At 40.5% G+C, this 242,875-nt stretch overlaps 8 protein-coding genes, 3 long non-coding RNA genes and 3 other non-coding genes across 18 annotated transcripts; 8 read left to right on the forward strand and 6 right to left on the reverse strand.

The window, feature by feature from the left end:
• The first annotated feature begins 9,598 nt into the window (after positions 1-9,598).
• On the forward strand, positions 9,599-26,250 carry wu:fc21g02. 2 transcript variants are annotated; one of them, XM_035183714.2, is made up of 14 exons: positions 9,599-9,782; positions 14,172-14,217; positions 15,680-15,824; positions 15,935-15,992; positions 16,153-16,234; positions 18,335-18,450; positions 18,866-19,034; positions 20,432-20,562; positions 21,371-21,451; positions 22,044-22,073; positions 22,228-22,296; positions 22,418-22,549; positions 24,239-24,367; positions 25,611-26,250. In XM_035183714.2, exons 2-14 carry the CDS (start codon positions 14,172-14,174, stop codon positions 25,725-25,727), a joined length of 1,305 nt encoding a protein of 434 aa, XP_035039605.1. In that variant the 5' UTR covers positions 9,599-9,782; the 3' UTR covers positions 25,728-26,250. The 2 variants fall into 2 exon arrangements, with proteins under 2 accessions (XP_035039605.1, XP_035039613.1); XM_035183722.2 differs by lacking the exon at positions 9,599-9,782 and adding an exon at positions 12,367-12,576.
• Positions 26,251-28,965: 2,715 nt separating this feature from the next.
• Positions 28,966-35,081, reverse strand: tmem109 (transmembrane protein 109). Its single transcript, XM_035176763.2, has 3 exons — positions 34,734-35,081; positions 32,540-32,642; positions 28,966-30,853 (listed from the first exon to the last, which is right to left on the reverse strand). The coding sequence occupies exons 1-3, from the start codon at positions 34,941-34,943 to the stop codon at positions 30,483-30,485; spliced, it is 684 nt and encodes a 227-aa protein (XP_035032654.1). The 5' UTR covers positions 34,944-35,081; the 3' UTR covers positions 28,966-30,482.
• A 474-nt stretch (positions 35,082-35,555) lies between these two features.
• tmem176 (transmembrane protein 176) lies at positions 35,556-47,107 on the reverse strand. Its single transcript, XM_035177835.2, has 7 exons — positions 46,956-47,107; positions 44,661-44,789; positions 42,534-42,644; positions 42,383-42,439; positions 39,338-39,484; positions 37,862-37,978; positions 35,556-36,697 (listed from the first exon to the last, which is right to left on the reverse strand). Exons 1-7 carry the CDS (start codon positions 47,088-47,090, stop codon positions 36,638-36,640), a joined length of 756 nt encoding a protein of 251 aa, XP_035033726.2. The 5' UTR covers positions 47,091-47,107; the 3' UTR covers positions 35,556-36,637.
• A 10,062-nt stretch (positions 47,108-57,169) lies between these two features.
• vps37c (VPS37C subunit of ESCRT-I) lies at positions 57,170-73,494 on the forward strand. Its single transcript, XM_035177822.2, has 5 exons — positions 57,170-58,182; positions 58,574-58,683; positions 62,560-62,731; positions 65,981-66,063; positions 66,692-73,494. The coding sequence occupies exons 2-5, from the start codon at positions 58,591-58,593 to the stop codon at positions 67,406-67,408; spliced, it is 1,065 nt and encodes a 354-aa protein (XP_035033713.1). The 5' UTR covers positions 57,170-58,182; positions 58,574-58,590; the 3' UTR covers positions 67,409-73,494.
• A 5,943-nt stretch (positions 73,495-79,437) lies between these two features.
• Positions 79,438-109,748, forward strand: LOC118124229. Of its 2 annotated transcripts, XR_007034973.1 has the most exons (7): positions 79,438-79,602; positions 84,601-84,969; positions 85,740-85,880; positions 86,624-86,674; positions 87,162-87,221; positions 87,408-87,565; positions 109,682-109,748. XR_007034973.1 is itself a non-coding variant. In XM_035181922.2 (6 exons), exons 1-6 carry the CDS (start codon positions 79,551-79,553, stop codon positions 87,476-87,478), a joined length of 744 nt encoding a protein of 247 aa, XP_035037813.1. In that variant the 5' UTR covers positions 79,438-79,550; the 3' UTR covers positions 87,479-88,051. The 2 variants fall into 2 exon arrangements, 1 of the variants encoding a protein (XP_035037813.1); XM_035181922.2 differs by lacking the exon at positions 109,682-109,748 and having other exon boundaries at positions 87,408-88,051.
• Positions 97,661-99,160, reverse strand: LOC124855052. The gene is made up of 3 exons (XR_007034974.1): positions 99,026-99,160; positions 98,825-98,847; positions 97,661-97,808 (listed from the first exon to the last, which is right to left on the reverse strand). It is a non-coding gene; the product is annotated as an uncharacterized LOC124855052 (long non-coding RNA).
• tmem132a (transmembrane protein 132A) lies at positions 100,939-113,223 on the forward strand. Its single transcript, XM_047344365.1, has 14 exons — positions 100,939-101,125; positions 102,332-102,423; positions 103,313-103,539; positions 103,650-103,862; positions 103,963-104,138; positions 105,368-105,508; positions 105,599-105,865; positions 106,511-106,663; positions 107,000-107,195; positions 107,340-107,483; positions 107,982-108,184; positions 109,418-109,637; positions 109,799-109,990; positions 110,727-113,223. The coding sequence occupies exons 2-14, from the start codon at positions 102,342-102,344 to the stop codon at positions 111,696-111,698; spliced, it is 3,186 nt and encodes a 1,061-aa protein (XP_047200321.1). The 5' UTR covers positions 100,939-101,125; positions 102,332-102,341; the 3' UTR covers positions 111,699-113,223.
• A 1,088-nt stretch (positions 113,224-114,311) lies between these two features.
• trnam-cau lies at positions 114,312-114,383 on the forward strand. The gene has a single exon. It is a non-coding gene; the product is annotated as a tRNA-Met (tRNA).
• Positions 114,384-115,386: 1,003 nt separating this feature from the next.
• On the reverse strand, positions 115,387-148,328 carry LOC118119652 (E3 ubiquitin-protein ligase DTX1). 2 transcript variants are annotated; one of them, XM_035173780.2, is made up of 12 exons: positions 147,844-148,328; positions 146,540-146,766; positions 131,365-131,579; positions 130,332-131,218; positions 121,141-121,202; positions 120,855-121,016; positions 120,573-120,634; positions 120,307-120,473; positions 120,062-120,215; positions 119,870-119,959; positions 119,652-119,750; positions 115,387-119,152 (listed from the first exon to the last, which is right to left on the reverse strand). In XM_035173780.2, exons 2-12 carry the CDS (start codon positions 146,748-146,750, stop codon positions 119,021-119,023), a joined length of 2,241 nt encoding a protein of 746 aa, XP_035029671.1. In that variant the 5' UTR covers positions 146,751-146,766; positions 147,844-148,328; the 3' UTR covers positions 115,387-119,020. The 2 variants fall into 2 exon arrangements, with proteins under 2 accessions (XP_035029671.1, XP_035029661.1); XM_035173770.2 differs by lacking the exon at positions 147,844-148,328 and adding an exon at positions 147,061-147,528.
• trnay-gua lies at positions 122,007-122,093 on the reverse strand. The gene is given in 2 exon segments: positions 122,007-122,042; positions 122,057-122,093. It is a non-coding gene; the product is annotated as a tRNA-Tyr (tRNA).
• Positions 148,329-148,369: 41 nt separating the features above from the next.
• Positions 148,370-150,815, reverse strand: LOC118119662. The gene is made up of 3 exons (XR_004698116.1): positions 150,491-150,815; positions 149,609-149,827; positions 148,370-148,489 (listed from the first exon to the last, which is right to left on the reverse strand). It is a non-coding gene; the product is annotated as an uncharacterized LOC118119662 (long non-coding RNA).
• On the forward strand, positions 148,681-148,753 carry trnat-ugu. The gene has a single exon. It is a non-coding gene; the product is annotated as a tRNA-Thr (tRNA).
• Positions 150,816-151,133: 318 nt separating the features above from the next.
• Positions 151,134-162,687, forward strand: LOC118121192 (ribosomal protein S6 kinase beta-2). Of its 2 annotated transcripts, none has more exons than XM_047343543.1 (16): positions 151,134-151,234; positions 152,225-152,279; positions 152,496-152,533; positions 153,574-153,688; positions 154,042-154,110; positions 154,322-154,469; positions 154,720-154,777; positions 154,929-155,029; positions 155,818-155,908; positions 156,229-156,319; positions 156,516-156,623; positions 157,382-157,444; positions 158,022-158,099; positions 158,364-158,471; positions 158,677-158,789; positions 159,596-162,687. In XM_047343543.1, the coding sequence occupies exons 1-16, from the start codon at positions 151,149-151,151 to the stop codon at positions 159,771-159,773; spliced, it is 1,500 nt and encodes a 499-aa protein (XP_047199499.1). In that variant the 5' UTR covers positions 151,134-151,148; the 3' UTR covers positions 159,774-162,687. The 2 variants fall into 2 exon arrangements, with proteins under 2 accessions (XP_047199499.1, XP_047199500.1); XM_047343544.1 differs by having other exon boundaries at positions 151,169-151,388.
• An 18,051-nt stretch (positions 162,688-180,738) lies between these two features.
• On the forward strand, positions 180,739-183,561 carry LOC118100117. Its single transcript, XR_004694402.2, has 2 exons — positions 180,739-181,005; positions 181,773-183,561. It is a non-coding gene; the product is annotated as an uncharacterized LOC118100117 (long non-coding RNA).
• The last annotated feature ends 59,314 nt before the right edge of the window (positions 183,562-242,875 follow it).

Genomic DNA, 242,875 nt, shown 5'->3' on the forward strand with positions numbered 1-242,875 from the left:
TTGTATTGTGCTTTTCTATTCTTGATGACCACTCAAAGTGCTTTAAAGTACAGGTTTATTGGATTTTTGCCATTGACCCATTCGCACAATTATTCATACAGTGCATCTATGGGCAGCACTTTTTCTATGAGAATGGCACTGCTGTCAGTGACAATTTGGGCTTCAGTATTTGGCCCAAGGATACCATGAGGAATGGGAAAGACTGGGATCGAACCGACTATCTGGATTAGAGGACGACCTGCTCTACCCCGAGTATCAGAGTCACACAGGGGTGTAAATAGTAAATAATCTGTAATCATATATCGCTTTTCTTGTCTTGATGAGCACTCAAAATGCTTTACAGTACAGTTTTTACTATTCACACACACATTAATACAATGCATCTATGTGCAGAATTTTCTCTATCACACATCACTCACACATGTCGGCACAGCCGTCAGGGCCAATCTGGGGTCCAGTATCAGGACAGTTCTGCATGCAGAGTGGGGGAGACTGGGGTCAAAACACAAAAATGTTCTGGTTAGAGGACAACAACCTCTATATATATAAATAAATATAGCATAATATAAATATAACTGAATCCATTTACTTAAATAAATAAATTAATACAATTAATTATTTCAAAATGATGTTCTTCAAAATACGACATTTATTTATTTCATGGCACTTTTATTTCATAATGCCACATTTATTTCATGGGACTATTTATTTCAATTCTCACATGCAAATGCAGGGGGCGTGCGCACACACACAGGCCCTGGGGCCCTGCCCCAGCCCCACTCACTCACTCGCTCTGAGAGAAACCCTGAACCTTTCGGGAAGTAAGTAAGTAAGTAAGTAAGTAAGTAAGCAAGTAAATATAACCATTAGTCACTTACTTTTTCTTTTAATTAATAGTTTAGCAGTTTTAGTAAAACCAAAGTGGGTGTGACTTACCTGAATAGTTGTGTTTACTCGCCACGTGCCAAGTAACATCTACTATGTCTTAGTTCACAACTTCACTTATGTCTACAACATTGAATGTACTGGGAGGCTCCAATCATCTCCCTCCAACACACTACCAGCGTTGGATGGTTCCTGTACTGCACATGTGTACCATGGAGCTCTCATTTACTCCAGGAACTGGAGTCTAACTAACTCAACTGAACACACTTATATATGTCTTTTAGGCAGAACAAGTTCTTACGGCCCTGGCCGCATTGTTCTTGATGAGTGTTTAGTGTTTTTTTTTCATGATCTGTGTGTCTGTGTTTTTTCTTGTGAGTGTGAACTCTGTTCGAGAGAGAAGCTATGTAGTTCTCCTGATTGGCTGGTTGGGCTGGTTCGTCCTGGGAGCTGTCTGAAGCCGGTTGGTTCCTCCGCAACATACTGCAGTTTAAATTGCCCTGGGTTTCCAGCCATCCGATAACAGCAACTTGACAGCAGTGCCTCAGTTCTGTCCTCAGCTTCCAAACCTTTGCTATATCGATTTACCTTTGTGTGGTTGCTTTGTGAGTGTTAGTTACGTATGTCCCGTACTCTAAGTTTATTTAGTAAGTATTTGTGTATATTGTGTAACTAGTTCAATTCACTGTCCGGTGAGCTGCCTTTGTTCCTTTGTGATTTTTCTCCTGTTTTGCTGTCTTTTAGGTTTAGTAAATGTCTTGTGGTTTATTTGTTTATCTCAGTAGGTTTAACCAGCACTTTTCTTTGAGGAGAAAGATTCTTTGGTTTGTTGTTTTGACCTGGTTCAACCTGAATAACAATCGCTTCAGTTTACTGTCACCTTTCACTGCTTTGAGTGAGTAGTAAATTACCTCCCGTTGCTGAATATCAGTGTTCTGACTCTGGTTTGGGGACCGGGGAGGGAACGGGTTTTGTCCTTTTATGCAGCGCTCCTTCAACCCTAGACGGGAGTGTAAAACAAGTGCATTGCTCACAAAGAATGAGTTCAATGAATAGTGAGAAATATGTAAAGAATACAAATGTAATATATATATATATATACTGCATGTATACGTATATAAATTTGAATATACACCATACAAAGTCTATTATTGCTCAATCTCTGCTGTGTATGAAGTGAATTTAAAATCCTTCTCCCTGTGCAGATTTCTCGCTTCCATACACCACCGTGATTTGAAGGAGCTGGAGGACTGAAACTCCACTTCACCACTTTGTATGATTTGTCGAGGCTCCAGGCATTTCCTCTCTGCGTCTATGAAGCATGTGGTTGTGCCGCTAGAAATTTTGGGCCCTATGAAAAAACAAAAAACTGGACCCCCCCCCCCTCTTTAATCAATCAATCAATCAATCAAATTGTATTTGTATAGCCCATATTCACAAATCACAATTTGTCTCATAGGGCTTTAACAGGGTGTGACATCCTCTGCCCTTAACCCTCAACAAGAGTAAGGAAAAACTACTAAAAACCTTTTAACAGGGTAAAAGAACGTAGAAACCTCAGAGAGAGCCACATGTGAGGGATCCCTCTCCCAGGACGGACAGAAGTGCAATAGATGTCAAGTGTAAAGGAGAACATCAAGATAAAGGTTTTAGCAGCATTGATAATGGTTAAACATTTTGAAGCATAACTGAAGGTCAGTGAATTGGTGGATTAATGTCATTAATGGTCAAGTGTCTGAGGAGAAATATTATATATTGAGCAGTCCTGCTGCAATCATAGTCTATGGTCGAGCAGCCACCACGATCATGATCCACCATCAAGATCGGATGCCACTATAGTCCACAGTCATTGTCCACTGCCCCATTAGGATCCACCATCAGCTGCCACCTCGGTCGTGGTCCACCACCAGTATCTGATGCCAACACGATAAAGGATCCGCCTTTATTATCACGATCAGCCAGCACGATACAGAATCCGTCATACAGGATCCACCATTACGATCTCTGATACGCGATCCACAGATCTTAATCCATGATGTGGCCACAGCTGCGGCCCTGGATCTGCGGACGATAAGGCAAAGGGACTCCGGGGAAGAAGTCAAGTCAGTAACATGTATTGATGAGATATTAATTTCTTTGATGTGATAAGGATTGAGAAGAGGAAGGAGAAGCTGGAAAGAGAAGCTCCGTGTTTCATGTGTCCCCTGACCTTCTAGAGTCTAGAATCTAGACCTATAGCAGCATAACTAAGAGCAGGTCTAAGACAAACCTGGACCGGCTCTAATTATAAGCTTTATCGTAAAGGAAGGTTTTAAGCCTTCTCTTAAACGTACAGATGGTGTCTGCCTCCCGAACTGAAAGTGGGAGATGATTCCACAGGAGAGGAGCTTGATAGCTGAAAGCTCTGGCTCCTACTCTACTTTTAGAGACTTTAGGGACGACAAGTAAGCCTGAATTCTGGGAGCTCTGTGCTCTGGTGGGTTGATAAGGTACTAACAGCTCCTTAAGGTATAATGGTGCCATATTATTAAGGGCCTTGAAGGTGAGGAGGAGAATTTTAAATTCTATTCTAGATTTAACCGGAGGTCAGTGTAGCGAAGCTAATACAGGAGAAATGTGGTCTCTTTTCTTGGTTCTTGTCAGGACACGTGCTGCAGCATTTTGGACAAGCTGCAGAGTCTTTAACGACTTACTGCTGGAGCCTGATAATAAGGAATTACAATAATCCAGTCTGGATGTAACAAAGGCGTGGACTAGTTTTTCTGCATCTTTTTGAGAAAGGACATGTCTGATTTTCCACGCAAGTGGAAAAAGGCGGTCCTAGAAATTTGTTTTAAGTGTGAATTAAAGGACAAATCAGGATCGAAGATCACTCCCAAGTTCCTGACTGTTTCATTGGAAGCAAGGGCAATGTCGTCTAGCGCAGCTATATCATTAGATAATGTATCTCTAAGGTGTTTAGGGCCAAGTATTAGAAACTCTGTTTTATCTGAGTTTAATAAGAGAAAATTGCGGGTCATCCAGGTTTTTATGTCCTTGAGACATGCTTGGAGTTTAGTTAATTGATTACATTGTTCAGGTTTTATTGACAAGTATAACTGGGTGTCATCCGCATAGCAGTGGAAATTTACCGAGTGTGTCCTGATAATGTTTCCTAGTGGAAGCATATATAATGAGAATAAAATTGGGCTGAGCACAGAGCCCTGTGGAACACCATGGTTAACTTTGGTGCGCGCAGATGACTCATCATTAATTTGCACGAATTGGAAGCGATCAGAAAAATAAGATTTAAACCAGTTTAGGGCGGTTCCTTTAATGCTAATTAACTGTTCTAGTCTCTGTCATAAAATTTGATGGTCAATTGTGTCGAATGCTGTACTAAGATCTAACAGAACGAGGACAGACACAAACCCCTGATCTGAAGCTATTAGAAGGTCATTACTGACTTTTGCCAAGGCTGTCTCCATGCTGTGATTGGCTCTAAACCCCGACTGAAAGTCTTCATATATATTATTTTCCTGGAGAAACTCACACAGCTGATTGGCTACAACTTTTTCTAGGATTTTACACATGAAGGGGAGGTTGGATATTGGTCTGTAGTTGGCTAAAACCTCTGGGTCTAGGGTGGTTTTTTTGAGAAGGGGTTTGATTACCCCTATTTTAAAGGACCGTGGTACATATCCTGATGATAATGACAGATTGATTGTGTTCAGTAACGAACTATCAATTAGGGGCAGAATTTCTTTAAGTAATTTTGTAGGAATGGGATCTAAGATACAAGTTATTGGTTTAGAACATGAGATTAGTTTGGTCAGCTGATCAAGGCTGATCAGAGAGAAGCTGTCTAAACAATTGTTAAGATTCTCAGCCGTTTCTGAGATTTCTGTTCTTGGTAGGGTATTAGTGCCAATTGAGGGCAGGAGATGGTTGATTTGATTTCTAATAGTTAGAATGTTATCATTAAAAAAGGTCATAAAGATATTGCTATTCAGGGATCGAGGAATACTGGGTTCGGTGGAGGTGTGACTCTCTGTCAGCCTGGCTACAGTGCTGAAGAGAAACCTGGGGTTGTTTTTATTCTCTTCTATTAGTTTTGAGTAGTAGGCGGCTCTTGCTTTGTGGAGGGCCTTCTTATATGCTTTAACACTACTCTTCCAGTCTAGGAGATATTCAACACGGTTGCTGGAGCGCCACTTCCTTTCTAGTTTTCTTGATACTTGTTTTAATTCACGTGTGTTGGAATTATACCACGGAGCTAATTTACTATGTTTTACATGTTTCTTTTTTAGAGGCGCTATTGAGTCTAATATTAATCGTAATGAGTCTACAGAGCTATCGTTGAGATGGTCAATCTCAGTGGAGCTAGGGTTTTTAATGAATTTGTTGTTTATATCGACGGATAATACTGGTTTAAATGTAATCGGAATTATTTCCTTAAATTTAGCTACAGCACTATCAGGTAAACATCTAGAAAATGAGTTTTTTATTAGTGGCATATATTCTGATAATGAAAAATTGAAGGTTATTAAATTATGGTCTGATTTAACACTCTTCAACAGCCCCAAATGAGATAGATAACCACTCCACAAATAAATATACATTTTCAAAGTGACTTATGGACTTTGTTGTGCAAAAGAGATGGACAATATACTGTATATAAAAACGTTTTTTTAAACACAATAGTGAATTTTACATCAACAAAGCAGTCATAACATGCTGCCTGGAGATCGATGCATAACAACTAGCAAAGGGTAGTTAGTTTAACGTGCTAGTAAAGGTATTCAAATTTCGATGGGGTGTTATTTTATTATCATTATCCTTTAAAGATTGCTTAAGTTACATTGTTTACATTTTTGGCTTCTTAACTTTTTTCTCCCAGCTGTTGTGCCGATGACTTGAATTTCAAAAGCCAAACATAAATGTTTGCAACACTTCCTGTACCCGTTTCAAAATAATGGCTTTCCAACGTTTCTGTTGACTGAATCCATTCATTTGTTTTTAAAAAGCTTTTATTCTGAAATATTTGCAGGAGATGCATGGCTTCATACTGTGTAGTATTGGTATTTATTTGAATATTTAGGACTATTTTTAGACAAAGACATACATTAGTCACACCAGAACACAGTGTGGATGAGACGGCACCTGCACGGAGAACAGCGCTGGAGGGATAAGACTAGGAAAATAACGAATATTGCTTTAAAATGGCTGCACTTAATGGCTGCAAATATTGGACCATTTGAGGAAAAGACAGAACAATGGACTTCATACACTGAGAGGTTTGAGTATTTTGTACTCACTAACAAGATTAAAGGAGATGTCATAGTGCCAACATTCTTAAGTGTTATCGGAGGAAAAACATTCAACCTATTACGCAATCGTGTGCAACCTGACAAGCCAGGGGTCTTATGATGAAATAGTGACAATATTAGAAAAATCACTACTCCCCTAAGCCACTGATTATTGCTGAGAGGTTCAGATTCCATAAAAGGAACCAGGAAGAGGGTGAATCTGTTTCACAGTTCGTAGCTGCACTGAAACAGTTATCTGATGACACCATACGTGACAGATTGGTGTGTGGTCTACGCAGTGAGGCTATTTAGAAACGCTTACTTTCTGAAGCTAGCCTGAAACTGGAAAAGGCCATAGAGGTTAGTATGTCAGTGGAGATGGCTGCCCCAGAAGCACAGCAGCTAAGTGCATCAACCCAAGTCCATAAGTTGTCCTTTGAGTCCAAGAGTAAGGCAGCAGCGATCTACCGTTGCGGGAAAATGGGGCACCAGGAATCCGAGTGTTGGTGTAAGGACTGTAAACTGTGAAAAGAAAGGCCATATTGAATGTGCCTGTAAAAATAAAAAGACTCAGACATACAAATAGCAAACTGAAATGAAGAAAAGTGGTTCCTACAGAAACAAGAAAAAACATGTGACTAAGATGGAGCACGAACAAGGAGTCTGATGATGAAGATACAGTGCATGTTTTATCTGTTATGGACAGTGATGATGAATACTGGGTTACCCCACTGCTTGAGAACAATACAGTGTGGATGCAGGTGGACACCGGTACTCGTGTATCCATTATATCAAAAGCTGTTTACAAGGAGAAGCTGTGGCACCTTACTCTTCGAGTGACTAAGAACCTACACTGGTAAGCCTGTTCCAGTGTTAGGAGTCGTGGATGTGACAGTTGAACACAACAATCCGAAAAAGTCTCTTCCGCTGTAAATCATTCCGGCTGGAGGACAGAAGTTTAGTAAGATAGATTTATGTCAGGCATATCTCCAGATGCATTTTGATCCAGAGTCACAGGAACCGTTGACCATAGTGACACACAAAGGTCTGTACAGGTACCAGAGACTCCCTTTTATTACAGGACCAGATGAGCAGTCACACTTAAAGAACCTGGATGCGACGCTACAAAGACTGGAGGTGTATGGTCTGAGAGTCCTGAAAGACAAATGTGAGTTTTTCCAGCCTCCTGTCGAGTACCTGGGGCACGTAATCGACAGCACGGGACTCCACAAGGCACTGTCAAAAGTGAGGGCTATTGTGGAGGCTCCATCCCCAAAGAATGTGAGTCAGTTGAGATCATTCCTTGGCTTGCTGACATACTATGCAAAGTTCGTGCCAAACGTGGCAAATAAGCTGAAACCACTGCATGAGCTTCTAAATAAAAACCAAGACATGGAAGTGGACGGACAAATGTGAGACAGCTTTCAAAAAAGTGAAGACAGCCCTTTTTCAATCTGAGGCCCTCACCCACTTTGACCCCACATTACCACTTCAGTTGGCATGTGACGCTTCACCGTATGGTATGGGTGCAGTAGTTTCACACATTATGCCATCAGGGGAAGAGAGACCAATTGCCTTTGCATCGAGGACATTGATCAAAGCAGAAGGCAATTACGAGTATAGGAAGTCAGACCAGCATTGGAATGCAGGTCTAAGACAAGCCTGGACCGGCTCTAACTATAAGCTTTATCATAAAGGAAGGTTTTAAGCCTAGTCTTAAACGTACAGATGGTGTCTGCCTCCCGAACTGAAAGTGGGAGATGATTCCACAGGAGAGGAGCTTGATAATTTGATTTGTTTATTTATTTTGAATTGAATATATATATGTAGAAAAAAACAAAGAAAGAACAAAACAACAATAAATAATAAACAGGCTTTCAATGAGAAACATAAATTAACAAATGATGTCCGAAAAGGAGTAGAGAGAAGCAACGATGCTGTCCAGCCCTACCCCTAAGTTACATCAATAATTCAATTCATCACATAAATCCACCCTCCTCCCCAGTCATCCTCCCCCCAATTACACCATTGTGCTTTATGTACCAACTACATTGTCCCCTATAGTGTGAATAATAAGAAACCAATAACAGTATCGTGCTTAACGTGCTTTATATTCCCCTTTCTCATTACTGTACCTCGCAAAAAATATATATATACTTTTACATCATTTTAAAGTGTGTGATATTTTTACTATGTTGTGTATTCCACAAATTCAGCCCACACATTGATGTGCACATGCTTTTAAGAGTGGTGCCAAAACAGTGTTGTTTAAAGTTTAATTTCCCTCTTAAGTTATGACCCCCCTCTCAGTCCATACACAGGATTTGTATGTTGCCAGGAAGTAAATTATTTCCTGCTTTGTACATGACTTGTGAGGTTTTGAATTCCACCAGATCCCTGAATTTCAACGCATGTGACTGTAAAAATAGGTTGTTAGTGTGTTCCTGATTTCCAACATTGTGTACAATCCTCATGACTCTTTTTTCCTGTATGAATAATTGTTGCAGGGCGCTTTTGTAGGTGTTTCCCCATACCTCTACACAATAATTCAAATATGGTAATACCAGTGAACAGTACAGAGTATACAATGTTTTGTGGTCCAGTATGTCTGGCTTTGCTCATTTATATGTGATATGTAGTTTACAGCAGACTTTGTTGTCAATTATCACACCCAGAAATGTATTTTTAGTCACCCTTTCAATGATGACATTACATTACATTACATTACATTTCATCTAGCTGACGCTTTTATCCAAAGCGACTTACAATAAGTGCATTCAACCATGAGGGTACAAACCCAGAACAACAAGAATCAAGAAAGTACAATTATCTTCAAGAAAGCCAAACTACAAAGTGCTAGAGTTTTTCTAAATTTTTTATTCAAGGTATAGTCGGAAGAGATGTGTTTTTAATTTGTGGCGGAAGATATGTAGACTTTCTGCTGTCCTGATGTCCTTGGGGAGCTCGCTCCACCATTCAGGAGCCAGGACAGCAAACAGTCGTGATTTTGTTGAGTGTTTAGCTCGCAGTGAGGGAGCAACAAGCTGATTGGCAGATGCAGAGCGGAGTGATCATTATAACTGACATCAGCTATAATGATTTGAACTTGTTGAATTGTTGTACGATTTCCAAACATCATAAGTTTGGTTTTGTTCTAATTTAATGATAATTTGTTTGAACCACTTCTTTAGTTTACCCATTTCTGATATGACCACCTCCAAAAGGTGCTGCACATTTTCTCCAGAGCAGAACATATATGTATCGTCTGCAAATAAAACAAACATCAATATTGTTGATTCTTTGCACATGTCGTTAATATATAATACACACAATTTTGGCCCTAGTACTGACCCCTGTGGGCCTCCACAAGTAATGTCCAACCAACCGACCAAGTTCCAATGTGGGGTCTGTGATTTTTCCGACAGTTCCGTGAAGGCAGCACTCCACCCTCTCGTCACTACGGTCTGTGAGGATTGTGAGGACGCTGCCGTGTCTTCACTTCACTGACACACTAACCTGCATCACTGCTACACAACCCAGACACACGAACCTGCATCACTGCTACACAACCCACACTCACCCAGCACAGACGGACGGACTACAGAGGAGGTAAGAGGCTGAAGGCTTTCCCGGGGTGTGTGTGTGTGTTTGTGTGTTTGTGTGTGTGTGTGTGTTGGTTTCGTTGAATGTTTTCTTTACAAAACGCGACTTCAACGGAGACATGTTTTGTTCCGAAACGTCCACGGTATCAAACCGGTTGGACTCGTTTCCACGCAGAGTGGGTGTCTGCTGCGGGGACATTTCACTCATCCACCGGTTCACAAACAATCCGCCGCGGACCGATGAGCCTGATGGACCGAGCGGAGACGCCCTTAGACGCCGCCGCCGTAACCCCGGGTCCCGCCGCCAGTGAGGGCTCGGCCCGGCCTGTCCTCCACCAACCTGCGCGCTCCCGCTAGGTTCTAATTATAGAGGAATGTTATTTTTTTTTTTGACGCGTTATTGTCCGTGCACGCGGCCACACCTCTCCGGTTTGTCTCACAGCAGCAGCGCGCGCCCGTGGAACCATGTCCACACATCATCACGACACGAGACAAAGGTGCAGCGGACCAGAGGCTCCAGCGGGTCCTCCGGGTCCTCATACCTCCATTCCCTGTCTTTCTCTATCAAACCAGAGGGTCGGAGTACTGAGCGGTCCCCTCTCTAAGCGGGGCGGCTTTCAGGTACTGTCCGAAATATCAGCAGTAGTGGGAGCGTCTCCACATAATATCCTGCGTAGTGTAAGACCCAGTTCATCATATTATCATCTGTGTCCAGTGATTTAAAGGCTCAGCGTGTACCCGTCAGCCCACCCTCCCTTACCAAGCAGGAAGGAGAACCTGTGGCAGCCTTTGATTATCATTAAAAACTGAAAAGGTGTTGAGTGTGTCTAGTTTGGACTACTGTCCGGCGGCCTTCATAGAGAGGAACTGCTCCCAATGTAAATATAAAGGGCTCATTTTAGGCTAATCAGAACAACAATTCATACATTTGGATGTAGATACATGCTGGACAACATCAGGAGAAGACGTCCTCTTCTCACACAGGTTCTGGTCCAGGGTCTGGTCATCTCACGCCTAGACTACTGCAACTCCTTCCTGGCTGGTCTACCTGCTTGTGCTGTACGACCTCTGCAGCTCATCCAGAATGCAGCAGCTCACTCACTACTCTGCTCCTCCACTCCCTTCACTGGTTACCAGTGGCTGCCCACATCCGTTTCAAAACACTAATACTTGCGTACTGTGCTGCGAATGTATCGGGTCCAGTCTACATCCAGGACATGGTCAAAGCATACACCACAGCCCGTCCACTCCGCTCTGCATCTGCCAATCGGCTTGTTGCTCCCTCACTGCGAGCTAAACACTCAACAAATCACGATTATTTGCTGTCCTGGCTCCTAAATGGTGGAATGAGCTCCCCAATGACATCAGGACAGCAGAAAGTCTATACATCATCCGCCGCAAACTAAAAACACATCTCTTCCAACTATACCTTGAAAAAATTAAAGTAGCGCTTTAGTAGCACTTATATGGCACTCTGTAGTTTGGCTTTCTTGAAGAAGATTGTACTTTCTTGATTCTTGTTGTTCTGGGTTTGTACCCTCATGGTTGAATGCACTTATTGTAAGTCGCTTTGGATAAAAGCGTCAGCTAAATGAAATGTAATGTAATGTAATGATTATAAACGAATAAAAACATCATTAGTAATATTTTATATTCCATTGCTGCTAATAGATCCCTTTCGCCTAAATCTTACAAACTGGACCTTTAATCACAACATAGACTTTAAATAAAGATGGACGACGCATCTCCACCATCATCCAGAAATGAAGCCAAAATGTCCCGATGCCATCTAGTGCATTTTTGAGTAAGAGTGCCCAGTAATGGAGCTGCAGTATCGAGGTCCCACAGATATACATGCTCTACCAATCAAACCAGCATTTATTTAACATGTAGTTTGATTGTTTTTAGTTTGGTCGGCTAACATGAGTTGCTTTCAAACATGCACTGAGCTACGGAAATCCTCTGGAGTAGGGCAGTATGTTAGAACGCAAATGTTGTAGTTAGAGAACGTCCAGTGGGCGTGTTTATGATGCTGATGATGATAAAAATTGGATGATTGACAGTTGAGACTGACTCATGATTGGTTGAGCGTGTGTACTGGTGGGACCTTGATACATGCATCATCCCCTGATAGCTTCTGTGCAGACTGGTTCAAGATGCGGAAGATGGCAGCGTTATTGTGTGTGATTTCTCATTCACGACCTTTTATATGGTTTGCTGCTCTTCATAGTGTCAAATGTAATGCTTCATTTAGAGGTGGAGAATATACAAAATCGGACCGATGTGTACGGTGTTAAACATACAACACACGTTGATCTGTGAAGGTCAGAAAATAATGTGCAGAGCCAGTTTAATTTTCCCACAGACTTAGGTGATATCTTAAAATAGTGTTTTGGCAGAACAATCACACGACCCAAAGATACTCTCTGTATGATAATCTCCTTTCTATATGAGAAAGGAGATTATCAAATCCTCATTTTGAGAGGCTGAAACTGTAAATTGTTTAAGTTTTAGATGAATAAATAGTTAAAATGACTATTCAATTATCAAAATAGCTGCCATTAAATTTGTCACCTGATCAATTGATGAATTGTCTAATTATTGCAAAGCTCTATACAGAGGCAGCATAGCTTGAGAAATGTCATTGGTGCAGTTCTGCTAAATTAAGATGCAGCAAACCCTCAGAATAGAAACGGAGCAGCTGAAACGTTGACAGGTGCAGACTGAGAGCACACAGACCAGACTGATGGAAACCTCTTCAAAAAGTCAGATCGTTCTTTGGTTCAGGAACTTATTGAGAAGTGAGTAGTTGGTGGTTAGGGCTCAGGTTAGTTAGCAGGGACTTTTCTTTGGTTCTGAATTCAGCTCACCTCAACACTTTGTGTATAATGAAGACCATGTCTCTCCTGTCTTCATCATCAAACCAACTCAACACTTATGGTACCAAATTGTGTCTGTGGCACTGAGTGTCAAATACTGTCAATACCATAACCTGCCATGAAACATGTTGTCGGCCTTTTGTTGCTTTACTCCCTCATTTAAATCCTAATTAGAATTTGAAGACTGTGTTGTGATAAGAAACAAGTGAACTACATGGATTCCTTTTTAAGTTGAACAAGGCCAGGTAATATTGTGACATTAAAAACATCAGTGGTGTGTTGTGAAGGAAAATAACTTTTTATGACACTCACAAGGAAATGGTGTTGTATATATTAGGGTCGATTTTGGAGCCTACACTGGGTTGGTGTGTCCTCATGCACTCATTTAAATATTGGTACTAAAAGTCAAAGATCCCATTAGCAGTGGTGTCCAAAAAACCTCTGTCAGTTATCAGTGACTGACTGCATAGGAGCGCGGTCTATGTCTTTGACCTTCTGCACTGGATGAATGAAACCGAACCTTTACAGGTTGACAGGTCCAGCTGTTAAGATTAAACAGCAGACAGTGTAGTGAAGCCTCCCACAGATGTGATCGCTTATCACTTCTGTGAGTGTCGCGTGTCAATGTTTGAACAGAGCAGTTTATCAGTCGCCCCTTTACTATGGAGGTCCATGTCAGAGTAGATTGTGAGTAAGTAAACAGATTACTAACACTGTGTCCAAATGACACTGCCTCCTCCTGACTCCACTCTCTCCCTCTCACACGGACACACAGACACATGCACACACACCATACACACACACCAGCAGGGCCTGAGTAGATAGTTGACAACCTTCATTTTAAATGATCAACAGTCAGGTTAAATGGGGCAAAGATTCTAAAGCAGTTAAATGTCTCTCCTGAAGAAAAACACATGAACGCAAGAAACTTGCTAAATGGATTTGGTATACAGTGCTGAAGAATTTGCCAAAAGCTGTTAAGTCGCTCTTTTAGCTAATAAAACACTAAATTTCAAAGAAAAGAAGACACCAGTGGATCCTTGAGGCATTTTCATTTTAATCAGTGGTATCTTGAAGTCAAATAATATTTCCTTCTTCAACATATATAAAGTGTATCAACACAACCCATTTCAGAACAATGTATCTAGATTCAGTGAAATCGAAGACAATAACCAATAGTTACTATCGATCGCGCCCATGTTATAGCCATTTTCAGTTTACAACCAAGGTAGGTGATTAATAAGTTGTGGCTAAAGAATATTTGTAGCTTAAAGCCCTGATAAGTAGTTTTTTTAGCCATGTTAGCAGTGGGATGTCAGGGACAGAAAGTGTGCTCCAAATGACTGGTCATCCTCTGACATTTCATCTAGTGCCACTATGAGGATAACATTTCTGGTTTTATTGAAATGTCTCAATAAATGTTAAGGACATATCTGTAAAAGAAATCATCTGTCTGTCTGTCTACACTGATAGCATTATAGATTGAATCTCATGAACTCTTGTGTGTGTGCCTGCAGATGATGTGGACTGTTGTGATGCTGCTGGCGGCTGCCCTCAGTGTGGGTGAGTACTGTCTCATCATTCCTCTACTTACAAGACCAAAGTCAGCTACTGAGCAGTCCTCATTGCATTGCATGCAAAGACTTCTAAATTAACACAGACAGTGAGGGTAGGGATGCAGGTATATGAATTTGTGACATAGTTCTGCCCATTTACACCTTCGGCTAGCTGCTAGATTGTTGGGGCTGCAAAATTTCAAAATACAAATAAAGCCAAAAGATACATTTGCTGTTTACTACATTCTCTCTTTATCTATCCATCCTTGCATTACCCTTTCTCAAAGAAAATTTCATTTACTTCATGCTCCTATTGTCTCTTGTGTCAGATGGAACATGAAGCATTTTGATTACTCTTTGATTTATAATCTTAACAAAACCAATAACAAACACAAAGGAACATCATGCAAGAGTCTGTGATGAAAGTAGAAATGTGAGAAGCATTTAAACCTGCACATACCAAGTGCTAAATTGATTAACAAAGTCTTAAGACATGTTATCTCTGGTTCTGTATATGCTGATTCACATGTTTAATACTAAAGTCTTCTGCAATGGTTTATTTGTCATCCAGTAACTGAGATGAAGACGTTAGGTGTGTCTGTACACTATGACACCACTGGTCGGTTTGGTTACAAGTCCAACATTAGTGTTTAATTAAATGCAATAGTGATCTTTCCCTAATAACTTAACCATGCCCATACCTGAAAGCACATATAACCAATATATATAAACTAACAGTGCATCAAATGACAATGCAAAGCAAATAAGGTCGCAGCGCTGGTTGGTGTTGCTGTTGTTACACAGTGTTCAGTCACTTTCCAGTTACATAACTCAGTGGTCCGTTGTCTGTTTCATTGTTGTATAGATATATACCCCATTTGGTTAATTTATGTGCATAGTGGTAGCACACTGTGTAAAACAATATCATCAATACTAAATCTGATTAAAACTCACTAAACATCTTTTCTTGTAAAATGTCCTGTGTAATCGGTTACACTTTCAATGAGTCTGTCTCTAAGTCTTTCTTATAAAAGGCTAAAACTCGCCTCCATGTTACGTGGAACATGACTGTTGAGGCACTTTTTTCTTGAAAACTTCTCCTGATCTACTGTGGCTTGGATATTACATTGGAAAAAAAAATTCTATCAAATAAATAAATGGAAATGTTTAGATGTTGTCTAGTGATAGGGTTTGATATTATAATTACTATTAAGGCTGAAATGGTGCCATCAGTATTGTTATGAATTGTACCTGTGGTTCTCTAAAAATGACAAAAGATGCACTTTATGGATTTCTTTTTTAATAGGTGTTATTGCACTGCATGTTGCAATTTTGTGTCACACATGTGAATTACAAAGCTGGAGGACACAAGTTCACCACTACAAAGGACTTAACCCCACATTTCTAAAAATCATGTTAGCACTCAGAAATTGTGCCTCATTGTCTCTCTCCTCTTGCTTTTGATTTAGAGTCCTATGGTGTCCATGACCATGAGAGTTTAGCCCACGGTCGCCAGCTGAAGATCTACCTGTCAAAGAGTTGTGAGAAGCTGGAGTTCACCCCAGCAGATGGTCCCAGCAGGACTTTGGTCTACTGGGAGAAAAGCAGATCCAGGTCAGAGCCAGTCAGGGACACCTGATACTTATGGACAGAATGGAGTGACGCTGAGTCATTTCCATTGTTGTAACTTATGTATTTACATGTGGCTGTTGATGTCCTCACAGGACGACCAAAGGCAAGGTGTCTGGCACAGGGACTGATCGACGCTGGTACCTTGACAAGGTAACAGAAGATCATTTGTTTTATTTCTCTGGGAATACAACTGATTCTTAAATCAGGCAGAGTTATTTTTTCACAAGTTGTCAAAAACAAGACACTTAGAGTGTAGCCTGAGATGTTTGATGCTCACAATGTATTTACATGGTCTGTATGGTTTTATCAGGTGACTTATGACGACCAGGGGACATTCGTCCAGAGAGATTTTTGGCATAAAGAGATCTCCATTTTCAGAGTGGCCGTCACAAGTAAGTTACCCAAGCATTATATTATCCATGAATGCTAATAACCATTTGTTCTTTAAGAACTTTAAAGTATTTAAAGCCAGTGTAAAAGTTTTACTGGACACCAGCTAAAAGTCACAGTGGTAGATGTAGAAAAACAGTAGCACAAGAGGAGTCAGCCACCATGAGCTACTGGTCATTTCAGACATTTAATAATAACTAGTACAGTGTCTGTACTAAACCTGCTTGTTTGAAATGGGCTGGTTCTGCTGCTTTCTTTCTGAAACTGTAAAAGTGACCTGCAGTAATTGAGCCGTGACATAAAAACCTGCTGCTGGACCACCTACACCACCAACAACGGTGTGTCTGTGGTAAAATAATGACTGTCTTATTTGAGTGAAGTGACTCTTTATTCCATCCAGGATATAATTTGTGTTAACCAGACTCCTCCATGCCTCCTTAAATGTCTGTCTGATGTCAAACATGATCTCAGGTGGTTGTGGCTCAGGGGGTAGAGCTAGTTGTTCACTTTTCTGATCGAGTTCAATCCCCAGCTCCTCCACTCCAAGACACTGAACCCTAAATTGCCCCTTATTGCCCACTGTATGAATGTGTGTGTGAATGGGTGAATGATACTTGTAGTGTAATTTGCTTTGAGTGGTTGTTAAGGGGAGAAAAGTGTACAAATCCATTTATCATTTTCATCCCTTATTCCAAATTGATATTCACTCACTCATTGTCCGCTAATATCAGACTACAGTTTGTTATACTTCAGCCTTATGCTTAAACTTTTTAATTGTTTTCCTCATCAATCTACACTCAATACCCCATAATGATAAAGCAAAAACGGAATTAGATATTTTTTAATTTGTATTCAACAGAAAAACTGTCACTTTGACAGTATTATTCTGGTTCTTTTCTCAGTTTTTTTGTTGTAGCACCTCTGGGTATATTTACAGCCTTCGTGGATATAAAAAAAGCTTTAGACACCTGGATTTCTGCCATTCTCCTCTCAAGCTCAGCTCTGTCAGGTGTGAAGGGGACTGTTGGTGGGCAGCTGTTTTCAGGTCTCCCCAGAGATGTTCAGTTTGGTTCAAGCTGGGGCTGTTGCTGGGCCATGCAAGTACATTCACAGAGTTTTGCCTAAGCCACTCTTGTATCATCTTGGCTGTTTGTAGGGTCATTGTCAGTCAGAAGGTGAATCTCCGATTAAGAAGAGTGCCTCAGTGATGATGGTTCTTCTGGAAGTTTCTTCCCTCTCCACACACAATCTCTGGAGCTCAGCCACTGGACTGACAGTGACTACAGGCTTCTTGGTCTCCTTCGTTACTAAGGCCCTTCTCCTCATAGTGCGCAGTTTGACAGTCAGCTCTAAGAAGAGTCCTGGGCCCTTACTTATCCAACAGTACATATTCATACCAAAAGTGAAAATGCAAACAATAGCCAAAAATGACATACGCCAAAAGATAATCATATTTATATAGCTGTGTTCATGCAATGTTCCCTTTATAAATCAGTCCACCTGGAAACGTGCGTACAAGGATCTGCCTCATGTCCCGCCCTCTACATGCCCACATTCAAGCCCATCATGAATGTCAAATGATCCTGCTGATCAATGGTTTCTTATGAATCATGTGATCAAGCGAGAAGAAGCGCAACTGTTCTTTCTCCGACATTGAGGAGCTTTACTCTAAGTTTTATATCTTTGATCATTGAACGTTCTTATGGAACAGTTATACTGCGGAAGTACAAATAACACTGCTGGTTTTAATGTTCATTATAAAGTGAATCAATCAACTGGCTTCAATTCACCACCTCACATCTGCATTGCCACTCTCCCTTCTCCAAAATGTTCGTACACATGGGTCAGAGTTAAACTACAAGCGTGAACATTCTTCTATAAGTGTTTGTTTTTATAGCGCTCAGCTTTTGCGTGTGAAGTGGCGTTAGTATCTTTCAGATCTCATTTTGTCTGTGTGCAACAGTTATAAATGAGTCCCAGTTTCGAAATTCTACATTTTCTTTAAATTTGTCTCAGGCTAAAAGCAGAATTACAAATTACACAAAAAGAATCTTCCCTTTACTTTCCTCTCTGTCACTTTATTCTTCTCCTCTCTATTCTAGAAAGACAAAACTATTTGAAGTGTGTAGCGGGAGAGAGTCTCTACATCTCACTGGAGGGCATCGACTTGGCCGATGCTGATCTCGCCTTCTCTGGAGAGGATGCTAACATTACACTGGTAAGATGGATGGATGAGCAGAGGGATGGGATGTGGGGATGGGTTTTTAAAGGTGAAGAAATAGGGGGTTGCACTTGTCTCTATATTCCATATGTACTGGAAATATTCATATTTAGGTATTTGCACAGAGCTGAAGTGTTGAATGGGATAGTCCTGCAGACTCTTTTGCAGGAAGTGGATTGTATTTCTTCACTAAAGTAATTTAGAGCCAAACTCAAATGAAAAATGGAATAAATGAAGATGATGAGTCATCCATTGTGAGGTTTGTTAACTGACCCCAAGGAACAATATTAATAATACATACAGGAGTGGAGGTAGCACTTTTGGATTATATTTATGTTTGTGTCATTTTGTTAGTGCAAAACTGGAGCTGGTGATCTTGAGTGATGCTCCGACTGATGTTTGTCTCCCTCAGGTGCGTGATGGTGCTCCGGTGTCCCGTGACCTTCCAGATTACTGGGACCGGGTTCAGACCCACTCCATGAACATCGAGATCAAACATGTGAACTACAGTGATCAGGGACATTACTCTCTGAGAGACCGCAAAAGCCGACTGGTGTCTGTTACCAGGATGGACTTGACAGGTGGGCCCCCTCACTGGTCTGCAGTCAGTGAATTTGACCATGAGCGGGAAGAAAATTATAAGCACACAGAATACGACCAACCAGGCTTTAAGAACTGCCTTCCAATGTATTTTTAAAAACGGCTCTTTTTCATCCATAATTCTTATTGCAGCAGCTCAGACCTGCCGCTATAGGAAAGTAACGGGCATCAGATCAAACTATTCATTATTTATTAACATTGTTTAAAAAAATTCAGTCACAGACAGTTGAATTAGTTGCATCGGGTTCCTTGATAGTTTGTCAATGTGTCATTTTCCGCTGTTCATATTCACTGAACATCTGTTCCTGGGATTATTAGACTGACATTTCAGATAATGATGCAAAAAAGGAACACTGCATTAAAAACACAACAAGCCAACAGTCCTGGATCAATATCTGCAGCCACATCAAATTTCATGTTTCAGCATAAAGATACACATGTTGATATGTCAGTGCTGTCTCCATAGACATAATGTAGGAGTGAGTACAATCTGTGGCTGTGGCTAAGGAGGACTACTATCGCTGTCCAGATCAGTGGGTCAGACAGAGGTATTTTGTGCAGTCAGCTCGAGGCTACCTGTGACTTTAACTTGAGTCAAAACCTGGAAGTAGATCTGAGTTGAGTTTAGTCGTTTTGCAAGATAAGAGCAGCACTGCTATTTTGCTAAAGGTTAAGGTCTAAAATGGCAGGGTGGTAAAGTGAATGAGTTGGATGGAAGGTGAGGTCACAATGCTGTTGATGCAGTAGAAAAGGGGGGTGGCTAGAGAGAGAAGGAAGAGAGTCAGTAATGATGTTATAATGATGTTATACATTCATTGACAACTGTGTGAGATGGTGCAGAAAAATTGCATGAAGACCATAACTGCTTGGGCCTGGGAGGACAGAGTTTTTACTGATTCTCTCCTGGGGAGGGGAGGGGGAGTCAATGATGAGGCAGTTGTAAGTTTTAGTTAGGGTGAGTGGTAGCAGATATTGGAAGTTTATTTATATAACAATAACAAAATGCCATTGAAACCCCCAATAATGGCAATGTAAGCTGGACACTGGTGTTTGGGGATGCTTCTGGTAGAAACAGAAACAGGGGGAGCTTGCTAAAATGAGTGGATACAACTAGAACCTGTTGTCAATATTGAAAACAGCAGCATGTTATCAAAATGCAATGAGAATAGTGGTGCGACAAGCAAACCAGTTTCTGATGAGTGAACTGAAACATAGAAAGTCCCCTATGCTGCTTTTCACTGTGATGATGCCACATAATCACACGTGACAGAAGCTTTATTACCTCCACCAAGGAGGTGATGCTTTTAATTTGCTCCTCACTTCCTTCACAGCATCATTAAAGATATGAGACAAACAACCTGCTCCTTTTCCACTGCAGACCGCCATGAGCACACAGAAGGAAACCCCCTTATGGCTCTGCTGTTACTGCTCGGTATCCCGGCTGGGATTTGCTGCTGCTGTCGTAAGAAGATTTTCAAGAAGAAAGGCTCGAATGCTGGGACTCTTCAGGTACTAACAGTCGACTCAGACAAGTAGGTCTCTGTCTGGAGTAACAGCGTTTTGCAGGTTTTATGCACTTTCAGTCAATGTATAAAGTCAATCCCTGGGGCAATTTAAATGTGACAGAACAGGATTTTGTAGGGATAATAGTTTGACCTGAAATTAGAATGCTCATTTAGCATTTCATAAGCTGCCATCTGCCTGAATTTACCATCAATCATTTTATTATCATGACTTTCTGCTGTGTTGCCTTGTGGGGATTGACGAGGTCAGAGATAAAAAAAACAACAGACATTAAAGCTGAATTCTCAGCAAAGTGAAATTTCAGTCCGTATAAATATCTTCTCTGGTTTGGTCAGTGTCTGTGAGTTAAACTATTGATTTTTTCCCCCCAAAAAAATATTGGTATTAACTATCAAATAGTAATCAAATCAAACAAAGCACAAAATCAAAGTAAAATTATGTGTCAGTCGTGTCATTGTATTTCACTGTGAAAGTCAGGATGTAAAGAGCTGTAAACATTTAGACTTTAGATTTATATATATATATGCAATATATATATTTGTAATTTATTTAAGATGTATGAGACTGTGCGCAATAATATTAAACACCTCCACTACTTCATATGTGAGGATTTGCTGTGTCAACCAAATATATTTGGGTTTTCTACTCTTGGTTGAAGGCTTTTTTACACTTTAAAGACAAGAGAGTAATTTGATTGGATAATCGAAAGACAATCAATTATTATTTATTGTAATTATTAGTCTTAGTCCTGACACAATCAGTTGCGTCATTGTCCGTGTCTCCTTTTTTCCAGATGACCCCAGATACATTCCATCCTCCTCCTGGTCCTGTTGGACCTTCTCCTCCGTACAGTGCTCCTGGACAACCAGGGCCGGTGAGATGATTCAAATCACTTTTATGTGGTCATGGATGTTGTTACAGCACAAACATGTCTTTATGTACATGTTGCAGTGTGTCATAATGTAGCCTGTCATCAGACGAGCAGTTCATATTTGGGGGTGGGTCTGTATCCTATCAGTTCATTGTTGATTTCCAAGGGGGCGGTATTAACAGTGGCAGAACAGAGCTACAACCCATCTGAGGAGCTGAATGTGTGATGTAGTGCAGAGCGACCAATGCAAACTGATCACAGCGTGCAGTTTGTTTAATACTGTCTGGATTACAGACCTCTGCACATTAGCGTCAGCCATGTCATTAGTTAATGAAATTCTTTAGCAGTGCTGCTATTGGCTACTCCACCATCAGTCATTGTATCAAACCCGTCCCATTTTAGCAAAATGGTCGTGATTGGCCCAACCAGGCTCAGGACAGGTGGAAATGGGTCTGAATGGGAGGGGGGAGAGTGAAGAAGAACGAGCTCTGTGATTGGTCAAGTGTCCAGGCTTGTGCCCAGTGTTAATAACAATAAAGTCGTAAGTTGTTGGTGCTTTGTTACTAAATTAACAAGTGTTCTTCTGTGTTTGCAGGCGTACTACCATGGCCCTAACCCCAGCATGGTAAATAACACGCATTTATTACATCACTGTAGTGATAAATAACTTCATGGTCAACAAGCCTCAGTATGACCTGGAAAATTACTGGTGAACTGACTGTGTAATGCATCTGTTCTTGTGTACACGTCTGTGTGTGTGGTTGTGTGCTCCTGAATAGGGTCCTACAGTCTATCCTCCGCCTCCAGTTGCTGGCCCAGGACAGTGGAACGGCCCCCCACCCTCACCTGTTAGTATCATGCTCCAAGCGTTCTTTCTTAAACATCGGTAGACTCGATGGGCCCAGCCTGGCCAGGCTCGTGCTCTGTGTTCCTCTGGACTCCTTATTTCCTGTGTGTCTCCCTCTACAGGGTTTTAACCCAGCTTACCCACCCCAGAACCCTGGCTATCCTGCTGGTCCAGTTATGGGCGTCCCTGCCCAGCCTCCATATTGGAATGGTCCACCACCAGGCCAGTATCCCCCCGGACCTGGAGCTCCAATGGTACAATCTTTAACTTTGTGGAATGTCACAGAGGATGTCATGTTACTTGACATTTGACCTTTTGGCTGCATTACATCACCTATGCTGACCGTAAACTGCAGGAGTTTACAAAGATCTGTGTGTTTTTGTAGAACCACACAAATGGTTTCAAATTATGTGTGAGTCAGTATAAGTGTTGAGAATAATAAGCAGAGATGTCCCAAAGCTGTTTTTTGATCCTTTATAATAGATATCTGCCAAGTCTGATCTGATATTATTGATCATATTTACATTCCCTGCTCAATAAGGAAGTATACAAATGATTTGAATTGCTGATATAACATAGAATTTGTAAAGCTAAGAACCATTTATTACTTTCCACGTTTTTTAATAATTTTGGAGCTCAGGTGTTTATACACAGACAACAAACACACCAACATTCCTCTCCAAAGCCCCATAGCATTTTCTCTCTATGACCACTGTGGGTCTCCATCCATCTTTTTACTGAAAAACAAACAAACTGAAGAAACAATATTTGTAGCAAAATGAAATGAGTGAATCCAACCCCTGCATAAACAGACATTAACTTCTTTAAATCTTAATGCACTGCTACGTTTGACATGCAATAAACCAACCAGAGTGCCATCTCCCATTCCCTTTAAAGGTCAGGTGAGCTTTTACCTTGGTGGACTGATATTATAACCTGAACCTTTTTGACCCATGCGCCTGGCACAATGACCTTTTTAAACTATCAGAAGTGGATTTGGACATATCCTAAATAACTTGAGCCGTAGCATTCAACACATTGCCCCAGTACCCATTAATTTGCATTATAATAAATGGAGCTATAATGCTAGTACGAGCAGGTATATTAACTACTATTTCCTCTGCCTCATATGTTGTCATCTTTCATCATTTGTTTGTGAGCAAAATTACACAAAAACAACTGAATGAATTTCCCCAAAACTTGGTGGAAGGATGAGACATGGCCAAGGAAAAACTCATTAATTGCAATTCCAGATCAGAGGGCAGGTCCAGAATTATTTTCTTTCCAATTTCTTTTAGGTTGTGAGATAGAACGTTTTTCTGCATTTGTCTTGATACCTCAGAGAATAATTCATGGATCTTGATGACAAAAGTCAGATCCCCTGTTTAGGGGACTGATATTTATTTAGTGTTTGCACTCTGCATTTGGTGCAGATTCAACAAAAAATCTGGATCTAGTGAATTTGAATGTGGTTTCATGAGGGGACTGTTTGACCTTGGCGGTGGTATGAACTCCACTGTGTGACTTTCTAGATTCCATCTGAATCTGTATCAATACTCAGGTTTTAGAAGCTAATTATGAGTTTTTGGGGATAAATGCTGTTTTTAGTCAATTATTACTACATCCAGCCATCAAGTGGTTGCACACCGCTGTGTTTCAGAATGAGAATGAATTTAACAATTATTGTGATGCAGTTTTCAGTCTTCACTCTTAGGTCAGGACAGAGAGGTGTGAAAACAACCTTCAGCTTATCTGTGACCTGTAAACCTGCAAACATCACTTGTGTACAATCAGATTTAAGAATATGTCCATCAGTGAATGCAGCTCAGTGTGGAAATGACCCAGCAGCTCACCCTGCTACTGCTGCGTGATTCCCTGAATATGATAACAGTGTGTGTGTGTGTGTGTGTGTGCGTGTGTGTGTGTTTGCGGTGTGTATGTAGGGCTATGCTCCAGCTCCAGTCATGTATAGCGCTGCTCCACCAGCATCAGCCAGTGAACCTTTTAAAGAAGAGGTCAAGATGGAGAATATGGCTTCCTCACCTGCGGAACCGCTGCTGACTTTACCACCGGTAGGGTAGACACAGACACACACACAGACCTGATATTAACGTCCATCCTGAGTGATCTGATCACAAGTGGACAGCTCTAAGTGAGAACACACCTAAGACACATTGAGGACACATTTGAGGTCCGATCACTCAGACCACATTAGGAGGTGGCCACATTCTTTTATCAGTGGCATGAATGTGTCCCGGGCCACATCACATTGAGGGACCACCTTCTCTGCTTCAGTTTCATAATGAACCAGAAGCATTTTTTACAATTCTCAGTGTTTCACATACAGTGAATTATTTGTTGCCATAACCACAATATTAACAATCTGTCAGACATTGACTTTCTACTTTACATTCTGTTGTCCTGCTTTTCTGTGTTCTGTGTACAACTGCGCATGTATAAAAAAAAGCCACCATCTCCACTAATGATTGAACTCATTGATATTGGGGGACACTGTTAACATATTTTATTATAGTCCTTTTATCACTTTTTCTTCTCAAACTTGTTCAATGTGTCAGTCAGTCACAGACCCCCCAAAAAACTTTAACCAACTCTGTTCAGAATGTCCCGAGAACTAAGAGATACTGAGGATGACACAGCTCTGCCTGTGTTAAAAAGAAATAAAGCATCAATTTTAATGATAAATTCCTTCCAATATAACAACACTGTCAAACTGATCAGATACTAGTCACTCACAGACAGTATATTTATTTCGTTGTCAGACGATAGCTGATCATAAATCTGTACTGTCTACGTGAAAGAACTTAACCATGTATGTCATGTCTGTGTATTTCTCCGCACTGACTCAATTCGTCACACGAGTGTATAGTGTGTCTGGGGAGAGCTTTCAGTGATCTGGAGGTAGGGCAGGAAAGTTAGTTTAGTCTTCAATCAAAGAGCAAACACGTGGTGGGCTGGTGCATTTGTTGACAAATGAAAGGCCAGGACCCCCTGATGGGTTGTAAGACACCAAGAGGGGTCCTGAAATATATGTAGTATTAAGTATAAAAAAGATTAGAACAAGCATATTTAGACACATTTGTTATAAAAAAAATAAAAAACAGCAGTTAAATTTTAAATAAATTCATGAAAATTGACATACTTCATCAGCCTTCTGATTTTCTTTGTTCCCACATGACTGCTAAGGTGGTTATGACAGGTTAGCGACAGCATCAGTTGCAAAATGTCAGTTAACAGCACCAATTTGAAATGTCCGATATGATTGTGGAAACGTGTATTTTTTTTTCCACCCCCCAGGCTGAAGCATCCTGTCCTGTGGCTCCTGTGCACCCCTCCTCCACCAACACCCTCAGCTCCTCCGATGCCCAGAAGTTCCAGATCAGTGGAACCGATAGCTCCACCAACTTCCTGTAGGAAAGCTGAATCCTGAAGCAGCTTCCTTCCTTTGATGTTACAGTGCCCCCTCACCATTTTGCATCCCTCTGTCAAAGCATTCAAATCAGGGATGCAAAATGGTGCCGCTGGAAACAAAAGGAAAGCATCGATTCTGTTCTTTGCCTCCTTGCCTTGATCAGAATGAATTCCCCCAACTGAGTGAAAATGAAGAGTTATTAGGCTGCAGTATTAAATCTGCTGCAAGAGTCTCAGCCAGCAGTGTTACAGCTTTTAACATGTAGGAGTTAGTTATTCGGAGATCAGAGTTCCAGACAGAAAGTGTTTTCCTGAAGTGTTAGCATGTGTAATAACCTGGTTGTTCACTTCACCAAAAGTTTAAGAGATGTCACTAACATTACTAACATGTTTTCTATCTACATTTTCAAGATTCAAGATTCAAGATTCAAGAGTTTATTGTCATATGCACAATGATAATATTAAGCAGTTGCTTGCAATGAAATGCTTGGGTCACATGCTCTCTTATAACAATGCTCAATCAAAATTTAAAATTTAAAATAAAATATACATATCTAAAATATATATATACACCTAAAGAAAAACAAGGAGGAAGAAGAGCCGCTGTCTGGCCGTCTTCCTGATGGAGTCTGTGTGATGGGTCCAGGTCAGGTCATCACTGATGTGGACCCCGAGGAACCTGAAGCTGCTGACTCGCTCCACCGTAGTCCCGTTGATGGAGAGGGGGGGCGTGTTCTACTCCTTGTCTCTTCCTGTAGTCCACGATCAGCTCCTTTGTTTTGCTGACGTTGAGATGGAGGTTGTTGTCCTGGCACCAAGATGTCAGGGCTCTGACCTCCTCTCTGTAGGCCTTCTCATCGTCGCCGGTGATCGGCCTATGACGGTCGTGTCATCAGCAAACTTAACGATGGTGTTGGTGTCATGCGTGAACAGGGAGTACTGAGTTTGGTCATGTAGATATCTTCCTTTTTTTTGTATATCTGATTAGCGAGAGTTGACTTTTGATTTAACTTGTTAGGAAACCAGAAAACACAATTGAGATTTACTCAAAAGTCAGAGGCTAGGAATAGCAAAAGGAAACCAGGACCCTGTGTCAAAAAAGACTGAAAGGCTGAAAATCACTCTGCAGTAGCAGCTAACACATCTTAGATGAGAGGTTTCACTGACTGAGAGATATGGACCCTGAGGTGTGTTCACACTTAACACTGAGGAAGTGTTTGTATGAGCCACAAACAGCCCAGTGGATCTGACCAGAAGCTAGCAACAGGCTAGCTGGGTTGTGTGTATCCCAGAGTCACACAAAGTCTGTCTGTTGTTCCATCTGCTCTGTGTGGTGTCGCTCCACATTCAGTCTGAACACACATCCATGACCTGGTCATTGAAGGACCAGACGTACAACACAAAGAATGTGTTGTAACACAATGGGAGCAGTACAATTGCTCCCCTCTCTCCAGGGTCTGTTATGTTGCAGGATGTCAGTTTTTCTTTTTCTTTTTCTAATGCAGTTTACTTGTGCATTGAATGACTGGTCAGCTAACATTGGCTGACCGTCAGTGATTTTTGTTGTTGGTAAAATATAAACCAGGTCCGGGACAGATCAGTGTGTGAACAGGACCAGCGGCCCCGCAGGTGCACTGTACCTGGTGTCAGGTTTTCTGTTTTCGTGAAACTGACGGATTGAATTAGTAAAACTTTTCCTACACGACTCTATAAGCACAGACCCTAGCTACCACATGACTAGATGTTCAAGGTGATGTTGTGGTCCATATTCTGAACTGGCAAATCACAATCCAACTGGTAAATAGTGAACCAGGAGGTTTTGGGGCCGACTTTAAATCAAGCCTGGGCCCTCAGCAGCACCCCTTAGGTCCAGCTTGTTCTGGCCTTACAGGTACATACTTATATTATGACAGGGAATTGCTAAAACAATAGCTACCTCATTTTTGGATTCTATGCCTATTAGGTCAGCTCATTCAGGATATGCTAATAGTTTGTATTAGTCAGTGCTTTGGATTTGTACAGTATGTCACAGTCAAATAATAAGTCAACACGAGTCAATACAAAGCCCCAAATCCTCTGATAGTAACACTGTGATTCCAATGAACTGGTTTTGCTGCCAAGTGTGGCTGTTGTAAACAATAACAGCTTAATCACAAGAATGCAACCAGACAAACCACTTCGACTGCCTTCAGTGTGACCTCATGCCTTCTTACTATTACAGCAACACATATTACTCATCATCCATATACAGCTTTTGATACTTGTGTCCCAGACAAATCACACTCAAGACAATGTAGCTTTTTGATTAAGAACATCTAAGGACAATGATTTTCAGTGGTGCTGCTTTTAGCATGAAGGTGACCGTGGCCTCTTTTCTCCTCCATCTATAACTTTGGTTGGACTTTTTCTTGGACAGCAAAACAAACTCTGGTTTTTAGCTTTCTGTCCTAGATCTGATGTTCCTAACACGTAGCAACAGGAAGACGTACTGTGTTTTCATTAAATGAAAATCTTGTGATGTGAGGACCACTTTAACTATTGGACCATACATATGGGGTGTTTTTGACCAGTCCTTATGTTCTGACATGCCTTTTAAGATATACATATATTTGTGTGTGTGTAAAATGTAACAAATGTTAGTCACTAAGTGTAGTTGTAGTTGATAGTTGTGGGTGTTAATAGAGTTGGAGGCCCACATCCACTTTTGGACTTTCTGCCAGTGAACTCTGACATTGTCCTCCTACCTCTCATTTTGTATCTCTTCATGCTTTACATTTATGTGCAACTTAACATCTGAATAAAGTGGCATTCTGGAGTTCCTCTCAAATGAATTTATGATACTGTTCCGATTCTGTACTTAGACATCAGCATCCTTCAACTGAAGTGCTTGTGTAAAACTGAGTAGAAACTCTAGTAAAAACATTTGCTGTCATTATTTGTATTTCAGAGTAGCTTATTTAGTGTATGGATTATGACATGTACCAGATCAAATTGTCTCTGTATACCTCCCAGCAGCCAGTTCCTCACCACTGCTTGATGGGAAGACATGCACAGCTGGCCTACTTTGACCAATGCACTTCACTGATCTAGACAGAGTAGAGGGCAAAACAACATATTGTACTGCACCAAGTACACGGAGGCAGAGGGACAGTTTCATTTGCTATAGCGGCACAAGAAAAATATGATAATGGGATGTCTTGATAGGAAGGGGAATGAAAAAAAAATAGCTGTATACAGTTAGTTTTCTTGATTAGAATATATTTAGAGTATATTTATTCTGCCCAGAGAGCAAACACCACCGATTCCAGTGAGTAACAAACAGTTCAACATATATGAGATATAGAGAAAATGATCAGAGAAGAGTAGCATCTCCAACAGTAAAAAAGAATCTATGTCTGTGTATCTAATAAGCAGACAACAAAATCCCCAGCATTAAGTGTTTTGTAGCAGCCAAGTCAAGACAAGAAAATGGTACGATTAAAATGAATAGGCCGTGTGGTAACGTGTTAAGCCTTGGAGGCAACTGACACAGCACAGTCAGTTGAAGTCGTGCTGCCGGATTGGCCGTCTCAGGGTAGAGCATCTCACTCTCACACGCACACACACTCAGTTCCAGGCCTGAAAGGTTTGGGCAGAGACCATTCACATGCTTCAACACATTGTTCTGATGTACGATTTGTTGTTAATGATTGGGAAGGCCAATAAGGTTGCTGTATCCTGGGGCCAGTAAACATGTAGCAACACAAACATCTGATATTATGGACCATAATAGATCTGTGAACCTGCATGTGATACATGGATACAAACAATGTTTCCGTCGATTACTATCATGAGTTGACAGCATAAAGCCTCGTGAACTGCAGCATAACAGCGACAGTGGAATAAACCTGAGCTCACTGAGTGTTCTGGTTTTTAGGCTCCATCTTTTTCTCTCTCACAAACACACTGGACATACCTGGACCACTGGGGGCATTTAAAGAAACGCCGTAACGTCAGTGGCCGGGTAGACCAGCAAAAATCCATTAAGTTTTTACTGGTCCTGCCTGACTCTTTACCAGCCCTCTATTTGAGCCTGTCATTCTGGGTGTACATGAGAGCGTATTGCTGTCTGCCATAAAATGGACTGTGCTCAAGGACCGATCACAACACATCCAGCCTGTTATTAGTATTATGTTATTTGGTATGATCATGGAATGGGGAGGGGGCATTGTTACATCTTTATGTCAGTAGTGGAGTCAGCCACAGACCCAGTCCATGTCCATGTATAAGACAGAGCCAGATTGGCGGGATGTGACAACAACACTACAGTTAGTGTGTTTGTGGGGTGGGAGAGTGTAAAAGCAGTATGGTAGATTCTCTGTATAAAAGGATTGAAATACTTAAATGGGAGTAGGCACCGCATTGAATCAGAGCAGCCCTCTATAACCTCTGTGTGTAAAACTGAGACTACAACATTTCTCATCATGATAAAACATCTGACTGGATGTATTATTACTGTTCTCAAGAGTTGAGGTACCATTTTTTTAATAATTCCCAAAGATATGCTCATTTTCTTTCCTTCTGAGAGTGAAATAAGAAGAGTGACATCAGGTTCTTGGTAAGCATTTTACAGTAATCTGCTGCCTGGAATGATTGAGTAGGTATATTGTGTCAGTAACAACTCATGAGAAATGCATTTCTTTTTTTAACACAAAGAAAACATGTAAAGTGTAAAAAGGTTTGTCTCTTGAAGTTCCACAGTGCTTCATCATGTGCAGCTCAGTCCAACTTTGTCCACTTCTCCATCTCTCGCAGTCGCGTCTCCAGGATCTTCACCTGCTCCTCCAGGTGAACAGTTTTATCAGACGCATCAGGGCCCTTCGAGGTCCCGACGCCCAATAGGACGCAGACGCACACAAGGACAGCCAATCGGATGGCCATGGTTTCTGTGCCCACGCTGTGGTCTCTCAGGATGAGTCCAAAACAGGCCAAGGCCACACCCAGTTTCAGTAGCCAAAGGGCCCGCCTCAGAGTGGAGGCAACTAAATTGAGAGCAAGGGAGACCAGCCAGTAGCTAATGAGAGCCACGAGAAGCCACTGAGCAAAAAAGATCAGCCCCTCTGGAGTCACTTTGTTGACAGGGAAGACGACTGTGGAGAAGAGGAATACGATGACAACACTTCAGTTAAACTGCAATAATATCTGAGTTTAATTCACTGTCTCTGGCTGTGTGTTCATTGAAGATGATAAAGTAATTTAACTTATTCAAAACGAGAGGATTCACATTAGGTCAAACTGTTAGCTAGTGTTAAACTAAACCAATATTCATATTAAAAACTAAAAACAAAAAGAATCTCGGAGTAGTAACATTTTCCTATTTAACATCTGAATGAGTGTTGAGGACAAACCTGTCCTGACATGTCCTACATTTTAAGGATTAACTTTAATCTATGCATCTTGGCTTGATTATCAGACACTGCATTTATCCCGGTTTAGTAGGCTAGTCAGTTAAATATCTTTATTTGGACGCAGTTGTGTCCTGTTTGTTCCTTTTATACTAAAGATCAGAGATCAGTTGAATGTTTCTGTCACTGCTTGTTGATGCAATGTATCAAATGTCTCCTCTTAGAAGCTGGGGTCCTCTAAATGAGTGTAAATCTGAATAAAAACAAAACATTTTAATCAGTCTATAAAGATATACTAACTGGTAGCTAACAGACTAGTTAGTGATAATGAACAAACACCTGTAATAATATACAGTATATCTTCATAGATAACAAATACTGATTATTAATAATAATCACTTAAACTACATCATAGACTGACGCAGCATTTATGACATGATTAAATAATACTGAGCGAAGCTGAATTCAGGATTTACAGTGTTACACTTTAAACATTATCTCAGACGGCATAGAGGTTTTAGTCAGCATTGACTGGAAACACCTTTGATATGACAACTGGAGACCAGATGTCTTTTGTCATGGTTTGTCTCAACATGCTCATAAGGTCTTTTTTGGCAATGATAATAAAACAAAACAAGCTACAACTAACAATAATTTTTATTACTGATCAATCAGCTGATTATTTTTAAGATTGACTGTTTAGTTTATGAAAAATAGCCATGACAAGCACAAGTCCATGTGATATTACAACACATCACTTAGTTTGTTTCCTGCTGCATGTTTACTTGTCCTGGTTTTGTTCATGATCCTGCAGCTGTTTGCTGGGCGTGGCTGCTGGATTCTTGTTCTCCCGACAATCCATCAACAGCCCTGAGCTTCATCACCTGATCATCTCCACGGCCTACTGCAGCATATAAATACCAGCTCTTCCACTGAGACTCTGTCAAATCGCTGTTCAATGTTTGTGGTAGAGACTCTTCTGTTCACCTCTCTGCCTTTGTTGTGTTCTGAAGATTTGTTACCGTGTCGGAATATTAACCTCTGTTTTAACCTCTGGATCGACGAACTGCTTTGTCATACCTGCTGCGCTCAAATGTTTGGACACCTGCCTGTCTCTTTGTCTGCATATTATCTAAACTGGACTGGTTGGAAAATAGATTATTCAACACATGCAGGGACACATACACACACTGTAGGTTATTTTACTGCTGAGTGTTATTTATTGTAAAGGGTGATAACTCTTACATTCATGAGACATTCAGAGGAGGGTGTCCCCGCTCAGCCTGCCGGCTGAAACCTCCCCAGAGAAATGTAAGGAATTTCAGCAATTTTGCCAAACAATGTTTTTGCTTGTTCATAATGTGCCCATTGGTGCGTGGCATTGTAATAAAAAAAATACCCTGTGAATGTGATGTTGTCAAGGATGCTTACCTTGAATTCCAGATGCCTGCAGGAAATGTGAGACATACTGTAGGAGCACGTTAAGACCACTGGCCAAACTCCCTGCAACAACACTCAGAACCTGAGAGAAAGCCTGGAGAAGGGGAGAGGAGGGGAGAGGGGGGTTAAGATTAATGACTGTACATAAAGATGATCAATGATTGTCGATAAAGATGGAAGACTTCCACTTCCTCACTGTGTAAAAATGAAGCCAATATATCTTGGATACGGGCGCTGACATCTCGCACTGGTGATGTCATTTGGTGATCATGTAATGAAGCCACGGTAACGAGGCACCACCCATTAAATCACCTGACCAATCAGAAGTCAATCTACAGCTGTCAATCATGATGTCCCAGCCCCTTTAATGGCATCAAATAACAAATTAAAGGGATAGTTCGCCAAAAAATTAAACTTGAGTAATTATCTACCCCCCACTATGCCGATGGAGCGGTGGGTGAAGTCTTTGAGTCCACAAAACACTTTTGGAGTCTCAGGGATAAACAGTGTTGCAGCCAAATACAATACAATTGAAGTAACTGGTGATCAAGCGTAATAAAACAGAAAAAAACATAACATGCCTCCATACTGCTCATGTGGTGTCATCCAAGTGTCCGCAAGCCCCGACATTCATAGTCAACTCAAAACCGCATCAATTACACCGTCTCTAGCCTAAATGTCCTCTGATATCCTCCTTGGAGCTGCGTTCGCGCGCACACAACGGAAATGCACACACACTGCACACAAGCTCTCGCCCAAGGGCACACGAAGGGTGAAAGTTAGCATCGCTACATCCACGAGCTTAGCCACTTCCGGTTGCTGACTTTTAGGCTTAAAACTTGGTGTAAATGACGCCGTTTCGAGTCCAATATGAATGTTGGGGCTTCCGGACACTTGGATGACACCACACAAGCAGTATAGAGGCATGTTATGTATTTTTTCTTGTTGTTTTATTACATTTGAAAAATGTATTACCAGTACTTCAGTTGTATTGGATTTAGCTGCAACACTGTTTACCCCTGAAACTCCTAGGGTGTTTTGTGGACTCAAACACTTCACTCACCCCGCCATCGGCATAGTGGTGAATAGATAATAAGGGCAGTTTCATTTAAAACCGAACTCGTGAGCAATGCATAGTTGAACATGCCTCAATGTGATAAATCAAACCATCTTTGTGAAAATATTATTAGACGTGTACTTTGAGTTTTTAGTTTGGGCCATGTCCCATCTACTAACATGAAGGAGGTTGGTTAATGACCTATAGGGGGTGTTTTGGCTTCACTTTAGGGGAGCTGTCATGTCTTCCATCTTTATTTACAGTTATTGGTGAAGACAGTTGGCTGAAGTTGCTTTACCTCTATTAACATCAATATGTTCTGCTCCACTGAAAACAAGAGGCTTTATAAATTGTAAACACATCTCATACTAATGCTTCATAGCTCAACAACAGCATCTGGGTTGCCAGGTTGGGGCCAATCCTCCATGAAGAATACTCAGGGTTTCACACTTAGGTAGATCACTGTATGACTTATAGCTATTCATATCAAAGTAACTGAAGAACTGATGACTATAACACTGGAAACCAGATGCTGGAGCAGTACGACAAGATGGAGGATGGCAGCACCAAAATGAAGCCCTTGATGGGGGTGATCTATGTGCCTTTAACAGACAAAGACAAGCAGTGGTCCAGGGATGAGCTTTGAAGAGGAAGACCGTCCGTTTTCCACCTTTTAAGTTTGAACCTGGAGAAGACTTGGATGGGGTCGAACCGCCCTCGTCATGTTGCAAGCATAACAGTGTAGTCACATTCAATTACAAGCATGAATAAATCACTACTACAGTGTTCTGCATTAATCCACATGTTGATATAAGGTGTGTTTTGATGCATGAATTAACTTCTGTATTAATAAAGCTGAGAAGACTCGAAACAGGAAATAAAGTTTTTGTTGCTCACTTTGCTTTTTCCAGACAACACACTGATGACACGAATACATGATACATATAGAAACCTATGAAAAGTGGTCGCTGACAAGTGATTTTACATTCATGAACGTTAAAAGGTGTTGCAATAAGAAAGCTGGTACTTCTATCATGACCCTTGTGTTGTTCTTGTAAGCAGCAGCCCTCACACACACTGTTGCACTCAGCTATACTGACGTTAAACAACATGGTTTCCATCTCTGACCTTCTGTACCGACAGCACCGTCTGCTCCCCGGCCAGTCTGCCGAGGTAGGTCCTTCCCTCGCCGGCCAGGTCAGCCAGGGCTGCCCGGAGCTCCTGGATCATCCCGGAGCGACTCTCCAAAACTTTCTCCCCTGAAACGGCCACGGACAGGACGGCGAGCACACACACACACAGCCCGCTGAAACATGTCGGGTTTGACTGAGAGGACATGACGACAACACACACTCCTCAGTGGAACACGTCTGTGAACAATGAACAGCACAAGTTACTTTATGTATCAGTAAACAGCCGCCGAGTAACGACTAACTTTTTCCAACAGGATGTGGAAAAACGTCGTGGTCAATGAAAAGAAACGTCTGCCACCTGCTGGGCTGAGTGTGCAACACGTTTCCGTGACAATCTTAATTCACAACCTTAAAGGGATAGTTCACCGAAAAATGAAAATTCACTCACCACTATGAAGATGGAGGGGTGGGTGAAGTGTTTGAGTCCACAAAATGGACCCTAACCCGAACCCTAGTCCGCTCGTGTCGACATCAGAATTTTCTTTTCTTTTTCTGGTGAACTATCCCTTTAAACATTAGCAATCCATGCATCACCCTAACCTTAACCAGGACCTTTAGGAGCAAGCTTTGGTCCCATGAGGTGTACTGGTCCTGACAAGGTCAGTGTTTATGCTGGAAAGGGTCCAGAGGTAACAAAAGTGAGCACACACACACACACACACACACACACACACACACACACACACACACACACACACACACACACACACACACATTTACTGTAGTTGTATAGAACAAAATGAATCTCCGAGGACCATGGGTTTAATCCATATGTATATATGATTTTATTTTATATAAAATAATGCAAACTTTATCAGAGTTAGAACACAATTAATAAACATATTTCAACATTGTGTTAACGAAGAATACAGAAAAAAACAAACACGATACTGTATACTTTGTGCCATTCACACATCTATTTCAGATGTGAGGAACATTGTTTATCTCAAAGTAATTGTGAAACTGACCGACAAAAAACAGGTCTGAATTCAGTGGTGGAGTATTTTACTGTTATTTTAAAGCTTTTCATAAAGTCAGTATTCACCTGCTTGTTACACACACAGATGATCTACTCTTATACAAAGTGGAAGTGTTTCCTCTGCAGAGAAGAGCTCTCTTACTACCATTATAATATCAATCCGCCAATACAGTATCAATACATTTCTGCTAAAAGCTCTTTAATTGGAGTGGTTTTATTGAAGAGTGTCCATCCTGTATCATGTGTTTCTTGGGGGAAGGCTCGGTTTGGTTCAATGTAGGGTACACACGGCCCCTTTTGCCAGGAACTGCCATAGTCCCCTGTAATGCTCTGTACACATGGCTGCCCTTTGCTTCCTGTTCCACTCACACAGTTTGCTTCACTTCACAGGATAAATGTTCACATTTCATGGCCACAAAAGATTTACAACACAAGAGCAAAGTCTCTTGATCAGACTACGTGTTTTCTGCCTTTCCTCTGTTCCCTTCCATTCATTTGATAAAGGCTCATATTTGAAACATTCTGCCAATGTTTATAGGTTTTATTATTCATAATTTCTTATTTTCATAATGCAGCTCTGTTGTTGATTGAAGTTTGGAATCATTTGGCTTAAGAGTACAAAAAATCTAATATTCAGATACTAACATACCTTGACAATAATAAAAACAAGAGACATTTGAAAAGAGAAGCTCCTGAGCTCCACAACATTTCAGGTAGCAGAGTGGATAAGTCACAGGCAGACAAGTAGACAAACACAATGTGAACAAGAGGTAATCCATCACCCCTGGTTCAATCAACATCCCAACATGATGAAAGCTGATCAGTCGCCCTGATGAGACGTCATCCCTCACCTCTACTGATCAGTGCAGGTTTGGGGGTATGAGTGATTCGGGGGTGGATGGAGCAGCGTGAGAGAGAGACTATGGAAGACAAAGAGAGAGAAAGAGAGTCAGCCCCTTGGTGGGCTTACATTTCCTCACATATCATAAAGTTAAGTTTCCTAAAATGCATTCAGGGACAGTGACAATGAGGACTTGGGAGAAGAGAGGGGTTTTCTGAACAGTGACACATCTCCAGTGGCTGACCGATTAGTATTAAAAGTCAAGGCTAATACTGCTGCACACTGGCAGGTTTCCCTAGGCTGCAATTGTCTAATAATTTTCTACAAGAGCATTGTTAGTTCAAACTTATTATAAGAAATATGTTCTATCAAAATAAATATTCGCTCATCATTCATATATTATGGAAATTTATACTTCATATATGTTAAATAGTGTGCTGCATTTGCATGTTTCACTGACCCACTAGCTGTAGTTGATTGAGATTAATTGGATGTTGACCAATTAAATAGTCTCTTCACCCTGTCTAGGTTACAGGTCAAGGTTGTAACCTAGGTTACAGGTTAAGCTTGTGTAACCTTGTGCTGCTATGTCAGTGTCAGCGACTGTAAAAAAAAGTTGGATGACAAGTCTGCAGGGGTCTTGCCGCTCTAATGCTAGCTGATAAAATCTAAAAGAAATGAATGAAGTAAACACATCATGTCGACAAACAACAGCTGTAATTTCAGCAGACACAGATTGACTGACTGATTTTGCATTTTGACCAGTGAGAGACAACAGACAGAGACAAATGGGTTTTGTTTTTGAGTTTGCTTTTTGTTGCTCACACTGAATCCCACAGAGAACTGATTGTCCTTTTCCTTTGAATTGAGTAGGAGGCTCAGCTGTTTGTATTCAGTGAAGCAGATGTTTCATATGAGCTCTATAAAAGCTCTATGTGGTGTAGTTTGTTAGGGCTTTCACTATTTGGAAGTTCACACAGCAACTAATTCAGGGTAATACAAAAATATATAAAAGTATATGTCATGTCATGCTGCCATGTAAAAATATGATTAAAACAACGTGAACCTGTTGAATACAGCAAGAACCCTCTGTCACATCAGAAGTGGAAATACAAGTGGAAGTAATAACAGCCATGTCAGCAGGGCAAACAGCACAGTGAGGTTGTGTCATTCTGTGATAGGAATTCGTGTAGAGTAGATTAGTCAGGTCTTTGCTAATAAAGAAGAAGTCTTTGAATCTTACAGTGTACTGTCCAAAGCTGCGCCTCTGTCTGAAGAGAAGGAAGCTGAGAACCGCAGAGATGGCTGTTTGTGCCAGAGTGAAGAGAAGAAGGGATGACTTCAGTCCTCTGCTCAGCCTCTGTGGTAAAGGACACACAGCAATCACATTCACTTCTGTAATTGCAACACACACACACACACACACACTCAAGCCTTTTTTCAGATATGACCTCCTGAGGATGTGCAGGTAATTGAGTCGGGACTTTCTCCAGAGTTTGCCTTTCACAAATGCACAACGCAGCAGGAGATTCTCCACTCAGACACGTTCACAACAACATAGACATTTCCGGAGAGTTCAGGTGAGGTGCAGCAGGCGGAGACAGGATGAAATGTATAAATTCCGCTGTAGAGCTCACGTGTTTTTGTTTACATCACATCAACATTGGCGTCTGCCCGTATCACCACAAACTCTCTTAAAATCTTCGTCATTCGGAGATAGTTGTTTTCTTTTAGTTATTTCCATTTGTGCGTCTGTCGCCTGTTAGATCCTCATCAACACGCCCACTCGCTCACTGTGAATCCTGCGGAGGATCTCCTGCTGTGCACTCATATCTGCTACGTCGGACTTTATACAAGGGGACTGACTGGAGAAAGTCTGGAGGCCCTCACTCTGACATTTTCGTTCACACATACACCCACTGCTGGGAAGCAGCTATACACACACGCATACATGCATACATGTGCTCTGTAGTGTCATGAGCCTCATTGATACAAAGAGGCTCCCTCGGTTAGAACACAAACAATACCAACACTGCTATTAAATAAGGCTGTGATGTGTGGATTTGTCACACACTGTTTATTAAAGGTCCAGTGTGTGATATTTAGGTGAAAGGGATCTATTGGCAGAAATTGAATATAAAATAATCCTAGTGATGTTTTCACTAGTGTGTGATCACCTAAATTGGACGAATTGTGGTTTTCTTTACCCTAGAATGGGCCCTTTAAACTTTATATTTACATCAGGAGCAGGTCCTCTCTACGCAGGCCGCCATGTTTACAGTAGCCCAAACTGGACAAACAAAACACCTTTTGAGTTTTATGACAACTGAAGGCTACACCAGCTTCTCCTTCATGTTTGAAATGGGAGGGTGAGGTGAGGGGTATTCAGCTGCAACATGCAACTTCACCACTAGATGTCACTGAATTCTACACACTGTACCTTTAAGTTCTTTTACATGTGTCCAGTTAGTTATTTACGTGTATTTTTCATTTGTACATCATTGTTTTGAGTCTAAATTCTCCCAATAAATTGTGTCCGTGACCTACTTTTACTAATCTACAGGTTTTTTCATAGGCCACAGAGGAGCCCAGTATTAGTTCAAACTTTCCACCAGACCAACTCTCATCCTCACACACACTTCTAAGCTTTCAGTTGTTGTTGTTGTGTTGTGTTGTTTTGGGTGAAGGCATGATGACATGAAATGAAGCTGACACCAACCAGGGCGAAGTCTTTCTCAGTGCAGTTTTCTTTTGCCACCTTGACGCAGGTCACCACAGGGCTCTTGTCGATGTCCACAGAGTAGATGATCACAGCCGCCACTGACAGCACAGTGGACACCACACTCACCATCAAACACAAATGCAGCTGAAACACAAAACATTAGAAGTGGCAGAAAAGTAGCAGTACTAAGCTGAGCAGCAGCTGCAGTAGGACTAGGGCAGGGGTCGGCAACCTTTACCATCAAAAGAGCCATTTCGCCCCCTCTTCCACCAAATACAATTTGTCTAGAGCCGCAAAACATATTTGATAACACATCTTATAAAGTTTTATATATAGTTATACTCAGTGTTGTGCAAGTTCACACTTAAAATGAACTAGTTCAGAGTTAAGTTCATGCAGATTAAAATGAAGTAGTTCACGTTCATAGTTACATTTTTCAAATTTTGAACTAACTTCACAGTTCCTAAAATGAACTAGTTCACGTTCATTTGTTCCATTTTTTATTGGGATGATTTAGGTGACAAACGTCCGGTCATATGTTTGGTTATGAATCGATGGTGTCGGATCATGTCTGCGTGTCGCTCCGTTCATTATAACAGTGAGTCCTGACTGTGAGCGTCACTACTCGTGTTGTACTGAGCACAAAATGTCATTGTCATTTTTCCCGATGTTTAAATGCAGTCTCATAAACTCTAGAGCGAATCAAACAAACACTAAGTTACTTCATGTACTGATCAGGTCCTGATAACTAGTGATGAGTGTTTATTAGTTATAGTGAGAGCAGGTCAGAGTGGATGAGGACACAGAGACTCCAGCTCGGTACAAACCAACTGCAGCTTCTGCTCTGATCACTGAGCAGCTGTGACCAGAGAAACTCTGTGTTTTCACTGTTTCCACTGTTCTTCAACAAGGTCACTTACCGGATGCTTCACATCAACGAGCTCTGATCTCACTGCTTGTGGCTCTGAGCGAGTGAGTGGGGGCGGAGCCCCCGGGGCCTCTCTCTCTGTGTGTGTGTGTGTGTGTGTGTGTGTGTGTGTGTGTGTGTGTGTGTGTGTGTGTGTGTGTGTGTGTCTCTCGCTCCTGGTGTTTCACATGATGTCCTGATTCACGATGATTTAAAAAATGAACGTGAGTGACGTTCACTCTTGTTGGAGTGAACGTCACTCATGTTCATCATATGAAAACTGATTTGTTCAGTTCATTGTTGGCGAAAAATATAATTCATGCACAACACTTTACAGTGAGCCACTGCAGAGGGGCTGAAGAGCCGCATGCGGCTCCAGAGCCGTGGGTTGCCGACCCCTGCATTAGGGGTAAACACTTCCAGGAAGCAGGTTTGTTCATCAGTTTGTTCATCCTGTTAATCCTGAGTTGAGGGGAAACTCTTGATTTGCAGTTTCAGAAACAGAGATGACATAGTTACTTAGTTACTGTGGTAACTAACTCTGTTAAGTTCACCCATCAACTGGCAACTTTTCTCTTCTTTTCAACAAGCCGCTCTCAGTTTCTGTCACAACTCTTCATTTGCTCAGTCATTAAGTCCATATCAGATCACATATAGGACTGTGTTCATTTGGATCAGCAAAGGAAGGTCAAAATCCTGTTTGGATATAAGTTCTTGCTTATATGACAGATAGTTGTCAGTTTAAGAACAGACACAACAATGTACCTTTTTCTGTAGCCAAGTGCTTGCTCATGGTGGGAATGCTGGGTCTCTTAATGAATAAACTTGACCTGACCTGTCAATCAGTTATCTGCACTGAAACATCTATCTTACATCAATCACATACATTCAAAATAAACAATGTAAAGCTTCAGACAAATGAGACACTGATCAGCTAATAATTATTTCCCATGTATCCAATCACAGGTATTATGTCAGAGGAGAGTGTGTGAATCTCTCCATGAACTTATCATAACCCTTGTATGTTGGCTGCTGCCTATTTCATGTATTTACCCAGCTGCTGTGGCCCACGACATCACTAGTAGTTGTAGCTGATTAAAATATGTGTCCCGTTTCTGTTTCGTGACAAAGTTAAGTTACTTGATTGTGTCATGGAAAATGTTACCATTATACCATGCTTGTATTATCTCTGCTTATGCATACCATTTCTCCGTGTGAAACTATTAGGATGCCACATATCTGCAGAATGCTTGTCTCCCCCACCAAGACCTCGAGGAGACACACACACACACACACACACACAGTTCAACTCTTCACACACACACATTTCTTCATTGTATCTGCATAAAAAGCATATGCCTGCAACTGTTTCTTTGTCATTCCCTCTGCAGAATGCTCATCGCACACTGTATGACTGTCTGACCTTCCTTGCAAGGAATAAAATCCTCTTAAAAGACTATTATTCTTGAATCTCTTTATTTCAGAAGTCTCACCAGGTCAAATTTCCATCACAAACGTGAATCTTTTTTTCGGTGTTTATTATCCAGATGTATGTTGTTCCTGGACCCCTTGGATATGGGCTAAAACCTAAGTGTTTACAGACTCAGGACGCATCATTGATATTGGAAGGAGGTGACTTCGAGACTGTGGCTACATCCACAATAATATGATTCCACCATGAACACTGTTTGAAAACAAAAATCATCTCTGTCCAGACAAGTGTTTTAACTCTGCATCAGAAATAATCTTCATCCATACCAACACATAACACGTGACCATTTAGTCACTATTAACAGGAAACACATTGTATGCTTTGCAGTTTGTTGCTTAGTTGCATAAAATACGACTAACAGGGATGGTGTAAAGAAAGAGCAGGGATGTCTTTTCTTGGACCGACGACGAGGTGGAACTGAGAGTAAGTGTTTGCAACACTTTGTATTCACCGTTGATAGTCGAGTCTTGAACAGTCAGAACCAATCAGGATTTGAATGTGGGCGTCTGTTTTTGTTTCCAACAGTTTTAGAGATATAAACGTAGCAAAAGTGATGCGTTTTAAAACAAAAGTATTAATGTGGGTGTAGGCTGTGTTTGTGTACAGGCATGCATGTGTGTGTATGTTTCGTCAATGGACTCACAGTCTTCATGGTGCAGTGTTTGTCCAAGTAGATTGCAACAACTCCTGCTGTGATGAACTGGCAGCACACACCCCAAAAAGAAATAAAAAGGTTACAATGAAATCAGAATTATTATATTATTATTATTGTTGACACACACACACAAACTTACCATTAGGCCGCTCCACCAGGGAACTCCCAGGGTGACAACCTCAGTGAATTCAGTGACGTGCAGAGGAATGGAGTAGGACATGACCATCAGCCCCAGCATAACCTGACTCACCTAGAACAAACACGCACGCACGCACGCACGCAAACACACACACACACACACACACACACACACACACACACACACACACACACACACACACACACACACACACACACACACACACAGCTGTGTTTCAACGGATTTACATTCATTTCCTGGAGATTTGTAGTATTTATAATCCCCTAACTCAATATGTGATAGATTTACTGTACTATATCAAAGAATGACAACGAGTTTAAGGAAATATGCTAATTTTAAATACAGACTTCTGTAACAGCTGGGGTAGGGTCATTGGGGGTTGATTACATACTCACACTGCTGCATACTAATGCTAGTTACCTAACATAAAAGATAAAAGGCCAGTGAGGAAAGTCCCGGAAGACCCACTTTTATGTAATTACACAGAAACACTGTGTGTGCACAGTATTAAGCATTGCATTGTTTATCTCTTATTACAGGTTCAGTCACTACGACCCTGCTCAGTCCTTATAGCTCATGCTCCAAACATTTCCCAGCTCTATATTAAGTGAATGCATACCTCGAAACACCAAACACATTCACCATAGTGACATAATTCTACAAACTTTTTGTAGGACAAATTTGCATATATATTATTACCAACGTGTAAAAAGTTGTGAACACCAGAGAGTGAACATAATGGGTCAAATCTTTTTCAGCAGTAATTTGCTTTATCCACCAAAATGGCACCATATACCCAGTGAAAAACACAGCTACTGTCACATACTGACACAACTTGAGCAACAAATCATTACGAAGAGATAGATTACATGCTTGGAAGTACATGCTCTAAACTTTTAATCAGATTTCATCTCATACATGGCCTCACTGGTATTTAACTGCCATAGTGATGGGGGACCTGAACACATGGATATCATTTTCTACCCAACCTAAAAAGCATTCTTATGAAAGCTGGGTAAAACATGGATAAATATTAGAGATGCATTTGAAAGCTAGCAACAGCAGAGAGCACAGAAGAATTATAAGATGGATGTTGACTAGTTTTCTCCTGAATAATTATGCTTTAAGCTTCAGCTAATAGATCATGGCTTTTGGAAGGGCATTCTACTCATTCGGCATTTGAGTACTCCTATCCATACTATCCTATTTTTCATTCAATTATATTTTTAATTTCTTGTTTTACCTGTACTTATTCTGTACTTATAACTCATGACTGAAGAAGGAACATCAGGCAAGCGCTATTGTTTTCCACTGCCTCAAGATATCAAGATATCAATGTGCTAACAATGCACCTGACCAACCAACCCTCATTTTAACACTAACACGACCACGTGTGCTCACATGGCAGCAAATGAAAATAAGTGCATCGGCCTGAAAATAGCAAAGACACTTGTGTTGTGCTGGGTACTACTGTCTGAGTTGTGCTGATCATTTTTGTGTGAGAACTATAAAGCCTGTTAGTCCTAACCCCTTGCAGGAAAATCAACATTAAATCATAATAATTGCCTGAACATGAACACTTTAGAGGAATGTTGAAGACAATTAGCCACAGGCCATGAAACATCAGGTCAGTTTTTTTTATATTGATTCTAATCGAGTTTGAGAAGCATTTTATATTTTACACCTGAATCCCTTTTATTCTTGACAAAAAAGTAAACTTGCTAATAATTTCTGTCGCTTTCATTTGCATATAAATCGTCTTCCTGTGTCTTTCCTTCTTCTGTGTTTTCTTTGCATGGAACTGTTTTTGTTTAAATGTGACATCTAAAGATCACCTTTAGGGAATTTTTTCCACTTTGGTTCAGTGATTGGATTTCAGAGGTCAAAGGTTAAAGTCATGGTGACCTTATATGCATCTGGAAAAAAGGTTGTATAGAAAGTTATTCACTGATCATGGTTTATACATTTTGCAGAACAATCAACAATTGTGAGAAGAGAAAAATTCAGACCCCTACTCTGCCCAATTATCATATTATGTGAGGCTTCCACACCCCAACCCCCCACCCCCCCACCTACGCACACACACACACACAGTTTTAGACTCACCCCCAGACATTTGGGCTCTCCTCTCTGGACGGCAGCGCGCAGGACTTGCTGTCTGTCAGTGAGCTTGACAGCATTCGCATCCTCAAGCACCTGCACCGTCAGATCCCTAGAGACTGCCACTGCCATCACCTGGAGATGACAGCAGAGTTCACTGCAGGGTCATCACAAAGCTTTATGTTGCAGCTGTTGAGATCTGCAAAAGCTGCCGACCTTTCTCCATCACATACAGAAAAAGCACGGGTGTGGCCAACAACATTAAAGTGTTCATATTGTGCTTTTTTAACCCTCAACTTCAGGTGAAGACGTCAGCCACCGTGAGCATTTTTTAATAGCAGAACCTTGTAAACTATGCTAATCGCACACAGTTGAGTAATTTATAAAATAGTATAATATGGTAACATTTGTCCCATAGTGTTAATTTTTAAATGCTTTTAAAAATGCTTACTTGTATTTGAATTACAGATGAAAATTTCAAGTAACTTTATTACATAAGTTCAATGTTAAGAGTTAGATTTAATGAAGAGTTTTTCTATCATGTTACATTAGTTATAAATCAAATAACTTGACATTTTTACATAAATTATTTTGAGACTACACTGTCTGTTGCAAATCTGAAAGTTTCAAGTCAAAAGTCTGTGGTTCAGCATTGATGCAAAATCTACATCAGAAATAATGTGACAATGTGCAAATACTATTGGCCTATTTTGGGGTGAACTCAATATATAAGACTAGTCTTACATGTCACTGTTATTAACACACTAGGGTTGTCCTTTGCTGGATGGGTTTCTTTAAAATAATCTGTGGCATAAATTAAGAGTAGCATATACCCACTTCTCCAGGCACCACTACCCCACTGAGTGTGTTATGTAGGTTTTTGCGTGTGTAAAAGATCTGAAAAGTAAAAGCCCAAAGTTGGGAGTAAAGGCAGCGCCTCTTCTCCCACAGTGATCCCAAAGTTCCTGCAACACATTGTCAACAATTCAATTCTATTCAATTGTATTTGTGGAGGCCATCCGTCTTGAGCCATTGGTGTGGGTGAACAGAATAAGACAAACAAGATAACATTTGTGGTGTATTTGGTTTACTCCACCTGCTGGTATCCTGATTATAACGTTCATGTAAAAGAAGCCTCTGATGTTCATATTACATTATCTCCAGATAATTTGTGAAACCCCAACCTTAAAGTTCAAACTGTGCCAGTATATAGGGACAACGCTAAAACTATTGAGGAGTCAAGTGTCATATCAGATAACATACTGGCAATTACCAGTGACATGAAATCTGCATTGTTCACCAGATTGGCTGATATATTGATACTGATATAGCTCCACACAGAGAGAACCCAGCTGAACTGCTATTCAACTTGGAAACCACTGTGTAAAAAGGAATAGTATTAAAATGAATAGATTACGTATTAATGATTCTGATGGAAGTAAGCAGAATGCTTAACATGGCTTCCTTAGTCCTGATTGTGATTGATAATATGTGTGAGGCATTTCATTTCATATGTGAAATGAATTAAGTTGAACTCTTGTGATATCAAATAAAGAGCCTAGTACAACTGCTATAAATCCTCCTCTTATAATGTTCGATTCTGTCAGGACTGTGGCTGATTCTATCATGTAGTACATTCTCAAATATAGTTTATAATGTGGGACAGCATGCTTTGGGTAATCTGGGACAGTCATTTGAGTTCTCTAAATGGGGAAAATATGCATTTAGGGACCTCCTGAAGTTTGATTGTCAAATTCAGGCAGAATTTTATTTTTTGGCACAAGGAACACTAAAAGCTTTGTCATGTGTCCTCGGAGTATGATATCTCATTTATTTCTTCTGGTGTGGTTCGAAAACATCCTAAGGATTACAGAAAGGTATAATATGCTGATCTAATGTGTCCAGCAGAAATCTAAAATGCAAAGAAATGTCCCGGATTACCCGAAGTGACCCTCCAGTGTGTTCAGCAGCTGTTGTTGCAGAGTTGGAGGCAACAGTCCACTGCTTCATAAAGAAGTCACAACTGGAGCAGATGAGTGTTGATGTTTTATCGGTGGTCCACCGGAGCCGCCTGGTCAGCCCACACTCAACCGGAAATTCCATCTCTACCCGTTACGCACAGATTGACAGTGTTGCGTAAATTTGCAGCTCATCTGTTTTGGATTGTTGAAAAATAACGCAGCTCTGTGCGCCCCTGCTCTGTGTGTGTGTGTGTGGGTGAACCAGCCCCTCTTCCACCAGTATCAGGACATCCATGTAACAGACTTTATCATTAGAAAACACACAATGTCTCAGTCCTACCTTTTTTCTTCTCTGCAGAAATGTACGCAAAGTTGTCCTCGTCCGTAGGATCCTGTCGACCACTCGTTGTTTTTTAATGCACCTCCCTACGAGAGAGAGAGAGAGAGAGAGAGAGAGAGAGAGAGGGGGGGACATTGTCCGTACGTGGATGAGATCCAGCTGAGCTCCTCCTTCTCTTCCTCTGCTGGTTTACAGCAAACGTTTTGTTGTCGGGAATTTTTCACCGTGAAAAGTTCATCTTCAGGACATAGAATCCAGACGGTTTTTCTGCTCGATGTGATGCTCGCACCCTCCTGCTGCCATCCACACATCACAGTATATCCCTGAGAAGCTGCAGTCGAGGTAAGTGGCAGCTTCACATGACACTGTTATGATGAGTTCACAGTTGAAGGCCTACAGAAAGTACAACAGTGGCACATTTACTATTGTTGTGATATTGCTGCTGACAGATTAAAGTGGTAAAACGTATCCTCACTGGTGATGCCTGTTGTCTAGGCTCAACGTTTTGAGCGGATGAAGTGATGTTAATACATACTTCTCTATTTGTGAATCTTAAAAATAAACAAATGTGTGTTAATGATTTGTATTCTTATAGAATATAGAAAGTGTGTGTAGAAATGATTTGCATTTGATGAAGCATGTGCACATGTAGAAATAAAATTACAAAAAAGATACTGTGTGAATAAAATCTCAGAATAATAGAAATGAGTGGTGAGGTCACACAGAGAAACTGTGGAAAAAGAGGTGCTCTTGTCAACATCTACAATCACAGACAAACCCTGTGTAAAACTCAGCAGTGAAAGTTCCCTGTGTAAGGCTCAAGTTACAAGTACTAATGTTAACAATGTGTTTACCCCCAAATCTGATTGGACAATGACAATCCAGTCGTAAAGCACTATCCAATGAGAGGACATTACATTCAGATCACTTATTGTCAATCATATTTGTAACTTGAGCTTCACAATGAACCTTTCATGCAGTTTTTCTGCTTTATGTATCTGATCACACATTTTTCACTGTCTTTGTATAGCATCACCAATATTGTCACAGATTTTATTCATGCGATCTCTATTTTTACAAATACAAATCTTTGCTCTACATTGACAACCTTGAAATTGTCATGCTGAATCATTTTGTAGATTTATAAATGGTTGATTTTTAACTATAAAATATATAGACAGGTCTGTCAGGTCATGAAATCTTTACAAGCTCTCATTACGTGTACCTGTGTGCATTCAGCTGTCAGTATCTGTGTATACCTTGTGCCTGTATGTACCCCATACTTACATACCCCCTTTCTGTACCTGTATATACCTTGTACCTATATACCCTCTCTCTGTACCTGTATTGACCCTGTACCTCTCTGCCTGTACCTTTATGTACCCTGTACTTATTTACCCTGTACTGTATGTACCCTGTCTTTTACATTGGCTCTGAGGTCAAAACACAACCTTTGACAAAACACGTACATCTCAGAAAATTCAACTTAATTTTATAAAAAACACAATAGTGTAGAAATCACAACATTTATACACAGATTCTATAAAACACGACCACATTTCAGAAAACACATTTGTGTTTTGTTGGGTTTTGCTAAATGTTGCTGTGCGACCTATGTGCTTGCAGAGATTAATTTTAGAGGAGGATAGTGTCATCTAGGTTATTGTTTGTAGCTACAATTAACAGATGTTTATCTACAGATCTACCAATGATATAGATGGTATAGACACTACAATTTAGTGTAATTGGTTTCTGACAACTTTTGAATACCTAAGAAACAAGATACAAACTGTTCGACCAAAAATATTTCTGTCATTATTTGATTCATGTCCCCAAACTGGCGCAACTAGCAACAATTAATATCTTATTAACATGAACGAGCCAGTGCAATATAAGACTACAATGCAAAATATTGTCCACTTATATACAAAACTGAATATTCAAATATCATCTCTTGTCATTATTGCACAAGACTAATGTGTGACACAAAAGTTTGCCTTGTGTTTATACTCATATGGAACATATTGTTACTTCTGATATAGTCATTTTAGTTAAACGTATAGTGCTCCACATGAAAACCAGAAGTAAAACCCAAAATGCTCTTATTAAACAACCTGTTTCTTCTGAAATGGGAAGTAAAAAGTGTGTGCATAAGCTGAAGGAAGTGACTTTGTTCTTCTACTAATACAAACGAAACCGTTCCTGACACTTTTACTGGGCCTTGTCAGTTGTTTATTTCATCATCAACCTGCACCCCCCACTCTCCTCGACTCTTTCTTTTCTCTCCTCCTCCTCCTCCTCCTCCTCCTCCTCCTCCTCCTCCTCCTCTCCACATCTGCTTCTCATCCTGCAGCATTCCTGTCTTTCCTAAGAGGGTTGAGACATGTGGATTTGATGAACCCTCTCTCCCTTTCCCTCTCTCTCTTCCTTTTTTCTCTCTTTCACTACCTCATTTTATTCACTATTTCTCAATCCACTTGCGCAAACACCACACACATGCCACTTAGTTTTACTGGCTTCCCACTGTCTTCTGCCCTCTCCAGCGGTGCTGTGTCTCATGATCATGTGGTCTGTCTCTGTTGTTCTTCACATCTACTCATGTCTTTTCCCCCTCTTTCTCGCTCATTATCGTTTATGTTACCAGTTTTAAGGCATTATTCTCAAATAATGAGCATTTACCTTCATGCACTCATTTAACTCATTGAAATGAACCTTTCCGTAGTTATCTATCCATCATATTGCATACTGCAATTAGTCGCGTGTACCACATGGTGGTGTTGAAGAAAACCATTTCACAGCAATTAGTAGCTCCACATCATTACATCACACATGTCCCCTCTATTATTTCATTAAAACACCATATTTTATTCAGACAGGATGTTTTCGGATGTTGGGAAGATGACTGACAGTAACAGTCAGTGTAGTCATTCATCAATCACTTTGCGGTTGTCACGATAAACTAAATAACTAGATTTAGATTTTAGAAGAAGACATCATGACTACACTCACGTGTCAACCCCCCTCTCTCACTGCAACATAAATCTCAGGCACCATTTTAACCACCGTGTTATATTTAAGCTGTCAGTGCTGTGCTCACTATCTGCTGCTGTCACACTGCTCACACCTGATTATATATATATATATATTTGCATATTTCTATGTTTGTATAGAATTCTTGTTATTTATATTTCCTAATATTTCATATCATTTTCTAAATCTAAGGCTGTGCCCTCACAATGTCATTGTATATTCTAATATAGAATCTTGAATCTTTTTTTGTTTGTTTTTTACTGGAGACTCTTTGAAAGGAACCAATATATATTGAATGTGTACATTTATGGTACATTTTTCCTTTGGCTTCAGCTGTAAACTAAGCTGCTTTGTCGTAGTTTACACATAACCTGATTACCGATTAAGTTTTCCTCCTTTCCGCTATATGTGCACTGTCATCCTCTCTGTGACTCGGCCCCTCTATGCTCTGCTGCCATCTTGCTAGAGAACTACATGGGGTTTGCACACACAGTTTCATTCTGCTCATGATGGGATCAAGTGAGGTTTGTAGTCACATGTTTGAGGGAGTCTTGAAAAGTCAGAGTTCACTTGTCTGTTTTGTGGAAAACAACTCTTCACCAAGATCTACTGTTGTATCTGACTTAAGTTTCTTGTTTTGCAGTAAAATGTCTTCAGAGGGAGTAGTGCCAACAGTTGGAGCCACGTTACATCGCCTCTCCACCTGGTTTGACCCTGAAACTGCCGGGGTAAGATCAGGACACTACTCTGACTGGATGGAGTTAACATCATTTGAATTTAAGTCATATTTACCATAAATTATTATTCAGTATGGGTGTAATGCCAGATATATCTGTGTCTGTAGGTGGTGACCATCCTCTTGGGGCTCTTCCAGGTTGTGCTGTCAGTCCCACTCGCGTATGCTGATCATGTTCTGCCAAAACTCTTCATACTGCCGGTTGTCTTAGGACTTCTCGTACGTAACACATGATGATTATTATAATCTGACTGCTGGTATAGTTAGCCTGAAGAATCAAAGTCTATATAAATAATTCCCATCTTCCTTAAAGAACAAAATCTATCCATGCTTGGAGGAGGGTTATTTTTGTGTAAAAATGTATTCTACCAAGATAAAGTGTTTGTGTGTGTGTGTGTGTGTGTGTGCATGCGCTGCAGATTGTGACAGGAGGATCATTCACAGTGGCCAATGTGAAGAACCCCAGCAGACAAATGGTAAGTTCTCATAGCAAGCTGATCTAAAGGGTTCGTGGGAGATTTTGATCTCACGTCTCAGTTATCACTACCTTCTGTATATCCAGTCTAAAAACAGGTTCCTGGAGGTGAGGGAACATTTTCCTCTCAAACCTGTTGTTTTGTCTTTTGTTGTCTGGGCCGATCAATTTGGTCTTTCTTTGTTTATTTAGTTATTTTTCAACTTAAACTGTATAAAAAGTTTAAATGTGCAATGGTGTAAGAAGTAAATAAGTGTACAGACAAATGAAAGACGATAATAGAAAGAACTGTATTGAACCATAAAATCTCACATAAGCCCAAGTGTCAAAGGATATCATTAAATAATACAAAATTATGATATTACAACCAAATCATAACTTAAAGGGATAGTTCACCCAATAATGAAAATTCACTTATTGTCTACTAACCACTGAGCAGATGGAGGGGTGGGTGAAGTGTTTGAGTCCACAAAACACTGCTGGAGTTTCAGGTAAACCGCATTGCAGCCAAATCCAAAACAACTTGGATGACACCACAGCAGCAGTACGGAGGCATTTTCTGTTTTTTTTTCTGTTGTTTTTATACGTTTGAAGAATTGGTCACCATTTACTTCACTTGGATTTGGCTGAAAAAAATAAAATAATAATTTACTTTGTATTTCTGTAATTTCACACTGTCAAGCTTGTATTGGCTCCAGCTCTTCCTGTTATCAACCAAAGTGAAGTGGTAGAAAATGGATGGATGAAGAACATTAGTGTCAGTATGTGTAGTCAGTGTACAGTATGACTGAAAAGCTCACAGTGATGGATCTTCCACAGCTTCAAGGTTGTGCCTACAGTAATGTGGTCGGCCTGCTGGGGACCCTGCTTGCCTTCTGCCTGTACTGTTACAGCCTCAGCCTTGAGAAAAACGAAGATGTGTGTGTGATCGATTCCTCATACCATTACTACGGACTAGAATATTATCGATGTCCTGGGGAACTCCTGTCGGTGAGTCTTCTTTTTTCTTCTTGTAAATAAAAGGAGAGGGAAAGGAAAGATCATAAGCAGATAATAGGACAGACAGATAAGCTGACCAGTAAACTAAACTTAAACTAGATGAAGAGATCGGTGTGGTGATGATGACAAGGAGAAATAAACTGATGCATGGTAAAACAGTAAAATCATCCTGGTCATACTTATGATTTGAAAGAAAAGGAGCTTCTCGGTTCATATTTGTCCCAATACATATAGATATGAAATGAATAAACTAGTCATACTGTACTGTGGATCATGTCACTTAAGTCACATCACAGTGCTTAAATGTTTGATGTATTTCTTGTCTCCTACAGGCTTTCTGCTGGAGTTTGATTTTTCTCTTGTTACTCTATGACATAGTGGCAGTGGTCCTGCACTGCCTTCTGTCTGTTTCTGCCCTCAAAGCGCTAAAAAAAGACTAACACACACACACAGAGTGTAACAGCAGCAGCAGGTAGAGAATAACGTCTTGTTAGCACTGTCAGCATAAAAGACAATAAATCTCAAATTCTATTTGACACAGCACATCACATTCTCTCACAGAGAATGACGGACCTTATTAAGCCCTATGAGAGAAAGGTTAGGTCATCAGTTTAACCACCAACAATAACTCTCATGTTGTGGCCTTATTTGCCGAGTTAGTGACCAATGAGGTATAACACCCACACACTAGGTGAAAATAAGATTATTTTCATAGCATCTTTATATTGACAAGTATCTACTTATTGCACATATATTAGTATTGATGTATATGCTGGTTTATACATAATAGAACAAAACAGAAATACCAACTAGGGCTGGGATCATTTAGAAACAGCCTCCATCACAGAATTCCTCCACTGGATAGCACTGCTGAGTTGATTCTCGCGCTGTGTAAAATGGCCCAAGTATGTCTCTAGTTCATTATTAACAAACAAATGTCAAATCTAGGGAGTCTTTACCAAAATCATATGATGGTGATGGTTTTATATTTTGGTTTTTAGGTTTTACTGTATATTTGAGAAGCAAATATTTTGAAATGCGGATAATAGCATCAGCCGTCAAAATCAAGTATCCGTTGGGTTATTTCAATTATGTCACTTAAATTGTTTGTCTGCTGTCGGTCTCTGACTTTACCTAATGATCAAGAGAAACCTGTAACAGCATTTTTACCAGAAGTCACACACTATTTAAAAGGAATTGTTTGACACCGTGGAACATAGCCTAACACTTACTTGCTTTCTTGCTGAGACGAGGAGACAACTCTCATGTTTCTACCTGTTAATGTGCATGGAGCAGAGGTTAGAAAGTTAGTTTAGCATGAAGACTGGAACCAGGAGGAAACAGCTAGCCTGTTTCTGTCCAGACAAAAAACACCAACTCCAAGTAGGGTGTCTGCCACTTGGGTTCAGAATATACATATAAGAAAAGCAACATGATCATTTATGTTTAAATCTAAACCCAATGCCCCCTATCTTTGAGCTCTGTTTTTGGTCTCTATCAACTTCCTGCCTATTAAGCTGCTTAATCCTCCACTGTGATCACAGAGGTGCCTTTGAAATATGGTACTGCACAGGTTGTATACAATTGCTTTATGGATTCAACAACAAGCGTACAGTAGGCAGAGGGTTTACTAGATGACATCCATGATGGGCAGGATTAGCTAGTAGCCCCACACAGATGCATTTTCTTGCAGATTTTTCATGCAAACTGAGTCTTCCAAAAATATTAGGCCAATGAACAGGAAAAGACAGGGACAAAAAAATGTTTATCCAGATTCTTTATGTTAAGATAAAGAACAGGATAAGAACTTGGAAAATGTATTTTTATTTCAACTGTGTCTCTGAATTTCCAATCTGCTTATCTGAAACTGAAATGCTTATACTAAATTCTGAGACGTAATAGCTTATTGTGTGGTACCTGTACTTGCATGTAAAGCACCTCTCTCAAAGTTAACCTTTTCATGGGGGGAAATATGAATGTGTGTCAAAAAAGATAAAGTTGAACACTGTAAATCAGTAAACTTACCCTGAATCTGTGCATGTTTTTCACACATAGCAGATACTTTTATTGGCTTTTGATAACTGTGATTACCCATACTCTACAATTCCCTTTTCGTTTGTTGTTTTGTAATTTTGTATACGTTTTTCATGATTTTATAACAAATCAAATATCATTGAGAAAAGATAGATCATCTGTGCACCTCTGTATTTTTCAACTTAATTATCATGTGGTCTTCGTGTTTTTAACCTCGGTATGTAAGTCGGGGGAGGACAATTTGGCAAACCCACTAAACATTACATGTATTTCCTGCATGTCTGAAGGCTGCAATAGATTACATGTATAGTGAACTATATACTGGTTTTGCTCTAAATTTGTCCTCACTGTATATCCAAAATAAATTTCTGAATCCACTAGTGTTTGATGTTTATAAGAAATAAACCGTCTCGAAGACTGATGGTGATTTTCCATCCTGTGACTTGTGCTTATTTAAAACAGGACATAATTGTTACTAGTGTTTCTATGGCAGGGCCTGGGCAGCCAATCACTGAGCAGCCTCTACTCTGCTTCCTCCTCTTTATCTACAGAACTTTTCACTTGATAGTTACCATTGATCCTTAATGTACATTTTACATTAGTCCCTCAGATGCATCATTGGCAACTTTCTGCAAATATTGTGATCAAAGCTTCAAACATTGAACCTTTTAATGATCTCAGGGTCCCTTTCTATTATCATCAAATTTTTCACTCAACTGTCACAATAAAAATGAAGCTTTCACATTGTCATCAATAAACTACGCTTTGAATCAAATACTGTCAGCAGTGTTCTCACAGGACACCTGAATGCTGCTCCTGCCACTGAGGCTGAATCTCTCAGTGTTATATGACTTTTTCTTACCTAGAATTGTAATCATTTGGCTCTTTATGAGGCCTGGGTCTAAATCTTCCACTTTAATTCAAAATGGTAAAAGTCTTTATATTTGGCTCAATCTGCTGCTGTTATCTTTTAAAATTATGATATTTTATATCGATTGTGACATTGTAGAATTTATTTTGTCAAAAAAACAACTAAAAACTAAACTATAACAATGAAAGACAACAATGGGAAGTACGGACATATGCAGTTTTACACAACAACCTGTGTGTGTCTATGGAAACAAACACTGTAGCTCAAGTTTAGAAAGGAAAAATATCTCTGGTTCAGAAAAATATTTGTCTCTATGACTAAATGAAAACTGGGTGCTAATATTAACACTGCATTATAGTTTATATATTGTAAACTATTTGTTCATTGACAGGTGTGTTCATGTGACTTTTGTATTCAATACCTGGCAGCAAACCAGATTTCTTCCAGTATCATATTCTATTCCAGTTTGTGAGACCAAAGGCGAAAACCAATATGAATCTGTTTTAATCAGTAGCTTTGAATGAATTTGTGTTTTTATGTTATTCTACCAAAATTTTAAATGTTGGGTTATAAAGCTTTAAAAACACAAACGTTTTAAGAAAGGATTTAAAAGGAACTAGAGGTTTAGTTTATTTTGAATGGGCAGAGAGTTCCAATGTGTGGAGGCTCTTAAGCCTTGTCACCCTCAGTTTCAAGCTGTGACCTGGGAACCAGCAGGGCTCTGTCTGTGGATCTCAGTGGTCGAGAGGGTCCCTAAAAATCAATAAATGTGAGAGATATTTTTAAGGCCATGAGGGGAAACAATAACATTTTCAAATCAATTCAAAATCTAACAGCGATCCAGTGTAGGGAAGCAAGACTAGGGGTGATGTGGTCATGCATTTTTTTTACTTGTGATTAGCTGCACAGAAGCTAGAGATGGTGGAGGGAGCCCTGGCAGATCCCAGAGTAAAGTGCTTTACAGTTATCAAGGTGAGAAGAAATAAAAGTATGTACAACTTTTTGTTAATCAGCAGTTGTTCATAAATAAATTAAAGATAATCTTGATGTGACAGAAACAAACTAAGCATTCTAGACTTGTTAGTCAGAATCCAATATCACCCCTAGATTTTTAGCAGCCTACTTCATATTATTCAACAGATCAGAAAGATTGTCACCAGGGCACAAACAGAGCTGGTGGAATTAAGTGGACCAAACAATGACCTCAAACTTATCATCACTTAATTTAAGGAAAGTGTGGGACATCCAGGATTTAATATTAGCAGATATACACTGGGTGAATTTTTGGGAATGTGCTGGCTGTCCAGTTAAAATCATTTCAGCTTCCTGTATAAAAGCCTAAACTAACAGATAAAGCAGACTGCAAGGACAAAGCTGTAACAAGGCTCTAGTTATATCGATTTGTTATAACGGCCATGTTTACCATTAACAAGTTTATTAATGGTTCAAACATCTGTCATCACTGATCTTTTAGAGCAGTGGTTCTCAAAATGGGGGTCTGTGGCACACTGAACATCTGAACATCTGAACATTCCTCTCCCTAACACAAGGAGCAGTGCGAAGATATAATAAATGAATAAACGTATCGAAAGCAAGGCTTCCCCTCAGCATTCCGCCATCAGTCCTTGGTTTAGGAAGTCCCTTCCAGAATATTGGCTAAACTGGGTCCCACAAGATCCAGGTATGGAACCCATATGATAAAACACACAAATTTTAGTTCTAAATCAATATCTCAAGTAAGAGGTTGGATATGACCCTACACCATTCTGAGACTGTTGGTGGTTTATTTATTTAATTTTAGCAGAATTTAATACATGTCTTAAATCTTTTTAAGATATTTCTCATGTGTTGTTCTTTCACGTGAGTAAGTAGAAGTGTAAAAACATATAGGCTATGTCAAGGGACACATTAGGGGGTCCACGGGATATTTTCCATCTTGTAAGGGGGCCTTGGCTGTAGAAGAAATTGAGAACCTCTGCTCTGCAGCAAACTCCATCTATAAAACGGATTATTTGCATTTACACCTGCTTAAAACGAATGTGTTGGTAATAAGATGTCTGTGAGTTTCTATTCATTGAGTTACAAATGTAGGTAAAAACCAATGAAAAACACGAAGGGATTCATACTTTATAACAAGTTGTCAGGTCTGCAGATATAGGTATTACATAGTAAAATCATTTATCCTCGTTAAAGCGTCATCATTACAGTGTTCTACATCAATCTACCAGGTCTGCAGTAGTAACTGATCATTGCTAAATAAAGTATTAACTATTCATAGAGTGATTGATGACAGTTTATTGAGCCTTTATACCTGGAGCCTTGGCTGGTGACAGATGTTCTACCACTAACACTGAGCAGCAGCTGGAACGTTACCGTCACATACTGTAGGGGTTTCCCTTATATCAGCTGAACACAGGACGGCACCATCGCCCTGTTGTGTGGGGGCACACGCTGACACAAAACCTCCACAGATCAAATAAGTACTCGTAAATGTGCCAACAAACAGGAAGTATTTAAAATGTATAAATCAGCAGATGATTTGAGTTAACTTGTGCTGTTTTGTATTTTTTTTGTTTTGATCGAACACCCCCACAAACCAGGGAGCGTGGATGGTTCCTAAAATGGCGGCGGTTTCTGTCAGTGTGGAGTGAAACTTTCTTATTTTTAGCGAATATTAGGCGCTTTTCAGGCTCCCTTTGTCGACTGGGCTCGTGTGTTCAGTGATATAACATTTACCAGGACCCAGGGGCGTGTGGCTGAGGTCGTTCGGGCCGACTGGTGTCACCCTGGGCTCCGTGTTTGATCGTCAAACCGCCGGGCTTCCCTCGAAGTTGACGGCGGCTGAGTGCCTGGCTGACATTGCGATCATTCCGACTGTTGTTGTCATCGGATCGCTCAACGCGGAACCGTCGGCGAACACGAGACGTCTCCGTGTAGCTAGCTAGCCTATCGGGCCGGCGGAGTGGGTGAGGGCAGGTCTAAGATCCTGAGGCCGTGTCACGTCAGCTGTCAGTGGACACCGAGGCGCTGTTGGATGTCACGACGGTGCAGTGTCAGGCGGGATTTGGTTTGCTAGCATCGTGTAAGTGTCAGCTAATTTACAGCCTTTTCTCTTCCCGTCGAACATCTTGTTCTGCTCCGTGGCCTGCTGTCACTCACCCCCACTGTTTCTCCACAGGATTGTTTGAACATGCTAGCTAGCCATTAGCCAACTGTATACACGTCGTACTGCTACTTGTTTATGTATAAAATGCTCACAATCGTCGGAGAGCAGCAGCACAGTGGGAACTTTGTGAAGGAGCTGTGTTTTGAAGATTGTCATGAATGGCCTGATAAGTCAATGATTAATAATTAATAATCATCTACTTAAGGTTAGGGACAGTAACATTCTGTAGTTAGGCCTCTGACTGTTCACTTTCTGTTTCCAAACATTGTTTTTAACTTTTATTTCCTGGTTCCTCTGTGACGGACAGCCACTCTGGCAAATCAAATGGAGAAGCTCCAGGACCTGAGCCAATCAGAGCTACAGGAGCTCCTGGACAACCCGGAGAGGGTGGAGTCTATGGCGCTGGAGTCCGACGAGGTAAAAATGATGCTTCACTTTCCACTTGACTCCCATTTTCCAGTCTGGCCTTCAGATGGGCTGAGCTCTCACATGAAAGCTCTCATTGATAAGTCAGCTATGTGTTTTACAGTGCTGAAGCCCTGCAGGGCATTTAGTTGGCTGAGCCTCTCAAATCACATGACTAGCACACCCAATTTCTCATACTAATAGATCTAAATCCCAAACTGACCATTTGTTTGTATCACAACAAATATTATAATATATACCGAGCTCACAGTAAGAAAACTAACAGTACAACACCCAGCCACATACTCATGGACATTACTTAACAAATGGAGTCGTGAAATGTGAGGAGCAATTTCAGTCCATAAGTCCCATTGATTTTCCCCACAGACAATGTTAAGTGATTCACATTTGGAGCTCTTCGTACAGCTTGGATCAATGGGCAAGTCTCCTGGATGCTGTCGAGAAAATGGGAAGTCAGCAGCTTATATCATATCACTTTTAAATTCTGGGTCAGTTTTGATAGAATTTGGCAACCAAGGCGACATCTTTTGTTTTCATTCGCTAATTGTTTTGTGTACACCAGAATCCACATTTGCACCTCTTACATCTGCTTCTCCATAGCAAAAAACAGCCAAGGTTTATATTGACAAAACATGATTACTCAGAGAGGAAATTGAAGTTGTTAATCCTGACTTGACTGCTGTGATGTAAACCTATATTGGTTTTATACCATATCCAGCAAAGTGTTCTGTTTCTATCTCCACCAACATTGAAGGGAATACATTTAAATGGGAACTCTTTCAAATACAAAACCCTTTATTTGTCCCCAGAGGGCAATTCTAAGGCACAAAGAGCATGTCAAAATAACGATGACATCAGTGCAATGTCCACAGACAGTTACAAATAAGTGCAGTATACTTAAATTATAAAGTAAGAGAAGTGTATATGAATGTAAAAGGACGGTGAACAGGATAACAGCTGTGAAAACGTAGATAAATACTAAATGATTAAAGTGATCGGAGTGCATTTAGGTAAGTAATACAGACATTGATTATGTACACTTAAAGTTAGAATGTATGGCACAAGTATTTAATAGTATTTATGTATATTGAATACAAGCTCAGAAAAAAATTGTCAATGGAATCACAATCGCAGAGTATGAAAAGGTAAAACAAAATTTCCTTTAAAATCTCATCCCAGCAAATACTGTTTAGTGATAATTAAAAACTAGATACACTATTTATTACATACTACTAATTCATACATTGCTCAATATACTAAGATTGCAGTGGTGGTTTAACTATATACCACAGTATCAAAATGAATGGTTATCATACTATGTATCTGCTTATTACTGGTGTTGGAACCAAACTACTCATGTGAAATACTGAAGTCAATACAAAGTCATCACATTTTTCAATGAGTCATCATGGTGTCATTAGATAAACGCAGTCCCTTTGTTTATAATTTGATAAGTAATTAGATGGTAGGTGTTAAAGTGCAATATGTTTGAGGTTGTAACTTGTCTGATTGAAATGCCTGGTGTGGAATTATGGACAATGAGCTGTTTGGATGTGGCAGGCCGGTGGGGCATTCACAAGAGTAAAGCTCATGTTGCATGCACATCATTTTGACTGTTGAGTCGAGGTATAATTACAGTTAGTAAGTTTCATTATTTGAACTTAGCTTTGTATTCTTCCACACAGTAGAAGGCAACACAAACAAACATTGAAGAGAGCAAACATGACACAGGAATAAGGACTCTAATCATGCAAGACAATAAAAAGGAGCCCCCATTGTAACATAGATGTGGTTTCAGTATGAAAAGTCAAAAAACGGTACAAATTATCCTTCAGACTGGTGTGAGACAGTACAGAGAGAGTCTATGGGTGAGAGCCACAAGAGAACAGTCGAGTGCTCAAAACAAAGCTCAGACGCAGACTGAAAGAGGCTTTTAGCTGTGACACAACACATTAGAAGAATCATGAAGATGGAAGGAGACAACAGCTGTTGTTACAACTCCAAAGACATCGACACATTTCACAATATGGAGAAAATATATGAGTAATGATATGTATCATTATGTATATGAAATTATCTCTGTTGTGATGCGAGATGTTGGTCATTTCACAGTCACACAGGCAATTTGGGGTTCAGTATCTTGTCCAAGAATTAAGATCGAACCACAGAGGCTGATCCACTGGAAGTTTGGGGTACAGTTATAGTTATATAATTTTACATTTTTGGTTTACATTGTGTAGGGTTGCAAACATGGTTTCACAATGCCCAAGTGTTTATGGGAGTCCTTTGTGTGGTGTGACTGATTTATCTCGAGCCTTTCAGTTGAAATTTAAATATAAAGAGTGTCATTAGTATGATGTTATAAGGGTCACTGAGTTATTTTGATTAATAATATAATAATGTGTAATAACAAAGGCTTGAAAGTTGATCAATGTTCTGTTTAAAATGGATGTGTCTGTGACACTTTAAACATATTAACATTTTATAACAAAATGTAATAATATAACAGGGGTTAAAAGTTGTGTAAACAGCAGCATAACAATAGAATATATATGGATTCACGCAGTATCACACAAACCAGAATATAACAGACCAACAGGCCTAAACAGTGTCTCTCATTATTACCTCAACTGGCATTCACCATAGTCTAATTTGTCCCACCAGTCTTATATGATACACGTCAAATAGTAACATAAAAGACCTGTAACTTAGTCTTTTACACCATTCCTTAATTCTCTCTCTCTCTCTCTCTCTCTCTCTCTCTCTCTCTCTCTCTCTGTCTCGTCTCTCTCTCTCTCTCTCTCTCTCTCTCTCTCTCTCTCTCTCTCTCTCTCTAAGCTAATTTGTGGTTGATGAGAGTTTGTATTTCTTGTGCATTAGGCGTTAGCTCAGTGCTCTTAAAAATGTTATGTTTTATGCATCATTTAGTTGGCTGTATCCAAAATAGGTCTCCCTATATGTAGCTGGATACTCAACAGTTGTTTGTCTTAATGCTTAACTCCGAGGCACCATCCTAAAATCATCATCACATTATGATATATACATTTCTCTCTTTTGGCCTGATTTACAGAGCACTTGTGTTGTGTTTCCCGTAGCATACAATAAACATGACAGTTACATTTATTTTGGCTTTAAAGTTCATCATGGCTGCAGCCTCTCCTGCTCCTCCTTCATATGATTCCTTCACAACTGAGTGCTGCTGTGACACTCCCTCTGAACACCAGGTGTCACATGTCACAGAGCCTTTGGACTCCTAGAACATCTGTCAATAACTGAAGTCAGCAGTGTTATGTAACCTATGCCTAAAAGCTCCCTAGACATGTGTACCCCTGCAACCCTGCTAATAGTGTAAGATGAGACCCAAAGCAGAGAGTACCATAAATTAGGATTACAGTTTTTTTAAATTGTATTTCTCATGAGAAATCACCACCCTCAAATCCTTAAGGGCCTCACTTTGTTCTCTACCCACCAGGACTGGGATTGGTCAAGATTTGTTGATACTAGCATTCATGGGACACTAAAAATATACTTTTGATAGAACTGTACTCATTATGACACATAATATACTCTAACTATTTATTTTTCAAAGCATCCCTCTTGTATTGAATAAAAAAGCCAGCTCTTGAATATCTAATATCTCCTGGAAATGTATTTGTCCAAAACTTGAAATATGCAGATTTAAATCAGAAACTGTCCAATCAAATAAGTAAGCAAGATGTTTCATCTGACCAGTGATACTGAGAGAAGTATTGAGGTTTGATACCCAGCATCACCCCACAGAACAATATTTGTACTGTATAAAATGAAATGATAATCCCTCTACACAAACTGCTTCAAATGTTAACTTTTTATCTCTCTCCACTTTAGATCCAGAACATTCAGCTGGAGCGAGAAATGGCGCTGGCATCAAATCGCAGCCTTGCTGAGCAAAACCTAGACATGAGGCCTCGTCTGGAGTCACAGAAGGAGGGGCTGGTGGAGAGATACTCTCAATTAGAGGCCGTCAGAGACACCTACAGACAGCACTGCTCCCTGAGAGGTGGGACATGTTACAACAATTTGTTTACCAGAGACTTCATGTAAAACATGAATGCTGCATGTGGCTCTAAAGAAAGAAGCACACAGACATTGTACCTGATCTGAAAGGAACATACACTAATTTTCACGCTAATTTGTCTCTGGGCGGATTTCACATCTAGGTGTCAAAGGGTCCGCAACGCCGATGGAGGGGTGGGAGAAAACACCTTTGGAGTTTCAGGGGTAAACAGCGTTGCAGCCAAATCCAATACAATTGAAGTAAATGGTGACCACTTCTTTAAACGAATAGAAAAACTGCGTCCATACTGCTCCTGTGGTGTCACCCAAGTATCCGTAAGCCCCAACATTCAAATTTGACTCGAAACTGCATAATTTACACCATGTTTTGAGCATAAATGTCCACTGTTATACTCCTCCTAGTAACTGCTGTAGTAACTGCAGCTATTGCGAGTTCTCGCAATGCTCGCGAGTTCAAGGTCAGCAAGATCAGCAGTAAGTAGGAGGAGGATAACAGCAGACATATAGGCTAAAAAACTAAAAGACTGCTTGAACTGCGATAAATTCTGTTCCATTTGCAATGCATTCAAGCTCTGCATGTCAATATATTTGGCCAATCAGAGGGAGCCCTGCTGCCCTAGATAATAAATTGAAGATATTCAGATCATTGACAGGTTTTTTCCTTCATTGAATCATTGTCGGAAGAAGAGAATGGAGAGAAAAGGAGAATTGTGAGGTGGCTCCGTCAAATCTCGCTCCGCCTCCTCCTGACCAAATTCTACTGTGGAAACTTCTAGTGATCACGTTTGTCCCAGGTCAAATTCATCACTATGAGCGGTTGATTATCTAAAATAATTGTGTAGCTTATTTATGATAGTCCCAGAACCTGAGGGAAAACTAACAGTGCACACACCCACTGATTGCTCTCTCTCTCCGCTGACGTCTCTGATTCGCTACAATTTAAATGTTGATTTGTTTGAAATGACACCACAATATCAACACCGATCATCACATAATGATCGCTACTTTTTCAAATTTATTGTAAAACATTTCATCAGCCGTCCCGCTCGCTCTTTTCCTCTCTCTCCCACTCACTCACTCACTCACACTCACTCCCACTCCCCCACACACACACACACACACACACACACACACACACACACACACACACACACACACACACACACACACACACACACACACACACACACACACACACACACACACACACACACACACACACACAGTTTAAGTTTGGAATACTTTACCGAAGCCAAGCTGAAATTAGATGGTCTGGTCTACGGAGGATTTCATAATTGCATCACTAGCTTGTACCAATCTTACCATTGCATCATCAGCTACTTTGAGCGGTTGCCCTTACTGCATCTCACCCATCGTTTCGCGTTAGACATGTCATCAGCCCGGCCTCTCGCTTCGGAATTTCTCCAGAGTTTTTACACGGGGCCTGGACGGAGAAACTGCAGAGAAAGTCCAGAGCCTCCTACTTGACAGTTGTGTTCTCACGTAAAGCCCCTCCTGAGAATGTCAGGAGATTCGCCAGGGTTCAGTGCATGTCTGAAAGCAGCTTTATAAACTTATCTAATGTCTGAGACAAACCAGACCCCCTCCCTCTCTGCCAGTGGCAACAGCAGACAGTGAAGCAGCAGCAGAGAGAAGAGAAGACAGATACTAAATCATGTTGCATGTAGATCCTCTCGAAACAGTCTTTAGTTGTCATGTTAGACTCTCCCAATCAAGTAAATATGATGTAACTGAGCTTCTCCCAGTAACATATCCTCCATATCCTTGTGAAATGCCCCTTTGTGTTCCATTAATAAACTAAGCAAATCAAAAGCAGTACACTAGAAAGCAAAGCCATGTTAATCAGATATCACAGACATGTGAACAGAAACCCATTCTGTCTTGCTGTTCTTATAGATGTAGTGATTATGATTTTTTTCTAATAGTAATTTCTAGCACTATGTTGGATTCATTTTACTGTGGATGTCATCAAGGTTTGGCTGATGAATTTTTTTTGGCCCTGGTCTGAATTTTTCTTTAACTCAGGGTTAGGTGATATTGAATATAATCATATCACAGATCATTTTAATTTTCTCTCTTATCTCACTCCCGACGTACTGATGTTCACGGCTGCTGTAGCCCAAACATTAGCACGTGTGCTGCTGCCGGCTGCTACTCCTACGCTCTGCCCTGTATGTGTCAACCTAACCTGACGTGGCTGTAACTCTATTCCAGCCAATGATTGGTTCGGTGCGGCGCTATTCTCAATATCATTGGCTGTTCGTGTTGTCTGTCAAAACTTTTATGGAATAAGTTCATCAAACTAATTACCATATCTATATTTAACAAAGGTGTGCTATTCTTTGCTGGTAATTATTCTATCATTTTACTCTAGCCTCATGTGATGCAGCTCATTTGATTTTCCTTCTTTCGATAGTTAGGCTGTATTTCATACACTACCCTTTTACACTATAGTATCTGGTCGGGTTTAGTCCATAGGAGTTTGTTGTAAAATAACTAAGGCTTGAGAGGAGGTTGCATTATCCATCATTCAGACTTATATTTTTTTGTTAAGTGTATATGTATATTATATTTCTCATTTGCTGATTTCTATATCCAGCTACCTATAATATGTATCTAGGTCCATGAGGGTAAAACTCAGGAACAATAAGCATCAATATAGTATATACATATATATTTGAAATTATTTGCATTGAGGAGGATTAGAGAAGATTTTTAAAGACCAGAGGTATATAAATCAAAAACAGCAAACAAGAAATATGGAGTTAGATTTCTTTTTATTTGTTGACAGCTTTCTCAAGTCTTCATTTCTCAAAGAAACATAAATTAATAAACATGGTCTCTCTCTAACAGTGTGCCTCTGACAAATAGAACATGTATGACTTTTCCTTCATAGCTGAACCTATCACCCTGTATGTTTTCCTGAAACTCTGATTTTACTGAGCTGTGAAAAGACTTGAGTTGGGGCGATGTTCTTCTTTTTTACTCCACTCCTGTAGCTGCCAAGTACAACTTGAACGCACCTATTGTTTTGCAAACTGTTGATGCCAATGACACTGGCTCATGATTCTAATTGTCTGTATTTAGTAAACCTGTACCCGGACCCGGGTGAATAGAACCAGTTTTTCCGGTATCCTGATGGGATGTATTTTTGTCTTGCTCTCTCGCTCTTTCGCTCCTCCTTACTTTTGCTTGTGTCCTCCCCCTTCAGATGGTATAGTGGGTCAGGTGTCTCCAGAGGCGTTGTTCTCCAGACTACAGACAGAGGGCGGCAAAACAGAGGAAGAGTCAGAGGTGAGTGCATAACTGTCAACAACTGTACACGCACAATTGTTATGCATAGACATTAGGAGTGAGACCAAAAAATCAATTCATCTAAGTATTGCAATTATTTTTAATGTCATTGTTTTTATGATTTTAAAATGACTTTGAATTGAGTCCTGATTTGTTCTGTTTTTGCTTATTTGTCACATCTAAATATTTTAGGTAAATTATTGAATAGTAGAAGGGCACCCAGTGGAGTGCATACCTCTTCCAAGGCACAACAGTTCCCTTATGAAACCACATTTAAATGCACTAGATCCAGATTTTATTTGGTTTTGCACCAAATTGCACACACTCATAAATAATAGTCCATTGTTGCTTCATTCTGAAATTAGTCTGATCTGAAACAAATATACAAAACTAAAAGGAATCAGAAAGGGAGCAAATTGTTTTTTACAGCACTGTAATTCATTTATTATTATTATTTATATATGAGCTGCACTGGGCTGCAATACCAGGACCTATTCACAATGAAGAGCTGCCTATTAGACCATTGTACAGTCAGAGGTTGATCTGAGCAGTTTGTGGTTAGGGGAGTTACTTTAAGATGCTGGTTTAGTAACCATCACTGTTACTTGGTAAATGTGTCTCTCTGCAGGCTCTAGCTGATGAGTTTCTGGAGGGCTCTCTTCCGCTGGACTCCTTCTTTGACCGTTTCCTCTCCCTGCGCTCCCTCGCTCACAAAAGACGAGTACGGATAGAGAAACTGCAGGAGATCCTGCGGCAGAGGAGCGAGGGCAATCCCACAACCATGACATCATCAGCAGGCATCAGCCAGGATCCTGCTGCCACGCCCTCACCGTGGAATCAACAGACGACAACTACAACAACAACAAATCAGCAGCAGCCGAACTCCAGTTACCAAAACGCATCTCAGCCGGCCTCCTCATCTGCAGGGTGCTGCCCCGGCCTACCCTACAGTCCATATCCTGTCTCCCCACCCAATGCCCCCCCTGCAGCAGCGGCAGCAGCCTCTGGCCCAGCCAATCCACCATCACAATTCTCTCCTTACCCAGGTTCCGGCTCACCTTTCGGCCCCCCAGGTAGCTTCTCTGGCCCCAGGCCCACTTTTGGGCCTCCGGCATCAGCCACCTGCCCTTACCCTACTCAGCCCTCCTTCCCTGCACCACACCCAGGCTCAGCATTTGGCCAGTACACCCCAAGCCACCCCCAGAGTGGCCCTGCCCCCTACCCGGCCTCCTACAGCTATGGTGGCTACAGCTACCCTGCAGGGGCCCCCTATTCCAGTTCTCAGTCACCAACGGGGCGACCCATCTACAGACCAGGATATGGAGTTCCACAGCCATACTCCTGAAAGCACTACTGCTCCTGTGTCTAAATTTTTCTTCTCAATTCTTCCCTTCTTTACTGTCTCCCCCTTATTTTCTTCCCTCCCTCCCTGAGCTCTCTCTCCCCTTACCCAAAGTCCTTGTCCCCTTCTTGTCTTTTTACCTTTTCTACCCCCCCCTTCCTGTCTCCCATGCTCCCAGATTCAAGAAGTGTCGCTTTACTTATCTTTGTTGCACTATTTCTCTCTTTCTCTGAATATCAGTCTGTTGATCTCTGTCTTTCTCTCTTTCCTCTTCCCTTTCTCTGTCACCTTACTTCCCCCCCACTCCCCCACACTAGTCTCAGGTTGTTACGTTGTCTTCAAATGTTAAAACACTTGTATCTGTCCCTTCATACACTCCCTCTCTCCACCCACCCCCTCATCCTCCTCTTCCATGTCAAGTGTGTGTGTTGCTATCGGGCAATCAGAAAGACCTTATAAACACACAAGTGCACTCCCCCTTGAGACAAATGCATGACAGAAATCGGTCTTTGTAACAAGACATCAGTGTCCAGTAACCGTCTGCTTCACGCAGAGTCTGCACTGAGAAGCAGCTCACAATGGGAAGCTCGCGTCCCAGTTTCACCTCCATAGGGCTCATACAAAGCAGTTAAAATGGGAAAGTGAATGGCTGGCACACAGTATGGCTCATATAGGTTAATTTAAGGACAGGGTTTCGAGGGAATCATTTTCTCAGCTTTTGCTGCCTCATTTATCAGCTCTTCCACACACTTACCTACTCCAAACATAAATGTGGGAGGTGAATTTCATTATTCACACTGACACAAGAATCATCAGTAACCCTTTATTTTCTTTAACCAAAGACGACGACTTTGCTTTGTTTTGTCTCTTTGATTTTTTTGTTGACAGAGGCTGTTTAAAGCAGCAAACTCAAACATCACTGTGAAGGCCCAGAGAGACTGTGTGGAGATATAGTGACTGCTCACAGGGGATAGAACAGCAGAACCACTGGAGAGAACAACAGTTGTGTACCAAGGTTCTTTTTCTTCCATCATCATCTCACAAAAGAGAGAAAAAAACCTCTCAGATGTAAAGGGACCTATCAGATCGTAGCGGGGAAAAGATTTATTTGTACCATAGACTGATGTGTCCTGACCGTGTGTGTACCATGTCTCTGTGTAGAGAAGTTTATGCTCTGACAGAGGACCTTGAATTAAACTCAGTTTAATCAGAGCTAAACTCTGTCCAGACAGGATGCTGTTGGTCAGTGGTGCAAATGTGTGTTTCCCAGTTGAACTGTGAGCCTTGATACTGCTGTTCCTACAGCTCAGACTGGCAATAACATAGTGCTGTGGCTCCAGTGTCGGCAGCTCGCTGAGTGTCAGCTCAGCTTGTTTTCATGTTGTGCAGGAGAGATGCTAACAGTTACTATAAATGTCTCACACTAGAGCTACTGAGCAGCCTCAGCAGCAGGTTTGGAAATGACCCCAAGTCTATTTTAAACCACACATTCTAAGCCTCCATGTGCTTTCCATAGGGCATGCTAGTCCTACATTCAAGTGTGCAGTGTTCCCCCTCTTGTAGGTCTTTGTTTGAGCTCTACTGGCCTCTGAGAAAAACCATGATCACACAGTGCTATCTATGTGACTTGTGCTGGTGAGCAGGCAGTGGATAGATGCTTTATCAGACCCTTTTCTCTCAATGCTGCTGCTGCTGCTGCTCAAAACAAGGTTGATGAGTTTGGTTGGAAAGACTAAAGACTAAACACATTATGCTAAAAGAGGTTTTTGAAAGACTTAGCTGTGTTGAGTAATAAGCAGAGTAATAATGCTAATTCACTGTCAGTGTTGAAAAAATAACTGTTGCCGTTTAAGGTAAGGGAAGGTTTGTTCAAAACCTAAATACAGCGTTTTTAAACAAACCTTTCCTTCCTGTCGGCAGCGAGTTAAACATTTGGAGCCTTCTCTACAGTGTGTCTCCTTTCCTTTACCCAGATAAAGATGGCAACTGGACATGAAGGGAGCTTTTCATTTTCAGTCCTCAGCTGTCTATGGTGCCATATCTTCTATATATTTAGCTAATTCCATAAAAATAACAAGGCACAGAGGGAGCTCTGACACATGTTTGTACCATTTACAGAATGTGATACTGTGGAAGACAGATGTTTGCTACATGTTAGGTTGTCCACCTTTCCAATATACAGTACTGTTTATTGGACAGGTGAATTAGTGTAATCCCCACTGATACAGTGTGTCATTTAATGCTAAGAGCCAGAAAAATGAAAAAGTATTCTGTGTATTTGAGGTGTTATTAGTGAAATATAGATTGTGTGATTGATATGTAGGGGGAGTCACAGAGTACCTGAGACAATGATACCTGCTGCTGCCCCCCCACCCTCAGCCTCACCACCTCATCTGTCCTCGTCTCCTCTCCATCACTCTCCTCCTCTCCATCAGTCTCCTCCTCTCCATCAGTCTCCTCCTCTCCATCACTCTCCCCCTCTCCATCAGTCTCCTCCTCTCCATCAGTCTCCTCCTCTCCATCACTCTCCCCCTCCCCACACCTGCTTGTTGAACATGAACTGATGCTTGACAATGATTATCAGAAGAAAAATGTGTTATTTCTACAAATTCAAACAAAACATGTGTTTTGTATAGTTTAATGGAGAGAAAATGTAAAGGTTGGCGTTCAGTTCTGTGTCAATTGAATCAACTCAAATAATATCCCCTGGAACTGCAATCTAGGTAACGGATGAGTGATCATTGAATGACATTTTAGAAGAAGATACCACCTGTCTAAAGTCTATTACACTTCTGAATGACCATCAAACTAATCATGTTTGATATGTTTTACATCTCGTCTCAGCTGTATTATCCCATACACACTGGTTGCTGCAACAGTTTCTGAATATAACACTTTCCTTCTGTTTGAATAAGACAAGTTTTATGTTGAAGTGATTGAATTGAATCTAAATTTGCCCCAGCCTCTAAAATACTGTACTGCTATTAACACTTCTATTAACACTAGTGCTTTTATGTCTACAAAAGCAGAAGAAGGGAATCATTGAAGGGAGCTGGAACTGAGTGCTAAAATGAGCTGGTAAAGAGAATTGAACGGCAGTATTGCCACAATAGTTATTGGCTTATTGGCAACACATCGTCTATCAGCAAGTACATTTTTCCATCAGGACAATGTAGGTCAGAGATTGTTTACCAGAGAATTTAGATTCTTTTGTCAGAAACAACTTTAAACTGCTGGAGTACTTAAGATGTCCCAGCTGCAGTATCACCAGTGGTGGAACAGTGAGACGCTCATGAAAGTGTCTTTTCTGTGACTAAAGTTAATAAGAGTCTGCTTGTGTTCCAGTTTATTGACCATATCCACAGATCAGTTTATAATAATTGATACAAAACCTCAGTGTGCTCATAGATATTTCTTTTAATGTCCCAGTGAAACAGATGTCAGAGCTGTGTAAGTCCCCATATTTATGTCTGATAAAAACATGACGCATGGCTCCACTTTATGTCTCTTCATATTCAGAGCTTCACTTGAGTGTTTGCTGTGAAAAATGAAAGCTTTAGTTTGAAGAGGACAGTGGACGTTTCCTACAGATCACTAAACAAGATGGTACTATAAAAGCCTTCATGTGGCAGATGTTTAGATTTCCTTGTGGATCACTGATAAACTAGCTGCACTCACACAGTGTTGTAGCAGAAAGGCTGTGACACAAGGGTGGATGTTTGGGCCAATCCGCCACCTGCTGATCAACGCATGTTGTGTTCACACCAAACGCGATGCTATGCTTTCACAAAATGAGATTACATGACAAGACCCAAATAGATGACAATTTCAAATCACTTGGGACGGGCAACACAAAGAGGCAAAATTCATGCGATTCTCTTCAAGGCCTGGGCACGCGTACACAAATGTTCAATTCCAATCAGCGAATTAAACATAAAACATTTGTTTCCTGTGGCAAGGCAAATTGCAGTTTGGGTTCACAGGGGCTTATACTTTGTTATATGTGACCGTGCCCTGGAGATAAAATACTTAAATTTGAACAAAAATTTGTGTGACGCGGTGTTGCAAATGCCAATCGGCATTGAGAATGAAAGCTCAACAGGTCATCAAAATGGCCACTGGTCAGCCTCAGGGTAGCGCTGGAAACAGCAGTCATCCAGACATCTACTGGTGGAGATAGTTGCCGATCTGTGTGCGCCTCCTGGTGGTCGTGTGGTTCCACACATGATGGTGCTGGCTTCTCCAGTCGTTCTCGTCTCCTTTTTCTCCCAGAACAGGAGAATGTTCAAGGGTTGTGTTTACCTGCATTGCTCGAGTGAGTAGTGCTTGTAAACACAGGTGATGCTGCAGCCAAACTTGCGCCAGTAATACAAGGTGAAAAATTGCCTGGCGTTTTGTGAGAACACAGCATAAGGTGAAGGAGTCTTATTGCCTCCGAATAATTGTAGTTTATTCACAAACCAGTCTTTATAACAGATTAATGAGCTGTAACTAAAGCACTATTTATGGTTAATAATAATACTAATGCTTCATAAATGACTTTGTTATGAAACCTTATAAGTTAGAGGTTATAAAATAAAAACAACAAAAATCTCTGCTGACAGTTTCAGCTCTTCATGAAGCCATCACTCAGTTATATGTGAAGGTCTGCAGACTCCTTTCAGACTTGACATTTATTAAATCAGGTTGCACCATTAAAACTTACGGAGTCATTGTCTTAACAAGGAGAAACTTTAGCCATGTGTGCAAAGAGCACTGTCCAATCAAGAGCGGTAATTTGTGTAAACAGGAAGTCACTGAAGCATTGAGCGCTATGTCCTGGATCCAAACATTAAAATTCAACTTGAACTGTCTTTGTTGTATTCCTGTCTGCACACATGGTGACAACTGAGTGTTTCAGAGTTCCCAGTGATAATGCAGATTAGAAAGATCTATTTAACATAGTATAATATAATATTTAGTAAATTGACGTATATTACAGTACATTGTATTAGTAAAATGTGATTTCAAATCTTCTCAGATCATATCAGAATTGAATTGTCTGGTCAAACTGGTGAAACTGCCCATATTTTGGCCGATAACATTTAATTCTGGGCTCCATTAGAATAGATTTACATGTTGTAATGTACAAAATACACATTCATTGTCTCATACTGTCAACTACTGCAGCAACTGTCCAAAATGTCTGTTTTAATTATTGGTCCTCCTCCCAAAAAGCCCAGTCTTCTGTGGTTGGTCTGTTGGCCCACTGTTGATTGGTCAGTTGCTTAGAACACGTTGGAAATTGAACAGCCCCTATGCTCTTACTCAGAGGCTTGCTGATCAGCTCTATCTAACCCCAAATAATTGGTAAATGATTGGTTAACCATTAATAAGCCATTAGATACCAGGTATAAACAGCCTTACTAGACTTTGTTCACCAACAATACACAAACAAACATGAGATCTATCAGCAGGTCCGACAGATAATCTGGCAGCATAGTGCATGTGAATGTGCATGCACCACCTGAAGCCCCCACCTCCCCACAGTGAAGACACTTGTGTGTTTATCTGCTCACAGGAAACTATGTGCATGAAGAATATAAGACCTGTTGATGTCCTGTTACTGGACCACTACTCACATCATTTTCTTTACTTCTGCTTCCTCGGTTTTATTCCAGTCTTACCGTGTACTCACCACACAGACACACACACATAACAGCACTGTCCCAGCTGGCTACATTGGGCTTTGCATCTGCACAACAAGACGACTCCGCTCCATATGAAGATACTGAAATACTCTGAGCATGACGAGCTCTTCATGTCCGTCTTTAAGAGCTGAATGATGTAGTGGGTTTGTACTGTGTGTCCCACAGAGACGCTGACAGTCATAATAGTATTACAGTGTTTTAGAAGAAGCACAAGGGAGATGTTCTATTATAGCCTAGTATTAATATTATCCAGAGGGAAATAACATTGAGATGGGTGTATCTGTTCCGATACTGAGGAATTATATGATGATTATGATGACTGTAGATTGTTAAAGAGCCTTTTTGTTTTTTGTTCTCATTTTTTGGGGGTTGTGAATAATTAAACTGAAATTGATCTAAGTTAAAACGCTTTGAGTCTTCATTTCTACGTACTGGAGGATTTTATTCAGCAAAGACCACAAACGGCACATTTAGAAGTAAAGGCAATAACTGTCCACCAGTTCGAACATGACTACAGATCTATATTATGCAAACTATAAGCATATACAAATTAAGGTAATATAAGAAAATTACAAAGACACATTACAAGGATGCTATTTTATTTATTTTGATTTCATTTGTGAAATTACTTATGTTAATATTCACCAAATTATATCTGTTTTTAATCAAATTAATGTTACACAGAAAATAAATTCAATCATTAATTAATGGTTTGATTGTGAGCTCGACTTCTCAAAATGCAGGGATCAGACCGACACAACACGGGCTGCAGTGACACGTCAGCCATGCTCAGGGAAAGAGAAAGTCAAGTACAGCATTTCTGCTCCATGATGAGAACCTACGGTCAAAACCAGAGTCAGCCGAGCCAGTCTTTCTGGACTTAACTAAGGGCCAGAGGTCACATTAGGAGACTGAGTCAAGTAAAGTCTGATTTTATTTACAAAGCCCTAAATTCAGTAGAGTACAAACCTCCACCGAAGCCTAACACGACTTTAATTTAACTCAATAAGCACCAAATTACACACACTCATAGATATCAGTTCCCAAAATGTGCCGTATTTTTCACATCTAGATCCATGAACTTCTCAGAGGAAATGTGAGAATGTTGAAAAATACCCCATCTCACAATGTTAACGAATGTGAAAAAAAAATCCTGGATCCACCATCTAGATTCACACTAAATTGTTTTGAGTGTGTCCCTGACACATACGGCACACTCAAAACAATTATTATTGACTTTATGTATTAATGTTTATTAAACATTATTTGATTAAATCCTTCTCAAGTTATTTGATTTAGTCACACTAACTCATCATGATATAACACTTACCTTTTACATTAAATTTATGTCAGAAAGCTACATGGACATTTTATATGTAATTATAATATATAGATACTTTGGTCCATAGAATCTAAATGAAAAAAAATGTGCCTCACAATGTCTTTAATTTCAAAGTCACATCTTGAAATTGTCCAAAACCCAGAGAATCCGTTTAGAAGAGTAAAGACCAACAGTGAATAATCAACATGCAGATGCTGGAACCACTTTTGGCATCTGAAATTACAACTAATAAATCAAAGTTGTTACTGTATCTATGATTATTTTTCTTTAATATTATTATTTGTATTTTTGCACCTAGCTACATACAGAATACTATATGTATCATTTTATGAGCTATGAACAGTTAGAAGAAATAAGATAAGTAGTACTGCAGGAGGAGCTTTCTGTTGGATGGGTGAAGAATTCTACTTGACATGTTTTAAGATAAGATTTCAAACAAGGGACAGACAGTAGACCCTATTTTAAATACAACACTATTTACTGAAAATACTACATCATCTATACGCCCTGCTGAGGCCGGAACATTTTACCAGAGACTCATGAAGACATATCGTTCCCCATCATGACACATGCAAGACTGAGCTGTAACAACTTTAATCAAAGAATCAGAGAGAAGTTTGCCTTTGATTTGTTTGTTTTTTCAGGTCTGCAGTTGTACAACTAGAAGTAGGTTTTTTCTTGCTACTTCACACGCTCAAAAAAATGTTTTATCTCAGAAAACGCAAACCTTGAAACCAATAGGCTCCAAACCTATGTCTCAAGTTTAGGCTTCAAATTCATCTAACTTAAAATCTGGATTTCTGTTAACTCATTCCAAATTAGGGAAACATTATTTTATGTTATTATCACAGAATGTTTACTTCTGTAAAATTACTCTCACAATACAAGAAAAGTTTACTGGCTATAACTTATGAGATTTTACAAAGTACAAAATAAAACAAACCACTCTGTGTACCAGCTAAATAACACTACACACATTTCTCTCTTTGTAATGAATCACAGATTCTGAGTTATCAGGACTCACTTCTTAAAGTAAGAGATGAACTGGATTTATTCATATAGTTCAATATTTAATTTAGATGCTAATAATTAAAGTTTCCAAGGTGTGTTTTTACCGTACAGAGATATAGAGTCATATATGCACTGCTCTTAAAGCTTGCAAAGTTTAGTCTCCATGTTATAAACGTCCTAGTTCCTGCATGTGCTGATTTTGGTGATTATGAACATCTTTCCAACTGTTTGACACAGAAAACATTTCAAAGTGCTGTCTGTGTGGAGTAATATTAACGTTTAATTATTGTAGACATATGAGCAGACTGTTACCGTGTGAAGTGAAGGTCATCCCTGTCGAGGGAAATTCAAACTCCAATTCACTACCGTCATTTTCTCAAGTTGTGTCAATTCAAATGCATCTGACTCCCGAGAAGAGCTGGATGACATGTGTCAGCGCTGATGACACATGACACAGAGCAGAAAGGAGCAGGAAGAGGAGGAGGTGAAAATTTGTGGGGCTTTTGTCGTTTATACGGCCCCGTGAACCACGGGCGGAGGATGAGAGAAAACGAGAGTGACGGCGGTGATGGAGCAGAGTGCTGTGTGAAGTCAGAGCTGAGATGAGTCAGGAAGAGAATATTTCACCTGTGACTAAAGGAGGAGATGATGTATAACTCAACCTACATCAACAAGGTTCCACACAACACGTCTGTGGCTGTGAGAAAGAAACACTTCTCACACAAAGAACCTTTCCCATGTGCAATAATTATGGTAAAAGTCCAGAAATGCAAAATAACACACATCGTGACACAGAACAGAGTCAGTCAAAGATTTTCATTCACATATAGTGAAATGTGACTCTGTAGGTCATCATTAAAGAGAGGAGCTTTATAGAATCATTATCCCTATCAAGTTTTCTGTTTTTTGTAATTCACGGCATTAAAAATAGTCACAAATACACAAAGATCAAACATACAAACATATAAAAATTTAAATGATTCAGTGTGTGTGTGTGTATATGTTGGGACCTGGTATTTGTGAACTACAGTTTGGCCTACATGTGTAGTCAAATCCTGACCACATGTTTCTTTGTTCTGGAGACAAAGCAGAGCCTCCAGAACTCAGTCTCCCAGGGGCTTCAACATCACACAGAGGTGTGAAAACTGACCCTCGACACACGTTTCAACCACTATTGGTCACTCTGGGCCCCATGACCCATGAGGTCACCAGGTCAATATAAGCCCAGTCCCCCCTCTCTTCTTTTTTTTTCAACTCATCTCTTCCACTCAACTCTCCAAGAGGAGAAGTGTAGCTACCAGCTCACCTCTCTTTCTGCTCAACTTCCATGGAGGACAGGTGCAGCTTTCCACTCACCCAGCAAGGGAAACATCTTCCCTGCCCAAGCTCGACCAACCTTCAAGCAGGCCTGCCTGGAGCAGACTGCTAAAACCTTCCAAAGGCAGCGACGCGAGAGCCTGCCTAAGACCTTCAGCACAAGAGGTGCATCGCACAGCAGAACCACAAAAACAGGAGCCACAAACCAGCAAGACGACTTCACTGGACTTCAAACAGCACATCAACCTTTTTTCCCTTTTCATGGATCGGCATTTGATTTGTGTTGCTGTGATATTTTGGTTACAAGTTATTTGTAACCATCTCTAACCTGGCACCAACACACACACACACACACACACACACACACACACACACACACACACACACACACACACACACACACACACACACACACACACACACACACACATGCCATACTCACATACACATATTTTTATAGTAAGTACACCTTTAGTAATTTGTGTTTTTATACTTTATTATCTTCATAATAAATGTTTTTCTTTCACAAATGTTGTTTTCATTAATGTTGCATAAGTGTAAATTTTGCCAACCTCTACACTGTCAAGAACTCCATATCCTTCAACTTTGCTAACTATCTATATGGTAATTTTGGTTATAGTTATTCATTTAATTGTTAATCAGAGTTCCAAATGTGTAGTTAGTACTTTCATGAGACTTAATCAATAAATTGGATATCTTTTCCCTTCCTTTGAAGGGTGGTGCCCCGAGGTAACTTTAATCAATTAAAGTTATTATTTAATATTAATATTTTTAATATTAATATTCAATATTTGTTTTGATAACCAAATTTATTGAATGCCGAAAGACACCCCATTTAATGGTGTCACGTTTAATGTATCAATTGCACAACAGTATATACATATATATATATATATATATATATAAAGTAAAGATTTCAAAGGCTATTTGAGTTCAGATGCAGATACATATCAATTGTTATGTATCTTACACAAATTGAATTGATTTCAAGCTAGTAGCAATAGCAGAAAAGTCTAATTTTCCAACATAATAATCACCAAACCTCTGATTTGTAGCCCTCACAAGAAAGAACTCTCATTGAGGCCCACGTAGGTCATCACCATCTACCTCCATATCTGTTTCATCCAAATGTGACATAAAGTATACACAGAATCTGGCTCTAAAGGGCAGTAGTAAACATTAGCGTTGTGGGTGATGTGGATTTATCTATGTGCTCTAGACTTCAGACCTTGAAACCATAACAGACAAAACTAAAATATGGACAATCAGAAAATTGTAGTTTAGGAATCCCTAATTGCTATTCATAAGAAAAAGATAGAAAGAAAAACTCCCTTTAAACAGGAAGAAACCTCGAGCTGAACCCTGGCTTATGGGGGCTGTGGTGGGGAGGAGAGCGATTCAAAGGCAGGCAGATTAGTTCATACACGGATCAGGATCAAGAATTTATCCATAACAGTCTGACGAGGGTGTATGCAGGTAGATCAGCTGGAAAACAACAACAGCATCCTGTAGATGAGATGGAGGGAGGAGGTGAGGAAAAGAGGCGATTTGAGTGGACAGAGCTATGTTGTTAAATGAGCATATACAGTATATAGTTGTAGGTGGTGAGGAACAGTGTTTTCACAGGAATCAGCTATAAGGCAGAGAACAGAGACAGGTTTGTACATAGTATTATACACACACAGAGAACAGGTGATATGGCCCTGTCAGCAGTATCCATTCATTAGCATAATATGATACAAAGACAGAAAGAGAGGTCGCTCTGTGGTGATGTTGTACTACACATGCACTGGTAACAGATACGTAACAGTGCAAGTACTGCATATAATACTATAAAAAAGATATGGTGTATGAAATCATGAGAGAACTCAGACTCCTCTAAAAGATTGCATGGCCTCCTCAACATCTTCCTCATAGTCCACAGGAATCAGTGCAGTGCATTGTGGGATAGAAGAAGTGTTGATATCAGTCATTTTACAAACTACTTTAAGATATTATAATTAATAATGTAATTTTGTAACAATAAAATAAAAATAAAAATGTTGTACAAAGCTATTTATACTGATTAGTGGTACAAACACAATCTATATAATTGTCAACATCTTGTTCAACACCACTGTTATGAACCAGCTCAAATTCAAGACAAAATAAGGAAGACCAGGGCCATAATCAGGGGTTACAGTAAATTACATTTATTGAACTAATAGTAAGCTTTACCTTAACTACTGTAGGAAATGGAAGTCAGTGCTTGAATGTGTGAAAGGTATGCAAAGTGAAAAAAAAAGAAAAAAAAAGAGATGTATCTTAACATGTAATCAGTAAGTAAAGGGAAATTTTCCGAGCCATTTTAATAATGTTGCATTTCCCGCCTCAACCTTCCCTGTCAAAGCACTCATGTACAGTATTCTACTATAGAGCAGAGGTTCATGACTCACAAACATGTTGAAAAAGTCAAATTAGGCTAGAGTCACATCACTCTGCCCTTTACCTCTTCCTCCCTTCTCATCATCGCTTCTTGCTTCCCCCTCCTCGCTCTGCCGCTTGCTTTGAAGGGAGGAAATCTGCACTTTTGCACAAGCAGCAGCAGCAGAAGGTGGATGAAGTGATTCACTGAATGGAGAGAGAGAGAAGAGGGGGGGGGGGAGTTGCACCTCTGTTCTGTTTCCTCTCTAATCACTTTTTCTGTTGTTAGTGTCTGATCTGACTTGTGTCGCCTCTCGTCGTGTTGTCTGTCTTCTTCCACTTGTTGTTTGTTGGCACTGTTATGGATTTCAAGACTGTTGTGACCATCTCGGCTCTTTTACTCATTACTGCTGGTAAGTGGACGTCATCTTTGGCACAAACTGAATATTGAAGAAGAACCAGGCAGCTGGTTTGGAACAGTGTTAACCTTAACCCACTGAGATACTGGGACATTCCAAGGCCTGAACTGAACTGAAAGAAGCTAAGACAAAAAACTCAACAAAATATGTTATACACAGAAATGTATCTTGATGCATTTGATACACAACAGATATATAAACCAGGGTGAGAAAATCATTTTTACAGCAACAACTTTCTGTTTCGAACTCCTGATGTTGTCTCTCTGTGGTGTTTGACGTATGTTTGCCTCAGACAGGGTCTGCACTCAAGTCTTCATGCTAGCAGAACTAACAGCAGACTTATTTTACACTCGTTCCGAGTGAGGAGCGACTCAGGAAGGTTGTTCAGATCATAAATATATAATTCCTCAATAAATCTGACATCAGGATCAAAGCAGATTATGGTAAAGTGACTGGCAGATACTACAATACTGAATCAGTTGTTAATAAGTTTAACAACTTTCCTTATGAGGTTTTGTTGTTGACTCTGAAACAGCAGCTAAGCAACACAGAGCAGTAACTACTCACTGAAATTGTAAAATAATAATAATCAGTACACTCCCTCATTTCTTTATTACTACGTCACTGAGTTCCCTCACAACAAATCAGAGACGGTTGGTTTCCAAACAAGAATAATAAAATTTAGCTCATATACGCTAATGGGCCCCTCCACATTATTTTGATGCATTAGTGATGCAAATGACATGAAAACAAATGTAATAAACATATTTTTATTATAACTCAAATTTAATGATAACTCTGTGTGTAAAGGAGAGTTTACTGTCAAGTTACTGTAATGTGGCAAAAACAGCTTGGAGTCATCCAGGAACAAAACAGATGAACCACTGAAGAGTGAGCGGAACATAGCGGCCCAAAACTTAAAAATAATAAAACAAACATTATTATTACTTTTATCAATATTATTAATATTATATTTGATCCACTACTCATACATTTTTCTTGTATTAAAAATACGTATTGTTATTTAGTTATTTCCAAATTATACTGCTGTTATCAAGTGGTAACCTGTGCTACGTACTATTTGATATTATCAACATAATATAATATTATTATTATATCCTAGTAACATAATATCATATTTTTCTAATACTACTCTAAATCTTGTTGTATTTACTGGTTAAGAATAATAATAATAATATAATAAGTAATACTTACTTCTATTACATCTGACTTTTTACTGTATTGCTCTTATAGTCCATACTATTTCTATAGCATGCAATATAATTAGAAGTATGGAAAGTAATATATTTATTTTTATATAATAAAATACATATCATGGAAATATATTCTACCACTGCTGTTAACAACTGAATTTCCCCTCTGCAAATCATTGAAGCTCTTTCTTTTTTAATAATCATTTGTATCTGTAATTGTCTTGTTGTAGGCCACATCTGTTTTCTTTCACAACAATGAAATACATAAGGCAAGGCATAACAAGGCAAATGTATTAAGCTAAGTATCATACAGAGGCCATGCAATGTGCTTTACTGAAAACAGAGCCACTAGTTTTTACATTTCTTTATGACATAATACACACTCCTCACTCCCCCTGCAGTTATCATATCCTAACTAATGCAATTTGTTTGTTTTTGTATATATTTAATAACTCACTGAAAACATTATAACTTTATAAACAGCTCCCCTGTTTTCTTGTATTTGTTTACGGGCCAGTCTGGTCTAATATGGCAGTAACATAGAGGTACGGTCCAGCCGCCAATGGCGTCTCTGCGTATATAACTTATGTTTATGGTCTATTCTAGAGGAGATGAGATAGGAATCATTAAAGCTCCTTTCCTCAACATTTCAAGAATTCGAGCAGCTCCTGTCATGGCTGCCACCGAAAGCTCCAGGTCATTTCACTCAGTCAGGAACATTTCTAAGCAAAAACAGACTCTTCAACCACAACCAAAGACTTTAATACACGGGGCAGGTAAGAGAAATAGGTAACAGGTGAAACCAACCTGTGCAGGACAGGAAAACACAAAGATGTAAAGTCAAATCACACCTAACACTCAAAGAAATTAATTTCAAAATAAAACGAGAGCTCACAATCAGTCCAGGGGCTGCTGGACTGATTGGGGCTGTGGCTGCCGGATGTCTACACCAGTAAGATCACATCCGCAGCTCTGCCATTAAAAAGCTGCATTACCTCCATTCTGCACAGGTCTGAGTTGTATTGTTAGACACAGTGAGGTGTGCAATGACAAATCCAATTCATTCTAGAACACCCTTCGGTTTGATGACTTTGTAACACACTGTCAAGTTTCCACAGATCGACAATCCTCTGTCACAGCATCTGTAAATCTCTGTGCAGTGGGTTTGAGTCTGGATGTGTTATTAGAGTCAAACCCACCTCCTATGTCAGATTCCTCATTTTGTGTTCCGGGAAACAAAGCTCCCACTAATGCAGTGTTAATAATATGAGCTGGGATGAGAGAAGTGATTCATTATATTACAGTATAAAGGTATTTCAATCTTTGTTTCAGGCAACAGACCTTTTTCACCTTAAATGGCTAATGAGACAGTGAGAGATTAAATCCAGGCCAGTGAATGTTTGAAGCGGCTGATGGAAATCAAACTCTACAGCAGTGGACAGGGAGTTTTTTTTATTTTATTAGAAAACAATGTTATATCTTTGATACGTCTGAGATCAAGTATCGTCAGTGCTTGGCCTGATGATGTTTTTTTGTGTATGAGCCACAATTGCAAATAGACTGGCAAGAGGTGATATGTCTGATATTTTGTAATCGTTCCAGTATAATTTCTGCAGCTGTGTGAGGAACGTGACAGGGGTTTAATCAACTACACGAAAACGTTCTGACTTTCCACAAATTGCCGTGGGCGCCTCACTCATCGCGTAGAACAGCGATGTTGAGTTTCTGCAGAGCTCCGGGTCACAGGGTTACACTGCAAAGGATCCCACTGTTGGCAGTGTTTCAGAAAGAAAATATTTGATTGAGGGGTAAATATTTAAGTTATTGAGGTTGGAACAGGTTTTAATATATCAGCATGAACAGAGGCTCGGCTGCGCTCGTCCCACATCGACACCAAACTAAAATCATTGTCTGGAGCCAGGAAATTCAAACAGGCGCAAACACAAACAAATTTGGATAATTGCATAAAAACTGTATTTGCCCTATTGTGCCTGCAGGAAAATAAAGTCTGGTGTCTTCATATTTATATACTATTATATTGTCCAAACAATACAAACCAATATTACTTTATACAGTGTTATAGGGCCCATTGTGCTGCCTGATTTTATTCTTCTTAGTTTTGGTGTATCTTACTGATAATGCTGATGAACATTTACACTTTTGCTGAACGGATGTAAAGTATCTTGGTGCTTCTCCACTCGCTGGGAGCACCTTTCCTGCTTTGAACAGTACAATTATATTAAAGATATTTACAACTGAAGTCTCTTCAACTCAAAACTGAACTTTTATTGCTTATGTCAAGTTTAACAAAATCATTTTTACTGGTTTGAAGAACAGATAGAGATCGACAGAATAGTCTTGACATATTAAAAGAGTCATTACCTGTAGGCTAAGGTCACACTAGGTTACAGAAAACAGGTCTGGTTTGTATATGCGTATAGTTTATATTTTAACCTCTCTTTAACTGCTGCAACACATTCAGTGCATTGAGATATAAATCAAGCATGTGAGCAGAGTAATTATGTCAAACAGACAGACAATGAAAACACAACCTCATTGGAGGCAGTAAAAGCAAACGATCTGTTTTTAATAGACTTTTTAACAGAACTTATAAAACCTTGCTTCGCCCCAAATAACAAAAAAATAATTTACATATTTGCCCACAGTTGTATCTGGCCGTGCAGATAGTTTCACTTCTGTATGCATAGACTTTGAAATCAATGTTGCTGAAACTTGTTCCGCCAACCCAACACAGCGGCGCTGAATAGAAAGCGGTTTGTGGTGTGAAGAGCATCAGAACGTGTAATTTGAAAAAGGTGACAGAGGTCTGACTCTTCTTGCTGAGATCTGCTTCATAAACATGAGCGAGAAATTATCATGAACACATGTGAGAACATTTACAGTGTTCCAGCTGAATAAAGAGTGATTGGATCAGAAAATTAGATAATGTAAGTTGAACTATGAATTAATATATAAAACAGATGAATACTTCACTGGTTTTCAATAGAAAGACCTGGATTGTAATGTAACATTATGGGTTGGTTCAGTACAAGCATACTGGATGTGTTTTTCTCTTCTTATCTTATACAGCAGAAGGAACAAAATACGTATTGATATTTACTTATTTGACATTAGAGCAGTGGGTTGGTACTGACATGATTCTCGTTCTACCTGTCAAAGGTATTTAATCTGTCACACTGTGCAGCTAAGACTTCCCCTTTTTGAGTTCTGTATTATGTATGATTATTTGATCATTTTTATGTAATTGTCAAGAGCTCCGTTATTTATGATTTTTATGCCTCACACAATTAAAATACAATTAAACTTAGAATAAAGAGAATAAACTGTAAGTAAAACCAATAAAACCAACACACATCATGAATATTAATAAGGGATTTTGCTTTAAAAACTGTCCTGTTGTCATAATAATAATAATAATAAATAATAACAATAATAATAATAAACCCCCTTAGGAGAAATTAAATTAAATTAAATTAAATTAAATTAAATTAAATTAAATTAAATTAAATTAAATTAAACTAAATTAAATTAAATTAAATTAAATTAAATTAAATTAAATTAAATTAAATTAAAGGAGGGACTGAACAGCTGCAGTCAAGTCTGCAGAACTCTGAGCGGGAGGCTGCTCCAGAGACAAGGGCCGAAACTGAAAATGCCGGATGTTTTACATCAATGTGTCCCAGAACGTTACTGCTCTCTGACTTGTTTTGAACCAGTGTGTTTGTGTCTGTCTCCTTCAAACTAACTGTACAAACAGTACAAACAGCCCTCCCCACAGGGAACTTCAGTAACGAAGTCAACCTATCCAGTGCTGCTCCAGCGACCGATGCTGCCCCCACCTCCGACCCCAGCATCTCTTCACCTGTCCGCAGCTTCCTCACTGTCAAGTGGACAGGTAACTGTGAGGGACAACTAATCCTCCACCATAACTCCACTCCTTCACATGTCTGTCATGACAGTAATAAAACCATCCAGAGTCTTTTGACAAACGTGTGTGAGAACAAGAAAGGTTGTAAAGACCCACTGGACTGGAAGAAAGGCAAAGACATGCCGAGTGGTTATCACATCATAGAGGATAGAGCAGAGCAGAGGATCAGCTGTGTGGCACTGAAGGTCAAATGCAAAGGTAAGTCTACTGTGTGTGTTTGTGTGTGTGGGTGGGTGTGTGTATTTGTGTTTCTGTGTGCAAGTGTGTGTTTTCTCCTCTGTAAAAAAAAAGCTAAATTCTGATTTAAATCAGTTACAAGACTAAGGCTCCTATTGCACACAAAGTGCTATCACCGTGAATAAGAAAACTGTAATAGTACAGATAAGGCAAAAATGGACTTCTTACTGAAGCACATGAGTGGCAGCGTGGTTGTCTGTTGTTATAAATGTTCACACACACACACACAAACTTCTAACACACACAAACGCACACACACACAGGTCCCATCATATCCACTGTCAGTTCACCTCCTGTTTCTACAGCACAACACAACACATAGCAGCACTATGAATGATCACATACAGCTCACTTGTATGTGCCCCCCGCTTAACTGAGCCAAGTACTACTGCAGCCTACAGCTACACTGATATAAGATACAAATTACAAACAATCTTAACACACATGCACGTCTCACAGCCTCTCATTTGCCATTGTTTCTGATTTTTGAACTGTATATTGTCAAATTGAACATTTAACATTTAAAAAAATCCTTGGATTGTTTCATCATGTTTTCATGGCTTCCATCCTCCTCTCAAAGCAGCCCTAAAACCAACTGATGACAGACAACACAGTTAAACAACAAAGCCTGTGCATGACCTGTTTAGTTACACTGCTGTGTGTGTGTGTGTGTGTGTGTGTGTGTGTGTGTGTGTGTGTGTGTGTGTGTGTGTGTGTGTGTGTGTGTCCAGCTGAGCCAGTTGAGGTCAAACCAGATGTTCAGGAGCAGCTGCACGTCTACAAAACGGTGACGGCTTTGCTCGGCTGTGTGCTGGTGGTCCTTTTTCTGATCCGCTTCTGCAGACCCACCGTCAAAGCCCTGCAGAAGAGACGTGAGTACACAAACACACACGCACACACACACGCACGCACGCACGCGCGCACACACACACGCGCACACACACACACACACACACACACACACACACACACACACAGTGCCTATATGTGCATCTGCACACATGTTTGTACACAATCTGTACTTATTGAGCTGAGAACTCATATTTTTAGATTAGAGAAGACTTGTCAGATTAAAGATTATGCCCAAGAAAGACTGAAAATCAAAGGATTCCACCAAACAGGCAAAGTAGAATAGAATAGAATAGAATAATTCATTCATGGTGAACATGTTCCTTATGACTGTTGCACATTATCACGGAGTGACTCCAGGGTGAGGTGACTCTGTGTGATTGCTATTAATTACAAAGCAGTGAAAGCATTTGAGCTGTGTTTTCACCATCCAGCACTCACGGTATACATGTCTGTAAACAGAAACATACCTTCCTGTAATTGACATGTGTTACTATAGTGACTGTTTGCTGGTCTCAGATTGATGGTAAGATTCAGGTGACCTACAAGTGAATACTGCTGCTGCTTTGCCTTCGGTGTAGACACCATGTTAGTGTTGTTGTCATTCATATTTACAAATCACTAAGGTGCAAAATGTATGCCTCACCATGTTTCACCAAAACAGAGCCCCCTAGAGTCCACTACTACTGTCTGCAACTGTCAGGTGCAAAGTATAACCACTGTATTTACTTGCATGTTCACTGGCCACTGTGTTGTTGGTTTTCAGTGTCCGACAGGTCGCAGACTCGCTGGGTCGGACCTACACAGAGTCACAGTGGTGAGTCTCTCACACACACACACACACACACACACACGTGGTGATTTCCACTCTTTTATTCTAAGATGTATCTTGGGTGAATCATCCATCCATCCATAATCTGTAATGCTACACTTTCAGGGTCATGGGGGGGGGTACACACATGCCAAACTGGGATTCAAACTGGGAACCTTCTTGCTGTGAGGTGACAGTGCTAACCACTGCAACACCGTACCACTATTTGAATCAAAGTCTGATGAATGAAGTTATACAACCAAAGGTAACATGTTGTAGCCTGCTGTAGTTTGGTTAAACTCACTGGTGAATGGTGATGGTCAGTCAGTTAAATAAATCAGTCAATCAATTAGACCAAATTCTCCATTATTTAATAGAAAATAGTCAGACAGTATTGAGATATGGACTGATACACTGTTGGTTTTGTTCTGAGACAGAAAAACAGCAGATGTATCATTTGAATTTTAACGTTTGTTGTATGTCTCTGTCTCAGTGTCTCACCATCGAGGGAACACTTGTAACAATGACGGAGAGAAGAGACTGTCCTACCCTGGTAACACACACACACAGACACACACACACACACACACACACACACACACACACACACACACACACACACACACACACACACACACACACACACACACACACACACACACACACACACACACACACACACACAAACACAGAGTCATATAACAAATCTGGCTTCTCTTTCTGTGTGATGTCAAATCAGCACTGGAGCGACTGACAGTCAGCGACAGCAGAGAACCTTCATCCAACAGGAGCAGCGGCTACAACTTCTGATCTGCATATTCCTCAATCATCATCATCATCATCATCATCATCATCATCATCATCATCATCATCATCATCATCATCATCATCATCATCAGTATTTATCTCTGTGCAGAAACATCAGCTCTGTTTGTTGAGGAGTTAGTTGCCAAGACATTTTCTAAGATTGTGTAAAATTTATCATTCATACATGAATTCTATTATAAGCCTCTCTTATTGTACCACCATAGATGTACAGTATGTAAACTCAAGTAGGCAGTGTTCTTCTACCTGTGTGTGTGAGAAACGACACCAGATCAAGGTTTTTCATGTTGACTGATGTTAGATATTTTAATAGAACCTTACAATATTTTGGGAAACAGTTATTTGCCATCACTATACACTGTGCTCATACACTATTGTAGTGGAAAATTCCACTGACCAGTGTCTAAGGTAATGGAAAGTCCCACTGACCAGTGTCTCACTGCTGTGATACCTGACAGGGTGGAACCCTTATTTGGCGGTGTCTCACTGCTATGACCTTGATAAACAGGGTGTATGCCCTTATTTGGTGATGTTTTCTTCCAACTGCTACAGCGGACGGACACAGCAGATAGACACAGATGATGATCTTATGTCTTTCATGTCTTTTTTTCATATTATGTTTTATGAAACGCCTCTTTGTATAAGTTCTGGCTTTTGTGAACTTGCGGCCAGTTCCATTTTGAGCACCTGTGCTTGTTGGGTAACCTCTGCAGAGCTTACTATTAAAAAGACTCAAAGGCAACTCCAGTCTGAGAATTTCATTATTTCAAATCTCAAGATGAATTTCCATCACACTATGGTTTTAGCAGCAGTTGAGATTAGAGCTTTGTGTTATTACAGCCGCTGTACACAGTGAGTGCACACAGCTACTCAGGTGAGCTGTAACTAAGAACTTTTTTTGAGTTGGATGTATTTTTCTCGAGCAGTTTCCCCCTGCATCCAGTCTTTGTGCTGAGCTAGACACTGCATTGGAAAAACTGTGATAGCAGTGACAACAATGCAAGATTAAATGTTCCTTTATTCAGAAAAACATTCATAAAAAAGGCTAAAAGGATACAAACTCAGATACTGAATCATCAACACCTATTCGACTGATGTAACATAATGGAATCAGTGTTATTGTTTCTTTTGTTGTCTGTGATTTGAAATAAATACTGTAAACTTTTTTATTTTTAGTAAAATAATATAAGATGTGTTTGACCCTATTTCTTGTGTTTGAAGTAGGTGAATGGAACATTTAGGAGAAGGCAGACAGACAGAGAGGAGGAGGAGGAGGAAGAAAGAGACGAAGGTGGTTTCTTAGTGCAGAGATGTGGTTTCCTCTGCCGTTGACACAAACTTCCTGTTTGTGTTATTTCTGTCGTAACCTGAATATCTTTCCCCCTCTCTCCTATTCTCCTCTTTCACTTACTTGCCGTCCTCTCATGTTTTTCAAACCCTCGTTCTTTTTATTTGTTTCTCATCCTCTCTTTTGTCTGCCTCTGTTCTTTTCTTCCTCACACTTTTTCTTCTCTTCTCCTGCGTGGTGAAGTCAGGACTGAGGTTAATTTGTTCTGTTAATCATCATCTCAACTTTCACTGACTGGGTTTAAAGAGAAAACTGCGTCAGTAACTCTGTAAAAGTGGAAGTGAGACTCACACTACACACTACTAACACACACGACACAGTGAACAGTCTTGTTTGTTTGGCCACATGTCTGTCAGTGCTGGTGGCCAGATTTAAACTAACACTCTAATGTACTGGCTGTTTATTATTTGACTCAACTTAAATAAGGATGACTGTGGATTTGTCATTTGTGGCATCAACATCAGCTGATGAACACACACAGATTCATGGCTTCACTCTGCACCGTGTCTCCCCACAGGAACAAAGCACATTGTTTTGGTTTTGCACACAATAACGTTAAAGATTAGGTTCACACTCTTTTTTTTTTATGGGCATCCTCTCCAGTCACAGGCAGCTGCGTATTTAAGTGCTTGAAAATTGAATCATAACTTAAGCCTTTATCACGCAAGAAAGGCAGTACAAACAAATGGAATGCTCATAGTTATCCTACGGATATTTAAGGTGTATTGAGTAATTCACAAAAGACGCAAGAAAACATTCCACCTTAAGAGCTGTAGTGGATAATGATCGTGGAACTATATTTCGGAGATACTGTCACTGTTGAATTCCAGACAGTAGTCACACTACAGTGAGATTCCCTACCTGTAAAGATAACAGGAGGTGTAGCTGGAAGTAGAGTTGAAGGTAATCACAGGGTTTCTCAGGGTTATGTGCTCAGCCCAATTTCATTGACCTTATATTTACTCTATTACCACATTATCCAGATATAATTATCTATGAAACAAACAAAAAACTCATCAGCTAATTTAACTCCAAGCATGTTTTAAGGATGTAAAAACCTGGATGACCTACAATTTTATTCAAATCCTAATGCCTCAAAAAGCAGCGGTGATCCATATTGTGATGCTGCCTGTATTTTTTAGGTCATTGTGTTCTGAGTGACAGAGAGAGAGAGAGATGTGCTGTAGGCTACAAGCAGGTACAGAGAGGACACATGTTGTTTGTGTTCTGGGACCAGAACTGTGAAACACAAACACACACACATGTTTGCTGTATCTGTATTTCATCCTGTTCTCTTGTCCTCTCTGTACCTGCTTGTAGCCTACAGCACATCTCTCTCTCTGTTTCTCTCTCCGTGAGTGAGCGAGTGAGGAAGTGAGTGAGGGAGTGTCCATCTGTGTATGAGTGGGTGTATTTTGTCTCATCCTGCCTGGTCAGGTCATGGTATGAGATGATAATCTGGCCTCATTGCAAATGTCCCATGAAGAGAAACAATGACAGATGACAGATTACAGCTACAGATTATCCAGAAGGGGATTGGCACAGGGGGACAGAAATAAAGGGAGAAGAGGACAAGAAAGAGAGAAATATGGAAGAGCATGTGACATGTACAGGGAGATGAAGACATGACAAAAAGCGGGCAGTTTGGGCAGCAGGTAGATCCATTGGATTTCCTTATATTCTTATCATTTCCACACTTTGTCACTGCCTAAACCTCACAGGGGTTCAACAGAGCTCCAAAAGAATCCTAAAACGTAGTGAATGTAATGAATATGTTCACATCAATTTCATATCCTGATACATCCAAACGCTGACAGTGCTGGTCAAGGTGTGATTGACAGGAGATCTCCAGACAGCGCCGTGCGAAAGACAACAACAAATATAATCAAAAATTAGATTGATGATTAGCTGTGAGTGTCTGGCTCAGTGGGACAGAAATCACCAGTATTGCTGTCTGCTCTGCTGACCCAGCTGCTAGTTTCTTGGGGATTACCAGTTGAACAGTGTTTTATGCAGCAGATGGACACTAAGCAAATGAAATTATAACCTAAATTGGGCCTGCACAGGAACATTAAGCCCAAAGCAACAAAGTCAGAAGATGCCACAGGTTACACTGTGGTGCAGCTGGATACAGGTTGTATCCAAAAGTAGAGTGAAGTGCATGGTCCAACTAATTCCACAAACGACTGAACTGTTCATCTAATCAGCTCCCCTCTTGGCATGGGTATTGTATATTGCCAGAGGAAGTGCAGTGCTGACTTTACTGCGATTTTGAGTCACAATATGTTCAATATTAATAAAAAATGAATGAACAGGCGGCCAGTGCTCTGTGGCCGTGCTCACAGTCAGTCTGTGGACTGTCTTGAACATGTCTTCCTCTATGTCCTCTAATAAACCACAGCAGTGGTCAGTAACTGGGTCAAACCATTATCAAAATCACCGCCAGATCATTTTGATAATTTCGGTGTCAGACTGACACAGACATTCATGGTTTCTGATCTGATCTCCGTCATTGGCAGTAACATTCACAGAATCACTTTCTGTTTGCAATTTGGCCTAAAAGTAAAAGCACAATGTTTGTTTTGTTGCTGCTTTGCTTTATAATGAGCAGAATTACAGAGCTTTTACTTTGAAAAGTTGTGGTCTGAAGTTTGTGTTGGTTGCTTAACAGACTGAAAACCTTGAAATAGTCGACATGTAATGTATGAAAGAAAACTGTACGTATAAGCCATAGAAACAGTATGAAAGCAAATCCAGTACCATTCAACTTTAAAATCAAAACATGCAGGTAAGATGAACACAAACTTCACTCTGCATAGACTGTAAGCTCTGTACACAACGTCCAGCACACAAACAATAGAAGTGACTTTATATTGTAGAACTGTTTGAGGAGAACTCACTAATGACATGGAATAATTCTGAAGTAGCTCTGGAGTATTAACACAGGCCAAGAGAACAGAAGATTCCAGGCAGATTTACAACAGACACTGAGCTAGTAAGAGGTAAAGTTGGAGAGGAGCTGAGGAGTGGCCACATTAAAAACAGGTTTATTGTTGTATTTCCCAGCAAGACAAAAAGATAGGTAGCTAATGCTTTTGAAAATGTTATCCAATGGTATCCAAGTGTCATAAATCCCTATCCCATTCCCATTAAAATACCTACACTCTTATAAAAACTGAGAAATCTTGTACTAAAATGTTGATACAACGTTATAACACCAATGTTTCTTGATGCAATCTGCTTCTGCATATCTGTGAATGTAAATGTATAAATGTAATGCAAAGACGGAAGTCTGCTAAGTGAATGAGAACTGAGTGCAGTGGATCTAGATTGAGGTCTATGTGGGGAAATGTAGAGGCTGTTTTCATTTTTTCTCTCTCTGGTCTGTTAATCTCCTCTCAGTGTCAGATCCATTGTCCTTTAAGCCCCTTCTGCTATATTACCAGTCTCACCCACACACACACACACACACACACACACACACACACACACACACACACACACACACACACACACACTACTACGACCATGAAATACTACTATGCAGATGAGCCCCAGCTGTACTTGTATATGAAAAAAGAACAAAGTATACCACCATTACTGACAACACCTCAATCATTACAACTGCCATTACTGCTCCCTCCATCTCTGTTGGACATTTGCTTCAAACACATGCTTCAATCATTGACACACCTCTTTGTTAACGTTAGACGCTGCCTTTTGTCATCAGTGTTATAAATACTGTTATTGTGTTGATGCGTTCAGTTACACGCGGCATCTATTGTACTCTGTCCCAGGAGAGGGATCCCTCACATGTGACTCTCTCTGAGGTTTCTACATTTTGTATCCATTGTCAATAGTTTTTTGGGGGTATTTTTTTCCTTACTCTTGCTAATATTAAGGACAAAGGATATCACACCTTGTTAAGCCTAAAAAGATAAACTATGATTTATGCCTATGGGCTATACAAATATGATTGTATAGATCGCTTGATTGATTAATTAATAAATATCTATCAAGCCTTAGCTCAAATTTCTGGTCACTTTCTTTCAGAGAATAAAACTTGCTAATGCAGATGTGATAGTGGAAGATGGTCAAAAAAAGCAACATGTTTACTATTACTACAGTTTGATTGGAATCATTCATTCACACAATTTTTTTACATAAAACATTAAGAAATAATATTGAACAAGGGCTACGTTGTAGCACTAACGGCCCGAGCACACACATTTTGAAGCCTGTTGCAGTTAGTGGAGAGAGCGATCAATGACCAAGCGCACGTCTCTGTGTTGCATGTGTTTTGCGCACTGCGGCAAGGACAAACACTTCACTTCCTGCGTCCGTCACGCGATGTCGATCCTTGCCTGCTAATTGCTCATTACGGTCCACACTATCAATTGCACATCACACTGTGAAAATTTTATGTAAATTGAAGGATAGTTGTAAAACAAAGCTTATTTCCTGTTGCCAGTAGGTGGCGCCATCAGTATTATTACATACAGACTAATATATCTGTTCAAGTAGGGGCTCTGATGTAGCGTGAGCAATTTTGTGTCAATTGGACCATGTTACAACAACTTCATTTTCACACTGATCAGTAGGTGGCGCTATGACCCTGCACTAATATTAATATATGGAGCTGTTCAGGTCAGGATTGTGATCATAGGTCAGTAGTTCGGGGCCGGTTGGATAATGCAGAGTGGATTTACAAAGTACTTCCTGTTTCATGGCGAATCAGTAGGTGGCGCTATGACCCTGAGGAAATATTGACACATAGAGATGTTCAGGCTTGGACTCTGATCATGAGACAGAAGTTAGGTTGTAATAGGACAATGCACACTGGAGTTATGACAACATCGTGTCCTTTGGCGAAGGATGATCCTTCGCCGCACCTCAATGTTTACAAGGTTTGAGGAAATGTCACAATTCTGACCATGCTCCTATAACTTGTCTCAGCTCATTTGAGCTGCATATTGTAAAGCAGCCAGGAGCAGTTCATCAAAGTATAAAACATGTCACTTCCTGTCACCAGCAGGAGGGGCTTTGACAACAAGTTAATATTGACACATGGATCTGATCAGGGCGGAACTGTGAATGTGTGACTGAGGTTTGAGGCTGATGGAACAATGCACAGAGGAGTTATAATAAATCCCTCTTTCTTGGCGAATCATCAAGATTCTACGCCACGCCACGGTCACACCGTGTGACGAAAAAGCGAAATTCGAGGTAGTTTATATCTCCATCTTGTTTAGATGACACTCACCTCAATATGAAGTTGATCTGATGAAAGCCCTACGACAAGTTCGTCAAAGTAAAAAAGTGGAAAATGGCCAAAATGGACACTAAAGTCAAAATGGCGGGCGCTAGTCAGTTATTTTGCCACGCCCATTCCTTAAAACCATATAAATATCTTCATGGGGGGGCTATTGTTACACAAATGTATTTTGAGGGAGACTGAAGCATAAACACTGAAGTACACGGCATTCACTGACTTTTTTTTGTCTGGTCATGATACACCTGGGCTACGATTTTTGTGAAGATCGGTGAAAGCTAACTGAGGGGCTTTTCCTTAGATGTTGAGCCATTTTGCCACGCCCATTTCTAATTACTCCAGAATACAATTACTTTTTGGGGTTTTGAATTTCCTGCAAACTTTGGTATGAATTTGAGCATGGCTAGGCCCTGAAAAAGCCCAAAAGGGAAATACAAATCCTTCGAAATACAATAGGGCCTCCCACCGGAGGTGCTCGGGCTCTAATTAAATAGTCATTAGTGCCACAGTGACAATGGAGAAATTCACTTTCACTTTTGATTCTCCACAAACTCAAATACTCAAATGGTTGATAAACGGTAGAAACATATGTTGTCACAGTATAAACACATTGAACGTGTTTTCTCACCTGGATATCTGCGGCATGTCTCTGAAATAAAAGTCGGAGACGTGGCAATGTTTACTGTCGATGACCATGGTGGTGGTGGTGGACGACCCCGCGCTGAGGAGGGAAGCATGAGAGACCGTGATCAGATACAGATATCATCTTGATTGCCCCCTGGTGGCTGGTTGCAGTATAGGCCATACACTCTGCCTCCTCCATGTCGGTGGATGGGACATGGACCAAAAAGAAAAGGTACGCATTGAATAAACTTTCTCAAATGTGGTTTCTGTCATTTTCGGTCGTTCGTATCACACTGATGTTTGTTCAAGTGCAATTAATGACTAAAATGTTGGGGGTATGCTTCAAGTTCAAATTTGTGCCGATGTCATGGCGCTAAAAAAACTTTGCAGAGAAGGAGATAGTAACTCAATGCTCCTTTAGAAGTGGATAAGAGCCCTCGAGCCCGTAGAGTTTTAGATGAAGACGTGTTCTGTGAGGTATCGTCCTCCGTCATGAGTCCCATGTGTTCCTCTATAGGTCTGATTGAATTTGGCATTTTTTTATCTTTACCTCCACCGAAGAAGTTTTGTTTTCAGGGCACATCTTTCTTCACTTGAATGGATTTAGCACGACTTCAGTCCTGCCGGGTTCTGTGGTCAGAAACCTTCTGGTGTTGGCGCTGCTGCTTCTCTTCACGGTGCAGAGAGTCTGCCGGAGATGCGCTGGACCTTAAAGTCAAATTTGTAAAGTCGCATCAACAAAACTGAAACAGACGAAACAGAAAAGTTTCACGAGACCTTTATTGATTCATTTTCAAGTGGAAAACAACGTTTACAGAGACAAGCGGCAAAAACATGACGATTATAAATGTGATCTTAATATTTCAAGCAGCATAAAGCAGCAACAATCAGTATTTTTTTAAAAAGTGAGTCTTCATTGGAAACCTCATCGGATCGGAGCACGTGTGATTCTAGTCGACACAACTTTGAACATGACAGAAAACCTATTTCTCAAAAGCATAAGTTACTGCTGACACCAATTTACTCTTTAATCCGCATGAAACAATTTGCTTTTTCAAGTCCATCTTAAAATCGGCGTTAAAACTATAAAACCATTATAACTATAAGACCATTATAACTTGAGATAACTTTTACATTGATTTAGATATAGTGAGTTAGTTTCCTTCTCCCTCGCTCATTGTCTGTCGCCTTGATTTGAAGCTCATATTGTTTTAAGACAATAGTTTCAACCTTTTCAAGCTGCTCACTTTTCAATTTGCAATAACTTTCCCCTGTGCATGATACAGATGAGGGCCACTTCAGGCATTAATGCGGCTCTTCTGGACAAAACTGATGTGAGCCTGACGTTTCCCACTTTTGGTTGACATGTGGTATTGCTAAGTCGTCCTTGTGGCCCAGATCTGGCAAACTGGAGTTGTCTTCATTCCACTTCAATGCATTTTCTTCATTTTTCTCTCCTGAATGAAAAACTACGTCATAACATTTCTCCTGACAATCTTCAGCCCCGGAACCTTCACAATTACACATACATGACACTTTAGATTTCTCACTTTAGGAATAATTAATTGTGATAATGAGATTCAAAGAGATTTTAGATTCCTTATTTTGATTTTGTGTTGTCATGCGTGTTCACTGTTTGTTTAGTATCACTAACACAGAACACAGGGAACGCCGGGGGTTGGAGACTTGGAAATGTTTTCTGTCGATGACCATGGTGGTGGTGGTGGATGACCCCGCGCTGAGGAGGGAAGCATGAGAGACCATGGTCAGATACAGATATCATCTTGATCGCCCCCTGGTGGCTGGTTGCAGTATAGGCCATACACTCTGCCTCCTCCATGTCGGTGGATGGGACATGGACCAAAAAGAAAAAGTACGCATTGAATAAACTTTCTCAAATGTGGTTTCTGTCATTTTCAGTCTTTCGTATCACACTGATGTTTGTTCAAGTGCAATTATTTTTTCCAGATATTTCAGTTTTAAATATTGGATGCTATTAAAATATGGAGAAACATCATGATTGACAGCTGAGACTGACTCTGAGCGGAGACGCGTCCTCCATCTTTATTCAAAGTCTATGAGTCGTACACAGATGCCAGTTTATTAGGTTCATCTAATATCAGATCAATAGTATTAGTATTAATACTGGAGGTGGGAATAGAGCAGATATACTGAGATTATTTCGATGATGTCATGACTTTGGCCAGAAATGAACAAGTGGACTTGTTAAACTGAAGAAAACAACCGTCTCCCTCCCTTTGAGTTTGCAAAGAAATCTGAAGTCACACTTACCCCTGCTGGTGGACAAGGAGTTCTACAATAAAGAAAACGAGAGAAAAACATGAGTGATGATAATCAAACGGCATCGTGATCTTTAAACAGTAACAGTAATATGTCGGTAAATCCAGTCGTCACCTGGGGAAATCCAAGAAACTTCTGGATCTCAAACCGCGCGATATCGTTGCAGTCAGACTTCAGCAGTTTCTGCTCATAGAACAGACAGTTCACTTTGAGGTGGACGTGCGGGTCGTCCGTCAGCCTCCTGCTGTCGGGTACTACTTGGTTAAGCTCAAAGGTGTGATACATCACCACCAGGATCGTCGGCTTATTTTCTGTAAGAACAGAGAAAAACACGACAAGCAACTGAGTCGGACACAAGTGGAAAGTAACGAGATCCGTTTGGTTTCTGTGGCTCTTTTTATTCACCTTTTCCTGTATTTTCAATCCAAGCTATAACTACTTCTTTAAGTTGATATGGCAACGATCACACACATCTAGCAGATGGACCAACATTAGCATCGTTTCTGGCCTCCTAATGAACCTCAGTGTTGTATTTACTCTCCTGTTTGCTCTGTTTTGGTCTCCACCCACTCATTTCTCACCAGGAATGTGTCTGAGGGACAAACCCATTGCCAGTTCATTTGAAGTGATGGGACAGAAGAGCAGACAGTAGTCACATTCTTCAGGAGCGGTGACCTCAGTGTGTCCGTTGTTTTTAATCATGTTTACAAAGTCTCCATGAGTGTCGTTCGTTTTTCCAGTCAGGACCAGAAAGAACTTACTCCAGGACTCTGAAGGCAAAACAGAGGAGAAGAACATGATCATTAATCTGCATCAGGATTTTGTGCAACAACACATCCTGAGCGATGTCACGTGTGTGTTCTTACACTGAACCGCATCAAAATTCATTAAATTAGCAACTGACTCAATTTAAAATCTACTAAAAAAGAGGTGTGTCCTGTTAATCAAGAGTAACAACAAATATTCGGCATTGGTTTGAAATCAGTGGGTCACATGACATGAAAGTTACTTAACGTTTTTGTAATTATTACATTATATTATGATTATATCAAATTATACTCATATAAAATAGAGGACATGTTAAAATCTGAAAAAAGAGGAGTGGCCTGTTTGTGATGGCAGCAATAATATCTGACTTGATTTAGAGTCGGTTTCCCATATGACACTTTTATTATTATTTATTCTATTTTAAATATGTATTTCTCGTTTAATATATCAGAAACACTGAAATCTAGTCAAATGAGCTGTCATGTTGTGGAGTCAGAGGGTGAAAGGACAGAAAACAGTGAAGTTATCTTATCTCAGACCACTTCCCTCATTAGTTAGATCAGGGGTGCCCACACTTTATAGGCTTGTGAGCTACTCTTGAAATGACCAGCTCAACAAGATCTACCGACCAAATAATGTTGGTATCCACCGCCGCCACGCATCCTGTGTGAACCCGGCGTGAGAGAGCCGGAGCGTCCACGTGACTGCCTCATGTCCAATCGTGCATGCGTGAGGCGATCGACCCACACTACCTTATACGGTCGACGTATTGGGCACCCCTGAGTTAGATACTTTATATTCCAACAATAAGAACTAGACATTGAAATGAAGGATTATTCAGAGACATTCTAGTTTCTAGCAAAGAATAAGATCAAATTAAATAGTCATTAGTGCCACAGTGACAATGGAGAAATTCACTTTCACTTTTGATTCTCCACAAACTCAAATACTCAAATGGTTGATAAACGGTAGAAACATATGTTGTCACAGTATAAACACATTGAACGTGTTTTCTCACCTGGATATATCTGCGGCATGTCTCTGAAATAAAAACACAGACAGAGAAACTTTCAGTCGACACAACTTAACAAAGCTGCATAAAGGTCAAATAAAAACATCATCAGCTCGAGCTTTCCTCCGGGACACAGAGTGGTAAATACCTGACGGGTTGATAAACAGCCTCTTATTTCAACCACCTTAATGTAAGAAGCCTACTTACGAAATGGACTGATAGTCTCTGGATGTGGACGCGTCTGACATGTCGGCCCCACAATCTGCTGCAGAATCAAGAAAACTCCCTCCAGTCGCTGAAAACGCCCTGATGCACTTTCACTTTCACTGTCTACCACAGAGCACAGTGAGGGGGGACGACCGCGCTGAGGAGGGAAGCATGAGAGACTGTGATCAGATACAGATATCATCTTGATCGCCCCCTGGTGGCTGGTTGCAGTATAGGCCATACACTCTGCCTCCTCCATGTCGGTGGATGGGACATGGACCAAAAAGAAAAGGTACGCATTGAATAAACTTTCTCAAATGTGGTTTCTGTCATTTTCAGTTGTTCGTATCACACTGATGTTTGTTCAAGTGCAATTAATGACTAAAATGTTGGGGGTATGCTTCAAGTTCAAATTTGTGCCGATGTCATGGCGCTAAAAAAACTTTGCAGAGAAGGAGATAGTAACTCAATGCTCCTTTAGAAGTGGATAAGAGCCCTCGAGCCCGTAGAGTTTTAGATGAAGACGTGTTCTGTGAGGTATCGTCCTCCGTCATGAGTCCCATGTGTTCCTCTATAGGTCTGATTGAATTTGGCATTTTTTTATCTTTAAATCTAGTCAAATGAGCTGTCATGTTGTGGAGTCAGAGGGTGAAAGGACAGAAAACAGTGAAGTTATCTTATCTCAGACCACTTCCCTCATTAGTTAGATACTTTATATTCCAACAATAAGAACTAGACATTGAAATGAAGGATTATTCAGAGACATGTTTATTGTAAATTGGTCAGGCGATGGCGCCCGTACACAGTGTGACAGGTCCGCCCGTGCTCCTTTTAAAATAGCGTAGTAATTTCCCCCTTTTTCCTAAACAAGGCGAATTGTTACAGTCTCTTCTCTCTCTTACTGTTTGTTAACACTGAAATCAGCAGAGCCCACTGTGACCATACAGTACAGTGCACATCAGGGCCTGTAAACTAATGGGTGTTTAAAACAGACGCTCTGGGCCAAAAAACAAACCATAAAAATACAACATTGGTTGTAAATGGAAAATGGAGAGCTGTGTCCAGCGTCAGAGTCACACTCTTTATTTCTTGACATCTTCATCGATAAAAGTGTCAGTATATTTCTTGCTCCTGACAGAAAACATTCCATAATTCATAACTATATAAAATATAAAAAGGTCATATCAACTTTTGAAGATGTTTATTCATTATTATAAATCATGTTTGACCATTCTTGACGCCACATTCTCGTTAATTTTTGCTCAGATAATTCTGGGGACTATTATATCTCCATTTACGAACAAAGAAAATGGGGTAATTGCCATGTCAATGCTGACATCACAATTATGCATGTGACATGTGACATACCACAGCATGAATGTGGAGCTGTCATGCTCGTGGAGTCCAGCTCTCAGTGGGATTTACATCCCACAGCATGTACATTACTTTGACAAGCACTCAGCTTTAACTGCTGAGCCTAATATTACACATTATCATCCTCATGCACAGCCTCCATAGAATGTCTGAGGCTTACTTAGACTGTTGATTTTACTGCCACTGCACTCCACACACGCTCCTACACACACGCTCCTACACACACACACACACACACACACACACACACACACACACACACACACACACACACACACACACACACACACACACACACACACACACACACACACTAAAATGTGTGAACTATTCTTTAGTAAAAATAACTTTAAAGAGTAGACGAAAGAGAAGGGTGGGTAAAAGAAGAAACCAAGAAGGGAGGGGTGAGGAAAGGGGGAAGAAAAAGAGGCAAAAAGGAAAAAATGAGATTGTAAAGAAGGGAAGAGAGACGGGATGTGGGGGAGGGAGGGGGATTATTTACCGATTTAAACACATAAATCTGTATTGTGTGACTCTGGCTCAGAGAGGGAGAGGTTTACAGCTGCAGCAGAGCAACAAAGAAGAGTGAGAGTAAAGAGCACATTACTGTTTACTTTGATTTTAATTTTTAAAATAAATTTTTCTAGCTTCCTGGCGGGAGCTGTGATGTGGATCAGCCTGCTTAAAAATGCCTTGAGGAAAAGATGGAATCTGGAGGTGAAATAGGTAGGTAAAAGAACAGGTGTGTGTGTGGGAGGGGAGTGCACTATGTATACTGTTATCTCATGTGTTACCATGTGAGAACATGTAATAACACACACATCTGATATATTTACTAAATCAACTGATTTAACTTGTTCTGCTGCAGAACACGGTGTCTGAATTTAATCCCATTTCTACCAGCTGACGTTTGTGTGTGTGTGTGTGTGTGTGTGTGTGTGTGTGTGTGTTCACAGGACTAATACTGCTCATGTTTATCTGTCTATGATAAGTTTGCCTTGCGGAGGTTCTGGTTGGTGTGAAATTCTGTGCTCCTGCAGGTGCTGTATACCAGTTGTGAGCACAACCTATAAAACCTCTGTGTTTTTAACATTGACACACAAATCACAACATGGAGCTGCTCTTTGTAGAACCCACCAATACACCAGAGCTCTTGTTTTTGTTTTAAAGTGTTTTTCCGTTTACCAGTGAAAATGACTGTCAGGAAGAAAAGACACTGCTTCACATATGTGTGTCCTCTGCATCCAGGACACCTGACTATAGTAACTGTTAGCTATCTAACTCTATGTAGTCATCATCCATCCCTTTACTGTTAAACATCTGACTCTGACATAACTAACTTATCTCCAAATTAGCATGACTAATTAAAAGCTGATCACACTCTTTCTGTTTCCAGCTAATTGCTGGAGTGTGCAGTGAGACTTGAGCCTGACAGTTTACCCTCCACCTTCAAACACTGGTTTTCAAAACAATCTCCAGTCAAGCACCATTTACCTGCATGTTTTAGAGCTTTTGACAGTATCGAATGGTTTTCCTCAACAGCTGATTTGCTCATTTTCAACAGTAGGTGTTCAAACCATTATCCTGAGCATTTTCAGGGCTTCTTGTTCATGTTGTCTTAAGAGCTGAACTCTACAGATTGTGAAAAACGTAATCTGCCGATGAAGACTGGGACCTGCTCAGAAGTTGCAGAGGAAGCAAATAAAGAAGATGAGACTGCTTTTGTTTACATGCAGGGACGGGACATTCCTTCATTATTACAACAGCATTAGTGTGGTTTAGAAATATAAGAAATACGAAAAGCACCTGACTGAGGTTGGGGGAAATATGGTTGAATAATTAAAGTGTCAATCATTGCATAAGATCTATCAAATGCAGAATAGTTTCATAATGATTAAATGCAGCAGATCACATAATACTGTGTTGCACCAGGTCACAGGTGATGGCATGTGTCAGCGGGTCTGGTGTGTGGTGGGACAGAAGAGGAGGTAGCATGCTGCTGTTCTTTTGGATTTTCACAGCAGGTGAGTCTTTACTATGTGGATTAGTTTTCTGTCTGTAGGGTCTAACTGAGTTTGACTTCATGTATACGTGTCATACTGCCTGCATATCTGCTTGTGGAACTTTCTGGTTTATTCCTGCTTCATTCTTGTTCGGTTCTTTTCAACCATGTTCTCTCACATAGTTTTCTTATTTTTACATTGTTCCCATCAAATATATCCCATCCAGACATTTACCAATACTTTCCTTTCAACAATACAGTTCATCTCAAACGTTTCACTACTGGGCACAGTGTGTCATCCTCACTGAAAAGACCATTCTTCAAGTTGTATAGTCCCTCGAAGGTTCTACTGGTGTTAAAGGTGGAGTTTTTATTATGAGCTCAGAGGAACGTTCCACCTTCGACAAGAAACGATAAGTCACTCAGTAGAGCTCATACGTCTGCCAAGGTCCAACAGTCCCCTTATGGAACCACATTTTAATTTAGGCTACTAGATCTGAATGTTAATTTGGATCTGCACAAGATTACACACACATAAATATCAGTCCCCTTAACATTTTTTTCATCAACTATTCTCTAAGAAATCATCATTTTTGTATCACTTCCTGTGTGTTGTGTTGCTTTAGCCTCTATCATATATAGACCACACCATGACTATTCCATGTAAACAAATGAGTATTGACAAATTAGGTTTACTTCCTGTTGTCTTCCTGTTGTTGTAGTAAAAGAAACAGTCATAAAAAAAATATGATGTGATTTTTTTTTTTAAGAAGAAGAGGAAAAGAAAGAAGACTCTGGCCCTTTAATGTCAAAGAGTGGGATTATATTCCTCATTGTGGACTTTCTTTCATGCCTCATTCTCACATTTTGCTTCACAACTTTACCTTCTTTTTTCTTGTTTATTCCCTCAGTCCGTCCATCCCTCCTCCAGCCTCCTTTCCCTCTCTCCCTGCCAGTCCACATGTCAGTCATCCCTCCTCCTTGGCAGTTCCTCCCTCTGTCCCAGGCAGAGCTTGGCCCTCTTTTCTCCAACTCCAGCCCCTTCTCTTTCTCAAAGAGCCTCTTCATGGTGCCCCCACCCAGCTGGGGCCCCAGACCGGGCCTCCAGGCTTCATTTGGCCCTTACTCAGTTACACAGGTAAGACGAAAAGGACAGCTGAGATCTGTTGGTGGGTTAACTGTCGATGGTAATGCATGCTAGTTCTGTTCCAACCTCAGGAAGCTAACTACCTCTGTGTCTTTCCACAGCTCATATCAGAGGCTGTCCTCCCTCTCTCCCCCCCTTTGTCTGCCTCCCTCCTCTCAGAGCATGTCGAGAGAGGGAGGGATGAGGAAGGGCAGGAAAGGTTCAGGGTGAGGACACTGTTCCACAAGTGGGGTGACACGAGCACCCGAAGGACCTGTATTACCCTGCATGCCTTCAAGGATACAGAGGAGCACAAGGCCTCCTGTATAACACAGGTGAAAACTGCAGTCCTTTCTCTCCGTCTTTCTCAGTCATTCATTGCACCTTCTCCCTCAACTTGTTTTGATCTGTCCATCAATCTGTCCTGTCTCCCAGCCTCCTCTAGGGCTATGTGTAGCTACTCTCACGCTGCCCAGTGACTGGTTCGAGGATCAAAACACAAATCGATCACATCCGGATTTGCACAAGTGGCAAAGTCGCATCCACCCTCATATTCGCATCCACAAGCGGGAACGGCAGCGGAGTGGACATCATCACAGCAACTCACTGAGGTGAGGTGCCAAAGTTTGTTATTTCTTCTTAAATAAGTTCTCATATTTATTTTGGGAAGCCAAAATCACACTACACACTATTCTCCTCCGCTCCCTTCACTGGTTACCAGTGGCTGCCCGTATCCGCTTCAAGACACTAGTACTTACGTACCGTGCTGTGAACGAATCGGGTCCAGCCTTCATCCAGGACTTGGTCAAACTTTACACCCAAGCCCGTCCACTCCGTTCTGCATTTGCATCCAATCGGCTTGTTGCTCCCTCACTAGTCGCTCAACAAAATCATGACCGTTTGCTGTCCTGGCTCCTAAATGGTGGAACGAGCTCCCCATTGACATGAGGACAGCAGAAAGTCTACACATCTTCCGCCGGAAAACTAAAAACACATCTCTTCTGACTACACCTTGGTGAAGAAGATGATGTCTAATAAACTACTGTCAATTCATTTTTGTTAAAAGATATCAGTTTAGTTGCTGCTACATATAGCACTTTGTAGTTTGGCTTTTTGAAGCAAATTGTACTTAATTGATTCTTGCTGTTCTGGGGTTTTACCCTCATGGTTGAATGCACTTATTGTGAGTCACTTTGGATAAAAGCGCCAGCTAAATGAAAAGTAATGTAGTATAAAGCCACTTCATGGTGAATATATCATTATGTTAACAATAACATTAACACTCAAATTGGTATTGCCAGATGTTAACAGTAAAAGACTAAAAATGGGACCAAAAAGCTGGACTGGGACATGACTCACAATAAATAATATAATAGTGATCCTCTACATTATAGCAGAGATACTGGAACTGTAGTGCCTGTGTGTGTGTGGCAGGGATTGCACAGCTGCTGACGGTCATGATGCTGGATTCAACATTGTGATGATTGTTGGTATCATCCAGTGGCCAAACTCTATTCTCTACAACACCACAGTGTGAACCAGGGCTGGAGAACTGTTTGCAGTGTGAAATTATTTGTATTCTTTGTGTTCATCAGTAACAATCAATTAAGCCAATGAACAAACATCACAAACAAGCGAGAGAGTTTAGTAAATGTAACTTGGAACATAGGAAAAAGTGAGACTTTGAAACAGGATCATGAACATGTGGACATTCAAGCTTCAAGATTCAATCACAGGTGTGTTTAAAGCCATGAATCCTAGTTGTCCTCTGTGAGCTGAAGATGATGATGATCCTTAGCAGTTACACACGTGTGATACATGAATTTATGTCTTGGTTCAGGTACCATCCAGGTGTTGATGGGGACACCCACGCAGATGTTCCACAGGCCCTCAGATACCCAAGGGGCCCTACGAGAAACCAAATACAGCTCTACTACTCCACTTTTGACACGGTGGCCAACCTGAAGCTGACACCACCAGGGTATGTTGCAGTGAGTGTGATTCTCTCTCTGACTCTCTTCTCTCAACAATGTTTGTCTGATCTACTTGTACCCACTGAACGTCCATCCAGATGTGTGGAGGACCGAGGGGCTCAGTCCCAGAGGCAGCTCTTCCATATCAAAGCAGTGGCACTGAGGGAGGAGGAGAGGGAGAAGCATACAGGGCAGAGAAGGACCAAAGAAGAAGAAGCCTGCTTGAACAAGCAGGAAGGGGAGGAGCTTAGTTTGGACTCCCATGTCGTGATTCGCTACCACAGGGGACCAGTCCTGATAGGACAGCCAATCAGGATGTCTGTGAATCTAAGATCCAACTTCAGCGCCGAGTTTGTTGTCATAAGGTGAGCACTAAATTATATCAGTTTTTCTCAATTCTCAATTCAATTAGTATTAACGCCAAATCACAACATTATCTCGAGGCACTTTACATAGAAGGTCCAGACCTGACAGTATAATAGAGAAGCCCAGCAGTTCCCACAACAAGCAGCACTGATGACTCTGGAGAGAAATAACTCAATTTTAACTGGAGGAAATTTCTAGAACCAGACTCAATGTGGGCGGCCATCTGCCTTCTTCTAGGGCTAAGTGATCTATTGGGATAATACAGCACTATGAGCTCTTTAATATATGATGGGACTTTGTATGTGAAGAGCATGATCTTGAATTCTATTCTACTTTTACAGAGAGCAAATGCAGAGACATGAGTAATAGGATGTCTTCTTCCAAAATGCTTCAGCACTTGTGCTGAAGCATTTTGGACCAGCTGGAGGATTTTCACAGATGTACTGGGACATCCTGATGTTAATGAATATTTTCACAATATTGAGCGGGTAGAAGAAGGCTGTCCTAGAGAATTGTTTTATGTGCTAGTCAAATGATGCGTCCTGGTATATGTTAGCATTTTTTAAATACTGCCAACAACCTCTTGCAGTTTTACGTTGTAAATCTGTATGTGTGTTTGTGTGTGTGTTTGTGTGTGTCTTCAGGCTGAAGGTGAAGAAGGGCTTGGTGTCGATGGTGGCACAGAGAACCCTGACCTCTGACCTGTGGGCAGTGACCTTGGAGAAAAGTCAAGGATCCAAACATGATGTGTTGTCCATCCTCTGCCACAAACACAGTACACTCAAGTACTCGCACAAGTAGGCAGAGTTTAATTGCACCTCAATTTAGTGTGTCAGTGAAACACGGAGTGAGGTTCTGTATAAATGAGAACACAGTGACAGCTAAGAGATGGAAATTCCACCTCTTGTGACCAAATTTAAGTTTGGCATCTTTGAAATTTAGCATGTAATGCTGATCACAGTATTTGGGACCAGCCTCAAGGCCTCAGTAAGCTTTCATTAAAGGACTATTTCAATGGTCTAAGAGCAAGTCCCCTGTGTAATGAAGGTGGGATCTTCCCTCTGCAGTAACTGTGTTTCATTAGACGTACTGTGCTGACATACTGACAGCTCAGTCTCTGTGTCGTCCTGCAGTTCCACCCTTCTTCTGCAGGTAGTATGTCTGTCAGTAGACGGTTTGAGGCGAAGCTTCGGTGTTGCCATGACAGTGTCAGCTAACTGGTGGGTGGAGTACTCTGGGCGCAGTAACCCGCCATCGCCACGAGCGGGGACCGTTAGCACCTTCTCATTCACTGACAGACACATTGTTGGGATTGCTCCCATCACAGAGGTACTTTTTATATATTACTTTATATGTATTTATGCTTTCATATTTAATGTATTTATTCATTCCCAAATCTTTCAAATCTTCTTAAGGCCCCTCTAATATGATATGTTTGAAGATAATTTCGATTATCTGATCGTCTGTCCTCAGAGTAACAAGATCATCAACACCGCCATACTGACCAACCAGCCAGTATCACTTCCTGTCATTGTGCTGGCCGTAAGCCATGATGGGAAGCTGTCAGATGTCACCGCTGCAGTCACATGTCACTCTACCAACGAGAACACTCTCAAGGTGCAACACACATCATGAACATCAGCCTGGCGCACTGCTTAATTACTCTATGTTCCTACATGTTAGACAAAAAGCAATCTTATCACACTGTCCCATACTGTGTTCGATTTTCAGCAGCAGGTAACAATTAGCTATTTTACCTGGAGAACTACATAAAACCTGTGATAGTTTTAATCAGCAGTTTGGTTTATAGGAATGTCAATGGTTCTGTGGGGTCAAGACACTTAACAAAGTAAGACCTTACAATATAATAGAGAATCCCAGCAGTTGCCACAACGAGCAGCACTGACGATTGTGGAGAGTCATGATTTTCCTGGTATATAATAGGTTTTAGCCTTTGTTATTATAAATATACTGATGAATGCACCATTAATTTAATGCCATATTTACTCATGGTTTTGTAACCCATCTCCTCTACTGACTTACTCTATGTCCTTTACTGTATGCTTCCTGGTGTTTCTTACACTTGTCCTCTCTCCCACTCCATCCTAACTACAGGTGTCTAGTGATTGCTCCACCCTCTTTGTGGATGGCAGCGAATCAGGGTTGGGCAACACGTGTGCAGTGGTGGAGTTTCTACTGGGCGCGCTCAGCGGCTCTGTGTGTCTGGAGGTCTGGGCTCCGTCTGTGCCCCTGCGAGTTTCCTTGTCAGACCCCATTCTCAACGCCATCAGTGGCTGGAACCACTTCACAGAGAATGGGTACAAGACAGCCTGAATGTGTCCTCACCTTGCGGTCATGGTTTCCATATAATTCATGTATAGGCTGTGTTTGTGTGTTTCTCTACAAAAAGATGATCAAAATATGAACTGAGACACATTTTGAAATGGCCTGTATTTATATAGCACTTTTCCAGTCTTGATGACCACTCAAAGCACTTCACAGTACAGGTTTTGCCATTCACCCATTCACCCATTCACACCCATTCATACAGTGCATCTATGTGCAGCACTTTCTCTATGAGAAGGGGAGGTTTGGCTCATTCAACTAAATGTGAAGCAGCGCAGCGCTGACTTAATGGAATGCATGCTGGTTGGAATTCTTTGCCATCAAATGATATTAAAACCTCTCATCAGGCGCTGCAGTTGTTCTCCTCCAGCTGCACCTTTGGGACCACATCTGACAGATCCATTCAGTTCTGTGCTTATTTCTTCCTCAGGGGACGCAGTTTATTTGATCTCCTCAGCTCAACATTTTGAGAACCTCAAACTTTAAATTACTCTCAAACTCTTATCCTTTAAATGTTTTTTTCTTTTCACCCTCTTGGAAATACACTGGCCTTTGTTATTTTGATAGTACCCTTGATTCTCTGGTTTTCAATCAGCACATAGTGGGACTTGTCCCTGCAACACCTTTAACCCATCATCCTAGATGTTTCATACAACATGAATTACATTTAATTTCATTTGTGTCGAAAGTCTGAAGTAAATCTGAAAATATTTTAGAATGGTATATCTTTGGGAGCTTTTGAAAAACAGTCTGACTTATTGAGGGTAAAAAAAAAACAGACCAGCTGTGCAAAATCTCTTTGTGTGATGAGTGTTCAGAAATAATCCTCCTGTCACCACAGCTGTGATTTCTCATTTCTTAGTGACCAAAGAGTGAAAACATAATAATATAATCTACACTCACTGATGTGCAGACACACTCTACTGGACTGAGGTTAAGACAGTTTAGTGCTGAGTGTGAAAATGTGAAAGGCTCTTAGGGTCTGCTGAGCACGAACCCTTATCTGCAGTCTGAGGTCACACATGTAACTTCTGTAGGGGTGACACAGGCACGATCACATGCGTCCCTCTCCCACACACACACACACACACACACACACACACACACACACACACACACACACACACACACACACACACACACACACACACACACACACACACACACACACACTTTAGTTCCTCACATGTCCCATGTCTCCTCAGGTGTGTGCCGGTGTATCAGCGCTCCACGGTTCAGGTTCTGGCTCAGTTCACAGCTCAGGACTCCCGCAGCAGAACGGTACACCTCTTAAACTCGTCTGATTGGTTCGTGGATGTGACAGAGCTGGTCCGTGAGTGGCTGAGAGTGGAGGACCCTGCAGTGGCTTCCCTCGGCACCCAGAACAACCTGATTGGTTTACGGCCAGGAAAGACTTCACTCTATGTAGGTGATAGTTGTGTATCATGTCAGTTGGATCTCTCTCCTCTATCATCATCATCATCATCATCATCATCATCATCATCATCATCATCATCATCATCATCATCATCATCATCATCATCATCATCATCATCGTCATCATCATCTCTCTCTATCTCTCTCAGGTTGTCTCGGAGCAGTGGGATGGCGTGCTGGGCAGATGTGACATCACTGTGACCTCCGATCCTGTTACCCCTGCAGACCTGTCAGTACAAGTGGTCAATGGCCTCGGCATGTCAGTCATGGGCAGCCCCACACACCCCTCCATTATCACAACAACAGTGACGGCCTACAATATCCTGTACAACCGCCACCAGGTAAGAGAGCAGCCATTTTTGATGTGTGTGTGGGATTTACACTCCTCATCTGCATAAGGCCCCCTCCCTCTAAAGCAATCCAACCTTGGATTTTCTGTAAATGCTCTGTATTTATATGGCACAGCCAACAGGGGCAAGTTGGGGTTCAGTGTTCATAGGCAACTAGACATGCTTGTGTTTCTTGAAGATGATTCACCTCTCATCCAAATGGGTTGGCCTGCATGTTTAATATAACCACTCTCAGCATAGGTTAAAGTCCCTCTTGTCAGTTAGAGCTAAATCGCTTTGAGTGGTCATCAACACAAAAGCGTTATATAAATACAGACCATTTACCACTTAAAAAACCCTGAAGAGGTCTAAACCTCTTCAAGAAATATAAGCAAGTCCAGATGCCAATCTACACTATACTGTATAAGTCCTGAACATATAAGGGGAGAATCTTCAGAGATATATCATATTAGTACTCTGCTCTGTGATTGTTCTTTAAAATAAGCTGACAAAAAGTGTCCCTCTGAATGAGGGCTCAGCTTCCTGTGTGCCTGTGTTACATTGGCTGTGGTCTTGTCTGTTGGGTTTCCAGCTGTAATGAAGCTGAGGTTGGCTCTTTTTCAGCACTGTGATGCCACTATCTGGCTGATACTTGACAATAGTTAACTGTTGAAGACATGTGAGACAGTTAAGAGGACAATGACTTGTGAGGTCTAATGATAATTCCATGCATGTCATTTCTCTACAGGAGGCGTCCATCAGCGTTTGGCTTCAGTTTAGCGATGACGCCGCCTCCCTCCTCTCCTCCTTCAGTGACCTTCCCTATTTCCTGGGTCTCTCCTCATTGGCTGAGACTGTGGTTGTGGTGACACCGGGCCCCAACCAACGCATCTTTGCCCAGGGCGATGGAGGTGGGCCTTTACTGCGAGCAGAACTTCTGGTTTCAACCTGCACTGACCAGCCAGTCACCTCCAACTTGATAAGTGAAGGCAACACGGATTGGACAGACACAGGGGGAGGAGGCAGGATGAGGAGGCTAGCAAGGGGATCTGGTTGGATAAGAGTTAACCTAGACCTGGGCTTCCTGCAGCCAGCAGGGGACAAGGGGGAGGAGGGGGAGGAGTTTGAGTTTGATATATCAGACATGCTGGTTGAGTCAGACAGCAATGTTTACACATCAAACTTTGATGAAGACAACAGTGGGAATGTGAGCAACGACTACTATGACAAGATAAGCAGGGGAGTGACTAATAGAAATTGGAACAAGGTGGGGAACAGAGGGATGGTCAGTCGCAACAATCTGGAAAGAGCTGTTCTGATGCCAAGCCAGGAGGAGGGCTCTGTGTACTTCTCTCCAAGCCATGAGAGAGAGGGAGAGAGGGGGGAGGAGGGTGGGCAAGGAACTCGAGAGCTGGAGGTTGGTGTTGGTGCCGTCCTCTCTCTGCTCTGTCTCTCTGCCGTCCTCTTCTTGGCAAACTGTCTGCCCTGTGCCCTGCGGGACAGGAGGAGGGCAACGGCTGAGGAGAGGATGGAAGGGGAACTAGAGGGTGGCACAAAGGAAAAAGAGGAGGAGGAGAGGATGAAGGAAGAGGCAGAGGACATTGACGCAGGGAAGAGGAAGAAGACAGAGGGTGAAGACGAGATAAAGCAGAAGCAGCAGCAGGAAGAGGAGGACCAGAACAATAGAGAGGACATTAAAGAAGTGGAGATCATTTGCTGACACATTCACAGGCTGAGCTTCAAATCAAATCTGTCCTCATTCTAACACAAAAGCAACAACGAACATGACGCTGCATTTAAAACCTCTTGGAGGTCTAACTGCTCCAAATGTCAAGCTAGGGACAGAAATACATCCACACTTTGTTCACTGCTGAGGGTCAGGACTGAAATTCACTGAAACTCTGGGGCGCTATTCAGAGTTTAAACTTTTGCTTTAAACTCTGCAGTGGCTCTAGCACCAGAGCGTGTGTGATGAATATAAGAGGGTCATCCCTGTCTCCCCTTAACGCTAACCCTAACCCCCTGAAGATTCATGATAGTGAAAGTACCAGTAACCATGTGATATGGGATATAATGCCACAGCATTACTCCAATACACCATTTACAGTTTGTGGTCGCTCATACCCCCAGTGCAACTGTGACATCACTTTGTTTTCGGGGTGTTTTGTAGCGTCACTTGTGACACAATGTGATGTTGCACTCTAATGTGTAAATTTAATTTCACAGCTAAGGTTGTTGGTTTGGATTCTTGAATCCATCTCACACTTGTTTTTCACTATTTCACTCAGATTCAGCTTTATTTGTCTAACTGTGCATAACTGTCATCCTTTGTCATTGGTTTATGTGACTTTAAGTTTTGAGTATGGATGTTTGTTTGATTTGTTCGATTTGTTATATTTTTCCTGATGCACCAGGGCAAACAACCATTTCACCTTGCAAACCTTTGGACAAATTGAGAAGGGGACAGCATCACCATCAGGTAGCTTCTAACTGGCTGATTTAGGAAAACCTACTTAGAACAAGGTCTTCCCAGTCCTTATTTAGAGACCTCAAATTTTAACAGTATTTTACAGCATGACAGCTGAAACTGAGCCATGCTTCTGAAAGAATCTCATAGCCTAAACAGTTTGGTGAATCAGGGTTGGCTTTAGCCGTCGCCGCACTTTCAATGAGGTTTAAAAATGTGGTCAAGGGTACATTTACATGTGCACGGCAATAGCGCGACTGTAAATACTACTACTGCATCTATTGAGCACAAGTGCTCCATGTAATAATCCTGCTGATGCTACAGAATTTATAGTTGTAGTTGCAGTTGTCTATCAGTGGACCCAGGCTTTATTCAGTCCATTGGATCTTTACTCAGTCAATCAGATATTTATTAAATCAATCAGGTCTTCACTCAGTCTAACCATGGTGCAGTTGTTGATGTGTGGTTATACACATCAGTGGACTTGAAAGCAGGTTGACAGAACATGATTTGCTCTTATTAAATTAAATAAAACTTCCGAAGCAGATGAGATTTCCAGACAAATTGTACCTCAGTGAATTGAGAGCTTTGTATGTCTTTATTCCATCCAGTGTATATACTATGTATTTACAGCACATTGAATAATGACTTTGTATTTTGAAACTACTTATTTAAATCCAAACCTGAATCTTCTTTTTTCTTAATGTGTCATCTTGTCTGTTGTCTTTATCTGGTCTAAAATCTGTGTGTTTAAATGAAATAAACGTTTTGAAGGACAGCTGCTCCCCCTGACTTGTAATGACAGAAGTTTGATGAAGCGGAGCTGTTAAACAGTATTCAATAAAACATGAATTAGACCCCAGACAATGTCTAACTGTCAAAAAAATCTAACAAAATATTCCATTACCAGAAACCCATGTTTGATACCAGCTTGATATCCTTTTTTTTTTTAAAAGCATGTTATTATTTTTAGCAAAATGTCCTCATAAAGTAAAAGCACTCTTGTGGAATAGCTATTTTCATCCTGTGTCAAAGTCATCACCTCTCGTATTGTAAAATGAATGTTAAGTTGATAAGATTACAGTTAAATATTAATAACCAGCAATTGATATTCTTGAATCCACAATGACAAAGAGATTCAGACATTAGTATTTATATGCTTCGCTGTGTAGAAGCTTTGTGTTATTTTTGACCAAAACATGTGAACTGTGGCTCAGTTGGTAGAGCGGGTGGTCCACTAACCTGAAGGTCAACCCTTTGATTCCTGCAGTGGCTGATGTATATCACAGAGGCACATAAATTCTATGAATGTGTGTGAGAATGGATGAATGTACGGTAAAGTTTGGCTGGTTGTCAAGACTAGAAAAACCTTACAATCCACACAACATTCGAAAAACAATTGTGATTGAACGTAGAAAATTATTCTTTTGTTGATTAGAATTCAAATTAGGATGGATCATTCACATCACTAGGGTAGTGTGTGTGTGTGTGTGTGTGTGTGTGTGTGTGTGTGTGTGTGTGTGTTAGTAACAGTAACTGTATAAAAGAGACAAGCTCTTCTGTGGGTAAACAATCATAAAACCTTCACCAAACATCCAGTGAAAGTTGTTTTGCAACAGGCCTCTGAAGAACATTTGTTTTTTACCGACAGCACTGAAAGACATCAGATTGCAGCGTCCTCTGGCGGCATAATAGTGAAATGTAATATGGAGAATTGGAGATCCGGACAAACACCGAGTGTGAAGGTTGGAAAAAACACACATTAGCGTCCAGCGTCACACTCATACTCGGTAAATAAGAAACTATGAACCCTGAAATACGCTAGTATCATATAAGTAGGAAATGTGCCAAAGTTGAGATCCGATCAGCAGAGTGGCGCAGCGGAAGCGTGCTGGGCCCATAACCCAGAGGTCGATGGATCGAAACCATCCTCTGCTAGTGACATTTTTTTTCCATCTTACTTTACAGAAGCAGATTTTTAGACGACGCGTCTTCACGTTATGCACATTTACCACTTACAAGTACTTTATAGTTTTACTTTTACATCGGCTTGTTGTGGTCACGGTAGTGTAACACGGCGGAACTACATGTAAACACAAGGCAGATTCGGAGCTGACGAGCACTTTCCATTAAAAGCATGGAAAGCTAACGTAGCTTTGAACAGCTGGGGTCGCTTTTGTCAGGTCGATGCGAAATAAGTTCCGGAGCTGAAAAGAAAACTGCATACGTCTGATGAGGGGCTCGAACGTACGACCGTGAATTACGAGTCTTCTCCCGACGCTAAAACGGAGGGAAAGCACTTTGCAGAGCAGGAGGTTGAAGACGGAGAGAAAACGTTGAGAAACTGAGTGAAACCGAAGTAAATTGATCATAAATATTGGTGCAGCTGCCTGTCACAGGATGCAGCTCTGACTGTGTTAGGTGGAGGATCATAACACCTCTCTAGAATCATGGCTCCACAGGTGGAACCCTGACTGGAACATGTCTCTTCTCCAGTATTATGCATCTCTCAAATATCTCCCCAGTGTTTGACACCAATAGGACAGCGGCTTATTGACAACGCCATACTGCCAAATAGTACAACTTACACCTTTTAATGCTGGCTTAGAAATTTGATTTTTAATTGTGATTGTATTAATAAACTTTATTTATATAGCAATGTAAGAAATATTTGTAACTATCAATATGTACACCTACACACAACTGTTACGTTTATTTGAATAAAATTATTGATATCATTTATAGCGATATGAAAATGGCAGGGCAGTGTTGGGGGACAAAGGCTAATTAGTAGATAGAAGATTAGTAAATATAGATACAAACAAGCAAATGAAATGTCTGTACATGGTGGGAAATGCTGTTAAAATTGAACAGTTGAATTTTTCCAATAGTTTTATGCAGCCTTGTATATGAATACTAAAAATGAGAACAATACAACAGATTTGTTTCATTCGTTCTTTTATTTCTTTTCTTGTATTAATCATTCGTACTCCAGCATTTATTTTTGCAATATTTACACTTTGTTTTTCTAATCACAGGTTTGGATGCTCTCTCTCCCGTGCAGCACCTATGATCCCCTCCTCCCCCCACAGATGAGAAGACGACGTCACAGCAGGCCCTTATCTGCAGACGTTTGGAGGAGACGCTGCCTTTAGTGACGATGGGATGGAACGATGGGAAAGAAACCAACAACCGAAGGGAGAAAAACTGAAATGGTGAGTTACGCTGGTCATAGCTGTTTGCTACATTGCTGCCATGGCTGCAGACACTGCACCCCACGGATCAGAGCCTTTACCCAACATTCATTCTCCTCCAAAATCATTTGTAGTTCATGGTCGTAATTCATGCACCAGGATGAAGGTCTGCTAAAGAGGGACTACATCTCCCTTTAACTCCACAATAACAAAATCATGATGTTATCAGATTCAGTTCATCTGATTCAGTAAATCGAATGAAATGTAATAAATATAGCAATGTAATTGAATTCAATTCATTGTACACTTCATTGAAACCAAACCCTTTATTTCTATAACACAAAGTCACATTGAAATCAATGCAAGTGACTATGTGATTATACAAAGTCAGTGTTTGAGCCAACAGAGAGAGTAAACTGCCACAAAACAAGAGGGCATTCATTTAGAGATCTTAAAATAATCATTTCCATCATGTGACCTGCACTTGAATCACTGCTGATAAAAGAGAGGACATGAGAGCAGGGTCACTGTTGTTGGGAGTTGCAGTAAGAGAGACGCTCAGTGCAGACCAGGAGCCGGACACATGATGTGTAGAGTAACAGAAGTATTCTCTACCTCACAGACGACATGATATCATTATATTTCACACTCAGATAAAAGTCTACCATCAAATTCCTTTTCCAAAGAAAAGAAGAGTTCAGCTTAAAACCTGCTTAACTTCTGTACACAATTCAAATCAAGAACAATAGTGTCTTTGTAAACCAATTGTAACAAATGAAAGAGCATTATTATTACTATAACATAAATGTAGGAAATGAATAAAAGGCAACATAATCTATAATAGTGTAAATAAAATGCTAAACATGTAACTATATTTAATATTAAAAATCAATAAAGAAGTTACAGTACAGGGAAAAGCATCATAAATCATCAAAACAGTTTAAGGAGGATGTGATTCCCACGTACCCAAATAATACTCTAACCTGGGAGCATGTTGGTAGTATACACAGTACACAAATCCTCCTCCACACACACACACACCACACACACACATACAGACTGGGCAGCATGGAGATGAGAGGAGAGTTATCGTTGCTGCTGAGATAAGAAAAGTCGCTCACCTTTCTGATTAATCACAAATTAAAGGCCCCACATTTAAAATCTTTTCTCAGCCTCAAGATAAGGCTTTTCATCCTGTTTTGTCCTGAAAACCACTGGCCACCAGAGTAATAACCTAACAGAAATCAAACCTTCTACAGGCTCACAACACTGAACCCTTATTGGCTGACATCAGCAACTCATCGCAGTCAAATTAGGTCTGACGCTGCACACGGGCCTGATTTGGATTGCCAGTAGCAGCTCACCTGACTGAAATAGAACTTCGGGGATTAGATCTCGTACCTTGTTGTTATGTAAACAAGCTTGTACCTTTTGACTTTTAATAAAGTACCAGATATTTTCTAACATAGATCTTAATCTCTCATACTGATGATTAAACCAGGAGAACGCTGTGCCCATCCGAGTCCTAGAGGAGTGAGTCATGTAACTTTGTCAATGGGAAAAATCAGAGACTCAGGAACCAGGAGCAGCTGAAACAAACTCCTCCCACTTCACAACTCTGAACGTTTTGTTAACTCAAGATGTCTCCACTTAAGTCTCCACTAAATATCTTAGATTAATTATAAAGAGAGGATTGAAAAGCATGTAAATATGGGACCTTTAAAAGTGACATCATTTGACAGGAGCCAAGGTCCTGGTCCACCAGTGGGTCTCCAGTTTCATGGGTGATAATTTGATGGTGGATGGTGATTTCTTGCTAGTCAGCGTAAACCACAGATGTCCTGGGATTTCTGTGTATATGCTTGTAATTTGTTGATTTGTCTATCACCCAGGACCAAGATACATTCATCTGAAATGTTCTTCTCCTGATCAGCACCGTGTTTCATCACAAGACCTTTGCTTCAGCTCCTCCTCTCTCGATCTCTCCACCCTCTCCAGCCGCCAACTCTCACTCACTCTGAGGGACTTCCTGGCTGTAAGACCAGCATCAGGCTCTTAGTTTATTTGTAAGACAGTGAAGATCATTAAACAAGAACTAAACACTGAGGCTTTGAAGCAAATCTTCAGTGCTTAATTCTGGGCAAAACCCCCAACCCCTCTTCATCACATCCTCACTTTTTCCTCACTGGCTTCCCACTGTTGATAAGACACAGCACCATCTACATCCAGTGAAACCACAGGAAGCATCAAAAGGGACAAAAATAAAATAAAGATATACATGTAAATACTGGTACCTGTGTATTTAGGGTTAACTTGTACCACAGTGGCTCGATAGTAAGACTCCAAATATGCCCAAATGACGAGGCCTTGGTTTGGTCTTGTGTTTTTCAACATAGACGTACATCAACTCAGCTTACGTCATATAAACCCAACTCATAAGTAAGAGGTAATGCATGGAATGATGTTACATGAGGATTATAGCAATGATAAAAAATAAAAAGTATTGTTTTGATTCGTTACAGTAGCTTGCAGGCGGAGGTGTAGTTCACAAGGATCGCCGCCAGAGGGAGCACCAGCTCTATACTTCAGCCACAAGCAGGCAGGTGGTTTGAACAAAGCACAGATTTATCTGACCTTCTTCCATCGCTCTTGGTTTCCATGCGTTTTTATTAAAAGCTCGAGTACCTGAACAGTACCACACAAGTTATTTTGCTCTACTCCTATCCAATGCCACATTCATACACCATCTTGTCTCTTTCTGCTACATTACTCCTGTTCTCTTCACTTCAGTTACCTCCCCCACTGCTCCAACGTCTCCCTCCCTTTGTCCTTTCCCTCCCAGTTTTCACTGAACTGCTCTAACTTCCCACCATCTTTTTATGTTACTCTTTTTCTCAGTAAAGTCAACTTGTTTTTGTCCTAAATATTAGTTCTGGTTCATTCTTACTTTCTCACATTAGTACCTCACTGTCGCGTAGCTGAAACCATGAGAGCCCTTGTTTCTCGGCGTTATTTCTAATCCTGCTGTGCCTCTGCATTGCTTTTCTTTCTGTGGTGCTGCTCCCACAAACTCCGACTTGTGTTGATGTGCCTGCTCGAGAGCTGTGAAGTCTGAACTGACTCACACTGACAAACGAATCCAACAGTGACTCCATCAACATCTAGATAAGTGGTTACCTCTGCAAAACAAACCCAATGTCTTCCATAACCCGAAACGTCCCCCTGCACCCGTTTAAGAGCTGGCAGAGTCTCAGTCCAGATCCTCCTCTTATTTCCTCCAGTTATTTTCACGGTGAGGCCCACTGCTCTCCCCATTCACCCGTTAACCCTTCACTGCTCTCTCACTGATGTCTCCTCCTTCTCTGCTGCTCGTTTGTCCGTTCACTTTTCCATCAGTGCGTCGTCCTCTGTGATGCCCTGAGCCCGGAGCTCTTCCAGGACGTTGTCGAGGTGTCCAGGGTCAGGGAAGCCGTGGCCGGTCAGATTGGAGCCAAACTCTGTCTTATGGTGGACCTTGAAGACAACGACAGAGTTGTATTCAGCTTCAGTGATAATAAATCTGTTCACAAACCACAGTCACTCTGAGTTACAGACGTAATTTATTACCACCACTAAGGAGGTTATGCTTGCAACCCTGTCTGTTTGTTTGTTAGGGTTAGTTAGTTGGTTTAATGATTGCTTTGTCAGCCGGATAACTCAAAAAACTACTGAAAGGATTTCAGTGAAACTCTAGGCACAGATCGAATCGAGGTTGTTTTTTCACTTTCTCTAATATTGTGAAGGTGTTATTTTTTTACATTTTGGATCGTGATAAAAAAATGTTTTGGCATATTTTGGGGACTGATAACTATGAGTGTTTTTAAGTTGGTGCGGATACAAATAAAAAGATTAGATTTAAATTTGATTTCAGGGGCAGATCCAGGAATTTCTCGTCACTTGGTTTAACATTGCGAGATAGGGCCCTTGGTGGAGATATGCACTCTGCTGGGTGACATTCTAGTTGAACATGTACCTCATTCCAGATGACGGTGTCAGACTCTCCTGTAGTGCTTGAAGTACCAACTGAGAAGATCAACCTGCGGTCCCACGCTACCAGGAGCAGTCTCAGTACCTGACGAACAGATTTAGGTTCAGGATGAAAGGTTCATTTGAGAAACACGTATAAAAATGTATCTCTGTTAACAACAGTTGCACATAAGTGTCTGTAACAGGACAGTGGGTTGGGTTTACCTTGCGTCCTTTTTCGCTGTCTGGGAGGTAGCAGTGTCGGGGAAAGCCTCTGGCAGTGAAGGGCTTCCCTGGGTTGGGATGTTCTGGTCCCTGAAAGGAGAGTGGACCCTCGTGCTGATCAGACTGACTCTGACAATGTAATACATCTGATAATAAAACAAACACCCCTGTCAGTCCAGTTCTTTGCAGTACCTGAATTCCTGGCGGTATGTTGTAGATGATGCGTATGGATTTGCAGTCAGGGTGTCCTGGTAGAGAGTGAGGGATGACGTGGTACTCCATCTTGCCTGCCGGTTGGTTGCCTGTCTTTACGCCGTAGATGGTTTTACATGTGGGACACTGAAGACTGAAAGAAAAGGTGGAGATGGATTGAATATTGGGATGATTTCATTAAATCCTCTGAGGGAATGAAGATGAGTGTTGAGTCTCCGGCCTACCTGCCGTCCTTGTTCCCGTTGTTATACATGGCCACTAGACACTGGAAATGGTACTGATGTCCACACTGTGCCAGACGCCCAACTGACTCTGCCTTGGAAACGGGCCCCACCCCTGGACCTTTGTACCCAGATGGACCCCCCAAAGGCTCCATACAAATGGTACAGTCCTGGGGGAGATGAGAAAAGTGAAAGACACTCATTATAAAAACATTATCATAAGTTACAGTAGCATTATGAAACACACAGACACAAAACACAGGTCATACCTCCTCTGGTGGACTTTTTACTTTCTGCAGGTACTTCTTTACCACCTCCTCTGGGGTTTTACCTGCAGACGAAGAGGAGAGGGAACAGAGGGGAGTGATGAGTGGATGACAGACTAGAAAAACAGTCCAGGCTGTAAACCTGTGTGGCAGCTGATGGACACACATGACAGAAAGGCTGATGATAAACACAAAGACCGAAATTCTTTCTCTCTTATCAGGCTGATGATTTGCTGATTTAAAAAATAATAGCATTTCCAGCACTTAGACTGTTTTCACTCTTACCCTTGCGAGCTTGTTTCTTGGTGGTCTTCCTGCAGCAGTGGCCAAAGCTTGGCACTGGTTTGATGTCGCTCTTGCTGACAGGTGGAGGATGCAGCACGAGTTTAGGAGGCCTAGTCAGACACACAGGCAGAGCGGCAGCACTCATCAAGATTCCTGTGATCCCTGAAATACCCAAGAAAAAAATAAGATTAAAAAAAATTTTGTAAGAAGAGTGAAATTTTTATTTCCCGAATTAGAGACTTTTCCTCTCAGTGACAGCACTTGGTAAGTCAGAGCGTGTTTTTACCGGCAAGGGCAGGGTGAACAGGACTGGATCCGTTGAGGTTCTTCACTGGGACGGTGGGCACACTGCAATACAAGACACAAACTCTTTAGTGAAGTGGATTTTCAAATTTCCTACAATGGCTTCCGGATCAGACGTTACAGGTTGGGAAAACTCGACCAAACTGATAACTCACTTTGAAAAACTGATGACAGTCATTCTTACAGTCAGAGGTCACAGTCAAGAAGACTAAAACTTCACGCAAAGATGAAAAAAGATAACGGGCAAATTATGTCAGCTGAATAAATTAGTGCCCTGTCCAACTTCCAAAAAACCTTGTGACAAAAAAATGTGTTACAAAGAAATGTTTTTGTTTTCTTGTCCCTTTGTATCTTCTTTCTCACAGCGTTACTACACTGTTTGCTGGCTGGAGAGCATATGAATGAGTACGCCGGGCTGGCGGTGTGTGTTTACGAGAGCTAATCCACGGAGTTTCCATCTGCTCACTGAGCTCAAAGAGACGGACGTCATACAGCTGCTCGCTGGGGATTACCTGCTGCATCACAAAGCCCATCCTCATCATCATCATCATCATCTGACTGACAAACACACGTCTCCCACATACAGACTCAGACCATCAGTTTTCGTCGAGTTGGACAGGATTTTACAGAGTCCAGTGTATTTGATGGTAATAATCTGTGTATCTGTTTAGAAATATGAGCTTTAATCTTAGAAAGGAGTAAATTGTGTAAAGGGTATGATGTAATGACATGACTATACATAATTGTGTTCAAATGTGTTGAAGCACCAACAGTCCAATCGAAGATGTGGTAACTAACAGCTGCCAATGCGTGAGTGGGATTATGAGGGGGTCTAAACAAAAGACAACCTCCTTCGAGCCGGATTTGAACCAGCGACCTAAGGATACCAGCACTGACCACTACAGTCCTCCGCTCTACCAACTGAGCTATCGAAGGGGATGCGACAAGCCTGTTCACAACCCTGTCTGGACAGTGGGAGAGTCCTGACAGAAGGCCAGTGATCATGTGCTGTTTCCTGTTGAAGGTTTAGCTTTAACAGGCTCTCTGTTAGTGCACTAAGCTGCTTTCACTTAACCCCACTCAGTGACACATGACAACGCGCTAGTGAATGATTCACTGGTGTGTGTGTGTTTGTGCGTGTAGGCATGTGTGTAAGTCTGCGCTGGGAAAGAGTACGAGGAAATGATTGTGTGTGTGAAATGAGGTGTTACTTCAGAGAGTAAAAGCAGAGTGCGAGTAGAAGAACAGTAAACATACAGAGTGAGGGGTAAACAACAGAAAGCAGTCACGATAGGAATGAGCAGATGACACTGATCCACTCTGAGTTTCCACAAAGTCAAGACAACACAAAAATGATGCAATAACACTGGTGGTTTTCCCTTTGTGTCTAAATCTATCATATAGTAACGGAGTAGAGCACAGAGGGTCAGAGGAGTAAAGAGGTGGTGGGACTAGTTGCATCATACACAATTCTTCAAGACACATAAAAAACCAGCCACCTCAACATGCTGTAAACACATTACAGGTCTCTGCTGTAAACACTGAGTTGCAGGGCAAAAACTCATCCCAACATCTTGTCTTTATTTGTGTACATGATCTTTTTTGTGATATAAAAACATTCTGTTTAGCAATTACAATGCAATATTGTTCAACTTCCATCCAGCCCCATGATTTCTGTGACCAACATCAGCTGGGGTTCAAGAACAAGCCAATAGGTAGAGCAATGAAGCTACTGAAATAAAACCCAGAAAGACTGACTGATATGCAATGGATACTCTTTTTTGAAGTAAATACATCTAAATGAATACATGTATTGAGATCAGGTACATATCTGATACACACAGAAAGGTTTTGCAAACTGTTTACATTACACGCAGGACAACTATCCATTCTCTGACACAGTTGAAAGGATTTTTTGTATAGTACCTCTTATATAGCCCCTGTGACAACCCCACTTTTCCTGAATCTGGATCTGTGCGAAAAACTCTCTACTTATGCCTGATTTTTTTTACCAAAAGATCTTTCATTATTTTTTCAGAAATTCCCAAAAATGTGGAAAACGTTCTATCTTGCCCTGAATCAACAAATCTGCTCCAAATGTTAAAGGGTTCTTTCTTGGCCCATACCCAACCTTCCACCAAGTTTCAATACAACTAATAAGAAATACAAGTATCATGACAGCATCGAATCGGGCAATAGTAAATTGCCGTACTAAATTGGGTTCCATGTGTCATATGCACAGACCCTCATGAAAAAAGGTATGTCATGCTGACACTATGCTTTGTTCTATCCAGCTTGTCTCTAATGTCATCACATCCTGCAACACGACAAACGTTTTATCAAAAATAACAAATGATTTATTTTCTTGTTTAATCAGTGAGAGCACATGGCTGCATGTGGCTACTATCACGTATTAATCACAATATATTTCCATCTCGTTGATCCGATTAGTCCGAGCGTCGCTCTGTAAGACGAGTGTTGTGCTGTCGTATGCAGTTGAAGTAGTTTAAGTTCTTACGCTTGTCATGAAGATGTATTTATGACAGTCTCCTTTCAGTAGGCTAATGATGGATGGGAAACACATCTATTAGATAAGCACAGGATCAAGTCAGTGAGTGACAATGACAGTGATCTCAAACATGCACTACTCACTTGTTGTCAATCACTATAGATCTATATATAGCATGAATAACGGGCTGCTGCGTTAGCAAAGAAGTATTTAGGGAGTGAGGTAAGGAGGAGAGCCAAGTCTGATCATAGATAAGCTTCACACGGGTCATTTACAAACTGATGTGCTGATCACACACACACACACACACACACACACACACACACACACACACACACACACACACACACACACACACACACACACACACACACACACACACACACACACACACACACACACACACACACACACACACACACACACACACACACACACACACGTCAACACAGCTGAGCCACTAAGCATTTTAGTTGCCACATTGGTGACGTTTGATGTGTGTTTATACATGGTACACATATGATGTAGTTCCTGTAGTATAGTTGACACCAAGCTGTGAGAGGCCAAGATCCCTGACCTCAGAAAAAGTCAGGCCTTTTATTTAGGCTAAATGGTCCATATTTATATAGACCACTGATTGTATTTAAAATATGCTTTACCACTGTCTCAACTGTAACTAGCATATCATTCCAACACACAAATAAAGGCATGTGGCCTTTTTTATTTGTATAAAGAAGATTATATTGTTTATCGTAGACAACAATAACAAAAAAAGTGACATTGTTAAGTGTTGTCCACTGAAGATTCATGCAAGTTTTAATAAGTAGTACTGTAATGTGTGCTAACAAAAGCAGTCAGTCAGGTTCCTTCTGTACATATACTGTACAGAAGGTTTATATTATAATATGATTTATTTTCATTAATTGGTTTCATCTAACTGATTTATTCCAATTAAGTCTTAACATTCATGCAACAACATACACAATCAAAAGTTACCTTCTACAAATAACAAATAACCCTGTACCACAGCCCTGCAATTAATCCTATTTATTATGTCCACTATTGTCTGTGCCAGAAAGGTGATGATTGGTGGTTTTCATTATTTGCGTTCATGGGAACGGGAGTATTGTAGGACAGATGGTCGGACAACCCCAAAAGTAATGCCTGCAGCCACAGCTGTTGCAGCGTGGAGGCATAGAAATAAATATCCAAATCCCAAAATTAAAAAACATCACCTGCCCAATGAACAAATATCCAGTAGCCAGCTCAAATAAACATGTATATTTGTAGATGTCACTATTCATCCTCCATAAAACCACCGAAACAAAGAAAGGAAGTATTAGTGGGGAAACAGGAAACCAGGAAGCTCTAAGGGAAAGTGAGACCAGTGAAGAAAAAAACCTCGGGAACTTTAAAAGAGGACGATCCCGTCGCTGCCTGGGGGGAAGGGCCTGAATGAGACTCCACTCTCTTGACCCCCAGTGACCTCAAATCCACCCTCCTACCCACTGCTCGCTTCCCACCAGATCATAAACTCCCACAGCTTTGTCTTACACACTCCCTCCAGCCCTCACCCCTCTGCTCCGCCTATTCCCCCGGGCCCAGATGGACATCGGCTGGACTGATTTAGACACCAGACAATAACACACTGACACACATTCTCACACACATATTGCCACATGCAAATAAAGCTGCATCCACAGCCTCACACACAACCATATGACCATATGGACACGGACACAAACACACACACACGGACGGACGGACGCACGCACGCAACTTTTTCCACCCTATATTTTGTCTTATTGGTTTTATATTGTTTGAAATTTTAAAAGTATGAAAATCAACATGATATAACTATAACCCAGCTACGGCCTTCACGTTAAAATTTTCAATTCAATTCAATTCTATATTTATTGTATAGTGTCAAATACCAACATACATTATCTTACACTTTGCATATTAAGGTGGAGACCTTAAATATTATACAAAAACACAACAGTTCCCACAATGAGCAGCACTTTGGTGACTGTGGAAAGAAAAAACTCTTCATGTGTCTCCAATGACCACTTGTGATCAGATCTCACTTCCCTGCTCTCTACGTGTACAGCGTGTGTGTATATGAGAGAGAGTCACTGTGCTGCATAAAAAATAAAGCTAATATGTGGGTCACAAACAATACATGGTATGGTAAGTGTAAAAGTATTTTCAGTTCATTGTGAAACTGAAACAGGTCAGGGGACACCAGCCGAGTACGCAGTGCTTCAGTGTGACCCAGAATGTGTCAACATGCATCCCAGACCACCTCTGAATGTGTGTCCACACCTGAACTTAGGGCTGTACATTTGGGTTCAGATCACCTGAGACAGATGTTAATTCAAGGTCTGAGCAAGGCCCTGGACAAAGGTATATGATAATTTTCATGTTGACTGTCTTGGCAACAAAGAACTTTTCATTCTTTTATATTATAACTTATAATGAAGTTTTTTTGTATTTTAAATACATTGAATACATTTAAATTATTTTATACACAAATAATGAATTCATAGTATACAACAAATACTTTAATAAGCCAGAGCCACAGCATAGAATCATACAGATTGTACACACAGATTCAGTGATCCTACTTGATTCTATTATTTGAAGGATAAAATAGCACAGGGGTCCTGGGTGTTACTGAACATATAAATGTCTCCAGGAACTGTGCATCTCTTTCCTCCGTCATTTAGTGCCTACTGTTCAATCAAAATATTAAATGTCTAAAACATACTGAAAAACAGGTGAAATGTTCAAATACCAAAGATCACACAGACACCACAAAAATCTAAATGTATCAGCCACCAGCAAAACAAACACAGCTGTCGAGACAGTTACCCTGGGAACTATCTGTTAAAGGCCATTATGATTGTTGAGGTATGTCACAACGGATATTGTGTATTTTATTCACCAGACCAGTCGCATTCTTCTCAAACATTCAAGGTTATCAGTTTTGTCCAAGGTTTCATTCTGCATGTTTTCTCTCAACGTGTAAAAAAGCAGTAGATAAGCTTGAGTCCCACAGCTCCGCTCTGTGCAGGACGAGATAAGAATGAAGCTGCAGCCTGTTGGTGAACCCAACAGGTGCCAACACATTCTCACTGCACATTTCTGCCTCTCTGTTCTCATCTGTTCTGCCCAAACAAAGTCAGACTGTGCAACCACAGTGTGCGCCAGCCTCTCCTCAACATAACAGTTTCTCCACCACTCATTCATTTTCCTTTGTCTTGTTCCTATAATCCTCAACTGCAGAGAGAGCGCACATTCTTCACGGCAGCTCCAATCAGAATCGTCAATATTTACCTTTTCTGTGTGGGAGAGGAGGACACTGTGTGGTTGTGTGTGTGTGTGCGTGTTTGCGTGTGGGTGAATCCCTTCACAGCCGGGCATCACTTTGTGAGTGTGCATTTGTCACATCCTCCTCTCACTGTGGTGTTGTCCTGATTTCTTGCACCACTGTGTGATCAATCTTTGACAGTTTGCTGACTCGTTTCTTTGTCTTGTACCCCCCCACCCCCTTCCCATCAGTCCCATGTCTCAGGCCCCTGTCTGAGTCTGAGACTTTACACACACACACACACACACACACACACACACACACACACACACACACACACACACACACACACACACACACACACACACACACACACACACACACACACACACACACGGGTGCTTGTGTTTGTCTGGGGGTAGCAACAATGCTGACTGGACCAGCAACATTGTCTGTCTCTTCCCCACCCAAAAAATATTCATATTATGAATATGCTGGATCAGTAAAGCCATCTAAATGAGGGGTCTTGATTCAATGCTTCACCTACCCAAAGCAGTCCAAACACCCCAATAAATACTATCAGGGTAAGCTTGAAAGAAAAACATCTATATTAACTGGGATAGTTATGTTTTAAACAGCCCGAAACTCAGAAACCCTAAATACTAAAAGAAATGAGCACAGCAAGAACTCATCAGAATCAAGAAAGTTGTAGAAATACAGAGGAGAAAAGGAACGAAAGAGCAGGCAGAGAATATGAAAAGGCCAGAGCAGAGAGAGAGAGGGGGAAGGAGAGGAGAGCAGAAAGAAGAGAGAAGTGGAGGCTTGACATTGTGCTGCTAATGCAGCCCAGACTTGGGTAATCCAACAAAGGTTACTGTGGAGACCAACAATGAGGCTCTGAGGGGCCCAGACTGCTGAGACGCAACGGGAGAGGCAAGAGGAGAGGAGCCAGGGAAGAGGAGGAGGAGGAGGGGGTAGGGGAATGAGTGACAGGGCCAGGGGAGGGACTACAACTCGAAACTATCTGACCTTGATTTCAGTTCGAGGTGAAATAAAACTCACCATTATTTAAACTAGTAAAATGCATCACTTTTTCACAAAAGATGTGAAACAAACACCTGCTGTTTTGCATGGGAGTCCTTTTAATGAGATGCCTCTATTCATTGTTGTATGACATCATGACTGAAAGTTGGAAATATCTCAGTGAAATCTAGTAAAATCAATTTAATAGTGGACAATAAGGAAAGGAGTTTGTAGGATTTATAAAGTAATACAAAAACCATGCTATACATCCAACAATTGTTGAGATATTTCTGTCAGGACCAAAGTGGTCGAAGCAACTGATAGAGCAACAGACACATTGTCATCTACAGATAGTGTTCCTCATTAAATAACTATAGACTCTGGCAGCCCACCACAGTCTGATTAGTCCTGTGACAGTTTCATAATGAAACAAAACAATTTTTATACCACACTCATAATAACATACAAGATAACGTGATGTTAATTTGATAATTTGCTTTATTGTAGCGCTGTGTGCCTGACATTGATTTGTGACACTTTTTCAACGACCTCCACAGATAGAATCCACTGCATAGAGAAACATGTTCATTTTCTAAATAATAAAAATAATAACTTCAGCAGCATGGAAATCAAGTTGACCCAGACCCACTGACATGAGAACCAACAAGAATGAAAGTGAAGGATGTCTACAACATGGATCTGCAAGGCAGCAGGTAGAGGTATAAAATACACAAGTATCAGGACAGGAGTTTTGAACAGGTTTTGTTGGAAAGTTATCATTCAGAAGAAGGTCAGAGAAACGAATACATGATCAAAGAGAAATGACAGGAAAGGAGAAGAGGAGGTTAGGGTCTTAAGAGTGAATAAAAAGGAGCAGGTGTTCAAGGACAGTGTTCAGGCTGAGTGGAGAGAGGTGGTGGGGGAGAAGAGCAGCTAAGTCTTGCAGTTCACTTGTGTCAAATCCATTGCCTTAGCACCCCAGCTGGCTGACAGTGTCAGCTGACTCATTGTGTTCTTTACCATAAGTGTTTCCACACTATTACCGACCATCAAACAAAAGTAAATCAGGTTACACTGACTACATGAACCCACAGACCTGAATTCAATCGACAGACTGAAAATGCATAAAACTGGACTGTGGTTCCAGTGTTACTACGGGAAGATGGACAGAGGTGTGAGAGAAAAGAAGATTTAAAAGATTTGTCTTTAAAGTGGAGTGTTGGTGTCTCACTATGATCCTTCAACTCAATTGAGTGCACAGTATATTTAATAGGGTCATTGTGTGATCAGAGGTTAGTGGTTGAGACCTGAGACAGAGCTGCTTGCTGCTCTTTGAACTTTGCATACCATATGTATTCAATAGTTTTCGAGACAAATGGCCACACACAGGAATCCAACTAAGGCCAATCTAACATTTTATGAAGAATTTGTATTCTCATTAATCTACACTGACTCTTACTTTACTTGGATTTAAAAATGTGTTTCACATTTCAAAATCCCCACAATTCACTGGCTTCTGGTTCTGTTGACACAAGATAGATGAAAGGAGGGTGGGTGCTGCTGAATCTCATTAATCTCCAATGCCTTCTGTCTGTTCATCTTTAACCTTCATGAGGAATTATTTCAAAACATCACTTTCCCCTGTGTTAATAACATCTGCCTCAACAAACCCTGTCTTTGATTAAAGAAAAAAGATTTTTCGCATCAAACAGGTCAAATACCCAAAATACACTTGGACAACAACACAAAGAAAACATAACATTTTCAAGAGGAATGAATGTGAATCTGAAGAATCACACCTGATATCACACCACTCATAGTCAGTGCAGAGCAACACCACTCATTACAACACTCACACATATGACACCCATCAGTGGGCGTGACAAGGGTTGTTTGAGTAAATGTTGGTGTGAATGTGAATATTTAGTGCTGCATGCCCAGGCCTGCTGGTTATTTGCATGTTTCAACATGCACATGGGCATGTGTCCCTGCAGGGGATAGTATTCAGACCGAATACAACAGGATTGCATGATATGTAAAAATGTCCAATATGAGATACACTGCAACGATTAAATGAGATGAAAATAAATAGTTCCACTGCCTCAGACTTTACTTTCTGTGGGTATAATTCATGAAAATTGCTGAAAGTGACAAAAATGCTTTTAATCAAGCTCCTGGTTGTGTGTGTGTGTGTGTGTGTGTGTGTGTGTGTGTGTGTGTGTGTGTGTGTGTGTGTGTGTGTGTGTGTGTGTGTGTGTGTGTGTGTGTGTGTGTGTGTGTGTGTGTGTGTGTGTGTGTGTGTGTGTGTGTGTGTGTTTCATTCACTCACCCTGATGCTATGAGCGCTCTGGACTGGGCCATTGCAATCCTCTGTAACGCTGGTCTGCTCAGCCCGGCTAAGCTTGACCTCTGTGGCAACGGGGCATGGCACACTGTTGATGCGGACGATGGTGTACGCTGCGGATTCAATACCAATGGCGACGGAGATGGCACCGGAGAAGGAGGTGTGGTCACCTTGCAGGCAGGGGTTATTAATGTGGCAGTTGGCACTGAATCATTGGCAGAGGATGAGGAGTGCTTGGCTGGAATGGACGGAGGGTTCATGCTGGGGTTGGATGATGGAGGCTGAGGAGGCGGGAGGGATGGCGGAGGAGGCCTGTTGGAAGACGAGGAGACACCCAGAGAGGACGTGCCAGCAGTAAGGGCGGCCAGCGACTGAGCGAAGAGCTGGGCGTTCCTTCTTGGCGAGGCTATGTTTCTAGAGATAGCGAGGCCGTGCGGAAGTGTCAGGTAGTAGTTGGAGTTCTGCTGCTGGCCTCGTCCCAGAGTGACTGATTTAGATGGACTCAGAGGTCTGGAGGCGATGGGTGCTAAGTTCTTCGGCCGCTGCATGGTTAGTGAGCGTCTGCCAAGAGTCTGTATCCCTGCTGTCCCCCCTCCTGCTCCTACTGTGTTGGTCTTCACACTAAGGACCAATAAGCACTGCTGACAGGAACAGGGGCCCAGTCCAGGAGCTGACAAGCCTCCATTAGGGTAGACGGAGCTTCCAATCCCCATGCTAACCCCTGACACTCCCACGCCCAGCAAGGCTCCTGTTAGCCCTCCACCTACTCCAACACCTCCGCCTTTGGGTATAGGGAGAGGACCGGACACTAAAGGGTAGGCCATATCAGCACGTCTCTGGATCCTCCGACACCTCTGGCTTTGTCTGTTCACCTGTAGCACAGGAAAAACATGTTTACAATGTTTTAACGTTCCAGCTTGAAAGCTACGTATCATCTATTTGGTAAAAGAACTTCAGATATGGAGGAAGTGTCAAGTTGATTATGTCATTGATGTTGATGTAAAGAATTAAAACAAACCTGTGTCATGTTTTGAAAATCAATGAGGTAGCAGAAACCGAGTGGTGTCAGGTCGAGGCAAGGCTGCTGGCGGTTGTGGGCACTCTCAATGGCAATGGCCACCTCTATGTCATAGGGCGTCCATGAACCTGCATCGTTTTCCCACTCCCACTGCCAGCCCTGACCCGGGGCCGAAGCGGGGTCATAAAAACTCCTTCGTACCGGACGGATGGTTCCTGAGAAGCAAAAAAGAGGAAAAATTGACTATTAAAGCAAGAACTGATTCGGAAATTCTGAGCTGATACAGAAGATACAAGAAATAATTTGGCTGATAACAATGTCTTTTTTTTGCTGTTAATTCTTCCCCTTTTCTACCAAGGTAACAAAGAAATTGTTGGTTGTTTTAAAAGCCTTTAGCTCTTCATCACACCCGCACCCTATCTTACAGTTTATTGTGTGTTATGCACCAAATACACCCATGATTAATTTAGAGACAAACTAAACAAAAACTAATTTGAACCACGTGTCTGCCTGAGCGACCTTTTGATCCACCATTAAACTATCAAAAGTACCCAATCTGAAACATTTGCTCCACGTGCTTTAGACCACAAGCTTACATTGTGAAAATAGAGCCCCTTATCTTTGAATGAGCACAAATTCAATAAAACATGTGATGATACAACCTTTTACATAACCAGATTTAGCCTGACAACGAGGAGGCTGGCTTGTGGCAAACTACAAAACGTAGATGGGAAATGTCGCACTTTTAAGATAAATGCACCAACAAGCAAAAATATTTTCATGGCAGTAAAAGACGATTCAGTGCGTCTTGTTTGAAGGGACGTGGTCAACGTAATTAAAATGGTCAATCAAGAGTTGGGTTCACAACAAGCAGCTTCCATTAGACCACAATCTGACAGAGACAAAGTCTCTGATAGGTTAAGTGGTGAGTGAGCTGATAGGTAAGAAGCTGAAACCTCACTCAGAATATTTGTGCTTGTAGGCGGTCCTTCAATGTGGCCAGGACCACATTCGCGTTCACACTCCTCAAAGATTGTGGCCACATGTGACCAAGACCACCGCCAAATGTGGCCTGACGTGATCATATCACTATCCGATCTGAGTGCGTTCACACCTGTACTTAGAGCTGTCCACTTGTGATCGGATCACAAAAAACACATGTGAATACCAGGTCTTCACGAGGTCCGAGCGCATTCCTACTCTGCATCAAAACAATCCTGCTATGACTGAATATTGTGGAAAGTTTGCAAAACCCCTTCAGGCAGTTGGTGAGAGGTTTCGGTAAAAGAGAAGTACACAAAAGAAGAGAACACATTTGTTAAGACTTAAAGTCTGGGACCAGCTGATGAAATCATTGAGCTGAACAACAATGCATAGCTCAAAGCTGCAGTAACAACCTCCCTCTGCTCCACTTCGATAACATATTCGTACATCAGGAGGCTCACAATACCAGGTCCACAAAGAAATCCCATTTCCATGCATTTCAATGTGATGAAAATTAAGTAAAAAACTTCATGTATGAAAAAGCACTTGAAGATACGTAAGCCATGATGCAGCCTTTCTAAATGGATGCAGGATTTTAATTGAACTATTTAACTACTTGGGTGAGTGGGTGAACACATCCACCACGATAGTGTCAACAGTGGGGGTTGCCAGCCTTGTGGTCCTAAGTGGTGAGTTAAATAGTTCACAACACTTCATCAACTTTGCTCTTTATTTCACATTCACAAATTCACATACTTGTGTTTTAACTTCCAGTCCAACCTATTATTGACAAAGGCACAAACAAGGCTAAACAAAATAAACACAGCTGAATGAATAATTAAAAACACAAATATACTGTATATCCAGAACACAACAATGTCTCTCTGTCTCCCTGTGGGACAGAGGGATGGGAGGAGGGTCCCTCGACCAACCAACCACAAACCACCTCTTTCTCCAGGGGTAATGGGCTATTCAGTCAATGCCAGGACAAGGAGAGGAAGGTGTGTGTGTGTGTGTGTGTGTGTGTGTGTGTGTGTGTGTGTGTGTGTGTGTGTGTGTGTGTGTGTGTGTGTGTGTGTGTGTGTGTGTGTGTGTGTGTGTGTGTGTTTGTGTGTGAGAGAGAGCGAGAGAGAAAAAGTAGAGAGACGAGTACAAAGCTCTGATATTGGCAGAGGGGCATGGGCACACAGACATCAAGAGGAGTGGTTCAATAGATGTGGGCTGCATTTGTTTCGTGGATAGAGACAGTGAGAGGGTGAATAATTAAAACTGAATTATCACTCACTGAATTGTTTATTGTGTTGTACAGTCTGGTGGTGCAATATAACAATATACTGTATATTGTGTAATGACACAAAAAGCATTTTCGCATTATTTATATCGCCTATTTCTTTTTGCCACATATCGCCCTCCTTGTCCTCATTTGAACAGTGCTTTATGTTCTGCAGCATGGTACAGATGCAGCCAGGAAATTAGCTTGAAGCCAAAACAAACAAACAAACATGGGAGTTTGGACATGACATTTTTTTACTTTTCTACTTTATGAGTTTTTCCCTATTGTATTCAAGAGCATGGTCTTTCAGTTTGAGAGCATGACTTATTGATTTCACGCGCAGATTTTGGAATGCTCTCACACTCAAATATTTCCTGTGCTCCGGCCTCTCCTCGTGCTGTTTCTGTGTGCATGTGAAACGTCTACTCTCAGATTTCACCTCTGCTCTTAGTTTTTATTTTTTCTGCACTTTGAATTTTTTGGTGCAACAAGTCAAACTTCCCGGCCAATAGAATGCCACGTGTAGTGTTGACGAGTGAAATTGTGTGTGTGTCAGCTTTATGTCTTAGAGAGTCCTGTATGGGCGGCTATTTAAACCAGTTTCAACACTTCCGCCCTCCACTGATTACATCATCATCTATACTCGACCCATTGATTACTACAGTGAGTGAGTCCGTTCTGAGACCGAAGACTGAGGCAGCTCCAGACTATAAAATAATGTTATTCCTCAAAGGTTTGTTTACTCCACAATAACTCCAGCACTGTATGCCAAATGTGTCACATCTTTTAGCACTAAACATAAATAATCATCAGAATGACGACATTACAGGATTATAGGGACACAACCACGGTGTGTGTGAGGGCTGCACCTGTGAGGGTCAATATGATGAAGTAGAGAGAATAATTGTTTCGAGAAAGTTTTATGCTTATTATATGAAAGGAGCTTATTAATATGCATTTACAGAAAGTGATTTTATAATGACGTGTATCTTATTTCCAATGTGTTATTTATATTGTTAGTTTTTTTATGTGCTTTGTTTTTGTAATACTGTAAAGTGTCTCTGAGCATTGTTAAAAGAGCTATACAACTAAGATGTATTATTATTATTAATATTGTTCGATCCCGGTCTTCCCTACCTGCATGCCGGAGTGTCCATGGGCAAGAAGCTGAACCCCTCATATTAAAAACTGCTGACCATAGATGCCCTGTATGAATGTGTGTGTGTGAATGGGTGAATGGCAATAAACTGTACTGCAAAGCGCTTTGAGTGGTCATCAAGACTAGAAAATAATACAGACCATTTACCATTGAAGAAAAGATACCATTTTGGAGCTTGTTATTATTAATGAAAAGCTGCCATGATGTGCAGATTTAGATGTCGCATATTCCTTTTAGTTTCACTCTGATTCCCGTCCTCAGAGAACGACTTTACCTCAGGGACTTGTTGTGGAGACAAACAGCTGAAAACCACCATCTATTAGAGGTTTCCAGTCCAGGAGGACTGGGTGCTCTTTTATAACCCTCTCCATTATACTAATAATAAAAGGAATAATGCTCCTCTTTATTGATCACAGAAGGGATATTCTCTTCATACGTACATGAATAAAGAAAGAGCCATAATGGGAAAAGGGAGATGTGCTTCTCAAAATGACTGTCAAATAGCATACGTGGATTTTGTGTGCATGAAGCTTTAGCTTTGTGTTCTGTACAGGACAATCAGGCCAAGGTCTTATCACAAAGAGGACAAGCTGCTTTTGTCTCTTATCATGGCATCAACCCTTGACTTCAGGATGCTTTGTATGTATGTGTGTGCATGTAAGTGTGTGTATTATCAAGGCTTGACATTGAATCTACAGAGTATGGCTATAATAACTTGGGTTGTGAACACTGAGGCTGAGTTAGTCACTACTGACTTAGCACATTAATGGGATTATTTTTCCATTAGTGTATTCTCACTATTATTCGCAGTTGTGCTATTGAATTATTACAACATTTATTTACACATCTGTATCCCTGCACGGCAGTGACACTTTGATACAGAAATATGTTCAAGTCTGTGTGCTTAGTTTGTGGGGAAGCACTCGTAGTGATGAAAACGTCATTACAGCTGGAGTCATACTAAACTAAATATGTTGGGATAAAGTTCAGGTCCCTCTGCGGAGTTGAGTGCAAGGCAGCATCCTGACAAACGCTTGTATTAGCAGCCATGCTTCTTGTCCTTTTGTCACTATGAAAGCTAAAACTAGCTGGCATGCAATGCCTGCAGGAGGTAAAGGCAGAGTGCCACACACACACACACACACACACACACACACACACACACACACACACACACACACACACACACACACACACACACACACACACACACACACACACACACACACACACACACACACACACACACACACACACACACACACCTCAGGAAATAGAATACTGTCATTTAAAGTACTGATAATAGTAAACTGGGTAAAATCAGGTCATGTACCATTTTATTGGCTTAGTGTGTTTTAGAATTATGTTTCACATCAGGCACATTCAAGTCATGGTGCTCCGCCAACTCAGTTTTTGGTGCCACAGCAATCCCTCTCCTCATGTTAACATAAATGAAAAAGAACCCAGTGACAACCTGAAAAAACAGATCTGTGGCATTGGATGGTGATCAATATCAGATACCAAAATAGCATGAACTGGGATATAAGAATTGGTATTTGAAGATCAGAAGTTGAATGGGTGCATCCTTACAGTCCATATAGTGTAGTGCAGTAGATTAATTGATCTGTGGGCAGCAACTTTATAACCTTAACACTCTTCTCGCGAATCATTCTCAACTGTTATCCCATTCAGTTAGCAAGCAAAGAGAATCTGTTTGTGTGTGAGCGAGTGAATGTGTTTCAACAATCAGGACAAAATTTTGTCAGAAAAGATGGTAAAAATGGATGCATTTCTAAACCCAGGTTAAAATGAATAAATCTAACATTCACCTTAAAAAGTCAACAATCCAATTTTGGTTAGAAAAACCGACAAATTGGTCAGAGTGTGGGGACTCTTCAGTATATTGCTCTTTAAGAAATATTTCCAGACTTTGGACCAATCCCTCAAATGAAATCTTGAATTTCTGTAATGGTGTGTTTATATAAACTAGTGCACTGACAGCACTAATTGTGCCACTGCAAATAAAGACCACAAAACCCTGAAGCTGCACCACAGCTGGTCATCTGCTTATTCAAATTCTATTCATATCAACCAGATACATACAGATCACATGTCCAAATCACACCTAATTAGACACTGTGCTTCCTTGGGCCCTTAGCAATACACACGGCAAGTGTGAAGCCGATAAGATGCACAGTTCTCATGATACACAAGCCACATACACACATACATACACACATACACACATACACACATACACACATACACAGAAACAGACGGATTGAAAGAGATTTCTGGAATTATTAGATAGATTAGTTAGATGTAGTTATGCTAGCCTGTGCCCCTTTTCTACAAACCAACACTTATTTGATAAAAAGAGGTGTTAGTGGCTCTGAGAATTACAGCTGTAGGGTTGAGTGCTTTTGGTATTGAAAGAGAAGAAGTTGAATAGGTGCATCCATTCCATACAGTACATATAGTGCAGTAGATGAATTGTCGCAAAGTGACAACCAGTGCAGCATGTATCTGTGTGTGTTGTACACAGCAAACAGAAATATGTCAAAGGCCTTAATCGTGCTTTGTTCTCACAGTACCACACCCGTTCTATGTTAACTCTGTCACAACATGCTGCTGTTGCTTTCACATGGTATCAGTCGGAATCAAATGCATGTGTCTAGGTGTGGTTCTGTGCATTGGTCAAACACAATATTCGTATGTGCATGCAGAGGTTTTAAACTGAAACCATATTGTATCATTCATCCACCTATAGAAAATAGTTGTAAGCTCTGTATTGTAACCAAGAAAATACACACTTGAGCTAAAGGAATTGTGGAATATCTGAAAGATGAAACAATTGTCACCACGTTTGGAAAAGATCTAAAGGCAAAGGGAAACATGGGAAATACAGGGAGCAGTCGGGGAAATTAAAGTGTGTGAAGTGTATGAGAGAGGACAAAGAGGCCTGGGGCAGGTGGAGAGAGAGACAGGCCATCTGGTCTTTATTGTTCTCTCTGCCACTGACCCCTCCCCGCACACAGAAACACACACATACCCACACATGGCTGCGGACTGACCAGCCGGCGAGCACATTTAAGGTTCGGCTGCTGTTTCATGCATGGCAGGATGGCCTTTATGCTACTCTCCTAAAATCAAGATCAAGATCAATGACTCTGGGAAATTCAGCTTTTGAGACAAGTGTGCACTTCCTCTACGTTCTGCCAATTCTGGACACTCTCTCCGCAGTGTATTAAATTTCCATGTTACTTTCTCCATGTCAGCATGTGGTTAGAAAGAATGAACCTGGCTTCGCCTCCTGTAGATCTATGCACTCTTCACGTGTTGTAAGTCCACATACTTCACTTCTTCCACCAGCAAACTTTCCAGACCTCAACCAAATTAATTCTCAGACTCACTCTGAGATAAAAATCAATAGATACTAACAGGCTATTTCCTCACTGAGTTTTAACTAGCTGTTGTAGTGTGTAAATTTCCCAAAGGGTTCGTTGTTACTGCAGTGCCACATTTAAATATGTAAATACAATTTATGTTAAAATAGCAGTAAACTGAAACAGCCTCCACTGAAGCAGTTTCATGCCCAGTTAGAGGAGTTCATTCAATGTTTCAAATATTGATTTTCTTTTTGTTACATAATATCTGTTGTCATTTAAGATAACTAGTTTTTGTTGTTTCATATGTAAAACCATTTAAAATATTTTTAGCAATTTGGTTTTGTTTTATGATTACAATGATTCTTTGATTGATTTGTTGTTGTCTTTGTGTGGACCCCTTGAAGATTTGCCATTTAATGTTAGTCACAATAAAGACACAAAGCGACAACCAGTGCGGTATTTAGTCGAGCTGTTATAACATTGCACTTTTTTCCCTTAACGAAGACAAGTCCCCAGTGCGTTAACAAATATAGGTCCCCTATCTAAAAGTTATGAGTAATGGAACACACATAAACATGTATTATGACCTCAATCCTTTGTGACTTTGTTTCCACCATCAGAAAAATAACAAGATTATCCTCACTTTCTGCCCATTTCTTTTCCAGCCTAAAACTTGACGTGATACAGTTTCTGTCCTAACCTGAACCCAGCCTGGGGCAGATGAGCTGAAATTGCTGTTATTCTCCTAACATTAAGTTAGAGCCCCCACAATAGTATCCCTTGACCTCTAACTCCCTTCTCCACTCAGTGCTCTCAGATACAGAGAAGATGGAGTGAGGAGAGAGAGCCGAGAGATGAGGTAAAAGCATGAGCTAAAAGAGTAGATAAAGGAGACTCATAATTTAAAGGGTCAAGCTGACCCTAAGTGACAAAGGCTAAACTTCTTTCCATCTTGCTTGGTTCATCTTTCTATCTCGCCCTCCTGTTGTCTGATGCTGTCACTCTCTCTTTTCTTTCATTTTGTCTGTTACTAACACCACATCAGTATGTTTATATAGAAAAGATGTGAAATGGATGCATTTCTAAACCCAGGTTAAAATGAATAAATCTAACATTGACCTTAAAATTAAAAAAGGCTCCAATCCAATTTTTATTAGAAACGCTGACAAATTGATCAGAGTGTGGGGACTCTTCAGTAAATTGCTGTTTAAGGAATATTTCCAGACTTTGAACCAATTCCTCAAATTCAATATTGAATTTCTGATTAAAAGTTATAGCCCCGATGGGTACATCATTTTCTTACATCGCTAGCTACCTAGACACATACTTTGTAAATGAAAATAAAAACAGCAATAAGAAGAATACAATGAGATAGATGTGGCTGTAAGTCACATCAGACACTTTGAAAAACAATCTAATGGTCAGAATTACAAACATCACTTAAAAGCCCACAAGCCCATTAAAAACTTCTTTCATACACCACAGTCTAGTTTGCAACACATGCTGGCAATTTTCTGAATTCACGAGCCATCTGGGTTATTTTACTTTACTTTAAAAAGCTGCCTCCACAGCCACAGAAGACTGTTTTACAATAGTTTTCATGGGGCTGTACTCCTCATGACAAGTAAACTGAACAACATGAAATTTAGTGAGTACAATCAGAAAACGAATCACTGCTCCAGGCATTTGCTGATGTTACTTCAGTATTTACTGAATATGATTTACAGGTCAGATTAGATCGATCAACCAATCTGTCTGTATGTCTACCCATCTATGAAACACACATTCAAATTTTAGATCTGCTAGTCTGTGAGACCCTCTAAACCATATCACATGAAAGTCATCAGTCACAGGCAATCCTGTGTGTGTGCGTGTGTTAGGGATGGGTCATGATTGGATGGAATAGGAATGCATCGAGATTTTAAGACTTTTATTTAGTTCAAATTGAATTCAATTATAAAAATGATAACATAACAAAATGTACTTTCCCTTCTTTTTACTGGCGCCTGGGACTAAAATGCTCCTATTTTACAACAAAAGAAGAGCGTGTTATTACAAGGCTTTGTTAAAACGTGTGTAGCACTGTAGCATTAGATGCTATACAAAGATGCAAAGCCATGATCTTTGAATTTGCATGTGCTACTAAACATTATGTGTGCAAACACTGCCAGGTAAAGCTAACATATCATAGAATGGGTTGGTCTCTCTCTCTCTATCGTTTACCTCCATAACACCAAAGCAGCTTTGGTTCTTGAACTGGTTCCGCTGTTGAGCAGAATATTTGTAATTAAGGACCCATCACTAACTAGGGAGCTGCACATTGAAAGTAAACAGTAGTCTCATATTCTTTGTTGCCTTCCTCATCTTCTCGTTCCAACTTCTGGAATATGACACAGCCACAGTTGTAATCATGGTTTGCTTTGGAAATCCTGATATTTTGGGGTCGAAAAGCTTCAAAGAATTAGATAATTGTGTGTAATGAATTTGTGGACCTGGGTAAAGTGTAAAGTTACAGCTAATGCTCAGGCAATAGATATAGGTGGTTGACTTTGGGCTTGATGTGTTTCAAGTGAAGAATGCCAAGCTAAGATACTTTGAGGGAATCTTTGTTCATACAGTGTGATGCTTTCATGTGCTGTAGGTCTGCTGCTAGCGTATGTGTCGCTGTGTGTGTTAGTGTGTTGTGGAGCAGGCAGTAAGTGATGTCCCCCCAGAGGCCTCACAGTAACAGTAACTCGACACGCAGAGTTTCACAACAACTCAGAGAGAAAAGGCTGTATGACCTCTTCCTCTCTTTCATCTTCCTTCCTCTGAATTTCCTTCCCACTGTTTCCTGGTGATTTATGATGTGTCCACATACAAAACAGGACCCAGTCAGCTAACTTAAAGCTAGGTTAGTTCTACTCAGTCAAGGAACGGTGTGATTTCAGTGTATTTGTTGAATAAATGTTGATCAGATAATGAGAGTAATTCATATTATATGTATGACAACTTCTCATGCATCTGCCTCCCACCTCACTGTATAACTTTCTGTGGCCCTCTCCACACTGTCTTTGCCCCGTCACCTCCGACTCTGTCATGCTGCCTACTTGTTTCAGCTCTCTCTCCCCCTTCGTCTCTACTCTGTCTCACCCTGAAAGAGTCCAGTCCCCTGAGTTTTGGGTTCAGGGTCAATTTTCAGCTTCAGAGTGTGACAGAGAGAAAGGCAAAGAAACAGAGAAAGAGATAGAGGGGGACAGATCAGATGGACCAGAGGAAGTAAAACCAAAAAACAAGGCTTTAGGACAAACGGATAAAGGGACCGACCTACGAGTTCCACAAGGTAAACTGGAAAAGAAAATAGCTAAATACCAGTCAAATCCACGTACAATGTTATCTTTTTTTAAATGCTTTCCTTTTAGATATAGTAACACCTCTCTAAAAAAACTATTTATTTAATTAACAAAATGTCAAAGTTCTTCAATGTTAAATATTTATATAAACACAAAGAGCCACACATATGTATTAGGCTAAAACAAAATCAATACTTTATACTTTATTCCTAGTGGGTCAAATGTGTAGTGTAAAAGAGGTCACACTTAGTGATAAAGACAAAATCAGCCAACTCTGTAGTTATTTCCCTAAGGGTTAATGAAGAACTGACCAGAGCTCCAGAGAGTGAATACTGCACTTCAGCTGCTTTAAGCTACACACTGAACTCCAGAGAATACCGTGACATCCTCTGAAGGGGCTGTATGTGCTGTACTGTAAACAAAAAACGTGATCTCCACACCCTATTAAGGGGGTGGGGGGTGGGGGGGGACGTAGAAACCTCAGAGAGAGCCACATGTGAAGGATCCCTCTCCCAGGATGGAGAGAAGTAGAATAGATGCCGCATATGGCTGAGCTCATCAACAGAATTACAATATTTACAACACTGATTACAATAAACTGTTTTTAACATAATGGAAAGGTCAAAAGTCAATGTTTGAAGTATGTAAACATAAGAAATGTCTGATAGAAATAAGGGAGCAGCAATGATGCTATGATGGCTATGGCTATAAAAACATGGAACGGTGGTATATCAGACATATTTCCAGCTGTTCTGCTGCCCCTAAACAGTGCACAAGATCACTTTATACAAATAATTTAAACTTAGAATCAGGAACCATACAACCAAAGAATAAATAATGAAACTGATCAAAAATGTATCCCTAGCTTTTGGTCTTTGATACACTCTATTTTCAGTCAGTATAAAAACATATAGAGGGCACCTGGCACCAGCATTACAGCAGTTCAACAGTGTTTCCCCTACAACTGCCTTGTAGGACCCTTGGAAGTTGGACTGTCTTTACCCCTCCTCACACACAACAATCAGAGACAGTAGATTACTTGTCATCTCAAACCAAAGAGGCACAGATGTTGACACCAAACATCTTAAGGTCATACCAAATCACCCCAGTTTTCTTAAAGGACAGTCTGGCGACAGTGGTAAAGCTGCTAGCAGCTCCTCTGCTGATGACAGAGAAGCTAGTCCTGAGCAGAGCACTGGCTGCTCCCCTGCTGTTACATCAACATGCACAGGAGGACAGGCTTTGACCCATCTTGGTTGTGAGTGAGGAAGCACTCCTTCTGGATCGCCAGGACTGACACTAAACTTGTTCTGTGATTTAAAGTCATAACCTGGTTTGTCCCTGTAACCTGGTTTCATTGAGAATGTAAACACAGTCAGGGCTAATGTTTGGCTCCAGAGCCTCCCCCTCTCTAGCACAATCCACCTCCTCCCCTTCGTCTCTAGGGAGTCCCCAAATCCAAACCCTACCCCCCTATATGATGACCCTGATGCCCCAGGGCATTGTGGGGGTCTGGGAATGTGTCTCCTTCAGCAGGACCAGCTGGAATGAGTGGAGGAACATGCTGTAGAGCAGGAAAAAGAGATGCCTTCAGACTTTGGACAATGCCCTTCAAAGAAAGCGATGACAAGTCGGTTTCATTTCAAGTTTTAACTGTTTTAATATGTTTCTCCAAATTTGTACTAAAATGTCCAAAAAATCCTTTTTGTAAGCTTGTTTCATTTAAAATATCAAGACCTTCTGTTTGGAAGTTACAGTCCAAGGCTGTCTTCAAACATGGTGTCTTTTATCTAGAAGTTTCCTTTCACATATGAACAATGCAGCGGGAGGTTCTCCGGTCAGACGCATTTACAAAAGCAACAAATACTCCCCATGATTCAGGTCAGGGGTGGTGCAGAAGGCAGAAGCTATGATGTATTGATTCTGTTGCGGAGATCATGTGTTTTTGTTTACAGCATGTCAAACACTTTTGACTCCTTTGTCTGCGTTTTCGGCCCTGCTTTCTCATCCTGAGATATTAGTTTTTTTCCATTTTTGCATCTGTCATTCGTTCGAAGTGTCATCAAATGGGCTGGATTTAGTCGGTTCGAAGAGGGTTAGAGATTTGCCAACCGTATGGAACTAATTTCTAAGTCCAGTCCATTAATGTGATCTTTAGGATCATACATCGTCAACAACTCAGGTTTAATCGTATCTTCACCCAGTTACTGTTTTATAAGAACAGGAGTTTATGTGACTTCAGTCAGTTAATTAAACATCAATAAGGGAGGAGACCATCTTTTCCTCGATATTACATTTTTGTTTCAAATTTAGATATATATTTGGACAAATTATTTCTGTACAAAGGAATTGAAAATGAAAAGAACCTCAAGTGTGACTGAAGTTCTAGAGCAATAAGGAACAGAAAATTAATCTACTGTTGTAGTTTCCCTGTTCATCTGTTGCCGGGGTGAGAAACCTTTTGCCTGTAGGGCAATTTCAATTTTGATAACATCCTTAGTGGGCCATATTGAATTATTGAAAATGTTTTATGTTATGTTATTTTTTGCATGTGTCTCTGTCCCCATATGTTTATTGTTGAAAATGTACCTATTGCTTATGATTCAAGCCTTTCCTTTTTTTGTGTGTCTTTGACTTATTTAGGCATAATCTGTGTTATGTGAGGTGTGTGATGTCAGACGGTAGGGTTAGGGTTATGATGATGACACAGCTTGATTTCAGCCAAAACAACTTGCTCAAACCAATCTTCGCCTTTGGTAGTGTCATGCATGGCTTTCTCCCTCGAATCAAACTCAGCAGTGATCACATACATGTTAAGTGGTATTTGTTATGCATGTTGTTTTATCTGTGCTGGATTATAAATGAGAACCCTGCTATGTTCAAATTCAAAGACGCTAGTAAAATAGAAAATAGAAATAGAAGAATAGGATAGAAAAATTGAAGAAAAAGACACTTGCGCATCAGGCCATGGCATATGCAGGTACTTTGACAACCTAAAACTGGACCCCAAGTGGAAATAGCCACCAGTTTACAACTCTATCTGTGACTGCTCTCTTTTTCATTCTTTGTATTTCCTTCTTCCCTTCATCTTCCACTGACGTGAACTTGACAAAACCACGGACCCCAAACCTAAACCCCCCCTCTGCCTCTGGGGGCTGGTCTGCTTCTCAGAACCCTTAGACTGTCCCCTCTTGTGTGTGTGTGTGTGTGTGTGTGTGTGTGTGTGTGTGTGTGTGTGTGTGTGTGTGTGTGTGTGTGTGTGTGTGTGTGTGTGTGTGTGTGTGTGTATGTCTCACAGCCACAATGGAGTAGCTCACATCTGTTCAACAAAATCCAACAATGGTGGAGGAGTGAAAGACGGGGAGGGAGATGGACGGAATACAGAAGACTCCCCAATTATCTCACTCCTTTGGCAACACCCCCACAACATACACTCATATCTTTCTATCTCTCACGTCGAAGCCGAAACTGAAAAATCGTCAGGACTTTCGAGTATTGATGAAACTAAACACTTCTACAAGAGAGTGGAACAGTGGCAAAAGGACGAGAGACCCCAGGCAGAAATTGGGGGAGATAGTTAGCCGAGTGACAGAGGGAGGAGAACTCAAGTGAACTCTCTGTTCATTGGGCCTGAAATATTCTTTCCAGAGCATCATGGTCTCAGTTTCTTTACTTCATGTGACCTGTGTGCAGCTGCTCTGCGCCTGTGTGTATGTGTGCGTGCATGTGTGTAGTGCCCATGGATAAGAGCTAAAGAATGCTGCTAAGTGGTGATCAGTGGTGCAATGGTCATTTGCAGCTGCCTCACATCATCATGCTGCTGGCTCTCAACCCAATCCACCCACCCTCTGAAAGAATTTCCACACATAAGTCTAAACCATTGAAAAGCTGTTGCACCAATGCCAGATTTACTTTGAAAAAAACAAGTGAACAACACTTTATCTCGTGCCTATAAGTGATGTCAGTGCAACACAGAATTCTTACATCTAAATAATCTAAGAATTATCTTTAACATATCAGGCCCTGAATGCAACTGTGCTTGTAATCAATGATGTTATTTCCAGTCCAAGGTCTTTTGACCTTATATATAATGTACATCTTATAAGACATATAAGGATGGGATCTTATTTGACCTGGATGAATAGTATCAAAAGTAAAACAATATTTCCATGTCCATTGAAAATGATCCAACCACTATGTGTTACTGCTGAGAACAGATACAGAGACGAACTCAAACCATTGAAGTTACAAAGCTGGAGCCCACTATCACAGGTAAACAGACATGGACTAACACTAAAACAACCATGTTATCATTGGCTGGTATTATGGCTTTGTTTTATGACGACTGTGTGTTGGGGCCAACTTATACTTATAACGTAAACGTTTCTGTTATGAATGTTAATGCGGCTCACGTTTAATTGGTGGAAACCACTGAGGATTTGGTTGTTCACTAATCAGTCTGTGCTAATCTCTCCACTGATTTTGCTGACAACAGCACTGTTGCCACCTAGACAAGTCACTGGATCAGCATAGAAAACTTGTAATGGGTTTTGCCGTTTCTATCAAAACGGATCCCCTGTCCCCTGATACATGTCCTCTGTATACTGTAAGTTGATGAGCCTAATCAAACTTCAATGTAGCTGCACTGAAAATAACCAAACATGGTACATTGCAGTCTACATCTTTCCCTATTAGTTTCAACCTATATGCATGTAAGTATATGTGTTAAGCTATGATCAGATTAACTGAATCACACATAATCATCTAATGTTTTCATATGAGAGGTCCAGGCAGAGCAGAGTGCACAGGAAGAGCCCAACAGAGGTGATCACAAGTAAACAACACACAAACTGAAAACTCATTGTTCAATGAAGCAGGGTACACTAAGTTGCCATGACAGCATTCCACTCTTCTATGCCATTATGGAAGTTTTATGGCCCTGCATCGTGAATAAGAAGCAAACATGTAATCCTGAGAGAGAGCATCCTCCCTCTCCACCTTCATCACATCCAGCTTCACCCCCCTCCCCTCGTCTTACCTGTGTCCTGTCTGAACTGGTGCATGGACTGGAGGTCTATGATGTAGGGCGAGAGCCGGTTGTCCACCTGGCCGAGGACCACGCTCCCTCCGCGGGGGTCGCTGCTCCGTATGGCCGCCTCTATCTGGTGGGAGACGGCGGGGCTGTAGGGCCGCCACCGGCCGTGTTCGTTCAGCCATTCCCACACCACCACGGCAGAGGCCAGAAGCATGTTGTTATTGTTGGCCCTGGAGGAGAAGACACACGGTGAAACACCAGAAAACGCACCGCGTCGTTAGCTTGTAGAATCGCTGAGACCCTCAGAGATGAGCGGGGGGCTTGTTTGACAAAACAGAGCCTGACTGCCGGAGACTGAGGCCAAACCACACAGGAACCAGGTGTCATTAGAACACAATACTCCTTTTATCTGATATGTGTGTTTTATTATGGCCCTTTCTCTGTGTGTGACTGTCTGTCAGCCTCGTGATTACTGAACACAGGCCGACTGCACCCCGGAGCTAAAACAAAGCCAGGTTTCTTACATGGAGCCGCGGCTGAGCTAACTCCGGGAGGAAGCGGTGCATTCTTCTGCGGAGAGTCGAGCTCCTGGCACGGCCGGGGAGAGCGGGAGGCCACGGTCTGTTTTAAAACACCGTAATACGAGCTCAAGACCAGTCGCGAACAAAATGGACAATAGAGCGGCCTGAAGAGGCTGGGTTTCGCTGCCTCTTGCTCCAGACACTGTTAGCTTCTCCAGCGGGTCGTCGGTCTCCAGCGGCGGCCTGTGTTGGTCCGGACACGGTGGAAGAAACCTCCTCGCTGCGGCGAAAATAAGCACGGACACTTGTCTTGTTTCCTTCTTGCGGAGCAGAAACTACACGTTTATCGGCGTGGAAATCCCGACATTAGCCTCCACAGCTACAATAGGTGTTTATCTCGTTGTTTAGCGCAGACGAAGTGTTGAGAAAGTCGCGGCTTCCAACAGCGCAACCTCAGATCCACTGTAACGACTCCCAGTCTGGGAGAGACCAGAACCGGTTCGACTGGTCTGGATCCCGGGAACATGAGCACAACACCGCAGGCTTCTATTACACACAAACTGGTCAATGCACATCTGGGCCCATGGCAACGCTTTACGGTGTTATTATTCATATTATTAACGTTTATTCCCATGTCAGCTTCATATGTCATTATTTACTACAGTGTTGGTACTAGTTGTTTAGTGTTGATACACTGGTTTCTATGGTAGTTAGTCTATGTACACATCCATTTAATGACTCCAACCATGGATTGTCACCACTGCACAGAAATGAGCCGACACTCACCTGTTCAGATGAAAGTCTGGGTCCTCTCTCCTCTAAAGTAGAATCCAGGACCGTCTCAGACCTCTTCACGAATCAAATCTTTCGGCTCCACCATGGCTCCTTCGTTCTCTCCCCTTCACCCCAGGTGGACGCACATGACTTATTTCTCTTTAGAATAAAAACTAATCCAACCCGAGCCGGGACCAGAATCACACTGGGAAGTTACGGGAGGTGAATAATGTGTCCGCGACGAGTTGAAATAAACTCCGCCATGTTGATCCTAACGCTATCCATTCGCGTCCATCTTCATGTGGTAGTAGGAACACTTGATGTGGGGCTACGGGGGGACATGGTGGACAGCGGCCCCCCGACTCTTTCTCCGCGCCACGCCCAGAAACCCCCCTGGTAACCCAGTCCCGTCAGCCAATAGAAAGACAGACTCCCAAAACATTTCATGTCAGGGCCCCTGTTGATTCCAGCAGCACGCACTCCTGCTGCATGTGCGGTGTTTGACCTGTTGGAGATCCAGTCAGAACCACCATCACACCGCAGTTACATATGATTGAAGGGTTTTTATTATTAACTCCTGCTGCAGTGAAATCAAACCGAATTTACCCTGAAGTACTTGAGTCAGCCTCCTCTGTCCAAGATGGACGCATGCTGCCACCTAGTGGATGAAAGAACTCAAATCAATGTAGTTTTAATAAAGGCTCTAACGTCACACTCTCTCCACCGACATCTTCTTGTTGTGGACATGTGGTGACAACGCTGCAGTTTCATCCCCTATCACGAGAACTACTGAACAGTGATAATATGATAAATTTATAATGTGTTTATGAAATGTGTTGCTGCACCACAGGCTCCATAGCTCAGGGGTTAGAGCACTGGTCTTGTAAACCAGGGGTCGCGAGTTCAAATCTCGCTGGGGCCTAAGATCCTTTTTTTTTTTTTTTAGTGGTGATGTAGTAACTTAATGTTGATTTTGGAGGCTGCAGCTGCTGATGCAGTATGAATGCTCAGCATTAGCTAAATAAACCAAGTAAACCGACAGCAACATCTTATGTCTGTCACTGAGTGACACTGATTAATTGAGTTTTATTAGTTAGCTTAACTTGATCATATGACTGAGTGATCAAATCACACCTACTGCAACTGTACCTTACTGTAATTAAGTGATGATTTTAAAGTTAGCTAGGCAGCTAGGAGTGTAAATATGAATTTAGTGCATCAAAACGCAAGGAGCAGGAAAGTAAGAGAAATGTGGAAACAACGCTGTAATTGTCCCCTGTATCGATTTTACTCCCTGTCCATACTAACACATCTGAAAAGGTATATCATGGGACCACTCATACACACTGGGCATGTGCATGCCGGGTTACAAAGAGTGCTCGGATAATAGTCTCCTATACATGTTAGATAATTGTAAAATGCAGAATTTAACAGTTAGGAAAGACAACAGTGTCAGTAACGCTTGTAATTGATTATCCATGTACAATCCTTTAAGTTTGCCATAATTAAACCTCAGAAACAGCCTTGGTAAAAGTCACAATTGACCTTCTTATAGCTTCAGATGAAAGGTTTGCCTCACTCCTAGCCTTGTTAGATCTTAGTGCAGCATTATTACATCCTAATACAGAGACTGGGACAGTTAATTGGTGTCAAAGTAACAGCCCTTGGCTGTTTTAAATCTTATTTGAAGTGTTTAAATCTTATTTAAACTGCTAAGGGTTCGGTCCCCAGAGAATATTGCCCAATCTAATATTGTCCAATCACGTTTCATAGTTACCATTTCTTGACAGATCAGTAAGTCTGTTCTCCATCTTTGACGTGACATCATCTTCACTGACAGCCAATCAGTAAGTTCTGTTTCCATCTTTGACGTGACACCACTGTCACTGACAGCCAATCAGTAAGTCCGTTCTCCATCTTTATCGGCGCTGTCACTGGCAGCCAATCACCATGGCCCGTCTCCAACCATCGCGGTATCCACAGGTCCCGCCCTCCTCTAGTTGCACACAGAAATTTGACCTGTTGAACTTCGTCACTTTGGGCGTTATTTCAGAGGGAAGATGTTACCAATGTTATTGTATTCAGTCAGGCAGCTAGGTAGGTAAAATGTTATCACACCAACAATAGACTATAACACAGCAACAACTGTGCACTTCATATGATTTGAATACATGCAACGGGTATTTGCGACCAATGTCTAGAACCAGAAACAATAGAACACATCCTTACAGCATGCAGGGAATCTACAAGAGAAAGGAAAGAACTGTATACAAAGGGCTAGACCAGACATTCCCAAACTTCAGAGTGCCGCGGCCCAATTCGAAAACTTTAAATAATCCATCCACGTTTAAGCGAAAACAATTAGCAAAGCAACAAATGTAAAACATTAAGTCCAAATAGTGGATTGTTAAACATATAGTCCTGCTGTTTACACATTACATTTCACAACAATAATATCAGGAAGAAGAAAATCACATTTGCGTTGTAACCAAATATACTTGCGGCGTTTGAGGCCCCCCCGAAAAAAACCCCCCGCTCGCTCTCACATGTCCATAAACTGACATTACCACTGGATTCCCCCCAGTCTGACACCTCAAGCAGTTTATCTCGATATACTTTATATTGAATCACACATCGCGTAACGTGACCTGCAACTCACCCAATGAGAGGGGGGACGTGGCCGGGTAGCCGGCTCAGAGACTCTCTAAATGGCGGCGCACTTTACATGGCCCCGGGGCCTCGTTAGCTCGCATCTCAGCGCACAGCACAGGCTTGGGGTTGTCCTCTGAGCCAGCACTGTCCCAGCGACTGGTACTCACTTGAGAACTTTCTGCGAGTCCTCTTGTTTGTTTTGAATGATTCAGGTAGATTTTCTGATTCCCATCGTCATTAACAGCCACTGCTCCATCTTGCTCCATCTTGCTCGACCCAGCACATCTCAAAGTTCTCCCTCACCTATGATTCCCAGCTAATGATGCGTTCAGGTGTTAATGTGACGGTCAGCAAATACAACGACACCTGTTCTAAAGGTCAGATAAAATAAGAATAACGTGGAATTTAAATCGTATGGCTTTGTTTCATTACCTGTGATGATCACTTTTTTTAAATCAATCATAAATATTTCGTGGTAATTTAGTGCTTACTTACAAATCTGAAACTTATTTTATTCATGCATTTTTGATGACCTTTCACGGTCCACCTGCAGTGGCTTCACGGACCACCAGGGGGCCGCAGCCCACACGTTGGGAATGACTGGACTAGACAGTCGAGTTTAAAATATATGGAAAGAGGAAGAATGAAAACTGAAGGGGGCAGTAATGCGACACTGTGGATGCCAGCTCCCGTTAAGCCTCACAGAAGAAGAAGAAGAAGAGGAAGAAGAAGTCGTCATGCTGTACACAGAGTATGAAGGGGACCTGAACACCGCTGTTACGTTATTTGACTAACATGTAACGAGAGCTTTATAGCTGCTGGTCTATGAAAAGAAGCTTTGTTTCAGTTAAACTCTCGGACGACAGACTCAGACGAGGCTCCACCACATGAAAGAGCGTTAACAGGTGAAACGCTAGCTAGCATTAGCATGTTTTGTAGCTACCTGTCAAACCTGCTGTCAGCGCGGTCGTGGCTAACTTTTAGTGATGTCAGACAGTTTAACCAGTCTGCGCTTTCTCGGGAAGGAGTGGCACCGTGGTTAGTTAGAAGACCAACTGTGGGAGTCGGTCAGCTCCTTGGAATTTGCTGACATGGCCACTCGCATGTTTTGGTTGCCGTCTGACTAACTAGCATGCTAACTTGAGAGCTTCTGCTAGCTCTGTGTTGAAGCGTTTGACTCCGAGAGTGTGGAACAAGCCTCGGCTTCACTTGAAGCCACATGTTTACGAACAACACTTAAGAAACGATTGTCAAGATTTGTGTCAAGGTCCAAGATGGAGCTGTGTCATGTTTAACTCTAATAACTACCTGGTGGTGGAGGCTAGGCCAGCGTCATGTTTGTAAAGGGCTGGTTCTTTGTGTTTTCACTGAAGCACACCATCAGCTGCTCCGTCTGTTTAGTAAACGCTGCTGTTTTATTAACAGCTACAATAGACCAGCAGATAACTCAGTAGGACTCCAGTTGTCCCTGAAAGTCTCTCTCAATCTTCTTGATGCATAGTAAACCAATCAATGTTGATCACAAACATGGAGTATAATGTTTATTTAAAGGTGGATGGGCAGCAGTTTTCCTTCCAGATAATTCACTGAGAGCAAACATGTGTGCTGCTGCAGTGTTCCTGGAAGGTCTGCTTGTCTTTTATGTACAAGGGCGATACTACATTCCCCACTGAGGTGAAAGTGTTCATTAGTCTTGGGTTCAGTGAAGCCCAACAGACTCACTCTACAGTGTCTGTTTCAGGATGGCGGGGGTGTTCGACATAGACTTGGAGACGGAGGACATCAGTGATGCAGAGGTTTGTATCCTATAATCATAGATAAGATTAAACTTGATCACATCAATAACTGAATGTCACAGGGATAAATTGAAAAAAAATAATTCCTTATACAGTACTTAATTACTGGTGGCTTGTGTTTGTAAGATGAATTCTTCATTTGAACAGGTTTTCAGTTTGTCATTTACCTTTGTCGCTATTGTTCAACCCCCTTGGCTTGTTGTTCCTTGCCTGTAGGATGATGTCTGTGACTTCACCGTGCCAGAACCAGAGAAGTACGTTTAATTACATTTTGACATTTAATTTAAATGTATTTATTTAATGCATTCACTTTATAATTTTTTATTGCAGTTTTTCTGAATATATGAGAGTGCTTACTTTCAAATCCCAATCATTTAGAGACATTTTGCATGCTCTCAGACATGCACAGGACTCCACAGAACCTCCGGACGTTCTCCGGGGGGGCTGTATGTGTGAATGCAAATGTATGAGTAAGAGCCTCTGGCCTTTCTGCAGACTTTCTCCTTCCAGCCCCCTTGTATAAAGTCTGCAGAATGTCCAGAGGAGCCGATGTACGAACACAGCAGGAAATCCTCCACGACAGACGCAGAAATGAAATGAACTAAAGGAAAACAAATACCTCTGGATGAAAAAGCGGAGTCTTACACGTAGAAGACACTGACAGAGATGTCAAGAGAGCTTTTGGTAATAGGGCAGATGCTTGTGTCGGTGTACAAAAACATGTGATCTCCGCAGCAGAATTAATATGCTAATGAATGAATGAATAGAACTTTATTGTCCACCAAGGGTGGAAGATTGCCTTCGGCTCACAAGTACAACATAAAATCAGACAAACAGATGAAAGGACCATACAATAAAATTAAAATAGCAGCTTAGTTTCTGTGGGTTGAAGTGCGACAGTCACTATACTGAGTTATGAATTTGTGAAAAAAACAACAGTCCTGGGTCTGCCTGCTGCTCCACCCCTCACCTGAACACTCCAGATATTTCTGTGTTATTGTGAACACATCTGAGCAGTGAATCTCCCGCTGTGTTGTTAATATGTGAATTCTCCGGACATCCTTTGGAGGTCATGTCTAAAAATGGCTTTTGAGAGGTTTGAAGCATAAATGTCCCGCATGTGTAGCTTGAGCCAGTTTGTGTTTTGGATTGGGTTTGTACCAAAAAGTACATGGATTTGAGCTATCTCCTTAATTTAGAAAAAACTGATTTTGTTTTCTCAGGTGAATGTCATTTTCTGTGGATTTAAACCTTACCTTCTGTGTTACTGTGTCATTCTCATCCTGTAACTTAGTGGTCAGATAGAGGAGGTGGAACTGACCAGTGAGAGCGTCAACAGAGACAGTGAGAGAGTTGGGCCTGACTGCTTTGAGCTTCTTACTGTGCTGGGGAAAGGAGCCTATGGCAAGGTATCTGTGTGTGTATGTGTGTGTTTCTGCATGTGTTTCTGCATGCGTTTGCATGCTGGTACCCGTTTTAAAGGATCTTTCTCTTTCTACCAAAAGTTATAAAAATAAACTGTTTAGAGCTACACACAAAATGTATCCCACAACACAGTAACATTGTAAATAAGTGTTTATAAGGTTTGATGTAAATGTCTATTGAAATGGAATTTTCTTTTTCAGAAAGGCGTTATTGCTGATTTCTGCCTAAGACTCTGAAACATAACCAGTTCACACTAATGTAAAACAGAGAAAAAAATATTATAAGTACAGCACAGTCCTAAGTTACTCTTTACAACTCACCGCTGTCTTTCTTTAAGGTTTTCCAGGTGAGAAAGGTTCAAGGAGCCCAGATCGGGAAGATATTTGCCATGAAGGTGCTGAAAAAGGTATAGTGAAGGAGCAGACAACTTTCTCCTGATACACAACTCATCCGATATGAATTTTGCGTTGATGTTCCTCCATTACTCTTCTCATTTTTATTTCCTACCCTGTCCACTATCTGCCTACCATTTCCTCTCCTCCATGTATTTGTCCCCCCCCCCCCTCTCTCTATTTTTCTTCCCCTCCCTTCCCTCTTCTCAACATGTTTGTCATAAGGCTAAGATAGTGTGTAATGCTAAAGACACTGCTCACACACGAGCAGAGCGGGAGATCCTGGAGACGGTGAGACACCCGTTCCTCGTGGATCTGCTCTACGCCTTCCAGACCGGGGGAAAACTCTACCTCATACTCGAGTGTCTAAGTGGTAAGAAAGGGACCCTTAGGGATGGACTTATGGATGTGGAGGATTAAAAACATCAGAGGAGAGACAAATGCCATGGACTAATTTCAGTGCAATTGTGCAAAGCTAATCAAATCCCTTCACTTTTAATATTTATGGCAATTAAGTTTTTGATTGCATAGCAAGGAAGCGGTTGTAGAAAAAAAAAGATGTATAAAGGAATGAATGGGAGTAAAAATCTTTCAACGATGTGTACTGTTTTTTTTTTCGACAGGGGGGGAGCTGTTCATGCAGTTGGAGAAGGAAGGCATCTTCATGGAAGACACTGCATGGTAAGGATGTCCTTATGTCAGCTCACTATTTGCGTATAAGTTGTAATTTTGAGTTTGTACAACTTAGGTTTTGTAATGATATTGTTTCAGTGGAAATTATTTCTGTTTAATTTAGGTTGTGGACTTAAATAGCCTCTGTGTGTGTGTGTAGTTTCTATCTAGGAGAGATCACATTGGCCATAGGTCACCTCCACTCGAATGGGATCATTTACAGAGACCTCAAACCTGAAAACATCATGCTTAATCACCAAGGTAACACACAATGTGTATGTATAGTAAATACTGTATATGTAAATATAATCACTCACTGCCTCAAAACTAATCATCAGACTAATCATTTGTCCATCTGAGTGAGGCTGCTATAATGACTTAGAATTAATTTCTAGTTCCTTTACTAAATTTGAAAAAATAAAATGTATTGACTGAAGTAGAAATCTTATGAATAATAATAAATATAGCTTTTAATAGTAGTTTGTGAAACACATGTACTTAATTATGTATTATTGTTAAGATTCGAATATAGCTCTCAGAATTATGGGAATAGAATTGGGTAGATATAATTTCAATTATATTGATTCAGATGATGCTTATCGACTCCGTTTCTCCTTGACTCCTTGTTTCGGTTCCAATTTGGTGGAAAAAAGAAAGAGGTCACAATAGCATCAATAATTTTTTCATTAAGTGAACATTCACAATTTAAATTTCTATTCCCTCACATTCACAAAATATTTATTATTTTCAAAAATTAAATGCCATGAAATAGGCAGTCTATTTATCATTTAAAATTAAAATGATGGGTTTTAATAGATTATAATGGAATTTATATTTCCTCTGTTCGTCAAAATGGAGAACAATGAGCAAGTCTACATTCCATCCCCTCTCCCTCTCTTCTTCTGTCCCTCGCTCTTTTATCTTCTCTCTTAGCCATGCATGCTAGCTTGTATCTAAACAAAGGGGCACAATGTTGCGTTGACACGTGACTTGTAGACTGGTATGTAGCCTTTGTTTGCAATAATAAAGGGTCTTTCTCTGTTTTATAGGTCACATCAAGCTAACTGACTTTGGCCTCTGTAAGGAATCGATTCACGATGGATCGGTCACACACACCTTTTGTGGTACCATAGAATACATGTGGGTAACGCTCATAGACACACACACACAGTGCTTTACTCTCATTTTCAAGATTTTTAGCACTTATGTGACCACAACAACAAATGTTCCTCTCCAATAACACTTTGATAATATTTGCTCTGCTCTTGTTGGTGCTGTGTAATTTTATAATACAAATTTCACTTACAAACTTGAGAATATTATGGGGGAATGCAAGTTGTAAATAAAGCAAACAAAGCGATTTGACTTTATATTCTATTTAGTATTATTTTTACACTGACAACCTATTCATTTTGTTTGTTTGTTTATGTCTCCCCTCTCTGTGTCTTTTTCCCTTCCAGGGCTCCAGAGATCCTGACCAGGTTGGGTCACAACAGAGCAGTAGACTGGTGGAGCCTGGGGGCCCTGATGTATGATATGATGACTGGATCTGTAAGTGAGAACTGCTAGAGACTAAAGTTGTTCCAGTCAGTCAGCAGATACTCAGAAGGCTCTGACTCATTGCTACATTTGCGTTCAAACATTGTATTCTCTGGAGTTGAGCACATGTCTAGAAGCAGCATAATTTTGAAATGGCTGCTGGAGTCTGTTTATGTCCTTCACTGACACTCCTCTGATTTTCCACCAGCCTCCATTCACAGCTGAAAACAGGAAGAAGACCATTGACAAGATCTTGAAGTGTAAACTAAATCTACCCCCATACCTGACCATTGATGCCAGGGACCTCATTAAGAAGGTCTGTAACCTGCACATGCACCAAATGCGCTCACACACTGTAAACATTGTCATTACAACACAGAAATTGCCAATCAGAGTACATTGTTTTTCCCATTCATGTATCATCTATCAAGTCTGTCTCTGAAAGTCTTTTAAATGTTTTTTCTTTTTTTTCATACACAATAATACATTTTTTCTTGTGAAACAAACATTTTTTTGCTATGATTTGATGATCTGTGAAGGATGATTGAAGTATGAAAATTTAAATATTTTGCCAGTCGTGGTTCTTAATGTTCACTGCAGCCCATCACAACTCTAAGTTGAATTACAAGAACTGGGATCATATTTGATCTTCTTTGCAAAGTATTTATTTATATATAGTATTTATATAGGCTTTTCTAGTCTTGATGACCAAATCTAACAAAACAATTCACAATAAGGAAGGGAAACTCAATTCTATCATTCAGTATCTTCGATGATGATTCTGCATAGTGCACATTACAATAAATCATGTAAAAAAACAAACAATGCTTTTCCAGGCTTTGTATGTACTTTTAATTTAAGAAAATGACAACCTCCAGCTTAAACTTCCTTTAAAGCAATGCATACACTGAAACGGGGATGTAGATCAGTCAAGACAAATAATTTAAGTTCAGGTGGGTATAAGGAGCCACTGAACAGGCTGTGTGGGACCCTCTCAGACCCATGTTTGCATTAACTGTATAAATAAACCTATCAGGTCAAATTATATCAGTTTGACATGTCTTTTCTTTTCAGCTGTTGAAGAAGAATCCAGCCCAGAGACTTTGTTCCAGTAATTCAGACTGTGCTGATATCCAGGTGAGTAGTGTCATTGCTTTCTGCCTGGTTTTAGCATGGTTTCACTATGATTCTTCCTATGAAACTAGAAATACATAAAAATCCCTGTGTCACGACCCAGGACATACGGAAATTGTGATAATTCTAAACAATCTCCCTGGGTCGAGTGAACACTGATCAGACTGCTCTGATACTACATAACATCATAAGATTTTTAAATGGAAGAAGAACAAACCAATTTAAGATCTACTGTTATTTCCCACTTTGAATCTGTATCTGGAATAATAGCCAGAAAATCTGTTCTGCAATTAAACACTGTGTAAAAAGTTTGGCTAAAACAAATATCTTCAAAAAATAAAACATTCTTATCATATCCTCTTCTAAACAGAATATATACAATGCATGACATACAGTAAAAGATTGTTTGTGTATCTAGCCTCTGAAAAGTGAAACAATGATTGCACAAACTGATCTGAGCACAGTATGAATGCAGAATCCATATATTTAATAAATGCGCAGATGTTTTTCAAACAGTTACAACATATTGATACATAAAGCAAAACAACCAACCCAACACAAAGGCTTTGTTCCTCTGCAGAAACATCCTTTCTTCAGGCACATTAACTGGGATGATCTACTTAACAAGAGAGTGGAGCCGCCTTACAAGCCCCAGCTGGTAAGTCACCAGATGTCATTTTGTCCCCTTTATGCTATCAAACAACTTGTTGAGTTACTTTTATGCCTGTTGTTCATCAAACTCTGCTTTTTTTCATATCCTCCTTATCTACAACCTAGAGTACATCCCTTTTATGTTCCCTGACCTCTCATTGTCTTTGTGTCTCACACACACACACACACCACTCATCCCTATCTTCAATCACCTTAATAAATCTGTTCCTCTGTGTCTAACTTTCAACTGCCCCTGTCTGGGTCTCTGTAGCACTCGGATGAGGATGTGAGCCAGTTTGACGTCAGGTTCACCAGACAGACACCAGTGGACAGTCCTGACGACACCTCACTCGGCCACAGTGCAGAGCTTGCCTTCGCTGTGAGACAGTCTTCCTTATCACACTGTTTTTAAAAAGTTTATATTTAGGCTCTAGAAACCACAGACTCTAAATGAAAACTTTCTTTTGTGTAAGGTAATGTGTCAGTGGCTCTTTCCCTGCACCTTCCTGTTGAACACTCTTAATATAACAAGCAGCTCTTTTAAGTTTACAAGGAATTAATTGTGACTGTCTGTGCCCCATCAGGGTTTCACCTACGTGGCTCCATCGGTCCTAGAGAGTCTAAAAGAAGGCTTCTCATTTGAACCCAGAACACGAGCTGTCCGCCGACACAACAGCAGCCCACGCACACCCATCAGGTAACACACGAAACAACATCAATTCCCATCTATGAAGCCACATCACAACATTTTTATGCCTCCCCGCCGGCGATAGTGTTTTGGAGTTGTCCGTCTTTACGTACATACGATTAACGCACTTGATTTTGATAGCCAAAGGTCACGGTGGCCTCGCAAAGTATGTCTGTTTTTCATGAATGTGATATCTTAAGAGAAGCTTGAGGGAATGTCTTCAAATTTGGTACAAACATTCACTTGGACTCAAAGATGAACTGATTAGATTTTGGTGCCTGGAAGTCAAAGGTAAAGGTTACAGTGTCCTCATGTTACTGTGAATGTGACATATTCTATCCTGTTTTGTGCGAATTCCTTTCTTTTCTTTTCGCTTTTTTCCCCACAGACAGATGTAAAGTGTCCTCGGGTCTATTGAAAGGCACTATATAAATTCAAGCTATTTTTATTATTATGTTTCAGTTGTCAGAGGTAAAAGTCACAGTAACCTTTTTTATATGAAACTGAAAAAAAAGTATGTAGAAATATGTACACAGAAACTGCACTGGTTGGCGGAGCAATACAACCACAGTGCAGTAATTCGAGTTATTTATAACCTGGAACTTTGTTACTTGCTTTGCTCTCATATACAAAGCATTAGCATGATTCATTATCAATACACCAGAAGCTAATGTACTTGATAATTAAGGTGACTTGATCTGAACTAATGTCTCTTGTCTAATGTCTATATAATTTCTTATATAACCTAGGAGATACATTTATTTCTATTCAACAATCTCGTATTTTTTTAATAACTTGTCCATTTTTTCTTTTAGTCCCCTGAAGTTTTCTTCTGCCGGGCCCTTCAAGTCGAGCACTGATGGAGAGCTGGACCCCTTCTCTCCCACTTCTCCGCCGTCAGTGCCGGTTTCCATGTCACTGGAAAACGGAGGTGCCAGTCAGCCAATCAGGACCCCTGCGAGGAACAAGAAGCAGAAGGGACATCGGAGATGAGGAGGAAAGGTTCAGAGTCAGCCTGTGCTGCAAGACCTTGGTCAGATTAATGTTTTCTCTCAAATACAGCAGTTGTTGAGGCACAGAGCTGAAGGTTTTGGTTTTATTTCTGGTATCATGCTTTTTTTGAAGTGGTTTAACTAAGAGCTGTCTGAAAGCCAAAAGCTTTTTTTTCCCTGTCATATTCAAATTAGAAAACTAAAACAGACACAGCTCATCTTGGGTCTTACTGTCCAGCTTTTCTTATTTGTCATATTGACTGTTTAAAGGTAGATCACTTCACACAGACTTCACTGGATCAACATGGAATATTTATGCTTTAATTTATAGACTTTAGAGCCTCAGTTGGATCACTGATCACTTCATTGTGTAAAGCTTCATTAAAATAAATAAGGACTTAAGTAAAAATATTATTTTCAAATGAGATCACAATAAGGACTATTTTCTACACCACTTTCCCTAAATGCATCATGGGCAGTTAAGGTCACGTAAATGATGGACTGACTGCTAAGTTTTAATTTTGTATATACTCTACATGCTCTATGTTACAGCTAAAAGTAAGCTGTAATATATGTAATTTATGTTTTTCATTGAATTAGTTCATCAGCTTTTAATTAGTTCATCAGGCTGACGTTTCAATTAGAAAACTGATGAAAGATATTTTCATTGGATTCTTTTTCATAAAGGTAGATATGTGACAAAGACCTTTAGCCTTCATATGCTACATTGCACACATGATAACATATTCTTGACTGTCAGGTGAAAATATGGAAAATCTCTGTTCATGTTTCTTCATGTCTGCTGCCAAAGGTTTTCCCACTTGCTGTCCTCGTATTGTAAAAACGGACCAATCACACTATGTTAAGGACTTAACAAAAGGGACACGCTGTATGTATTCATTAGGATCAATAAGGAGGGTTCACATATAAACAAACAGAGGATCCATAAAAAACGAACAATGTACAGTCAATGCTGGTAAAGTGGTGCTCTCCGAAAACAATGGATTATATTGTATAGAAAGAATATTTTGGGTTACAGAACAAACCTATTTTTACACATAACTTAGGTAAAATAGTTATATTAAAAATAATGTGCTTGATATTATGAATTGTTTGATTGTCATTGCCCGACATAGTCAAACACTTACTCAGAAGTTCGATGAATCATCGGAAGGTTGTGAGGTTCATGTGATGCCAACATTTTCTCAGCAATGTCATTTGTTCTTAAATCAGTGGGTTATAGATTGAGATCAATCAAACTAAATCTTGGTACATTATTTACAATAAATAAAAAAGAATGTTGCATTAATTTTTAGGTACAACAAGAGAACACAGGCAGCTCCTTGAAGCAGCTGAGGCTAAATGTGTAAATGTTGTAACTGAATTCAAGATAACAGACATGATGAATGGTCAATGAATCTATCAGCTACATAGCTTTAATCCATTGTCTCCACAGTGCAATGACATATGGACAATTAAAGATAACAGAGACAGACAGACAGACACGTATTGTAGCGATGGGACAAAATGGGAACAATGCTGCAGTGCAAATATCTCACATATTCACATGAGTAACAGCTGCAGAAGTAAATGTGTGCTTCTATTCATTGGCTAAATCATTAGCTTCCTGTCCATCATGGTCTGTACTGGAGAATAAAATATTCACTAGGTGTAAACTATCCTTTGAATTGTATACATGTCTTAAAGTATGTATGACAATAATGCATTAGGAAATAAATAGTCAGATGAACAAATGCAGATAAAAACCTTGAAATAGTGAAATAATTGAATGAAGACATGGCTACAGCAGGAGCATTCTCATATGTCTGTCACTCAGTGGTTCGACCGGTCCACCAGACTAAATTATATGAACAATTATTGCATGAATTGACATGAATATTGTTGCAGACATTCATGCTTCCCTCAGGATGAAATGTTTTAATTGACACTCAATCTGGCACCATCATGTTAAAACATAAATTGGACTAATAATTTGGTTTCTAACCTGCCAATCTAATGACATTTCCATCAACCTCAGCCGCTGGTGTCTAGCACATGTGATGAATACAACCTGCTTAACATCATCACGTTTGCAGTGTTACAAGGGGTGTTGATGCATTCAGCTAAAGAGCACTGCAGTGGTTGCAGACTTGATTCCACCCTATGCTCCCTGGTATTGACTCTAATGTAAAAACAGAAGAGCATTTGTAAATTTAAGAAGATTGAAACAACTTTTCATAATAATGATAAAATCCCTCTTTTAGTGTATTGGGTTATTCTACAATTTCATGGTTACATATTTCTGCATTTGTTCAGTTGATCATTTTATACTTGTATATTTGATCATATTTATTTAATTTTGAACTCTTTGGGCTGCCTGTTCCTTTGTTCTTGTTTAGAAAGACATTCCTCTTTTGCTGCTCTTGTTCTTGTGGATTTTAGGAAACAGGTGTGACACAGAAGCTCTTCCCCCTCTGCTCCACCAGCCTCTGTCTGGGTCTATTTGAGGCAGAGTGTGAATTATATTCTGAGTAATGTCTGTTGTCACACTGCAGTCTGTTATTGTATGGGCACTGTACTAGAACAGTTGTACAGAACAAACTGCAGCACATCATGATGTGATTGTAAACAAGGTATTCTCACGAGAACACCCCCCCCTCCAAACACACACAAACACACCCACACACCCCAGCCCACCCCACACACACAATCTCAGTTATTGAATTTGCAGCTGGACAGCAGGAACAAGTGCTGATTGTGTTCACTTCTGTATATTTATTTACATAACTAAGAGTAATTGATTTTTAATTCATTATTTTGAGTGGTTTTAAGTGGTTTATTCTTTTCTTTCTTGTCATGTATAATTTTTCATTAACAGACGAATGTTTAAGAATAAAAATGGATTAAATGCTGAATTATTGTATGGGGAACTTATTTATTGAGGGTTTGGAATTTGCTGATTTGAGTTAAGGTGGAAACATTTCTGATGGGTAAAAACACTTTCTCAAATCCCCCCCAAAATAGTTCTATTAAAAAATTATATTTGTAATCACCACAGTTGCGGATTTATTAAATTTAAATTAAATTTAAATCAAAGAAATGTCCAATATTGCGTTGCTCTTAAAATTGAGGCCTCCTTTGAAAGGAGCACCTGTAAAGCCCTTAAGTAGATGGTAAATGGTCTGTATTTAAATCGACTTATCAACCACTCAGAGTGCGTTACCATTTAAGTCACATCTTTTTCTATCACACACCATTCATGTACTGTACAGCCATCGGGGGCAATTTGAGGTTCAGTATCTTGCTAAAGGACACTTGCATGCGCACTGGAGTTGCTAGGGTTTGAACCATAGATCGTGGTTGACCCTCTCTACCTCCTGAACCACAACTGCCCCAGAGCCATTACAATATTGGTAGTTTAAAAAACGTTCCCTCCACTTTTGATGGAGGAAACGATGAATAAAACTGATCACATTTTTCTTTAATAACAGTAATATAGTTTCAGACGGAAACACAGTTCAGTTACAAACACTTGTTTTAAAGAGCAACCAATTACAGTGACTGGTTCTAGGCTGTTTTTGAGGGAGTCCACGCAGTGACAAATTATGTCTGCTTAGAGAACTCATCCTCCTCATGTACCACCTCTCAAATCCAAGTAATATACATTATGTATCAACCTGCATCTGGAAGCAGTTAAACAAGCATGGTAACCATAGCTGTCTAGCTGCTCTGATGCTAGTTTATCAAAAACCTTCATTTGCACAATTCACATTAGATGATGCCTTTTAAAACATGAGAAATTGCTCAAATTCAGACTTCACTGGATTATTTGTTGACAGAAATTTGTTCACTTTGACAAATCCTTATTATCCAGGTCCAACATCTTCAGAAAATGGAATGTATTTGTAAGTAACTGACTCTGGGCTCAGTTCCATTGTCAAGCTCCCCCCTCTCATTTATTCCTCGCCTGGTATCGATCCTTGTTATAACTTTGCAGGAGGAAATGCAGAAACATCTCACATAAGAGAGAAAGGGAAACAAATGTAAGTATCCAGGTGCTGAGAAACGATCAAATGAAAGCTTGAAATAAACTAATGAATGGTTTATTAATGTCAGACCCTGTCTCTCACAGTTTAATATAGCACATAAAGGAGGTTGGAAATCTCTGAATCTAAGGAAAAAAGAGCCAAGATGCTGGTGCTCTATTGTGACAGTGATATTAATAATAATAATATTAATACATTTTATTTAATGGCACATTTTGTGACACTCCCTGTCACCTTACATCAGATGATATCAACAGCAATAAATCATACTATCATCATAAAACATAATCAACAGCAAAAGTAATAAAACATAATTACCATTAACAGTGCAAAAGAACAGAGTTGGAAATAGATCAAAATCAATGTTGTAGCAAAAAAATAAATGGATAAGGTGCATTGAAAAGGGGTTAAAGTTAGTACCTTAGCTTAAACAGATGTGTTTTTAAGAGCAGTTTAAAATGTTGTAATGGAATCCAGTGTGCGGATGTGGTGGGGAAGGGAGTTCCAGAGTTTCAATCAATCAAGTTTTATTTGTATAGCCCATATTCACAAATCACAATTTGTCCCATAGGGCTTTAATCAAGGTGTGACATCCTCTGTCCTTAACCCTCAACAAGAGTAAGGAAAAAACGACAAAAAAAACCCTTTTAACAGGGTAAAAAGAACGTAGAGACTTCAGAGAGAGCCACATGTGAGGGATCCCTCTCCCAGGACGGACAGAAGTGCAATAGATGCCACGTGTAAGTCTGAAGGCCGCACGAGAGAAGCCTCTGGTACCCATTGTGCTGAGGTAAACGGTTGGTGCGTCAATCGATCTGATGATGGAGACGGTGCAGAAGCCTGATTGTAATTGTTCGAAGAGGTTATTGTTCTTGAGGTAGCTGTGGAGTTGAAATGTGACTACTTTCTCAGAATTTAGGAGATACAGTAAATGGTAGATTGGATATGGTCCGGTAGTTGTTTTGGTTGTTGGGGTCTAGTCCAGGTTTTTTTAGGGTTGGTTTGATTATGGCAACATTGAGGGAAGGAGGGACTATAGCAGTAGACACCTGCCATATTGAATATTGTGTATATAACCTTTAATTTCTCAAATCATAGTCATGATCTGCCATCCTGAATATGCAACAAGCGTGTTGCAACTTCCCTTGACAGCTAACACACCCTGCTCATTAATACGGATAAATCCTAGATGAACATATGGCAAGACTGTAATAGATTCTTCACTCAAGGGAAATATTCAAGGCTGAATGTCCCCCCCCCCCTTGAATGCTCTGATGTGGCCCTGACAGGATGCCAACAACATCCTGAACCAATGATATTTTCTGAAACTAATTGAACTTAGCATGTAAACGTTGGCAAAGCTGAGCTTATCTGAAAAGTAGGAGATTTACACCTCAGATGAACATTTGGGAAAATGCAGTAGTATATCAATTCAAGGGAAACACTGTAAATCTTTCATGAGAAACAATGAGCATGTTGCAAGTTCCTGTGTATGCGAACAAAGCCCCCCTCATGCCATGTAATTCAATTATACTGTTTACTCCCAGATAAACATTCAGCAAGATACAAAAAGTGTTTCGACACAAGGAACACATGAGCAGAAACACATGCATCTGGGCAAGACAATATGACAATAAGCCAGAGTTCAGATATGAATTCAATTAGCAAACCAGGTTTGAGTAAACGATTCTGTGGTGATCTGCTAAACAATACGCATGAGAAAAAGACTGATTCAGCCCATACCAGGGTATTCCAGTCATCATTGGCAACAATAGAAGTACTTACCACACAGCAGTATGAGAGATACGTTACAGCTACTTGGACTTAACTGTTCACAGTGAATGAAGGGCAAATGAATACAGATATTGCAAATGATTCAGAGGTGTAATGGCAAACTGAGCAGCCAGTAGCACAACATCAGCCATGAAAGCCATTCATTCAGCCCTTCAGCGAGGCCAGGGCTCCAGAGTGCGACCATTTTGGTTGCACCGGTGCACCAAACATTAACTGTCTCTGTACTTGATCGTGTCACGTCCTCATCTCATCTGCAGAGTTTACACTTACACACATACAGGCCCCCAGTGGCGACACAAAGTGTGAAGACAAGGGTTTCTACAACGGTCCGCTAATACAAAACGATTAGCGCCACTGCTTCAGGATCAGAGCAGAAGCACCGGTTGGTTTTTCCTCACTCCACACTCCTGCTGACTTGCATTCACTTTACACTTTAACGATAAACACCAACACTCATCCCAAATTATAAGGACCTGAACATTACTGAAGTTTACTTTGTTTGTTTGATTTGCTCCCCGAGTTTATGACACATGTATATATATGCATTGAAAAAGGTCCAACATTTTGTGCGAACTGCAGAGCATACACACACACACACACACACACACACACACACACACACACACACACACACACACACACACACACACACACTAAATCCTTGGTGAAACACAGGAATACTAACCTAATACAATAGAAACCTAAAAGCTCATCTAAATCATAAACATCCTGTTTACTGAGCTGGTGACATATATCCTGAGCCAAATGTTTCATATTTATTCAAGAGCAACTTTTGTAAACACAGCCAGATCCATTTTATTTATTGTTGTGGTTGTCTGTGGTTTATGTTTTAATTATTTACGATATTTTAATATTTGTAATTAAAAGTCAAATGTCAGACTTAATATTCTTAAGAATTAAGTTCATGGCTCTTTGAAAGGGTGTACTAGTATGATTATGCTATAATATTATTATTATACCAGTGGTTTCATAATGATGACAATAATATAATTTATTGCAATAATTGTGTTATTGTGACAGGCCTACCTTAATATTTGTTTAGGATGCACTAAGTTAAAAGTTCCCTTGTTCAATTTACAGCTTTAGTTATCTGATAATTTATTTCATATCCAGGCAATATTGGTATTGTACTATGAAATATCCTGAACTGAATCGATATTCTATCAAATTGAACCCAGCATAGTTAAGAAATGACCAATGTATATGTGAACTGTCAAGAAAAGGTATAATAGGTGTATTGTTGCAGTTCCAAAAGGCAAAGTGAAAAATTTTGCACCAGTGTAGCTAATGTAAAAAGTTTGTCTGGAGCCCATAGGTTACTTCCTGGCATTGCCAAAAATACACATGTGTAGAGCTGAAACCTGCTGTGTCACAGTCAAAGAATGAAAGCACAAGCAGCACAGCAGCGGACACTGAAGTCAGACCCTGGCGTAATGGTGAGTCAAATTCTAGTGAATATGCCACTGATAGAGTGGAATGGAACGGAATGGTCAGACAGAAAACTCAGGAAGTGTCTGTCCTGGCATCCGATCCGACAACTGGACACAGAGAGCAACTGATTGTTAACAGTAAAACACAGATGGGTTCAGGTGAGCTGCATTCGATGGACTGTTATAGTATCAGTGACAAGTGTCCTCACTGTACAACTGGATGGATATGACTGAATGTTACTACTACATAGTAAAACATGCTGCAAACAACTGGTGCCAACCATTCAATACAAGTTAGACTCATGCTTCAGCCTGAACTATTCATTTATTCATTAATGTCATTTATTTATAATTTCATAAACACCCTTCTTTGCATAAATTCCACATTGTTTACAGTGATTTAAACTGGTACACAACTGATTTATTTGCTTTACCAGTAAAGTAATTGTGATGCCTAGCACTAGGATAAATCTGAATTTCTAAATTAGCAATTCATCACATGACTCATTGTTTGGGTTTTATGAGCTGCAGCCTCAGCACCAAACAGCAGAAAGACATAGTTAATAATTACTCGGGGAAAACAGTGCACAGGTAAGTTAATTACGACTACGTTTTGCTCAAAGAGTTGGTGGAGACCAAAGCAGAGCAAGACAGATGCTGAAATACTGGACTTGAACAAAATGGCCAAAAATGAGGAAAACACAGTTTTGTTAATTCAGGATTAAATGTTGACCAAAACAGTGAGACTGAACCACAACAGTGAAGTTACAGGATATGAAGAAAAAACACTTAAATCAGTGGGTGTTGATTTATCTACTTAACTGTCCTGCTGCCTTCTGATGGCTGCAGGGATTTCATGACCTGAGAAACTTTTCACACGTCATACAGTAAAAGAATCGCTCAGTTTTATTAGTAAATGCTGACTGCTTTACCAACACTTGTGCTTTATCCACATTAGACGTGGTCTTTTGATGCTGATGGAAACACATCTACTGGTTGCGAGTTGTCTATTCTTAGTGCAAAATCTTTACCCATTTTTTACCAAAATATCATCAATTTGCTTTGTGCCGCCTCATTTGAATGAACCACCCGGCTGCTTGTGCGTCTCCTCCTGCCTGTGCACCAGGCTCACTTCACCAAAATACCACACAGACTAGAAAAGTCATTTTCAGAAGTCAGAAAATACCAAAGGGCTGTCGTGCTGCACACACTGGGTGTTGTACTGCCACGAACATAAGGTCCTGAAGCTTTTTGTTCATGTAGTTATTTATATGTGACAGGCAGCATGGTCTTAGGCCTTAAGATTCAGTTTTACATAATCTTACCCGGTCGGATCTACTATCATTTCCACAAAACTTGAAACACAGCGAAAATCCGAGTTGACTGCTGTCACATTAATGCAAAGTGTAGAGCAGCACAGCCACAGAAGTAAGCAGGTTCAGGCCCAACTTCATGGTTTGTTTTTCAGTGTTTGCCCCCTTACTATTTATATAATGGAAATGTAGTACAGGGTTCAGTCATGAGAGGAGGAACAGGCTGTTCTGTGTTCCACATGTTCCACTGCTGGTTCTCTATGAAACAATGATTTTTTTTAGAAATGTTTTTTAACCCTCGTGTTGTTCCTGGGTCGGATTGACCCAGAGTGTGTGTGTGTCTGTGTGCGTGCGTGCGTGCGTGCGTGCATGCGTGCGTGCGTGTGAGTGAGCGTGTGATCATCCGCAAGCCCTGGCCGGTCAGGGTTAGGGTTAGGGTGACCCAAGGATTGTCATTATCCAACAGCTATTCTCCCAGCAACCATCCTCTGAACCCGAAGAGGACGCGGAAGAGCAAGACCGAGAAGCGGACGGAGACAACGACGACGACGACGAAGACAAAGAACACGACGACTCATTCTACCTCCAGGTACAATGAAGCTGCAGCAACACAAAGAAATCAATATTTTAAACACAATCAGGAGTGCAGAATGCACAAAATGCTGAATTGTTTTTGGAATATCACAAGGTTTCGAGACACGTTTTCTAGACTGAGGTGGTGACATTTGATAGATTAGAATCTATATTTTGACTGTCTTTATGTGTACACTGAATTTAACACACTCACTATGGGACAATACCTGAGAGCAAATGAATCCATCAGTTCTCTAATATCTTTTTAAAATACAACAATCTAATAGTTAGCATCTAATCGATGGTGATGAAAGGACTACAATGCAGAACTTGAATCACACAGTGCTCTAACGACATATGATTGATAGATTTCTTGTCAGGATTCCTTTTGTCCCCTTGTTTCTTCTCTGCTGTTTCCCCTCCCTTCTGTGTTTGTGAGTCACCTATCCGTCTGTATGTATGCGTATGTGTATGTGTGTGTATATGTGTGTGTATGTGTGTTCGTTCGTGCGTGCGCTCATGTCTGGCCTCCGGAGCTCTGCTGATTGCCTATACACCTGTGGCTACTACTAGTGGTATCAACTTGGCTCTGCTTGTGTCTCATTTTCTCTGGCTCAGGTAGTTTCGACCTAACTGCCTGTCTCTGTGCTTCAAGATCTCCACCTGGTTCATTAGCACCTCTGCCACGCTCAGACTCTCAGCCCAGCTCCACAATCCAGCTCACCCAGCCTGCCAGCACACCAGCCTCTGTTCAGCTCACTCCGGAAATCCATCCACGCCTTGCACATTCAACTTTGGAATTCAAATAAACTGCTTAAACTTATTTTTGTCTTCAGCCTGTGACTGCTCTTGGGTCCAGTTTAACGTTCATTATAACATGCACAATAAATACATGTATAAATTATATAAAGATAATGACGATTTTTGTGTGCATTACATTTCTTCTTTCCTCATATTTATGGTGGGTATTTAAGTTACTCTCTTCTGGTATCTTAAAACTTCTGGTAGTCATTTGTCAATTTAAACACACTTTCAAAATAATATTACCCCCTGAGAAATTTAGATAGAGATTTATGAGACATTAAGAACATGTTTTTTTCCAAAGCTTGACACAAGACACAGCCTGGTTTCTGGCTCAAAGAGTGACTTGGTCTTAATCACAAAAATGACATTTACTGAGGTATGCAAGTTCTCCTGTAGTAGGTTATTTTGTGTTGTTCCAAATCTGCCTAGAAGTAATATGTGGCAGGAGACTGTGGTTTGGTTTCTTTAGTTTTTTCGACATCCACCACACAGGGGATTATGTGTCCTGAAGGCTGGACAGGGTTCCTGGGACGCTGCTATTGCCTCAACTATGACTCTCTGACATCAGAATGTACCCAGAGTGTACATCAGAACGTTGCACTCTCAAACACAGAGGAGGGCAGTAACAATTGACTTTCAAATGTAGTTTGTTTGAAGTTGTAGACCCACTTGTTTGAATTATTTCAAATCAGCATGGTTTTTACTCTTGAATATATTTCATTCAACTCTACATGTAGAAACATTAGGTTACTTACATTTATTCATGAAGCTACTTAATGCATTCATGTACATTCTGCTAAGAGGATGTTCAGCTGGTACTCTGTTATCCCACCGCAGCCACATCCCCTCATGAACCTGTTCGTTGTAGAATAAAAACCGAGGCTCCAGCAGGTTCGCATGTTGGTATTTTTTTTTTCAAACAGTGGGGTCTGATGAAGACAATAAAATAGAAAGAAAGTAATGCATCTAAAAACAGTGAGACACCTACTACTAGTACTACCTAGACTACTTTTTAATACACAATGAAGGATGAAAAATCACAATCTCATAATCTCCTAATTTGTCTAAATGAGTCATCTTCTTAGCCTTTAGATGCAGATATCCTCTGTCATTTTTGATATACAGTATACTATAAATGTGAATCACACAGATGTGTATTACACTGTTATGATTTGCTGTAGTTGCTTAGGTGAGTGATGTGGATCTCACGCTTAGTGATTAAAATGTTGGCATGGTTTCATTGAAATGGGAGACTGGTTGGGCCCCTTCTGTAATCTTGACACCAATTTATAAAATGTTCTTACTGATATAATGGACATGATCAATGCATATGTGATACTGATAAAATATAATATAACTTATAATATATACTCATATAACAATCATGACAAGGAGTTTTGTCTTGGTGTATAAACTAATTGATCAAATGTCACAAAGACCATAAACTCAGGTGTTTTGTATATTTTCTTCTATACCATTACCATTGCCATCCATCCATCTATAACATAATAATAACATAATTGCATCCTGCCATTATTTGAATACTGGTTTTTATATGAGAACTGTATACAATAGATCACATTTAGGTTTAAAACAAAGGGATGACTTGAAGTACTGGTGTCAGCATTAACATTGAATCATGAAGTCTATTTATTTATAGAGAAAAATTATAAAAACACCTCTTCAAGTCTGTGACAACCTGCCAATGTTCACCAACACTGTCAAACTGAGTTTACTCTGCTGTCACTTTCTTTCTGTCACTTCCTCTCTTCCTTTTCCCTCTCACCTTCTACAGGCCCATTTCTTCATCTCTGACTCTCCATGCCAGCCTTGACCTTCAGTTTACCACTTTTCCTCTCTGTCCTGTTCTTCCTGCTCTGTTCCACTGATCACTCTCCTCTGTCGTCTTTCTCTCCATCAGGCTGGACACCAGGCTGGTCTTCAGCCTGGTGTCCGTCCACAGTCCTCAGGAATATGGTTTCCTCTCGGCAAACTGCCAATAATGGATTTTTTACAACCTGGCTGGGTGGATTCTACCTTCAGGTGAGACAACTATACAAGTTTAATATGAGGTTCCACATTGGCTATTAAGGATGAAATCCACACAAGAGAGAAAACCTATACACTCAAAGATACTTATTTATAATCTACTAACTTTAAAAAGTGGATTTAATGTTAATTTTGTCTTTGACTAATTATCTGTGTATTTATTGAAATTCAATTCAGTATCTTGCCTCAGGACACACTAAGCAGTTGGGGATTGAACCACTGACCTTCTGATTAGTAGATGTCCAGAAGTTGCACCATAAGCTTAGATTGTTAAATTCGAGTCCAAAGCAAAAAGAGAGCAAAAGTGGAAGTATATGTGATGTAGGTCAACATTCTAGAGCAAGATAGCCTGAGTCCTCACACTGGAGGCCATGTGAAACCATTTATCTTTGTTTTCCCATAACCAAGTCTAAACTTAACCAAACTTTGGAAATTCCTCAACCTCAGTCATGTGTCTATTTGTGTTCACATGAAAACCACGGACTGGTTCGCCTGGTACAGTCATGTGGGTTGTATCTGAGGGTAGTAACTAGCGACCTGTAAGTTGGAGAACTGTGGATGTGACCAAGAACGCTTTTGTTCAAATTCCAAACACACAGTACTATGACAAACTAATCTTATATAAAGGTCCATAAATAAACAGACCTTTTCAGTGGAAAAATCTAATATACAGTGAGGGGAATAAAAGATACTCATGGAATCTTTAATCTGTTGCACACCTTTAAAAAATAAACCTGAAATTGAATATGGACCACACTGCTATATTACTCTGTTTAAATAACAAAGTCTACAGAGCTATTCAGCTTTATCTTCAGACAAACTGGCAGGAACTAATGTTATTTTATTATTATTTCAAAGCAGACCCCAAAATTTTGCTTCCAAAAGAAATTGTGATATATATCAAATCCCTCCAGACATCAGAGCTGGCAGCAAATTAACAAAGGGCTTAGGGCCACCACCACACATTGACTTTCTGCTCATCAGACTGTGAGCTGTTAAGATGGCGTCTGGTCTCACTTGTCTGGCTGGTCCCCACATCTCTGAAAGCTTCAGGGCAAATTTTCAAACAAGCATTATTTGGATAAAGTGGCCACATGTTCAATATCTAAATGGATACAACATATCAAAATTTAATAAGGCTAAAAGTAACTGCTGCTTATCCAAAAGGAGCCCATTACTTCTCCTTTCAGCCTGGAGCTCTACCAGTGGAGCAGTTCTTTTTGCATATGTTTTCACTTTTTGTGTTTTCCTCTTCATAACAGTTTTATGCCTCTGTGCTAGCGACAGCCAGTTGCCAGAGGCATTATTTTGTTCAGTTTATGCGTCTGTCTCTACGTTTGTACGTCCATCCATCCCACCATTGTGAACATGATATCTCAAGAATACCTTGATGGCAATTCTTCAAATTTGGTACAGACATTCACTTGGACTCAAAAATGAACTGATTAGAATTTGGTGGCCAAAGGTCTAAGGTCAAGGTTACTCTGACCTTACAAAACATCTCCTTGGCAGTCAATCATTTCTTTAAGTAACTTAATACAAAATAATAAATAATAAAAGCCAAGATCAACATATCTCTAGAACCCCTTTTTTGAGAACTGTAACTCTTTCCCTTTTGCCAGACAAACTTTAATATGTATGGGGATCAGGCTTCAACTGCAAAAACATGGCAAAATGAAAAGTATTTATAACTGATGCAGCCTGTGGCAGGACAGAAAACACTTCCTCCTGTCCTGATGTCCAAGAGAGAAGAAACATGCAACAGCTTACAAACAGAGAGTGGTCTGTGCCTGTACACTTCTGAACAACCTCTCTTCTCATGGCAGGGCATTCATGTTGTTCCACTCATTTGTAAATATAAACAGATGGGGAAATAAATCACTTGAGAGTGACATCATCACTTTCTCAATCTCTGCATAAAGGACAGAATCCATGTTTGAACGGGACAGTGTTACTGCTCTCCATGTTGCCTGGTTCAACAGGAGGCTTTGTGTCCCTCAGTTAAGTTCAAGCGGTTGAATGGTTGCTCTACATTATACATTCAAAGAAGATTTCATAATGTAACTACTCTGTAAATCTCTGGAGTAAGGCTCTGAGCTGAGGTCAGCTTGGTACCAGCACCTTTAGAACTCGCTAACATGTTGTGTCTCTGCTGCTTGTCACCAACACTTCAAGACTCACTGCTCTTCACCAAGTAATAGTTCACATTTGTTATGATGGGTTCAATGAGATCATGTTAATAAGTGAGCTTTAGGGAAGCTGGGAGGTGTATTTTTGTAACCTTGCTTCAAGCCTTTATGGTTAACTAATCCCCTCCTCTAGCTCTATATTGCAGTTACATCCTGAAAACAAATAATTGTATAATAGTTCCCAAATATAAATGTTTAAGTTTAGACCTAAGTGTCTAAAATTGTAGGATTTGAAAAGTCCTGACTTTGGCACAGTTTGTGGATATAAGATGAATCCTTAGAGAAGTTGGATTTGATGATAATGTATCACTGTCTCACTCAAGGACCAGTGGATGTGACTCGATGGGACCTGGTTTTATCACAGATTGTTGCACAGATGTCTCAAGACTGCACCAACTAATGTCTTTCACCAGATAGTCCAGTTAAGAAACCACACTGACTGTGCATCCTTTACAAAAACAATCTTAGTTTTATCCAAAGAAAAGACACGATCCTGGTCATTTTCAAAATTAAACTTTTCAGCTCAAGTTCAGCAAATTCAGCGGTTAGATTGTGATGTGGAAAGAAAATGTAAACATATTTTATGATGCGTCTCTGGTCTGTATGAAGTAGATCTATGAATCTATGAAACTATATAAACTTCTAAGTCAGGATGTCCACCCATCAGAAGCCTTAAAACAAGATCATCTCAAATAAGATAAGTTAATTTCTTATTTCTAGAAAACGTTTATAAGGTTTTGCCCAACCAGGTTTTGAACCTACAATCTTAAAGTGGCAGTCTCAGGGGAAGCTCAGTGAATGGATATGAATTACAGTAGTTATTGCATTAGTTATTAAAGGTGACCTTGTACAACAGCCTAATTGTGTGTGATTTGGTTAAAGAGATGGATCAGAGATGAAGTAGTTTTGGGGAATTGTACAGTTTTTTATGTAGTGCAGTCCTCTTTGCTCATTCTAACAGAATCATAGCCATCCAGAAACCAATTGAAAATAAGCATGTAAACTAAGGGTTGTCTGAGAAGAGGGCTCCCAGACTCAGATTTTGAAAAACCCCTGGTCTGCTTCAGTTTGTTTGCACCTTCCACACTGCAAACGTAATCATTGGTTTAGTGTTTTCATCGTCAGAGAAGGGGAATCGTTATTCTCAGACTACAGATTGGTGTCGTACTGAATGGGAAACAAAACATCCAAAGCACTGTTGTCATCAATGGAATGTGATGTGAGTTCATACAAACAAAAATTTAAACCATGAAATTTAATATTTTGTCCCAACATTCGAAAACACTGTCATCATACTGCCTGACATTAGAAATAAGATGTTTTTTTTTCTTGAAACTTCAATGTCAAAGTATTTTAGAAGCTTGGATTTAGCCAAACTAAAATGTGATGAGGTCAAGGCCAGTGACATTTACTTTACATTAGTCAAAGAGCTATGCACCGTCAGCACCAAGATAATCCAATCCACATTTAAAACAAGTCAGACAAGCTATTAAATCCAATTACAATATTATCTCAATAACACTGCAATGTTTTTGCAACGGTTGCAATAAAAGGACATATTCATCTTTTTTTCAAATATCTAACTCTATGTCTGTCTTTCTTTGCAGATAGTTAGAGAACTAACAACTGTGATGAAAACTTGCCTTTGTTTTGTGTGAAGACCGCGATAGTATAAAGGATGCATCTGCAGCCCCCACAAGACAGACAGCGTAATAGAATATTTCATTCAAGTGCAGATTTAACACCACTTGTATTCTTCTTGTACACAATTCCAAAGAAATTAAAGTCATTTATCATTCCAGATTTTTTACATTATTTATTTTATTACAACACAAGCACAGCATTGATTTCTATACAAAATAGATAAAGGTTCCTATTTCTGGAACAACCACAACTCTCCATTCTGAAGCTGGCCTCAAAGTCACAAGGGAGTTATCTGTGCCACAACATAAGACCAGACTTCTTTAAAGTAATACGTAATCACCAAACAGAAGTTTAAACTGTGTTGAAGAAGAAGAAGAAGAAGAAGAAGAAGAAGAAGAAGAAGAAGAAGAAGAAGAAGAAGAAGAAGAAGACACTGCATTTATGTGTTACTCTTCAACACATATAGGATCAAAGTAAAAAAAAGTAAAAACAGGAGATTGATGAGATTGATCTCTCAGTGGATGTCTGCACACCACCTGAAAATCAACCTTGGCTACTTTTCCTTCCAGGGAAAGGCTCTCCCACCCATGACCTGACTATTACCTTTGACAACTCCGTGGTAGCCCCCACCCAGACTGCAAGGAACCTGGGTGGGACACTCGACAGTCAACTCTCCCTTACTGCCAACATTACTGCAACAACCTGCTCCTGTAGATACATGCTGCACAACATCAGGAGAATACGTCCTCTTCTCATTCAGATGGCAGCAAAGGTTCTGGTTCAGGCTCTGGTCATGAAAAAATCAATAAAGTTTAGTTGCACTTATATGTAGCACTTGTAGTTTGGCCTTTTTTTAAGTAAATTGTACTTACTTGATTTTTGATGTTCTGGGTTTGTACGTCCATGGTTGAATGCACTTATTGTAAGTCGCTTTGGATAATGGTGTCAGTGTAATGTAAATGATTACTACTGTGAGAACAGAAAAAAGGTAACACATGTTGAAGAAACAAACACTCTCGAAACATCACTGACTGGTTCACATATAACCTACAAATTAAGTAGCCTACATTGCAGGTATCCATATAATAAAAATATCCATGCATCATTGTATCAGAAGTCTGCAGGAATGCTAGAAACTGAGATTGTACACACTCACAGTGACTGCTAATATGCTCATAATATTTACCTTGATCATCAGCTTTATTTTAGTGTGTTAGCAGGCTATGCTAACATTTGCTAATTAGCACTAGACCCTTGGTGAAGCTGGGGCTGATGTGAATGTCGTTAAGCCTTTGCGTCTGATCCTACTTAATATTTTCTCACTTCAGTATTGGACACATTGACCTGATTATAGTGCTAAAGAGATTGGAGGATCACTGAGGTTACATCATGCAATCTATCCACACACTGAGACACTTCACTCCTCATGTTTTTCTGCCATCATGTCCTTTCCTGTCTGTGTGTTGTTGTTTTGTCTGTGTTTGTGTGCATGGTTAGGTTCGGCTTCCTGGTTCCAGTTCCAGTTCACCTGCACTCGTGGGACACATTCCCTTTTTAACTCATCAAGCCTCCTACTGTATAATACTACTTTATAGCTGCTTTCAGACATTCACTGAACTTTGAGTTTCTCTGGAGGAGGTGTATCTGTGAACGCAAATGTCTGTGCGATTGCCACCAGAGTTTCTTGGGGAGCGGTCGTCCTCTAACCAGAAGGTCAGTGGTTCGATCCAAGTCTTCCCCACCTGCATGCCAAAAATTAAAAAAACAAAACAAAACAAAAACAAAAACAAAACACAGGATAAAACAGCCATACACGTATAATGGCAAAGATGTCAAGAGAGTTTGTGGTGATGATACATCACCAAGGATGTGCTGTTGATACATGTGATACAACGTAAATAAAAAAATGTATGTTGATATGGGACTGAGATATTGTTAATTATAATTTATTATTCATTTTTATTTTTAGTAATGTTTGCTTTCTGCAAACATTACTTATTTTTTCTGGAAGGCTGATGAAGTGTGTAGTAGCACCTGCTGACCCACAGGGGGCAGGAAACAACCATTGAAGTTGTGGCTTGGAGGCTACAGCACAGGAGGAAAAAATATAGAAAACTTTGTTCTCAATAACAGCATGTGCCAATTGCCATATCTGAATATAAACTAGTTTTTGAAGTTATTTTATTTTTGAATTAATGAAAGAAGCGAACTACCTGTGAGTTTTCTCATTATCACAGTTATGTCTCCAATCTTTCTCAAATCTAAAACTTTCTTGTTCTCATTTTTGTGTCTTCCCGCATCTCTATTGCTTTCTTTCCTCTGTCTCTCTCAGGAAGAGAAGTGCTTTCCTCTCAAGAGAGTCTCCCTCCTCCATTGATGACTGGTAGTTTTATGGATTTCCAGCCACCTGTTGACTCATTCTTGGTATCACACCATGTCCTCGATGCTGGTCAACTTCATTTGTACAATGACAACACATTTTTATTTTCAGCCTTTCAATATTTCATCTGCAGTGTACCTCACGTTAAGAACAAACAGCCCTATGTTATATACTGTTGACCTTACAAAGAACATTGCAGTGATACGTCTACATGTGAACAAGCCCTAGTTATACTGAAATAGTTGTGTCCCATGAATAAATACATGTTTTACAATGCACATTAGATCTGAGTAAATAACATTGTTAGTGGTCAAAGTACCTAACTGTCAAGAACTAAAAAAAAAACAACAAAAAAACAGAAAATGAGGCAGTTGTTATTTTACAATGTCCCTAAACATTGTAGGTGAAAAACAGCTGCTTTTCTTGTTATGTGTAATTTCTGTTTTTCAATGTTCCCTTGTAAAGACCACAGGTGACTGAAACCAATGGAGACACAGACCTGGAAATTAAACAGTCACATTAAATGTATGAAAACTTTATTGACAGAAGAGCAAGGCCCCTTGTTCCTGTAGCTTCAGATTGAGTTAAGTTAGCTAGTTAGTGTCATACATAGTTAGTTTAGTTTTGTGGGGCTAATATTGTGAAAACTCTTTCAACTGTATAACCAATTAAAGAGCAACTATAGTCACCAGCGTTCCAATCATGAAGGTGAAAACACTGACATGGTTTAACATAATAATAGTATTAATAATAGTGATAGTTATACTCATATTAGTAATATCAGCTCGTAAAATAGGCTACTACCAAATACACCTTTAAAATTAAACTTTTTCAAATGGCTGAGATAAATATATCATGTCATGAGTTAGATAAGAAGATTGATACCACTCTTGTGTTTGTCTGACATGAAGCCACAGCTGGTAACTGGTAAGCTTCATGGAAAGAGATAAAACAGTTAGGCTGCAACAGAATCCACACATACGGCCACTTATAAAACACATCGTAACTTGTTTGCTTGACAACGTGTGGTTTAAAAGGCCAAAATAAGGCCTGACAGCCTCATAGTGTGCCAAACTCATCTAGCTGTATAATATATACAATATATACATAAGAGTTGTACATAACAGTTGCATTGAGCTGCTCATATAACTTTTGTCAAGAAGGCAAAAATGTCCCCAAATTTTCAACTATTCTTTTTCAAGTTTTTCTTTTTCTTTTATATGTGTCAACTCCAAAGCTGCTGCCATCAACAATAAATTAAATGTAAATGAATGAACTAAGTTTTAAGGTGGGCTACAGTACTATTAGTTGCACCTTCACCATTAATGTCATAAAAAGATCAGAGGACACGGTGGAGCTAGCTCAGCTCAGTCCTCTTCAGTATCCGTGTACCCACAGCACCTGAGCCTCTCAGTCTATTCTTAATCACTGCAGCATCTATTTTCAGCCCTGGCCTTAATCTCAGGGTTTATGTTGGGCTGTGTTGCCAAAGAAATGTGCTTCAAATAGCACATTAGCAGGCAGTCTGAGTGTACACCATTTTACAGTGTGTCCCTGAGGTCAGCTCTCAGTGGATCTGGGTCTGAAGTTACAGTCTTAGTGAGCAAGGAGAGCTGTAGTGCTCCGGACATAAAGAGCAGTGTTAATGTACATTTCTACAATTCAATTCATTAAAATCTGTACGTACCCAGACATACATCACACTTTAATGAGGAGGAATTGTCGCGATGACATATTACCATTGGGGTTCTATTTTACAGTACATTTTGTAGATAGTGGAGGTAGGAGGTGAGAATTAAAAAGGGATTAACAGGAATTATGGCACGAACCTTCAGGTCTGCTCATTTCAAAATGTAACTCTGTAAACTGTGATAAATAAAACATACTGAGGGTGATGGCTAGAGTCTATCTGGTTACAACTCGTTTTACAGTGCAGTGTTGAAACTCTCTCACGTGATGATAAATTACAATTCCAATGACACTCATGACAAGTTTACATTGTTTCCTGAAACTGACACCGCAAAGTGAGAGATGAGATAAGTAGTGAAGAATGTTTGTTTGGTGGCAGGATTAGTATCAAGCGGTATTCCCGAAACATATGATAGTCATACATTGAGGTTATTCCTAAAAAAACGTATTTTTTGCAGTGGAGCAGCAGTACTAACAACTGCACACTGTCAATAAACTGAGCCAACTTCAATACAGACATAAACTCAGAATCCCACACACTCACTTCTTTATCAGGAACAGTGTAACCTAATGGATGACGCTGAGTTGAATATCAAAACTAACAGTCATATAATTTCCTGATAATCCTAATCTGCTGGAAATATTCCACTCTTCCCTGAATATTACACGTTAGGATACATAATAATTCATACTTTCTGTAACATTCAACAGCATTTTTACTGTTTTATGTTTATCCTTATACATTAAATCTTGACTGGGATTTTTTTACTGTAAAACACAGAGACCTTGCAAAGTCACTATTAAGAAAACAGTTTATTGTCCTGTTTGTTTCAACAAAGGACATTCATAGATTGACATTTTTAACCACTACCTCCACAAATCAATACAAGTAGATTTCCACTTGTCAATTGTGCAGCCACTAGCTGTCTGGATGTGGCTTAATGACATTTCCATGTCGATAACCCGCTCACTGATGGTCTTGTCACCCCCCTGACCTGTTTGCCTCCTGTTGCACAGCACATCCCAACCTACATCCACCATCACAGCCAGACTTTCCCTCTGTGCTCAGCTATATTTAGCTCTGTTAGCCCAGTCTGGCTAATGCAGTATAAAAGCTCCCGTGACCTGGCTTATCCTCCAGCAGCATTTCTAGATCCACACCTCCGTGTTCTGTACATGTTGAGAGCCTCAGCAGAAACACAGAGGAAACCCACAGACTGGTAGCATCCTGGGCGAAAATAGAGAGCAGAAAGAGGGAGCTCTGGCAGAAACACAGGACAAGAATCACAGAGACATCCCAGGTGAGTGTGCATTTGGATGGATGAACTTTAAGTATATTAAAACTGAATAGGTTGACTTGATTCTACCATCGCCAGAACCAGTACAAACAGAATGAATAATTAGTCATTGGCAATAATAAGAATGCTAATACTAGATACAATAAAATGCTTTGTTTGTTCAGGTCTGAATGTTCCTAATCCTTCACTAAGGGAAGAGGGTGATTTCTAATCCGGGTTTATAAGAGAAACTTCTTGGTCATCTAAAGAAAACTTTTACAAGGCATAATTGAAAAACATACACTTTATTATGTTATTGGGGGTGTTGGAGGGATACGGAGGTGGTGGAATGGAAAGTATGAGGAAACTCTTTTAAAACACTGGCTATGGCCCTTTTCTGTCTGTAAAAATTGTGACATGTAGCCAAACAAAAGGAACTTCCCAAAGATATTTAAACCTGTTTAAATTTCACAATTAAAATATCCAAACTTGAAATTTATTTGAAACAATATTATATTTATTTGAATTATATATATGTTATTGTACACTCATACAGGGTTTATAATATTAGTATATTTAGAAATTGGGATTCACTTTTTAAGTCAACATTACAAATTTTAAGATGGCATTCTTTAACAAAATCATCTATAGTTATATTACGAAATGCTTTGTCCTAAACTTGACCAGTTGACCTTTTACACAATTAAAGTGAATCTACTCAGGAAATCCTTTTGATATGCTCCGATCACAATACAACAATACAACATTAAAGGGCGTGCCTTCTTATACAGGATGAAGCCCAGATGCCTCCTCTCCACGGTGGACAGACTTCCTACCATCAATGAGATGCAAGAGAGCGACTCAGGGGACAGAGACCCACACTGCTCCGCCCACACCATGGAGGAGTACGTGGACTCCATCAAAGAGCTCTCTCAGCCTGCTCCCTTTCCTCTCCACGGGCCCCTGAGAGGTCACCGCCGCTGGACGGTACGCACATGTGCCACAGTTACACCTGTGGCTCCGTCTGGATTTTTCAATTCCGTCATGACCTACGCACCCTGGATTCCAATAGACATATCAGATGTGTCACTGACCTTATCCGACCAATCAAACTTTGACACATCAGCACGTTTTAACTGCAACCTGCTGGACAGGTTGGCTGCAGAGTCCCTGTTTGCAGGCCTGGTGTGAGCCAGAGAGGTGGGATTAATAGGTCAAGAGATTTCCTCCTCTACTGGATTTACTCAGTTATCCCTGCAGCATGGTTTGACATCAGCTCCGTGTTGGATGATTCATTTATGTGTGAGAAGTAATTGAGTACAGACACTCTCCAAAAGTGATATGCATGCCCTTTGAAGTGCTAAATGAGTGCAACACATGAAACAAAAGATGAAAAGGGAGAAATATCAAGGGCAGAACAAATGAGCAGAGCCAGCCCGAGGCGTGAATGAACATAGGGCCCCTAGCCACCAGGGGGCCCCCGCACAAACTGAAAATGTGAACTCTCTTCCGTTTTACTCTGTGTCTTAAATATTTTAAGATACACTCCCTGTTTTTGCTATCACACTCTTCTGAGGGCCTCAAATATGGAAGATTTAGAATGTCTAAGTAGAAAAAAACAAGTGGTAGCCTGGGGCCCTTTATCTATCAGGGGGCCTTGGAAAACAAACTCTCATAGGGGTTTAGAACTTGATTTAAATATTCAAAGACACATTTGCAATCAGTCTCTTGGAGAAAAGAGGATTTTAAATGTCTATATAAAAGCAAATACATAAAATGGGTATTCTGGGCCCCTCAGACATCAAGGAGGCCTTGAACCAACAGAAAATATTAAGTTTAGGTCCTGGATTTAAATATCTAAATACACACTAACTGCTTTTTGGTACCAAACACTTTTAAGGCCCCTTCTAGGGGAAGATTTAAAATGCCAAAATCAAAACAAATTAAATAATGACATAAAGGGAAACGGTTCACATTGTTGTTTCATTATTAAGTGGTCTGGCAAATAAACTGTATTTATATATCGCTTTTCAGTTTTTTAAAACTTTTTTGCCATTCACCCGTTCACGCACACATTCATACAGTGCATTTATTTGCAGCACATATCACACATCACTCACACACTGCCGGTACAGCTGCCAGGGGCAATTTAGGGTTCATAATCTTGACCAAGGACACCTTAGTACATGGAATGGGGAGACTGGGATTGAACCACGGACCTTTTTAGTGGACAACGTGCACTAACTCCTGAGCCACAGGTGAAATACACATGTCTGAGCAATATTGTGTTTTTGTCTTAAATAGCTGAAAGTATGATTTTTTATTGTGACATACCTTTTCAATGCCATGATACATATCACACTACATTCTGTATATCATGTCACTCCTCATGAGATGACGCAAATACCTGCTATGTGTAAATCTGTTTACTTGTATGTAATGTAATGTTTTCAAAATATTTGTGAGGAAAACATGAAATGGCTTTGTTCCTTGGTGTGAAAACATCCTTTCACAGTAAACACAGCAGGGGCTCATTATCATTTGAGGCTATGTACGTCATATTAAACCATCTACATTTGGTTTCTTTTTCCCTGAAGTCTTATGATTCTGTGGAGTCATCCACATTGTTACCAACAAACATGTGGGGAGGGAGAGCGAGGGAGCAGAGCAGCCTCCCTGGAGACATTTCCACAGAAGAAACCTGCAAGTCTTATACTACCCGACCGTAAATGCTCTCATACATTGTGCAATGCAATGTTCAGGACAATTTGAGTCATGTAAAAAGGAAAAACCTGACTGATGCATCATTAGAAAGTTAATGGTATACAGTCAAGAGAGGACTTGTGAGGGATTACTTATTATCTACTCTTACAATTGCACCACAGTTACTGTAAAGTGCTGCTTCAGAGCTGTCTGTTGACAACATTGGATTTATTTTTAATTGAATCCACTGTGATGTTGAGGTGCAGATATCATCTATTCTCCAAAACTCATTAAATTAGAAGGAGTGAGATCATAGCGAGATCTGTGAGCAGCGCTCTGCAATAAGATATACTCCAGTGTCTCAGGGGAATAATATAAAACAGATTCACTGTAGTCGATTCAGTTTGGTTGTAATAAGACCTGTTTGATGTGTGGCTTTAAATATGAAATACAGCTGGAGAAAGCCGGGAGATTATAAGAGCTCTACAGTAAGATCTCAGTATTGAGGTAGAAGAATCAAAACTACAAGTTATCATCCTGAAATACAATGATTGAACATATAGAGACAATGAAGAGGAATTGAACATAAAACAATAGTGGAACTATAGTTGCTTGGCTTCAGTCTCAACATGGACAACAATCATATGGGACAAACAGGAAATGTTCTCATGAGATGATACACTGTTGAGGTCAATGTCAGCATGAAGGCCAAGTCTCCTGTGGTCAAATCAGTCTCTGTGGCTCTTTAAAGCTGCTTTTGTGGATCCTTTGGATGCTGTGAAAACATCTGATATAGAGTGATGGCTTATTTGTACATCCAGCAGATGCAAAAGCAACAGCAACATTCATTTGGAAGAGTTTTGCAGGCCAAATGTCAATTATTCCCTCTCTCTTTTTAGCTCTGGTTCGTTCTCTACCAACTCTTTAACTACTAAATACTCTGCTATGTTCTTCTTGTAGAGATATGCATCTCCATCACTGAGGCTGATGCAACACACATCTTGATGCATTGCCAACAATCTAATCAGAGGTGTAACTGTTGCTAGAATGCGCCATCATTAAGTTCATGAAGATCTAATAATCACTAAAATGTCATGCAATAGAGACAATAAAATGAATGGAATCGTTAAAATTCTTATTTAAGGTGAAGCCTATTGAGGGATTCATTCACAGTGGCTGTGTCTGAAATCCCCCCCTCAGTCACTAACCACTATATAGGGACTTCTATGTCGAGGACTGCGGCTCAGGGGTTAGAACAGTCCTCCTCGGCGGTTCAATCCCATTCTACCCCATTCCGCATGCCAGAGTATCCTTGGGCAATATACTCAACCCCAAATTGTCCCTTATCATAGAGAAAGTGCTTTACATAGATGCACTGTATGAATGTGGTTGAGAAAAAACTGCGCCCCTTGACGTGTGGTCATCAAGACTATTTACAGACCATAGTGTGCTCAGTGGCTTTTGGACTCTACTCGGCGCATGTTCTCTGCGCCAGTGATTACGTCATTGTGTATATTATACATTTGTGCATTGGTACTCTTTAATAAAAGAAATGTTAATGACCCTACTCAAATCTAGAAAAATAATTGTTGCAGTTTGTGCTGTGATGCTCTGCTCTGCTCTGCTTGTATTCAGCCTACAAAGTCACCTCAATCAGAGCCAGTATTACTGCTGATGTAAACACAGACCGTCTTAACAAATCCTGTAAAAACAATGCAACAATGGCAACATTCAGAAGCTGAAAAGCTGATTCATGCCTTCCTTTCTAATCGTCTTGATTACTGTAATGCACTTTTTTACAGGCTTCACAAAGAAAACAATAGAGACTCCAGCTCATCCAGAACTCTGCAGCTCGGCTGTTAACCAGAACCAAGAGGAGAGAACCCATTAGTCCAGTTCCAGCTGCTCTGCACTGGTCACCTGTTACACAGAGGATGGACTTTAAGGTTCTCCTCCTAACATACAAGGCTCTGATTGGTCGAGGACCGAGTTACAAAGCTGACTCTTTAGTTAACTATGTTCCCTCTAGAACACTGAGATCATCTGCAGCAAATTTATTAGAGGGTCCTAACAACAATCAGAGATGCAGTTTTTTAAAGCTACGCTCCAAAGGAGTGGTACAGACTGAATTATCATGGCCTATGTTGGTTGGGTTAGTTGGTTTAGGAATGCGGAGTGATGATTCGTTAGTTAGGGTAAAAATAACAGAATAAGCCAATCAGAGGCAGAGAAGGGTCGGTCATTGCCGTCCTGGGATAAATGTAGCCTGCCCTTTACCTAATGTTGTGCAATTGATACATTAAACATGACACCATTAAATGGTGTGCCTTTGGGCATTAAATAAATTTGGTTACCAGAAAAAATATTGAATATTAATATTAACAATTAAATTAATAACTATAACCAAAACTACCATATAGATAGTTAGCAAAGTTGAAGGATATAGAGTTCTTGACAGTGTAGAGGTTGGCAAAATTCACACTTATGCAACATTAATGAAAACAACATTTGTGAAAGAAAAACATTTATTATGAAGATAATAAAGTATAAAAACACAAATTACTAAAGGTGTACTTTAAATATGTGTATGTGAGTATGCGTGTGTGTGTCTGTGTGTCTGTGTGAGTGAGTGTGCTTTCAAAATGGCGGCTGGCCACTATGAAGGCAATAAACCCTCCCCCCTGGTGTGTTTACGACATGTGGTGGGGGTCAGAGAGATGTGTGGGGAGATGTGTGTGTGTGTGTGTTGGTGCCAGGCTAGAGAAAGTAGCTCGTTGCATGCAAAGAAAGACTGTGAAGAGCATAACATAACTAACATTAACTTTCAAATAACTTATAACCAAAATATCACAGCAACACAAATCAAACTTATAAACATCACACGGAATCGAATAAACAGTCTTTGCTTAGCCTAGTATAATTATTAAGCCCAGTTGTGTTACCCGTCCATTAAAGGGAAAAAAGGATGATGTTCTGTTCGAAGTCCAGTGAAGTCGTCTTGCTGGTTTGTGGCTCCTGTTTTTGTGGTTCAGCTGTGCGATGCAGCTCTTGTGCTGAAGGTCTTAGGCAGGCTCTTGCGTCGCTGCCTTTTGGAAGGTTCATTCACAAATACCAGGTCCCAACACTAACCTCCTGGTTAACTGAACTTAACACAACTAAATACGGCCTATAACGAAATTTATACATGAAGCAAACTATACAAACAAAAATTTTGTTTAGGCACTGGTGCTCGCTCCGTGCCTCATGTCCCTAACCCTCCTCAGAGAGGATGCTGATGGTGACAGAGATGCCTCTGTCTCTGCCTCTTCTACAACAACTTCAAGTGAAGACGTCAACCACAGTGAGAACTTTTTAACCGCAGAACCTTGCCAATTATGGTAACATGCACTAAGGTCTGTGGTACAGTATTGATGCAAAATCTTCATCTGCATCAGACAATGTGCAAATACTATTGGCCCATTGTAGTGTGAAATAAATATGCAGCAGTAGTCTTACATGACTGATGCATGCCTAGCTGTTAGTCCAGCATGCCCCCTATCAAAGCCAGGTAAACTGACAGTAGGTGCGTTCCACTTGATTTGGGGCTATGCTGTGCTGACTTAACGTAATGCATGCTCGTCCTAACACAATGCATGCTGGTTAGAGTTTTTGTCCGACTTCATCCAGCGCTGCCAAATGTCACCAGGTCACATGACCTTAAAACAAGCTACCCTCAGGCACATCCTCACTGGTTGTAAAATAAGTCTCTCCCAAGGTAGGTAAACGTGGAGACACAACCAGGTACTCAAATGCCTTGCAGCAACAATTGAAACAATGAGAACTGCTACCAATGCCTTGCCATCAAAATCATTAAACCCAGAACAACATTTGTCTGTGAGGGGGAACAGGGAGAGAAAGGCCCTGGGAGATGTTGGTGGACTTGGGCCAAGATGAGAGTTGTGTGATTGATTGTGGTGGGCTGGTCTAAAGGCTGAAATGCCAGGGCCCAGTTTTTTGTTGCTGTTTTGTTAATGAGTTTCTTGAGGTCTAACAGTTGTTACATCCATTTGTTAATCCTTTGAAGGAGCCTTATGACCTTCCTCATCCTTGTTTTGGTGGTTTCGCAACTTATTGTCGGCCACTTTAACAAGGTTTCTTAAGAGTGTAATTTTATGTAACCATTGCTCTGCACATTGTAAACCTGCCTAACCTGTCTGTTCTCTTGTCCTGTGTTAATGCTCCGAAACTATTTCAGAATTATTCTCTGTCATCAGTGAGTCCTCTGCAAACAGCTCTACAATATACAATCACTTTTGTATTGTTTTTGTGCTGGACATGCGAAGCTAGAAAACTTTATCCTAACTGGTTTATCTGTAGTGAGTGTTTTAGTTCTGTTGTTGTGTGGGACTCATGTATAAATTTGAATGATTAATTTAACTGGTGTTATTTTTTCGCATTTTGCATGTTGGATATTTTAGTGGTCTGTTAAGCAACTGACACAATCTTCAGACAACTTAAAAATCTTCACAACTTATCAAAATAAAAGCTCTGTAATTCAGCTCAACATAAAGCACATCAGCAACAACAACAAATGTTGTGCCTTCACTTTGAAGACAGATTGCCAAACATGAAGTGATAATATGTGTAAACTATGTCTCTCTCCCATTTAAATGACGTATTATACATCAAGGAGGAGGAGGCCACATGTCACAGTGTTAATTTCATTTTATTCATTATATAGTTAGTGCTACTGTTTCATCTTCATGTTCTGGTTTACAAGCTCAGAGTGTGATGACTTTACAGACAGAGCTTTTCACACTCAGCTCTTCTCACCGGGAGTTTGTGAGGTTTTTAATAGACACATAAAATTGAAATGTGATTATCTGAGGAGCTGCTTGCCTGTAATGTGTGTACAATCATATTGGCTTTGGAATAAAGTTGTTAATAAAAAGGAGACCTCGAGTAAATTTCAGTGTGACTTTCATTATGTTCTATCATCAGCTAAGAAACCACAGATACAATTGATAGAGTGAGCCAAATCAATAAAGCACAGATCCAGCAGAACTACTGAATGAGGAGGTTAATGTGCCACAATGTAAAATCATAGCTTCGTCATTTGTATTGTGGCTGCAGTCAGACACTCAGTTAGACTGCAGGATGCAGCTGTGCAGACTGAAGGAGCCTCCTCACGTCTGAATCATTTTCACTTCAGCTCAGCCACTACTGCAGAGGATTTACCAAAGGCATGACAGAGAACTTTGCTTAGGTCTAAGCTTCTTTGGTCATATTGCAGGTTGTAAAAGTCTCCTTATTCTTATACAATTAAAATATTATTATACACTGGTGTTCACTTTCCTCAGATGGCTGACTAGGCCAAGAATCTGTTGACCTATCTCATTTTGTTCTCTGACCAAAGTAAAAAGAAGCTCGCATCAGCTCATGTTGCTCAACAATGCTGGCCAAACCTCAAGACAAGTTTGTCTCCTGTAGCAGATGTTGCCAGTGTAATTCATTTATGAAAACTGCTCGGATATTCTAGCTGCAGCGCGCTAGATATAATTATAGGTTTTCTAGAAGGTAAAATGTTCCAGATATATATTCTTTTGGTTTCAACAGCTTTTAAACAACAAATATTTTCTTGACATACAAACAACTTGAGTACAGCAGATTCATGATGTTTTACCTGCTTAACTACTGCACACAATAAATCATCGTAACTGTAACAATGTTATATTTAAATTAGATGTATTTAAAAAACTATCCTATATCGTTATCTTACTATTTTCAATATTTACAAACATCACACCAGTCCTCTACATACTGTTGTCATCAATGTAGTCAAGTCATTCATAAAGTTTTTAAAATTGAACTTGAACTTGCTTGTTGGCACCAAACTCTGTTAACTTCCAAGCGCTTGTATTCTTTTCGTTAACTGCATGTTTCCAGTGACACTTAAGATTGGACTTTTTCATCACTTTTAATGCCCATTTTAGCCCATTTTCAACAACTGTTGAATATGCTCCTGTTGAATATGCTTTCACTGTGGATAACTATCCACAGTGAAAGTGTTTCATCATGTTCCATTAAACATGTGCTGCTCCAGTGTCTGCTGGCCCACTGCCATCCAGGACAATGTTAGACAGGATTAGTAACTCCCCTCTCATGACGGCTTAGTGTGTCATGTTTTGTGGTTTCCAGTAAGTGTTGTGCATGCCGAGGAATACAGATGGTAGAAACAGAAAGTTGCTCTTCTGTAAGTTTAGGTTTGACAAACACATCATCACTTCACTTCATCAAAGGCAACTTATACATTCATATGCAGAATTCACCATTCCACAGAACGAGAACTAATAAAGACTAATTATAAGACCAGATATGATTTTCCTCTACTCAGAGTAAATACATTTTTCATGCTTGTTTTATATAATAAACTCTTAGCTGTTATATCAACACTACTGCGAAACCAAAGTTCTGCTTCAAAGGAAACCTCCCATGTCGTCTTGCTTGATAGCACCTAAACTGTGTCTCATCAGGTCCTGGCAGGATATCATCTATCAAAATCAGCATGGTGGCTCTGTACTCATGTCTGATAACACAGTTTGGTTCATCAGGACATGTCCGGGCATAGTATCCCTAATTCCCACACTATGTAGTTTATGATTTAGTCACTGTAACTAATCATCTCAGGAATCCACTTATCGAGCGCAGCCTCATCTTTCTGGTCGTGACACGACCGCTGGGCCCATTCCAGAGTGTGTCTCCAGATTGCATGTGGAAATTCCAGAGCATGTCGCAGGTTTGGCTTGCCGGGAAAAGCATGGACTTCGGGGAAAACCCACTGTGCGCTGCCTATAAAAGGGAAACAGGCTCGCAGCAGTGCTTCACTCCTCTCTGCTCTCTTCAAGTGGTTCTGGAAACCCACTCTAGCTCTCCTCCAAGGGATCTCTGCACTTCTTTGTCTCTCAACAGAAAAATGGCCTTGTCACAGAGAAGCGGCGTCCTCCAGCTGTTTGTTGTGGCAGCAGTTTGCATACAGCTCTATCAAGGTGAGTTAAAGTGCAGATCTTACTGCTTACAGGGGCTTTTTAATGACATGACATGCAGGATGTGGGATTCAGTAATGATGAAAACATTGCAAAAGGTTTAGAATTTATGATGCATTATTCTTACAGTACAACTACAGTTTAATAGATGTTGTTTCAGTGGTAACTTTGTGTGACTTGTTCCTGTTCCTCAGGCTGCATATTTAACTGCTCTCTTAAAACATTTCCCTCTAGCTCATGATTTTCTTGGACGTTGCTCGTGTTTCGACACAATTATGTTCATCAAAGGCAACATGTCAGATTTCCAAGTCCTTGAAAATCAGCCTGGGTGTGATCAAACTGAATTAATGTAAGTTTTAAAAGAAGTTAACACAAATTATATTAGTAGCTTTGTTACATTTAAAACCTCATCAGCCGTGCTTACTTTGATTTTGTCTTCTGATTTTGACGTTTCTCTCAGTGTTACCATGACTGGACCAGATAACTCCACTCCAGAGTCATTCTGTATGAACACTCGGGGAAGGATGGCCCAGAATTTTTTAAAATGCTGGGAAAGGTAAGTTACACCATAGATTGCTGCTTTGCTGCCACACAGTAACATCACCTTCAGCTCAACAAGCTGTTGAAGTCCATTTTTCTTAAAAGATGTTAAAGGACCAGTGTGTAGGATTTAGTCACATTGAGAAGTGAGGTTGGATGAGATGAGGATCCCACTCCCCTCATCTCACCCTCCTCTAACAAGGGTGTAGAACATATGGTGGCCTTCAGGTGACAAAAATACAAAGCAATGCTCTTCAGTGTTGGATTTGTTTGTAGAAATATGGAATTACAAGGTTCATTCTGAAGTACAATTTTCACTCACTAATGAAAACATAATTATGAATATCATATTCAGTTATTGTCAATATACCCTCCTAAATTCTGCACACTGGTTTTTCAACAACTTGGGTGGGTGAAGAAGTTGGCATTTACTAATATTTCCCCCTTTTTTATGCTGCTAATGTTAAATCTGCATACACATTTAAGTCCTTTAAAAATGCAATAAACTGCATCTGAGTTTATCCAGCAACAGTTGGCTTTTGTGCAGCCTTCACAGAGATTTTTGTTTACTCCACAAACTACACAAACTAAATGAGAAGAAGGGTTTTAATACCTCAACAAATTTCATCACACACTGGCTGCACAAACCGACAGATGTTTCGTATTAGTCCTCTGGCTTAATCCCATTTTTTTCTTTCCTCACTCTTTCTCAGGATAAACAAAGACAATAGCCGTAAGACGGAGTGTATGAACAGAAAGAGAAAGGCCAAGTGAAAGTACACGAGAGGAGGAGGCCTGGCTGGGGAGGAAAGTTATCCGGGCCCGAGTCCCGGAGGTCACATGAAGACTGAATCACACAAGCTCAAGAATGCTGAAAGCAGAGCTTTCACTGAGTTCCTGCACTGGAGAGGATTGGGAAATGACAGTGGGAGGGGAGATGATTAACAGCTTGGAGGCAGAAAGGGGGAGAGGAGCAGAGAGTTAGCGATAGATAATGTAAATATATCCACAGTATTATCGCATCAATTCTGTTGAAATGCACACATGTTTATTGTTTTGTTTGACATGCTACTACTATTTATGATGAGTTATTTATTGGCAATATTTAATTATTGTATTGGATATTTTTTTTTACAAATGAAAATAAAGTGGATTTTGAACTTTATACTTCTGTTTTTATTGTTATTTTTTGCAAACCCAGTTTTTAGCAGAAATATCAAAATGATCTTCCCAGGAGAGGAAATGACTTGTTGGAATCTTGTGAGCCATCTTTTTCCAACTGCCATTTCTTAACCTCTGCTAATGAAACCTGCAGCGCACCACCAGCATTTCTGCGGCAGAGCGGTCCGCACAGCATCAAAATAGAAACACGAGGATGTTACTCTGCAGTGAGGACGCAGCTGGCACTCGGGGACACTGAAGTGACTTTGTTGCAGGGAGCGACAAATTAATTGTTATCATAGAAAGACTGCCTCTCCTCGGGGAGAAGCAGGCTTAGCATGATAACAATTAAATGATGCCCATGAGAAAATTTGACCACAGCTGTTTGCAGCAGCTGCAGGCCAGAAGACAGGGGGATGGATTCCTGAAGCATCTCATGACTCTGTCGACCGAGGTGAAAAGTGATGAGTTATGACTGATAAAGTTTTTAATTTTCGAGTCAATGGAGCAACAAGTAAACCGTCTTAAAGTCAGAGTGTAACTTTTACATGTTGTGCAAACAAATAGGAAAACAATTTTTGGACATATTTGATGAACAGTAAGCCGCAAGCTTCTTGGTGGACGTTTCCCTGGGCAGTGACCTACCGATTAGAACATGTCATCCATCTTTAAAACATTTTTACCAGCAGCGAAAGTAAAAGTGGGTGGTATTGTTTTGACCTAGTGGGTCTTTGTGTGTGTGTGTGTGTCATCATGGTAAAATGTGGTCCTGAGACACTTTCTGTAGCCGGACGTACCTCAGATATATAGTCATCAGGCTTCATATGAGTCTTGTTTTTAACTTAAATCATTCAAGTTGTCAGCAAGAGCTTGTGTTTCAACTCAGCTGGTTGAGCTAATATTACCTTGATTATATCTCTCCGCCTAAAAATCTGTGAATAAAAGTTGTGATTTCAACCAAAACATTCAATGGTAGAAATGTGAATCCTGCATCTGTCTGAAATCAGAGTCACATTGTTTTAGATCTTCCTGCGTCATTTCTATGAACTATATTTGTGCAGTGTGGGAATGAAAAACTTGGCAGGTAGAGCAACATACCTATGGAGGAGTCAAATGATAGAATATTCTATACTATCACAAATATTGCACTAATCAAACAGTGATAGTGGGTAAAACAAAAAGAAAATAAAACTAATAAGGGGATGCTTAAAAATACAGTTTACATAAACTTTCTATTTATTATTTTGATCGAACAACAAAAACACCAGGAATCCTGGCATCTTTTCAAAACTTGATTGTTATTTAGTTGTCACTTTGAGCAGATTCTATTTTTTTATTTATTGTTCATCAACAATATCACAGGTGACAAAATATGTTTTAGGGTGATATAAGGTAAAACATTGAACAATTAAATAATGTAAAAGTGACTACAATTTTTTTGTTAATCCCAAATTAAGGCAGAACATTTACCTTTCAGCTGTCTGTTGACAAATGCTAACATGGTTATGCTATTGATTGGCAAGGCTTGCTCAGCCTCTCGGACATACCGGCTTCCTCTGAGTGATCAGCTGAGCCACCACATCTTGATTTTTTGACCATTAACTTTGCTGGAGAGATAAAGTTTGCTGGAGAATATCAGAGCTGCTTGCGGCTTCACTCCAGGGAAATCAGATCAGGCCTGGCCTAGGTCAGAGCACCAGAGTGTGGGAAAGAATAGATCCTCGATAAGCCCACTCCGTCTTCCAGTCCTGAGGCTGTGCTTGGCCCGTCTGGCCATTCACAAACACACACACACACACACACACACACACACACACACACACACACACACACACACACACACACACACACACACACACACACACACACACACACACACACACACACACACAGATACATTCACAACAAACATATGCTAAGCTATAAGCTACACTGAGGCACTGGCTGCCTATTCACAGACATTCAGCAGTTCCTCACTGCTCTGCCTCGAGATACAAAGAAGTCTGGGATTGGAAACAGAAACCTGAGCCAGCTACTAAAACTTCTCCAAGCTAAAGAGAAAATCCTGTGAGTGTGATGAAGTCTTGATATACACTTTACGCCCGGTCCACACTGCCTGCATGAGTGGCGCATGACGGCTGTGCCATGGTTCTGCTACATGTCGCAGTCATCTTTTGTTCACGCAGGCAGCTTGTCTGCTGCGTCTGCAATGCGAGGTTTCTGGTATGATCACTATATTTCCTTGAATAAAAGTACAGCTGTATAAGCAACTAAATGCCAGGACTCTACGTTATGAAGCAGTGCATTTATTAAAACCTTGTTAAAACAAATGAATGGATTCAGTTAACAAAAGCTCGAGGGGACTTTCACTTTGAAATGGGTACAGGAAGTGATTCAAATATTTATGTTGTGACATATTCAATAGATAAAGATATAGATATATAGCATTAAAACTGTGGTGAAAGATCATTTTCACATTCTGCTGTGAACCGCACGCATTACGTGAAGAAAATAGGCGAGACCTCGAATCTCCAGAAGAGCAGTGGGGGTTCCGCTGCTGAACCACGCCTCAGGTGTGCTGCTCATGCAGGCAGTGTGGACGCTCTAATATGATAAGCTTTCAGCTTTCAAATTTGGATGGAAAAGGAAAGAATAAAGAAATGTGTGAGATGTAAAAGGTTAATTACTTGTAATCCTCATCTCATGGTTTTCCTCAGCTGATGGAGTTTACTCAGTTGACGTGGAGATGGCAGAGATCTCCTCAGGTTAACAAAATATGGTCCTGTGATACCCAAAGTAGCCGAGACATTGACAACTCAAGTTAGGTCACGTATAACACTTAAGCTTCTCCACCTCCATCTAACACATCATCTTCATTTTAAACCTTGTTTTAAGATCTAACTCCAGGTGAGTGTTTTAAAAACAAATCACAAATAATCTCCATCCATTCTAACACACCTGAAAACACACATCACACGACTGTTCATGTACACTGGTCATATCTGTGCAGGTGTAACAGGGAGCAGATACTCTGCGGTTACTTGGTTACAGAAATTGCAATGAACAGCAACTATGGAAATTAAGAGCAGGGGTTGTAATTCCTTATCCTTGTTGGATTCGTCACTGGTAGTTGATGATAAGAGCATGACAAATCAGGGAAAGATGTGCTGTGACTGATCCTTACCCAAACCCATTTAGAGTTTTTAAAACTAGGACGAACAGAAATTCCAAAATTCTAGAGTAGTATGGAGAAAGCAGAAAGAAAGCAGAAGTCTACACATTTTCCACGCAGGCTAAAGGCTCCTCAGACTACACCTTGGTTACGAAGATGATGAAGATGAAGTCTAGTAACCATCGTCAACTCTGATGTTTATGAAAAGAAAATGTAAAAAAAAACAATAGTTAGTTGCATTATATATGGCACTAACATGTAGCACAGGATTTTTTTCCAAGCTAATGTACTGGGTTTGTACCCTCATGGTTGAATGCTCTTATTGTAAGTCGCTTTGGATAAAAGTGTCAGCTAAATGAAATGTAATCTAATGTAACGCCAGGTTGTGAGATGAAAAAAAAGTAATTAGCCCTCAAGTATATATATATACACCAAAGGTCTACATTTAGCTTACTTGATGACAGTCAATTGTTTATATTGTATATATATATATATATATTATAATAATATATATATTGTTGTTGTTTATATTGTATATATATATAATATATATATTATTATAATATATATATATATATACAATATAAACAATTGACTGTCATCAAGTAAGCTAAATACTCATAATTCTATCAGATAGTTAGTAAATCAGCAGTGATTTACACAAAAACATCCTCACTAACTGAGATGCAGAAGATTTTTAGCTTTGATTATATCTGGGAGATTTACAGCAAAGGAGTCAGAGGAGTAATGAAGCATGAGCTCTGGGGTCGGTAGATGAGCAGTTTCCTGCTGCAGCCATTTGGAGGCACCAGAGTGTTGACTTCTCCAATACAGCTTTCAGGCTGTCAAAACACACACACACACACACACACACACACACACACACACACACACACACACACACACACACACACACACACACACACACACACACACACACACACACACACACACAAGACTTGCATACATTTCTTTGAGACCTAACCGAACCCTAACAAGTACACTTGCCTAACCTTCACCTGACTCTAACCACAACACATGCCGCTATCTTAGAAAATTATTCTTTACCCCCACATAGAGAAGGCATGTCCCCACAATATGGACACACACACACACACACACACACACACACACACACACACACACACACACACACACACACACACACACACACACACACACACACACACACACGCACGCACACACACACATCGATATCAAAATAAATTCCAGGTTCGCTGGAGTGTTTTATTGGTTAATGTAAAACAGTAACCTTCATCTTTCATTCAATTTAGGTAATGGGGTTTTACATTTTGTGAACACGCTCTATTGTGGTCTTGTGGAAATAATAATTATTCATACAGTATTGATCAGATATATACATTAAAGCATTTAGCTACAGTGTTGTGTGCATTCTGTGCATTCATATTGAACCAAGCCCCCCATTAATTTGATCATTTACTATCACAACACTGGTATTCCAGCATTGACACTTTCCCGCCTTCATGTGGAAACACACCTCTTGCATTCATGACTGTAACTGTCATGCCAGCTTGGGCCGACTCTCCGTCTCTCTCACTCTCCAGAGCTCAGTGTCTCGACAGTGAAGCTCAATTTGCTCTACAAGTCACAGACCAGCAGATGAAAGGAACTTTGCTTGCTGAAAAAAAAAATTCATCTTTGCTCCGGGCAAAGCCGAGTCTTGTGCATCTCGGAATCAAACCGCTGCCAAAGACACTGATCCTTCGCTTGTAGTAGGCCTGCGTGAACTGCTGATCAAGTTTGGCTTTGACCTCAAGAACAACGCTTTTAATCCTGTTGTTGAACCTCTGAGCTGCTCACTCTAACCCTCCACATTTCTCAGACTCTCATCAAAGTCTCAGGACAAGTGGTGCTCTTAAGAAAGTGTCGGCTTTCTTCCTTTATCGATCAGCGAACATGATGTATAAACGCGCTGTCATCCTATTGCGAGGTGTTTCAGCTGTTAGGGCAGTTATTACGCGGCTCGAAGCTCTGTGAAGAGATCTCACACCAGCCAAGCTTACACTTCACCAATGTACCGTCTCTACGCTATTAAAAGCGTTCGATCCGGGGAGGCATCTCATGTTCTCACAGTTGCAACTAATAATTTGTCAGGCTCTGTGTAAAGACGGCAACAAGCATCTTAAAATTTTAAACATTCTGCGGCAAACGCCAGTCCTGAAAGGAAACTGGATTTTATTTCCATGATATTATGGGTTGTTCTCTGTCGCTTTCAAGTTTATATATATCTTTGTGACAAAAAAAAGACACCAGTGATATTGTCTCCAGTGGAATAAAATGCACTTTAAAATCAAAGTTATGTGAGAGCTGTCACTCGCTCGCTCCTCTGTAGTCCAACATATCTGTGGCGCGCATCAGATAGAGAGCAACTTTAAACACACACACATTGTATTGTTCCCCCTGATATTTTATTTATGTGAATGGAAACCACCCAGTTGCCTGTTGATGGAGCTGTCAGACAAAGGAAAAGTGTAAATTGGCCAAACATGTTTGCGTGGTGCAATATTTATGGAGCGCTGTAGGAGCAAAGCCTTTCATGTGCTCTCTCATTGCTTTGGAGGGGGCAGGCAGTGACTGCATGTGGACAACAGTCCAACAGATGATTTTTCTCCAACCCAAGCAATGTGTGTGTGACGGAGCAGCACAAGAGAAGCATGTTAAAAACAGCAACAGACTAAACAGGATCAAATATGTCAGGATGTGACTCAAGAAAGTACACACGTCTCTTCATGTGCCTTGTCACTTTTCATATTCAATTCAATCTTTTTTTAGCGTGTCTGCATGTCAGCGAAGGTGCTGCTGCTTTTCCACACTCAGGTCAACATGTCACAGTTGTCATATCCAAATCCTTGTATCTCCAAATGTGATTATTTGCAGCCTTTTTGGTGTTAAAGTTTACCTGCTCCTCTACAAAATTCTACCCTCCTCCAGATGAAGTCAGAAAGGTTGTCAAGCACAGAGCAACACTGACAAGGTGACATTTCGGATATGGGAGGTTTTCACCCTGCAGCGCTGATGTTTGTGTGGGTGTGTGTTTGTGACAGCATCCTGGGTATGAGACAGCCTGAGGCTTTTGGTGGGACTGGGTGGGGGGTGAGGGAGATGGACCTCTCTTCTATCCCTGGTTGTCACTCATGGCTGCTTCCAGCTCCATAAATAAAGGATAGCGCATCCACCCCAATTGCTCCCTCGTTCCCTCTCCCTCTCTCAGTGTTGACTGGACGCCTTCCCGCTCAGAGTCGCAGGGTCACACACGTGCCACTTGTCATTTTAAGTGCAGAAGGGGGTAACTGCACGGGGAGTAGAAAAACACAGAGCTGGCCCCTGCATCAGTTCCATGGACTTCATAACTATTGAGTAAACACAGAGCTGCTGGCCCATGACTCCGAATGCTGAATTGTAAACCTTATCGCAAAATGGATGATACAGCCTCATGGGATGCAGAGCAAATCTATGTCTTTTTTTACAGTGTCACACGTGGCTAAAGTTATCTGTAGCCAATCACAGCAATAATCTGCTTTCTGCTCTGTGGTCTTTCCGTCAGAGTGGATCTGGAATGATTGTTTTAATCATAGCTGTAATAGCCACAGTGTACACTATGCAAATAATATCTCAGTCAAATAGATTGGATTTTCTTCCACCTGATGTACCACTGGCCGACTCTGGAGCGGCGCGCTGTGCTGCATGTGGCTCTGATTTACAAAGATGCAGGGAGGGGGGATGGATGGAGGGATGAGAGGAGGGGAAGCAGAAATACACAGCCTGCCTGGGGATTGTTTCTGGTCACTGGTTCAGGTCCCCTGCTGCTGACGCCCTCTGTCAAGTTGTTGAGATGCAGTGTGAGATGCAGTTCAGATACTGAGACAGAGCAATACACAGACACTCACAAATTCTCTCTCTCTCTCTTTCTTCCTCTCTCGCACACACACACACGCACACACACACACACACACAGTGACAGATTTAAACTTTCCCCATCCCCCATGCAGCCTCGCCTCTTCTCTTTATGTTCTGCTTGTTGGTGAATTTGCATGTGCTGCTGCTCACTGACGAGATTACTGGGCAAAGGGTCTGATCTTCCAATGCAGCGCTTCTCACTCTGCCTGTTCCTAACGCTACTGGAATGCTACCACACTAAGGCTGTAATTGTGATTACTTTGTGTTTTTTTAATCCCACAATAATACAAAAACTATTGATCATTACTTGTCAGAAGTTTCAAGAGCTGACAGTGATGAAAAGACTTATTTTATTCTGTTTACTTTATTTTTTTGGTATGAAATTGGTAAAAGCAGCAGGCTTATATTTGAGAAGATAGATTTGGAAAGTTTTGATTGTTAATATATATTTATTTTTAAAAAAGCTTTGAAAACTGTCACTTTTAGCATCTAATCAAATCATCACTTGGTTCTTTCAGAACTATTTGACAGCAAGTAAATACAAAATAAGAAATTACACCTAAAATGGCACATGAGCTGGATCACAAATAATTTACGTAATTGAAAAAGGTATTTAAAAAACAATTTCTCATCTGAAAAGCACAGGATTCTCGAGAGATCATCTGATTAGAGACAATTTGTTCAGTGATTTCAGACATTTCCCCAGCCTCCCTCTCAGTGGCCCCTCACACAAATCTTGCACCTGCTGATCTCCACCTTCAGGGGGCAGTGACACTCTCCTTTACTGCTGCGCCTTCATCAGCATGCTGTTGAGGCCCCGTGCACCCGCCACCTCTCGCTGTGCCCACTGTAGGGGGAGTCGAGGCTTACAGTGTTGAATTCATTAACCTTTACACCGCTCCCAGTGAAAGCGCATTGCACCCATTGGAAATTACCCCTTAACACTTTAAACTGTTTTGTTGGAGTGGACGAACAAAAAGGGGGCAGGACCCCATTTGTCCTGATCCAAAAAATGTCATCTCACATCAGATAGTTAGTAATTCAGCGACGCAAGGCGTGTTTATGGGTGTGATGCACAATCATAGCTGTCCCAGGGTTGACGAGGTATGCTGCAGGACAGGCGGCAAATTTTGGAGAGAACTTGTAATTGTCTCGCTTGAGACCGTCTAATGGGCTTTCTGCACTTGTGAGGGAGCTTTCAGTAGCTGTTTGTGTCAGTGTGACCAGTGTAGTATAGCATCAGAGGGAAGATTCAAACACAAGAGAGTGACAGAGCAGCTCACATTCACAGGACTAACCTCCTGGTGAAAAAATTAAACAAACACTTTGTCACGATTAAATTTAAACCTCCGATTTTTATCACTGAATCATTTTCTCACAGTGCACTGTAACATGGAGAGCCATCTGTTAATACACACTGGAGTATGCATGTGCAGATTGTGCACAGATATTACAACTCCACTCTCCCCTTTGTTTTTGCACACAGCTCCGAAACCGAACATGTAACATGATTTCTCTGAGTATCACTGCACTGAATCTTTAACAGTGCAAGGCTTTTTTAAACAGTGGAAAACCACCACCTGCATCCACTCGTTCTATCTATTCTTCATCCTCACTTTAAAAACCTTGACTTAAAACCTCTTCTGCATGAGCACTGGTGTCTTTCCACACTTCATGTAAATTAACACAAGAACTCACAAGTTTGCTTGGCTTGACTATCTAATGTATTTATGTTTCTTTTTTTGGGGGAGGTGGGGGTTCTTTATTTTAAATAACATGCTTCAAATGCTGCACTGTCAAAATCCCATTTTTATTTTGTCACAGACCTCATCATTAGGTGCCCAGAGGCCGATGCAGAGAACAAACGTTTTCATGAAAAAGGAAGATGCACTGCAGCGCAAATATTGCATTACAAGATCCAAAAAGCTGACAGAATTCAGCTTCAATGTGAGACGGCGTTCGTGTGAATCTGTCCTGCCGGCACTGAAGGCTGCCAGAGAATTAGAGGGAGACAGCCCCAAGATCAAGAAGAATTAAAACTGGTACAGGAGGATGTGTGAGTCTCCTGTGACAGGAGGCTATTACAGCAGACAGTTAGGGAGAAACAAGGATAAAAAAAATGAAGTGACAAGGAGGGAGAAAGGAAGTTTGACTTGAGAAAGTTACAGAGGCCAGCGTGTGAACTAATGGGGAGGAACTGGTGCAATGGTGAAGGATTTAATGAGCGAGAATGAGAAGAGCGAGAGATGAAGGTGAAGAAAGGGCAGTCGGTCAGTGTTCACCCACAAGAAAAGTGTAAAAAAATATGCAAGGCCTTACGAAAAGTTTGGATAAAAACATCCACATCATATTCAAATCAACATGTTTCTTATAACTACTGCAGTGTGTATCAGCTGACTAGGTTAATCATTTGCAGAAGGTTAAACAATTTTCAATTCTTGTAGCAGCCTGAAATAAGAAGATAAAGCCATAAGTTAGTTAGCTAAGCTAAGCTAAGAATAGCTGGAGTCTCCTCTGGTCACTTCATAGTGATAACAAGACTCCAGGAAGTTGCTCATTCAAGCCAACGAATAGACCAACACATAATAAAACTGTGGCTTTCACACATTCAACACTGATGATGGTAGGTGGATTAAAAAAAAAAAAGTTGGGTACAGAGTAATGTTAATTTCATTAATGAATGAAACTAAATATGTTCTGACATGGTTTCACGTCATAACACACATGTGGGACTTCATCAACAACAGAATTATTGTTGATGGAAAGAGACAAGACTAGATTGTAGAAAAAAAAGAACTTGACCAAACATATTTTCCATGACATAAACAACGACATAAACTAAGTGTTGTTGTTTGAATGACATTTCTCCTTCTACTCGAATCATCTTCTTGGTGATTCTCAACAATTCTAAAAAGTTTTCCATGAATCAGTTCAGTTCCCAAACCAACATAACACTCTTCATTCCCAGCAAGGTGAGACTAGCATTATACCAAACCTAGTTTTCTTTGTAAATAAGAACTATGAGGTGGCCAGCAAAAAACAAGTTGAAGTATACATAACGTGAAAATTACAGATGGAGCCAAACATTTAACTTTGTACGTTTAAAGTTACACAAATGGTAAGCTAACGTTGGCATTAATGCTGTAATTGCTTGTTATATTAATTATTGATTCATCTGCTTATTATTTTTCCATTAATTTAAAAAGATTAATTCTGAAAATAGTAAGTCATAGCATCACAAAGCCCAAATTGACACCTTCACAAAGCACCAAACTATCAAAAATACATCAAAATGACTAAAAGAATTAACAGGAAATCTGCCAACAGAAAGAAAACTGTTCTAAGACATAAACATAAATTAATTTTAACAAGCATTCATGATTTGTGTGAATCTAATGACTGTTAAAATTATATTATATTTGATGAAGGGTGCATTATTTGAAACAGCGACATTGTCCCGTCTCTGCAACACACTGTAGAAAGAATGAGAGAGGGAAAGATAATAACTATTATGAGATAATAAATTAAATGCACCAACCTGAAAAAAAAAACTTACGAGACCATGTCATAATTGTTTTAACAAAACCACTATTAAAAGCCCACTTTTTGACTGATGACAAACAATGACATGGTTGAGAACTCTCTGGTTCCAAATTTCTGCAACTCCTGCTCACTGTACTGTCACCAGCACTGAGAACACTGGGTGTGGTGAAGGACAAACTGGAGGTGAGTTCAGATTTTTTCCGTGCTATAGGATTACATACAAAGTTAATGCAAAGACACAAGGAGAATATCACAAAATTTGCATCATTCACTTCACCCGCTCGAGTTTAAATATTTGAACTCAAGCTAAATATTTACATGATGTGATATTATCCAAGCCAATCAGCATTGAGATTCTTGATGTGCGACATATCTGAAATCAAGGACAAAACTATTGTCACTGTATGTGGGCATTCTGAGGTGTATGATACAAACTGCTAGTTATATCAAGACGAAGAAGGAGAGGGCTCTGCAGAAAGTGGGTGAGGACATTGGACTACCTGGTAAGTTCTGTCAATATGTATCTGATTCTTGGTTAAAGTTATTGGTTGCACTTTACAAAGAACCTAGTGATTTTTAGGTTTACATTCGACAGTTCATGTTTATGTATGTGTGTGTGTGCTTTTAAAGAAGGTTTGTCTCAGGGACTAGCATCTGAAGCAGAGGAAGGAGACAGAGAGAAGGAGCAGGTCAGCGGCAGAGCACAGACACATATTTGCAGGTTGTTTACTCACAGAAAGTTTGCTTTGCATTTAGTCTACCTGAATCCCTTCTCTTAATTTTGTTATTCTAGAATTGTCCTCTGTCTGGAGATGGTGGAGCCATTTGAATCCAGAGAGGTGTAGCTGTGGTCTGTGAAGTCCAATAAGGCAAACCAACAGTATATCACTCCAACACAAACAGTTTCAATAATGGGAGAGCTGTTGTACTCAAGTGTTCAACTACAACAAGCATTACCATGGTCCTGTGCAGTTACAATACAAGACACTTTAACAAGATGGCTGTCAGCAATGAGCCCTTGATTAATGGAGTCCCCTCAGGACTCAAATACTGAAGTGCAATGTGAACTATGCTAAACTCATTGGGAGGCAGCTAACAACTAATCATCCCTAGAGCAGCAGCATGTGTGCACGTGCGTGTGAGAGACTATTCATGTACAAGCACACTGTGATGTGGTGGGCAACAAGTTGACATTCCATATTAATTGTGTTCCTGGGAAGAGGTGTTAGCTAAGCCGCCGGCCGGTAGACTTAAAGCACAATTAATGTGATCCCCAGTAGCAGGTCCTGGCCCGCATTCCACTTTCTCTCAATCAGCCGACCGACACGTTATCTGTTCCGTGTTCACTAATCTAATCAGCTTGGTGATTGCTCTTTTTCCCTGTTCGGCTCCAGTGAGTGATATTTAAAAAAAGACTCTGCAGTGGCCAACCCCAAGACAAGTCGTGCTCAGGGTCCTCAAAGACGTGCGATAATTGACTTGATATGCAGGGTGAATGCTGGGAACGTGCCGCTCACTAGTGCAGCCTAAGACCTGCTAAGTATGTGTGCTGTTACAGGGGCCGCGGAACTTGGACAGTGAGGGTCTGTGCTTAACAACACAAAAATGTATTGGTTTTTAATGCTTCATTGGTTTCAGCGCCACTCAGTGACCTCATTGCTTTAAAATTGCAGCTGATGAAAAGGGGGAAATATCATTTGGCTTGAAATAGGCATGCTGCATTTCACAGGCAATTAGCTGTGTAGCCAGCAAACTGGACTTCAGTCTCATACTGTGAGTCAAACAGCCACAGAGACCATGTGGGCCTGAACAAATTAAATCCTCTTGTAGCTATATAACTGTGAAATTAATAGTAAAAGGAACCTCTTGAAAAGTCTAGGAAATTGTCCACAGTGATACTTCACAGAGTTCACACGCTGAAAGAGGAGAAAGAGAAGAAGGGATGATGAGACGTCTGTTTTGCTAGTTGGTACGACTGCACGAGGACTTACTAGTTCATTATATTCCCACTGTCACTGGAGTCAAAACAGCAGGGAGGTTTTTGTCTCCTCAAAACACACAATGGTTTAACTATCTCAACTCACTTACTTTACATTTTCCGTACAGAAAACAACAAATCTAAATAAAAGAAGTTATAATAGTAGTAATACAGTCCCAAGTGAAAAGTGCAGAAACACCAGCTTCCTGGCTAATGTCACATTATTTACAAGCATGGTATGTCAGCTAGTTATTGAGGCTCAGCTATTGAAAAATCCCAATACTAAGTTTATATTATTCTGACCTTTGTTGGAACAGTTGGACATTGGGCTTGTTGAATTAGTGGCAGGTGTTTTGCTGTTTTCAGTCAGCGACTAAAAATCCTGAACACCTGCTGCCTGACTGGGTTCTGGCTGCAAAAGCAACCCAAAGAAAACAGTGTAGCAACTATGATTTGTTGTGTGTGATTCAGTGCTGAGATAACCTTTAAATTACCCTTTAAATCCCTAAAATATATGACAACATGTCAGGCTCCCACTTGGCAATATTCATAGCTTCACTGCTCCCTACCTTTCTGTGGCTAGTATCTGTCCCACTGAAAGTTGTGGGCATGTAGAGATGAAGAATATTCACAGTTTTTCCTAAATTTGCTGCATCTGTAGCTTTAGAAGGAAAACCATTTTGGATCCAGATCCATTTTCAGACACAACAGAAACAAAATCCTCAGGGATTTGCATTGTGTCGTCTTGAGATATCAGTGTTTCTTTTGTTAATGGGCTGCTGAGAGCAGACCACCCGCCTGCTGCTGCCCGCCTCTTAAAACACCAGGGACTCATTCATGAAAAATTGATTTTTTTCTCATGGAGCATTTACCAGGGCTCTGAGTTCAAGCCCTTTGTATTGTACAAACACTAAGTCCAGGCCCCACGAGGGAGGGAAGGAGGATGGAGGGTAAGAAAGACATATGCATGCCAAGGTATTCTGAGGTGAGGCTTTAAATCAGTCTTGTTGCTCTGAGAACATTAAGCTTTCAGCCATTAATTTTCCCGAAGGAGCCAAACAGAATAAAGCTAAAAGGGTTTTTGCATTTGGGGACAGTCAGGTGGATGAATTGAAGACAAGTTGGCTCCTTCAACCGTTGTCGCAAAATGTGGAGGGAAGATTCCATTGTTGAGAGTGAAATGAGAAATGGAACAACAATACTGCTGCACAACAATCGCGCCTCCTTGATAGACCCTGTTTAGCCACGGGCCTACACACACACTTTGGAGACAATTACTGCCACCGCTATCCTGCCTGCAACCCCTCAATACCGTCCTCCTCTGTGTCTCTCTAACACACACACACGCACACGCACACGCACACACAAATGCAAGACAATTTCGCTTAAAGCAGGAATGTTTTGTGCCATTGTTAGAAAAGAAAGAAGAATCAGTCAAGATATCAACATTAAATGTTGCATAATGAATAAATTTGATGCGTGCCCCTGCTGATGATGTCAATTTGTCGTGAGGGGATTTTGTTACTAATCTGTTTTTATACCTCTGAGAGGTTATTTTTTCTCACTAGCTTATATTTAGAAAGTGAGCATTTCGGGAAGTGAGGCTTGTATAATGTCTTAAAATACAGGGCTTTTATGGATCTCAGTATCACATTAAATCACATAAAATATGATCTAACCTTAAGTTCCAATGAAAACTACTGACATTTGAGTTATTATGTTCTTATGGCGTGCAGTTTTATATTTTTTCTCTCATAAAACTTTTCTTGAGTTTCCATTAAGTGCTGATGCATAATACATGATACCAAAACATTACCCAAGCTCATTCATGCTTACAAAGTTCCAAAACTCGAAAACGTTTTGGTCTTGAAAAGTTTCTTCTGATTAGAGACATTTTAGTATGTCAGTAGCAAACCTTGGCCAAAGCGATTAACGTTGAGAAGAAATCTGCTGGTAGCTTCTCCCAAAGCATCTGTCAGATTTGACCATCGCCGATGTGAAGTTCAAGTCAGGACTGGATGAAAAGAATCTCAACTATCTGAGCTCACGAACATGGCATAGACAGAATACTTCATTAGAAAACAACCATCGAGTATTTTCTCCGACTGACGATTTACCGTTCTGAGACGGCATTTCAGGTTATAGAAAAGCACACGACTGATTCCAGTCTGCCTCAGGCTGCCTGTGGGAGAGGAATTATGTAATATTGGTCACTTATATATTGAGTTAAATATTATGTGCCACCACACATAATGTCATGTGCATTATGTGTGGTGGCACATAATAATAAGGGATTGTCATGCGTGGTGGCGATCTTTTGTTTTTAGGTTGTTGTGAAAAAAGTGACCATAATACATTGAAATGATATTAAACTAAGATATTACAATAATTATCATAATTTTTAAATCCTTATTAATGGAGAAAATACTACATTTGTGGCGGGGATTCAAAAGTAATTCTGGGTATCGCTACGTTCTAAGTGAGGGTTGGAAAAATCTCAGTTTGGAGGGGTATAAAGCCCTAGCCCTACCCCTCCGTCCCAACAGGTATTGGGACAGCCTACCCCGACACGTGAACGCGCAAAACGAAGGGGAAGGGCCAAGGCGGAGGGTGACATAACTGTACTGTAGCTTAATTCAACAGAGAATAGAAATGAGTATATTAGTAAATGATATATGTAATGTGTCTACTTTCCATCCGATCTTGAGGAATTTTATGAACAAATTTACGTGTTGATTAACTGATTCGGCAAATGTCAACATAATGGCCTTAAAGGGCCCATATTGTGTAAAATACATTTTCTGGGCTTGTACTATCCGTAATGACTTGTAGGGGGGCAGGAGTGACCCTCAAAGTATGAAAACAGTCACTCTGCGGACTTTTTCACTCAGTCCATTCTTAGAAATATGTTATTGAAATGTCTCGTTTCGTACTTCCTCCCCCGTATGATGTCATTCGGGATCGCCCTCGTCTCTTAGCCCCACCCAGCCGGTACCAGTCCAGCCTAAGCAGACTTGTTGCTGAGCTAGCAGCTTGTTAGCTACCAAGGGATAACCACAACAAACAACACTGAAGAAACACTGCAGCGTGGAGGGATGCAAGGAAGAGAATGTGTCCGTGCACATTCCTCCTAAGAACGTAACTGTTCGAGACCAGCGGCTACGCTTTATTTATTCTGACGTGCCGTGTCACTGTGCTCAGTACGAAGTAACGTAGACGTTACAATACTGATTGAAACTCCGTACTGTAACTCGGGACGTTACTCCCACATTGGCCAACTGTCCTGCTAAAACTTGAACAAACATGAGGACGGTGTAATTTACTGTTCAGAAACATCCTGTTGTAACCGACTGTGAATATGTGGCTGGTCTTCTATAGCTGCAAACATAACGTGACTTTCAGCTGTGTTTACCAGAGTAAATGCGCCAGAATGAGACCGGTGATAGGCCTGGTCGCGTGTCACTCAAAGTGCAGTCAGCCAATCAGAGGAGGGGCTCAAGAGGCAGGCGAAAACAGCCTGTTCTGTCTGCAGCTCCAGAGAGAGGCAGAGGAGAGGACATGGAAATACACATTGCAGCAGTTTTTTTTACTTTAAACCACTGATATATCATCTTAGGGGGACCAATACGTCAAATTAAATCCCAGAAAGGGGCCTTTAACTGAGCCTCAACAGAGTGACAAAAGGTATTCCTCTTGTTTCTGGAAACACTGGAACAAATGCCTGTATGTGTCTTAACAATAATCTAATTATCTTAGATTTGTGGGCTGTCATGATTGTATTTATATGTTGTTTGTTTGTATTTTGTGTTATATAGATATGGACCTTTGTGTCTGCAATAAAGTTGAATTGAATATATGGACCATATCTGTTTATGCAGTCTTATCGACGACTTAAAGCGGTTTACGGTGCAAGTCTCATTCACAGATTCACACACGCACACACACACACATTCACACAGCACCTCTTTACACAGCACTTTTTTTCGATCACACATCACTCATAAACTGTCAGCACAGCTGTCAGGGGCAATTTTAGGTATCATATCTTTGCGGACTGGAAAGAGCTAGGGATCAAACCACAGACCTTTTACTTCCTGCATCATTTTCTTATCTAACTGTTCAGCATGATCACTGAACATACATTAGTGGGATTAGAACCTGAAAGGACAGAAATCCCCTCAATTTATTTGAGTTGTGCCTGGATTATTTAGTTTGGTCCATGTCTCTTCCACTAACATGGAGGAGGCAGGGTTTATAACCTACTGTAAACTGCAGCCAGCAACCAGGTGGCTTCACAGGAGCAGACGAGTTGTCTCCATCCTGAAATAAAGGTGTAGTAGGCCACGCCTTTTCACATATCCATAGCATCCTAACATAGAGGCGGACGTATGAAGGAAGCCGGTTTGCCGCCTTATACAGGCTGCACCAATCTGTTTTAACACTAGAGGCCCACAAACTACACAGCAGATCAGTGAGCTGAATTATCACATCACAGTGCATAGACACGATGAATGAGTACATACAAATAGATGTGTGTCTTTGTCTGTGTGTAGAGCAGGCTATGTCTGCACCTCTGTATCTGTGTGTGTGTGTGTGTGTGTGTGTGTGTGTGTGTGTGTGTGTGTGTGTGTGTGTGTGTGTGTGTGTGTGTGTGTGTGTATGTGCAAACAAATGTACATATGCCTGTGTGGGTGTCAGCATATATTGAGTGTCATAAAGGCTACAATAAAAGCTTTGGGACTAAGGGACTCATAATTCAGTGGTGAAGCGCTCTGCTTTCGCTGCTGTGGTTAGCTCTGTTCCCCACTGAGACCAGCATTCTCAAAACCCACAGACGGCAAGCCTGCATCGCCATTTCTTTGTTTCTTATGGAAAGAAATAACCCCAATGAAATATGACAGTCTCTGAAAAAGTTGTCATGTATATCCGAGAGTATAGTCTAGCTCAGTAGCCATGAGGAGGGAGGGTGTTTTCTTTGCTCAATAAGAAATCAATTCACAATTCTCTGCCTCATTTGTTGCTGCTGGCAAACTCCTTCAGAGCCTTGAAATCCTATTTAATAATCAAGCATGAAAAGCCATGGATAATAGACTATTATGAGATGCAATTGCAAAAGGGAAGATAAGCTTATAGTGTAATTGAAATATCATTCACATGACATATACTAAAGGACCACAGCGGTAAGATGTGTTAGTCACACAGAGACCATATCTCATCTCTGCTTTCAGGGGCAGACAAGAAATGTCAGAACAGAATCTACTTGTTGGACTGCAATCCTGGTAACGTCATAAATAATAATAACACTTGAATGTATCTGCTCAAAAGACTAGTCACGTGTCACAATTTTAAGATACCAACATTTTTTAAAACATGTCAAGGTCGGCAGAGAAATTGCAGCTGAATACTGAAATAAATGGGAAAAAAATGCTAGATGAAGTTATAACACATATTTAATTTATGGTATGTTAAGGATGTTTCATTCGGTTTACAAAAAAATGTTCTTTCTCAGTTCCCAGTGTGATTTTATTTGTACATATATTAGGATATCTGTGTCTAAGATCCCTCCCCTATTCCAGAACGAGAGAAGTGACTGAAAGCTATATAAAATTTTAACTTCAAAGCTGCAGACATTTTTTTTTTTTTTTAGCAAATGACTGATGAGTGACTTGCATAGGTGGACTGGGATGATAATTCATTTTTGACTCCTTTCCAGGACACCGTTTTCCCGCAAAGCACCAGACCTCTAATCTTGTTTGTTAACCCAGACAGGCAAAGTAATTTTGATAAACTATTAATGATAATTTATCAAGGAAGAATCTACAGCTACAGCCAAATATGTGAGAATATGCTGCTTTTGTCATCTTCATTGATCATTGATCATCTTTAGGCCTTGGACTGTTGGTCATGTCATTTGAAGATGTCAGCTTGGCTAGGCATTCATTCAAATTCATCTATTGTCAGTATCTGGTCATCAGCCATTAGACTCAAACCCAGGACCTTTTTACTGCATTTTTATGATAAAATGATTAATGGAATACATATAGGATAATTAAAAAAATAATATGATCAGTTGTTGCAGCCCAACCATATTGAGATGCTTCACACATGTAGGTGTGAGTTTCAGGGATTGGGTTTTGGTAATCAACACAGCAGTATCAAGCAGCGTCACTGGACATATACTGAAGATGAAACCTGATACACTGGTCATGTTTTTCTCAAGTGTGTGTTGCTTAATGATAATCATTACGTTTCCCTCTAAAATGAGTCATCTGGTATTTGAGGAGAAAGCATCACATTTGCAGAAATACTCCTCACTGGATCTGGATCTGACCTACGGAGCATGTTTAGCCTCTTATCTGCACGGTCATAGCGACGCAGGGAGCACTAAGTAGCCTGCACAGCAGCACACTGTGGACACTCAGGTCGGTGAAGCTATTAAGTGGAGTCATTCTTTGTTCTCACTGTTGTTCACAAATGAGATTTTTTTTTTTTTGCTGAATGAGCAATATCTGATTTAGAAAAGCTGGCTGTCATTTGTCTGTTCAGGGTCACGTTAACAAAAGAGAGAGGTAATAAAAAAAAGAGTAAACAGGACAAAATGCTGCACTGATGACCACGATTGTATGGTTACCTAACATTTTCTTTCCAGGTTCACTCTAAACAAACCCCCAAACTAAACTAACCCACCTGCTCAGGAGCCTGCTCCCTCAGATACTCCCCCCTCAGTGTTTCACCACGGTGCGCTGCTGCTCTGAGACCACATGTGGCTGGATGAGTTTCTGTGTGAAGAGGTAGTTCCATTCCCCTCTCTATTTCATTTTGTTTACCTTTCAGTGCTCATATCTCTTCAATCTGATCAGTGAATCATCTGGAGCCGTGTTGAGCTTCTTAGATGATGGTTATGCCTTTCAGGACTGATCAGACACACTCTAAATCCTTATATTTCCTCAGCCTGTTACTGTTGCTTTATCAGTTCATGTCACTGATGGCTCTAGTTTCCCAGTGTACGCTGCAAGAACGGGCAAGGCAGCTTCATTTTCACTGCACTTTTCCTACACAGGGTTATTCGAGGTGCTTTACATTGAGACAAGACAGCAGCGGGAAACAAAGCTTTGCTTTTTTTTAGCAAAGATTGAGAGAATAATACACAAAGTGCAGATCTGAAAGGAGCTGAGTGTACAAGCAGAAGCAGCAAACTTTCATTCACAGTTAGAGTAATACGTGCTGAAGCCACAGATCTCATAGACGTTTGTTCCAGGTACCTGTTGCTTAATAAGGGCAACAACAACCAATTTTTCCCTGGTGTCTGGACACACTTACACATAAAACATTAGTCAAAATCTGTTCATTGATCCATCAGAAGATTGGCTCTAGAATGCAAAATAATCTGTGTAAAAAGAGTTAATTTGTTGAACTTTGACATACAATTTATTACAGAGGGCCGAAGAGTACAAATCAGAAGAATCCACTTTACTGTGTTGCTGTCACTTTTATTTTAACCCCTGTATTGAAATAGAATTGTTTTAAAATTATCAATCAGTCAATCAATCAAATTTTATTTGTATAGCCCATATTCACAAATCACAATTTGTCTCACAGGGCTTTAACATGGTGTGACATCCTCTGCCCTTAACCCTCAACAAGAGTAAGGAAAAACTACTAAAAAACCTTTTAACAGGGTAAAAAGAAGGTAGAAACCTCAGAGAGAGCCACATGTGAGGGATCCCTCTCCCAGGACGGACAGAAATGTCAAGTGTAAAGGAGAACATCAGCAAGATAAGGGTATTAGCTGCATTGATAAGGGTAAACATTTTGAAGGTCAGTGAATTGGTGGATTATTGTCATTAATGGTCAAGTGTCTGAGGAGAAATACTATGTATCGAGCAGTCCTGCTGCAATCATAGTCTATGGTCAGTCATGATCCACCATCAAGATCGGATGCCACTATAGTCCACAGTCATTGTCCACTGCCGCCATTAGGATCCATCATCAGCTGCCACCTCGGTCGTGGTCCACCACCATTATCAGATGCCAACACGATAAAGGATCTGCCTTTATTATCACGATCAGCCAGCACGATACAGAATCCGCCATACTGGATCCACCATTACGATCTCTGATACGCGATCCACAGATCTTAATCCATGATGTGGCCACAGCCGCGGCCCTGGATCTGCGGACGATAAGGCAAAGGGACTCCGGGGAAGAAGTCAAGTCAGTAACATGTATTGATGGGATATGAATTACTTTGATGTGATAACGGTTGAGAAGAGGAAGGAGAAGCTGGAAAGAGAAGCTCCGTGTTTCATGTGTCCCCTGACCTTCTAGAGTCTAGAATCTAGACCTATAGCAGCATAACTAAGAGCAGGTCTAAGACAAGCCTGGACTGGCTCTAATTATAAGCTTTATCAAAAAGGAAGGTTTTAAGCCTACTCTTAAACGTACAGATGGTGTCTGCCTCCCGAACTGAAAGTGGGAGATGATTCCACAGGAGAGGAGCTTGATAGCTGAAAGCTCTGGCTCCTACTCTACTTTTACTCCTACTCACATATAATGGTGCCATATTATTAAGGGCCTTGAAGGTGAGGAGGAGAATTTTAAATTCTATTCTAGATTTAACCGGAAGCCAGTGTAGTGAAGCTAATACAGGAGAAATGTGGTCTCTTTTCTTGGTTCTTGTCAGGACACGTGCTGCAGCATTTTGGACAAGCTGCAGAGTCTTTAACGACTTACTGCTGGAGGCTGATAATAAGGAATTACAATAATCCAGTCTGGATGTAACAAAGGCGTGGACTAGTTTTTCTGCATCTTTTTGAGAAAGGACATGTCTGATTTTGGAGATATTACGCAATTGGAAAAAGGCGGTCCTAGAAATTTGTTTTAAGTGTGAATTAAAGGATAAATCAGGATCGAAGATCACTCCCAAGTTCCTGACTGTTTCATTGGAAGCAAGGGCAATGTCGTCTAGCGCAGCTATATCGTTAGATAATGTGTCTCTAAGGTGTTTAGGGCCAAGTATTAGAACCTCTGTTTTATCTGCGTTCAATAAAAGAAAATTGCGGGTCATCCAGGTTTTTATGTCCTTGAGACATGCTTGGAGTTTAGTTATTTGATTACTTTGTTCAGGTTTTAATGACAAGTATAATTGGGTGTCATCCGCATAGCAGTGGAAATTTACCGAGTGTGTCCTGATAATGTTTCCTAGTGGAAGCATATATAATGAGAATAAAATTGGGCCGAGCACAGAGCCCTGTGGAACACCGTGGTTAACTTTGGTGCGCACAGATGACTCATTAATTTGCACGAATTGGGAGCGATCAGAAAAATATGATTTAAACCAGTTTAGGGCGGTTCCTTTAATGCTAATTAACTGTTCTAGTCTCTGTAATAAAATCTTATGGTCAATTGTGTTGAATTCTGCACTAAGATCTAACAGAACGAGGACAGACACAAATCCCTGATCTGAAGCTATTAGAAGGTCATTAGTGACTTTTGCCAAGGCTGTCTCTGTGCTGTGATTGGCTCTAAACCCCGACTGAAAGTCTTCATATATATTATTTTCCTGGAGAAACTCACACAGCTGATTGGCTACAACTTTTTCTAGGATTTTAGACAGGAAGGGGAGGTTGGATATTGGTCTGTAATTGGCTAAAACCTCTGGGTCTAGGGTGGTTTTTTTGAGAAGGGTTTTGATTACAGCTAGTTTAAAAGACTGTGGTACATATCCTGATGATAATGACAGATTTATTGTGTTCAGTAACGAACTATCAATTAGGGGCAGAATTTCTTGAAGTAATTTTGTAGGAATGGGATCTAAGATACAAGTTGTTGGTTTAGAACATGAATTCTGAATTCTGAATTATTTGCTGACAGTAATAGAATTAATGGTACAAATATATCTATTGTATGAACTGTGTTAAGTTCACTAACTGACGATAAGCATTCCTGTTAACTCAGAGCTTTATTTTCCCTATTGAATAAGTTGTAATTAAATTGTGGGCAATGATGAACAAAATTCATGAATAAATGTCACCTGGGATGTCCCTGGTTAAAGAGTCAGTGTATATGTTTAATGCAGTAATTGGTATAAATGCATGTACATGGATTATATGGGTGGAAAGATAGTCTAAAATAAAAAAAAAGAATAGTGTGCACATCATAACTGAGTTGGGACAGACTAAAAGCAAGACCATGTCGCTCATAAATACATAGATTGTATCTTGGGGTGGGAGCCCTATGAAGGGATCGTGGATTATGGTGAAGGAGACATCATTCTTCTAAGCTGCCCAGCACCAGAGTCTCCACTGCCCAGAGCCACAGACACTCTGAGAGCCACCCTCTGTTGAGAGACCCCTCCAGTAACATCAAGCCTATGTCAGGGCTCCAACTGTTCCGGTGCTAAGGTGTTGTTCCACATTGGTTGACACGTTTCCTTGTGTTTTAGTTTTGTTTTTATTGAAGGATTTACCTTCATGGCTTGTTACCTACCACTACTGACTGCTGCACCATTAGACTGGTTCATTTAGTTTCTTCTAGATAAATTATCATTCACCAAACAAGCTGAGGGCACGCAGCCCGGCCACAGCGCCACCGAGCTCAGGGCAGACACCCAGAGAGCCATGCACAGCTCCACAAAGTCTGCTTACAGTGATCATTTGGGTTTTTTATACATGTTTCGACCCTAGAAAAGGGTGTTTTACAGTTTTAACTGGCTCTGCCAGTAATTTACTGCTCCTCTCTGAGTCTCTATCATACACGTGCACACTGGCAACTGAATTGAGCCAAACCGAGCCGTGCTCAGCATGTCAGTGACAGAGAGCGAGAGAAGGGACCAGCGGAGTCAGTGTGTGTGTGTACGCCGTGACCTTTCCCCCTATCATAGGGCCTATCATAGAAGCTATGCCATTATTTCATAGTAATCAACCACCTATAGGGATGAATTTGGCCCGGGACAAACGTGATCACGATTAAGTGGTTTCCACTGCACTAGAATTTTGTCAGGTGGAATCACAGACTTTTCTATACAGGAAAAACCCTGCAAATGTAAAAGAAATTGAAGAAACCCCTATTGCCACAAGTTCAGTATGAGAAAACTCTCCCTAAAAGGGCTGTATGAGCTTCAGTATCAGGGAAGATATTTCTAAACCACATAAATGTTAAATGCAAAAGAAAGGGGTCCACAGGACCAGAGACTAAAGAAATGTTTACTATGGAAAAGGTGAAGGCTTAAGTGTTGTATTAGTGGAGTTAACGACTTTTGAATTCGGAGTAGCACAGAGAAAGAGTCCAGAGATGAGACAAACCAGGAAGTCAGACCCAAACCTATGCAGTTTGTGCTCTTGAATGTAAAGTTGACAATGACACAGCTGTAGTTGTTGAAAGAAAGGAAATACAGTATAAAGTGAAGATTTACCGGCACACAGAAACTTATGGAGTAACAATCATGCAGAGAGTAATGGGAAAATAATGGAAGATTTGTTGGATGGCAGATCACTGATCTGCAGTAACAATGGACAAGGTATGACAGTGGATGTGAATAGGGGACTGATATCACACTTGGATCTTACCTTGGTGTCAGATAATTTGGTTAATGTCTGAGAATTGTATGTTGAGAATGATTTAGTTGTGGGAAGGAATCTGTTCCCACTTCTTAGAGTACTTATAAAAGTGAGTATATACGAAGGGAGTGCGTTTACCAGATGGTGCTTTGGTAAGGCTGACTGGAGAAATTTAAAATATGTTGTGTGGGGTAAGCACATGATTTAATGCTAGAAGGAAGCATAGAGGAATGAACAAGTCAAGTTACATATTTTGCAAAAACACATTTTAAATGCGGCCAACTTTAGTATACCAAAAAAAACAACACAGGGTAGGAAGAGACTGGGGCCTTGGTGGAATGAGCACTGAATCAGCATGTAGCAAAACATTTGAAAGCTTTGAGGAATAACATGTCAATCTAAATTAATTCACAGATTGCCAAAGGAAATTTGCAGAGGAGTAAAGTTGGGGATGTCTGGTCCATAAAATCAAATGGGTGGTATAAAGAGGCCAGTTTATTTACCAGCATTGATCGATAGGGAGAGGCTGGCAGTGTCATACAAAGAAGGCGGATGTTTTAGGCAGGGCATTTGGACCAGTATATAGATGATATCCAGTGACAGCAAAACCCCATGTTCTCAGAAAGAATGAGAGTGTGAGGCGGAAGACAGAGGATGATATGTTAACTTTAGATGTGGTCTTTACAATGACAAAACTCAAAATAGCATTGAAAGATACTGGATATACAACTGCAGGTCAGACACAGCTATGTTAGGCCATGTTCTGACAGCTACCAGGGAAAGCACTAAAGTTAGTGTTGAAACTGTTTAATAAGATCTGGAGGGATAGACCTATGCAAAGTTGGGCTAACCTTGACCACTCAACAATCCAGGGTAGGATCCAAATAGTCCTGGTAGCTACAGGCCCATGGCATTGACTTTGGGCCAAGACGATCATGGTTTGTAGGCTATCACAGGAGAGACATTGCTGTCTGTAACAACAAGGATTTGAAATGGGGACATAGACAGGGTCTACTACAGTATAGCCACTTGGCTTTTTTGAATTTTTATGAAAAAAGGAGAGAGAATGGCAAATGAATGAAATTGGAATTAAATCAAGTGTGTACCCCAAGAATAGTTCTCTGAAGTATTCTCTAACTCTGTGCAGATTGTTGTAAGAACAAACTGAAGTATGTGAAATTTGGTAAATATGCCCCTGAGCTCAAAATATAGAGCTCCAAATGACCGTCCAACCGTTGATCAGTATATACAGTAATATGCAGTGATTTAATTGTCTTAACAATCAGACACAACTGTCTGAGAAAAGAAACACTCATTGAAATTTACAATAGTTTGCTAGACTTTATAGAGGTGATACGGATTAAGATTTCTGTTGGGTACAATCAGTGTACTTATAATTTTGAAAATACAGCAAATTCTATACGTGTTTAACTGCGGATACTGTTTGTGTCCAAGGCAAATTTGACTAATCTTATTTTATCATATCTCCTGATATAAAGGGAATTGCAAAAACTAAAATTTAGGCAGAAAAGGTTGAGGGAGACCTGAAAGAAACGGAGCATCACAAAATACAAAAGTTAGTGATAAAGAACTTTAAGACTCAGATTGGCTCACACAGGAGTAAATGGCATGCTATTTGTAGTTGGGACCAGCAACAATGTGGAAACCGTGCAGTTAAAGAGAACGTTGAGAGCATGTATCGTGTTGTACCATGTATGAAGCAGAAAGAGAGAGGTTATATAAAAACATCAGAGAGGCAGGATAGGAGTGGGTAATGAGGGGGATACTGGGAGCAGAAGGAGAGGGAGAGGAAGTAAGAGGCACCAGGAAGGCCCTTCATGCATTCCTATGGGACACATGGCCGTTGGATAGAAATTAAGAAATGGCATAGAATGACAGAGTGTTTCATTCTTACAGATGGTGGCGGCATACTCCTAAAACTTACTTGCCACCCACCAGTAAACCAAAAGAAGGCGAAGAAGAAGAATATGTTGTCTGACGCTGGCAAATAAGAAGCAGGGAAAAGTTTATCATCCTCTGGGTGAGCTCACCATAGACACGTTTGCATCATGTTAAGTCCACGTTTGACCCAGACTTGACCTGTGACCCCAGGAACATGGAATTGTGACATCGCTCTCCTCTTCCTAACAAATTAGTCAGGGATCTGACAATTATAACTCCAGAGAGCTGACAACAGCATATTAAAGATTCACCATCTTAATTGATTTGTGGTCTAGAAATAGTTTAAAACAAAATAGTATGTACACCAGGAGGTGTGATACCAAGTAGGATATAAATGCACGAATAAATTTAAAAAAAACTTCTAACGCTGCAGCCCTCAGGAAAAAGTATAACCTTTGGCAGTTAGTCAGTTCACCTTTACCGCTTAGCTGACCCTGAATATAGAGAATAATACATACACGAGTTGCGAATAATGGAGCCATAAAATCTGAAATGTTTCTAAAGGAAATACACAAACCAAAGAAAATATCTACAATGAACCATGTCCTCTTAACACATAGCTCAAAAGTGCTGTATTATTTGGTCCTATGTTATACTGGATTACTCAGACATACTTAGATTTTCTTTAAATTAATCTTAGGTTTCATTATCATTATTATTCTTTTACTGGTCTTGGTTTAGTTGTATCAATTGTTACTTTTTATTTATATTGGATTTAAAAAGTAAAACCAACCACGCTCTCACAGTGTGAGAGTTGCAGAAGTTAGATGCTGAGCTGTGGCTGGTGAATATTTGTGGTAAAGTACAACGTGAGTTGCGAGAAGGTCTCATACGTTGATATAATGTTAAATTCAAAGGGTGACATTTGAAAATGTCCCATTCGTCTCCTCTCACCTTTTTGTCAGAATCAATCATGACCATAGCATCTCGTTATAGCTGTTTGTCAATACATCACATCAATATCACTCCGTCCAGACAGGTAAGTAATGACAAGGGCCATTAAGATAAGTTTTCCTGGATAGATGTCTGAAACACAGAAGCCCTTGTTCATGTCTTCAAGCTTTTACATCTTCTATAGTAGCTGCAACTGCACAACGGTTTTAGTTTTTCTCCATCAAAGTTAATTTTCTTCCCTCAGACTTTCTTTTGACTATCATGAATTTATCTCTCAATGATATGGCACCACCATACCACAGCTCATAGGACCATATTGCCCCACTAGACCACGGCAATCCCAGAAATCAGGCTTACTTGTCGTCCCAAAAGTCTCCAAATGTAGAAAGGAAGCAGGAGCCTTCAGCTCTCAAGCTCCTCTCCTGTGGAATCATCTCCCAGTCTCAGTTCAGGAGGCAGATGCCCTCTCTATGTTTAAGAGTTGGCTTGAAACTTGCCTTTCTTGATGAAGCTTATAGTTCCAGCTGGTTCAGGTCTGACTTGCACCAGCTCTTAGTTATGCTGCTATTGTCATGGGACATATGACACAGGGATCCTCTCTTTCCAGCTTCAGTCCGTCCTGGGAGAGGGATCCTCACATGTGGCTCTCTCTGAGTCTTCTACTTTCCTCTCCCCTGCAAATAGGGTCTTTTTGGATTTTTTCCCTACTTTTGTTGAGGGTTAAAGACAGAGGAAGTTGCACCTTGTTAGGCCCTCTGAGGCGAATTGTGATTTGTTAAAGAAATTCATTCATACAGTGCATCAATGTGCAGCACTTTCTCTATCATATATCAATCATCAGGCACAAGAAACGTGGGCACACAGAATGGAGAAGACGGGGATCGAACCACCAACCTTCTGGTTAGTGGACGACCACTGTGTTGTCTGGAAATTATCTCCAGAAAAAGACAATGCACAATTCTACCCCTGACTTGAACTGGGGTTAGTGTTTTCGGATTGCTTGGTGAAGCTCACACTGTATTTGTCACACCACCAAAATACAAGATAGGACGGTCTATAAAAAAATCTGTCTAAAAATATTTTGTTTCATTACAGAAAAAAAGTTAAAACAATGCCTTCCCGTAGAGCTGGCAAATTGGTTCCCAAGGCATTTCCTCTTTGAAGAGACTGGAATCCAAAAAGTCCTGGCTGCTCATTTTTAGGTCAGACATTCTCAAACAGCAAAATATAGCAAAATAGGAATCTTGAAAACAATGTCAAATGCAGCAGTAAGGCTTGTTTACACTGTTGTGTGAATTGTTAAGAGGTGCATAGTGTGCTATGGTATTATCACTGTATTAGCTTTGATGGTGAGGCAAGGACTACTGTCTCTCCCTGTGCTTTGAGAACAAGGAGTCTGTGTTTAGGGACGGGGATGAGAAGAGCAAGAGCTGGTTCGTTATTCCCTCTGACAGAGAGAGACAGGAATAAAGAATCAAAGGTGGAGAGAGGAAGAGAGGAGAAGGAGGAAAGGAAAGAGTGTTTTGAGGCATTAGCCTTGGAAGTGTTTCCAAGTAATGTCACAAGCTATTGTCTTAATAATGCTCAAATCCCATTACCACAAGTGATGTGGTATCGTAATCAGCAAAGGCTACATGCTGGCAGATGAATAGAAGAGCCATGATGGAAGAGGTTAAATCAAAGACAGGGTCCAGGACCACGCAGGAGGTGGAATGTGAGGCTGTGCAGCATCATGCTATTCTTTAACATACAGCTGTTCCGTTCTCTGATTTTGAAATGTAGAGGACTGCTGCACATCTGGAACCACTCAAACTGTGATTCTCCTTCATTTGTGAGTTTGGTTGTAGAGGCAGAATGACACAGGACAACCTCCTCTGCTCTCTTAAAATGCTGTTTTTCTCTCATTGTCTCCTTTGTCAAGTGCTTGCTGATTGTGGGAAAGTCTCGGCCTTACTATGTGAAGTGCCTTGAGATAATGTATGTTGTGATTGGGATCAATACAAATTGGATTGGATTTTATTGCATTATGGTGCCTGGTGGGTTCCAACATTGTGGATGTGGTTTCATTTCAGCCAAATATGTGGATTAGCTAAACTAAGAAGCAATTATTTTTGACTGAAGATTATACAATCTGGAGGCAATAAACATTAGGTCAAAAGCCAAGAGTCCAGAGCACCTCAGGAGGGGTCCAGGCTGGCAAAAGCCAATATGCTCAATCCAGATGTCAACACTTAATATGGTTTTAATCTCACCTTTATGTCTTTTCAAAGTTAAATGTACAAAAAGAACTGTTATTTTAGCAAGCACTTTTGCTGGTTGACGTGATAAAATATGTTGGCAGCACATCAAGGCCGAGTCAGCATTACCACAAAAACAATAAGCCAGTGACACTAGAACTTCCACACCTAACAAAATATTGCTCCACACCACACTGACTAAAATCTAGGGGGGGGGGAGGAGGTGACAAAGCATATGCATTTTTTAGGGGGGGGTAAAATGTGTCATGTAATATAACTGAAGTGTTACTTTAATAGGAGCTGGTGTGACTTGTACCCTTATGCCAGTGCAGTTTGCCATTATTTTTTCTTTTTAATTGTAGCCAAGAGCAAACCTGCGAGGGCTGACTCCTTCTGCATGCGGAATAGGATTCACTATCAGTTTGGATATTTCGGGGGGTAGTTGAGTGATTGTGGCGCTTTGCCTCCAAAACCTATTTGACTTTGACTCATACTGTGTCAACACTGTTAAGTTTTATGACTTCATTTACATATTTATGCCCCTTGAATTAGTAGTGGATGTATGCATGTTTCCAAAGCATGCATCACGATCATGTCTTTTTCTCAGTCTAGCACTTGGCTTCCAAGACAATTTTCCCTGCATATATTTTATCTCATCCCCTCTCCCTTGGTGGCTGGGAAAGTTTTATCACCCTCCACCAGCAAATGACTATGTCCATTTGTACAATATTTCACAATTCAAATCAGCCAGGCACACAGGCTCAAATGACAGCCATGGTTTGTGCATTCCTCAATCACTGCAGAATGAGCGCACAAAAATAATCACATTAGCATAGTAATCTGAAGGAGAAGTAGTGGTAATGACTTATTTGCCTTGAATTACCAACAACTGAATAGTTTTTGTCTTGTGTACACATTATAGCAGATGTGCAATCAAACATTTATGGGCTCTGAAAACAGTCACTATCTATTCATTAGTCCACTATGTGAGAGACATTCTCTCAAAAACTTTTCAGTAGTGTGTATGAAATAAGTGACTTTGTGTACTGTGTGTCAATAAGGCCCTGGAGCTCAAGAGACTGTTGTATTTATGGCTTATGGCTCTGCTGACAGATAACTATGTCAACACCTTGTGTCGATATTAAATGTAAGGCTGTGCCAGATTCTCATGGAGATCTTATGTTGCCAGGTAATTCTCCAAGGAAAGAAGAGGTTTTAAGTATCCAGCTCTATATTGAACCAGTAGATCCAGTGATCATTAGCTGCATGGTCACTGCACAGCATGGCACCCCACTAGAGGGAGTATTTACCTTTCTGCTTTCAGCTGTTGCCACTACACACTTCTCCATTCTCTGCAGGTCAATAAAAAGAGGCTGTTTTCACTCTGAATGTGGAAAGTCAAGCTGACTGAAAGAAATAAAAAATGACAATGTGATATGAAATCTGTGTCTACTATTGTACCTGCATCAGCAGTGTGTCACTGCCCTCCTCAGACACAACCTCCCTACTCCTTTAATGTCCTGGATCCTTGTCAGAGGTCTCGTCCTCCAACGTGGTGGCTACAGACTGAACAATCAAGCTGCTCCTGTTGTTCTGTTGTGACATTTGCTCCTGGTATCTGCACTGATAAGATTGATACGACTGATTCAGCTGATGAGCGGCCCTGTCTCTGTTGAGGACTGCTGCAGTTTATTTCTCTCAGGACGATTCTCATTGCAAGGAAAAACTATATTGAAAGGATCCTGCAATGGACACAAGAAAGTCACTGAATGTTTTTCAGATTCACAGATTTGCAGTCATTAACAGTTTTTAGGTCCTGCACTTCAACACTTCATTTATGTGTCACCTTCACCTGAATGAAGTTGACACCATTTAACTTCAGTTAGTGTCTAGATATGAGGATGGGTCCAAATCATTTAAAATGCTCTAATCACACTTTTATATTAGCAATGGCTCATATGACACAGGTCATTTGTAGTGATGAACCCGCAGTGAATTACAAGACTTTTAGTTCCATGTGAAAATATGCCCCCTACATTATCAACAATGTAACTCAACCAACAGTTTCAGGTGTGTTATGCTTGAAGTGGCTAATGTTGGGGTGGGCAGTACACAGGTGTCATAGTCATCACCAGTGTTGTGCCAGTTCACACTTAAAATGAACTAGTTCACGTTCAAAGTTTTTTTAATTTTTATTTTAATGGTAAATTTGAAGTTCCCGGTTCCAACCTTCTGATCATTGAGCAGCTGTGAACCACAGTGGAAACTCTGTATTTTCACTGTTTGTTTCCACTGTTCTTCAACAAATCATCCCGATGCAGTTGATATCAGCTGCACTGAGTTTGTGTAACCCTGCCCCTGACACACGGGGCTAATGCTTGTTTTCACTGATTACAGACATGTGCAGTGTAAAAAATCAAGTAGATAGCCCAGCCAACATGACAGAACCCATACAACCCGCACCATGGTCAAAACCAGCATGTGGACCACCACATCCCAAAACCACATCATCGACCGCTGCCACACCATAGACAACAAGACTAACAGATGGACAGATGTCACGAGACAGGACAAGCTTCTTCTCCCAAAACTTGAAAATATAGTAATACCATGATATAATCCTGTCACCGTCCTGAAAGGGAAAATACCTGATATACATGATGTTTGTTTTTTGGTTAAATCCCCCACCCCTCAGCTAACGTAACCTCAAGCTGCGAGCTGACATGAGGAAAGGGGTCTTGCACACCCCAGTCTCAAACCTCATCCAACACTGACTCAAATGACATCACTTGAGGCAATCATCAAAACCAGTGGTGTGCAACTGGTTCAACAAAATGAATTAAGGTGAAAATAAAAAATGTATCAATGTCTGTGATATAAATCATCTATCTTGTATTACAGGGTGTAAACAGTAATGTGTTGCAAGGCTTAGCCAAAAGATAAGAACAAAATCGGAAGCATCTGTGACACTGTGTCATTCTAAGTCTGCCACTGTGTACTTACTCAGAAGGTTTAAGCTTTTACAGACGTCTCTGAGTGCCTCTCCAGCCAATACGTGTGTCACATCTCAGGAAATATCTCTGAACAGGTTTTATTAAAATATTGCATTACAATGTGTCTGTAGCCGTGCACCTGAACTCCATTCTTAGAGGTTTGGAGCAGAAAATAATCACAGAGCAACGCACGAGATGAGAGGCTTTCAGAAGACGCCGGCAGGAGGTCACCTGACAGCGACTTTACTGATTTGTCACCTGTCAGGCAGCTGGAATGACTCAGAACAGTTGTGTCTGACACAGCGGTTTGCAGAGACTCTTCAAAAGCCACGAACATGACTCGCTCATTGCTTTCTGTCACCTTTTTCCCATCCACTTGCTAAAAATATAAGCTTAAAAACAGTATGTCTGGGGCAAGATTGACTAAATAACTGTAAAGTACAATCTCAGCTGAGGATAAAAGGGATAACTGAATAGATTAAGGTTAACAGCATTTTAGAAAAGCTATAGTGGCAAAGTTATCTGTCTCTCTAAGGTCAACCCATTTGTCAAAAAGAAGGTATTATTAATTAGCCTTTGGGCACTTTGCTACATCACATTGTTTGCTCCTGTTTGATTTTCAGGGCTAGTCTATTCAAGGCACATTGCACTTTAGTGTGCGTTGATATTTGACATATACATGAAAGTCCCTTTCACTCAAAAAGTGTTTTTCACTCACTATTATTTCACTTGGATGTTTCATGTTTGGTGACAGTTTCTGAGGTTATCCTTCGGGATGTCAGCCCTGGTTGATTTTGGCAAATCCCATGGTAAGAGCCTGTGCTATTTAATCTCTTTATCAGCTACTTTGTCAGGAACACAACAGGACATCAGCGGGTATATCTGTTAATAAAGCAGCCAAACAAATAACATGAAAGACATCAGTCAATAATAATCACATCAGCTGTGATCTGACTGAACAAAACAGTAGTTTTCCACATTACGGCAGGACAAAGCTCACTGTGACTGCTGCTTCTTATGCCATTCCTCCCTGACATGTTTAAAATGTGACTCACTGTCCAAAACATTACAGTGTGACGATGGATTTGAGTCACTGCACCACTAACTTCAGTGACAAACTGCATTGCATTGCATCATAAGGCAGCCCAGGAATGCTAGACACTATTTCCAACATTAAAAAGTACTATATACAGTAATTCATTACTAAAATCCTTTGTGGTTCCATAATTTTGTCAAAAAAAAAAAAGGAAATCAACAATCTCTGTATTTGTATTTTGCTATCATTGGTGTGGGCCTAAGAATCCTTACCCAGCTGATATGTAGCTGATACACAGAATCAAAAAGTTTGAATATGTCAACTAAAATGTGCAATATGTTACATCACGACCTTGCACCTCTTCGCTGAACTCGGTAGAAGCAGTTGAAATGATTTTTTTTCCACGAACACTGCTTGTTTGCAGAAATATTTGATGAGAGGTTAACACATGACAAAAAGTGTGGTGCTGAAAGTCATTTTTGGAGCAAGCACATTGCATTAGCTGAAAAGAAACAAGGACACAGGTTCAGAACAGCTCTTTAAACAGAGCAGAGCTAAAGTATAGTTTTAAGAAATGGATCAAATCTCTACGCTGACATTCCACACAATTTTTTTCTCTTCCAGCCCCGAAACTTGCTCTTTAGAAAGTGAAGGTTCCCGACCCCTGTTTTAGTTGGTAAGAAAACAATAATGCTTAATTGTTTTGATTCAAGGCCGCATTCTCTTACAATGTCACTGGGTGCATCCTCATTTCACTGAGAGAGCTTCATGCACACTTCTCACACACACACACACACACACACACACACACACACACACACACACACACACACACACAAGTTAACTGAAGCATGGACTTAAAAAAACATTAAATCATTGTTTTGAAGCACAGTTTGAAGCAACACTAAACCCCACAGTTACATATGCAGGGTAGATGGATACATTTTTGACACACAAACAAGATGTAACAAAGAAAAGATTTTGTCCTGGATTAAAACATAACCACAATGATGACTTTTTGATGAGTTTTTCTCGATTGCTTAAGCACGATTTTTAAAACAGGGCCCGGTTTTTCAAAACACTACACACAATTAGCACACACATACATCCAATCAGCAGAACACCTCAGATCCTTTGCAAAATGAAACACTCTTGTAAAAACTATTCACTAATTTATCAAAACCATATTTTGTTACCATATGAAACACACACGTTTCATATGACTTAATTCTGTTTGAACCAGTTCACACTGCTGTTGCTAACCTAAAACACTTTTAGCAATTCTACTTCTCAGTGATTAGAGTACTGTAAGTGAAGTACACAGAGAAAGTGCAAATATACAATAAATTCACCAAACACTACACAAGACCAATGCTGCAGACTGATGAAAATACAATTTATTTCTCTCCATATACCCAAATCTGTCAACATGTCAAAATGGAGAATCACAACAAAACAAAAGGTTTTCATGCTACTACAGTAGTGGTCATAACACTATAAGCTCAGCAAATATCAGACAAACAGAAGATTCTGTATCCAGGACAGGTTACAATGACAGATTTCACTGTATATTTGCTAAGATTTGGCTGAACTCTTAGTCCAGCCTCCCTCAGGTTCTGGTTCACGACATGGTCAACTAGTGTTGCGCGAATTTCATTTGATAAATTTGGTCCTCTTCTTCTTTGAGCACGTTCTCCTCCTGCTTCATGTCTTCCTCTTCCTCTTCCTCTTCCTCTTCCTCGGCCTCCGCCTCTTCCTCTTCCTCCTCCTCCTCCTCCATTGATTCACCCTCACTCTTCTTCTTCTTCTGACTCCTTCCATTTTGGTTGAAGACAGGTGAACTCCCCTGCTGCATTTGTATAATGCTTAAACCTGATTGGTGTGTCTACAATTAAGCAATCATGTGTTTGTGCACCTGATGGCTGTGTTGAACCAATTGGCTCATAGGGGGGGTCATTTGACAGTCAGTGCTTTGGAAGTGACATCATGATATACTTCTGTGTCTAATGTATACAAGTGTGTTTAGTGTTTTGCAAATCACTGTGTGTATTGTTTTGCAAAAAGTGTGAAGCTGACATTGTGCTTATAGTGGTGCAGATCTGGGCCGATGTTTTGCTCCTTGAGGGTAAGGTTTTGATAATTGTGTAATACTTTTGATTTTAGTGTTTATGCCATCGAAAAAAACTGTAATACCCTGGTGTTCAGAGGCGTGATGTAAGAGTAAAACCACTCTGAACCAACACTTTACAGGTGAAAAAAACATTGAGTCTGTAGAATTCTTCCAAAGGTCACTTTTAACAGCAGCTGACTCCACTTTGGCAAGGATCAGCCCAATTAACATTCAGATATGTTGGCAGCTCTGCACAAGTGCTTGTCATGTTCTTTACACATGGACCTGGATCTTTTGCACAAAATGCATGATAACTCAGCCATTAAACGTTGTGCTCTTAATAGTGGAGGTGATTCATTGGAAACACTTCCATGGTGGACAAGAATGGAAATGTGAAATGAAATGTCACTCCTTCTCTGTCTCCAGTCCAGGAGCAGAGGCATTCATAATAAAATTATAATCCCACCCTACTCCTAATCTGTTATATATCATCAATCTGTGCTATGCCAAACATTCCACGAGTTATTATGTGACAAAATGAGGTCCTTTTATTTTTCTGGTCTACTGACTTTCCCTCACCCTGCATCACCTATTTCCACTTCACTTAATGGTTTTTAGGGTTTCTTCCAACTTTTGAAAACTGGCAGAGAGCAGGGGGGGAGCTCAGGGCAATAAGACTGAGGTGCATTAATGCACATGAGCTCAGTAAAGTCGGCTTGATAATGGATATCAGATCTTCTCTGGATAGATTTTCTTAAAGTGAGTCCAAGGATACAGTTTTTCTTTCACCAGCTAATCATCACATGAATATATGAATGATAACATCCACTTTCACTTTTGCATTTGTAATAATTAAGTACACGTGCTACACCAGGACTGATGTAGTTTCAATTCTAAGGGACAAAAGCTGCCAACAAACTTGGCCCATGACTGCAAAGGACAAAACAAAAGGCTGTTTTTAAAAGCTCTCTGAAATCAAACATACATGTTCTGCTTCTAAGCCTGTGGACCTTGTGTAAACTATGCAGTGAAATTAGACACAAAATTGTCACGTGTGTTATGTGAATACGATTAAAAATGTGTTCAACAATTTGTATTTGTCCATACATAAGTACAAAGCAATTTGAAAACCCCCCCCCACAAAAACATGAATATATATTTATACTTTACTAACAATTTTAGCTTCATTTAAATTGATATATGCGTCTGACAAATTACCTGAAACCCACAGGTCAGGTAAATTGTGGACCTATGACTTTCTTTTCATGACTGCAGCTCTCCACAGATCCACATGCTGCAATGAAGTGGTAGTTGAAAACTGGGACATGTCTTAGCAGTGGAACAGGTGGAAGAATTATTCTGTACTGTAAATTTTAAATTTGCATGTTTGCTCTTGTAAATCAGATCCACTTTATAACATCCGTGTGAATTGTTTGGTGTAAATATATTAAATTGACTTATTATTTATGAACATCTCGTTATGTAATACCCCAGCGAGCGAGAGAAGTCAGAGAGAGTGAAACAAATCATCACATGGTCATCAATATTGCATCCTTTTTTCCCACCAACAGCTCATAACGATTATACAGCACATGTATTAAATGAAGGAAACATCATGAAGACAGAGGGACGACTGAAGGACACAGTGGCTGTTCAGTGAGGATTCATTAGTATGCATTCATAGACAAAAGAATGGGAGACTACACGGCGGCTGGAGAGCAGGAACATGAGCGAGAAAGCTTTGAATTCATCAAGCTTTTTTCCCTCTAAGTGTTGATTTTCATTCATGAATTTATCATGAAGCAAGCTGACCTGAATGCACGAAAGCCATCTGAACCACTTACAAAGAAAGTATCAGAAGAATAAGTAATTCCTTCACCACAACTTTTTAAAGCTACATTTTGGTAAACATGCTGTCTCTCTCTCTCTCCCTTTCTCTCTCTCTCTCTCTCTCTCTCTCTCTTCTCTCAAACCAGAAAATAAGTGATGAATTGTTTTGACTTCACCACCTCTGAATGGATTGCAATCTGTAAAGAATTGCCGTCGTGTGAAAATGCTCTCATTATATGCTTATGGCGAACGCTTTCTGGCTGTTAAAGCATACAGCTGTCATTTAGAATTATAGCCCATGTACTCATATCTACATGTGGTTGGTTTCCTTCAAAGTAAATAATGATTCAGTCCTGATTGAGTCAGCTTCTCTGGTGAAATGTTGATACTTAAAATTGTATCTGCTTCAATTGAATATGCATATTTTGTGCATGGTATTTTATTTTGTTTGTGTCTCCGAGAACCAGTTTGGTTACTCAATCTTTTTTCAGGCTTAGATTTAGCCTCTATGACATATATTGTTAGTTGTTTTAACATCTGATCTTTCTTTGGTTTAGCTGAAATTATAATTTGTCTGCCCTTTATACGGTAGAACCATGTGAGGTTTTATTTCTTGTTAAAGTGGGTTCCAGTATTTTTCAACCTGGGCCCTATTTTGGTAAATGTGGCTACAATGTAATCTTATGGGGCAACTGCAACAGTCCACAAAGTGCTTATTTTTGCCAATAAAAGGTTCAAATTTTTAACGTGGTAACATTAATCGATGAGAAGTCTCACTTTCAACTTCACTCTCGCCTTCTCTATTTGTTGCCTCTAAGCTCTAAGTTTGTATACCCCAGCTCAAACAGGTAGGAACAACCATTAAAGTCAGACGCTTCATCAACATTGTCCACATCAGAAAAAGATTCAGCCAAAATAGTTTCTCTCAATAAAATCCCAACTCCTCTTTCTAACTTTCTCTTTTACGCTCACTCTTTCACTCACGTTTCTAACTTCGCTCTTCCTGCAACATTCAAGTCTCACGGGGAGGGATTGGTTGTGAATGAAGTCTTTTAATGTTGAGCTGGGACAGGCAGATGACAGGCTGGTGACAGGCTGGTGACAGGTCTGGTGACAGGCTGGTGGCTGGCTGAGGGTGAGCAGAAGATCCTGTGAGCTGGAGAAGAGGCAGGAGGGTTAGCTCTGGCGATCCTGAGGCACAAGGGAAAAATAGCATTAGTAAGATCCACTAGAAGCACATGAAAAGACTTTCTCTGAAAGTTACACAGAGAGCGGCCGAGAGAGTATACCACTGAGGTGACTGAACAATCTGCTGATGAGTGGAGAGAAAGGTTCTTGTAGCGCTGCTGATAGGTGACTGAGACCAGGTGTGGAACTCGCGCCAGGTTCCAGGAGTGGAGACAGCGCCCACACACACACACACACATGCAAACACACACACACACACACATGCAAACACACACACACACTCTCACATGCACACACAGGGAAGGAGGAGAAAAGGAGGGTAACACAAGAGAAACGGCCTGAGCCTTGACAGAGACCCTGACATTGTCTAACACTTGTTGAGTGAGACATGTGTAATGTTGCCAGACTCTTACAAAGACCCCAGATAACAATTTTAACCTTTATTGGTGAAAAAAGCACTTAAAGTGGAAATTTGGTGGGATGTTCCAGTTGCCATGAATTAGATAACATCGTAACAACTGCTACAATTTTGCGGCTGCTGAGGGAGGCGATGTACTGGACTGAAACACACTGTAAACAAACTTGTGCTCGTATCTGATGCTTACAAACTAATGACACTTTAGTTAGTGGTGGTAATGAAGAATAAGGAGCAGACAATTTAGCAATGACCTTTTCACGTATTTAGGCGGTGTGCCACATCTTGCTTGCAAACTGACTATAGCCGGGCAATTTCCCCCTTGTGGATGTTTGTTTTGTCTCTTGTTGAGCGAGCACATACATACATTTATGTTTGTGGAAAAAGAAAACCTTATCAAGAAAGCTAATGGGAGTTGGGTTTCATGGCAAGTCAATGGCTCTTTTATCTGTCTCCATAGACAGAGAAACAACAGCACTCTGGCAGGGGTTGCTATTGTTAAACTAAGATGAATACAAATATAATGTAATGAATGCAATGTAGTGCGATGAACTAAAGCCCCAGTGGGAGACATATGGCCAAGCCCAGTAACACACTACATGATATGAAAATGTTAATCTCAGCGCAATGGATTAACACTCAAACATTATCGTGCACATTTCACATCTCTAATCAAATCGCTTTACAATTGTGAATATTTAAGTCCCGTAAGGTCTAACATGTCGAGTGGTTTACCAACCTTCACAAAGCATTTTCGGAATGTTTCGAAACCTGAATTATTCACATTCTAAGTGCATGCACTGTCAGTGTGCACTCCACTTCTGTGGTCTATCAGTGGCTCTGCTGTTGCTACCTCCAGCTCTGGTGGCTCCATCCATACTAATATATTTTAGTTTTCAAACTCACTTTTAAAACTAAAATGATTTCCGTCCAGTGTTTTTGCTCCGTATCTGAAGTCATCCCCATTTATACTTCTACACCTGTAAATGCATTTCATGTGACCATTCATACACTCTGGACATGTATGTACTGGTGTGAACAGGAAGCGGATTGACTATTCTGCAGTTGATTGCTAAACTGCAAAAATATCAAAAATCATTTCACAAACGTCTCTGACACTCCACAATACTGGCCCTTGAGTTTTAAAACTAAAACCAGTAGTGTTTCCAAGGTTCTCAGTTTTAGGTGCCCAAAAATCCCGATTAGTGTAGATGACAGGTGTAAATGCAACTACAGTGATGTGTTTGAAAACGGAAACAGAGAAGTGTGGATGTAGCCTGAGCTCAGCCTAGCAACCCTCTGCTGGAAATGGAAATAAACAATAAACATCCACTCAGAAGATGCAAATGGTTCTACTGAGAGGATGACAACAAGTAATGTGGTGTGCCGATATCACCAGGAAATCAAATAGAACGACATTGTTGTGCAATGCATTTGTTTGCCATTATGCCATAACCACACATGTATATATATCAAGGTTGTTTCTGTTTTTTTAAACCAATAAAAACATATTTTTTTAATAAAAACTGAATGTTATTTTGGCTGTTGAACAACACAGTAATTAAAAATTGCTCAGTTGTCCCCCCAACATAAATCCCAACGCAATGACACAGCAAATTCAACTCCAAAAGGGCACTGCTCCAGGGAGAGGGCCCCTGAGCTGATTTTAGAGCTGTGTTCTCCCTTGGCAGACTGCCCTGCAGCCCCATGATTGAATGCCACTTGACATATTTTCAATAGGTTTGTCACCTTTTTCCTGTACTCCTGAATATACATCAGAGCAGCCAGTGTCTCAAGAGAGGTGTCGATCCTCCCTTTTCCTTTTAGCTCTCTGATACTATCTTCAAGCCGCAGGGTACCTCCTTTTCCTTGACAGATGGAAAAGTGCAGGTAGAGCTGATCTATAAACCTCTAGATGTGGCTGGAGTAGTTTGTGAGTAACACATGGAAAAAATATAAATCAAAGCAAAGGACGAGTTTAACTTGAAGATCAGAGACGCAGGATCTTTTCACTGGAGCCATCTCCATTTTTACTTAAATGCAGACCAAAATGTTTTGCAAGCCATACTCCCTTGATATGGATGACAAGATTCCTCTGCAACGACAAGGCAACAGCAAGTACCTTTTCATGCGTCATGTGTAGCACAGTGGAAGATAGAGACAGAAGCTGACTGTGGCTAAGAGTGAGCCAATGGCCTTTGACAAAACACGTTTAGGGATGATAGGTCTGCTTAATGAGGTCTGGCTGAGGAAATGACTCACCTTAAAGCCACTAACAACCTGCACAAGTGCTTGAGGCTGCTGATAACTCAAAAAAAGACAGCGATTCACTTGTCTGTAAAATTACACAGTAAATTAATTAATGTCCCTCCAAAGGCTAAGAAAAATTGCCAATTAAACACATTTAATATCACAGTTGAATATTGAAAATGTCAGCTATCCACACATCTTATATGTCGTCCTGAAAATGGTTACAAGTGGCAAGTGACTCATATTCCCCATTCAACTGTCAACATTTCACCAAGTTAACTTTTAAAAAGTACAGCAAAATCTAAAGTACAAAAATACACAGACAGGGAAAGCAAACACTTCATAAAAACAGACGACATTTCCCACAGTCCTACAGGGGAGCCACAGGGATTGCACTTACCAAAGCACAATTTGCTACCTGCAGTCAAGTAACATCACGATGCATGCTCTTCGTGCAGTTGTCAAAATGTTGGTAAGTATCTGTTGAAAGTTGAAAGCACCTGCAACTCACAAACACTTGCAGGGGATATAAGGGAGTTTACATAAGCAGTCCCAGTGTCCCTACAGTGCAACTATAGTCACTGCTGATGCTGAGACAAACTCATATATGGGACTGCACCTGTCAGAGGACCTGCTGTGTGTGGGCGCCACCGTAGCTTCTATTTACCCCGGAGGAGCCGGAGCAGCTGTGTTTAAGGTCTCAATTGAGTGGGAAGAAGAGGATTGCCCTGCTGACTTGGCACAAGTGTTCCAGTACATGTGCTGTTCAATTAATAAGGTGTCTTCAGAGGACCACCGAGGAGGGAAGGTGAGAGGCCCCCCGCCTGAGGAGGGAGCCGTTTGGGTTCATGGCCCATTTGCACCCACACACAGGCAGTTATTTCTAATTGTGTCAGCTACCAAATCTGTAATAATGACCTTTGTGTAAGTAAAAAAACATGCTGCAAGTCACTTTTCATTTAACCCCGAAGGAACAATAATTAATTTATTACCTTTGTCAGCCTTCGTTTTAGTGTCCAGCAGGAAGGAAAACGCATGGTGGTGCTTTCCCAAGTTATCTTACCTCACAAACACAGATTATCAGCCAGGGCCGTCCAAAGTAACCCATGTGGCCCACTAGACTTTAAAAATGAATGTGATCATTGGCTGACCATTCAACTCTCAGGGTAAATATTAGTTTTGATTCCATTTTCTGGCCCCAGCTCTTCAAAACCAAAGGTGCCTTTTTCTGTTGCTTCACTCAGGCTCTAGAATACATCTTCCCTCCCACATCTTCCCTCATTTTGAAACAATCTTTAAAAGCTATCTTGGTTTTAATTTGTTTTAATCTGAGTCTGCCTCATGATCGTGTACGTGTCCTCTCGTCATTTTTTCATCTTCATTATGCTTCTTGTTTTAAATGACTTTTCATTAAATTTTGAGACCATTTTGTCTGGAAAAAAAAGAAAAAAAAGGATAAAAGGATGAAAAGAAGATCTGTGAAGCTGAATGTGTTTTCTTGCTTTTTGATTGAATTTGTCTTCACTCTGTCCAGTGTTGGTGTTGTGATGTTGGCACTGAGGAGAAGACTGTTTACTGTGTTTGCCACCTTCCTGAGTTAGTTAGTAATTTCCACCCACCTCTCCAAAGGTGTTTTGGCCGATTAGATCACAATCCAATTTACTCCTGTACTTTCATTTCTCTGACACTCTGATAACTCAGAACATCTTTTAATGAAGATGTAAATGCAGTAAATCAAATGTTGTTTTTTTTCAGTTTTCTCTTGAATCCTTTATTTCTCTTATGTTGATTTAATTTCATTCTCCAACTGTTCAATCCTTATTATTGTATTGCTAATACTCGTGCTGTTTATAAATGTGCTGTATAAACAATAATTGAGTTAGCATTACACATTTGACAGCTCTTTGTCTAAACCTGGCAGCTACATTACCCACAATGCAGTGTGGTGAGTGTTTTAGGTGTGTCGTGTACTCTTGGATGAGGAGCAGGCTACAGAGGCCTGGTGCACTCACTTTCTCCAAGTTACCAGATTCCATACAGCTCCTTCTGCAGCCACAAAGGATTGTACAAAACTTTTTTGACATACGCAGCAATTCACCCTAAAACCTGTACACTAGTCCAAACCTCTCCAGAGATTGTATCCAGGGTATAAAGAACGTATTTAAAACAAGAAACTAGTGTTTGGAAAAAGGTTAGACTTTCTGTACCAATGAAAAGTTCAATTTAAAAACAATTTAACACACCATTGCTCTGTTCATTACACTTAGACCTCTCTCGGTCTCGTATGACATGTTAAATGGGCTAATATTTTCTGGGTCTGCTCCTTTACAGGACTTTTGTTTACCTTTGTGGTCGTTTTTGGACTTTAGAGTTTATTGTTTCCTGTTTTAATTTGAAATGTCTTAAGTTGTGTGTCTTTTGCTTGTTTTACAATGTTTTTGTCTACTTTCCTGTGACTGTCTGCCTTTATGTGTTTTACTGGTTGTATTTAGTCTCTGTGTGCTCCCCACTCGTCTTTGTCAGTTTGTCTGCTCAATTTGCCTTGGTTCAATTTCAGTGCCGTTTGATAGACAAGCTGAGAAAATCTGGTCTCATATGAGTAATTTCCTCATTCAAAATGAAATAAAAGAAGTCCACTTGAAGGTTTAACATCGATTTTACCCTTGCAATAAAGTATTGCACAAATTCAAGAAGATATCTCTCCAACATGCTCTTTCAGTAAAGTGTAGATTGATTCCATAACTCATTTGTTTTTGAATGTGCTTACTCTCAAGAGTTCTGCTGGTTTATCAAATCTTTGAGACATGTCATAACCTCTAAAATTTTGGGGGAAATATTGTTAATTCACAATCATATAAATGACACCATCTCTCCCGTGTACTTCCTTTCTACTTTTGATTGTATGTTTCCCTATTTTTACTTCTTGTTTGATACGTCTGATCAGTCATAATCACAAAATATCTATGTTCATTTCCCCAGTGTGTCCTGAATGGTGTTTTCTAGGTTTCTGCTCACATTTTCTGTTACCTACATTTTGACTTTGGATCACCTGGGTTAAATTTTTTGGGTGCTCACCTGCCAAACTGAATGTAAGCTTACTTATTTTCCTTAATGCTTTCCTGCACTTCAAGCTGAGTTCTTCTGTGCAATTTGGGTCCAGAAAACCTGACAAACATGACTATAGAATGACACATTCTCACATTATAATTATTTGATATTTAGGTAACTGACATTTAGTGTTTTCAGCAATTCTTGACTAATTCTGCTGCTGTTAACACTGTTAAAAACAGCAGACCTGTTCCTAGTCAGTCTATAGAGGAGATTTCTTCCTACATCTATCAACTAGTTCCAGATATCTCTGTCTGTCTGTGTCTCTACCCCAAGCCAAACAAACATGTTTAAGACATGCACTGCACTAGAGTAAGCAGTAGTGTTTGTTTTTTAATTATACCTGGCCTTGACCGCTGGTACTTGATCAAGTACATTAAGAAGAGGCACATAACGGGGGGCCCTCAGGGGACGGTCCTGACTCCGTTCCTCTTCACCCTCTACACTGCAGACTTCACCGACCACTCACCCTCCTGTCCCCTGCAGAAGTTCTCTGATGACTCTGCGATTTTCGGCCTCATCACTAAGGAGGACGACGGGGAATGCAGAGGACTGACGCAGGACTTTGTGGACTGGTGCCAGCGGAACTGCCTCCAGATCAATGCGGGGAAAACCAAATAACTGGTGGTGGATTTCTCAACACCGGTGAACATCCAGGGAAGGGACATAGAGTCAGTGACCTCATATAAGTACCTGTGTGTTCACCTGAACAATAAACTGGACTGGACCAATCATGCCAGTGCACTCTTCAAGAAGGGCCAGAGCAGACTGTATCTGCTCAGGGGACTGAGGTCCTTTGGAGTGCAGGGGGCGCTCCTGAAGACTTTGTATGACTCTGTGGTGGCGTCTGCCATCTTCTTTGGAATAGTTTGCTGGGGCAGCAGCATTTCAACTGCTGACAGGAAGACACTGGGCCGACTGATTAGGAGGGCCAGCTCGGTCCTGGGATACCCGCTTGACCCAGTGGAGGTGGTGGGTCAGAGGAGGATGATGGCGAAGCTGTCTTCTCTCATGGACAACCAGTCCCAGCCCCTGCAGGACCAATCACAGCACTGGGCAGCTCCTTCAGCACAGGACTGATCCACCCGAGAGGTATCACAGGTCGTTCCTTCCTGCAGCAGTAAGACTTTACAACCAGCTCTGCTCTAAGTAAAACTACTTGCACCACAACTATGGACTGTCACTTTAACATTCTCAACTGTGCAATATTCACTATACTATACTCATTTGTGTAATATAAACCGTTATGTGCAACCCATTTACTGTACATATTCTGAAACATAATATTTCTTTACTCTGTATATTTTTTCTATATATTGTTATAGATTTCTATTTCTTTATACTCCTTCACCCAAGTACTGCATGCTACTTATGTGTTGTCTTCTACTGCTGTAACATTGCAAATTTCCCCATTGCGGGACTAACACAGGACTTCTTATCTACTCTTATAACTCAAATTGATTACAGATATTAACATGAGTGGCACACTGGGTATAACATCAGCACCAAATGAAAGGCTGACCAAACTAAATATTTTCTGATCAAATTGCTTTATCTGCTTAAGCTGCTCTATAACCAGTTGGTTGAATAGTCTATTTTGCTGAGGGGGGTTCCTAACTGAGTGAAATGACCCAGAGGTATTTCAGTGTTGGCAATGAAAAGAGCTGCTGGAATTCTCTAAAAACTAAAGAAAGAAGATTCAATGCTTCCTATCTTATCACCTTCAGCGTCCCCTTTATGAAAGGAGAGGAGAAAACTCCATCCCACAGGACATAATTGCACCAGGGCAGACCCATGCAAATACTCAAAATACTATTCATCATCATCATCATCATCATCATCATCATCATCATCATCATCATCATAACATAATACATATATAAATGTCATTTTAATACACCACTAGTGGAATCACTGAAACACTATATACTTATGTCTGATTATCATCTACTTTGGTCCCTTGCTCAGTTCTTTTTATTCAATTATTATTTCAATTTAAGGACTCAACTTTCTGATATCATTTCCATCCTATGAATCAACATTGCAGTCGTATATATTTTGTTGGTACTTCCTGCAACTAATGGTCAAATTGATTTGTAGGTGTACAGCATACAGTATTTCACCGCATATAATCTGAATAAACTTGGTTCGTGTAAGCGAGAGACTGTCTTTGCACCACGGCTCTCCTTCACATCTTTCCTTGACCTCATGGCACTTTCAATCAGTGTCCTGTTCGACTGGCGTAAAACTAACACAGCATTTCATAAAAACAACATCATACCAACAGTCAAACATGGTGGCGGTAGTGTGATGGTCTGGGGCTGCTTTGCAGCTTCAGGACCTGGACGACTTGCCATAATTGATGGAACCATGAATTCTGCTCTCTACCAGAAAATCCTGAAGGAGAATGTCCGGCCATCAGTTTGTGACCTCAAGCTCAAGCGCACTTGTGTTATGCAGCAGGACAATGATCCGAAACACACCAGCAAGTCCACCTCTGAATGGCTCAAAAAACCCAAAATGAAGGTTTTGGACTTAAATCCGATTGAGATGCTGTGGCATGACCCTAAACAAGCCGTTTATGCTCGAAAACCATCCAATGTGGCTGAATTAAAACAATTCTGCAAAGAAGAGTGGGCCAAAATTCCTCCACAGCGATGTGAAAGACTCATTGCCAGTTATCGCAAACGCTTGATTGCAGTTGTTGCCGCCAAGGGTGGCACAACCAGTTATTAGGTTTAGGGGGCAATTACTTTTTCACATAGGGCCAAGTAGGTTTGGATAGCTTTTTTCCCTTAATAAATGAAATCATCATTTAAAAACTGCATTTTGTATTTACTCGGGTTATCTTTGTCTAATATTAAAATTTGTTTGATGATCTGAATCATTTAAGTGTGACAAATATGCAAAAAAAAAAAAATCAGGAAGGGGGCAAATACTTTTTCACAGCACTGTACATAACACGACAATGAAATAATATCAGCTTTAAGTTGATATATTAAGCAAAAATCTGTAATCTCATGTAATAATTCTAAGTCACAGCAACTGACACCTTTTTAATTCACACATAATTGTTCTATTTGTTTTTAAGACTTTATTATAGCAGCTGTAAGCAACTGTCTTGAGAAGTGAAGGCATATTGAAAAGTTACATAACCTCACTTAAACTTTGGGGAAAAGTTGTGACAAGGTAAGATGTAAGCGACGTTTAATGTTGGCACGAGACAAGATGCAGCAACAGCTACAGCTGACCATCAACACTGACCTCCTCTTGTTGAGGTAATTGATCATTATTGCAGGAAACAAAAGGGAATTCTACAGAGATGCCGCTGCTGGGTCTCTGCTGCTGTGAGGCGATTTGTCAGTTGCTATAATGAATTGATGTATTTGCCTTTGGAGCCAAAATGTCCATTAACGCTATTCATACAGGCTTCTTCTTTGTTTGAGTATAAAATGAAGAAGGATTGAGTGCCCTGAATGTGCATGAGGTTTTGTTTGAAAACACGAGTAGAGAGCAAATAAAATCTCTTAAAACTCTCGAAATGTCAGCACCTGGAGAAGTAATTACTGAATCATTGCTATTGATCAGCACTTCTGTTAAATCCCTGCAGAGATAGTTTTGGTCATTTTGCAGTATGATGCAGCACAAATCATTGTAATTATTCTTGCTAACCATTGAGTTTTAATTTAAAGGGGACATAGCATGCCCATTTTACCACAAGTTGATATGGTTCCTTGGGGTCTTAATGAAATGTCTGTAACATACTTTGGTCAAAATACCACAAGGATCATATAAAACAGCACCCTTTTTACCCTGTATAAAACAGCCCTCCACAGAGCGACCTGTTTTGAGTGCCTGTTCCTTTAAATGCTAATGAGCCAGCTCCCCCTCCCCCTCTCCCCCATGATTTTAAACGATATAAATTACATATTTTATATGATATAAATTATCAAATATGCATCCCATACTTTGTATTCCCTTCTGTTGTCCTGGAGTTTTAATTTTCCCAATCACATAATTAAATGTCCCCTCTGCCCATCACTAAGCACACAAGCAGACAGACAGAGAGAGAAGGGAAGTGGGGGGGTATGAGATATCATTTACACACACGAGAACCACGACATTCAGCGGGCACAACAACAAGCGGAGAAAAGCAGAGATCGAGCTGGCCTTATATATTACAGTCATGGGGCTGGCCAGCACGGAGAAATGCCGTCCGTGTGAACAGCCCAGCGAAATGCCGGCTGGAAACGACGCTGCTGCCTCCGCCAGCAGTGCTGCGTCAGTTTAAACCAGCGTAAGCGAGTGTGGGGGGCGGAGGGGATGAGGTGGGGATGGGCCAAGGCCATGTAGGAGACTTCCAGTTCCTTGTTACGACACAAAACCCAGGAAGCTCAATCGAGTCACTCAAGCATGACGTTTCTGACTTAGAGGAACCATAACAAAACGCGCGAGTGTTTTTTTCCCAGAGTTTTTGGGTTGGTAGATACCCACATTAACCTGTAGAAGCACTAACAAAGTGGAATTTGCATGCTATGTCCCCTTTAAATTATATTTGTGAAAATCATTACAGGATTCTGAAAGGAAATGACAATGTTTTCCTTTTATCCAGGAAGACAAAAATAACCATTCTGAGGACCAGAGACGTATTCTGACATGACGAGTCCTGCTAATGATTCATAAAAACTAAATCACTCTAATGAAGCTAACTACAAAGAAGTTTTCAGCTGCAGGGCACAGACAAAATCATCTAAGCACTGAATGGGAAATGATACTCTCTGAATTAACAATTAAAAACACTAAAGGTGGCTCTGATTAGGCTGAACAACAATCAGAAGCATTTTTTTAAAGAGGTCTGACAATCAACAGATGAGCATTCTCTTAATGATTCGAGAAATAGCTCAGACATTCAGGGTTAAAACTAAACTTTAGAAAAAAATGTGGAAATAAATCTTCAGATTTCAGCATTCTTTACAACTGCTCATTCAACAGCATGTATTTCAAGAATATTCACTGAAATAGAATAGAATAGAAATAATAGAATCTGTGTTTTTTTATGAACAGTCACTGCGTGAAAGCGTATTTTTTATCTGAACATCTCACTATATTTGGTCTAGAACAGCGCTGCATGGCAAAGCTTTGGTCAATCCATCTTCTAACCAAATGATCACCAGGTTTACGCCCAACCAAGAGGAGACCCCTGTGGTAGACCCAGAACTTGCTGGATGGATTACAGTTCCCACCTGGCATGGGAACACCTCAGGATCCCACAGGAAGAGCTGGAAAGCGTGGCTAGGAAGAGGGACATCTGGGATACCGTACTTGGCTGGCTACCTCCACGACCTGAGCCTGGATCAGCTGAGAACAGTACACAGATAAATGGATCTCACTATTGGTGGTTTACAAGATAGCATTTTAATGGGATTAGCAGGCAGATATATAGTAGGTGTTTAACAATAAAGAAAACAAGACAATGAGCTTGGAACAAAATGTGTCAGAGTTACCACAATTTGTTTCTAACCCCTTTATCCTGCTCATGCAGTCTTAGGCTTTACTTGAAAAATAGATTAACCAATTGAAATGTCCTGCAATAATTACTTTTTTGACCACTTAGAGACAGTGAAAACAAGTTTTCACCGCAACACTGACATTTCATTTCCTGTTAAGGTGATTGTCTAATAATTCATCAGTGATTAACATGCAGCCAGTCCAGGTTTTTAATGACCACACACCAATAACAGCTAATACTAGTGCTGGTTAGGATACACTGCCATCTGTCACTCCTGCCCTCACGTTCTTCACACTCCTGCCTTCATGTTCTTCACACAATTAAATGTACATAATCCCGATCTTCTGTTTCTCATCCTTTGTTGTAGGAAAGCCACCATCACCATGGTTCCCAGCATCCTAAGGCAGAAATTCAAAATACATGTGTCTCATCTACATCCTTGTGGTAAGACCACCAAACTCACTACACTACTACTTACTGGTAAAAGTAATCAACTCATTACTAGTCAAATCACAATAATCATAGTGTAACATGTTAATCACTAACACTGGACCAGCTGGACTCCTACTGTCCCGTACAGGAACACAAACCTAAATTGTTGCTCAGCAGAAATGTTTAACACATTGACTGAGTTCCATTAAGAGTGGATGTCATTTTAGCACAAGGATTGCTGTCTGATTCTCAGCTTGAGATCCTCTTGCTCTCAAAGTCATATGTCAACCTACAAAGGCTAACCTTAACAGGCC

Source organism: Hippoglossus stenolepis, chromosome 2 (genome assembly GCF_022539355.2).
Source record: "Hippoglossus stenolepis isolate QCI-W04-F060 chromosome 2, HSTE1.2, whole genome shotgun sequence".
Lineage (NCBI taxonomy): Eukaryota > Metazoa > Chordata > Actinopteri > Pleuronectiformes > Pleuronectidae > Hippoglossus > Hippoglossus stenolepis.

What these genes read in the sequence shown, in the direction of transcription:
- wu:fc21g02 (XM_035183714.2), top strand. Translation starts at nt 14,172, where the DNA reads ATGATGTGGACTGTTGTGATGCTGCTGGCGGCTGCCCTCAGTGTGG. An exon ending in GGCGGCTGCCCTCAGTGTGG is followed by an intron (nt 14,218 to 15,679) that starts GTGAGTACTGTC and finishes CTTTTGATTTAG; the next exon opens with AGTCCTATGGTGTCCATGAC. An exon ending in CTCCTGGACAACCAGGGCCG is followed by an intron (nt 21,452 to 22,043) that starts GTGAGATGATTC and finishes CTGTGTTTGCAG; the next exon opens with GCGTACTACCATGGCCCTAA.
- tmem109 (XM_035176763.2), bottom strand. Translation starts at nt 34,943, where the DNA reads ATGTCCTCTCAGTCAAACCCGACATGTTTCAGCGGGCTGTGTGTGTGT. An exon ending in CGGTGCTGTCGGTACAGAAG is followed by an intron (nt 32,643 to 34,733) that starts GTCAGAGATGGA and finishes CCCCTTCTCCAG; the next exon opens with GCTTTCTCTCAGGTTCTGAG. An exon ending in GCAGGCATCTGGAATTCAAG is followed by an intron (nt 30,854 to 32,539) that starts GTAAGCATCCTT and finishes TCTTCTCCACAG; the next exon opens with TCGTCTTCCCTGTCAACAAA.
- tmem176 (XM_035177835.2), bottom strand. Translation starts at nt 47,090, where the DNA reads ATGTCCCCCCCTCTCTCTCTCTCTCTCTCTCTCTCTCTCTCTCTCGTA. An exon ending in TTCTGCAGAGAAGAAAAAAG is followed by an intron (nt 44,790 to 46,955) that starts GTAGGACTGAGA and finishes TGTCATCTCCAG; the next exon opens with GTGATGGCAGTGGCAGTCTC. An exon ending in GCAGCTTTGGACAGTACACT is followed by an intron (nt 36,698 to 37,861) that starts GTAAGATTCAAA and finishes TGTCTTCCATAG; the next exon opens with TCTCTCTCTCACGCTGCTCC.
- vps37c (XM_035177822.2), top strand. Translation starts at nt 58,591, where the DNA reads ATGGAGAAGCTCCAGGACCTGAGCCAATCAGAGCTACAGGAGCTCCTG. An exon ending in ACAGCACTGCTCCCTGAGAG is followed by an intron (nt 62,732 to 65,980) that starts GTGGGACATGTT and finishes CTCCCCCTTCAG; the next exon opens with ATGGTATAGTGGGTCAGGTG. An exon ending in AAACAGAGGAAGAGTCAGAG is followed by an intron (nt 66,064 to 66,691) that starts GTGAGTGCATAA and finishes GTCTCTCTGCAG; the next exon opens with GCTCTAGCTGATGAGTTTCT.
- LOC118124229 (XM_035181922.2), top strand. Translation starts at nt 79,551, where the DNA reads ATGGATTTCAAGACTGTTGTGACCATCTCGGCTCTTTTACTCATTACT. An exon ending in ACTGAAGGTCAAATGCAAAG is followed by an intron (nt 84,970 to 85,739) that starts GTAAGTCTACTG and finishes GTGTGTGTCCAG; the next exon opens with CTGAGCCAGTTGAGGTCAAA. An exon ending in CAAAGCCCTGCAGAAGAGAC is followed by an intron (nt 85,881 to 86,623) that starts GTGAGTACACAA and finishes GTTGGTTTTCAG; the next exon opens with TGTCCGACAGGTCGCAGACT.
- tmem132a (XM_047344365.1), top strand. Translation starts at nt 102,342, where the DNA reads ATGGCATGTGTCAGCGGGTCTGGTGTGTGGTGGGACAGAAGAGGAGGT. An exon ending in GGATTGCTCCCATCACAGAG is followed by an intron (nt 107,196 to 107,339) that starts GTACTTTTTATA and finishes GTCTGTCCTCAG; the next exon opens with AGTAACAAGATCATCAACAC. An exon ending in AACCACTTCACAGAGAATGG is followed by an intron (nt 108,185 to 109,417) that starts GTACAAGACAGC and finishes ATGTCTCCTCAG; the next exon opens with GTGTGTGCCGGTGTATCAGC.
- LOC118119652 (XM_035173770.2), bottom strand. An exon ending in AGAGCGCTCATAGCATCAGG is followed by an intron (nt 121,203 to 130,331) that starts GTGAGTGAATGA and finishes CTTGTATTGCAG; the next exon opens with TGTGCCCACCGTCCCAGTGA. An exon ending in TAAAAAGTCCACCAGAGGAG is followed by an intron (nt 120,474 to 120,572) that starts GTATGACCTGTG and finishes CATCTCCCCCAG; the next exon opens with GACTGTACCATTTGTATGGA.
- LOC118121192 (XM_047343543.1), top strand. Translation starts at nt 151,149, where the DNA reads ATGCGACACTGTGGATGCCAGCTCCCGTTAAGCCTCACAGAAGAAGAA. An exon ending in ATGATATGATGACTGGATCT is followed by an intron (nt 156,320 to 156,515) that starts GTAAGTGAGAAC and finishes ATTTTCCACCAG; the next exon opens with CCTCCATTCACAGCTGAAAA. An exon ending in AGCCCACGCACACCCATCAG is followed by an intron (nt 158,790 to 159,595) that starts GTAACACACGAA and finishes TTTTTCTTTTAG; the next exon opens with TCCCCTGAAGTTTTCTTCTG.